The sequence below is a fragment of the Alligator mississippiensis genome, chromosome 7, assembly GCF_030867095.1.
Source record: "Alligator mississippiensis isolate rAllMis1 chromosome 7, rAllMis1, whole genome shotgun sequence".
Lineage (NCBI taxonomy): Eukaryota > Metazoa > Chordata > Crocodylia > Alligatoridae > Alligator > Alligator mississippiensis.
This window is the reverse complement of record NC_081830.1, coordinates 33,083,823-33,368,426: the sequence shown is the minus strand read 5'-3', so window position 1 is coordinate 33,368,426 and position 284,604 is coordinate 33,083,823. Positions and strand designations below refer to the sequence as shown.

The following is a 284,604-nucleotide window of genomic DNA, read 5'->3' as shown; positions in this document are numbered from 1 at the left end:
AATACAACCATTGATTGGCACATACAACTCACACAAAGGGCCCTGCTACATGTTCAAATGAAAGCTGGATAGAAACCAGCTATAGAGTTGTTACATTTTTTATAGCTGGACAGACATTTTTATGATGTGATAATTACTTCGCATGTGTGACTGGTCTAAATTTATTGCACAATTAACCAGTTATTTGTGTGATAATTTCTTTGCACAAGTGACCAGTCTTACTTTGCATTTTTTAATATATTGTGTGCTTAACCAGTTAATTGCATAACCAGTTAACTGCACATATAGTATAGCAAAATATGTATAGTATAATATATAGTGTAACAGGGGCCAAAGGCTCTGCTAAAAGCCTCAACCACAGTAGGCCTCACTGAGAGTGGAACTAGTCATGACCACATTGCTTACATAGATTGGGAACCACTGGGAAAATCAGGCTATGTAGACTCCTCACAAGGCCACCAGATAAAGGGGATTGATAAGACCAGATGGGACATCAAAATAAGGCTCAGGATGACATGGCAAACCTGTTTTCCTATTTGATAAGAAGGTTGCAGCATCGGGTAAGAGCTAGGATGCATATGATGTCACTGAAAGATGCTTTAGTATTTGGTGAGAACTAGGACGCGTCCTCTGAAAACATGAAGTTGTTCCGACTGGTGGATAAAAAAGGGTCTGGGAACTCTTGACGTGTTGCACTAGGCATGAGGGGGGGGAGGTGGGGAGGTATGTGTGAACTATGCCTGTACTTTACCGCCAACATCGTGTACTGGTTGGTCATACATGTTAGTGTTGAGGTGCTTTGTAGGCAATAAACCTGGCTGAGCTTTGGTCCCTTGAATCAGGCCTGTAATAACAAGGTCTTTATGGGATACATGCTGCCTACAGTAGCAACAGCAGCACAGGCAGCATCCTCACATGGCGTGAAGAGGCATCACCCAAATTAAGGCGGCCCGACAGTAGTGACCATCTCCCAACAACACTGGTGACTCTGACAGCTAACTCGGTAAGTGACAAACTTCCTCCTCATAGGGTTGTAATCTGCAACGGCAGATAACTAGGGACCCATTTCCTCCTCTCCCTTCCAATCCCCACAAAGTTTGATGAGGTATGACCTCTCTGCGTAGCAGAAAAAGATAGGTCTGTATGAATGTAAAAAGAACAGTGGGGAGACAAGGACAGAAGTAAGAAAAGTTGTGTCAGGAGTAGCTGCATTAAAGCCTAAGAATTAAGACTAACTATACCACTATGCATGGTCTCAGCCTCCCTGCTACGATCAATACAAGTGGAGAGAGTAGCTTGCTGACATAACTCAGCTGAATGATTATCAGTAAAATAGCAGATTTCTCAAGTGCCATGAGACTTCCCCTATCACAAAACTTCAACAGTTTTCTGGCCTGGACACTCAAATGTGCAAGCGCATTATAGTCAGTGGGCTGTATTTTGGAGGAAGAGCCTTTATTCTTTTGGGTGCTCCTAGAACTCTTGAACAGCCATGCTCAAGGGTTTGAGGACAGTCTCCCCCAAATGATGAAACAGGCAGCTCAGAAATATTTAAGGGGACTCTTGGAGATGGCTGCCCCATATTCTGCTCAGATTTTCTGCTAAGAGCCTTATGGATTTAAACAACAAGGTGACACCCTTCTTAGGCTTGATAAAGGAATAGGACGTAGAACTAACGGTTCTTAAAAACCTTTTCTTGCCACAGTGTCTAGGAGTGGATGGTGATTTGATGTGGAAATAGTTCGGATATGCCTATAGCTGAGTGGCTAAAAGAGGTAGAGGCAGTTGTTTGGCAGTAGGATAGGATTCCTGTTAACAAGCTCTGTATGCAGCCTGGGCAGTGAAAGACGGAGGATCCTGGATATATTCCCCAATGTTGCAGCAACAGTTGGAGAAATTGAGGTAGGAGTAGAGGTAGCGGTGCAGGAAAGGCTGACAAGTGGATCCTGGCTGGATGGTTGGTGAATGAGAACAGGCATCTCGGAGAGGAGGATGCAGAGCTGCAGGTGTGGCTGCAGGCATGTTTGATAAGCCAGGCCTCGGAGGTTAAGAGCCTGTGACTTAGTTGCTGGTTTTGCCTCTGGGCTTAAAAGCCTGTTGCAAACCATCTGACAGCATAGACTAGCCCTCTCCAAGCCTCAGAATGAATTTTCACCAGCCCATGCAGTTGGATGTTTGGAACACGCCCAAGTTTGCATTTGAGTTGGAGACAGGCTCATTGATTTTTTTGTATTGGATACGGGAAAGGAATCTGCAGTGGCTGTGGATGAATTGAGTGCTTACCCAGGAGTAGACACAGTGACAGTACAGGGAATCTTGGGTGTTAGACAGACCTACAAGGTGAAGAGACTTCCACTTTGATTTGGCTCTTACACCACTGGCGAACAGAGTTTCATTAAAGGAAAGAACAATTTGATCAGAGCAGACACCTTGAGAAAACTTGGAATGGTTATGGACTTCCCATATATGCACCTTTGACAGATTCTGAATGCAAGAGAAGAGTAGTTCCCATGGCACTAGTGATGCAGGCTGTGAAGGTAGTAAAATAGAAACAACCATCTCCCCCTGATGAAGGTTGGGATATTTGGTAGAGTGAGATAACAGATGTCTGGGTTAGTGATTCATTAGCCGCTGAGAAAATGCAGACACTGGTTACCTGGGAAGGGAGTATGCCCCCCCTCATTAAGCAGTATCTTATACCATAGGAGGTGAAAGACCCCTTGAGACTGGTCATAGAGGCATTAGAAAAGCAAGGATTGATTTGGCATTGCTCACCTCACGTCACATCAGGCTGGCCTGTAGAAAAGCCAGCTAGAATCTGGAGGCTGACGATAGCCTATAGTGGTTAAACAAGACTGCTAAGCAAGGGGCACTGGTGGTAGCAGCTTCTCCGTAACTGTTGGGCATGGTTTCTCCTGAAATGAAATGGTTTTTGGTTTTCACAGCAGGAACAGTTTTTTACTTTTGTCCTGTGTCTTAGTACCATACAGCTTTAGATGTCCAAGGGACTCAGTATTGTTGGACTGTTTTGCCTCTAAGTTATTGTGATTCCCCAAAAATATTTCACATGGCAGTGAGGAAAATGCAAGAAGGCGTGTTGCAGGCGGGCAGAAGAAAGTAGTAGGTGGATGATATTCTGGTGGTGAGTAAAACAACAGAGGAGCATGAGGAATTACTGCACAGGCCTTTTGCAATGCTGTCAGAAGGGCAATATAAAGCTCAACCTCTCAAAGTCACAGATCAAGTGGAGACAAGTGCAGGATATGGGAATCAGGCTTAGCCCAGGGAGGTCAGTCTCTAGGGGAAGAGTAAAGGATGTTGTGAAATGACCAGCACCAGCAGATGCTAAATCCTCGTGGTCATTTCTAGGGCTTGCACATTGTTGTCGAGAATCTACTGAAAGATGCATAGATAAGGCAGGACCCTACTATGAGGTTCTTAAGAGACCTCAGTGAATGTGAACAGAGATAGCAACTGATGCATGAGAAACTGCAAAGAGCTTTGCTGGAGGCTCCCACCCCAGCAGCTCTAAGCAATGATTTTCCCTTTATTGCTTATCCCACTGTATCAAATATCTGTATCACCAGCATGATACCACAAGATACTGGGGCAGGGGAACAACCAATTGCATACTATAGCAGAGCCTTAACAGCTCCAGAAGGTAAACTGGGAAGCTATGAACAAACTTGTCCTAGAATACCAGACCGTACAGGAGAGGTCAGGATCATGCCTGTGAACCCCAGGTGGAAGCAAGGATGCACTCTGTTTTTTAAGCAGTGCCACAACAGCAAATGTTGGGAGAGCCATTGGTTTGTGGACAGGAGTTCATACTGCACCGGAGGAAAGACAGTTACAAGGTTCCCTGGGGCACATGCACAAGAGACAGGCGGGTGCAGCATTTGCTCCAGTTTGGGTGGGAGCCGGTGGAACTTAGGTGACTGATGTGGCAGCAGTCATGGAAGTGTTCAAAATGCTGAGAGGGAAATAGTCTGTTGTTGCTGATTCAGATGATGTGTCCAAGGGTCTTGTGATCTGTCTCCATTACTGGGTGACTAAGAATAGCCAAAGAAGCTGCAGTTGTCAGCCCCTTGGATGAAGGCACACCAGCGGCTGCAGCCACCTACGATCATGCAAGGAGCAGACCTAAGATAGACAAAGAAAAGCAGGAAGGATTTCAGGTGTGACAGATATTGCAAGGGAGATGATCTGTTGGAAGAGTAGGTTTTAAAGCGCCCCTCATAGATCAGTGGTGTTCCACTAAATCAGGGAAAAGCCAGAGAATGACCAAGTTCTGGTAATCCCATCACAGATACAGCACCTGGTATTGAACTGGGTAAATGGGTCACTTGGAGGACACCCTGAGTTAGAAGTGGCTATAAAAAGGCTTAGGAAGGTAGGACAGTGGCCTGAGACAAGGGAGACACACATTTTACAAGGGATTGATGTGTGTGTGACAGGACCCTGAAGAAGGAGAGCTGAGTTAATGCACCAGGCTCTTAAAGTGTTGCTTCAGTGACCATAATTAGATTTTGTGGACCCGTTACCCACTCCCCCTACACAGAACAGATGGTTGTTTAACTGTGGACAGCTTCAGTCAATGGACAGAGGCTTTTCCAGATGGGGCTTACCCCATAGCATTGACTCTGATAACAGAATGGCATTTATCTGACAGGTATACTGTGATACGGGCACCTGGGCTGTTCTCACTACACACTCCATGTCACCACCAGGCAGGAGGAAAGATGGACAGAATGAAGAAAGCGTCAAAGTTTGAATTGTATAAAGGTGCAATGAACTGGGAACACACTGGGACATGGTCCTTCCTTGGGTAGTGGTGAAAACTCATTGCTGACCCAACTGTATAACAAGGTTCAGTCCATATGGAGAACTACTTGGAAGACCTATGCCCAGCTGGGAGACCCTTCTCTTCCCCTGATTGGAAAACAATTCAAATGAACAGTTTAAAATGCCAGTTAGGCCAAGGACTGGCCACAGTATGACAGGTTGTGGAGCAGCAGGAAGTGGATCAAGCAGTTAATGAAAACACTGACACTCAACAATGGCAAGTAGGTGATAATGGGGCAATGGCTAAAACATTCCCCATACCTATGAGAAAGTTCTCTAAGGAAAGGTGACAGTCCACATCCAATTATAGACCAGCTGAGATTGTCGGTGTCTCAGATGGATGCAAATGCTCAGCCCCAGTGGAAACATGCCATATAACTGGGAATGTATAAAAGCTTAAACCATGTGTGAGCCACTTCTGCTTAGCTGCCTAGTAAGTGGATAACATTCCACCATCACTTTGGTAATCAAAACTGCTCTTTAGAAACCTCGAGTACACTGAGATATCTGAAACATGCTCTTGTGTTGAGTGCCCTCTCTCCAGAACAGGTGCATCCTGCAGATCAATACCTGGCTGCGCAGGTGGTGTCACCATCAGGGCTTTGGCTTCTTTGACCATGGGATGATGTTCCAAGAAGAAGGATTTCTGGGAAGAGATGGGATCTACCTGATGAAGAGGGGAAGAGTGTCCACCTAAAACTAAAGATGGTGGACACTCCATCCTTGGAGGTTCTCAAAGCCTGGCTAGACAAAGCCTTAGCTAGGATGATCTGGTTGGGGATGGTCTTGCCTTGAGCAGGGGGTTGGACTAGATGCGACCTCCCGAGGTCTCTTCCAACCCTCATTTTGTATGATTCATTCCGAATTTAAATACATATACTTCATCTACTTTCCCATCTATCATGCATATTGTTAATCATAATGTAGCTCTAGCTTTAGCTTATTTAGATATAAGAACAGAGAGAAACAATTGTTATTCTTGTATTCAAAGCAACGATCCTGGCCTGCATTTGCGGATTCTTTATCTTAGTGCAGCCAGATACGCCAGCAGATGGTTTGGCTGACACCTACTGGTTAAACAGCACATATACTATTATTTGGAAAGCTTGGGCTGAACTCCAGACCTACTAGATGCTAGAGCACTGTCATCAGCACTATACGATTGGGACCAAATTAATTTTAAAATGCAAAACAAGGTTTGTAAAGAAGGTGGGACCCAGTGGAGAAACCTGTTTTGTACCTTTGTCTTATCATGGACTTGGACTGAATTGAGCATAACTCACACTTAGTTATATGGCTCAACAAAAAGGATTCAGAGGCAGGCAACAAAGATGATCAAGGGCTTGGAAGGCAAGTCATCTGAGGAGAGGCTGAAGTAGCTGGGTACGTTCAGCTTGCAAAAAAGTCACTTAAGAGGGGACATGGTAGCAGTCTTCAAATACCTGAAGGGCTGCTGTAAAGAAGAGGGAAAGCACTTTTTCTCTTTTGCTGTAGAGGAGGGACATTGAAAATGCAGCAAAGTCAGTTTAGATTGGATATCCAGAAAAACTTTTTCACTGTGAAAATAGTGAGGTAGTAGAGTAGACACCTAGGGGAATTGTGGACTCACCATCGCTGGAGGTGTTCAAGAAGAGGTTGGACAGAGATGCCCATGTTCTACCATGGGGATTTCCCAGTCTTCTAGGCCTTGCTTTTTTCTCCTGCACTCCCTCTCCCCCTTCCTTTTTCACTACATGTGTCAGGGTGTTTTTAAGCCTGTCCAGAAGCACTGGGTGTTGTCTACAGCCAAGACTGAGGACTTTGACTGGGCTGTGCCAGTGCTCCTGCTAGGACTAAAGCTGGAGGTTCCTGGCTAAGGGTCTTGCCCCTTCTGTCAGGGTCAGACCAATTGCCATGTTTGGGGTCAGGAAGGAATTTTATCCCACGGTCAGATTGATATGGACGGAAGGGAGGTCTTTGCCTTTCTCTGTAGCAGGGTCATGGATCCCTACCTGGGATCTCTTGAGCATATATTGACAACTTTTTACAGAAGTAGGACACTGGCTGCCGTGGTTCCTCTGCTCTGCCTGTGGCAGGTTTAGGTGCTAGGTCTGTGCTATGTTAGGCATGACGATAGTCTTAGGTAGAGTTTAGATTATGGTTTGTCTGGCATGGTTTGGATAGGGATGATCCTGCCTCAGGCAGGAGATTAGACTAGACGTGACCTCTGGAAGTCCCTTCCAGCCTCAGTTCTCTCCGATTCTGTGAATTTTTGTCTCCCATGAATGTAGTGTATGGGGTACACCCATTACACACTACAGGGACAAACCCAGCCAGGCAATTGAGAAGGATTTGTGTGAACATCGCTGGCCTATCTAGATCAGGGCTACAATTGTATTTTTGTCAACAAGCAGGGGAAGCCCTCCTTCTGAGATCATCGCTTCCCCTAATAGGACACTACAGAACTTGCCAATTCCTTTGTTTGCACCTATTACAGGATTGGATTTAAAAATACAGGATTTTATGACATGCGTGAAAGAGACATTAGTCCCCGTGGCTGATCTGATTCAGCGATACAGTCAAGAGGCACAGAACAAGGTGCAACGCATTGGAGGAGGGGCAATCCAAGAGAATGTTTCCCTACATCCCATATTCAGATCAGTTAGTATAATACTTCTGATGGTACAAATAGTGACAATGATTGTTCCAATGCTGTTAGGATGCTGCATGTGCCTCTGACATGCAAGGGCCAGGTTCCAGCGACCACAGAAAGGGGCAGTCAGCAATGCCGTAAGATTAGATGATAGATAAAACATGCTGTTTGTACTATAGATAATGCTGCTAACATTTACCAAACAGCTATTAGTATATTCTGTGCATATCATTATCCTATGCTTTCTGAAAGTACAGTTCTTTAAATAGTTAGACTGGTAAGGGACCACTATACATGAGTATAAGAGGACAGATTTAGATGGGTGAAGTTCACTTGTCCCCTGAAGGTGCCTGAATGTGCCAGAATTAGCTGAGCTGATATGCCTGCAAGGAATGGCTGTGATCCATTACACACAGGATTGCAGTGGGCAGGCATCAAAAGGAAAACAATGGCAGCAGTACATGGGGAAGAAGCGATCATTTAAAACTGGGACTAAGATCAGTATCACACATTGCACTGGTGGGGTGATTGCAGGTGGGACTATGCCGATACTGGAGACTTCTTTATGCCAATGCTGGAGAAGATCCTTCTGGAGGGATGCCAGACTAGGGGAATCTCTCTTAGCCACCGTGGTTAACTAGAACCTCACCTGGATGCTTAATTAGTAGTTTGTCAGAAATAACCAATATAACAATGCAGCAGTCATATGATGTAGCAATATAGTAACCTTCTGCTTTATTATGTCTCCTGGTCTCAGACACACCTGTATATTTCTTTCTGTATTTGCATAAACATCACTTTTTTATTTTGCTTAGCAATGCTATTTCTTATCTCAGCATACTATGTATAACCACTAATGATGCCTACTACACAATACCACAGTATATGCAGCATGTTCCCACTCTTCAAGTAGTATGAAAATACTAATAACCTAACATTCTCAGGCTCATTCCAAGGAACTAAAAATAAATTGGAAGAAAACTGTATGGTTGTATGAGGGAACATGCAGACCAAAGGCAGACAGAAAAGGAGCATGATAGTAGGGATGGGTATAACTGAATGGCCCACTGGATCATCTTCTATCTATCCATTATGTTTTTCCAGAATGATGGGAAGACATTCTCCCCTTAACAAAGACAGAAAGGAGGGCAATGTAGGCCTCTCTGGATTATGGATTAATACAACCATTGATCAGTACATATAAAACTCACAAAAAGGCTCTGCTAAAATCACTGACCTCATTACTGAAAATGGATTTAGGTACTACCACATTGCTTACAGAGACATAGATTACAAGGCACTTGGAAAGTTAGGCTATGTAGGTTCACAAAGCCACCAGATAAAGAGGGATTGGTAAGACTAGACAGGACACCAAAATAAAGTTCAGGACAACCTATTAAACATGTGTTCATACTCAGTAGAAAGGTTGCAACGTCAGGTGAGAACTAGGATGCGTCTGATGTCACTGAAAGATGTTTTAGTGTTTGGCAAGAGCTAGGATTTTCATGTTGCTCACACGAAGGTGTTCTGATCAGTGTGTAAAAAAAGGTCTGGGAACCCCACTTTGTACTAGGTTTGGTGGATGCACCTGTGAGCTACCCCTGTGCCTTACTGCATGTATCCTGGCCAACACTATGTACCAGCTGGTCATGTGTATTAGTCTTCAGTTGCTTTGTAGGCAGTATATCTGGCCAAGCTTTTTCATGTGAACTGGGTCTGTGGTTATTTTTTCTGTAACAATGAGGTCTTCACACACTGGCTGTAGCAGCAGCAGAGATGGCACACACAGACCACCCAAACTAAGGGAGCTGACCCCTGCATTCCCAACAACAGTTATTTGCAAGTGATCCTAGAGCAAGTACAGGGTGTCAACATAGACAAATGCAGGGTGCTGCACCTTGGGATCAATGTAGACAAATGCAGGGTGCTGCACCTTGGGAGAAGGAATCCACAGCATACATACAGGCTGGGGAGTTCCCCTCTTGAAAGCACAGAGGTGGAAAGGGATCTTGGAGTCATTACTGACTCCAAGATGAACATGAGCCGCCAATGCCAGACCGCAGCCATCAAGGCCAGCCATACCTTGTCATGCATCCAAAGGTGCATCTCAAGCCGGTCCAGAGAAGTGATACTTCCCTTCTATGCAACTTTGGTCAGGCCGCAGTTGGAGTACTGCATCCAGTACTGGGCGCTGCACTTCAAAAGGGATGTGGCCAGCCTGGAGAGGGTTCAGAGGAGGACCACCTGTTTGGTGAGAGGGCAGCAGGACAGGCCCTACGAGGAGAGCCTGAAGGACCTGAACCTGTTCAGCCTCAGCAAGAGGAGGCTGAGAGGGGACTTGGTGGCTGCCTACAAGCTCATCAAGGAGGATCAACAGCAAATAGGCAGAGCTCTTTTCTCCTCAGCACCACCTGCGATGACAAGGAACAATGGTAATAAGCTGATGGAGAATAGCTTTAGGTTAGAGATCAGAAGGCAATATTTTACAGTAAATCTGGAACCAACTTCCCAGGGAAGTGGTCCTCGCCCCTACCTTGGGCAAATTCAAGAGCAGGTTGGATGATCACCTGTCTGGGGTCTTGTGAACCCAGCATTCATTCCTGCCTGTGGCAGGGGGTCAGGCTAGATGATCTGTTCAGGTCCCTCCTGACTCTAGCTGCTATGAAACTATGAAGCAATTACTTTGCAGCTATACTAAAATCTTCTTGAAACTGAGGAAAGTTGGCTAATAAAAACATAGAATCATAAAAAAGAGAGGGTTGAAAGGGTCCTCAGGAATCACATCTAGTCCAATCCCCTGCTCAAAGCAGGACCAGCCCCAACTTGATCATCCTAGCTGAAACTTTGTCTAGCTGGGTCTTCAAAACCTCCAAGGATGGAGAGTCCACAGCCTCTCTGAGTAACCTGTTCCAGTGCTTCACCACCCTCCTCATGAGACAGTTTTTTTCCTAATATCTAACCTGAACTTCCCTTGCTGCAACTTGAGGCCACTGTTCCTTGTTCTGTCATCTGCCACCACTGAGAACAGTCCAGCTCCATCCTCTTTGGTACCACCCTTCAGGGAGTTGAAGGCTGCTATTAAATATCCCCTCAGTTTTCTTTTCTCCAGATTAAATAAGCCCAGTTCCTTCAGCCTCTCCTCAAAAGTCATGTACCCCAGCACCCAAACCATTTGCATTGCCCTCTGTTGGACTCTCTCCAATTTGTCCACATCCTTTCTGCGGTAGGGGGCCCAAAACTGGACACAGGACTCCAGATGTGGCTACACCAGTGCCAAATAAAGGGGGAAAAGTTTACTTCCCTTGATTTAGATTTAGGTGCATCTCATTTAAAATAACCCTTTTTGTCATGCTACCATTGCTTGGAGGGGTCAGTCCTTGCCTTTCCTTCAGTTGCTTTGCCAGGTTGGGGACTTGAAAGCTCTGTGGATACTTTTAGTTTCACAGAGAAGCTGGGGCCATGGGAAAGTGTACAACTCCAAAGCAAGAGCATGTAAATAACTGGGGTTTTGGTTCAGAGGCCAAATTGAGGGGAAAAAAATTCCAAACCAAAATGATAGTCAGTGGAGATTTTTTTTCCTCATTGAAAGAAAAACGTGAAGAAAAAAAATCTTTCCATGCTGGGCATTGTACCAAAAATAAAGCAATGGACGTAAAGGGGTGGGCTCAGGCACCACTCCTAAATCAGCAAGGAGGAGTTGCTGATGCCACATATCTTTCTAATAACCCAATATATAAGGCACTCACCTGTATATTCAGGTTTACCCTGGATTGAAGCTGTGTATATTCAGTCAGCCAGAGTCAGGCTCTGTTAGCCTGGTGCTTAGCACACTTGTCTTGCAGATAGGAAGACTGGTTTCAAATACCTTACTTGAACATGACAAAGAGCGAATCTGGTCGTGGGGCTTCTGCATCCCAGCTGAGTAGCCTATGGCCAAGCCTTAGGGTTCTGGGTCTTCCTCAAGCACTCTTTTTGGAGCTACTGTATAAGATACTTCATGTAGATCAATGTAGATCCCAGAACCATTATGTCTTATTTCTCAGTGAGTGCCCTAACCACTAGGGTTGAGAGTTGCTTTCTCTTGCTTGGGCTCAAGGAAACTTTAATCATTCCAGTAAAGAAAGAATAATACCAATAGGAGGGCATGAGAAAACTCCACCCTAGAATCCGTTAGTGGTTAGGGCACTCTTCTTGGACGTGTGGGTTCAGATCCCCCAAGGAAGAGGGAAGGATTTGAAACCAGCTCCCCCACACCTGGGATAGTACTGTGACCACCAGGCTGCTGGGCAAGAGAACTCCCACCCTACTTTTGTGTCACACCTGAAAAGGTTTTCCTCTGTCAAAAGCACTTGGCCAGTTCAGTCTGAGTTTGCAATGAGATTTAGACCTGCCAAAACACTACTTTTTGGCAAGAAAACCCAAAGTGATTTGTTTAAGGCAATGCCCCAATCCGTGCCAAAGTTCTTTAAGAAAAGAGACTCCTTTGAGCTCATGAACTCAGAAAGCCCTGAGAAGCGATGGGCTTGCAGAATCTCCCTAGTGTAGACAAGGATTGTTTGCTTGATAAAAGAGACAACTCAATTAGATCCCACTGATATATGATTCAGCACCCCCGCAGGTAGTTACAGTTGGGGACAGGTGCTCGGCAGCTTCAAGACCATCTATTGAGTGATGGATTCATTTTCCTAGCACCTGCCTGAAAAGGTTATTTTTCATGGCCAGGATCAGGCAGGATGATTTCCTTTCTTGCTGCTTTACCAGGTGTCTCTGCCTTCACTTCATTTGCAGGTTTAGTCAATAAATCAATCCTGCTGAGCTCACTTAGCACAACTGGCCCAAGCAGCAGTGACTGACATAAATTAGACAGGGAGAAATCTTGTCCTACAGGATAGTCCTGTTAAAAAAAATAGATTGAAAAGCCCAAGGACAGAAATCACTGGAGAAATTCGAAGTGAGGAGGGGGAAAGGAGGGCAGGAGTAGGGCAGGGAAGATGGTGCAAAAGGAAGGAATTGCCTGGGTGCAGTCTGCCCTTAGTCCCATGTGGGCAGTGCCACTCTCTGTGCCCCATAGTCTTCCAGGCAGGCTCCCTCCTTCATGAAGAGACAGTAATATAATGAGGGGTGGGTGATGGGAGGCACCAGCCCCAGGCACCCACTTAGAGGGGATTAAAGGAAGGCAGCAGCTGCTCCCACAACCAGCCCAGCCCAGCCCATCCTCTGTCATCACCCCTACAGCTACTGTTGTTCAGGGCACAGACCCTGGCAGTTGCACCTCTGCAAGAAGGAGCCATTAACAGGCAGATGTTCCCTGCCCAGCTCCCTTTGCAATTCTCTGAAGCTTTTCCCTTGCTAGTCACCCTAGGTCTATTCTGTATGGTCCTCTGAGGGTGCCTTGAGCAGGGCACTACATTGTGACAAGGCAAGGGTAGGTTTGCTCAGTGATCTTACCTTGCCCATGAACCCTGAGGCCTCCTTGTTGCAGGGCCTTTCCATGTGTATGCTTGTGTCTGCCCACGGGTCCAGCTGAGCACTTCTGGAGCAGAGCAGGACTAGGGTTTTTCCCTTGGCTGTCTCCAAAAGCTGCAGTCTTTAATTCAGCCACAGTACTTTTCTCCCCAAATCAGAGCACCACTGACCATCACTTGCATCCCAGCCAGGTTCTCCAGGGGCCAGAGAGTGACTTTGTGCTGCGCAGCAGTTGTGGAGATGATCCAGGTGGGATGTGACCTACACAGACATTTAATAAAAAGGGATTCAGAGGTGCAGGGTTTTGCCTTGTCTGTGCCAAGGCATACCTGCTAGGACCCTTGATTGCATCTTGAACTCAAAACACTCCTGCCTCTGAGAGTCTTAGCTGTTCTCATGGTGCAGTGCTCACATTTAACAGCCTGATTCAAATCTTAAGGGCCTATATAAAAAGTAACTTGGTTGGTTTTATGACATAATTGAGCTCTTATCGAGGCCAGCAGAGGTCTGAATTGGCTCAGTAACAGCTGATTTCATCCTCTAGTCCACTTCAGCTGTTCTTTGTTATCACTCATTACTAATAGGACTTTATGCAGTCCTGTCTGGCGGCAAATTGGAAGTGATATCAAATGTGTCTCATTAAAGACTTACTTCACTGCTGTCTGTGAAGTGCTGCTGATGAAATCCTTGAGTCCTGCTCCACAGACAGTTTATACAGACATTTTTCATTGGGATTTGCTGGCTGTTTTTCAGCCAAAGTACAGGCAGGGTTTTCTGTCTCCTTATTTCTGTTTTTAACACAGACATGCCAGCTTGGCTTTGCTAGGGGCATCCACTTTGTGCTCTTTGTGTGCATCACGCTAACTGTGATACTACCACAGTAGGTCTTTGACCTTTCTGGTATTCATAAAATCCCTGCTTAACAGCTGCCTACCCTGTAGGTGTCTTCTCTGCTGATGAGTGAGCCCCAGGGCATCAACTCTTGGCAGCCCCAAGCAGCTTGGCCCTTCAAGTGTGCCTAACCCCTGGTGGTATTGCAAATCTGGCATTCCCCCACTATCATGTATATGAGTCCTGAGCCTGCTACCACACCAACTACCACAAGGATGAGAGGTCATACCCTCCATCATACTCAGAAGCCCGTGGGGTAGAGCCCTTGTCTGGGACTTGGGAGACCTGGGCTTACAGCTCTCTTCTGTCTAACTTGGTGCCAGGAGAGTTACTCAGACACAGGACTATTAGGGATTCTGGGATAGCTCTTTTTCATCCCTTTTCTTGGAGCAGGGATGGGAACCAGGGTCTCCCATGGGACTGCCTTATCCACCAGGCTCAAGAGGCAGTCTCACGGTCTCTCCCTGGTGAGGTGAAGATCTGGACCATTGTAATGGGACAAGGACCCCTAACCCCATTACCGTGTAGAAAGTGTGAGGGTGAGTTTGAAAGGGGAAAAATGCAGACCCCTTTAAGGCCAGAACTGTTGCAGCCAGAGGGGGCAGAGCCAGAGGCTACATAAGCCCAGAGCTGGAGAAGAAGAGGCAGTCAGTCCCCTGCAGTGCAGGGGAAAGTAGCTCCTAGGAGAGCAGCCGAGTCTGAGCCTCTAATGGTAAGCAGGTCCAGGAGTATTGTTGCAGGGATAATGTGGTGGGATTTGAGGACAGGGCTGAGGAGGGCCTGGGGAAAGGTGCCCCGCTGGAACTGATTGTGTTTGTTGCTGCTTCTGGGTAAAGAGGTCACAAGGCATGGGACAGGGAGCTGTAGTGGGCTGTTCATTTGCACCACACAGTCTTATATTTCCCTGGGCCAACTTGTTCGCAGAACAATAAGCCAGAAGTCCACAAACATAAGGTACAAATAAAGGGTTAAACCAAGACCTGTGGGTCCAGTGTGGAAATCTCTGAGGCATTTGAAGACCTGAGGGTAGCTCAGGACCTGGTCAACATACTGGAACTAGCAAAATCCTCATTGGTGACAGCAAGCCAAGCTTATCGCATGGGAATTTTCCCCCCATGATTGCACATTGTGGGGGTCTGGCTCCATGACTCACATGCAGTCCTGGGGTTAATATACCACATAATAGCACAACAAGGAGCCGGCGAGGAGAGCTCTCTTGCAAGGGGACATGGTATCCTTTGTAGAATACTTGCCATCTCTGAGACCTCCACCTGCTCGGAGGCCACGGATCAAATGTCTTCTGCCCCCATGGTATGACCTGTGTTCACCACCCTGGGCAAGGAGGTGAGACCACTGGGGGCCAGGGGCTGCCTTCACTGTGCCAGGACCCAGGATGCCTATGGCAATACACTGTGTGAGCAAGGAGAGGGGAGGCGAAAGTGAAGCACCCCTGGCTTCACCTCTTACCCAACAAGTCAGTGGGTGCCAGTTAAGGATTCAGTGTTTGAATGGGCCTGTTGGTGAGACCCCCCCCCCATCCCATAACCTGGATCCCCCCCCAATGCTTGGTAGTCATTGTGGGATATGGTGGGACATTAGGTGATGTTTGTTTTGACCATTTTGTGAATCTGGTGCTGAGAGCTTGAGGGCCACAGGACTAGGCCAACTAGTGAGCAACCGTGGAGGTGGAAAGGGTGAATGCTCCCTTCCTGTCCCTGAGAGAGCAGGACTATCCTTTGCGTCAGTCAGGGGCTTTCCTCCTTAAGCTCCTTAGCTTTCCTTTCTCCCTGGTGGTCTCGGGACTGGTCCACAGGCTTAGCCTGAGAGCTCAAGAAAAGACCCGCTGGCTGCAGACTGTGCCTTGGCCCCCTGCTGCTGGCTTTCTCATCCCCAGGTCCCTGAGGCCTTCCACATCTCTCAGGCTTTTCTCATTAAGCAAACAGCTGGCAGGACATTCAGGTCTGAGACTTTCCCAGGCATTGGAGGTTTTTGTGGTGCATTCGTTAAATTCACGTTTTCCAGGAAACCCAGGACAGTCCTGCAAATATCACAGCTCTCCTGACAGCTATCATTAGCAGGAGGCAAGGCAGTAGCATTGTCCCTAGTCGCCAGACTTTGGCTGCAGGTTCCACTGCGGTCGCTGGGTAATGTATTTGTATTGCATGTACTTGTATTGCTAAAGCCAGTGCCTGTAACAACAGTTCTGAGGAGCACAGCAACAAGATTTGTAGCCAGCTGTAGCCTGCTGTTTGGATGCCGTGCTGTCACAAAGCCCAGGGCAGAGCCTGTGAAACCACGGTCAGAGCTGTGACATGAACTTCTGAGAGAGCTGAACTGAATCCAGCTCCATCAAATTCGCCCCTTTTTCCGCTGTTATCAGAACAACCTTCCCAATGCCGGCCTGCCAAGGAAAAATCTGCATTGCAAGCAGTTTCTGCAATCCAGAAGAGAAGAGCCAGTCTCCCTGAGGCCCATCCAGGAGGTCGCTACGGGGGTAGCAGCTGCTCAGACACTGCAGTGACAGTGGACAGAGCAGAATGGGCAGTGCTGAATTTCATAGGTTCCTAACCAGCAGTGGCTGGTTTGATACAAACCCTTGCCGCTTCCTTAGCTCTTCTCGAGGGAAAGTATACTAGATTGCCTACCATGTCCTGAATATTGACAAAGTGGGTGGTATTTTGTGGTTCCTTGGAAACAAGTCCGACCACCCTCACCTGTCATTCATAGGAAAGCAAAAGCTTCCTGTCTGAGCTCCCCGAAAGCTATGTACGCTAGCCCTGTAGGTTTTAGAGCCACCGCAGGTTGGAAAATTTGGTGGCAGGGGGGCAATGGCAACCAGTGTTAACTAGCATTCCTCTGCTGCCAAACCTCTGAGCCTTGCTGGGTACAGGGCCCAATATGCTCTTGGGATCCAGCCCACAGACCAACCTTGTGCCACTCATTCAGCCCTTCAGGGCCAAAAGGTTGGGCACCAGCACACCACTGCTCTAGTCTGACCTCCTACTTATCCCAGGTCAGAGAATTTCACCCAGATATTCCCAAGCTGAATCCAATGACTCAAAAATAATGAAGGTGAAGTGGGATATTCCCTCCTCTCTGTTGATTCCAGTGCCCAGTCACCTTTTATTCGAAATTGGTGCCTTATTTCTCATTTGAATGTTTCTGGTGTTCATTTTCAGCCCCTGGATCTTATCTAGCTTTTCTCTGCTCAATGAAAGAGCCCTTTAGTTCCGTGTTCTCTCCTCATGAAGGTATTTAGACATTGTGATGAAATGGCTTCTTTCTCTGCAGCAGCTTTTTCTCCACAGCTGCTTCCTCCACAGCAGGAAGAAGGACATAGTCACGCTGTCCATCACATGGCTGGACAAAGGCCCTAGGGAGAAAGATGGAGTTGTGTACACTCTTGGAAGGCAGCATTTTTTACTGTGGGGCATGAACATGAACCACAGCTTATTTGATAAGAAAATCCAATGACTTTGGGAGCACGCACCGCTACCACTGACTTAATCTGTTTTCTCCCTGTGGAAGAAAAGTGTAGGCAAGTGGTCAAGTGCCACGATTGCCAGTGATCTTGACCCCCTGCATTCATGTGATCTATAACCCATTGCACAAATCTGCCTCTGCAAAAGCATGGCAATGAAAAGGGGATACCCAGAAATTCACGGAACAACCAAGAGACAGAAGATGGCCAGGTGATGCACCAAGAAGAGCTTTAGCACATGACTTAGTTTCATAGCTTCTAGGGTTGGAAGGGACCTGAACAAATCATCAAGTCTGACCCCCTGCCCTGGGCAGGAACAAGTGCAGGAATCATAGTACCCCGGCCAGATATCTATCTAACCTCTTCTTGAAGACCCCCAAGATAGGGGAGAGCACCACCTCCCTTGGGAGCCCATTCCAGAGCCTGGCAGCCCTAACCGTAAAGTAATGTCATCCGATATCAAGCCTGAACCTGCGCTCAATCAATTTGTGGCCGTTATTCCTTGTTATCCCAGGTGGTTCCTGGGGGAACAGAGCCTCACCTATTTTCTGTTGGTTCCCCCCGGGGAGTTTATAGACGACCACTGGATCCCCTCTCAGTCTTCTCTTGTGGAAGCTGAATAGATTCAGGCCCTTTAGTCTATCTTCGTAGGGCCTGCCCTGCTGCCCCTTGATCATGCCAGTGGCCCTCCTCTGGACCCTCTCAAGGTTAGCCACATCCCTCTTGAAGTGCGGTGCCCAGAACTGGACATAGTACTCCAACTGTGGCCTGACCAGCACCACATAGAGGGGAAGGATAACCTCCCTGGACTTGCTTGTGATGCATCTGTAGATGCATGACAAGATGCGGTTAGCCTTACTGACCGCTTCCTCGCATTGGTGGCTCGTGTCCATCTTGGAGTCAACAATGACTCCAAGATCCCTTCCAGCCACAGTGTTGTTGAGAAGGGTGTTCCCCAGCCTGTAGGTGTGTTGCTGGTTTGTTCTCCCTAGATGCAGCACCTTGCACTTGTCTGCATTGAATTCCATCCTATTCTCATCTGCCCACCTCTAACCTGTCTAGATCTAGCTGGATGCTGTCCCTCCCCTCCAGTGTGCCCACTTCTCCCCACATCTCTGTGTCATCAGCAAATTTGGACAGTGTGCTTTCCACGCCCACCTCCAAGTCGCTGATAAAGATGTTGAATAGCACAGACCCAAGGACCAAGCCCTGTGGAACTCCACTGCCGACATCCCTCCAGGTCAAAAATGACCTGTCCACCACCACTCTCTGGGTGCAACCATCGAGCCAATTTGCCACCCCTCTGACTGTGTAGGCATCAGTGCCACAGTCGCCTAGTTTTTTATGAGGATGGGGTGAGAAACAGTGTCAAAGGCCTTCGTGAAGTCCAGGTAGACAACATCCACCTTAATGCCCGCATCCAAAGACTTTGTGACCTGGTCGTAAAAGGAAACAAGGTTAGTCAGGCAGGATCTGCCCACAATGAACCTGTGTTGGTCGCCCCTGAGCATTACCTCCCATGCTGGGCCCCTGCAGATGAGTTCCTTGATAATTTTCTCAAAGGTCTTCCCAAGGACCGAGGTGAGACTAGCTGGCCTATAGTTACCCAGGCCCTCCTTTCTCCCTTTCTTGTAAATGGGGACCACGTTGGCCCTTTTCCAGTCCTCTGGGACCTGGCCAGAGCACCATGATCACTCATACAGCCGTGCCAGGGGCCCTGCTATGACCCCTGCCAATTCCATCAGTACCCTCGGGTGAAGAGCATCCGGACCTGCTGATTTATACACGTCCAGCCCCTCCAAGAGTTCCCTAACTAGATCATCCCTGACCCTAGGCGTGGCGTCATGTGCCCTGAGCCTGTCCATAATCCTGGTGCAGGACTTGTCCCGGTCCCTGCTCAGAAATATGGAGGCAAAAACTTGTTGAAGAGATCAGCTTTTTCCTTTGCTGCAATCACCAGATTGCCAAGCCTGTCCTGTAGGGGCCCCACATTACCTGGTGCCCTCTTCTTACTCCCTATGTATTTGAAAAAGGACTTTTTGTTATCCTTAATTCTGGTTGCCAGCCCTAGTTCCATCTCTGCCTTGGCCTTTCTCACCAGCTACCTGCAATCACGAGCAACAGAGGTGTAATGCTCCTTGGTAATTGCCCTTGCTTCCACTGATTGTATGCCACCTTTTTTGCCCTCAGGCCCTCCTGGATGCCTTTACTGGGCTTTTTAGCACTCTTGCCCCCCTTTGGTTTGCGTTAGGACTGACTCCCTCTGAGCTCGGAGGATCGTCCCCGTAAGGAACAACCACCTGTCCTGGACTCCCATCTCACTGAAGCTCCAAGTCCCCAGTGTCTCTCTTAGTAATCTCCTTAGCTCATTGAAGTTGGCCCTCCTGAAGTCAAGGACTTTGGCCTTACTGCTTGCTTTCACCACCCTGTGCCAGATAGTAAATTCCAGCAGACGGTGGTCACTAATGCCAAGGCAGTTGAGCACCTGCTCGATCCCTCACCAGATCATTGCCTGTGGCAAAGACCAAGTCCAGCAAGGCATTTCCTCTGGTGGGATTATGTACCTCCTGGGTTAGGTGGAAGGACTTCCCAAAGGACATGCTGAAATTCAGTGGAGAGCTCTGAAAAGAGACATGGGCTCACACAGATGACAGGAAGTAATTCTGCAGTACCATATGGAGCGAAGCTAGGTTAAGCAGAACCCCTCACTGATTTCCACCTTATGATACGGCTCTGGGAACACACCAATAAGCCCATGTATTTGGACGGAAGGAGGGCAGGACAGCATCTTGGAAACGAACTCCTTCAGAGAGGCATAAGCTTTCGTAGGCAGCATCCTACTTTGTCAGATGCCACAAGTGGACTTGCAGAGGGCAGGGGTACCTGCAAGTCCATTCATAGCATCTGACAAAGTAGGCTGGCACCTGCGAAAGTTAATGCCTCTCTGAAGGAGTTGGTCTGTAAGGTGCCACCCTACCCCGCCTTCTGCCTCACTTCAGGCTAATACGGGTGCATTGCTGGGAGAGGTGTTTGTAGGGGCCAAGCCATGCCCTGCAAGTAAGTGGTTAACCTTCATTGAGTGGGAGGCAATTTGCTTGCATTGTTCAAATTCTCTTGACGTTAATGCCCATATTTTGGGGAGCTGAGCACTGTAATTCATAGCAGAGCTCCCTCCTTCCAGAAGCAAAACCCTACAGGCTCAAACCCTGTTTCCCTCCTGCAAAGCAAACTCTGCAATTATGAACATAAAGCTGCTGGAGCAGCCTCCCAGTTACTTCTTAAAGCCCTGACTTCAAAGGGTTTGAAAGGGGGAAGGAGGCAGCTCTGTGCTACACACTGCCACAGCCCACTGAGAAAGGGGTGTAATTAGAGCTGGGTGCAGGGTGTGATCAAGAGATAGCTCCTCATCCTTGGGCACAGCCCGCTGCCTATTTATCTCCTGCTCTCTGTGAGCAGAGGCCTCTATTTACCAATGTGAAGCCCCATTAGGAACAAAGGCCATGTTCTGTTTGATGTGAATTAAATGCACTCTATAAAAGGAAAGAAAAATGCCAGCTTCCCCTCAGATAACCCTGCTCTTTTCTTCTTCCTCTGCTCTTTGATATTTAGACTGTTTGAGCTCTTCCCCTTTTGTACTGAGACAACTCCTGTACTTCTTGCAGGGACAGCAAATGTGGTCTGGTATCACCATAATGACTGATTAATCAGAAGTTTCCCTCACTCCTCTAGGCTATGCAGCAAGAAGCTGGATTCATGAGCAGGTGAGAGCAAATGATTTACTTGCTGAAATGTCTGGACAAATAAATGTTCTTCTCCTTTTTTCTTCATTTATTATTTGCTGACTTGGGAATTTTAACTCCAAATACCTCCAGAGACGGAGTTGTTACTGTCTGTGCCAAATGGGTGCAGTCTATATGACTTCGCACGACATTTATTGAATGTGCACCTAGCCAAAAGACTGGCCTATCCCATGGTTTATGTCATGCTCATTTCCTGGGCATAACAAAGTGATATACAGCTACCTGTAAGGATCAGGAAAAGTTAGGAAGGTTCTGTTTCTTTGTTAAAATTGTGCTAATAAAAACAATCCATTTCCTCATCCAAATCCCTTCATGTGAGAAGAGTCTATAACACAGGTTTCCCGCTTCCACAGTGGGGAGGCCTGATAGCAAGCTATGCCAGTAGTACTTCACTGCTAACGATCAGAGCTTTCTGTTCTTTTTAACCCAGGAAACAATCCCATCCCTAACCTGCCTCTACAGTGCTTTCCACTAAGCAACCCTCAATGCACTCAAAATCCCACTGGATTCCTTACACCTGTTTCCTCCAGATTGCTGGCTTGAGGATTGGTTGAATTTGGCTTGCACTGGACTCCATGCCTTATGCCAGCAGCAGGTTTTTTTCTTAAGAGACTGTTTGCCAATTAAGGTGCAAAAATGAAATGAACTGGGACAGCTGTGACCAGTAGATCTGGGTGTCATGAACTAATTTGAGTGAGTGTAAGGGTAATTGCCAGATCCTATTGTCAGAGGTATAACTGGGCAGTACTGAACTCAGGATGGTGGTGGTGCCAGGTGCTGGGGATTTCACCTCCTTTTTTTTTTTTTGCTGTTGACAAAAAACCCCCCACTGATTTTTTTTATGGCAAAAAATGCGGTGAGGGCAGCAAACCTCTGACAACTGCCCCTACACAGTGGACTACTGCCCCCTCCTCCCTCCCCAGAGAATTAAGGAGATGGGGAGCACCTTACCCTCCTACCTCTGTGATGGCACCCCTACTCCTGTCTACCCGTTGTTATGCTACTGCCTGTTGTATCCCATGAGATTTTCTAAAGTTGAAAATATCAAAAGCACCTGAGTGCAAGGCATGCTACAGACAGGTAACCAAAAAGACAATGCCTGCTACTGTTCCTATTTCTCCCATAGCTATAGGTATATTGGTGCTGCCTGCCTCGATGATTCCAAGATTGCCCTGCCTGTTCACTCACACTCCTCAAGCACTGTGTACTTAAAAAAATGTTGTGTGGACCCCATTAAAATAGTGTGGGGCACACCCAAGACCAAGAGCCCGAGTGCGCTAAAATGTGACAACGTGACTTCTTTTCTGTAAGAAGTGGTCAGGGCTTGTTTCTTGGTAGTAGCCTCAGGATTGCCATGGAAGTGCGAGAGACCCTCTTTGTCTGTCTGTGCTGTATGTCTAGGGCTGTCATCACCATCATATCTGAGTGCCTCAGGAGTATTTAATTTTGAGGCAGGGACTGACTTTTTGTTCTAGGCTTGCAAAACAAGATGCAAGCACAGTGGGGTCCATTCCTAGGGCTCCTCCTATTAAATTATGATTTAATAAATAATAACAGACAGGACCGCCCAGGGGAGGGGGCAAATTGGGGAGGCTGCCCTGGGCCTCATGCTTTGGGGATCCCCCTGGAGCCAGGTGGAGCAACTCTGTGCTGCCACCGGCTTCATGTCTGGCTACTTGGCACCCCGCCACCCCTCCCGTCCTGCTGCCGAATCCCCTGCTTCTGGCTGCTTGGCACCACCCCTCACTGCTGAATCTGCTGCCGGCTTCCTCACATCCAGGGGCAGGGCCCTGCACAGGCTGATTTGCCCCCGGCCCCACACCTTGTTTAGATCACCTCTGATAACAGATACCCAATTATTACTATCAACAGCAATTTAAAGTCATGATTGTAGTTTCCTTCTTTTTTCTTTTTCCCAGCACGTAGATGGAGAAATAGCTGGATTAGTTTACATTGTTGGCAGGAAGAGGTGTGATTGAGTCCATGGGGGTGTGCATGTGCAGGGTGTATATACATAAAGCTAAAGAGGTCAGATTAAGATAGAGATAAGACTGGAATTTAGCACTGAAAAGCATGCACTTAGGCTAGGTACAGACATTCAAAAAGTCCAAGGCGGAATCGATCGAAGTTGTTTGTAAGCCGTGTAGTTTAGATCAGTAGTGAACAGAATGCATGTTCGCCCTCTGTTGGGAGGAGCAAATCTTAGACAGGGTTCTACAATTTTTAAACCAGTTTGTGAGTCGAACTTCTGTTCTGTTACGAATATAGACTGGTTTCTGATCGCTTATACTGGTAAAAATGTAAAGTGTGTACCTGGCCATGGTGATCATTCTTGTTTCTCACAGAAATGAGTTTCACCTCTCCTGAATCTCGCTGTTAGCTGACCCAGTGTGAGGAATGTTTTAGTGGCGAATCCTACCCGCTGCATCAAGGCAGTTGCAGAGAAATTACCATCGACAGTCTAATTCAAATGTTCCACTTCCTGTCTCCGTGTTTATTAACTTCTAAATGCAAAAGCTTCCAAGTCCAGTGGGTTTCACTTAACAATTGGCCTATTTCTGAAAAACAGAGTTATTAAAACAGCACATTGCTTCCTCACCAAAGCAAACGAGAAACACAAGCAGAGCAAAGACATTTCAGGAACCCTGATACTACAAAGCCTTAGTGGTTGCTAACAAGAATAGTATTCATAAAAGGGTTTATTCTATGTGATCTTTAAAATTTGGAGTCATGGGAAAGGAATTAAACATTCCAGTTATTTCATTTTGGGGGAGTATTGTGAATTCATCCTCTCTTTTAATTAAAGTTGTGTTGGATAGTGGCTTGGTTGGAGGATTTTTGCCAAAACACTTTTTCTTTAGCATATGCTGAATCACCCAAAGATTCCTTTGGTCCAGAAAGGAATTTTTAGTTAAAACACCCATAGAGAAACAAGGTAGCCCAGCATTCATCCGAGGTGAGGTTGTGCCAGTTTCAAACCCCTGCTTGGACTGGTTGAGAGGAGAGCTTGAGCTTGTCTTTCCCATGGCCAAGGTGGATGCTGTAGTCACAAAGGTCTCTCACTCTTCCTCGTACATCAAGTCTGAAAGGTCTAGTTCTCATTCTGAGGAAGAATGGAAAATACATTTTGGAGCCTTAAGGATCTCTTTTCCCCCATTTTTGGTTCCTGGCCCAGCCTATTGCTAACTGGCAAGGACCCCAGGAGCACTGCTCCTGTGTAAGATGGGTCATTAGGAGCACATCCTACTGATTGCCTGACCCAGAATCATGAGGGAACACTTCCCAGAGGGCTATAGCATCCATGGTCTCTACCCCACCTGCATCCTAGATCTGTTGTGAGAACAAATGGCTGCACGTGACCAATTCTGTTACTGGATTTCTCAGTGGGAACTCATGCTTATTTGTACCTTTCTGGCAGTGTACCAGGGCCTTGAATGTAATCTACAGCACCAAGATGACCCTTGTGAATCCCATGTACCTATTTCTCTCCCTTCACTGTATAAGGGATTGTGGCGCCCAACTCAGGTGTGTAAATCCCACTCCCAGAGCCAGTTACCTAAAAGTTGCATGTGGTAATATTGACCATCGCCACACTCTGTCCCTTTGGGAACCCTCTGTTGCAGTTCTCTCTCTCTCTCTAAAATGGGCATAATAGCACTTCCCACTTCATACGGTAAAGTATGTAGAGTGCTCAGGTACTGTGGTAATTAGGATATCTGGGTATAGGAGACAAGACTATCAGGAAGGGGTCTTTCCTCTTATTTCTTCGGCCCGGAGCTGTGCTAATGAGCCCCATGACTCTTTTGGACTCCGACAGGAACAACACCCCTGGGGAAGTCAAAATAGCATGGGCGAGATGCAGCTTGCCATTATGTATTCTTTTCTTTTTTTTAAATGACTCCTGCACTTCCATGTCTAATTAAGAATAATGGCCTGTTCAGGACTTCACACTAACATCTGTACTGTCAGAGCACCAGGGAACTGCCAGTATCACAGAGCAAATTGCTCATTTACATGTAAATAGAGATATTTCCAAGAGGGCCTTAAATGCCCTCTGGCCAAAGAGAACTGCTGCAAACCCAGCTCCTTTTTACCTAGTAGTTTGGGGAAAATGTTTGCATGGACAGAGAATTAAGGAAAATACCCTGATGTGAGTAGGGTGGACAGGCTATACATAAACACTTAATGTCCTACAGCTTGAAGGCAAAGATCCTATTTGCACTGTACACAAGTTAGTAAATAGCAACTGTTTGAAATTTGAATTTTCTTGGGTTATTCATTTCCTTCCATCTAACTGAGACTGTCAGACAAATTCTGACTTGCTGTCAGTAGATGCAAATTCACTTATTCCAGGGGAACTTCAGCTGTTTATACCAGGTCTGACTTTAGTTCAATAGGCATATAGTAGGAAAAAAAAAGTTGTAATTTCTGTAGCTTCAGAAGAGTGGATGCTCTGTGACTGAATATTCCTCTATGCTCTCATATGGCCTTTGACAAACTCTTCTGATTGAAAGCACGTTGGCCTCTTATCAAGTCAGAGTATTTTACATGGTGGAACAACTCTCCACTCCTTTCTGGTGCCAGAGGTGGGCCGGGGGGGGGGGATATTTCTTTTACTAGAACTGATGACTCAATTGCCTTCTCCTGCAGCCATTTTTAACAGGGAGATGACCAATAGTTTGCACACACTGCAGATTCTGTGTCTCATTATTAAAAAAAAAATTTCCATGGTTTTTAGCCTGGTTTCATGATTTATGGGAGCTTGACTTATAATTTTTGACCCCTGAGGGTGTCAGTACTCTTGAGCCCACAGGCAAATTTCACCTCTCACTTAGCTCATAGCAGGGCTCAGGTGGCATCTAGTATTTTCTGGATGCCTGGGTGGCCAGATTTGTTATCTGTATGGTCATCTAAGTCCCCAAAAAATCTATGGTCAATGGAAAAGCAGCAGTTCAGGATGGCCTCCCCTGTACTAACCTTAAGAGTACTGACATCTTGTAGTGCAAGTGGCCCTTGTATTCAGTCATTTCCTACCCAGAACAAAGCACTGAGTGGTTAGCTGTTGAGATTTCGACAGGCTACAACCTGCAGATGTTTCAGATGGGGAACCCCTTATGGACAGAGGCTGGTCTTCTACGTCGAAAGCACTAACCTCTAGCTGTTTCCAGTCAGGAGCCAACAAGTGCATGTCTATAGCATGGCAGTGGTGGTGTGCCCAAGCCAGATGTTTCCAATGATGCCCTGACCCCTGCTCCATCTTGCAGATTCCAAATTTTCCATTGCAGCTTGAGCCCCCGTGCAGAAACCTGGGAAAATGCATTTCCCCTAAGTGATCCTGAACGAACACACTTCCCTTCTCTGAAGTGACAGTAAAGGACAAAATGATTTATTAATGGGGGAAAGGGAGACATGCTCAGCTGGTCAGTAGGAGCTGAACCCGAAACCTCACCCCCTTGTGGGGTCACTGCTGCCCCTGCTCCTCACTATCACCTGAGGTGGCTGTTCCACTGCCTCCACTGGTCACTTCTGGGCAAGCCTGTTCCTGGTTATCACCAGAGCCTGGCTGCTGTTCCTCCTCCTGTTGCTTGTACAGCCCGGCTCCTTCATACCCCAAGATGCCCCCACCCCCAGACTCAAGGATCCCAGCTCTTTTAGGAACTGGTAGGGAACAGGTTGTAGTAAGAACCCACTACAGGGACTGTGCTCACAAGCCGTGCAGAAGCTTCAGCTCCTTTTAGAAACTGGTAGACAACCCATCCTGGCCTGAGCCTTTCACGCAGGCTTGTGCCCCCAAGGACTTTGTGCCCACAGGTGCTTTTTCCCTGCAAGTTTGAAAGCAGACTGTGGTGCCATCCAAGAGCAACTTCTGTTTGAAGTCTCCCTCAGTCTCTCCTTCCTGCTGGGTTTGAGGGTCACTTCACTGCAAACCTCCACATAGGCTTTTTGTGGGTGTTGATCCCGCCCAGAAACCTTTGCCCAATTTTCTTTTACAGCTAGTTTGTCAAAGGTAAGGCCCACTTAAAGCCAGGTGCAGCCATGGAGCCATGTTGGCTTTCGTGGGGTGCTTCTGGAGGAGAGGAGAATTCAGGGCTGGGGCCCACTGCTGAAATCCAAGCTACAGGACCCCACTGGGGATGTGTTTAGGCAGTGGTGGGGTGAGCAGCAGTTGTGTTAACTTCATGGCTCCCAGATCCTGCCACTGCTGATGCTCTCCCCATCACCAGATGTGGATCCAGATCTGACCTGCAAGGAGCCCCACCATCCAGATCTTGCCCTGGTGGCTAAGTGAATTTGATACCCTGCCTTACAGCATTTGTACCCGTACAGCTTTACAGGTTTGGAAGTGAGGGCTGGTGACCACAAAGACTGGGTTTACTTGGTGCTTTACATTGACACATTTTGCCTCAACACAGCTAGAACAGGCACCAGTAGCTGCCAACTATGATGGGAAAAATGATGCAGGTAAGGGACACACAAGTTTTGCCCTGCAGGACATAGATACCATAAGCAGGGTTGCGTGGGCATACCTCCAAACCTCGTGTTAAAGATCTAACCCAAGGTCATCTGCTTACTGACACCCTGGCTTTTCAGCCAGACCTTTTCTTATTGCATTTCCTTGCTTGGAGCCCTTGGGTTTGCTTCTGAAACCCAAGAATTGCATATGAAACCCAAAAACTCAAGCCCTTGGGTTTGCATATGAATTTACTTGCAGTTCATGGCAGGTGGAAGCTTTTTGCGAGTGTCACATTTCTCCCTCTCTTGTCACTGATTGTATTCAGTTCTCTGTAAGCCCACAACATCTTTATGCCATATGTCAGGGGTGGGCAATTATTTTGGGCAGAGGGCCACTTACTGAGTTTTGGCAAGTCATCGAGGGCCACATGACAGGCAGCCCAGGGCAGATGCATATTAATTTTTAAATTTTTTAGGGGCCCCGCGGACCGGATAGAATGGCCTGGCGGGCCGCATCTGGCCCCCAGGCCGCATTTTGCCCACCCCTGCCATTTGTGAATGCCTGTGGGGGCAGTCAGCTTCCAGGAGATGGGCCAAGGACATGTAGGGACAGCTAAGACTCCTTCATACAGTCAGCGTGAAACAGGGAAGTGAAGCTTTACACTCTTGGGTTTGACCTCAGGATCTCCAATTCAAAACTCAAAAGAGGTCTAAATCATTGAATATATCTTCCAAGTTATCTCCACAGAAAGCTGCCAACTTGTGATATTTGGGGAATCTGGTGAAGCAGTGCTCCACGTGGTGTCTGGGACCTTCTGGGTATCAGTGTCAGTTCGCCAACTCTGTCTTCAGCTGTGGGGTTTGTTTGCCTTCTCTGCTGTTTTTGCCTCCCTGCTAAACTGAAACTCAGAGGAGCTGAGAGGAGAAATTCTTTCAGGGCTAGCAAGTCACTGAACTTAGAAGATTGCCCATTCCAATGCGGCAACCTTGAACCAAGAGATGGTTACTGCCATTGGAAACCAATTGACAGCTGAACTCCTGGGGAGAGTAAGCAATTGTTACCTGGTGGAGGACTCTGATCACCAGGGATTCTGGTTTTCTCTGATTTTAAACAACCCCAATTTTCAGTTTTAAAAAAGTAACCCCAAATCCACACTTTTCCATGGTTAAATTGAAACACCACTAATACATAGATGCGTTTCATTTTAATCATGGAAAAATGTGGATTTTGGGTTACTTTTTTCAAATCTGAAAATTGGGGATTTTTTAAGAACCAGACAAAGCCAGACTCCCTGTTGATTGCTTGGTGAGGCTTATTGGGAGTTCCCTGACAAAAGGAATAGCAGATTACAAAAAAAGATGGTCTCTTATCAACTTTGTATGTGAGAAGGAAAGGCAGGAAGGAAACTTGTCTGCAAAGAGAGAGTGAGAGGTAGCTTCTTTTCTGGACTCTGGAAAAATCTATAAGCAGAAGGATGGAGGTAAAGACAACTTCCTTAGAGGTTTTTAACTTAATCTCAGTGAATGCTCCTGAGAGGAAACTGAGGGAAGGAAATGCATGTGGATGCACTGGCAGACAAGGTTCTTTAGGTAAGTATGATATCTTTTATTGGACCAACTAAATGGTTGGAAAAATGTTTTTTGCAAGCCTTCGGGTACAAATACCTTTCTTCAGGCATAGGGACAGTCTGCTGGTGTTATGTGGATACACTGGATATTTACTGTTGTACATAAGTCTATGTATTTCTTGTTAGTTAAAGCAAAGGGTGTGTGGTTTTTGGACACCTGGCAAAGCCTGTGCATCTGACTTCAGTATCGCATGTGCCCAAAGAGAACTGTAAACCCAGAGTGCTCTCAATATTGGAGCTCTGGGAGAGGGTGTACTTAAGCTACAGGGAGTCTCAGGGTTGGGGTCATACTTGTCTGGGGGCCTGCGCTGCACAAGAGACCTGATTCAGCACGTGCTGAAGAATAGGAGCCTTTTCATTGACTTTAGTGGGCTCTGGATTAATAGTTAAATGTCTGTAGAGTGGTACCTGATGTACATAGTTATAATCCCTGTGAGTGGTGCCTAGAGGCTGTGCAGATCAGGGCCTCACATTGAAGCTATTGATAGCATGTAATTACCAGTACTGTTTCTGTTGCTGTCCATGCCTTTATTGGAAAAATATGGAGGGAGGAACATTAATACCAGGGTAATGGGTCTGGGAAGAGATCCTAGGCAGATGCTGAGCATGCATACAACAGGAGAAGGCTATTTCAGCCTGTGACAAATGCCAAAAAGTTCATTTTTCCACTCACTCCCAACAACCCCTTAGCTGAGTACTGGTCCTTATACCGCTGTCTAGTCCAAGCCTGGCAGGAGCTGCCTATGATTCTGGGGGAAGAGCTGCAACATCTAACTGCAAGCCCATGTTTTGTTGCTTGTGAGTCTGGTGGGGGATACTTGCAGGGTGAATGGTTGCCCATTTCTTATAAGATTTCCTAGAAATGGTCAGTTCTGCAGGCTTTCCAGTATTCTCATAAGCTGTCAAGGAAAAACCTCCTCATGGGAATAAACCTTGCAAAAATAATCAGATTATATATCTAGATCTAAATCTAGATCTAGTGTTTAGAATGGAGGGCACAATTAATGGTTTAAAAAGTTTTTAAACAACTTTTTAAACCATTCATTGTGTCCACTGTTCTAAACACTTCCCCTCTGAGCACTAGTTGTAAGTCTGCCGAGGGTCCAGGCACAGAGAAGCTGAGGAAAGGAAGGGTCAGCTTAAAAGGATTGACTAGGAATGGCTCCATCTTTATTTGTGTTACCCAGTCTTCCTTGCTCCCCACTCTGAGCTGCTTGTGTGTCTAGGGTCCTGGGGGAGGGATCATCTTTTTCTATCAGTTTTTATGGCACCAGACCAGGCACAATAAGATTCCAGTCTGCTTGGCTTTTAGGCACTGGTACAATTGGCAGAAAAAACAATAACAGCAATAAACTTCTGTTTCCAAGATGAGCTGCCCTTATCTCCCCCTGGGATCTTGTACGGGAACTGTCACTAGAAACCCAATATTATCCTTGGCAAGTGGGGCTTTTGCTGAAAGCAGTTTGGGGCTTGGGGAATTGCACTGAAAGGAAGCAAATACTAGGTGGCAAGGCAGGTTGAGCTGTACAGTGCTGACACTAACCATTCCTTCAGCCTGATCATGTGGCCCTGTGGCCATTTGCCTGGGTGCTTTGTTCAGCAGCTGACCTTTGTAGATATTTTATGGGCTGCCTGAAAATAAGGAGCATAAATTTGATTGGATGAATAAAGCCACTTAGTGAACAAAATGACCGAAGGAATACAGCTGACCTTACTAGGGAGTGAGACAGCCCTTCAGTGGAAGCGGAGGCTGTTCAGCACCAATCCTGACTGTGGAGTGCAGCACTCAGCTCTGGAGGTTAAAGCCCACCTTGAGCATGACCAAGTTGGTCAGATTTAGAAAACCCTGTGTGTTTTGCCCCTGGTTGCAGTGAGGCTAGGATTTCACACTTTGTTTTTAAAGGGTTGTGAACATTCAAGCACAGAGAGGCTGGGTTCTGGGATGCAGCCATGACCTATGCGAGGGGTTTGGCAGCTGTTTGAAACCAGAATGAAGCAAAAGAATTAGGAGGACAAACTAAGCATGGCATGTTTCTGTGATGCCTAGGTCAGAAAAATCAAGAGGTCAGCACTTAGAGCTTGATCTCCGAGATCAAGGGGTGTGCCCTCACCCTGGAAAGCTACTGAGAAAGCAAACAGCACCTGAGGAGCCAGGGGTCAGCCTGGGAGCGTGCTGTGCTGTGCAATGGGGACAGCAGGGCCTGTTGCCCCCATCAAGGAAGGCACCTGGGACAGCCCCATAGGATAAATCTTGGGACCGTTTCCTAAGGGACATGCCTCATGTTCCCTGGTGGAGAAGGGGAGTTTCCTATTGTTAATGCAGCCTGGGTCTCTCATATGATACCTCTCCCCAAGACCCACATAAGTCTTCTAAACCAGCTTCCCTGCCATCTGATGCTCTCTAAGGACTAGCCTAGCTGGTGGCTGGCCCCAGGATCACGCCTCAAAAGGAGGGTCCCTGGTGCTCAGGGGGGTTCGTTGTCTCCAGCCCGCTTGACAGCAGCAGATGGGTGATGTAGACGTACCCTGTGATGGAGTGTAACATTAGGTGATTCATTTGTGGCTGCCTTCCAGCTATTATCCCAGAACACTGTCCTGCAGAAGGGTATTTTACTCACTCCCCTTTCTACAAGCCGGAGGAATAAGGGCATGTGTTGGGACTAGTTTTTCCTATTACGGAACACAGCAGGTGAAATCCTGGTCCCTCCCTGGTCATCTCAGGTCCAGATTTGGTCATCTGCATGGCATTTTTGCTCGTCTAAGTACCCAAAATGCCAGCTGCAGACAGGTTGGAGTTCTCCTGGGTGCATAGATAACTATGCACAACTGAGCATGTACAGCAAGCAGTAGCCCAGACCCGTATGTGTGCCCCTTATGGACCCAGAGCAGCTTTAGATATCCAAAAACGAGTCAGCTCAAAGGCCTGCTGGACTTAAACTCATGAGGAGGGTGTGAGCAGATCTTCACCTTCCCCCTCCTTGTGGCTCAATAGGTGGGCATTCCCTTGGGAAAATGGAGGTCCCAAGTTCCCCGTGCCCATAGGGAGTTTGGACTTGGGTGTGTCTAATGTCTCAGTACAGCACACTAGCCACTACAATCTAGAGCAGCCACTGCCCAGGCTCCTTCAGGCACTCCTTTTGATGCTGAGCCACTAATACAATCATTGGAAAAAATGGAGTGGGCAGTGTAGGGTGAAGTTTCTACCATGGTGACAGCAAAGGCCCAAGTTAGACCATGGGACCCTTCCCCTTCCAAGCTAGGAGCCACCTCCCAGGCCCTCAGGTGTACTCCCTTCTTCCTGCCCCACATACCTCCCATGCGCCTCAGTCTCATGGTAGCCCAGGGGGTGGAGCAGCTTCAAAAGGAGTGGTGGAGAAGGGGCAGAGTGGTACCTGGCCTGTGGTGTGGAGGTTGGAGGGCACTTAGAGCAAGCCAGGTTCAAGTCCTTGTTGTTGAAGGGACAGGCACTGAATCCAGGGTCTCCACCTCTAAAATGAGGGAGGAGCTGTTTAGTAGAACAGGGTACATTACAATGCCTATGTACCATAGTGCAGACACAGGAGAACCTGCTTTCTCATTTACACTGTGGGCCCCTTGTCTGCCTTGGCTGGAGGTAAAATGCAGCCTGTCACGGGCTCCCAGAGGTTGTGTCTTGCCCCAGGGACCTGACTCTCCTGTGAGGTCTGAACCCAGAGACTCCTGCTCTTCTACATCTTCCCCTATTAAAACTTCTCTTCCTGAGTCTTCTAAGGATCTTTATTTTAATCCAGCCCCTGAAGCCAGGCTAACAGCTACAGGATGCAATTTGGAGCCTTTTCCACTGTGATTTATATGCTTTAATGACAAAGAGCCTTTCTTTGTGGATGCTGCTTCATGCATCTGAAGTCCTCCAGCTGATATGGAAGCTGCTACACATTTGCTTTGAAAAGGACACCTGCACAGCCCCCATCGGAGCGGAGCTGGCTGGATTCCCCTCACCCTCCCACCTCCCTTCCACTTTCAAGCACCGTAGAAAACATAATTTTACAGATTGGTGAAAGTCTCGGGCACATCGGTCTCCATGGCTGGCAGCCTGATCAATGAGCATGACTTTCCCCAGTTTGCTTCATTCTGGAGTGTCAGTGGAGTGAGGGTCCTGTGGGCACAGTGATGCTCTGGGAGTCCGGGAGGGATATACCCAGAAGACTGATCTGGGCACTACCTCTCTGCATGGCTTGTATTCATACGTTCTGCGTGCGCCCCCCTGTCATTTGCTGGGTCTGCCTGCAGCTACTCAGTAAGAGCCATTAATGAAGGGAACCCAGATGGAGTTAATATAGATCAAAGCTCTATTAGCTCCTAACCACATAGCTGCCTGCGTGGAAATCCAGATGGTTTGCAGAAGGCAGCCTCAGCGAGCCACCTCCCTGGCTACCTCCAGCCCCTCCAGTCCCTTCAATGAGCTCCCTTTGGGGTGCAGCAAGGAGCAGAGAGGAGTTTCCTCTGACAGAGGCTCTTCTTTCCCTGCTGGCCCCTCTCTTGCCAGCTTTTGATAGCTCGGTTGGTACAAAGCCCCTGATCACTGGGAGAACAGAGGCTGTGGAAGAACTGGGATTCAGAGGGGAAGGGAAAGAAGCCCAGTCATGAAAGGCAAGACCCTCTTATTGTCCCAGGGTTACCTCAACTCCTAAAGGGTTTTGCATCCCTTCCTAAGACTGTGGAAGCAGGAAGGATCAGAATGTTGCCAACCACCAAGCTCAACAGCGCAGGCCTATTGCATGGGGTACAGGAAGGCACCATGGAGCAGATGTCCGCACACAGGCTGTCTTGTAGGTGAAGAACAGGTGTGGGTGTTGGGGCACAGGGCTTTCAGCTCCTAGCTTTGCTTGGGATCTGCTTTGTGACCCATGGGCCAGACACTGAAGGGGCATCAGTGTCTTGGTGGCAGAAGGCTCAGCCTTGCTGCTGCGGCAGCAAAAACCCATTTTCTTGTTCCTACTTTGTGTAGGTCAACCCTGGAAGTGAGGGTATGAGGACACCCTGTGCTTGCCCTTAGTGCTGCCTTCAACACCTGTATCATGGTGTGCTCAGGAGTGGTAGTGTGTCCCCCGCTGCACCCTCCTGCAGCCCCAGGTGTCTTCGCTGCCTTACTTCAGGGGGTGTCTCATGCTGACGGCATGGGGCTTATCACCCCCGTGGTGATGCTGATCATGTCATTCTCTTCTGTTCCAGCTGCCTAGATGACCAAATTTGGTCATGACAGGCTACGCACCTGCCCAAAATAAGGTGCCAACCTGTGTGCAAGTGGCCCTTTTGCAATTTTGACCACCAAATCTGGTTATCTAGGTGGCCAGAAAAGAAGAGAATGCTGCCTTAAGCTCTCTTTGGCTCTGGTGTAGACATAGCTTAATTCTCTCAGGGCTTCAATTCCCTGTAGATATATAGGCACTGCTAGTCCTTCCCTAACTCCCAGGGTGGTTGTGAGGCCAACTGCCTGTGTACTTGGAGAGAGTCAGTCCCCCCTCCAAAGTCCATTAGTCCCTGGACTTCTTCCTAGAGGGTTCAGTTAAAATGGCTATTGACCACAGTCTGGCCTGATGCCTTGGCCAACACCTGCAGGTGGCAAGTGCTATCCAAATTTGTGCGCTGTGGGTTACCTGACCGGGCCAATGCATTGAGCTGTCAGCTTCCTTAGGGCTGTGAAGCCAGATGTTTTCTATCTGAGTGAAATACTTGATGGAGGGGAAAAAAATAAGCCCCTTTCAAATGTCAGAAATTAAATAAAGCTTGAAAATGAGCAGGCCTGAACATTGTACAGAAATATGATTTTATGTCTGCAAATAGTAATAAGGGGTGAATTATGGTCTTGGAAAGGGACAATAATGTCCTGTATAAAGAATCCAGAGTACCCCTTGCCCTGACTATATCAGTCCAAAAACTACCAGCAGGGTCTCACTAGAAGAATGTCATCTCTAGGACCTCATTATTTCAACAGCAAGCAAAAATGTTGGAGCAATGGATCCATATTTAACTCCATATTCTAGTTTCCCCACACGTGATGATGAATGGCAGAGGAGGCTGGGGTGACGAGCATGGGAAGGTAATCCAAGTCCAGTTTGCTAAGAGCATTCATTTGGAATTTCTAAAGGGACTTGTCTGCCCTGTTCCCATTTGTTTCTAATTAAACTCCCATAGCTCGCTCAAAAAATCCCGCCCTTTATTAATTAGCATCATTATTAGCCAGTTTCATAGGCTATGCCAACAAAACAGAAACTTCTAAGGATGCAGACCAGGACAGCTTACTAATGAGATGCAGGCAAAGATCATGCTGTTAATGTTAACAAGCCTTTTTATTGTCCTTTCTGGCAATAAAGACAGCTTGGTACTTTCTGAGCCAATTGCTCTGTTGTCCATCAGCTCTCTCTGCCTCTGGGATGTGTGCTCTGTAGCTGGTATAGGGGGCTAGAGACATCTCTCTCCCCATGCTTCTATTCTTTGGAAACATAAGAAAGGTAATGCCCTACCAGGTAAGGGTTGAGATACTAATCTGGTATTTGCAAGCCACCATGCCATTCACCCTGCTTGCAGGGGATAGCATGGTTCCCCTTGGTGCCATGTCTCTCCCCACTGCTGTGGATCAAAGATCTTTTTTGCAGGGACTGTCTCCTATCATGTTTTTCATACAGCACCTTGCACAATGGGGCCCAGATATCAGACTGCAGCTGATATCACAGTGTTTGTGGTAATAATAGCAGTAATAACAATGGCTATATCAGGGCATTAAAATGTTTGTTATGGAGGTCCCCCCCAGTTCACACAGGTGGTGTAGCTGGTGAAGGCTGGTCATGGCATCAGGCTCTGCACAGGGGCAGCTTTAATAGCGGTGGGGGCTGTCTCATGGGGCTGGCATCTAGGCATTTCTTGTGATTCCCCAACCCCACTTGCCCTTGTTTCCAAGAAGGCTAACAGCATGCTGGGCTGCATTATAGGAGCATTGCCAGCAGGTCGACGGAAGTGATTCTTCTCCTCTGTTCAGCACTGGTGAGGCCACATCTGGAGTCCTGCATCCAGTTTTGGACCCCCCACTGCAGAAAGGATGTGGACTAATTGGAGAGAGTTCAGTGGAGGGCAACAAGGGTTACTGCAGAGCCCTTGGCACGGCTTTACGAGCGCTCATGGTGCTCGGGCCAGGTGCCAGATGATTGGAAGATAGCCAATGTGGTCCCCATCTTTAAGAAAGGGAGGAGGGAGGACCCGGGCAACTATAGGCCCGTCAGTCTTACCGCAATCCTGGGGAAACTCCTTGAGAAGATCATCAAGGAGCACATCTGTGATGGGCTGGCATCAGGGATGATGCTCAAGGGCAACCAGCACAGTTTCATTAGGGGCAAGTCATGTCAGACCAACCTGATTGCCTTTTATGATCAGGTCACAAAAGCATTGGATGCAGGTGTTGCGGTGGATGTAGTCTTTCTGGACTTCAGCAAGGCCTTTGACACTGTCTCCCACCCCATCCTCATTAAAAAACTAGGTGACTGTGGCATTGATGCTTACACAGTCAGATGGATTGCAAATTGGCTGAAGGGTCATACTCAGAGGGTGGTGGTGGACGGGTCATATTCGACCTGGGGGGAAGCGGGCAGCGGAGTCCCCCAGGGCTTGGTCCTTGGGCCTGCAATGTTCAATTTCTTTATCAGCGATTTGGATGATGAGTGAAAAGCAACCTGTTCAAATTTGCTGATGATACCAAAATTTGGGGTGAGGTGGGCACGCTAGTAGGGAAAGAAAGACTGCATCAAGACCTGGATAGGTTGCAGGGGTGGGCTAACAAAAACAGGATGCTACTGTTCCTGACAATACTGACAAGTGCAGGGTGCTGCACTTGGGCAGTAGTAACCAGCAGCACACTTATAAGATGGGAAACTCCCTTCTTGAGAGCACGGAGGCAGAAAGGGATCTTGGAGTCATCACTGACTCCAAGATGAACGTGGGCCGACAACGCGAGGTCACGGTCGGCAGGGCTAACCTATCGTGCATCCACAGGTGCATCTCAGGTAGGGCCAAGGAGGTGATCCTCCCCCTCTACACGACACTGGTCAGGCCACAGCTGGAGTACTGTGTCCAGTTCTGGGCACCCCACTTCAAGAGGGATGTGGACAACATTGATAGGGTCCAGAGGAGGGTCACCCGCATGATCCGGGGACAGCAGGGCAGACCCTACAATGAGAGGCTACGGGACCTGAACCTGTTCAGCCTTCACAAGAGAAGTCTGAGGGGGGACCTTGTGATTGTCTATAAACTCACTAGAGGAGACCAGAAGGGTTTGGGGGAGACCTTGTTTCCCCTAGCATGCCCCCCCCCGGGATAACAAGGAATAACGGCCACAAGCTGTTGGAGAGTAGGTTCAGATTAGACATCCGTAGGAACTACTTCACAGTTAGGGCGGCTAGGATTTGGAACCAACTTCCAAGGGAAGTGGTGCTGGCTCCTACCCTGGGGGTCTTTAAGAAGCGGCTCGATGCCTACCTGGCTGAGGTTACTTGAGCCCAGTTTTCCTCCTGCCCAGGCAGGGGGTCAGACTTGAAGATCTACAAGATCCCTTCCGACCCTACTTCTCTGATTCTCTGATTCTATGAACAAAACTGGTGAGGGGGCTGGGGGATATGACGTGTTAGCAGAGGCTGAGGGCACCATACAACGTTATAATGGCTAGGTGTGCAAACATGAATCACAAGATAAACCCAGAGATTTCACATAGGAACCTGTAGTGCCCAAAAACCATTTGGAGCTGTTGTGGTCTTGCTGAGCTCCTTGTAACAGAATGCACTCTATTTTTCTATAGTAAAAAAACGAGTGAAAACCGAGAGCTGGCATTGTCCTGGGGATGTCTCGAGTCTCATGTGGGGTGCCTCAAGTTTGAAATTGTTGGAAAAATCTGGGTTAGACAAACACTTGTCTAGGATCACCCCTATCTAAACTGTCTTCTCTTGAGCAGGGGGTTGGACTAGAAGTGACCACCTGAGCTCCCCGCCCCACCCCAGCACTTCTTTTCTATGATCCTAACCTTTGTCCAGGAGGGTTTTGTGCTGCAGGGTCTCAGTAGCCAACCCAGGAGAGCATAGGCAAACAATGCAGTGCTGGGTTTGGGTGGAAACGTGGGTGCTCCAGAGCTGGACTTCTTCAATCATGGGTTTGGCCAAGGTGTCTGTGGCCTGCCTACTGAGAGACACAGATGTGGACTTGCTCTGAAAGCTTTTGTGGAAGGGCTTCTGGCTGCCAGGACCCCATAAGAAGCTGCCTGGGATGGATGCTGGGGGCAGTGAGCTCCAGTAGTCTCCACTGTCTGCACTGAGACTCTCAGAGCATCCAATGGAAGTGGGAAGTAGCCAGTGCTGGCATGAGGAGTACCTGCATTGGCAGTGCAGCTGGACAGAAGGTGGCCGCTGTCCAAGCCGGTGCATGAGACTGGTAGCAATGCCCTCATGACACACGACAGCAGAGCGTCTGAGTTCAGAGGACTCATCTGGCGAGCACCTTATCAGTGGTCCCTGGGGTGCATATGAACCTCCCACCTCCCTCGGGCAACTGAACAGTCAGTAATCCCACCCAGCCTGCTCCCTCAGCAGCCTTTAGAGCCTTCTGGCTTCTGGCTCCGTGGCAGCACAGAGCCGATAGAGGCCTCCCCTGCTCGCAGGGAGCAGCCCAGGCATGGATGGGGGTGGGCCTAGTGCCGCACTGTCCCTTGCCTCAGGCCTTTTGAGCTCAGCATCGGAAGGCCCTTTGGGCAGCATGGGGCTGCCTGCTGTTCAAGGAGCCCTGGGCTGAACTGGCTCAGCTGTTGAACATACAGCAGGGAATGAAACCCAGGTTTGACTGCAGGGAGGGCTCATTTTACTGCCATTGTATTTCCTCATCCATTGTTGCTGAGCTTGTGGGGGTCTTCCCTCCCTCCCCACTCTCCAGTGGCCCTGTCCTGCTGTGAACAAAACATAGATTTAGCTTTGTGGCATGAATGAGTCACCAGCAAATGGGCACCTGTGGCCTGGCCCACGGGTTGAGTGTGGTTCACTTCCTGGTGGGCAGGGTGGAGTGGGCCGGAAGCCTCACAATCTCCTCTCTCTCTGTCCCTCTTTCATCCCATGCTGAGCACAGGGGGATGAGCCATGATCGCAGCCTAAGATACAGTTGCATCTTTGCTCGAGGCATCTGGTCCAAAGACCAGTGAAGCCAGAGGTCAGATTCCTGGCCCATGTACCCCAGAGCTGAATAGCTAAGTTGAACTGACATTGTAAAGAAGAACATAGTAAATTCTGGCAAATCAGGGCTGAAGAGGCCAGTGCTCCCTCTCCCATGGCAGCAGTCTCTTGTGCATACCTGTCTGTCCACAAACCTGCCAGCATGTGAAACAAGCAACTGCAGTATGTGAGAGGTTGGAAGCAGCTGGATTTTGTGATGCCTTGAGCCATAATTGATGGATTGCACTGATATATAACTTCCCTCCTGTTTTAAAGAACTCTTCCTGAGTGAATAAATAAACTGAGTTTTTAGAAAAAGTCTGTCTTGTCTAATGATAAAGTCCGTTTCTTATGTCAGTCAGTAGGGTTGGAAACTTTTAGCTTCTCAGTTCTGAGCGTTATAGCCAGGAAAGGAGGAACTGGGGCACCTTGCCAATGAATTGCACTATCTGGTAAGAACAGGAGAATTTGGGGGGGTCCAGGGCTCCTGGGTTCCCTGGTCTGGACAGGTGAGAGCAGTAGGGGTCACACAGGTTAGCCAAGCATGTGCATTTGAGATGCTTCATGTGGTGTGGCTGATACCTGTGCTTCTCCTCCTTGAGGAGATATTATAGGCAGGTTCTACTCTCACCTTTGCCCCAAGGGCTGTTGTGCAATTGTTCTGTTTCCTTATTAGTAAAGCAATGTAATGAGCCCCGGTAGCCTGAAAGTAGGCAAAAGACAGGGCAGGGTGGCACCTTATAGAAGGTCGATAAGATGCCACCTTGCTTTGGTTTCTGCTAAGTGGGAGCTGCTCTCCTACTGACCACTTGAAGGCTTCATGCCACTACTTTTACCAATAGGGAGAGCTAAGAAGCTCCCAGAAATATAAAGAGAGATGAGGAGAGGCTGGAATACATGAGCTCCTGACTCCCAGCCCTGTCTTTGCTTGCGTTCAACACCGCGTGACTTGATGTTGTGATATGGCGGAGCAGAGAGTCTGAGTCAGTCCAGGCCAGGAATGCTCCACAAGCCACAGTCACAACTGGAAAGACATGCTGTTGCCACGTGAAATATACTTGGAACATGTCCTTTCAACGAGATTTCAGGATGCCAGAGGTATTCATCATTTGCCGCTTATTGCTGTCTGCTTCAGAGATGCCTCCCATCACCATATCCCCTGCTGGGATTCATTTGGAAAGCTCATGCCCAGACCACCCATGGCGTGTTGCATCAGAGCCGCCCAATGAGAATTCACAGAAAGCTCAATGGCCTTGCTAGCTGTCAGCAAGTTTCTCAAAACAACACAAGCCAGAGGGCAGCCCTTGGTTTGGGATAGGTTGACCTCTGTGTCATTGACTGCCATCAGCCTGAGGGATAAGGTGTATGGTTACACATAAGGAAACATACTTCCCAGCCTTTATTTTACTAGTCTTGGAGTGCTCTCACCCTGCTACCCTAAGTTGGCTCAGTCTCACTCTAAGCAGGATTTGTTATGGGGGGCTGAGAAGAAGACAGCCAGTGTCTATCCTGTTTCTCAGTCATGGCCAGAGAAGGATGCTTCTAGGCATAACTTACCTACCTGCTCCTGCTGAAGTGTGCCCAACCTGGAAACACAGCAGCAGTGAAGCGGCTCTGAGACATCCACCCCCAGCTGCATGCTGGAGACAGGACTCAAATAAAGGACTGGCCATTTATGTGAAGAGTGGGGCTATCCAGAGTTATATTAGACATGGTTGTAGAAAATGTGGAAAGGACAAAAGTTCTCTTTTGGGCATGAATGAGCCCCTGAGGGATTGAGATTAAGGAGGAAGGTACCTGGTCAGAACAGTGAAGTCATGGACACTGAAGGGGTGTTCTCTTGTCTAGGATGCAATACTTTGAAACTTCAAGGTGTTTTTTGGCTAGAGGGTCTTGTTCTCCCACTCAAGGCCAGAGCAATCACCACATTTGAGGTCAGAAAGAAATTTTCCCCTAGCTTAACCTGGCAAGGATTGTGGAGTTCTAGCCTTTCTCTAGCATGGGATAGACCTCTTCCTACCATCATATGGGCATATATTAGCTATCTACTTGGCTGTCAACATGGAGCCCTTGTCCATGAATGCCGGAGGGTGTGGGGGTGTGGGGGTGTTGGCAGTGGGGGTGTGGTGGCAGCGAGCTGGGAGCTCCCACAGGCAGCCGCGGTGGTGTTGGTGGCAGGGGGGAGAGGGGAGTGAGCGCCAACCAGCTGTCGGCAACCACATGCAGATGTAGCCAGCAATGTCGGCAATGGCCAGCGGCGATCGAGGACTGCCCCAGACACCACCGGTGGTGTCAGCGGTGAGAGGGGGTGGCAAGTGGCAACTGCCTGCAGGCACCGCCGGTAGCATTGGCAGTGGTTTTTGCAGGGGTTGCACTGCCAAGCTCAGGGTGTGCACGTGCACTTGCATGCACCCACTATGCATTGCCAATGTTCTTGCCTCTCTGGCTTTTACATATAGTGTCCTATTGGTGGTTCTGGCTTTGTGCCTTGCGGGCTGTGTGTGAGAGTTGAAAGTGTCAGTTTTGCGGATTTCTTGAGTAAATCAATGACGGCCTGGGATCACAGGGGACTGGACTCAATGGCCTTAGGAGGCCATTCCAGTCCTGTGTCTCTCTGTACAAGTTCTTCTCCATGGGTTGCTCATCACAGGCCTGCTTGTACCGCTGAAGCAGCTGGTGCTGAGTAGTGCCAGGATGGGCAATGTCTCATCCATAACAGCAATTACAATGGGAAGTGAGAGGATGCTTATAGGGGCATGGAGAAACTGGCAGAGTTTGTATAGCTCCTTCGTGACAACTGTGTTTTCATTTATTTGTTAAATAACCCAAGTGACTGGCCTTTGCACCATGTACATTTATTAATACATGTATTTGGCTACGGCCTGAATGGAAATCCTTTATTGGATGCCTAAAATCTTGCATTGACTTCAGTGCTGTGGGCTGGCACCTTCTGAAAACCAGGTGGCTTTATATAAGTGCTGGCATAAGGGCTAAGGCCCCATTCTTTCCTTTAAACACTGAAACACCAGCTTAACTTGACACATGCATGTGCAGGCCTCTTGCATTCAGTTGGTCTGATTCTCATTTATATGAAGGAACCTCAAACCACTTCAGCTGAAGAAAGGGGCCTGGAAAGGAGTGCTTTTTACCCAATGACTGTTTAAATTAAAATATGTGGGCTCAAGTCTCCCCCTGGCTAGCAAAATGCCCTAACCATTAGGCTATAGGGGTCAAACTCCCCCTTGTGCTCTCGCTTTCTGGCCCAATGACTCTTGCATTCCCATCTACACAGGGGCAAGCCCCTGCTCCAGCCTAGCTTTGGGGTTGTGGCATTCTCCTGGGAGGTGGGAGACATGGGTTTGAACCCCTCAGTCTAGGGCGGGTAAGAAAGGAAGGATCCCACGAGGGCTCCTACCCCTAGACTACAGTATAATGGGAGGACAGGGCTTTAAGAGTAAGCAGTGGTAACTACCACATCTTGTGGGGAGCCTGATCCTGTCTGTGTATCATCTGTGCTTTGAAAGCACTGACCACATGGGACACGTAGGCAGGGGGAAGCCTTGCTCCTGGATCCCAACTAGTGCTTAGCTGCGTGGCAGGTGCCAAGCTACCCAGCCCGGCCAAGCCTGGGGCAGTTCTGGGCATGTGCACTAGCACTGACACTGATACTGGCACTGGCATGACTTGAAGTGCCTTGGGGAACTTACCAGTCCAAGAGGGAGGTTCCTTGTTGTGTTTTAGGTGCCTTTACGGTTTGGCCTCAGTGGAAAGGGTTTTCAGGACTGTCATTTTGGATTTAAGCTCCTAAAATGCCTTCAAAATCCCAACCTACTTGGCTAAGACCTTTGGAGCTGGCCTTACATCCCTCCATGGTCCTGATTCCCCAGGGAGTGCCCCACGAACAGAAATCTTGGCCCACCCCGAGTGCACTGCAGGCCTAGCCCCCGACTGGGCACTGCCAGCCTTGGTGAGAAACATGGCGTTAACTTGTCCTCTTGTATTTTTCATGCACAGAACCCAATTATGAAATGAAGCTTCTTGGCAGCTCTTCCTGGACATCAGCTTTCTATTCTACAACTTGCTTTACGAGGAAACCAGGCTGGGGGTGGGAACAGAGAGAGGAGCGGGGGTGGGGGGAGGTGAAGGAAGGGTTGCACTCATTACTTTCTTCAAAGAATACAAGTAACTTATTTGGTGACTGCTGAAACCAAATGGAGCCTGTCGTATTCGGGGAGCTTTTCCATTGCTCAGCCTTCAGCTCAGCTCTAACCTCTGGGGTTTCTACAAGGATGCTTTCCAGCGTTTCCTCCTTCCAACAGATCAGGTTTTGCTGTCAAGCTCGGAGGCAGGCAGGCATTTATTTCCTTGAGCTATAATACCATTCAGAGGAGCTCCCCACAGCAGCTGTGCAGTGCTGCCTAGGCAGGAAAACTGAAGGGAAAAAAATTCCTGTTTGGACAAAGGTAGTGCAGTGACACGGAGGGGATGGCACTCACTTCTGTATGCTAAAATCCAAGCTACAGGCAGCAAGGACTCTCAGACTGCAGGGCACTGAGCAATTCCTGCAGCTTCTTCCCTAGTGATTTCCTCCCCTGTGGCTCTGGACAGGGAAATTCCTTTCTTTACACCTAAAAAAAAATTATAACAAACCCCCCAAACCAACCTCAAGAGGGCTGGGCAAAAGATAAAAGCTCTGCAAGGCAGTGCAACTCCTCCTCTTGACAACTGACTTCTCATTTAAATGTCTGCAAACACAGGCTCCAGCTAGAGCTGCTTTTGGAGCTGCTGGGGAAAGCCTGTCCTGCATCGGGACAGGGCACTCGCCTCTGCTAGGCAAAACAGCCTGCAGACTAGCTGCTAGCTGACTAGCTGAGGGCAGCTGGTCCTATGCTCCCTCTTTTTTTGAGCTTCCAACTTCACTGCCTATTTTTGTGCTGCCTTTTGGAAAGAAATGCCTCTCACTTAATGCCGACCAACAGGGCAGGCAGAAACTGGAACTAGGTGGTGTCTACGGTCAGCAGAGAGCTGAGATTACCCTGACTGGAGTGTGCCTGGATGTTTCCCAAAATACCTGTGGGGTGTTGGCTGCCCAGGATGAAGGACGTCCCCAGGACTGGGTGCCCTTTAACCAGATGATGAGAGAGTGGAGCAGGCTTCTGAATAGAGCACTCCCTGTCTTGGGTCTGAGGAAGGGAAGGCAGGAGGGTCCCTGTGCATGGACCTAGTGAAGAAGCTCCCCTGATGTCTGCTTTGCTGCTGGTCTGGGCTGTGCTCCTGCACTCAGGAATCAAGAGCTGCCTGGCCAGAGGAGGGAGGTCATGGGAGCATTGCACAGGTAGGAGCTGCTTGTTGCCGTCATATGGGCTTTGGGTCAGAGTGATTAACCAGCTGAGGGGGGGAATGTACTTGAAGGGGGGCTCTATCCTGGTGGTCAACCCTGTCCTCAGTCAACCCCTTCCTATCTAAGTAGACCCTGGGGGCTGGGTGAGATGATTCTTGGCATTTCTTCTACCAGCACTGTGATGCATGGGGCTGTAGCAGATGAACCAGACACACCTCAAATATCTGTTCCCTATGTGATCTCCAAGACACGCCGCCAACAGGGAAGTAAACACAGCTGATCACAGCTATCGATCATGCCTCTCACATCCAACCTCCAGCACTGCTGCTAACATGGGGTTAAATGGAGCTGCTAGATATGCCAAAACCTTGATGTTTGTCATGAGAGCTGCTCGGACTTCCTGTTTCTCCAGATGTGTCAAATATTGTGTGCTGTCCCCTCTGAACACGGTGGCTGGTAGTTTGGCTTGAAATGTGTCTAGTTTTGGGGCCCCCACTACAGAAAGGATATGGATAAATTGGAGAGAGTCCAGCAGAGGGCAACAAAGATGGTTTGGGGGCTGGGGAGCATGAATTTTGAGGAGAGGCTGAGGGCACTTGGCTTATTTAGTCTGGAGAAGAGAAAACTGAGGGGGGATTTAATAGCAATCTTCATGTCCTTGGAGGGTGGAGCTGGACTGTTCTCAGTGGTGCCAGATGACAGAAGAAGGAGCAATGGGCTCCAGTTGCAGCAAGGGAAGTTTAGGTTAGATATTAGGAAGAACTTTCTCACTAGGATGGTAGTAAAACACTGGAACAGGTTACCCAGAGACAAAGCCTTAGCTGGGATGAGGTAGTAGAGGCTCGTTCTGCTTTGAGCAGGGTGTTGGACTAGATGTGACCTCCTGAGGTCCCTTCCAACCCTGATTGTCTATGATTCTAAATCACAGGGGTCAGAAATCTCTGCTAGATGGAGATTGGATTTTTCCTAGGAACCTGCCCTGTAAAATATAGATCGATGTTTGTAAAGTCACGTTAAGAGTTGCTGGTGTGTTTTGACTTTGCCAGAGTTTAACCACTGGATTTGCTTGCTGGATTTGATCTCTGCAATGTATTAAAGATGACACGTCTCATTTGCTAACAAGCTGGCTCTACTACCTCACCAGATATTGTGATGAATAGCATGTGCCCTTGTGGCCATCCAAGCATCTTGGCTAAAAATAAGCAAGGCAGGCAGTTGGATGATTGCTTTTACTGGGTGGCGTTTCAGGAAAGGTGGCCAGTGGTTACATGGGTTTAATCTACTGGCAAATGCAGTTATCTCCCTGGAGGGTACTACTGAGTCAAATGTGTGGTGATTGTAGGCATGCGAATGAGGAAATCTTTCACTTCCTGAACTTGCTGTATATTGCAAAAGGAGCGTGCTGCTGCTGACAGCTGGTTAGGAAGCTTCATTCTTGTCTGAAGATCTAGAGTCCTGTCCTAGCACAGTACGTGCGCCACCTCCATTCACTTCACCCTTAACAGCTGTCTTGTTATCAGCCTGGGTGTAGTATGTGAGTACCACGCAGTCAGTAATGGACTTCAGCTTCCCAGAAACCCTGGGGACAGGTCTTCCTGCTTAGCAGACAGGGGACAAAGGAGATTACAGACCTAAGTGAACTCCCACAACTGGGCTCACCTTAGGGGTTGGCTGCGTGCTTGAGCGAGCAGGATGGACAGGAGCAGGGATGAATGGGGAAGACCAGGCTGTAGAGAGTCCAAGTGATAAGGACCTCATGGGGCTGTCCCCTCTTTCTCCTGGGGTCTTCTCCTGCAAATGCTTGTGACACAGCTTGATCAGTTCTTCAGACAGGAAGAATGAGGCTCTGCTCTGGTGTGCGGGGGAGAGAGGGAAGGAGGTGGAGGTGGAGGTGGAGGTGGGGTGGGTGGCTGGGAGGACCTGGCCCTTGGCAGGTGGTGTGGCATGTATGATGGGGGCAGAGGGAGGATCTTTTGGGGACCCTTTGTCTTTTCTCTCCCTGTTGCAGCTTGGCACAGTGCAGGGACACTGCCTGGGAATGAAAGGAAGGGCATAGACGAGGCAGGGAGCACCCTTCAGAGGGAGTAGAAGCAAGTCTGGGGCAGGCCAGGGGCACTTCATAGGGAAGGGGGTCAGGGCAGAGCGCTGGCAGTAGTGCCTGAAGGATGAGTTGGGGTCCAGGTTTCCCTTCCTGCCCATCAGGAGGAGGCGGGAAGGCAGAATGCGTATGCAATCCAAGTTAAATATTTGGTGTGGGGGCAGGAAGAGAAGGACAGGGCAGCTCCCAGGAACAGCCTGACAGAACTGGCATTTCATGAGAGACAGCCAATGCTGTAAACCCCACTTTTTGCTCCTGACCTGCCTCACAGTGGTCCTGAGCTCCAGGTTTGGGGCAGTCAGGACCATCCCTGAGCTCCACCATCTACATCTGCTTGCTGTCTCCTCCCTCCAAGGTGGCTGCTGATCTCTGGACAGAACAGACTTCCATCGGTAGCTCCCTAGTTGCCAGAACTGGTATGCTCTGTGGGAGGGGGAGGGAAGCAGAGAGGGGATACTGCTGCAGATGATATTTTCAGCCACAATGTTGGTTTAAAATAGAAATAGAATTATTTGTTTATGAAATATTAACTTTAATAGATTTGGTGCCTGGGTGGGTTAGGCATCTCCCTCCTTCCTTCATTTCTTGCTTCTCCTGTCCTTGTCCTTGGGACAGGGTACTTAGCAGAATTTGCAGATTCATTTGAATCTGACATGGCTGCGCTACCTTCCTGACATGGCCTGGACATCTCCCTGTAGCTTCAGAGGCATGAGATTGAGCCTTGCTCTGCATGCAGGCTAGAGGCTGAAGCCAGCTGTAAGTGAGCACCTGGTTATTTAGGCTGCAAATTTGAGAGTGGCTGCATGTGATGCCAACCACATTGCTCCTGTGTGTACTGTTGGCTACAGAAACTGGTGTGCATCAGAAGAATCCACAAGCCACGCCAGCTACTAGGTTTGGGAAGACCTTTCACCTATTAAATGCAGTATTATATTGTTAGCAGAGCTGGCAGCACGGTTTGCTTTTAAAATTGTCTGACATGTCTAATTATGGGGCCCAGTTTTTCATTACTTATAACTTTGCAAAAATTTAACCATTTGGGCTGCAGTTGTCCAAGCCAAGGATTTGCCTCTGGCTTTTCCTTTTCTCTTCTGGAAAATTTCAGCTGTTTCTGATAATAAAGCTCCAGAAAATTGCATTATTTTTACACATATTAAAAACCTCTGGTGACCTTTTCTTTGAGAAGCTCTTGTGCCCCAAAGCTTTGGAGCAAGTACATGAAATAAGACATTTGTGTCACGGTGGAGCCTTTTGTCATCCTTGGGAAAATCTGCCCAGCTCTTGTCCATGTTATAAGTCTTTGAAAAATCACAGTTCATTCAGGGTCAGGAGAGACCTCTTAGAGCTTGGCAGTGTGGGTACACTGTGCATGCACTGTGTATACTCCATTCCCTCACACCTCCTCGTGCTGAGCAGACTGAGTATGTGCCATTCGTACAGGGTGTCTGGATGTGCTCCATCCCAAGGCTACATGGGCTCCTATGAGCCTTGCTCATAGTGGCTGTTTGCAGCTGCTCTACTTTGGTGTAGGACTGGGTGCCAAAACAGAGAGCAGGTGATGTGCTCACGCAGTGAGGAGGGAAAACCCCTTGATTTCAATGAAGAATGACAAAATAGAGACCAGGGAGAAAGACAATGAGTCAACTGGGATGAGATGGTGTCTGACAGGGAAGTGGGGAGCCTGGGACTGTAACTGGCTGGGCAAAGAGGCTGAAAGAGGGGTCTGAAGTGGGAGAGGAGACTGAGAAAAGGGGAAAACTAGGAGGTGTTGGCTACAAATGTCCAACTCGGGATCCTTAAAATTCTGGTTTATTAGGCGGATTGAAACACTGTAATGAAGTCAAATCATAAACCTTGGGGCTGGTGTTCCCCCCCCCCCCCCCCCCCCCCCCCCCACACACATGCACACACAGTAGCGAGCTACAAGAGTCAGGTATACCTATCCCACAGACGCTGGAGTCTGCCGTCAATGGCCAGTCGAGGCTTATTCCAGTGTGGTGTTATCCTCCAGAAGGGGGTCACCGGCTGGTCCTTCTGGCTGGACAGGTTGGGTGCTGGTCAAGTTGGAGATCAAGAGGGTGCCGCTGAGGGTCACTTTTCACTGCTTTTTTTCTGTCCTTGGCAGACTTTGGTGACTCCCCAGTTTTCAGGTTTGCCCAATCCAGGGGTTGTTGACCCTTGTGGGACTTCCCCCTCGGTGGCTACTGGATGGCATCTGTCAGCCCCAGGGGTCGTCTGCACGTACGTGCAGGTTTGGGAGTCTGTTGATGAATTTTGAATAGGGCTCTGGGAGCGGTCGAGCTGGAGATATTCAGCCCCAAAAGTTGGTCCCCGGTATTGATTAACTCAGACCAGGGCTTCTAGCCCTTGAATAGTGAAGTTTAGAGAATTCCCGGTTGCTACATTGTCTCCTATTGATTTCTTCTGTTGGTTGATCTGCGGTTTCCCTAGGTGTTAATTGCCGCCTGCTACTGTGTTATGCGTTCAATCACTGATTCACTCACTGTTTCAGGGGCCCGCCTGATACAGGGAAGCGGCAGTTTGATTCCTGCCCTTGTTAACATTGTTACAATGTATAATTTACTTCTGAAACTAAACACATTTAGTTAAAAGGTGAGGAGTATAAAATATAAGCTACAAGAGTAATGCCATGGCACACAAATAGATAAAAATACCAAAATACAAGGGGAGATACAAAATACACACATACAAACTTTAAAATAAATTCCTTATCTTATACTGAAAGAAAGAGGAAGGAAGAAAAGGTAGAAGAGAAACATATCCAAAAAGGGGAGAGCAAATGCAGGCAAGAGAAAAAGGGGGCTTTCTGCTACAGAGGCAGATGCCTGGTGTGTGGTACTGAGCTTAGACAAGGGGCTGGGGAAGGGCAGAGCCTGGGACTGGCAGGGCAAGGTGACTGAGACTAGGACTTAAGGAGGATGGGACTGCAGGGAGGAGAAGCCAACAAGAGAAGAAGCACAAGAGCTTCTCAAAGAAAGTTTTTGGGGCACAAGAGCTTCTCAAACAAAAGGTCCCAAAGGGGGACAATTGGGGCTGGCTGGGCAATGAAACTAAAACAAGGTGCTGGGTCCAGGATGGAGACTAGGAGCAGCTGGCCAAAGAGACTGGGACTGGATGAAAAGGTTGAGGTCTGGATGCTTGGACTAGGCAAGTAGAATGCTGGGGCTTGTGACAAGGACCGTCAGTCGGGGAAGCAACAGGACTGGGATGGGAAGAGTTGGAGGGCATCAAGCTTGGGGAAAGGAGTCAGAAGAGGCTGTGCCCACCACAGCACACTCCTCCCTAGATTGTGGCATATCACCAGTCCTCTGCTGCCAGCATTTAGCATGTGCCTCATCCAGCCCCTTTCACCTTCTCACAAGTGAACACTCTTTGTGTGTTCCTCATTGCCTGGGCTCCAAGGTGTGATCCAGAGAAGCACTGAGCGGCTGTATCTGATGCCAGTGAGAGCTGTACCATGTTTTGTGCTCTATCTTACACGAGCAGGTGGAAATGTTGATCTTAATCACCGTTCCTTGGATCTCTGCCTATCAATTAGGGGTAACACCCCCTCCATACCCCATGGAGACAACGTGATCTGTCTTGGCTAGAGGTAAGAGAGGGATCTCACCAAAATACTAAAGCAGCCAGATTCCAAGATATTTAAATTGGTCAACCTGTTCCAAAACATTACCGGCTGATGTCTTATTCATTCATGAGATTTTGTGTAATCACCAGCTGCACTTTAATTGTTTACAGGGTCTGTAACATGGGAGGTGAACCAAAGATCATGTTTTTTTGGTTTTAATTTAAAACTGATGCAAGAAGAATAAATCTTTCATCTTGTTAAAATCTGATGGCAAGCTACAGTGAGCTGGGGTGCAAGATTGTTTCACAGTAGTGTGACATATGAAACACTTCCTTCCCAAATGCAGAGGCACAGAGTAAACTGAGACATAGACTGTGGGTGATTGATGTACTCAAGGGAGCTGTGATTACATATTCATGTGTTACAAACAGCTGACTACTCTACGAATTGCACATGCATCTGGGAACCCAATGCTTGCCTCCCTGGTGATTCAGATCTCTCTCTGCCACATGAGCTACAGAAGGTCACCCTTGGCTGATAGAAGTAGGCCTATTATATTGCTGTAGACCAGCCACAAGAGACCAGCATTGCAACCTCATGCTCACATGTAAAATAAGTGTAAGAATCCGTGAGGGATTCTCAGAAGTTCTCAGCCTGGCCTAGCTCTACAGCTGGGAAAACTGAAAAATACAATTTTAGGCTATCGTGGACTAATTGTCAGTTCCCAATGAACTTGCAAGATGATTTCAGGCATGGAAAGTAGGGGGAGAGATTTTCAGAAAGTTGAAACATTTTCTTTCAACCTTTTATAAAAGAATAATTTTGATTTTTCATTTGGAAGATGCATCATATCTCAATTAGTCTCAATGTAATAAGGATGGCAATGAGGATGGATCAAACAGCAAAAAATACTAAAATAACATTTTAAAATGCTTTTATAATTTATTTTGGCTCAGCCAACGTGCCAGAAAAGCCCATTGTTCATGCTGGTGCAACTAACTTTTCCCATACAAGATGGGGGAGAGGAGCCGGGTGGAGATCCTAGTTCACCTATTAGCCACTTAGGTATTTAAGCACAATCCTATTCCAGCCTGCTTCAAACCCTGAAAAACCATTAAGCTTTGCACTTATGTGTAGCACCATCATTTTAGCTGTAGGCTCAGCCACAAAAAGCAGCAAGGAGGAGGACTCCCCTTCATCTTTTGTGTTAATGGGTTTCCAGGGATTCAGCCAGGGTGGAACAGGATTGCACTCAGGTGCTCAAGTCCACCTAGGTGTCTAATAGTGAACAGGATCAGGCCCTGGGTGTTTTACCGCTAACATCAGAGGGAGCTGGACCCTTGACGTGGCTGAGTCAGATCAATGCTGAGTCCACCCTACAGCTAGGCCACCCTTCCAACTTGTGATGCAGGGAGGAGTGAAAAGATCTGGGCACAAAGCAGCATGTGCCATTGCAGGCCAGGTCACCACCTACATGGCCTTATGGTTACTCTGCAGTCTCTGGCTAGTGCAGCTCCTGATCTGGTGACTGCCTCCTCAGCTCATTTCACTGCATTTCTCTAGCCCAGTGATTCTCAACCAGGGTGCTGGTTGAGAAGAAAAACCCAGAGATTTCACATAGGAATCCAGAGTTTCCAAAATGCTCTGCCCTGTTGTTCTCTTTCTGAGTACTCTGCAACAGAAGAATCTCTCTATTATTTTTCTGTAGTCAAAAAGCAAGTGAAAACTAAGAGCTGGCATTTTCCAGGGGTGCTTTGAGTCTCGTGAGGGGTGCCTCAAGTCTGAGAACTACTTCTCTAGCCAGTGTGCTGAAGAGCAGGGTGCTTAGTTACACCTGGTGACTAAGATGGTGGGAAAAGAAAAGGGTTGGGGGGCCAGCTATAGTGCCATTAACTTCCTGGTCTCCAGAGCCATTCTAAAACAGAGGCTCTGACAGCTGCAGGGATTAATGCCACCACTGCCTCTCAAAAATCAGGCAGCACATGGGAAGCCCTGCAGTCTGAATTCAGCCTACAGGGCCAAATGCATGCGACACCCCTGCTCTAAGCCATCATCTGTAGTGCTGATAGCTATCTACTGGTTGTGAGCTGTCTATAGACCCTAGGCCAAGGGGGCTGGAGAAGGGAGAGGTGCAGCAGGGAAAGGACATCTTGGGCATGGGCGGAACAAAGCAAGGGGTCCTGCTTTACCCTGCGGTCTCTCAGGGTCCCTGTGTGGATTAGGGCTTGTATAGGAGCTGCCCCCTGTCAGCAGTCTTTTGCTAGCTCTCTCTGTGTGCTGGGTGGAGCACAGCACGTGGTGACGTAGCAAGCAGAGCTTGCTGTTGTATGCAGAGAGTTGTTCATCGGGGCACGTACCCAGTCTTTTTAATTTCCAACCGAACTGTAGGCCGGTGACACAGGGTGGGGGCGGGGGAGTTCTCTGCCCTTCACAGAATGGAAAGTAGATCTCAAGGTGCTGTTTATTTTAATGCTAGACAGATTTAAGCCCCAAGGCTTCATTTTCCCACATCTTGGGTTATCATTGACATCTGTACAGAGCAGGCGCAAAATGCCGGAGAAGTGCGGTCAAGAATGCCAATTTGAGACAGTTGCACACTGCCCAAGTGAAAGAAGGAACCAGGCTGAGAAGAATCAAACTTGGATTTGTACACGCAAGGAAGGGCCTAGATCCTGTTCTGCCTCTAAAGCACCTCAAACTTAGCTCACCCTTGCCTCAGATGTATGGGCATCCTTCAGGAGGTAGGATAGGTGGGATCCTGCAGCTTGCCCAGAGACTCCAGGATGAGGATATGACAGGATGTCCCTACTCTGAGAATGTGATGGGCATAAAAATGACCAGCCCTGCTGAGTGTGTGACCTCCAGGGATTCATGGCTGAAAAGGTGAGCGGAGATCCCAGCAGCCAACTCCCTAATTGTGCAGCAGCATCGGCCCTGGAAAAATGCAGGGGGGGGTACATGCCTCTCTCACTTTGGAAATAGGAAGGAGGTAGCCTGAGTGCCTCCAGAAGGCAATTCTCTTCTGTGCAGATGGAGGTGCCCTCGTTGAACCCAGGGGATCTAGGTACCCACATGGAACTCAAGTGCTTCCCAGGGATATCCTTTAGTGACTTAGGCACCTAAAAATGCCTAAATGCGCTTAGGTACCTTAGAGGTTTACTAGGACTTGGGCTATACAGTTTAAGACCAGAAGGGACTATTATGAGCATCCAGGCTGCCTTGCATAGCACAGGCCAGGGAAGTCCAGATAGAGGGGCCCAGCCTCCCATATGTGCTGGCTGAGCTGGAGCATCTCTTTCAGCATCTCTTCAGCATCTCCATTCTCTTCTGGAGGAAAAGTATGCAAGGCAGTCTTCCTAACTGGAGCCCCTCAGGTGAAGTGCTGTTGGGGAAGGGATAGCATTTGATACAAGCAAGGCAGAGCTGAGTATATGGTGAACCAACCAGTCCATAAGTATTGATTTGACTTTTAAAAAACAGTTGATTCTCTTCCAACACCATTCCCAACCCCTTCACATTCAGTTTTCCAGGGACATATAAGCAGCCAAGATTTTAGCAGAAGTAGTAGCTAAAAACACATGTTGAAATTTGCCAAGAGGGAATTTTGAAGAGAGGAATACGTTTACATTTTATGTCATGGCTGTTGGCTTGGTGCATAAGTGAGGAAACAGAAACTATATAAAGTGGAGCCCTCACAGAGCCATCTGTGTGCAAATACAGATTCCATAGGCATGGACATCTGTCTGTCTTGCGTGACATGGGGCATCAGCTTGTTGAACATCTGTTGGTATGACTGTACAGCCCAGTTCTTGACCAACAGCCCTTCTGCACTTATCACATGTGAAGTCTGTATCTAACAGTCCTGTATGTGCTACGGGTTCTTTGCAGGTTTCTTCTTTCTTCTGCATGTTGGGCTCATCTTTCCTTAAAATCTTAATTCCATGCTTAATAGACTGTTTCCAAGCACTTTGATTCTCAGCAGTCTTCTCCTAGTTGTTTGGCTCAATGTTCATTGCCTTCATATGGCTCTCGCAAGCATCTTTGAACCAGAGATAAGGACACCCATGTGGTCTTCTTTCTGTAAAGACCTCTCCATATAAGAGATCCCTGGGTATACAGCCATTGTCCACTCTCTGTATCTGACCGAGCCATCAAAGTCAATACAAACTAAATTAACTGTCCCTGGGACCCAAACATGCCCCACTGATTCCAGCTTGGTGTATTTTACTATTTTGTGTCCCTGGCTTTCACAAAAATCACATCTTATCCTTAGCAGTTTGGATTTATGTGCCCCCAAAGGGTTGACTCTTAATGGGGGTCCCTGGCTTACCAGTTCAGATGACTTGTGGCTCTCCAGTTTCTCAATCTCCAGTTTATGGTTCCTCTATTTTTCCCGGTCCTCATGCTCCAGCTTCATCCGCAACCTCTGCAACTGAAGCTCCTTTTCTCTGGGCATCAATCTCTGCCTTTCCAACCCAGCACCAGGGAAAGAGGGTCGGGTTGAAATCTGGCTGTTGCTCTGGCTACTGCCATCACCGATTGTACCTGCCCTCCCATGTTGACAAGCTGGGCTGCTGTCCTGGTGTCAGTTCTGTAGTTGGTTCCTGATCCTGAGCTTCACGGCTCTATACCATCTGTGTGATTAGTTGAGCCTTCTTTGTCACTCTGGGATCCCAATGCTGACACCACTTTTCACAGAGTGCCCTCAAGGAGGATGCTTGCTTGGGACTGCTGCATGCTTGTCTGGTCTCAGAGAGTCCCTTGAAGCCAGCTCAGGCTTGGCTTATAGAGACGGGGTGGAGCCCAGGCTCCTTCCCATGCTGAGACCTTGGCCTTTCCGTCTCTCACCTTTCCTGGTTCTCCATGACCTTGACTCAAGGAGTGAGCATCCAGTTGTGCTCCTGGGAGAGGGGCTTCACCTCCTGCCATTCACCTCCCAACCTTCCAAGAGGCACAGCAGGCAGTCTCTTCAATAAAGGCATTTATTGGGGCAAAGGCTACCCAGCCAGAGGTTTCCTACCCACTCCAAAGGGATTCCCAATCCAGCCTGCACAGTCTTGAGCACCCCCTAAGATACACAGCAGTTTCCTTTCCAGTCTTGCTAGCTCCCCAAAGCTCCCCAACTTGTCTTAGTCCCAAGACTCTTCTGGACAGGAGCTGCCAGAAGTCTTTTTTTCTGTCTGCTCTTCCATTGTTGCTGGACACCTCTTGGGTGTCACCTTTGTGGATATGTCAACACAGCCATTCAAGACTCTATTGGTGCTAAAGGTCCATCTTGTCTCCTCCTGCACTGTAGCCAACCCTGGAACTTAACCCATTATTCTCTGTGCAGAGCTAATGGAGTAAACTGAGTCACACAACATTCATAGGATCATAAGAAAGTCAGGTTAGAAGGGACCTCACAAGGTCATTTAGTTGAGCTCTGTGCTCAAGGCAGGATCATCCTTGACTAAACCATCCCTGTCAAGTGTCTGTTTAACTTGTTCTTCAAACTTTCAACAGCTTGAGGCTGTGCTCCTAGTCCTGTTTCCTATGGTCATGGAGAAAAGCCCATCTCCATCCTCTCTTTAATTGCCCTTCAGATATATGAAGATTGTGATCAAATCCCCCCCTCAATCTTCTCTTTCCTAGACTAAATAAACCTAGCTCTTTTAACTTTTCCTCAATGTGAACTCAGTTAACACAGAAATATTGCAATAAAACCCACAATCCATCACAAATGCTTGCAATTATAATGTTGTATGTTCTACATTCATTCTTGGTGTAATGAATACCACCAAGAATTCTGCAGTCTGCTTGCTAGCATTTTACAAGCTGAACAAGAGGTGAAGTTCAAGACTGTATTCCCTCCTTACTCATTCCTCTGGACATCTGGGAATTTCTCTGTCAACCAGATTATGAAAACCAAGGGCATATTTTTAGGAGAATCATGTTCCTTTCCCTCCTTACAATGTTGTAACAAATTCAAAGGGAGGATCCAACTCAGAGGAGACAAAGCCCAAAGCGATGAGGCAGGCTGAGTCCCAGAAGGATGAGATCTCATCTGGGAAAATAACTAGGATCTCCTGCTGCACAGTCGATTCAGCTTCTCTGGAGATGAGGGCTTGATTTCCTGTGCAGCTCGTGACGTTCACTCTGGTCCCGTGCTGCTGGCTGATTTGCAGTGCACAGGGGTGTAGCAATGTGCAGTGGGATATGCAATTTGAAAAAACAACTGACAGCATTTTCAGGCCATTCTGATTTGGCCTCTGAACCTTAATTGCTCCCTAAGATTATCTCAAATGGGATCTCCTTCCTTTCTGTGCTACTAATAATGCCTGCTGCACCAACTGAGACTGGATCATCTCCCTTGGGCTGGAGCCCTGCGCTGGGAGGCACTGATACATCAGCATGCTCATGATCACACAGGGCAGAGGGGAGAAGCCTTATACATATTTAGGACAGACATCCCTAGCCAGGCCATAAAACTCCTTACTGTATGGATTTTAATAAACCTGGTCAGTGACTGAGATCCACTGACAGTGGATAGAAAACATTTTCTTGTTTTAGCCTGGTGTAGATAAATAATATAGTTATAAATAATAATTAAATATAATAATACAAATAGTAAATACTAACAACCACTTTTACAAATGGGACCTACTAAAGCCAGGCAAGTTATCTGCATAGTCCAATTCCCCCTTATATACCTCTGGGCAGAGATGCGTACCTGAACTGTACAACCAGCATAAACACTAGGTCTGCCTTACCTTTGTTATACAGGTAAAAAATGCTGTCAGGAAAGCAAAGTACAATTAAAAAGAAAAAAAAAAGGATAGAAGTGATGCCAATTCTGGTTAAACACGAGCAGCGCCAATGCAGGCTCTTCCACAGTTGCCCCACAGCGCAGTATTTGCAAAGACATCAAACAGAGGGTGTTTCCACCGCTGTTAAATGGATATAATTCTGCATTACTGGCGTATGTTTGAAACACTGCAGACATGTGTTTTATGTCTTAGAGCTGCCAGGCTGGTGTCTGTGCTTCCCAGATGTACTCAATCAAAGGCTTTCTCCTAAATGATATTTTCAGCCTGGTGATACCCTGAGGCCTGTGTGGGTTGCTTTCTTCTCAGAGGAGCTGTTAATTAGTTAACAAGGCTATTCTGTATCTCTATCTGTGTATGTCTGTGAGGGAGAGAGAGAGTGAGTGAGGGTGTGCGAGCATAATCATCCAAAAAACCTGGAACCTTAAATGCAGACTGCTTCAAATTCCAGGGACATCTGGATTCTAATCCCCACACCTTTGCTAAGCCCAGACACTTGCAGAAGCCTGGTTTGGGATTCTGGGTCTCTGACAAGCACTTTTTGCAAGCTTTTGACTCCTTTGAATCAGTCCCTTGCAGGATTGGCTTGTGACCGTTGGTTCTGCACTCAAACCCTGGTGCTGACTGGGCATCAGAACTGAACACTAAAATAAATCCAGACCAGCATTCCCCACCACCCAGGGTCAATCTAGAGCCTGGTTCTGATTCTGGTTCTGGGGAGTCTCTGGTCTAAAACTGTATCTGACTTCAAATCCCATCTTCTCAGCCTGCCCTAAGCCTGTCCTGTCTACACACATACACAGAGGGGTGATCCTGCAGAAAGGGTTTGATGGCAAGAACTTGGGATGGCCGTATGCCTGGCCAGCATGGTTTGTACTTTAGCGACTATTTAAAAAGCTTGGCTGATCCTGTTCTTAGGTGTCCCAGGTCCTAAGCCCTGACGCTTCATACCATGTGTCTAACTGCGTAAAATTTTAATACAGTTTAGTAGCTGTATTTATTGGGTGCCTGTTGCCCTCTAGTGGATGAGAGGGACCCACTGACGGGAGATGTCCTTTCAAGTGACTGTGGCTGGTGTCTTGGGAACAGCAAAGCCAGGGTTTCATTTTGGGTTCCCCAAGGGCAGGTGTCTGATTGATCTCATCATGGCACAAGTTGCACGCAGCACAGAGCTACTGAGAACTCCCTCAACCATTTTGAGTGCTGGTCTTCTGGGACATACCAGACCTAACAACCATCCATGCAAAACTGGCCTGATGGGCTATGAGATATGGATCAGAACTGAGCAAAGAGTGTCCTGCCATGAAGGTCATTGTCATTGCTTCCTTGAGGGGGAGGAAACTCCTACCATTGTCTGACGGTGGGGGGCAAAGGCTGAAGAAGAAAATATTCCTCTGGTCATTTTTTTCCAGATCAGACTATTGAAGTTCCCAGTAGGTTTGGGATGCCAGAAAGGGTCCCAGGTAAGATGCCTCAGTGAGCAGAGTGCAGCTGAGGTGATGGGTGTGTGCTATATTAGGTTCATCAGTTGGGCATACTGTTTCTCACACAGACCTCACCAATGTGCCACCTAAGGCAGAGCTGATGCTTGCATACCTTCTCTTGAGTAGCTTCAGCTCATCATCAAGGACCCATAGAGGACTTGCTAAATGAGAACTCCCTCTTGCCATCCTGACCAGGCCTGTTGCTGGTCCCCAGGGCACAGCAGGAAGCTGTTGCTTTTCAAGAACCTCCCTTTCCATTGTGGACTTCTTATCCCCCTTTTTTTTTCCAGATCAGACAGTTGAAGTTTCGAGTGGGTTTGGGCCTGAGGGTGCATGGCTAGAGCTGAAGAAGATCCTCACCCTAGTGCTTAGTGAGAAGAAAGGTGATAAGATCATTTGTAAGGAGATCTGAAACACGTTAGCACTGATTTTCTCTCCTGCCTCGTATTGCTGCTTTCAGGGTTCCTGGTGGGTGGGGGGAGGATGGCTTTATAGGCTATTGTATCCCTGGAGAAGATGTGTATAAGTAGACAAGTGGCTGGTGGTTAGGCCATGCATCAGGCACGTGGCCATCTTGAATCAGAAAAGCTAACACACTCACACAGCTAACGCACTCGTTAACATGCATCATCATGCAACTGATTATACCTGATTATTTTTCACTCTCGAGCATCCTGACCCACTGCAAGGCACCTCCTGTAATCATGTACAGGGAAGCATGAGCCTACCTTTGAGAAGGTATAGCAAACCCCATGCCTCTCTCTGCCAGTGACCATGCTCCGTGATTTCTCTGGCACAGACCTGCGCCCTCTGGATCTTCTCGCGGAGGTGGTTCCTGCTGGTGGCCTGAGGAATGGGATTAGGATGCTCCAAGTACAGGGGGTGCGTGGATTCCAGCTCTTGGCTTCCCACTCCCAGTCCCTCTGCTTCCCAGCTTCTCGGATTTTTCTCCACTGTGACCGCTTTCCGGAGGAATTCTCTATCATCGTCACCCTGAGAGTCCTCAGTGTCCCAGGAAAGGTAAACGCAGATCCATCTATGAAGAGACGCTCGTCCATTTTAATGAATGGTTGGAGTCAAGATCTGACTTGAAAACACTCCTTGTTCTCAGGTGGGGCACAACCCAAACCTGGGATAGGAGCAGTCCAAAGATGTGGGGAGTTCCCAAGTAGGATTTGGCTGTAAGCACCTGAACCAGTCCCTGTTATCTGCTGCTCCTGCCTCTAGCCGCATCCATAATGCAGGGTCATGCTTGTCAGGCCTTTCACCAGCACGCTGTTGGATGCCTGCAGGAGCACATCTGTGCTGATCATGCTGTACATGAAATGAGTCTCTCTTGGGAGATGAGGAATATGTCATTAGAGGGATGGGAGTAGGTAGTGATGGACTGACGTATGTACGAATGTACGAATGTCAGATGAATGGGTGACCAGGACAGTCCATCTGAATAGTAGACCCCCTACCACAGTCACTCTTCTCAAGAAATAAAGGTATGAATCATTGTTGGACTGAAGGTCTTGCCTGCTTAGAAGAGACTTTTACTCAAAGGCATGAAAACAGAGGCAGAGTTGTGCTCTGAAAGTCCTGCTCTGTTCAGCACAAATGCCACCTTCTTACTCAGTGGGTCTGTCCATGTGTGAATCCAGAGCTGTGCATGGCTTTTTGCTCCTCTTTTTACCTTCGTTAATATTAGATATATTGTTGCAGCTCTGAGAGGTCACCATCAAGGCCCAACTGGGCTTGGTCCTGTCCAAACACACAGGAAGAGATGTTCCCTGCCTGCGAAGGAACGTACAGTCTAACCCGGCAGTGGAGATAAAGTTGGGAGAGGAAGGAAGAGTTGGTATCCCTATATTTCAGATAGGACTCAGTGCAGAGATCACAGGGGGAATCTGTAGGAGAACCCACATTTTGAGTCCTCCCCTGCTCTTCCAGTCCATGGGCTCCCAGCCCTCCAGTGAAATCAGAGTCAAGGGGTTTATTTATAGTGTGCCATGGACACTCCAACTCTCCACAAACCACATGGTAATGCCAGACTTTCTTGCTTGTCTTTCAGAAAAACGAATACATCTTCACCGTGATGGGAGAGGAGAGCAGCCCGGTGCTGGTAGGACTTAGGTACTCACTGAACAAACTCCACTTCCTTTTCTGGAGCAGGGAGCTATCCAACGGCTGGCAGACGCGGGTCACCTTCCGAGACATCTCCTTGGTGGACAATCAGTGGCACACTCTTGTCTTGGCAGTATCTGGACATTCCTTCTCCCTTACTGTGGACTGCAGTATACCTGTTGACATGTATGTATAAGGAGTACAGCTCAGACAGATCTCCTTCATGTAGGGGCTGGTTGGGAGGGCCCAGGGTCTTCATATTGGGCCTTCTAAAGGCTCTGGTGATACCCATGGACTCCTGCCATTTCACCCTGGCACAAGTAACAGAGCAGCAAGTCTGCATAATTTCCAGTGCTTCACAGAGGACAGTGTGCTTCTCAACCTCCTTAGACTCAAGGCACCGCTCAGAAAATGCCAGCTCTTAGCTTTCTTTCATTTTTTTGACTATGAAAAAACACTTCTGTTGCAAAGGATGCAGAAAGACCACAGCATGGCAATGTTTGTGACACCATGGATTCCCATTTGAAATCTCTAGGTTTATCTTGGGAATGCTGTTTGCATACCTAACAGAGCTAACATTGCATGGCACCTCTCAGCACCCTTACAAGGATCTTGTGGCACCCCATGGTGCCACAGCACCTGGTTGAAAATCATTAGTCTAATAGATCCTTGGGAGCGGGCCCCAGGAGGCTGAGCCCTGCTGCAGCTCTGATCATCTTAGCATTATCATGGGAGGCCCAGATTTCCTTAAGACCATGTCCTCTTCCCTCCCCATAAGTACCAAGATTCTTGCTAATAGGAACATCTTTCCTGCCTCAAAGAGACTTCCACAGAAGTCTCCTTCAGGCCTGGGAACTGCAGATGACCTACAACTGGGATCCCAAGGTACATTTTTTTGTAGAGCTGGCAGACATCCCGTTATGCTGGGCTAGACCACATCCTTTACTTTGGAGAGGGAAGCATCTATTATGGGCTGGCCAAGAGGACACAGCGGGGCAGGCAATATGAGATGGGGGTGGGAAGATCTTGGAGGAATGGGAAAAAAAAATTGGTTCAATGCCCTGAAGATTCTGCTTCTCTGTTGTTGCTCTATTTCATCTGCAGGCTGACTGCAGGTCTGTGCTAGCACTGGCTGAAAACTGGCTAACCATTGTTTCAACTGAAACTTAAAAATATTTTTGCAAAGTGTTTTGACCAAAAATGAAACATTTCCTTTTGGAAATGATGTGGCACTTCCATTTTCTCTCAGTTCCCACCTATGCTAGACTGGTGCATGAGGAGCAAAGGAGTGAGGGGAGGAAACTGCCCTGAGAATAACAAAAGTTGAAACAAAATATTTTTTCCTAAATGGAGAAAAGAGGGTGTTTTGGGGAATTTTTCAGGGAGAAACAAAAATGTGAACTTTTAGATTAAACAAAATATGGGTTTTTTTAATTTATTATTATTACAAGTGATTTCACCAATGTCCTCCTCAGGAAAACACCCATTGATCAAGCTCTAGTGTTTGCCCAGTGGCCAGCACGGGGCAGGCTAGAGGGCCCTGGTGCCATAGAAATGCTCAGTATAACTCACCAGTCCTGGCTGCAGACTCTCCGTAGGCGTCTTGGCTCTCTTGGTTCACCACCAACTGCTTTAAACGTGCTTCTTTAAGGTTCAGGAGAAACAGCTTGAAGGCTTTAGAAAGAGGCATTTAAGAGTGATCCATGTTGGGACATGGAAAATCTTGCAGATCAGTTGTCTTCTCTGGAGGGGAAGGGAAAGTCTGGGTAAGGTGTAAGCAGTACAAATGGAGAGAAGGGCCTTTGGTGAGCAGGGCCAGCCTCAGCTCCCAGGACCTCAGACACCCTGCATCAGGGGCCTGTGCTGAGCCAGTGCAGCCTGTGGGAGCCAGCAGCATGGTTGGGGTAAAAAAGAGGGACTGTTTTAATTCACGTCACAGAACTAACCTCTGGAACTCGATGCCACAAGGTGTTGTCTATGAGTCTAAGGGCTTAGTGTGCCAAATATGAACAGGTCTGTGAAAATGCAAATGTGCTGCAGGGAAGATCATTTTACCAGCTACATTTTATCACTGGTCAACATTTCCCTCTTTCTCCTACCTGTCTTGTACTTATTAACTCCCATTCCCTCTGATCTTCCTTGCCACACATTTGCATTTTCACAGACCTGCATGTTGCATATTGGCTTATGCTTTTGTTCCACCCAGGAGAGCACACAAGCTCCAGCAGACTCTCCCTGTGCCTGACAAAGGGTATTTGTGCTTGAAAGGTTGTAAAGAACAATTTTTTCCAGCTATTTAGCTGGTCTAATAAAAGATATCACTTTACCCCAAAGAACCTTGTCTGCCTATGTCCTTAGACCAACATGGCTATAACCAACACCCCCAAATATGAATAGACATTAACCCCTGGTAGGGTGAGGAGGTTGGACTGGATGGATCATGGGTCTGAATCAATCTGGGGTACCTGTGAACCCTTCCCACTACCTGAAGCCCATAATTGTAATTATCCTCTTAGGCTGACTAGGACCAGTGGGTGTTTTTCTTTTTTGGTTATCCATGGATGCCATAAAATTAGCTTCCCTTTTATTCACAGGCCTCTTATCTTAACATTTCCAGGGTGGTGGACACACCGTTCCCTGCATCCTTGACCATGAAGGGAGCCAGCTTTTACGTTGGGAGCAGGAGGAGAAGGAAAGGGTTCTTTACGGTAAGTAACACTTGCGGCGTGGGATAGTTCTTGTGCATCTCTTTTAACACACATACAAGGGAAGGATGGGCTTGGGCTCACAGGGTTATGGGCCAGTGTTGCCCTTTGTCTCTGGGCTTGAGGTCTCATGAGGTGGAGGCATTCTCTGCCCCTGGCAGGACTGTCCGCAGGGAGTTCAGGGAGCTATACCATACTGTGGGGAAGATGTTCCTGATGATATGAGGAGGGGATGCTAGTTTTAAAAAATGACCCCTGAAAAAGGGTCATTTTTACAGCTGGTTGGAAAATTTCCAGCCAAGCACAATTTCATTAGCAAATGCTAGTTCATCAAAGCCAAAATGCTCCACAAAAACATCTGTTTTTCAATGATCTTTCATCAGCCCACAAGCAGGGGGCTAGCAAAAGACCCCCAGTTTGCTGCTGGCTCACCTGGTGGGCTGCTAAGGCACTTGGCTGCATGGGAAGAGCTCTGAGGCAGCTGTGTCATGTAAACTGCCCCTGTCCAGTGGTCACTGGGCTGCCAGACTCTGTGCTGCAGAGCCCATGAGACCCTGCTCCAGCTGGAGTTCTTGGGCCAGGCTTGGTGCTGCACCAGCAGTGAGGGATCCCTATGCACCTTAGGTGGAGCAAGGGCTTCCAGGTTCCTAGCTGCAGGGTGGGACTGACTTGCAGAGCTGCTGCTCAGAGGGGGCTTTGCTCTGCAGACAGCCCTGGGCCCTGAGAGCCCACTGACCTAGGAGTGTAGCATCCCTGGGGCTTGGTCTCAGAGCAGTTGCTGTGGCAGGACTGCCCACTGCAGCCAACAGCCAACCTCAGAAGCCTTGGCAGTTGCTGCATGAAGTGGGTCTGCTTCTTGCCACTTTCCCGCTGCTCACCACTGAGGAACAGCAGCAAAAGCACTTCTGTGTGATGGAGGCAGTGGTGGAGTTAATGAAGCTCCAGTAAGCTTTATTCAGGGGCTCCCAGCCAAAGCAGTTCTGTTTTGGAAGCTTTAGAGAATCTCATTTCATTTTGGATCAGAAGAAAAATCCAGACTTCAGCAGGGAATTCCAAGACTCATCCCACTGCAGTTAGATGTAATTAAGTGCTGGAGTCTTCTCCATCACTCACAGTTTCTAAGGGCCAAGGCAGTGTCTGGGTTCTCCCTCAGCATGTTACAGCTGCCAGCTATATCGACCTCCAGCCAATGTATGGGTCATAGCTACAATGGGGATCGTTATCAGTCTTCGTTCACCATCCCAGCTACCTGTGCAGTAGTCACAGCATGGCCTGCACCATAGTTAGAAGAGGAGTGCTGCGATTGCTACAGAGCAGTGGCCAGCAATGGATTTTTCATGTGCTTTGCACAAAGTTCTTTGGGTTTTCTTGAGTGTGGGAGGTCCTGCCCAAAATCCAGTTGCATTCTGTGAATCCCTGATATTGAGAACAGACACTGCGGGAGCTGAGCCAAGCAGATGGCATTAACCCGTGAGGAGTGTTGTGGCTTTTCCACTCTCTGTTAAGACATTTGCAAAATGTTAATAGATATGTACACAGATCTTGATTTATGGGTGCAGACCTAAGCGGATTATTAAACATGGCCAGCTTGCTTTTCTGCAAGCAGATGTCACCCCTGATATGGAATTTGTCTGAGGGGATGCCCCTTGCAGTCTTGCAAAGCAAACCAGTCAATCCTGGGTTCATTTTCTGAATGTGTTAGGTCTCAGTCCTGGAGCTGATAACATGCAAACAGATGGCTGTGCCAGGGCAGAGCTCCACTGATGCTAGGCTGAGGCACAAGGTGCTATGCTGGCACATGGAATTGCCCTCAAGGTTCTTCTTACATCATCACACCCTGCTCCTCTCCTAGAGACAACAGCAGGTACACAAGTTCCCAGGACTTTGGGAATGTCATGGCCAATAAAATGGAGTCTCCCAAAAAGTAAGAAACATTGTTTGGCTAACGTCACTAGGGGCTTGTCTCCACCCACCACCTCTACCCACTCCGACTCGGTGTCCCTCTAGGAAACCAAGGCAATGTAGTTAGAAAAGTCCTGAGCATACCCCCCAGCACTGCTCTCAGCTCTCTGTATTGGGCATCCTTCTTGGTGTGTGTTCAGGCACTTCCAGGCTCTATGGGGAGGCTGTGTAGACATGCTCAGCATGACATCAGTGGTTTCTTGTGTGGTTCGCTGTCAGCTGCTAACAGTAATGGACTGTGAATGGGCTCTGAAAAGAGCCCATTGGTGGCCAGGAATTGAGGGTGGTGTCTCTGAGTACAAAGAATTCTCTCCTATAGTAACCAGGGTGAGCACTGTCCACTCTCCTCTGATTGATGATGACCCCCTCTAACCACTTCTACCAAACACCAAGAGAATCCATCTCTTAGACTCTCTTGGTGCTTGAGCACACACCACTTTTTTATGGAACTGGGGAAGGCCTGCACAGAGGCAACACCACCATGATGCCACTCAGTGATGCCTAGACATTGCCATTCTGGACCTGACCCCAGAGCCAGGGATGGGGTCAAGTGGCCATGCAGATATTAGGTGAGGTTCAGAAGCCACACCAAGGGTTTGGCACTGTATCACCAGACTACAGGGCTTTTGCAGATCTGCTTTTCCTTTTTCCATTCATGCTGTTTGTTCACTCTTTGCATTTTTTCCAGCTCAAGCTATTAAAACCAACCAACCATTTCCACCCTTTGGCTGTGTTGGCTCCCCTGCTCAGGTCTTGTCAGAGCTGCAAATGCTGTGACAATATTCAGAGCCAAATCTATTCAGTGTTGCCCATTCTTGCAATTCTATTATTAGTCTTGCAATAATGCTTTTTCCCATCAGGTTCTAGCTGTTGGAGTCATGTGACTATATGAAGATCTAAGCTTTCATTAAAAAAGAAAGTGACTCCTAGTTACAGAGGAAAACATAAAACTATGACCATATTCACCCAAATTAGCTTGATTTTTGACGTCTCAAGATCTTTATATCAAGTTCATCATTTTGAGGGTCTAATTCAATTTATTTACATGCTTTTATCAGTGGGTTTATCACTGCACATGTCTGTTTTCAGTGCTGGAATTTAAAAAAAATGCACCAAGTTGTTATATCAGCTTCTGCAAATCCCCTTTTAAAATAAACACAGTCTAAACTTGAAGTTATTAGACAACGATCTTTATTTGGGCTCCTGGATTGTCTTCTGAATGCATTCTCTGCATTCTTTTGGGCTGCTGAATATGATGCATTTCTGGGCCTGTATCCCTCTAAGAGAATTGTCTGTGTAACACAGTGGTTTTCAATGTTTTTATACTCAAAACACCCCTCAGAAAATGCCAACTCTTAGCTTTCACTCATTTTTTTGATTACAGAAAAATAATAAACCAACTCTTTTGTTGCAAAGAACTCAGAAGGACCACAGCAGGTCACAGTGTTTTTGACCCTGTGGATTCGTATTTGAAATCTCTAGATTTATCTTATGCATCATGTGTAGGTGTTTGCGTACCTAGCAGTGCTAATATTATGCAGCACCCTACAGCACTCTTAGATGGATCTTGTGACACCCTAGTTGAGAATCACTGATGTAACCGCTCATAGCTGAGATGGTTTCTGTGAAAACAGTTTGGTTTCTGCTTAATTCTGATTTACTGCATAAGAGCAAAATTCTGTCTTTTTTCCCTTGTGTTCCACCAATCCCATCACTTTCACTGACACTTGCTCGAAGATCATCATTAGAAGTGAGATGGTCAAAAACAGCTTTGTTGTGATGAAAATCCCAGCAATTCCAAAAACTGCAGAGTTCTAGCCCATGGGGCATCTTGTGGGCTGGATGGCCTACCTCTAGCAGTGAGGCACCAACTTGTGCAACTCTGGAATCGAGGGACTGACTGCTGCTGCCACTTGCTCCCCTTTTCCCTTGCTGCTGATCTGAGTTACTAGCAGACCCTGAATTTGGCAGCATCAAGGAGGTGCCAGGGGGAAGTAGCAACAGCATTTACCCCCTGGGTTCTGGAACTGCACCAACGCAGTGGCTCTGGCAGCTGTGCCAACAAACCCTCCAGTCTTAACCCCTTGGGCCACCAGTTGGACAGCCTGGATCTAGTTCGGTGGGTAGGTTTCTTTTTCAGTGCAATTCAAACTACTTCGGAGCACTGAAACCTGCCACTTTTCTTTCCATTTCTTTCCTCTCTTAGGACATTTGTAGAGTGGCTCAAATACTTCACAGCATTATCAACATGAATCTCTTTCTCCACTGGGAGAATATTTGTGGCCTGTGTCAGTTCCCTTGATTTTCTTAGTTATCCACAGTTCATCTGCAGACATGGCACTGAATGGCTCGTTTATTCCCTGATTTGGTCAAGGGCAGGTCTTTGTGAGGACTCTGTTGTCAAAATTTTGAGTTATGTTGCTTGGTTGTGACAGGTCACACGGTACTGTTTCACTGGCTGGATGAGATTGCAAGTGCTTTTAGCGTGTATACCTATGGATGAGGCTTTAAAAGTGATTTTCTACAAGTGCTCAAAAAACACATGACTTAGAAATTTATTTTCTCTGGACACTGAATCTAGCAAATCGTGACTGGCTGAATATTGGTAGAAAGTGAGCATGCATGGAAGAAACATGGCCAGAAGGAGTGAACATAGGTTGAAAAGGCATTATTTCACAGCTCTTTTCCTCAGGCAACTCTGCAGCCAGATTAGATGCTGTTTTACCCTGAGTTACCACGGGGTGGCGCTAGTACCCTGGGTGTGTGTGTGTGTGTGTGTGTGTGTGTGTGTGTGTTCATTCATTGGGTGAGCCCCACATGCACACCCCACCATACATCCACACCCTCACTTGCACTGCCATACCTGCAGACCCCCACACCCACACCCTCTCACACACCCCAGCCACCCTCCCCCACACACATTCCCCCACAAACCCCATACCTACCCACACCCCACATATCCACACATCCACCCATACCCTCATACCTATCCACCCCCACAGACACACCCACACCCTCCCCCACACCTGACGTACCCACATACCTACAGCCCCCCACAAACCTATACCCACCCACCTCTCTACAATATACAAGAGTAAGACTTCATTTTACACTATTATATACAATCACCTCTATGCATACTATACAAACACATGTAGACCAGGACAAAAATATTTTTTGAAATCAAATTCATGAAGGGCTCCCAAGGGAGGTGGTGCTCTCCCCTACCTTGGGGGTCTTCAAGAGAAGGCTGGATAGGTATCTGGCTGGGGTCATCTGACCCCAGCACTCTTTCCTGCCCAGGCAGGGGGTCAGATTCGATGATCTGTTGAGGTCCCTTCTGACCCTGACATCTATGAATCTATGAATGTTTTAGATGTTCACTTTTTAGAATATAATTTGGCATTCTTTTGGTTCCAAGACAGCAAAACCCCTTGCTGAAAGGAGTACTTTGGGGGCAAGGGGAGGGACTTCTGGTAGCAAAGGTCAGGGGTTAGGGGGCAGGACTTTCAGTCCCAAGATGGCTACCAGGAGGTGGGGCACCTGCCAAGGGGCGGGACTACCCATGCAACCATCTACAGCTTGCCAAAACTTGGTAAGCGGCCCTCTGCCGAAATAATTGCCCACCTCTGTGCTAGGGTGATGTTCAGGTGGTTTAAATGTGGAGATAACTGCTAGGAGGCCATTTCTTCCTGCACTCTAACCCATGCAAATCCAGAGCCTGAGGGGCTGTTGCACTGGGTGTTGTTTTGGGTCATGTTCAGCATGGATATTCCTCTGAGGGGTTTTCAGAGACCCAGTAAAAAAAGACTCCCTGTTTCTGGGAGTCACTTTCAGCTCTCGATGGTGAGGGACAGTTTTCTTCTCATACATGAGGGCATTGTTGGCTGTGTTGCCAGCTAGACTCAGTGCCAGCCACACCAGATAGGGTGTCCCAGATGTGCATATAGGTGGGTAGTTGTGTGTGAGTGAGTGCTAAGGCATGTAGGAGATGGTCGGAGGAGTGCAGGAAAGTGCAGCTCCCAAAATTGGGGTGAGCATGGGCAATCTCTTGACAGAGGGTGTTGGGGGGCTTCTCCTCCTCCCCTGGACTGTTGGCCTCTCCTGGAGAGGGGAGCAGTAGTGCTGTGGAGGGGTAGGGCTACTGCAGGTACAACCCATGCCACTAGCAGCTCTGCTCCTGCCCCGCTGGCCCCCAGTGCAGAGCAGAGCAGGGGTGCTGCCCAGCCAGGGAGAACAGGTTGTAGATCCTGTATACCAGCCCTGCTCCTCCAGGGACAAGGTTGGGGTCTATGGGGTGGAGACAGCATGGAGGGAGGGATGAGTTGGTATGGAGGAGATGGTCCAGTAGGGACTTGCAAGGCTGGGGTGGAGGGACCCTCAGCTTCGATGACAGAGTGGTAGCCTGGAAAGATCAGGAGATTTGGGAACTTTTGACATTCAGGCTTCCGTGGAGCAGCAGCAAATGCAGCTGCCAGGCAGAAAAGCCTTGCAAAGCAGAGCCCTGCTTACACACAAAGCCCCCAGGAGCCCAAGGCTTCAACAGCTCATCCTGAAGAGGTTGTGCAGAGCTAGATTGCACTGGGACAGCAGACTCCTGTCACAGGATCCCCATGCCTGGAGACTGGATGCATGGATCAGCTGGCAGGGGGTGAGGCTGGATCAGGGAGCTTAGGGCCAGTCTTCTTACATTCATTAGTGCTGACAAAAGGGGAAAGAAGTGCTGCTGGTGGCAGCCAGCAGTAAACTGTAGCCAATTTGGAGCAGGGAAGAATGGAGCTGACTGGCCCTGGTCCCTCATCTGCGTGGTCTGTTGGGCAGTACAGCAAGGCCATAAGAACCCTTGACAGTTCTGCTTTTCCAGTCTATTTTTCCTTCTCTCCCCCTTCCTGTAGAATGGCCAATCCATTTTTTTTTTTTTGTTTCCCCCAGCAGCTTTTCCTTTACTGAGCTGTAGGTCCAGGCACTAGGCAAATGCGTGCTCTAAGAAAGAGCGAGGCAGTGTTAACACCAGCCACCCAGCCAGAAAGGTCATGAACACATTTGAAACCTGACACAGAATAAGCCCATTTGTATGATATACATCCACAGGCCAAAAGCAAAGCACATCTCTCCACTCTCAAATGATGGATATTTTAGAAAAGGAACAGGAAGGAACTGAAATAAAGTCCCCAGGAGAGAGCCCAGTGGAGGTGACTCCTGCCTCACAGACTAGAAGCAACTTTGAACAAAATAGCTGCTGAACTCTTTGTCCTTCTGCCTGTCTGGCTTAGGTGATTTCAGTAGAGCTGATCACAGCAGCCTCTAGCCAGATTTTGGGGGCTGACCAAACCATATAAGGTAGACAATGAACTCTCCTTGAAACCAATGAGATTTAGGCACCAAACCTGCTTAAGTGTTCTTGTAGATCCCACTAGACACCTATACACATCTTCAGGCATCTAAATATCTTTGAATTCTGGTCTCAGTTGCCAGCTGCAAAGCAACAAGCAGTGAGCTATGGATGTGGTGCTGAGCATTTGAAGTGCTGAGGAACTGTACACAGACAGAGAAAAAGAATCAGTTTTTAGCTGTGTGTTCTTTTCCTTCCACTTACACCAGGCCATTCTGTAGCTGGATGGGGAGTGACGTGCAGCGTGTGGATTCATTGATACTCATGTGAGAGGTGGGCTAGCTATAACTAATGCAGTCTGGCCTAACAGATTTTTTCCACTTTTTCAGGCTTTCGTGACCTAATGAAAAGACTTAGGTGGCAATAGAGGAGTGGGGGAAGGTTACAAAAGAGTAGTATTCTGTAGCAGATATTATGGAGGAGTGAAAAATACTGACTGTCCAGTATTTCTCAGGCTTTTGGGGGTGGTGGGGCAAGAACTAATGCATTTCAAAACATCAAAGATTTGGTAAAGGCACAAGTCTACATGCCCTTGTTAAAAGGCAACATCTTCTACCTGGTCATTCTTGGTACTGATTTTGGCTAGGCAGGGGTTATGTTTATGAAAATTGTAACTAGTTAAAGTTAAAAGTTAGCAGCCTTTAAAATTAACGTGAGTTAAGTTAAAAGTTAAATATTTCCACTTTCAACTAGTTAAAAGGTAAGTTAAAAAGAGAGTGATTAGTTAAAAGTTAAGTTGATTCATAAGAAATGTGTGAAACGTGGTGAATTGCCTCTTAGCATCATTTTTCATTTTCAAATGCAAGGAGTGGGTTTCTTTTCCATAAGCGGACAGAAGCACACTAATTTACTCAGAACTCACCCTGCTTTACCCAAAAACAATGTTATACTTGTCATACAGTTTTCAGAATAACAATTTACCAATACCTATGTAATGTTAGATCCTTCTCACCCTCTCCATGTCAAGTACTTTGTAAAAGTTAATGCATCATATAGGTATACCAGAATAACAGAAAGGAGACATTCATAGCCAGGTGACAAATGAAGGCTGTTTCCACAGAAAACCTCTGTTGTTACAATTTTTATTGCTCAAAAGGTAACAAAAAGGTATGAAATGCATCTGAATTAGAAATAATGAAAGTGTCTGAACATCAAAATTAGACTGAAATGAGAAAATCAGTTTAAATGAGAAAAAAACTGTTCAGTTGCATAGCAGAAACAGTTTAAACATGCATATTGAATTTCAGCAAAAGCTGCATTTGAAAATTGACATCTGACAGTTTTCCTCTTCTGTCTTGCAAAACTTAGCCCCCACTACTGAATGATTGCTCTACATGGGCAGATGAAGGAATGCCTGTGTTATAACGGATGAAAAGCTTTTTCATAGTAGGTGACATCTCAAATAAGTTTCTCACAGATGAGAAGTAATGTTCAACTTCTTGGGCCCTGGGCTGCTGGTTCTGATCTTCATTAAAATTAAAAAAGTCATCATCTGCTTCACCCTCACTGCTTGCTCCCACTCTTACTGGGATCAATGTCTCTGCTTGCTTGTGCTTGTTCCCTCTCCTGCAGCTGCCTGGCTGCCCCATCGACTTCTGCAAATGCACAGAAAATGCCAGCATGAACTAAGGAACTCTGGGACGTGCAGTTCTTAAGAGACCAGTTCTCATAGGAAGGCGCACTACTCTCCCTCTCTCAAGCAACAAGTCCTAGTGTTTCAATAAAGAAATATCATTCCATGCAAGTCCTAGAGAGTGACTGTGTCAGGAAAAACTCTGGGAAAGCTGGATTTCATTTTTTTTTTACTTTTAACATACTTTTATAGAAGTTAAAGTTAATCTTTTTTTAACTAGTTAAAGTTAAAAGTTGACAGCTGAAAAATTTAACTAGCTAAAGTTAAAAGCTAGACATTTCTTTAACTTTTTAATTAACTAGTTAATTCCTGTGACTGATTTTGGCAGCAAGGGAACAGACCCCATTCCACACTGCTCAGATTCCCGGGAAACCACTCATGTGTCTAGTTTCGAAAACCATTTGTCTCCTAATTAATGCTGGCTGTTCAGTTGCCATGGACTGATCTTGAAAAGCTAACGGGGTGTTATTAAGTTCTGACTCTTGCTTACAAATCATACTCACTTTGACTGTAAAGCACCGAATCCTAGGTGGTATAGTAATCTCTAGCCCTAAGTGCAGCTCTGTTCTACCATATTCAAGGCCCTGAAAATCCATGAATACATCCACTTTTGTAACATCTTATCCTTAAGATGGGGGTCACAAAAAGCAATGAAGAGCAGGAGGACACAACCACCTTTTGTATTAACTATTTTTCAGGGGCTCAGAAAGAATAGGATCACAGTTGAGTACCCAATTCACTTAAATGCCTAATAGGTGGACTAGTATCTGGGTTTGAGAGTTTGAGGGGAGTTAAGGGAGAATTTAAGGAAAATTCAGACCATCACCTTAAGCGGCTGTTGCCCTGCAGTCTTGATGGACGTGATCTCCCTAGTTTTTCTTCCTCTCTTTTCAGGGCTTGTTAAGACAGCTGGTCCTGTTGCCAGGATCTGATGCTACCTCAAGGATATGCACTAACATGAACCTTAAGCTAGCGGTGCTCTCCATCCCCCCAGTACTACAGGACCTCCCAGTGAAGCCAGGAAGCAATGAGGTGCTGAAATACCCATACGGTCAGTAAAACAAAACAGAGTTCTTGAGGCGCTTCACTGTCTTGCATTAGCAAATCTTTAGAACAGGCCACCCTGGGGCCATCTAACTGTATGTGACCTGACGTTAGTCTGAGGGAAAAGCAGAACGAGGTGGTTGAATTGCAGTTTTAAGATAGGAGTTACAAGTTATTTTGTGTCACAGGGAAGGAATTTGTATTTTCCATTTCCATTTTTATATATTCTCTTGCTTTCTCCTCATCTTTTTGGAAACTCGTAGAATCAGTGCCTTGCATTTGAACAGAGCAATCTTGAGTGAATCACGCCAGTGAAATCATTCTGTACCAAGCATGGTAACGGATAGCTGTAGCTCTTTTCTCACAAGACAAAACAACACTTGAGTAACAGTGGGTGCATCTACATGTGCCATTAATGCTATTTGGCTTTACTGCACAGTAATTTACTAAACAGTAAACTAATTTACTGCACTATAAGCACCTTCTTGTGTAGGAGGTGATGCTTTACTGTGCAGTAGATTAGTATACTGTGCAGTAAAGCATCTCACGTAGACATGGCCGGTAAGATACAAAATAATGCATTTTCTTAAGCCATTTCCTTTCAGTACATTATAGAAAGATTAATACAAGAGCTGTAGCACAGTTAGGAGGAGGAGAGTGCTGTGGCTATATGGAATGGTGCTGAAATGTTAAAGCCCTAGTGGTTGGTCTTGGTGACCGCTGGAGAGTTTAAGGCATGTTAAGCAAAGATTTCAAGCCATGAAACATTGCATCACATTTTTCTGAATGTATTTTTGACTTGTCACTATTTTAGTGTGACTCCCTGCAGAAACAGCAGATTTAATCAAATTTACTGGTGCCAGTGAAATTGTTTCCTAGTTTTAGGATTGGTAAAATAGGGTGTGGGTTGCTAGCCCTAAGTAGTTAGTGATGAGAAGTAGTTCCCAAGCCTGTTTTTGTGAGGGCCATGGGGATGACCCAGAGAGAAAAATTGGTGTCTATAGCAGACCAGAGGCCACTCATCCAATACATCTACAAGTCAAACTTCAGTAGCTTGTTTAATTGAATGGAGAGTACTCAGGCAATTTGGGGCTCTCATTTAGGGTGTTTTGAGCAGACTCAGGCAGGCGGTGCTGCCATGCTGTATTTTGTCCATGTCCTTTGTTATCACAATTGACGATCTGATGTTGTGGCAAGGGGTGATTCCAAGTGCACTGGGAGGATACAAGGCCTGCTCCTCCTCTTGGTTTCCCTAGTGAAACTCCATAGTCTTCAGTGAGCAATGCCTTATTTACACTGGTTTAAGTGTGAGGAGACCTCAGCCCAGAGCTTCCAGCATTACTGCAGAGAGGTGAGGCAGACCCCAGCACAGTGAGATCTGAGGGCCCTCTACATGCCCCCTTGTGAAGGCTAAGGCAAGCGGTGATATAAGCCAGGTGATTCCTTCCTCAGCCTGAGTCACAGCAAGTTGTCCCCATGCCGGTGTGTAGGCAGTGGCTTAGAGAAACTGTACTAGCACCAGGTGTGCGAGCAGGTCTGCTTCCCCCAGGAGAGCCCTGACTGATCTCAGCCACTGTCATGGGGAAACAGGGGTTTCACAGGGAGTAGAGGTGACACCTCCTTCCCCTCACACTCGGGCAATAGCTGCTCTGAGATCACAAGTGTAGGAAGATGCTGGCTTTCCCTCTCTGTGCTCTTCTGGCCAGAAGACACTGAGGCAGGTTGAGGCAGGGTGGGAAATGATGGGCTGCCGAAGTGGGCAATGCAGCAGCTGGAGAAGAGTTAGGAAGGAAGCAGGGCACAGCCAACAGCAACAGCAGAGCAGGGCTTGGAGTTAGCTTCTTGATACTGGAAAGAGAGACAGGACAGGCAGTCCTCTCCCACACTGCATGAGCTAAGGCCATCACTTAGCATGCCACATAATCACATGGGTCCTTTTAGCACCTCGGTGATCTCACTGAGATCCATGGGGCTACACTGATGTGCTTTAAGTTAAACATGTGCCTAGGTGTTGTGCTCAACTGGGGGCCCATGCTATGTAATCCACTCCAAAGCTTAGTGGACTCAGCCCGGGCTCTGCTGCCTCCAGCTGTGCACGTAGGGAGGGCAGCGAGCAAGAGCCATCATTTTGGTCTTTGTTTCCATCAGGGGCTTTAACAGGGCCTGTTGTGCTTTTGTTTGTGCTCAGAAGCCGAGATGAAGGTGACTTTTGGGTCCCGCCCACCCTGCACCAAGACTGAGAAAGCGCAGTTCTGGTTTAACGTCTCTCAGAAGGGGCTGCATCTCTGTAACGGGAGTGCGTGGCTTTCCGTGCTAGAAGGTAAGGAGCATGGGGTACGTGGTTGGTTTCTCCATTAGGGCTCTCTTTGGGCCTCCTAGCAGTGGAGAGAGGCAGAGTGTAAGCTCTTTGGGGCAGGGGCCAAGGGAGGGGATTAACAAGGGACCTTAGATATCTATGTTCAAGAAAGGAATTGACAGGAACCCAGCCTGTTTTGGCAACAAGACTCTCCTGCTGGCTATATTTTGGCCAGAACTGGCTCAGCTCTGGCATGCTCAGAGGCAGTACCTTCTTGGTTTACACAAGAGTTTAGGCATTTGGGTTGTGCCTGAAGTGGAAGTTGTAAGATCGTTTCTACTGGAGGTTTTCAACTGCATGCTGGGCAGGCACTTCTGAGACGGTTTAGGGACAGGGAATCCTGCATCTGTGCAGGGGTTGGGCAAGTTAATTTCCAGGTAGATTCACCAACACAGCATACAGCATTGGAACAAGACTTAGGAGACCTGGCTGCCATTTCCAGCTCTCTTCTGGCCTGTTCTTGGGGAAGTCCCTTCTGCATGCTGTACTTCACGCATTTCTAAATGCACATCTTTTTTCTGGATTGTTTAGACCAGTCTCAACTCTTTTAGCCTATTTTCACCTCTCTGTGACTTTTGGGAGTTTAGTGGCATGCATCTGAGAACCACTGAGCTAGAATCTAGCTGATGCTGAGTGATGGTGGCAAGGCGCCTCACCTCATGGTGCCCTGCTTTTTTTGGCATCTGCCCTCACCCAGCCCTTGGTGTGTACCTGAGGGAGCAAGTGCTACTCCTTTGAGGGCTCAAATGCTGGTGACCAGAGCCATTTGTCTACCCATGACCCCTCACACAGTCCCAGAGCATTGGGAGCAGCTGGGAAGGGACAAGCCAGCCTGAAAAGGGAAGCCACATAGTCCGGTGTCTGTCTGTCAGTCTGCCTGCCTTCCAGAGCATGCTGCTTTGAGTGCAGGGGCCAGTACAGGGACTGCAGTGGGTTAGGGAGCAGCCCTGGGTGGTCCCTCTCTGTAGGACACTGGAGTGCCCAGTTCCAGACAGGAAGAGTAGCAGTCACTTACCTCCTGGCACAGAGGCCAGGCATGTCATCCCACTGGGAAGGATCTCACTAAGAATGACTGGTGGAGAATCACTTCCCCACGTTAGAAGTAGTGCCATCTTCTAGCTGCTAGTCACTGGCATGTAAGTGGGCTTGTTGTATATGAAGAACTTCCTGAGGGAAGGAAAGTGAATGGATGGGTTGTACCAGTGCTCACTTGCCTGCTTGTGTAATGCTCTGAGAGATCAGGGACAGAAATCTGCCATTTATTAAGCATTACACTTTTCTTATTCTGAAAGAGGACTTGAATACTACCAGCTTCTGCACAACTGGGAGCTTCCAAGACCAGCTGCAACTCAACTCATCAATCCAACCTGCTATGTTGGAAGTAGCAGTCCTTTCAACTGGAGTTAGGGTGCTAAAGTGCTGAGACCAATGTCTGTCACGTTTACTGCATTGCCTCATTGTTTCTTCTGCGTTTGGACACAGATGCGTGACTAGGGCTCTCTGGAGCTGCTAAAGTGGAAATGAGAAATGATACTACTGCTCGTTTACTGTCATTGGGCTCTATGATGTTTTCTTGGGTAAAACCCTAATGAAACAACGACCCCATACTGACATGTCTTGGTGGTGGTAACTACACTGTAATCAGAATGTTCCTAAATGTACCTGAGGCTCTTTACAGATTGTGGGGTTGGTCCTGTTCTGGCAGAGTGGTAAAGTGTGGGAAGTGGTATTTACTGAGCCCACTGGAATTTACTGCAAAGCCAGCTAGGTATTGCCTGTACAGTGTTATTACTGGAAGTACAAAGGGCTATGAAAGCTGGTCAGCAGCAAAGATAGAACTTCAGCGCACAGCTCGGAGCCCCTCTGTTCATCCCTCTGAGCCACGTGGTCTCCGTGATGTGGTTGGGGAGAAGGCAGCGTTTAGGATTCCTTGCATGTTTCAGATTATCTTGACTAATGTGGTATTTCAGTAGGCAAGTAGGTATCTGTGCAGGCATGCGCACCACATCTATATCTCAAAGAGTGATATCAGGGTGCATGCTGTTTGCTTCTGGGCAGGGGTTGTGAAGCAATGTCGAGCACTCCTACCTTCTCCATTTTAAGATCCAGTTTTAAATCAGGGACTGTCTACTCCTTGTGGACTAGTTTGATTTGTGCTGCTGTAGCACTTTGTATAAGATGCAGTAGTATAACAAAAGGTGAGCAACCAGGGCACCAGCCCCAGTCATCCACTTAAAAGGGGCACAAAAGTGACAGCTTCCAGCCCAGCCACCACAGCTGCCACAGCTGGCTTGGTCTCTGTTACAACACCTGCCACCAGGACACAGAACCTGGTTGTGTTACAACAATGTCTATGACCTCTACCAAGATTTGTCAACCTGGAGAATGGCCACAGAACTGCCTGCCTGCTGCCACTCCCACAATGTGCTCATGGTAAAATGGGGGAACTGCAGCCTTGATAACCCAACGGTCTGTTGGCTAGGAAACTGGCTCCGAGGCAGGACCTAGAGAGTAATAATAGATGGAACTAAGTCAACATGGCACTTGGTGACCAGTGGCATCCCTCAGGGCTCAGTACTCAGTCCAATACTTTTTAATGTATTCATTAATGATTTGGATTCAGGTGTTAAAAGCAGACTGGCAAAGTTGAAAGATGACACCAAATTATAGGGGACTGCAGTCACACTGGAGGTTAGGCTGGGGATACTGACTGACCTGGACAGGCTTGCAAGTTGAGCAGATCAAAACCCGAGGACGTTCAACACCAAGAAGTATAAGGTGCTCCACCTAGGGAGAAACAACCAGCAACACACTTACAGGCTCAATATAACATCTATGAATTTATGAATCCATTAGACATCTCCATTTTGGTCTAGGCTCCTAGACTTGAAATGAACGCTAGGCTCCTAGACTTGGGTGTTGAGTCCGCATCGTGGCAATCTATACCAGCAGTGCCCAATTTTCTGGCCCCATGGGTGGTATGAGTGGTGCAGGCTTGCTCCACAAGCTGGATCCTGTGTGGGGTCAACAAGTGAGGTCAGTCCCTTGGTGTGCTGGCTTGGTCCTGCATACTCAGATCCCACCACCCGCAGGTACCTGAATCCTGCCGTGTGCTGGCTTGACTCCACAAGCCTGGATTCAGCTACATGCTGGTGCCATCTAGCATGCGGGGCTCCTCACAAGTCCTGAAATTTGGCAGCAGGGGAACAGCCATTGCTCCCACCATTCCCTTACCACTAGATTTCTGGACTGGGGGTCCTTAGGCTAGATGACATGGCTCCATAAGCTGGATCTGGCCTCCAGACTAGGGGTTGAGCACTGTATCCCTCACATCATAACTACCAGGCTGTGGGCTAGGCTTAATGGATCCCCTTACCTGTTGATCTAACACACTTGGGGAATCAAGAAAATTGGATTCCTGGGACTAGAAGAAAGAACAGGTGAAAGGTTGTATGACTGTGGTCCAGTGAGGTAGACACTCCCCTAGAAGAAGGCAGTCCACCAGGAGGGCTGTTTTCCCCAACAGCTTAGCCCACTGCCTGATGGTTAGAGCACTTTGCTGACCAAACAGTATGGTCCATGTGGAATAGTTGTAGGTCAGCAGTAAATTATTTAGCCCTTTATTTTTAAGCCTTTTATTGTGGGGACCCTAATATGTATACGGTGGCTACAAAGTGCCATATAAAATGTATTGTCACCAATCTCGCTCTCCAAAGAACCTTGGAACACCACTAAATTCAGAGGATACCTATTTTTAAGCTGTGCTTGATATTTCTCTTTCTGTTTGTGATTTCCTAGCTAAAGAGAGGCTGGACTACGTGGAAGAATATCAGAACCTGGTCACCAATTCTGAAACCCTGGGCATTGAGATCTTTGCCATTCCGGAGATGGGACTCTTTGCGGCAACAGCCAACCGACAGACTCCACCTGGGTCTGCTATCTACAAGTGGATGGATGGGAAGTTTGTGTCTTATCAAAATATTCCAACCTACCAAGCTCAATCCTGGAAATATTTCACAATAGGAAAAAAGGTAATTCCACTTCTAGGCTTGCTGTGGTGCTGTGTTAGATAACCAACACTGTCTGCTGGCTGCTTCTCAGGAAGGACAACCCACATTTGAGTCACAGTTGAGGGAAAGTTTTAGGAATAATTCCTCATAATGCCACTAACTTCAGTGGAGATACGTGGATACACATCAGCTGAGGATCTATCCCAGTGTTGGTTGCAAATCTGCACTTGTATCACAGGGGATGGTGACGGGAACGTTGCATTTTTTTTTACCATAGTTAAAAAAATTAAGATCAGAAATCCTAGCTGTGCTCATATGAAGTACCTGAGCCTCCATGGGAAGAAGATAATTGTGTTTATTTCTCCTTAGTACTCACAGCTCATCATTTAATCCTTCTGAAATTACAGTTCTCCAGGGCACATGGGTCTATAAGAAGCCTTGGAGCCCATTATTTTCCTCTCAAGAGTTGCTGAAACAACCTGTTGCAGCTCGAAAAGTGCCCGTTTGTTGCTGCTAATTTCTGGCTAGTTCTCTGTTCTTGTCTTAGACATTAATAAGAGTGAAGCCCTATTTCATATGATGCCCCTAAATGGCTCATACACAGCCACAAAGCTGCAGGTCTGGGGCATTTATGCACAATTTGGGAACAGCAGACCCAGACTCTAGGACCCTTGCATGCTTTTCATATAAGGTTCATAATGTGGGATTTTTGCATGTGGGATTCATGTATCTGGAAGAACTGTTATACTGACAGCTTTTAACAAGTTTATTGGGTGTGGACTTGGCCACCTTCATGGATGGCTGTGAATTGAGCTCTGGGCACATTCTGAATACATTTTTGGAAAAGATAGATGTACATACCTCAGCAAAACCTGGAGTGTCTCTACCTGAACCTCCTAGACTCTCAGCAGGGGTATTCCTTCATAATTCAGATGCAGAACCTCCCTGGCGTCATTTTAACACTGATCTAACTCCATGGATTCTCCAGTGTAGTGGGGGCCAGTCTTTTTTGGCAGGCATGTCACAAATTAGCCCCTTACCCTCCCTGAGTGCCACTCCAATCTATTTCCCTTCCTCAATCTGCTACTCAGCTTTCTATTCTCTGCCCATTGCTCCCTGCCTGATTTGATGCTCTGCTTTTTGCTCCTTGCCCTATCTGCCACTATTTTGCCAGTCCCCTCTGGCACAAGCCACACCAAAGGCAGCTCAGGCCTCTTGTAGCACCCATACTGCAGGTTGGCCACCCTGCTCAGTAAATTGTATGTTACTCTTGCTAGATAGATCATCTTCCCTGCACCAGTTTCTTTTACAGTGGATTTGTGTGCGATTATTGTGTGTGTTGTTGTGAGACTGTCACAATTTAATTTCCCCTTTAACTCCAATCTAGTCCCTCTGAGCACATCCCCCCTTTACAACAATAAAGGTCCAAGATGCTCGTCTCTCTTACCCTTAGATCCTTCCCATAGCGTCTGCTTCAGTGTCTCAAACAGGCACAGACAGCCATCTTCCTTTCTCAGTAGAGAGGAACTTTTCTATTCCTGTCCTAAGCCTTGGCAAAACAACTATATAACTTAATTGGTATCTCCAAGTAGCATCGTCAGGGGTCAATAGTCCAGGTATTGTTTCTTAGTCCCTTTGAAGAGTTTACTGAAAAGCTGCTTCTCTGCGGCTGTTATGTTGCCTTCCTGCTAATCCTGCTATTCATCTAAACCTCCATATGTGTGTTGCAAACATTTCCTAGGACCCATGTACATGCAAATGCCCTTAAATAACTACAGATCATTATTCCTTCCCACCCCATCCTTCCCAGTGACTTCTTGCTCTGCAGAGCATTTGCATACTGTACTCTTCACCAGGCAGAGGCATACTAGCACATACTGAATGTATATTTGTGTTCAGCGTTAGGTTGTGTTTGTATCTGGAGGCCCTGATTTCTGCAGGATGTTCAAGAACACTGAAATTCAGAAAATGCTGGTGGATTGGGGAGTGAGGAGTTGGCTGGTAAGAGAAAAGCAGCCACTTCCTACGCAGATTTAGATAGGTAATTCATGTCTCCAAGGCCACTGTAATAGCTGGGTAGCAGGGTTCAGAGAGCACAGACTCAGGCAGGAAACATGTCCTAGGTTTTCCACAATGGCGAAGTGAGCCTGCACTTTGCTGGCAGCCAGTGGCTCTGTCCAGCTGAGACTGCTGTGAGTATTAATCCATTCCAGTCTACACAAGCCAAGTTTGCTTGTCCCTTTCTGTTCAGGGAGGTACATTGCCAGAACTGGTCAGCTTGGTTTTCTGAGGGGCTCGCTGGCCATAGTTTTCAAGAACGTCCAGCCTTCAGCAACTCCTGTTGTCCTATTGTGCTCCTTAGAAAATCTGGCTTTGGTTGTGAGTGCAGACACTTTGAACATTTGGCCCTGAGCTATCCAGGCCTTGATGGTGTGTCTCAGCCTGTAGTGCTCAGCTTCTGTAATGAAATTTGGGGGCTTAGTTAGGGGACTCTCTCCACTAGGCTGAAGACAGCTGCTACTGTCCTATTAAAGTTTGGACCACAGAAAACTCCCAGGCAGGATAGCTATAGCACCCCCTGCCTGGACAGCTTGTCCAGTCTTCTTGGACTATATCCAGCTCCCCAAACACCCTCGCGGTGACACTGCCCCACCACAGCTAAAGAAGCCCCTTGTGTACTGGTTCTCATTCACCGTTCCATAATGGAGAAAACAATTGTGGTGGCCTATCCATAGCTCTCCTTCCTCCCTCTTCCTCACTGCTAGAGACTGCTGCAGTATGTTTTGGCCCTCCCTTCTGTCCAATTCCATGTGTGGGTGAGGAGAATTGGCCAACTGAGCTTAAGGATCACAGCAATAGTCTTTACTCCATGGAGGAGACCCAGGACTACTGTATTTCTGGGGACATTTTCTAAAGGAACCCGTGTCGAGCCAAGAGTATCAGCTTATGTTTGCAGACAAGGATCAAAACAGAGCAAAACAGAAGTCAGGAAGCGAGTATGTGAAGAGTCCTTTGGGGTGCTGCCTAAGGCACATTTTTTGCCTAGATGCCAAGCCTTCATGCTGCTTGGATTCCCTGCTTTATTGCCTGCAGCTTTGTCAAGCATTGCACATTTGTATCCTTCTGTTGCTAGAAGGTTTAATTTGCAAAGAGGATACAGTACTCAAGGTCTTTTTAAAATGAACATACAGTCAAAGCGGCCTAATGTCCCTGCTTGCTACTTTTTAGGATTTTGTCTTCATTGCCTTCTGGCTTCTTAATGTATAAAAAAGCATGTCACAGAATCACTTCCCAGTTGCTTAGGGCTCAGCACAGAAGGCACCAAGCAACTTTGGGTGCTAATAAACTGCTTAATATACAAATCAATGCGGAGCTGCCATGTTATTATTCAGTATTACCAACCCCAAGTGTTCTAAAATAATGAATCAACCCCCTGCTTCCCCCCTTCCCAGTCATTAGATTAAAACAGAAAGTTAAAAACAGATTTTCATGAGAAAATTCTGATTCCTCAAAGCTGAAATTGTATGTGGGAAAGGTTTGGTGTGGGTCAATTTTGGAAAAAGAATTGAAGAGAAGTTTTGAAATTGTCAAAATATCCTAGTTGGAGATGGCTTCAATTTTGGTTGTCCTGATGCAATTTGTTTTTTGTGGTTGTTGGTTTACAAAAACAGTTTGAGCTATTTTGACTTTTCTTCCTAATTTAAGATGGGAAAATTATGCAAAATCTTGACAATTATTGCAGGATGAGAAAAACTGTTGCCTGCCCAAGCCTTTATTTTATAACCAGTTTCAGTAGGACAGAGAAGGTGAAATGGAGGTGGGGCTAGGGGGTGGGTGGGAGAGATGGGACTTAGATCTAAGACACTGTTGCATGTTTTAGAGTTATTGGTAAATCAGAATCACAGGACCCATAATGCATACATATTAACACCCTAATTAGTACCAGGCAGAAGGGGATGTTGATGGAGGTCTATTATAGATCACCAAAGCAAGCTGAAGACCAGGATACATTCCTTTATAAGCACTTACAGATAGCATGGGAAGAGAAGAACTATGTTGTAGAACCGTAGCATCATCCTCACTGTTAAAGGCTGTATTTCATTTCCATTTGGAATTGTTCTAGCTGCCACATCCTGCCACTGGCTTTTGTTCTGCCGTTCTCTGAGAGATCCAAAAGCCTGCTACGATCAAACGTCTCTACCCCTGTGGATCCTTAGAGGTCATGACCAAGTTGCCTCTTACCTTCTTCTTCAGTACTGCAAGCAGATTGGATTCTAGGCTCTTATAAAAAAGTGTGTTTTCCAAATCTTGAATCATTTTTGTAGCTGTTAGCAGTGTCTTCCCTTCTTCATCTTTTTGGAAATGTGGACCTAGGAAGTAAATTCTGATTTTTGCAGTTTGCCAGTAACAGGTGATATTTTACCAGGTATCTACCCTATGAAATCCAGGGAGTCTGAAGTTCAGGTGTAGGGAGAATCATTTACTTGCTTCTATGTTCTCTCTGTGTTTTAGTGATTCTAGGTCTTGAGTAGTCCATTCCCAGACCCTCTACCCCATCCTTTGTGGCCTCCTACAACCAAAGGGAAGGCAGTGACCCAGAAATAGAGAGGATAGAACAGATCTTCCATTCCTGAATGACATGGTTAGTGTGCATTATCTCACATATCTCACACCTCACCTCATAACTGCCAGCCAGACGGCAGTGACCAAGAGAGAGGGTTTGGTGATCTGATCCAGGGTTCTTGGGAGACAACAGGAAGGGGTCTTTCTGTAGAACTGATTAAGTTGGTGATCAGGTCCCTAAATCTCAATATCTTTGTGCTGCGTTAGCAGGAAGAAACATTCTTCTTGACTCAAAATGAGAAGAACTAGGTAGGATTGGAAATCAAGATGTGAAACTAGGTATTTCCCCTCAAGCTAAAGCTGTAAAAAATGCTGTTCTTCAGAGCTATCCTATGGACTTGAAGGTAAGTACTTTGCAAGTGGGTTGTCTTTTATAAGTAACCCTCCTCCCAGCCCCAGATAATGCATTAAACAGGAAAAACGCAATGTTCAGCCTGAATCACTCACTCCCATATCCAGCCACTTGTTGTTAAGATCCTTTGTAGGCTGGAATGTTTCATGTTATATTTTTTTCTGTTGGGTAGAAATTAATAGAAAGGAATTGCCCAGCTTTGCCTACATTTGAAGATGCTGACTACAGCATTGTTTCTTGGGTGTCTGTAGTTTCCCAGCCTAGGTTCAGTCACCCCAGCAAATTAGACACAGGGCATGAGGATCATAATTAGTCAGGGGTCAGTTAACACATAATTGGTCCAGGGATTCTGCTTAATTGGATCTGTTACAGAAACATAACCTATGAGAGGTTATGTATGAGAGGAAATCCCATGGAGATGAAATGAATAAATCATGGGAGGACAGTAATACAGTGATTACACAGGTCCATCCATCCTCTCCTTAATATTTGTGAAACCTTTTAAATAGGAAATAGCTTGAAAGGTAGAAATAACAGCTTTTGTTAAAGGAATATGGTCAAGCTTGTTGCAATTTAGAATTAGCCTGTAGCAGCTGGGATGCGTTAACTTACTGATTACAACCATATGAGTCTTTCCTTTTTGTTTTTCAAAGTCAATCCATGCTGTAGGAAGAAATAGAAAACCCCTATTACATAGCTTTTATGCAACTTACTACAAACATACCATTGCATGCCAGCCATGGGAGGAGGCTGCCCACTTGCAGTTGATTATTTAGTGACTTTTGCTAAGGGCTACATACATTTTTAGGTCTGTAGCAACATTCAGTGAGAAATAACACCACTGTTCTTTTACCCTACATCTGTCATTTTTATGTCTACAAATGAAAATGTCCTCTGGATGTATGTAGGTGGTACAGGTATTTCAGAGAGAATGATTTCTTGCTCAACCTAATCCTAGAGAGTGAACAAACAAGGACAAGCAATATTGTCATGGGTGATTTATTTGTGTCAGGGGACAATGAGTACTGAAAAAGCACCTCACTTGTCTATCTCTTCTGTCTTAGCACATCTTTTATTCTTGCACTATCACGTTGTGCAAAATGGTTTGCATTGAGCCTACTCAAACTTTAGGTATTGTTTTCAGTGCTGGATAAATCTCATTCATGTGTGTAAGAGAGATCACCCAGGGACATAGTAAAATTCATGAGTTACTCATACTGAACAAGATGAAGGACATCTCTTCTCTGCAATGGACTGGAGAGAGATAGGCCAGGACATGGAGGAGGATTCTCTGTATGAGGACAGGATGGAATTCAATTTGGACCTCCAAGCAAACACACAGCCTGGTGCCCTCAAAATCTTGGTATGACAGCATGAATCTTTTATATTAATGTGGCTATTGTTAAAATTGGTAGGCTAAACAAATTATACTAAAGATGTTTTTCTTTCTGTGTTGGAATATGGCAGCAAAAGAATGAGCAACAGCTACCTGATCATCATTACGTATAGGCAGATGTCCTTTCTGAATCAGACATGAGGTACTTGCGCGGGGCATTGTGGTATGAGCTATACTTGTTGCTATGGTGATGGCCATCTCATTTCTACATCGTTTTTGTCAGAGAATGAACTGTGGTGCTATTTTGAATGCAAAAGAGAACTGGAGCGGTTCTATTCTGCCTGCCTATGTCAGGAATTTCTGAGATGCCCATCGCAACAGCATCAGAGTACTTCCGATTTCTTTGATGTTGCTCAGAGCTGTGAGGGTTATATTGGTTGTATAATCCCATGCACCGGTACAGGCTGGGGACTGATTGGCTAAGCAGCAACTCTGCAAAAAATGACCTGGGGGTTAAAGTGGACAAGAAGCTGAATATGAGCCAACAGTGTGCCCTTGTTGCGAAGAAGGCTAATGGCATACTGGGCTGCATTGGTAGGAGTGTTGCCAGCAGATCAAGGGAAGTGATTCTTCCTCTCTATTCTGCACTGGTGAGGCCACATCTAAAGTCCTGTGTCCACTAGTTTTGGGGCCCCCACTACAGAAAGATGTGGACAGATTGGAGAGTCCAGCAGAGGGCAACAAAAATGGTTTGGGGGCTGAAGCACATGAGTTCTGAGGAGAGATTGAAGGAACTGGGCTTATTTAGTCTGCAGAAGAGGAGTTTGAGAGGGGATTGAATAGCAGCCTTCAACTCCCTGCAGGGTGGTACCAAAGAGGATGGAGCTGGACTGTTCTCAGTGATGGCTCACGTTGTAGCAAGGGGAAATGAGTTTAGATATTAAGGAGAACTTTCTCATGAGAAGGGTAGTAAAACACTGGAACAAGTTACCCAGACAGGTTGTGGCATCTCCATCTTTGGAGATTTTTAAGACCTGGCTAGATGAAAGCCTTGGCTGGGATGAACTAGTTGGGGTTAGTCCTGCTTTGAGCAGGGGGTTGGACTAGATGTGACCTCCTGAGGTCTTTTCCAACCCTTCCTGTCTATGTTTCTGTGCCTTCTCATGCCACGTTTGGTATCAGGAAGGAATTCTACCTCCCAGTGAGATTGGCATGGAATGTGGTTTCTGCCTTCCTCTGTAGCAGGGGGCATGGTCTTTTCTTATTTTCTATGATTATATGACTGAGAATGTATCTGGTGGCTGTTCAGTGCCCTCTTGTAAATTTGCTGGTGGCCTCAGTCTAGTCCCTAGTCGGCAGCTGATCCCACCACAACGCAGCAGCCTCATGCTTGGCATTCACTCTTCTTGTTCTCCATCACACTAGAAAGCTTGAATGCTGAATGGACCTGGAGCTGCAAGTACCTGGGCTGTGCCCAAGTCCTTTGGAACAACTGCTGTGCTGGTGTATCCCTCCTTCCTGCATGCCTGCTCTTTTTCTCTTCTACTGCCCTATTTTGTCTTCTGCCACAGGGCTGGAGGAAGGTCTGAAGACTTAGACCCATACAAGACAAGTTTCAATACATTGGTCTGGATGTTGTTTGTCATCTTGCATTATCCAGCAAGGCACTTACAGAGTTACTTGGTGCCACTTTGACTAATACTTAAATCATCAAAAAGTTATTTCACACAGCCATTTCTTGTTCCCCAAGTTCGAGTCCCTGCAGCAAAAGTTGTACGGACCTGACTTGACCCATGATGGCACTATAAGCAGCCAGCTGCTCTGTAGGAATCATGTCCAACTTGGCTGATCTGGGTTGTATCTTTGGATAATGATAATGGATAATGATAATAGATAGTGGAGAATGACTTTTTGGTATAATGTATCAGATATGTATTTTTGCTTTGAGAAACTTGCCCCTCATACATTGTCAGTTGGATCCATTGTTGGTTGGGCTAGTTAAAGCTTTCCTTTCTTCTGGAGTGCTAAGGGGTATGTTGGCAAATATGGATCCAGAATCATGAATTGGAGCCTTGCTACAGACTTGAATTGAAGGTTGCCCCCTGCGATAAATGGGTACCTTGTCATTTGTACTGGGGAGCCAAAAGCGGCTGGATGTGATGTTAACCATATTGTTCCCTGGCTACAGAACCAGATTAGCCTGGTGAGCCTTTGACCTGAGGAGCAAAGGCTAGCTTCCTGCTAAGAAGCAGTTGCTGGAAACTGAGATGGTTGTGATGAGACTACCCTTGTATCAGGCAGCCCTCAGATATCCTTGATCCTTCCCAGTTTGACTCCAAGTTTGAGCCTGGAAACTGTGCTAGTCCCACCATTTGATAATACCTATCTAACAACGCACAAATATATCCATGAAACATCCAGTAGTAGTAGGCTTTGATACCTGGGGTAGAAACAAGGGAAACAGGACCACCTGGGTTGTTTTACATGGTCATCTGAGAGAGGGGCACACAGGGCTCGTCTGCCCCAAAGGTGTCATTGTGTATGGATCTAGTAGGTTGGTTGTGTCTAGGACACCACTGTGGGAGGCATCATGCTGTATGGTAAGCTGATATGTACTGCAAGGTACCATATTCATCATTATGCACCGGACACCCTCCTATGCATCTCTTCTTTAGTTAGCCTGAGGTTTTGCTTTCACAGGGCCTGGCTGAAGTCCAGGATTGGAGGTCACTCTAGACAAGGTGAAGTTGCTGCTGTTTAGCTGGGAATAGCATCTGGCTTTGGTGACTGGATGAAGGTTCACCTCCCTTTGTCCAAGGGGTTTGCAAGCTATGAGGTGTTTTGGGATCCTTGATTGCTTCTGGTGTGAGGTTGATGAGGCCGGTCCAGTAGAACCCTTATAGAAATCAGTTTGCCAGCTACTCATCTCCACTCCCATGTTTCATGTGTGCAGAGCAGCAGGGCATGGGAGATGGGGAGGGGTTGGCTTGTATAGCTCGGGATAGTTTATGTCTACCCTTAGAATTGCTCCAAATAGATATATAGCCTCAGACCCTAGTCTTATTAGACGTCAATGGAATGAAGGTTCCTAAGTCACTAAGGTACTTTTAAATATTGTACCCAATATCTTTTGGCCTTTCTCCATGTCAGAGTACATCTGTGAGAGAGAGGGCAACAATTTGAGATGGTGCATGAGAATCTTCCAAGCCTGATATTCTTCAACAAATGTGCTCATGTTTTAAATTAATGTAGATCACTCAAAAATTGTATGATGGGCACTTCCACATGTTGGAATACCACCGTCCTCCAGTCCAAAAAACCCCAGTACAAATCTGTTCTGTTTTGTAGTAAGAATTCAGTTATTCAAGCCTTGGGGGAAGGACTGAAATGACCCACTGTTCTGGCCACAGAAACCAAATTGCATACATTCTGTTCCCTCCCTGACAACGTGTGAGACATGCCGTGTGTGTAATGCCAGGATCAGCAAGTGCTCTAACTATTCTGAGTGCCTTGATGGTGACAGGGAGGCTAGTTCTCAGTCCTTGTAAAGAGAGCCACTCTCTGGTTTGTGGCCTCAGTTTTTCTTGCACATGTTTGGCCATCTGAGAGTCATTAGAGGCCTTCATAGAGAAACCTCAGTGGAGTCTTGTTGCAAATCTTTAAAGCGAGTCACAAAGACAAAGCCGGGGGAAGGGGGGACTCACAAGAGAATGAGTCTGATTGCTTGTCCACACGTCAGTGCTTCTTAGGGCTTTTTCATATGTGCTGCTGTTCAGTTTTTCAAATTGAAGTTCCCTGTGTCCACGGACTTGTTTCTTCTGAATTTATCAGCCACTCCCTGCACATTGGGTAAATCACTTTGAAGTTTGATTCAGTTCATTTTGGGCAAAGTTAGCATGGAAAAAAGTGTGTTTGGGCACATCTGTATGTTGGTTCAATGCCACCTCTTAGTCAGACCTCCTGCAGCTATCCCACAATGCATTGCTTCACACTGGGCTCACGGGTTTGTTTATCTGTGTATCTTCTATTGCCCTAGGGTCATGCTGACAGCACGGCACCGCCCCACTACAATGCTAAGATGTATCCATAAGTGCCAGGTTAGCAATTATAGGTTCCCCAGCGTTCATACTCTTCTCTGTGTTAGAGCAGCCATGTCTTGTGTCTCTGCAGGGGGCTGTACACAGGTTCTGTTTTCCTGGTAGTGTGGGGAGGGGAGGCTGTCCAGGCCTACCTTCACACAGCCACCTGTATATATCTGTAGAAATACCTGCCTCTGCTTTGAGAAGTAAGACTGGAAGCCCCGAAGACACCATAGACCCAGAGCTTGAGGGTTAGTGCCTGAGCAACTGGGGCTTGTATTGTACGTGTAGGTTTTGCTGGAGCATGGATTGGTGCAGCCACTGACCAGTGCATATAGAAACCATACAGAGGCCTGTTAGCAGCATGAACCAAAGGAGGCCTCAGTAACAGCTTGAGCCATACACTGTGGTGGCCAGAAAGTAGAACATACATGGCCTATGTTGAAGAGCTGAGCAAGTTAGGAGTATTAGCTGCTAGGCAGTTAAGAAAGCCAGTGGATGGAAAACAATAAATAAGATGGGTACAAGACCCCAAAAAAGAGCTTAGGGTAAACAAATCCTCATCTCGGGGCAGAAGGTTACAATGTCTGGGGAGACTGGATGTGAATGATGACACCTAAAGATGTTTAGGTACCTGGCGAGAACTAGGATGTATGTACTGTAAACACAAAGTCGTTTTGATCAATGTGTGAAAGAGGCTTAGGAAACCTGAATGCTTTGCACTGAGCCAGGGGCTGGGTTTTATGCTGGTGCCATATTTTACATGTCGGAATGGGATATGACATTAGTGTTCAGTGTTGTTTTTGAACAATAAACCCTAAAGAGTCCTTGTTGTTACTAAGAACCAGAGCCTGTGGTCTCTATTACAACTAACAAAGTTATTAGTAGTAATAATATTATACACCAGCGGTATCCTTGACAGCACCTACACAGACCATCCAAACTGAGGGAGCCTGACATTATCAGTATTGCTTTACTCCAGACCACACCTGAGTCAGTTTGACAGTATGCTATATCATGGAGACCTCAGAAAGAATATTGCATCAGGGCTCTTCTTGTGAAAGAAGTGCTATACAGCAGTCAGGCAGAATTTCTTTTACTTTCCAGGGAAAATTTTAAGGAAAATAGAATATTTAATTTTTTTGTCCAAATTTTTCAGTGGGAAATTTTGAATTTTTTTCATTGAAAAACAATAATTTTGGCCAAATACTGCTGAAAATTGAAAAGCATGAAATCAAGAGATTTGGCTAATTTGTTTCTTCATTTTTTTTTTTTTGGCTCAAGTGTTTTATCCAGTTTTCTGTCAAAGGATTTGATCTATTTTAGAAAAATAGACATTTTCTGTGAAAAATGTTGTTTAAACAAAAATCTATTTTCCTGTCGGGAAAAAAGTTTCACTGGAACTTTTTTTACGAGCCTTGCTAAAAAAAGTTGGCTTGAAGTCATCCTAGGGAATGATACAAGGCTGACAATTAGCATGGCAGGGTATTTCCTAACAGACGGCAATTAGAAGATGGTGAGCCAATTTTTCTGCGCTCCCTTTGTTGGCTTGTTAACCCTCTTTGCTATGGATGAGGCAGTGGCTACAAGAGTGGTCTCTGATTCAAACACAAGACTGAGAATAACTTTTGTTCCCAACTCTGCCAGGGACTCCCTGTCTCATGCTCCTTTTTGCTTTGCTTCCCTTTTTGGTTGTGAGCTCATTCTGGTCTTGGAAACATCAACCATTCTAGCATTATTCCTGGTTTTATGCTTGGGGATAATCTCTTCTGCCTGTAATATCTCCAGAATGAATCTATCAAGTGCTCTTACTTCCCTTTGGCAGGAAACTGGGGGGATATATTCGCAAGGGTATTTGAAGTGCACAGATATGGAAAAACCTTTTCAAAATCACTTACAACGCACGCTTCGTTCTTCTTACTGGTGGTGATGCACAGTGCTGCTGGAGACAGACAGATACACAAATGCACACATTTTGTGCACATGCCTACACATAAATGTTAGTCGGTACTACATTTTCGGTACCTCGGTGTATGGGCCCATCTCTAATAACTCTGGAAATAAGGTGTACAGCACATGCAGTACATTAATATGTTAGTTGGCCAAAGAGGGATGAGTTTAGGTCAGTTAATTCATGCTTGTATGATAGAGACCATGGATTTCTAATCAGGACTGCATATGTTCAGAAAGCAGAGAAAGAGAAGTATAAAGGAAGAGCAGGTATAAGCCGTTCTATCCACAGAAAAGTTCCTGTCTGTCACTGTTTTCAAATATAAGTATGCCAGACCTGTATGAGGGCAGCCAGGGCTTGTCTAGTACCAGAGAAGCTTCTAGGGGTGTCATTTTGGTGTTAAAGTCAGGTCCAGGTCCAGCCAGGCAAGTAATTAGGTTTGCATTTCCAAATGCATTCTCTGCTACTGCCTTTGTGGCCCTTGGTTTGTCCCACAAATTAAAATCATCAACTTTGACTGGCAAAATGTCTGCAGAAACTGACTGGCAAAGTCACCTACCTGAGTATTCACAGGATGGATGGTTCAAATTTGTGTGAGCGTTTGGGCCCATCCAGTTTGGTAACACTGTGCAAGATATCTGAGCAATCACCACTAAGTCAGGTAACTTGAATTTAGAATATTTGCTACCAAACCACAGCGATTATTCTCCAGCTAATCAACATTATTAATTATCTTGCAACATGTCTATTGTAGTAGCACATAGACATTAACCAGATCATGGCCTATTGTGCTAGGCACTGTACAGAGGTATAGTAGATGAAACATGCTATCTGTACATGGTAAATATAATGCCCCCAAATGCCTGCTGCATTAGGGGGCTCAATGGGAATGATTCCCCTTGCTGCATTCAGTAGCTCAGTTCTGGGTGTGAACTGGCATGGCAAGCTGAACTCCCAAGCGGAGCTGGGAAAGAAAGCAAGGGTGTGCCCACAGCCAGGTGGACTCACAGCACTTGACAGCACAAAGCAGCCTGTGCTAGATTTTCTCAGCGGCTTGATTGCTTTCCCTCTCCACTCAGCCTCCCTAGCTCTCTCTGTCCATTGTCTTCCACCCCTGGAGCAGCTCTTCCCCCTCCCAGAGTCTGTCTCTGTCTCCCCATTCTCTCCGTTCCACCCCTTTCCTTCTCCCCAAACCTCTGAAGCAAGAAAGGGAAGAGGAGACTGACTCTGGTGGGGCATCCTTCATTGAGTAGCACTGTATGCTCTGGGTGGTGCCTGCCAGGAGGGACTGCAATTTAAAGTCACTCTGTCTTTCACTCAGCCATGAGTAGACCAGGTAACTGCCCCCACTGTGCCCTGGTGGAAGTGTCCATCAGTTGAGTTTGCCCCAAAACTATGGCTATACCACAGCATCTGTGCTTAAGAATTCCCTATAAGAAGAGAAACTGAGGATGTCCTGGCTTGTTATTTTTCAGATCTTCCTAGCAGTGGCTAATTTTGAGCAGAATGAAAGGGGTCAGGAGTTCTCTGTAATATACAAGTGGAGCTACAGAAAAGAGAAATTCATCTCGTACCAGAGGATCTCCACGCACAACGCTAGGGACTGGGAGGCCTTTGTCATTGAGGGAGAGGCCTTCCTCGCAGTTGCCAACCACAGAGAAGGTACCCAGACCTTATTCTTACTGGCACAGCTCAGTCTGTACATGTTCAAGGCAGATGAACTAATGGGAGAAAGACACTGGGAGGCTACGAGTCTTTTGGGCTGAGGCTGTGCCACCATGTTTCACTGTCCAAAGCAGCTTTGTGTTTTAATGGCTATATTGTGGGTGCAATTCAGTGCAGGAGTGGAAGGGTGGTCCCTATTGATTCAGTGGGAGTTCTGCCAGTGGTTTCCACAGGCCTGGGATTTTATCCCTAAAATACGCAGTCGTGTATTTTATACAGTAAACCTTTGGGTTTCCGGATTGCTGTCTTCAGCAGAAGCCACTGGGGGCTAGAGCAAGAGGTCAGCAGTAACTTGGGGTTCTTTTTTCTTGCTGGATGCTATGATTTATTTTCATTTGATTATCAAGACAGGGAAGGGAGAGGAGTTGTAACAGGAGCTGACATGTTACATGAGTATTGCCATGTATTAGTAGGATCAAGGTCATGTAATGGAAGCCAAGAAAACAGCTTTTTTCTTCCTTTCATTCCTCCATGTGAGGCTTTCTTCCACCTTCCACTTCAGGCAAGCAAAATACTTTGTCAACATAATTAAGGTCCTGGTTAGACAATGTACCTATAGTAATGTAATAGGCATTTACAACACAGTCATTTGCTCAATAAGATGCAAAACTACCTCTAAAAAATCAGGGGCAAAATCAGTCTGGTGTAGGTAACACTGATTTAGGTGCAAAGTAAGGATCCTTGTGGGTGATACTTTTTATTGGGCCAACTCCATGGTTGGGATAGACTTAGACAAGCCTTTGAATGCAGCACCACCTTTTCAGGTCTGAGGAAAAATGCAGGAATGCCAAGTGCTAAGAGCAGTCTGCAGGGCTGTTAAATTTGAGAGGAGAGAGATTCTCAGAGGCTGCTAGCATCTGACTATTGTCAGATAGTCTGACTAGTGGAAAATCAAGCCCTTTTGAAAAAGGAAGAGGGTCATTATCTCCCATGGTGTGAAGAAACATTAGCAGGAATCAGGTAGCTTATAGTGAGCCACAAAGCCAATATCCATGTCCAGTCCTTGGCTCTCAGCATCCAGCCAGCCCATGTTTTTTTTGGATTAGGGTCATTGTCTGTTTGCAGTTTACTCATAGGTAGCCATTTGTTCTGGACAAGCAGGCTGTTATCTGCTTCACTTGCCACCTAGCAGTGAAGTATAGTACTGGCAGCCTACATTGTGCCTTACCCCAGGACAGCACCTCTGTCTGCTCCAGATCCCTGTGTCACTTGCAGCAGAGTGCAAAGACAGTGTGAGTTGTAGAGGTGTGATGGAGTTGTTCACCCAGGATGCTGCTGTGAGACAGTGAAGTGTTAATTATCATCTCCATTTTACAAAGAGGAGGCAAATCATTGAGTGACTTTCCCTCAATAAATTAGTTGCCTAGTTAGGAACGCGTCCATATTTCATAGATTCATAGATGTTAGGGTCAGAAGGGACCTCAATAGATCATCAAGTCCGACCCCCTGCATAAGCAGGAAAGAGTGCTGGGTCTAAATGACCCCAGCTAGATACTCGTCTAACCTCCTCTTGAAGACCCCCAGGGTAGGGGAGAGCACCACCTCCCTTGGGAGCCCGTTCCAGACCTTGGCCACTCGAACCGTGAAGAAGTTCTTCCTAATGTCCAGTCTAAATCTGCTCTCTGCTAGCTTGTGGCCATTGTTTCTTGTAACCCCTGGGGGCGCCTTGGTGAATAAATCCTCACCAATTCCCTTCTGTGCCCCCGTGATGAACTTATAGGCAGCCACAAGGTCGCCTCTCAACCTTCTCTTGCGGAGGCTGAAAAGGTCCAGTTTCTCTAGTCTCTCCTCGTAGGGCTTGGTCTGCAGGCCCTTGACCATACGAGTTGCCCTTCTCTGGACCCTCTCCAGGTTATCCGCATCCTTCTTGAAGTGTGGCGCCCAGAATTGCACGCAGTACTCCAACTGCGGTCTGACCAACGCCCTATAGAGGGGAAGTATCACCTCCCTGGACCTATTTGTCATGCATCTGCTGATGCACGATAAAGTGCCATTGGCTTTTCTGATGGCTTCGTCACACTGCCGGCTCATGTTCAACTTGGAGTCCACTAGGACTCCAAGATCCCTTTCCACCTCTGTGCCACCCAGCAGGTCATTCCCTAGGCTGTAGGTGTGCTGGACATTTTTCCTCCCTAGGTGCAGCACTTTGCATTTCTCCTTGTTGAACTGCATCCTGTTGTTTTCTGCCCACTTGTCCAACCTATCCAGGTCTGCCTGCAGCTGTTCCCTGCCCTCCGGCGTGTCCACTTCTTCCCATAGCTTTGTGTCATCTGCAAACTTGGACAGAGTACATTTCACTCCCACGTCCAAGTCGCTGATGAAGACATTAAAGAGTATCGGTCCAAGGACCGAACCCTGCGGGACCCCACTGCCCACACCCTTCCAGGTTGAGACCGACCCATCTACCACGACTCTTTGGGTGCGACCCTCTAGCCAATTCGCCACCCACCGGACTGTGCAGTCATCCACATCACAGCCTCTTAATTTGTTCACCAGTATGGGGTGGGATACCGTATCGAAGGCCTTCCTGAAGTCCAGGTATACGACATCCACCCCTCCTCCTGTGTCCAGGCGTTTCGTAACCTGGTCATAGAAAGAGACTAGGTTGGTCAGGCATGATCTGCCCACCACAAACCCATGCTGGTTTCCCCTCAGCATAATTTGTCCTGCCGGGCTCTCACAAATGTGAGCCTTGATAATTTTTTCAAATACTTTACCAAGGATGGAGGTGAGACTGACCGGCCTATAGTTGCCCGGGTCCTCCTTCCTCCCCTTTTTGAAAATGGGGACCACGTTAGCCCTTTTCCACTCCTCCGGGACTTGGCCTGTGCGCCACGAGCATTCGAATATTCCCGCCAGTGGCTCTGCAATGACGTCGGCCAGTGCCTTCAGCACCCTGGGATGGAGCCCATCCGGGCCTGCCGACTTAAAGGCATCCAGTTCTTCCAAGTGACTGCACCACCTCAGGATCTACGCATGGAAGTCTGGCGCCTTGCTGCTGCCTCTCTACAACCCCAGTGAGAGACTTGTCGTGTCCCTCGCTTAGGAACACTGAGGCAAAGAACTTGTTGAGGAGTCCAGCCTTGTCCCCCCTGTCTGTCACCAATTGCTTCTGCCCATTTAGCAGGGGTCCTATTCCTCCCTGGGCCTTCCTTTTACTCCCAATATATCTAAAAAACAATTTCTTGTTGTCCTTTACTTGGGTTGCCATCCTCAGCTCCATGGTAGCTTTGGCCCGCCTAACTGCCTCCCTACAAGCACGAGCAGAGGAGGTATATTCATCTTTAGTGATCTCACCCTGTTTCCACTTTTTATGTGCTCCCCTTTTGGCCCTTAGGCTGCCCTGGATTTCTCTGGTCAGCCATGGAAGCCGCCTGGCCCCTTTCCCTCTTTTGCCTCGCTCGGGGATCGTCTTGCTTTGTGCCCAAAGGATCGTTTCCTTTAGGCACAGCCACCCTTCTTGGGCTCCCATCCCATCAAAACTCCTACTCTGCAGTGCTTCCTTGACTAATCGCCTGAGTGCAATGAGATCAGCTTTCCTAAAGTCTAGCACTTTCACCCTACTAGTTACCTTACCCACTCGCCGTCTTATGTTGAATTCTATCATAAGGTGATCACTGTCTCCCAGATAGCTACCGATTTGGAGGTCCCCTATCATGTCATCTCCCGTTGCCAATACCAGATCCAGTATGGCATTCCCCCTAGTGGGACCATGCACCTCCTGTGTCAGGTGGAGGTCCTGTACACAGGTTAGAAACCTGCGTGAGCGATGGGACCTTGCTGTCTGCGTCTCCCAGCAGATGTCCGGGTAGTTTAGGTCCCCCATGACTACCGCCTCTTTAGCTTTTATGGTCTCCGAGAGTTGCCTCAGGAGCCCCGCATCTATTTCTTCCCCTTGGTGTGGGGGTCTGTAACAGACCCCTACCACCAAATCCCTTTCTCCTTGCCCACCATGTAGCCTAACCCACAATCCTTCTACTTCCTCAGCCTCGGATTCTGTCTTGATGAGGGTTGATGTATATTGCTCACTGACATAAAGTGCAACCCCCCCCCCTTTCTTCCCCGACCTGTCCTTTCTGTACAATCTATAGCCCTCAATATGTACCGCCCAGTCATGGGATGAATCCCACCAGGTCTCTGTTAGCCCCACTAAGTCATAGGTGTTTAGTGCAAGCAGGAGCGCTAGTTCATCCTGCTTGTTCCCCATGCTCCTAGCATTAGTATATAGGCACTTGAGCCCTGCGACTGGCGCCTTTGCTGCCCCCCTGCTCCCAGTCCCATGGGGCCCATTGTTTCTTACCTTCTTGTTTCTTACCTGTTCTGTAGTGCTGGCCTCCCCATGGCTTTCAGGTTCCCAATGTTCTCCTTCTTCAGGCTGGGCTGTCCTTGTGGGTGCCACATGGTTTGGTGGTCCACAGCTTCCCCCGCCCTCGTACTCCCCTCCCCCCGACGAGCCTAGTTTAAAGCCCGCCGGAGGAGATCCGCCAACCTAGAAGAAAACACACGCTTACCTTTGGGGGACAGGTGAAGCCCATCCCAGCTGAGCATGTCCCTCGTCGTGATGTGCGGGTCATGGTCCAGGAAGCCGAAGCCTGCCTCGAGACACCACTGCCGAAGCCGCCAGTTGGTCTCTCTGATGCAGTTCTCCTGCCGTCTTCCTCGTCCGGTCACTGGTAGGATGGAAGAGAAAACCACCTGGGCACCGAACTCCTTCAGCACGCCGCCCAGAGCACAGTAGGTTTCCTGGTTGTGGTGCTGCAGTTGCTAACCACAAAGGTGGCGAGACTTTCTGTGGGCAAGCCAGATATCACAAATGGGAAGAAAGATGCTTGGGGTTAAATCCCACAGGCTGCAATTTCTACTGGGATGAACAGCGCTCCAGGATCCTGTCTCTGCCCCATCCAGGCCCCACCTTGCTGGGCCATCCTCAGGTTACAGTGTTTGGATCCCAGCACTCAATACATAACCTCCTGAGTCTGCGTAGGCTCCAGGCACTGTCTCTTTCCATGGCCCCACATAACGGCCTCTAGGGCCCAGCTCTCCCACTCTGTGGGAAAGTGCTCTAACCACTAGGCAGCTGGGCACATTCTCTTCCCTGCTGCAGGCAGTCTCTTGTCGTGGTTGTTTTTCTGACGGGAGGACTGGGACAGACACCTCAGTGGAACAGTTCTGGCCGTGCTGCAAAGGCTAAAAGATTCATAAGGAACCTGGGCATCCTACTGGTTTGCTGACAGTTGCACAGGGTGAACTGAGGTTGCACTTTATGCATTAGATGTCTTCATACCGCATCTGTGCCTCTGAGAAGTGCATTAGGGTTTGGCTTACTGCGTTTTAGTGTCACTGTCCCACATTGCCTCCTCTTCCTCAGGCCTGAGAGCCATAGGGCAGGTCCCCGTTGCAGTCCAGCCACCAAGCTGTTAGCTAAAGGCTGGCAGTTCAGATGAGCAGTGCCTTTGTGGATCTGGCTGTCAGGGTCACACGGGGAGCACAGGGTGCAGGGAAGGGTCACACTTTGGTGGCCTGGCCATGGAGCCCACGTGTTGTCCCCTCAGCCAGCTTGGAGTGCCCCAGGCAGAAGGCACAGCCCCTGGAAGGAGCTGAGGGCTGGATCCTGCCCATGGCTGAGCTCTCCAGCTGTGGTCCAGCCAAGCACTTAGCTTTGTGCATGCTCAGTGAGGCCTCACCTGGGACGTGACATCAGCAGTTCTCCTCATATGCTGCAAATCAAGAGTGGGCTGTGTTTTAATGCCCCTGCCCCACTTTTCTGCTTCATGCATCAGGGGTTTGGGGTTTTTTTAAGCCTTCCTCAGAGGCACTGGGTGTTGGCTACCGCCAAGGCTGGGAACTGTGCCAGTGCTTCTGCTGGGACTTAAACATGGAGGTTCCTGGCTAGAGGGTCTTGCTCAGGGTCAGACTAATGCCATGTTTGGGGTCAAGAAGGAATTTACCCCATGGTCAGATTGGTACAGGGGGGAGGGAGGAGGTTGCCTTCCTCTGTAGCAGGGGACATGGCCTCTATCTGGGATCTCTTGAGCATATATTAGCAACCTTTTATAGAAGCAGGACACTGGCTGCCGTGGTCCCCCCGCTTTTCCTGTGGCAGGGTTGGGTGTTTTGTCTTGTCAGGCTTGTCTGTAGTTTCACTAAGAGTTTAGATGATGGATTTTTCTGGGATGACTTGGATAGGGCTGATCCTGCCTCAGGCAGGGGGTTTCTCTGGAGGTCCTTTCCAACTCCACTCCTCTATTATTCTGAGTCCCATCTGCCCACCACACTGTAGGCTTGAGCTCTTATGGTCTTCAGCTGAAGGAGCTCAAAAGCTTTCCAGAGCAGGTATACAAATCATGGGATGCAGAAGACAGGACCCATATGACATCCTCTGGAGTAGCACCACCTAGAGGGGAGTATTAGCAGAAAAACACCCAGCTTCCAAGTTCTCTCCTGTGAGCGAGACTCTGAGCTTTGAAGTAATGCTAGCAAATAGCCATGGTTCTACTGGGTTTTATGGAAATGGCTGAGCCAGCCCAAAAAGCACGTTTCCCTAAGTCTGGCAACACAAGCAGGAAGAACAGAACAAGGCTTGTTACAGCAAGGATTAGTGGCAGGTCAGGAATTGGCTCATAAATCTGGAAACGTTCAGGCCGGAAGGGATGGTCCTGATCCTCGCTTCTGGCATCCTGTATCACACAGAGGTTTCCATCTGCAAATTCCTGATCTGGCCCATAAATTATGCTGAGCTGTAGAGAGAGAGAGAGAGAAATTGCCACTCCCTTTAGAAATAGCAGGATTAAAATCGCATGCATGAGAGGTGTGGGGTAGCTCTGCCCACAATTCTGATAGCTCTACTGCACCCAGGGGGCTTCCCCCACAAGGGAAGTCCTCAGGGGATGGAGTAAGCTGGCTTTCTGCTGGTTGTCCCCTCTGGAAAGGTCTTGACTAGGTTAAAGGTTTTTTTTAGTGGGGGAGCAGGCAGCCTGGCTTGGGCTGCTCAGCACAGCTTGGGAACAAGTGCAATACAACTGGAATGTTCATTGAAAAATTTCCAACTGACTAACAAGAGATGTATCCCAGGGGCTTCAACTGGAAGGGTATGAAGTCTTAGCCATAAAGTTATTCCACCTGTGGACTTCACAAGAGATGGATGAGCTCCTAGAACCAAGGCAGCGGGCACAGAAATGGACAGCACTGAACACGGATACCTACGGGGAAGTCATGGATTGCCTGTCTTGTTACAAAGGATAAATCAGGTTTCTGTAAGGCAGTGAGACTCCCCCAGTACATGTACCAGATTGCTCATCTCCAGCTGCCTGTGTGTAGCCAGGTACACTGCAGCTGAACTAAGTCCCGAACTCTGTCGCAGCACATATACTCAGGTGCCTAGGACAGGGAGGGGCTGCATGAATCTGTCTTTCGCATCTCAGGAAGGGCTTCCATGGAACCTTCATGCTGTCCTTGTGGGGTGAAAGTTGCTGTTGGTGTTGGTCGGAACAGAGCGTGTAGCATCTCCTTGTTTACTGTCTGTGAAGAAAAGGGGACAGATTGATTGCTCCCTGTCAGCCATTTCTGTTTCAGCTCACTCCTGGCTGGTGTCTGATTTCTTACATTTAATTTCCCCTGATAGCATTCTCATTGCTAATGCACTCTCCTCTTTCTGCTGCTTCCCAGGAGATAATCACAACATCAACAGTGTCATATACAGGTGGAACCCCAGGACTGGACTTTTTGAGACCAACCAGACCATTTCTACCTCTGGAGCTTATGACTGGGAGTTTTTCACCATCGGACCTTATTCTTTCCTGGCTGTAGCCAATACATTTAATGGCACATCCACGAGGATCTACTCCCACATTTATGTCTGGCTCAGTGGCTCTTTTCAGCTCTTTCAGTCAATTCTGGTAAGGAGTTTTTGTTTCATTTCCTTTGGCTTCTCTAATGCAATGGCCCAATGCCTGTATCTATCCTTGAAGGGATTTGAGACAGTGCTGGCTAATAAATATGGAGATAAGTGCTTTCTGGCCCCTTAGTAAAGTTGCTACAATCTTCTAACACTCCTTCTACCTTTCTAGGTCTACCTTTTCTTCCACCGTTACACATTTATGCTCTGCACTGGGCTGGTCAGTGCATCTTATCTCATAGCTCCAACAGTGTGTTTGTCCCAAAGGGAATGCCTATGCCCCAAGTTCAATAGTCCACAAAAGAAACATACAGGCAGAAGAGAAGGGCTGCTCCTGAGACACCATGCCATACACTGACTCAAAGCATTGTTGAAACCACGTGGAGCAAACATACAAGCCAAGGGTCCCTTGAACAATTTTTTATTTTTCTCATCCGATCCCCTGCTTAAGCCAGGTCTATTCCTACCTAAACCATCCCAGACAAGTGTTTGTCTAACCTATTTTTTAAACCGGCCCTCTCACACAGCTGCCAGGCACAATACCCTGAAACACTAAGAGCCCCGCAACTTGGAAAATGTAAAGCAGACGGATGAGGGCACTGTCAGTATCCTGCCACTGCTGATTCTCACAGTGACATCAACCATGATGATCCTGCCTTGAGCAGGGTACTGGACTAGATGACCTTGTGACATCCCTTCCAGCCCTACTTTCCTATATCTGGCCCACAGTTTGTGGATCTGGCACTCTGCTGCATCCTAGGAGATGGGCATTCAAACTCCCTGGAGCTGAAGGAGCCCTAGAACCCAGCTTTCCCATGCCTTGGGCAAGTAGTCCAACCAGTAGGCTGTTTGGGCAGATGGTTTGTCATCACCTGTATGCTGCTTGTCTGGGAGAGGCAGTTGTCTGCATAGACATCTGTCTGCTCCAGTGAGAAGCCATGTTAAGATGCTCATCCTTTAGGCAGTCAGGGAAAAGAGGAATTCTGATCAGACATATATTAGCAGAGCTAAACATTCCCCATTGGAAGGATGGAGAAGCACACGTCTACACAGGTGCAGTGGGTTGCCTCCCTGATCCAGGACTTGGCTGGCAGCTATGTGTTAGACATCTGGTGGGTGAAGAACAGTCTTGGCCTCAGCACTCTTAAAAGAAAGGGAATCACAGGTGCCACCTGCTACAGCCCTCTGAGAACACAGCTGGCTGACGGGAACCGCCTGGCCTGGAGATTAGCCCAAACTGCACAAAGCTGCTCGGAAGTCTCATTGTTGATACATTCTCTTTGTCGGTTACTTTTGTGTGGCTTTTAAGTCAATAATTGCCACCCTGAGATTTTGGTTCCCAGAGGCCAGAAGGGGAAGGTCCTGGGGGGTGGTTCCAGTTTGAATAGAGCACCTCAGCCTGGCGTGGGCTGCTCTGAGCTGGCTATTGGTGGGAGGGCTTGTTTCAGCTAGTAACACCCAGTTCTTGTGTGGAAGTTGTTTTGGGCATGGATGGCATGGCTTGTTTGGATTTTTCTGGCCCTTGGCAGATCAGAACTTAACAGCCTCCACCTTGATGCATGGGAAACATGCAATCTCATAAGGAGAAGGTGCACTTCAGCCTCGTTTTTCAGATGCTGGTATGTTCCTGGACAGCTTGATCTCCTTTTAATGGGAAATCACCAGATCCTGGTTCTCTCAACTTTTACACTTTGGACTGATGAAAATCCCTACCATGCCTCAAGCAAGAGCAGTAAATTAAAGGCACAGAAAGTGCAGAATTAGTACTAAGCTTGCTATGGCCTTAACACCACATTGCCTGGAAAATCCACCTTTTTAAGAGTGTTATTCCAGCAGATTTTTTTTACCCTTTCACATTTCATGCTAACCAATGATTGCTGCCCAGAGACCAGGCTGGTTTACAGAGGAGCATGTTCATCCCAAAAGCACTTCCTCCCTATGGGACAGCCACAGGTCTCTTGCTGCAGGCTGAAACATCTTTATCTTGTTACAACATAATGATGATTTCACACGATGACATCATATTGAATGATGCATGTGATTCTGCATGGCTGGCAATACCTCGGTCACTGCCTGCATTCAGCTACTGGTGCAGAGCATGAGCATTTAGCATCTCCCTGTCTTGTTGCTTGCAGCTGGAGGTGCCAAGTACCTGCCAGCCTGCCCCTTCTGGGCACTGGCAGCACTGGCACTTTATACCAGGACATGAACTCCCTGCCATCAATGAGCTCCTTTGGGGGCAATGTGGTAGATTTGAGGAGCACAGTGGAAGCCACAAGCCAGTGCAGACAAGGATTTGAGATGAATGCTCCAGGCAAGGTTTCTATAGAGATCTTCAGGCAGAAGGCACAGCAGAGCTTGGTTTCATAGTCTGAATCCTTATTCAGATCTTGTTTTTCAGTGGAAACTTTTCTGAACAGGCAGGCTTGTGTATCTCCCCTGAAGTCCTGAGGTGTGAGTGGCCTGCCCATCTCTTCTGTAGTTGGTGGTTATTTGGTCATTTCACCTTTGCTACTGGAAAATTCCTAGTTGTTGAACTGGTTGTCATCCCTGGCTAATGGCAGTCAAAGGTATTTCTCTACTAGCCACTTCTGTCTTTTTCTTGGCTACCATGTTACCTGCCTGAACCTTAAGGCAGAGACTTGAGGCAGGTACTGCACACTACATTGGTCCTTTTCGGCAGCACCACTGAGTTTTCTGAGGCCCTGCATCAGCGAAGCATCCCTCTTCAGCAAAGTACTTACTGCGTGCTTAAAACTATGCATGTCCTGAACTCCCATTGACTCTCATAGGTAAAGTGTAGCCTTAACTGCTTTGCTGAGATATTGGCTGCTGAGGTTCCAGGCAACCTTTCCAAGTTTTGCAGCCGGCAAAGCAAGCAAAACTCTGGCTTGCATCCATAGATGCTTCTCTAGCAAATCCCAGGATGTCATCCTCCCACTGTACTCAGCCTTGGTGAGGCCACAGCTGGAGTACTATATCCAATTCTGAGCTTCACAATTTAAAAAGGATGTGGAGAAGCTTGAGAGAGTCCAGGGAAGAACCACGAGCATGATCAGAGGGCAGGAAAACAGGCCTTATGATGAGAGGCTGAGAGCTACAGAACCCTTCAGCCTGGAAAAGCACAGGTTCAGAGGGGACCTGGTGGCTGCCTATAAGTATATAAGGGATGTACATCAGGATCTGGGGGAACACCTGTTCACCAGAGTGCCCCATGGGATGACAAGGTCAAATGGTCACAAACTTCTCCAAGACTGTTTCAGGCTGAACATAAGGAAGAACTTCTTTACAGTCTGAGCCCCCAAGGCCTGGAACAGACTGCCGCCAGAGGTGGTGCAAGCACCTGCTCTGGACTCCTTTAGGAGTCAATGGGGCGTTTAACTTGCTGGGATCCTGTGACCCCAGCTGACTTCCTGTCCCTGGGGCAGGGGGCAGACCTCGATTTTCCGAGGTCTCTTCCAGCCCTAGTGTCTATGAAATCTATGAAAATTATTACCCGCATTCAATCATTTCTTTTAATTTTGTGCTAGACTTTTGGTGCTGCCGATTGGGAAGTCTTTCACATTGGGGACAGAGTCTTCCTCGTGGTGGCTAACAGTCACAGTTACGACAGTGGAACGCTCATGCCAAGCAACTTGTATGCCATCAATTCCTCCATCTATGAGCTGAACATCACAGCGCAGATGTTCATCAAGTTTCAGGACCTTCTCACTTACAGGTACCAATTATCTCTCCAGCTGTGGCAGTTCCCAAGGGGTCGGCCTTTCCAGCGATCATAGACTCATAAATTCATAGTGCTTTCCCACTCTTATGATTTTGGCCCCCTGCATAGCACAGGCCAGAGAATTCTCCACAGGGATTCAGATAATCCCTGCATAGAATCCCACTCCAAGACGCAGTATATAAGCCACAGGGACCAGATCCTGCCCTGGTATAAATTGTCCCAGTTCTTTTGCTTTCAGTAGTGGGCGCCTGTTCATACCAGCTGCAGGGCAGGCCCTAGATTTGAAAATGAGGGTTTATTTCCATTGAAGTAATGGAGGAGGAAGTGCTGTGGGTGTTAACAAGGAGTCTAAGCACGCTCCTGTTCAAAGTGCTCAGAGCATTGTGTTGTAAGAAATCATACCATTCAGGATGATGCATCTATGTCTGGGGGACCAAGTCACACTTAGTTATTGGGAACATAGGAAGAGAGGTAGCAACAGTGCAAACAGCCAAGAGGAGGGTTTGCAGTCAGATCCAGCATGTCACAGGAGGCCAGGCCTGGGAGAAAGAGGATGGAGAAAGCCCCATGCATGGGGGTGCTGTTTTTCCTGTTCTCTGTTAGTTTGCACTTGCTGCACTTTATGCCTGCTGTAAGGAGGTGCAAAGGGTGTAAGAGGAGGAGCTGCCAGGCCCCCTCTCTCTTGTAGAGCTCTGGTTTTGAGTCCATGTCACCAGTCAAGTGAGCCAACAACGCAAGGCAAAGTCAGTGTGAGGAAAACAGAGGGGACATAAACCAGCATGGCTGTTTCTGTGCTTTGACCCACTATGCCCAAAGGGATACATACCATGTATACAGAGATGGAGAGAAGACACCATTTGCCCTGCCCTGCCCTGGATGGACTGCCCGTGTCCCTGCTGGGTTGGGCCAGGCCTGGGTCATGCTGCTGGCAGGAGATTGGACATAGGGCAGATCCCTGGAACAGAAACAGCCAGACTTCATGACCTGGGAAAATGCAGTGCTTTGATGGCCAGACGCTGTTCGCCTCAGCAGAAAGGAGGCCTGTTCCCAGCTGCTGATGCTTTCAGCTTCTCCAGAGCCTGGTCATCTGGGAGCATACATCAGGTACACAGAAAAGGTCTATGAGTGATGTAAGGACAAGCTATCCCTGGGCAGGGCCTGGGACAGGTGGGAAGACTCATCCCTCATGCAGCTGCATCCACAGCAGTGTCTCAACAACAGACTGAGCCAAAACAGCCCCTCCTGCCTGTGTGGCGAGCACACTATGCTATGCCTAATGCCCACGAGATGCCCACACCCTGGGATGTCTCTGCACTGAGCTCCTTTTGCAGGAAAATCAGACTGTTTTGCTATGTCCAGCAGCCTGGCATGAACTGTCCCTTTCCTGCCCTCTCTTAAGCCCAAAGTGACCTTAGCTGCTAAGAGGGCAAGGCGCCTTTTAGCAAAGAACTAATGACTTGTGTTCCCATCCCACCGGCCCCTGGAGAGCCATCAACAGCCACACTCCGCTGTGCTGTGTCCTTCCTGCAAAGGCATCCAGTGAGGTCAGCTGTATTTCAGCCTGTGCGTAAACACCCTCTGACTCAGCCCCTACCCCAGAGGAGAGCGCTGTGAGTTTGTGTTATCTGGAGCCTATAGCAAGACATGCAGGGAAGATGCTAGAGAAATGTCTGCACTAGCCCATTTTGTGCACCTAGAAGGGTTACAATGGACAGCATAGGTAGTTTGAGTCAGGCTAATGCATGGGGGCTTCACTTGTGTACAGAGGTCAAACCACTCGACAAAGGCAGGGAGTGACATTACCCCAATGCAATAGGCAGGGAAAAACAAAGGCCCCAAGGCTAATTGTTTGCCCTTCATTGAGTCCCACCCCGAGAAGTCAGCGGGAGATGCAGTGTGTCAGCACTTTTGGAAGTCAGGCTGTAAGTGGCTTGCTCAGGAACTGGCAATACAGACTGCATCTCCTCTGCCCCTCATTCCACGTGCTGCTAAGCTGCATGGGAGTTTGCAAAGCAGGAACGCTGGCTGAGCTGATTTCTAAACATTGTCACCAGAAACAGGTGGTGTCCACACTGCTTTGTGCCAAACTGGGGACCACTGCTGAGAAGCCAGTTCTGCATGCCCCCGAGCCCAGAGTTAGGTAGAGTAGCAGACATAGAGGGAATCCATGCCATTTGCCAGAAAGCAGATCTCGGTTGCACACTCAAGCCATCATCTCCACAGAATTGCTAAGGTTGGTTGTGTGTTCAGAGGGAGCAAGTGGTCAGCACTTGTTGGGTCTGGCAGGGAGTTGCTGTAGACATGGCCTAAGAAGCTGGATTTTCACAGGTCACTTCAAAGAACGGGCCACACCCTGATCCCTGCAAGGCCCAGCCCAGTCATCTTCACCTCTGCTTGGATGTAGCAGCAGCCCACATAAAAGGGAAAGCTTACCCATGCTTCACAGCCACTCTCTGCCTCTGTGTGTGTAGGTCTAGAAGCCGCCACACAGTGTGGCCACTCTGTAAGTAGCAAGTGCCTGCCAGTGGCTCATGCCCTTTGTTACACTGCTGAGTGCAGCATGGGTTGGAGCCAGTGGCTTGTGGAGCTGAGCATCACGCTACAGCTGTAGTAAGGACCTGCATTTGACAACATGCTTGCAAGACTTGATGTGTGCTAGTCTTGGCTTGACCTGGGACGACTTGACACTGGCACATATAACTCGTATCCACATAGGGATGGCCACAGCTGGGTGTAACCTGAGGTCAGTTTTGCCAGGAACTGAAGTGCTTGTGGAAAAAAGGGCTGGATGAACCACTCAGGGAACTGAAGTCCTTCAGTTATTCATGAAACAGGTGCATTGTGGGTACTAGAGCAAGAAACTCTCCCATCCATGTGCCCACACCTTGGCCTGAAGGAACTATTCCTAAGGGGAAAAGGCTACTTCATGCCATTAAGACTGTACCCTTCCTCCTGACTCTGACAGTGCTGGCAGTAGTCTCTCTTTTGGAGAGGACTATCTTCTAGGAGGTAAACTGGGGCTGCCAGCTCTGAACAGGGCTAAGGGAATGGCTAGCAGACAGTTATCTGGGCCAGGGGCAGGTTAGTGCCCTGACGCTGCCTGGAGATGTTTTTGGAGGCTGTTCTCAATGACCCTGTATGTGCTTGTTTTACACCACAGTGCTCTGGACTGGGAGTTTTTTTCAGTGGGAGAAGACTCTTTTCTAGTGGTGGCAAACTCTTTTGATGGTTTCACCTTCTCCGTCAACAGTATTATATACAGGTAATGATTCAGGTGGAGATGTGCTATCTGTAGGCTGGGCACAGAGGAAGAGCTAGGAATGGAGACAGCTGAAGTGGGGAGATGGGAGATTGATCACTTCTGTCGTTATCCCTTCACTGCCCCATCAAGATCCATTCTTGGGGCTTGCTCTCTGAGGAAGGGCAACAAGGAAGCCTAGAGAGGAGGCTATTCTACCCTTTCCTCTGCTCTCACCACCAGCTAGCAGCTCCTCCCCTTGGATGGGTCCTTGAGAAATGGGAGCTGCTTTCCAACGTACTTTGAGCTTGGCCATTTTAGCTATATTGAACAAACCCAAACCAAGGAAAAGGAGAGAGAGAGAGCGAGCATGTGTGCATAAGAAAGCAAGCAGGCAAGCCCCCTCAATCACTCTATTGTGGCCTCAGTTCAGTGCTGACCAGAGGGATCAAGCAGAGAGCCCCCCCCACCCCTGGCTTTTCAGAGTGGATGTGGAGCTCCTACAGTGTCTAGAGGTCAGAGTCTTGACAGCCAGGGGACATGTGCAGTGTGGCTAGGAGCATGGGTGGATTCAGCAGGCCAAAGGGAGATGCCCTGCCCTTGGATAAGAGCAATACAAACTTTTATATGCATCTCCACAAAGGCCCAGCATTCTGAGCCCAGGGTGAAGGTTTGAGCTCTGACCCATTTCCATGTCTCCCAGTGAGCATCTGTGGGGATGTCTCTGAACTAAGACCATCAAATTCCTTGCACAGAGCCTAACTCCACAGCCTTTAGATAATAATGCAGTGTCATTTCCAGGCAATTTTTGAACTGCCTTTCTAGAGATAAAAGGTTTAATGCTACAGGGTCAGTCAGTTGTGCCTTCTGGTCCTTACTGTGGCAGAGCTATAAAAGGCAGAAGGCAGGGGAGATTTGCACCTTGTATAGAGCTACAAAACCCATCAATGAGGTGTTTATCATGGGAGTGGATACAGCCTCTGTTTCTGATAGGTGGTGTTCCCCCAATGCTCACGTTGAGAGACCCTTGTCTAGTGCAGGTCCTCAACCATAGCCTTTCTGCAGAAGAAAGCAAATGAGGAGTAAGGGTGGGGAGAGAGGGTGCATTTGGAGTGCAGCTCCCTGCAGTGGTATTAACTCCAATCCCCTGTTCTGCAGGTGGCAGGGATATGAAGGCTTTGTGGCAGTGCACCATCTCCCAACCTTTGGCTGTAGAGACTGGGAAGCTTTTAACACAACTGGAGGCTCTTACCTCATCTACTCAAGTGCCAAAGAGCCACTCTCCAAGGTGCTGAAGCTGAAAACTGTCTGACATGGAAACAGTCTTCGGTCTGCAAGGCAAAGGGCAAAGCCAGGCAAGGAAGTGACTTGTCCAACCAGGCCCAGGGCAGGGCTACTGCTCTGGAGGAAATACACAAGCTCAGTAGCACCGGGGAAGTCTGAAGCCACCACAGTGAACACAAGAAGGACTCAGAGCCAGATGTCTGAGCTGTGCTCCCTGTAGGACCTGGAAAGATAGGGGAAAATGTGAGTCTAAGGCACTTTCCTCTTCCCCCATCAGGAGATGAAGGGGGTACAATGAAGACTGCTCTAAAGTGTGCTGGTGAGTATGGTCACCTAGGAGCTGCTGCACTAGCCAAGGTGCAGCAGAACATATCACACTACACCTACAACCCATCGCCCCCTACCATGCCCCTCAAGGCTGGAGGCACCAGGTGTCATAGTGCCTTCCCTGTATCATAGCAGTGCCTAACTGCCAGCTCTCCATCCCACGTGGGTTCACCTGCTGGATGGTATCTGTGGAGATGTCAAAGTCACTGGTGCACAAAGGTAACGACAAAGGAACACAAAGGAGCATTCCTGCTGGGCATTGCCAGCTTCCAGGGCTCAACAACCACTGTTTCCCCTGGAAGTGAAAAGAACAGAGGCATTCTGGAATCTCCCCGGCTTGCTGCTAGGGGTGTGTTGCAAGGAGAGTGCCCTTCTGAGGAGCTGGGATCTGATCTTCATGTGTAGGTCTCCAGGTGTGAAGTGTCCAATGCTCCTAAACCTTCAGACAAAGCTGTGCCTCCACTGATGACAGTTCTGCGAGTCCTGCCATGCAAGAGGAATCTGTTCCAGAGAGTTGCTTGTGACTTGGGTTTTCAAGCTGCAGAGCTAGCAGGGGCAGATGAACACAACTTCAGCCCAAGTCAGAGGGCTGCTGTCTGGGGGTTCATAATGCATGAACCACCGTGCCTCCAGTTGTTTCAAACTTCACAGACCCTTGCTATAGGGGAGATGGTCTGAGGGCCTTCAGGAACAATCCAGCCCTGCATTTAAAATAGTTCAGAGAACCTACCCTCTTGTCTCTTTGCCCCAGAGCACTGACAGACAGACACATACAAAGAGGCTCTGATGAGTATCTGGCTCCAGTTGAAGAGGTATGATGCACATCATACCTCTCCAACTGAAGCTAGATACTCATAACTGGAAGTTTGATCCTATATGTCTGTCTTCTCCAAAAGTGCTAGCAACATCTTCCAGACTGCATCAATTCTTTGTTCCATATTGGCATGCCTATGACCCTAAGGCACCTTACCATGTCTGCATAACTGCATTATTTCAGCTGTTTTCAAGCCTCATCCATGAATGACATGTTTATATTGTATAAATCAATAGATATATTTTACAACCACATGTGGTAGACACAGGTGTCATTATTAATCACATGTGTAATTATGGAGGCACCAGTAGTGATTCCATAGTTAAAGTCTCAATGAAATTTGCACTTAAAAGAATTTTGTCTTCTTCAATACTTTTAGTGTGGAATAGAGGGGCAAATCCTCAACTACTATAAATGTCCATAGCTCAATTGGCACTTTGTTGCCAAATCCAGTGTATCCTCCATTCATTCTAGAGAAGTGGAATAGACGCATGACACACAACACGTGCTCTGAAGGAAAGGCAACTGTCTGGTGTAAAGTGACTTCAGAGGAAATCAGAAGTAAAGATGGTATCTTACCACATACAGTATGCCCCTAAATAAGACACCCTCCTTGTTTTGGGAAGCCAGAATGAAGAAACAAAGATTTTCCTAGTCATGGTTGAGTTCTGGCCACATGGAGCAGAGGCAGAGTCTACTTTTCATTCTGTCTTTGTGAGTGCCATAGCTCAAGTTTGAACCCTGCCACAACTGCTGCTGAATTGACAGCAGCTTTTGGCTCAGTAGCAGTTTGTTCAATGCAAACCAGCTCCTTCACAATCTAGTGGCCAGGTGCAGTCTTAGCACCTGCTTCAGGCTGCCAGCCTGTGGGAGCTGACGGTGGGTCTGCTCCTTACCACAGGCTAAATTCACTGTGGAACAAAACTGTGGGTAAATTACTGCAAAGTAAAGGAGTCACCTGTCCATATCCTGAGGCACTGGGACTTGAAATGTTCCCCCAGAAATGGAGCTTCTGCTGCTTAGCAGACCAAAGTAGCAAGTTCTGTGGGAGTCCCGCTTGGACCAGTGCCTCATCAAAGCCATTTTTGGCTTCTTCATAGCCCAGGCTGGTGTGTGTCTCTGTCTTGCCAGGGAGCCAAGCCTCTATACTAAGGCATTGCTATGTCCTGATTTGCTGCACTGCTGTAGGGAGCCCTCCAGGGCATAGTCACTGGGTTAACCCTTGTCTCAGGCTGTCAAGAGCCCCCAAGCAAACCTCTCTCCCCCAGTCTCCCTTAACATCCCCCATCTGTCTATGGCTGTCTCCACATCCCAGGTTTCCTCACTTGGTTCCCAGGCACGTTACACAAAAGGTCCATGAGGAGGCGGTGATATGGAGGGAGCATGGGGGAAAGCAGGCCTTTGACTGGGTGACACAAACAAAGCTGACCTGTGCCTGAGTGATATAACTCTCCCTCACCATCATGGTTATCAGTTGCCATTGAGCCACAGCCACATTCCTTCCTAGGAAGGTGGCACAGAGGCCTAGGTACCATGTGATTTCCACTTACTTGGAAGCAAAGCCCCCAGACAGTTATCTACTCCCCTCAGGGCAGTGCCTGGCCGTGTCCATCCTAGCCAGCATCCCAGCACTCAGGGGTCAGCAACCCTTTGCAAATGCGGGGTTCCAGTCTGTTCCTTTGGCTGCTTTCTGCCTGGAACAGAACACGGTATTGTGAGGGATACAGAAAGAGGAGATGGAGAGATGACTTTTCCCAGCTAAGCCTGTGATCTGTCCCTTCCTCAAGTAGGTCTGCATTACCCAGAAAAGTCATGAGGAGCAAAGTGTCCAGAAGAGGGTCACTGCTTCCTGTGCCCCATGAAATGGGTGGCTCTCAAAGCCAGGTGCCATGGGCTGCCTTGCACTGAAAGTGCCGTGTGGATGCTTCCTGCTTTCCTAGGTAATAAGGTCTTGTTGAGAGCAGCACCTCCCCAGAAGGTGTGAGAGAAAGCATTCCCTATGCTCCCTGTGAAAAGCAACTGCTGTGACCCAGTGCTGCCCCTTTCCACCAACACCCACGGTCTGCTGTGGCATGAGCTCCTTCAAAACCCTGCCCCCAGTCACCATTGTAACAGTTCACCTGCTCGTTTTGAAGGTCAGCAGCAGTCATTGCAAAGGACTGTTCTCACTCCAGCTCTGTCCAAATCTACATGGCAGCCCTGCTGAGGTTGTCAGATCACCAGAATCAAATACAATCAAAGGGGAGGCTTTGGTTTCTACTTACTGAAATGACCCACTGTTTTTCTTACTCATGCTGTGGATGGTGGACAAGGAAAGAGTCCATGGTGCTGTCCCTTGTTTTCCCTTGGATTGTTCCACTTGCTTTCACACCTCTGGACTGGGAGCTGCAGCTGATGCTCTGCCCATGGGCCACTGCACCGAGCAGGAAAGATGCCTAAAAATACTGACTCACCCAACTCACAGTCCTACAGATCATTTGCAGTTATTCTGCATGTGATCATGAATGCTGAGTCGTCTGTTGCCCTGACTCTATGTGATCTAGATGGCTATAGACCAAAGTGGCCAAATTCCTCATCTTTCCAGCCATGCATCAAAAATCTCCACATGGCCAAGAGCCACAGGTCTCTCACCTTGTGAGATGCTCATGGCCTCAGGGTAAGTGATCTGCACACAGTCCACACCTCTTCTCTTTCTGCAGAGGCTACATATAAGCTGCCCCAGAGCTCGCAAGCTGCAGTTTGGCCACCCCTGCTAGAACGACCTATATGGTGGAGTTGGCTTGGAAAGTGCATAGATGCAGCTGTTTTGCTGCCTTAGCTCCCTGCTATTCTCTGGCTGGTATTATGCATCCAAATGAAAGAGGTCAGACTTCACTAAGCTGGTGCCTTATGCAGCCACCCAACTACAAGGATATCTCATCTAGATAGCCAAGGCAAACAGGTAGTGGAGTAAAGAAATGAAACAGAACAGAGCTTGGGGCACAGCCCCTCCTGTGAGCACAGTGCCTGGGGGAGACCAGCCTCCCTCCCATGCCAGTGGCTTACCAACTCCTAGGGCAGGCTCTGTTTTCTGGGGCTTGGTGTAATGAGGCCAGGACAAAAGCCTGGACCCAGCCAGTCCCAATCAAGAAACTAGGGCAAGTCATTCTCAGAACAAGCACCACCTGCAGCAAGCCCAGGGCTGTGCCCTGGTCCCAACTGGGCTGAGCAAGGCAATCTGGGTAGCCATTCCTCTGTGCCCCCCACTCCAGCCCTTAAAAACAAGTGTCTGTATCTGAGCAAAGGCAAAAGTCTTTGCTTTTGCTCCTCCATGCACTTTCTTGCTGGTCTTCAGGCTCTGACTCCTGGCTGATTCTGGTAAGACCCTTGGCATTCCCTGATTCCAGTTCCCTGCTTGTGATTCTGGTTTGACCCTTGGCTCTGGCTTCAGCCTCTGACCTCAAATTGTCCTGACTTCAGCTTTAGTTTCCAAATCCAGTTCCATTTCCAGACCCCTCCAGACTCCCAGCTCCCTGGAACTGGCCTGGACTACACCTGTTCTTCAGCTAATGAGCCCCTGGGTTAAACTGCCCATGCCCAGTGCATAACACCTGTATTTGGTGTCAGACCCTACTCTTTCCTAGATAACTGTTCTCACAGCAGCCAGGAAATCAATGGCTACTGGTCCACTTGATTTTGCTACTTCAATGGAGCCTCTGAGCTGCTCCCAGCCCCTTGCAATGGCACACACTGCCCTAATGCCAGCCCTGGCTACCACTGGACCTTGTTGCCGTATCTCTGCTGCAAGTTGTTTCCCAGACCCAGGGCTTAGCAAGCCAGGTTTGACACTGATGCAAAGAACAAGAGTTTGTACCCCATGCCTGCACTTGTCTGCTCCTTCCACCTGCCTTCCTCCACACCCCATGTCCACGTCACCCCATCTGCTCTTGTGCTTCTGTGTGGCCTCTTTCTGGTAGCTGTACCTAGCCCACCCCGGAGCCAAGCGCGGGGTCAGGCCCACAGTGCCACAGCTCACCCCTGTGCCTGAGCTCAACTTACTCCTCCCCGTTCCCAGTAGGTGGCAACGCAGGACCAGCTTCCACCACAGGCCACGGGCTCCCATGTCTGATCAGTGTCTTGGGAGACCCTTGGCAGCACACATGGCACTGAGGATGTCAAACTTTGGCCCCACCCAGGAAGTTCATGCACCAGCTCCATAGCATGGCAGATACCTGCAGGCTGCCTGCCCCTTCTCTGCCTAATGCTGTATCAAGCACAATAAACACTGACTTGCTAGCCCCTCAGAAGGCCTGAGACCCCAGAGCTTTCAGACAGCAATGGGGTCTCAGCCCCCCTCATGCCAGCAGGAGGAGTCTGGGAGATGCTTGGCAGAGGTAGGAGGCCATGGGCAACTTCTGATTACAGGGCTGGCACCTACTGGCAGCACCACGAGGACACGGGGAGGCCCCAGGGAGGGCACAGTGGGCCCTATATTGGGTCTAGTCAGAATCTCACACAGAGGGGCACAGTGCCAGCTAGGGCTGAGAGTGGTATGGATGGACACAGCCAAGGTCACATGCTGCCTGGTTCATGGGCTGGCAGGGAGTGATGGGGAAGCAGCCACCCCCCTTCCCCTTAGCATGACATAGCTGCACTCCCCCTTAGCATGACATAGCATGATTGTGCAGGTCAGCTCTGTGAGGCTAGGGAAGGAGCAAGCCTGAGAGAGCACAGGCCTGGGATTGTGCCCAGCTGCAAATGGGAAGAACGGGTATGGGGGGACAACATGCAGGCACAGGGCTCTGTTGTGGTTGTTCTGGGGCAAGACGGGAAGTGACTCTGCTGCTGGTGTGTGCTCAAGAGATCATCTTAGTCAGGTCCATAAGGACCTGACTGCTGAGTGAGGCAAAGCCCATGAATGTGCACGTGTGCACATCACTCTGTCAGTGTCTCTTGGGAAGAAGGGGAATTTCTTTGAGGTGCAGCTGTGGGAGGGCAGCATGGCATCATGGCAAAAGGTGTGAATCAGCAGCAGGCACTCACACCCACAGAGCTCACTGTGTGCCTGGGTGAGCCCTCTGCCGTGAGAGCTGTGGCTGGCTGGTGCAGTGCTAGCTGATCCTGTCGGACCATGTCCCCCATTGGCTGTTTGTGCCAGTTGAGGATCTGGCTCTCTCAAATCTGAATGGCCTCCAGTCCACCCTGATGGGCTCGTCTCTTCTCTCCCTGCTGGGCTGGAAGAGGTGGATCCTGGAAGGACCGAACAGAGCTGTTCATGTACATCAGGGAGGAGCCAGCCGTGCACAGAGAGCTTGGAACCAGCTCAAGAGAGGCCTGGCTTTTTCTGCTTGCTGCCCTGCTCCCCTGCCTCAGCGCTGGCAGCCCCCTGAGGGCAGGGTTTGATTCCTCTCCTAGAAGACAGCACAACCTGTTTTCTGTCTGAAAAAGTCAGCATCCTGTCAAGCAAGGCCTTGAGGCTTGCTGGTGACTGCTCCCAGCATTAAGAGGATGATGCCTGATGGAAGGAAGTGCTAAAAGACTACCTGGTGCCTTAATAACAACCACTGAGGACTCTTGCTGGGTACCAGGATGTCAGCCTATCTTTAGAGAGAATTAGCTACAGTCCCAAGCCACATGCAAGTGCTCTGTCAGATGCTGTTCACCTGGATAGGGCCCACTCGATCCGGGCAGGATACAGAGCTGCAGTGCATGAATGCTGCTATTCTCCAAGGCACCAGGCCAGCTGGGCCATCACCTAAAAGAGTGGAGTGCCTGTAAGTGACTTTGATTGTGTCTGAAGTGCTGCAAACCAGGTAGTGGATTATGAGGTTCTCCAAAAAGGCCAGGGAGGGAAGCAGGTAGGCCAGCCCCAGGGACAGGGTGAGGGGCAATGGTACAATTGTGCCCCCTTCCTCCTTTGATTTTTGCACTACCCAGACTTTAAAACCAACTGCCTGGGAGGGGCAGTGACATTTCTATTCAGGCAACACTGAAGGTGTTGATTGACTTCATGGTTCATTATCATCTACTAGATTCCTGATAATCTCTCTTCACTCCATAGATGTTAATGACACTCCTTTTAATGGTCTCCATGTTCCTCTATTCAAACTATCCTCTCTTCTGCACTATTACTGTCTGTTGGCCATCCCTTAGAAACCTTAACTCATGCATAGTAATATTAAGTCAGATGTAGAAATGATTGACAGTGAAGTACAGGAGACACAGTCAAGCCACTCAAGAAAACTAGATTTTGTTTATGAATCTGAATTTACATCTGTACATTTAACTCTAATGAGTGCAGGACTATTGACATGATATCTTTGGACCACTTTTTCCCTGGCTTGTGCTGATTTTTTTTTTTAATGTAATATATAGTCTAGCAGATTTGTGATTGTTCCAAGAAAGTTTATATCTGTTTTTTTTCATCTTAAACAGAATACTATAGTGCTAGGCCCCTGGCATATTAGTAAAGGTTTGAGTTTCTCTTTAACTCGAAAAAATGTGTTGTGATATATGTGATGATGCACCTTACCATGTGCACCCCACTCCTCAAAACCCTAGATCCTCCCCTAGGCCAGCCCCACTTGTGTTTGCTAAGCAGCATATCTCCCCACCTAGTGCTAGCCTGAGAGCATCTTATTGCTGCCCCAGGACAGGCACGATGGGCTCATGGGTAAGATGGAAAACAGTCCTTGCAAGGGAAACAGAACATAAAGGGGCTGGAAAAATGCCCATCAGACCCCAAGCAGGGCTCAGAGCAATACACACTGCTATGGAGGCAGATCTTCCCCTGGGGAGAGGGTATAGTGAAGGGGAAGCAGCATAATAGCTACCTGGGGTCCATGGCAGTTCAGGCTTGTGAGCCCTGGCATGAGTTGCATTGTCAGAGAGCTAGCCTACCTGAGCTGCAGCTGTTAGTGCAGCACATGCAGACATCACCAAGGTGGTGACCTTACTGAACTCTTGTCTTCTTCTCTCCTTAATTTAATTCAAGGGCAGTTGTTTGGTACCTGACGCTGCTGCCACCCAGTTGATGGGCTTTGAAATGGCATCTATTGCAGACAACAATTTGGGAAGTTGGTCATATGTCTGCTCCATATCACAGAGTAAATTTTCTACAGATTAAAACTGGGGTAAATTATTTTGCATCCACACCCTAACGGATAGGGCATGCTGGACACCTGTGACAGAATCCCCCATGCATCATTTAAGCAGATCACCGAATCTTGCCAATCCTCAATTCCTTCCTCTCGGCTGTGCCTCTCTTGTGTATTATGATTGGAAGTTCTTTGGTGAAGAGCTCATCTTCTCTGCTGATGCAACTCCAAGAACAACGGGGCCTCAACCTCTGGGACAGCCCTGGCTATCGCAGTGCATTTAACAAACAGCGCTACTAAATGCATTGCATTGACAGGCCAGTTCAAGACTGCATTTACCAGCAGCCAGCCCTGACCCTGGCTGTGGGGTGAGAGGGTGGCTTTTCATCTGAATCATGCCACACGCTTCATGCATATTAACGTTGAATACGGCAGGATCTTTTGGCAATGATGAAATTGCCAAGGAAATGTATCATTGTCTGAATGGGCCCCACTCAAGAGCTGGAAGAAGCAGATGAAATGCCTTGGGCATCACTTTTTAATTCCAGCAGTGTGCTTGGCCCCCTGTCTCTGCTGTTTGTTTGGACTAAAACAGCCACAGCTGCATGCCTGCAAGTTCTCCTATGCTTCGTCTCTGAGGATGGATGAACCCAGCTTTGCTAGAGTCAGAAGAGGCACTTGCTCTTTTTTATTAGTCATGACTCTTGACTGCCAAAGTACATGCACATACTCTGGTGGGTGGGAGATTTATGAGCAAAGAGCAGCATGGGAGGTACTTGAATTCAGAGCAAATAAACAAGGCTCTTGGTCAGTCATTGGGACACACCATTTCATCACCTCCCGGCTCTCCCTTGAGGCTTGCCCCATCTCAGCTGCATCTTCACTAATGCACCGCTGAGTCACAGGTCTTGGCGCTGGTTAGGGACTTTTCACAGCCAGCATTTGGTAGTGCCGGCACTTTGGTACAAACTTTGAGGCCCTGGAAATCCAGACTCACAGTTCAGCCCCTCCATAGAGCAGCTCTGCACAAACTTTCTGCAATATGGCCATGTGTGGCACCTGACCTTTGCTGTGCACATTGAACCATATCCATTCCCTCTTGCTGATCTCTACTGGGGCTGGGCCAAGCAACTGTTCTGGTCTCCCACCAGGGAGCTTGCAGTGTAAATGTAGGCATGTTCTGTCCAAGTCTGAAGAAACCATTTGGAACGGAGTGCACTTTATACAGACTTGTTGTCTCCACTCAGCAGTGTGGGAGGGGTGGGGGATCACAAGGATATTAGGGCACCTTTGTTCCTCCCAAATTCTGGGTCTTGTGATAACATGGAGTAGCTAGAGAAGCTGTTCCAACATGTAGCTTTGAATGGCCCAGCTAGTAGGCTGCACCAACAGCCCAGAATTGCACCCATCATCAGCCTTCCAAAACAAGGTGTTGATTAAAGTTAGCAGCTATAAACGACAGGCTTCCACGCAGCTTCAGTTCCAGTGTTGCCTCTCTTGTTTACCAAAAACAGCTTCTCTGGAGCTTTTTGTACAGCTTCTCTGGAGGTTTTTGTACAGTGTGGAGAGATCTGACTTATACATAATTTAGCAGAAAATGCATATCATTATGTTTGAGTTTTAACAAAAGATCTTGGACTTGCTATTGGTCTCAATAGCAACCGAGGAGATTTTTCTAACCTTTCCTGGTAGATGTGCTACATACATCTACATGATGTGTTTACGGCTGGGTTGGGCAGGTCACTCAGGTCTCAGTGTGGCCCTTTGTCTTGCTCATCTTTGTGTAGAAGTTTGAGTCAGCTAATGCACTTTGACCTCTATCTTGGGCAGTATAAATTGCTGCTCTTATCTCCAAAGACCCTGCAACCGGTTCTAGCAGATGACCCACCCAAGACTCATCTCACACATACAGTTCTCTGTTGAACCAGACTGTGCAGAGACAAGAAGAGTTGCTGGCGTGGGGTCTCCTCCATGGTGGAGATGGCATGGAAACAGCTGACTCACTCGCCACTGCAGCTGCAGAATGAAGATCAGAACTAGAATCTCTCTCCTGGGAAAATCCCCAATGTCCCCTGAGCTCTGAACAGAAAATGCCACCAACTTCCAATCACAGCACCTGTGCCAAGCCCATGGGATGTGCTGTACCCTCTCACTGAAGTTGGCTGTACCCCCCCCCCCCCGATGTTTCCTGCACCTCTGTTATGATTTGCCAGCAGGGCCATTGCTGAGTTGTCCTGGCAAGATGCAAATCCTCCTTACCTTCCTAACTGCTACCTAGAACTTCACCTTCATGGGATGTAAACCTTGCCCCAGGGGACCTGCAGTGAGACTACTGACACTCTCATTGTTCTTCATATGATTGGAGCCTATGTAGTAATGTGCCCATCAGGATGAGTGAGAAACGTATCATCAGGGATGTACAAGCAGCTTGGCCTAGTGAATAAGGTATTGTGCATCAGGACACCTGGGTTCTCTATAGCCCTACTGCCAACTCACTGTGTAACCTTAGGCTAGCCATCTCCCCACCCTCTGTAGGGAACATGTGTCTCTGTGTTTGTGCATCACCTCGTACAATGTGGCCCTGATCCCTATAATCAAACCAATATCCTGCAGCAGTGCTATCATATACCAGTTGTGTGTGGAGCCACAAATGTTCACAGGCTAGGCCGTGACTCTACCATCCACCGAGGGCATTTGCAAATCTCAGCTTGAGAAAAACCAGTTCCCGTCCTGTTTGCAACCAGGGGTTTTATTCTGTGTACGTTTCTGCAGCTCTCACAGATTTCTTGCTAGGAAAGAATTGTTTATTCTGTGCACTTTACCCAAGAATAAGTTCTCTTGACAAAGCCGTAGGTGAGGCATAAGTGGGCTCGCCATCCTCAGCGTTCATTTCCTCCTCGTACTGCAAACCAGCAGAATTGAATTTTTTCTCCATGGCTCTGAGTCAAGAGCAACAGCTCTCAATTAGCTATGAGGAGCGGGGAAGGCTAGATAAGGAAAAGACCTCACTGTTTTGTAGCTGTCTGTATAGAAAGACAGGGATATACACTTGGAAGGGCAGAATAAACACACCTGCCCCAGGAGTGATTGTTTAGACTCCATCCTAAGATGGACCTCAAATCTTAAGGAGAGTGGGTGGGTGGATGGATAGATAGATAGATTACTAGCTAGTAACGTAATGGAACAATAGTTTATAAGCCACTTAAATCAGCTACTATTGTATTGTGCAGGATTGTATTAGTAATAGGATGATAAAGTTAAACATTTTATTTAGTGCTGTCTGAGCCATTTCACTGAATAGTTGTTCTAAGGTAGAGGCTGAGCCACTCTGATAACAGCAGAGCCGGAGGCAGAGGGACTGGGCCATAGCTCTAAGGAGGGTGGTGGGTGAGCACAGGGATAAGCCCAGGTCCAAGGGCACTGATGTTGTAGAGAGAGAGAGAAAGATGCATGGAAGTGCTGCTCTAAAGATCCCCATGGCCCCTGGATTGCCCTAAGGATCTGAGTCCCTCCTGCCTTTCAGAAGAAAAGGGACCTGCAGCATCAATGTGAAGCCAGGTGAGTATGAGCTGAAGCTGCTGTTTGTGCTGCCAAGTGCCAGCTCTCCTCCCCCTCTGCTTGCTTATTCACAGGCGATGTCTCATCAGGAGGGCAGTGCCTTCATGTTCTGCCCTTGTCAACAAGCGAGATCCAAGGCAGAGATTTCTAACCAAGGGGTTGCAGCCTGTGCCGGCATCCTGGATGCTGCATTTGGGGGTTGAGAGACAGGATGTGATTTGTTGCATTGCCAAGCAAGGACATCTCCCTGACCCTACTCCCCATGCACCCTTCCTCCTTAAGGTCAAGTCCTCCCATCTCCCCTCTTAGAGCACACACAAGTAAATTAGCCAGGATCTTTGTTGTTAGCATGGATACATGTGTCACAGGCTGGACATGGGTGGCTAGGCCTGGGGCTGGATTGGGGTTAGCAGGCTGGAGCGCTGTAGCAGCAGACCCAGGGTTGCAGAGCTGTGGTGTCAAAGCTGGAGCTGGAGCTGGGAGAGGAACCAAAGGATCCAGAGGGGAGCAGAGCACAGCCCGTCAGTGTAAAGATTACTCTTAAATAGGAGAAGTGGTTGGCTGCATAGTCGAGGTCTGTGAGGGACTACAGTAGAGCCACAAGCCAAGGGATCAGGAGCAGGCAGCCAGGAATAAGAAACCAGTGGTCAGATGGCAAGGATCTGGCTGGAGTCAGGAGCAAGGAGCCGGCGGTCAGGAACCCAGAATCAGGAGACAGCTGACAAGCACCAGGAACTACAAGTGGAGTAGTGCTGGAAATAGGCCCAAGGGAACTACCTAAGGTAGTTTCCAGGCTGTTGGGCAGCCTGAGGGATATTGAGACATCAGCTGCTTATATCTAGTCAATCCTGCCCACCCCCCCGCAGGTAATGGGCAACAGTACAACTTGGGGGAGGGGGTGCAACTTGGGCAGCAAAGATAGCCACTGTTACAGTGGTTGCTGCAGTGCCCCAGGCACAAAGCTCCTGCGCTATGCCTCTGGGGCCAACTGGGGGTAGTTTGACAGCTGGCTGTCAGACCCATTGCAATAATCAGGGCCAGCTGTGGCTAGCCGATCCTGGACAATGTATTCTAGTGTAAATAAATAAATACTATTTTTGCTTTTAAAGAAGATACAAGGAAACTATCATGAACTGGTTTAGAATACAGAGCCACCAGCCCAACAAAGCCCACAGCCTACACACACAGCACGTTTACACGGGTGTAATTTCCACTGGTTTCATAGAACCATGTAAATGATCAGATCAGGATTGGGAGCAGACAGACAAGCAACTATTCCAAGGTAGCTGCACACAGTAGATAGCATTATGGCATCTCCCCCACTGGGGGCCATCAAGCACAGAGCTACCCCTGGACTACTGCTCACACAAGGTAATTCTCCCAGGGCATTTCTGCACAGGATTCCAGTAAGTTACACCAGTGTAGGACTCAGTGTTGTATGTCTCCTCTTGGCTTACATCAGTGCAAAGTCTGAGTATGTAAGTGTTAAGGTGTCATGGGTCCCAGCCCCAAAATCTTGGGCTCTATACCTAGCTCCCCTGCTGGGTAAGTAGCCAAATCACTGCCATTCTCCATGCCTGCTTCTCCTATTAGCTTATCTCTTGTCTCCTAAAACCATGAGCTATTTGAACTGATTCTCATTTGTATTTGTGCAGCATCTACTGCAATGGGCCCAGATATCAACAGGTCCCTGCGGTGCCACTACCATGCTTTGGGTAATCATCGTCACAATGTTATCACTGCTCAGTTGCATCTCTGTAGGGCCATTTGACTGGAGCATGTATTCTGGTGCAAGCTTGTTTTCCATCTTTTGACCCCGGGGAGCTCCTGGCTTGGTCTTCAGAGGTGAAGCTAGGTCACCACAGTGAGTGATTCCAGCCAGCCATGGTGTGACAGGGCCAGGAGGGTCACCTGGCCAGAAAGGGAAGGAAAGAGAACATCTAATTATGCCCCTGCCCCCACTGGAGCTGTGCTAGGGCTCCCAGGCCCTCAAAGGGCTCTGATGGTTATTAAGGGGGGGTCAGTCTGATGCTTGCAGGACCTCTGTCTCCTTTGGTCTGCAATTACAGCTGCCAGAAGTACCACCCTTTTTAACTGGTCTCTCCCAACAGAACTGTCCTTTGGAGTGGGAACTGAGAAATGGGAAGGAGAAGGAGTGCTGGAGTATAACCACTGGCCTCTTCACCAAGGTGCTGTGTTCTCCCTCTGGGGCAGTGAGCTCTATGGATGAGCAGGGTGAATGACATGCAAAGTCATTCAGGAGCAGACCCAGAGGGCTGCAAAGGCTCAGTTGCACCCTGCTTTCAGACCACAGGAGGGAGCCGCAGCTGAAGACTTCTTAAAATCCCCAAGTCAGGTAAAAATTGGAATGGGGCAGAAGTGGCTCTGGATCCCCCTCACTGCCCCTGAGGCAGGTGGGGACAGCAGTAGCGGGGGTGGCAGGGGAAGTGCTGCTGATCACAGAGGGGCCAGGAGGAGTTTCTGCGAGTGTGTGGAGAGGAGTTTCACCGGATTCAGGGACTTAAACCAGTCCCCAGCTGCTGATCACTCAGTGTGGCCACTTGTCCTGGGAGTGGGAGAGGCTGGGTGCAGCCACCCTTGCAGGGCCAGTCATTGCTCCTGCATTGCAAAATCCTGCCTCTGTCCACAATGTCATTTGCTACATCTCAGCTCTGTTTGCTACTGTCAGACATGCTAGTGGGTGACCATTGCTGATGCAGGAGGAAAAGCCAGCAGTCCAGCCCTGCAGCTCCTCAGGAGGTGGGGAGAGAGGTCCAGAGGGATATTTGACCAGTCTTCAGCACTCCTTTGCCATCAACAGATCTGAATAGTGCTGCTTGTGGGACTTACCTCTGCTGGAGGCGGCTTGCAAAGCGACCTGTGTAACACCAAGTCTGCTTCTTTGCTCTGTTACCCTTATGCATCACCTAGTGCCAGCCTTATAGATTCATAGACGTTAGGGTTGGAAGGGACCTCAATAGATCATCGAGTCCGAACCCCTGCATAGGCAGGAAAGAGTGCTGGGTCTAGAGGACCCCGGCTAGATGCATAAAAATGTCCTGGTCTCCTCCCAGGACATCACGCTCCCACAAACAGTGCATGGAGCTCTGCCCTGGGCTCTTTCCCCTTACTCAGCTTGGACATACTTGGGGCAGGGACTGTTTTTGTTCTGGGCTTCCATAGCAATGCCCACCAAGCAGCTGTAGTTCATGTCTAGCTCGCAAGGCACAACAATGCTGATTGATAAAAAACTATTAGTGATCATTTGCCACTTTTAATTACTATCATCCCTAGGAGCTTGGCAAGAGAGCATCCGGCCCAGTGAAAATTTCTGAAGAACCCTTTAAGTGACCTTCTGTGTTCAGTACCATGCTCCTCGGTCCAGCATGTCAGCAGAGGCGAGATGGGATGTCTCTGCCCCCTCCTGCTGGCTGCTCTGCTCCATTATGGATCCAAAGAGGAGGAGGATGTATTTCCTGTCAGGCACAGCACTTCCCAAGCCAGGCAGGCTGGCACTGGATCAGGGCTTTGGATTTGTGGCCTCCGGCCTACGCGCTCAAAGAATAACTCCAGGCAGAAATCTGCTCCAGAAGCTGCGAGGGAATACAATCTACCAGTGATCTGAGCAGCTGATATCACAGAGAGAGGCAGAAACACTGGGCCCAGGGTCTGTTTCAGACATATGGTTTAGTAGCTCTGGCACCAGCTATAGCTACAGAGTAAGAGCAGCTGGAGCATGGTGGCAAGAGGATGCGAGATGATATTCAACCCACCCGCTCTGTGACTCATCTCCAGAGCATCTCACCTTCCCTCCTGCAACAGCCCCTGTGCCCGAGGGAAGCCTCTCTCCACTCGACACCCCAGCCCTTCCTTTTCATTGAGTATGGAGAGCAGGGAGCAAGGAGGCAGTGGTGAGCTTTTTGCTCCGAACTTCATCAAAAGATGAAGAGGAATTGTCTAGGCCCAGTCACTGCATGAGGTGGTAAGGACATAACCCCCCCAACCTACCTCTGTCTCTTCACTCTCCTCAACTTGGCTGTAGGGCTCCTTCCTTGTCCCCCTCTCCCACTCCCCCACCACCACTGTGGCAGCAGCTCTGCTCCCTCCCCTGCTGGGCACTAATGAATGTATCTGATGCATCCGGCCTTTCTATGATGAAGGATAATCCTTCCTCATGGTGGGTTTTTGCTATTTAACCTCAGATGATTGTGTAGAGTGGGCCATGGTTGAAGGGGGAGATGGTCTCATGGCCATCTGTCCCCCCACTCTGGGTGGTGGGGCCAATTCTTCCCCCGTACCTACCCCGCAGCATCTCAGTCAAGCACCACAACTGCTCCAGTGGCCAGGCCTGGGGCTGAGGACTAATGGCCAGGGGACCTCTGGCTTCACTACTTCTCCATCCATGCCAGAGTTCAGCGCTTTGCCATACGGTTATTTATATTCATCTCAGCTGGTTAGAATAAGTATTGGTCCAGCCTGGGCGCAGTCTGAAGAGGTGTTCAGACAATCACAGGGCCCAGATCCTCCAGCCTTGAGGTGATGGAAGTGTGAACCTGGTCCACCCAGCTTGTGAAAAACCATTAACAGAAGAGGCAGGTGGGCCCTTCCCTTCACTGCTTCTTGCGACTCAGTCTTAAGGTTAGGAGGAGGGTCCATTACAAATGTGGATGCATTAACTGTCTTTCAGGGCATCAGTCAGGGTGGAAAAGAATCTCATTTGGGTGTCCAAGCTCCCTGAAGTGTTTGTAACGGGGACCGGGTGCTGGGTGGAGGGCTAGGCAGCAGAGTTCAAAAGCTGCAGAGCCACAGACAGTAAGTGGCTGGCAGCTAATGAGGTAAGGGCCAGTTGGGTGACCAGGAGGAGGTGAAGCCAGGGGCTCCATAAAACCTGCACCAGAGGCAGAGGGAAACCCTGACCTGGGCAGGGCTAGAGGCAGGAGCTCCCTGCTAGGAGCTGAGGGAGGCAGTGCTAGGACCCAGGGACTGGCTCAAGCCCTGCAAGCAGGAGGAGTCCCTTGCATTGAGCTGAGAAACAGGCGATGGAAGGAGCCGTGAGGAGGCCCAGCAGGGCCAGAGCTGGCAGAAGCCAGCAGGGCTGAGTTGGAGCCTGGGGAACGTTTTCAGAAAGTCTCCCCGAGATGCAAGTTAATCAGGGTGGAGTTTAACTCACTGCACTTAGAGCCGCGAAGCCTGGGAGCGGGCGAAGGGGTGGAAGGCAGTCAACAAGGGTGCCTGGGGGAGGCGCTGCAGTCTGCAGAGGCATGTTGGAGACTGAGGCTAAGCCCAGGGGTGTGAGGATAGTGAACTGGATGGACCCTGAGGTGTCAAGGACTCAGAGGGACGGAGCTGAGGGGCCAAGGAATCACTCTGGAGGAGTCACTGGGGCAGCCTCCCAAATTTAATATAACATCAAAGTCGTGGCCAGCGAACACAGGTAGGGGAGACCCAGTGCACGTGCTCGTCCTCCAGCCTGGCCCCTGAGTAGCTATTGGCACAGAAATGCACATGCTGCCCGGTATAATGGCTCTTCTTCCATACCTGCATGTACGCACTCAAATTTCTCTCTTAAGGCAGCGGTTCCCAATCTATGGGATACGTACCACCAGTGGTACGCAGACAACCTGTCAGTGGTATGCATTAACAGATTGATTATTATAATTACCTTACATGACAAAAAATTGCTGGTGGTACTTAAGGTTGAACTGACAAATTTGCTGGTGGTACTTAAGGTTGTATCTTTTTTAATTGGTGGAGCACAGTCTGTGAGAGTTTGGGAACTGCTGTCTTAAGGGATCTGATTTCCCCATTGCCATGATGTCCTCTGTGCCCTGGAGTTTATCTTCCTTGGGGGTGCCCTGACCTGGTCTTTGTCCAGCACTGATCTGTCTTTCAAGAGAACTAGTGGATTCAAGTCCTTCCTTGGTGGCTGGGTGGGAAAATCCTATAACTGACGGAGACAACTATATTCAGCGGCAAACGTAAAATCCCTTTCCCCCCCCGCCCCCCCAGAAACCCAAACTGGAGCTCAGTTTAACTTCATCTCACAAATGAATATGGTACCTGGGGAGGAAGTACAGTCCTCTCCTTCATGACCCTGCAAATATAATGCACGGGGGCTGTCAAATCTTCTGACTTGATCACCAGTGTCACAAGCCCTGGTGTTTCTTTTCCAAGCCCCAGTTCCAGGAATCATGCGTCGGTGTGTGATTCACAGCTTTCCTTTTTAAAAATGTGGTTTCTAACCCTCCTGGATATAGGAAAAAGCATGGAAATAAGAAGCAAGTGCACCCTGAAGACACAGAAGCCAGAAAGCAAGGACAAAGCCCCCAGGACAGTATTTTGAAGCAATTCCAGGATTTGTAAGGCAATCAAACTATTTATTGATGGCCTGACTCTAGAGTTCTTAAATACTTTCAGATGGCAATGATTTGTTTCATGGCTGTCTTATCCGTGGCTAAGTGCTACTGAAACCAATAAGGATGAGCAGAGTATTTATCAGAATGCTTTCTACCTGAGACAACCATCCACAGCAGGAGAGCTGAGACTGATCCCCTGAGAAATTCAAAACACGACTGGACAAAGTACTAAAGAGCACCGTGCACTATGCAAGACTCTTTCTGTGGTTGGCTCGCAACTGCAAAGATCTGCTCCCCAATCCCTGAGTTAGTGCAATCCATGCCCCGCCCCCCCCCCCAGCACCCCCAACCCAGGTTAAAAGAATATTATTAAGGTTGCAAAGCCAAGCCATCAAAAGTCAAGATCTGACTGTGCAACCTTAATTAACCCTGCTTATGTGTAGGCCTTGTGATACAATCTTTAATAACACAATGGCATATTATTTTTGTTCCATAGGACACCTGCCTCACTCAGTGCAGGGGAGGGACAGTGTTCACTTAATGAGCAGCAAGTCAGTAGTTTGCTTTCTTCTCATCGTTCAATCTCCGGCCCCAGGCCTTGTTTATTGAGCACTGCTTGAGCCTTGCTCTGACTACAGAATTCCTCATTTCCTTGTGGGCTTTTCTGTGGAGCTCATTGCTATAAAATCTGAGCACTTCGCAGGCTGTAATTATTTGATCTTCACAACATCCCCAGGAGACCTCCTCTGACCTACTTTGTAAAGTGCTTAAAGATCTACTGAAGAAAAGTGCTACAGAAGAGCTATTGCCATTTTTCTCTAGGTTCACAGCATGTGTTAAGGCCTGCACAGAACATGGTGGGCTGGAAGTGGTCAATCCAGACCTGCTTCCTCATGAGGCAAGACCTCTGGCTTTACCCATTTGGGTAATCCTGGCCATCCCACAGAAATACAACTAGAGGGAGGGGGTTGGTTTGCTCTTTCCTGCATCCTGAGGGAGGAAGGGGATGGTGATGGTTGTACAGACTTTTTCTGGGGGACACAGAGATTGCAGACAAAAATTGGCACTCATTTTGAACCCTCTGTTGAAAATACCTGATTTTTCAGAATATTTCACAGCATGGCAGCTCTGCAGAAAAGGATTTGGGGGTTAAAGTGAACAGTAAGACTGATACTAGTCAGCAGTGTGCCCTTGTTGCCAAGAAAGTTAAGGGCATCCTGAGCTGCTTTGTTTAGGAGCATTGCCAGTAGGTCAAGGGAAGTGATTCTTCCCCTTTATTCAGTGCTGATGAGGCCACATCTGGAGTCCTGTGTCCAGTTTTGGGCCCCCCACTACAGAGAGGATGTGGACAAGTTGGAGAGAGTCCAGTTGAGAGCAATGAAAATAGTCCAGGGGCTGAGGCACATGACTTATGAGGAGAGGCTGAGGGAACTGGGTTTATTTAATCTGCAGAAGAGAAGACTGAGGGGGGATTTGACAGCAACCTTCAACTTCCTGCAGGGTGCTTCCAAAGAGGATGGAGCTGGACTGTTCTCAGTTGGTGGCAGATGACTTAACAAGGAACAATGGGCTCTCATTGCAGCAAGGGAGGTTTAGGTTGGATATTAAGATAAACTTTCTCACTAGGAGGGTGGCGAGGCACTGAAACAGGTTACCCAGAGAGGCTGTGGACTCCACATCCTTGGAGTTTTTTAAGGCTCAGCTCGACAAAGCCTTGGCTGGGATGATCTAGATGGGGCTGGTCATGCTCTGAGCAGACGTTTGGACTAGATGTGATTCCTGAGGTCCCTTCCAACCCTCATTTTCTATGATTCTACATGCTGCATTTTTCCACATACCAAATGCATCCAAATAAGACATGCCCTTTGGTTTAGGAAGGCTGAATGTAGGGGAAAAACAGAGCTTTCAAGAGTCCTGGCTGACTGTGTGAGATAGAGTAAGTCTTCCTGGAAACACAAAGTGTCCAGGTAGCGTGGCACCCCAGGAGACAGTCCGGGTGAGGCAGCAAGAGCTTTCTGATGTGGCAGGACAGCAATAAGGTTAGGCTCCAGACCCTTGCAAGGGCAGTAGCAAGCCTGTCACGTCTTTACTGTGAATAGTTCTTTATATAAGTTCACGTGAGTAATAAAGCTTCTATTCCAGTGATGAAAAATCAGATTCCCTGCTTAAGACATAAACCCGTTTTGAAGGCCTGATTTTGGGGGAAGGATACATGAATACACACAGTAATATATGTTCAGAGCACACCTCCCATGGACTGCAGCTGTAGCTGCCAGGGATTAGCACTTTTGCAAATTGGATAACAAGGAGCAGCAATTAGTGACCATCTCCGAGCAGCCTGGATCTCAGCATCCCTGTGTCAGAGGCTGGGATAGAATCCAGGTCTCCAGAGTGGGATTCAGCAGCAGGAACTCTCTGGTTCGTTCACAGCATCCTGTGCAACTTCTGCAACAAGTGAAGCCCTACAGAGACCAGACTCCTTCACACATACCCCTGTGTGTAGTGCTTGGAGATTAACCTGGGTTAGATTCAGCTTGTACCTGTGTTGGAATAGGCTTGTGCATACCTGCCAGAGGTAGAATGGAAGGGGACACTGGCACCTTTTAGCCCCATAGCCAGGACACTTGCCCTGAGAGTAGGAGACATGCGTTCTAGGCCCTCTTCACCCAGAGGAGGTTTGAATCTGTGTCTCTTGCTCCAACCCTAAGCTATGGTCTAGGCAATACCAAGGGCACCCCCAACCCATCCTCTGAAGCTGCCCCACTGCACCTTGCATTTGAAAAAATGGGTGAACAGCAGTAGAACAGGTTCTCTCCTACTGGGGGTTGAGGCTGGGCCAGGCCCTGAACTCAGAGACCCCCCTTTTCCAGGGAGGCTGCCATCACATTCACCCTCACTCCCTCTGGCTTATACATCTTCTCCTAACCACAGGTATCCTTCACTTTTGACTGCCCAGTGGGCCAGCTAGAAGAAGAGAGCTGAAGACCACAATAAGTATGACCTAGCATGTGGCCTGGTGGTTAGAGCACTTTGCTGCAAAGCAGTGTGGTGACAGAGCCTTTGAGCTCTCCTGCTATGGCTTCAAGCTGTTAGTGTAGGGGTAGGCGAAATGGCAGATCTGGCTGGGGGCCAGACTCCATTTCCCAGCAGCCCCTGCCTGCATCGCTGGGGCTGGTTTCCATGGAGACCCCAGAAGCAGCAGCACCCTGACAGCATGGAGCCAGGGTTTCCATGGAGACCGGCCCCAGCGGCACTGGCAGTGTGGCTGGGTGGGGAGCTGCTCCGCTGCCGGGGTTGGTATCTTGCATTGGTGACAGCATGGTCTGAAGCCAGAGCAAAGCTGCGATCTACTGCCTGCATGTCCCTGCCCGGTGTGCGTGGGCAGTGGATTGCAGCTTTGCCCCTGCTCTGGACCATGCAGTCACTGCTGCAGGATCCCTGCCCTGGAGCAGCTCCCTGCCCCACCACGCATCCTGCCAGTGCTGCTGGGGCCAGTCTCCATGGAAACCTTGGCCCCCACTGTCATAGTCCTGCCACTGCTGGGCTCTCCATGGAAACTAGTCACAGCGGCTCTCGTATTAGTGGGTGGGCCTTGTCCCCAGCACTCAGTGGTTACACGGCCATTTGGCTGGCACAGTCCACATGGCTGTATGTGAAGCCAGGCACATCACTCCCTTGTGGGCTGGTGTCTCGTGACCACAATGACTTGGAATGAACAAAAAGGCACAGGCAACCCAAATCTCGGTATTTCCTAGCTTCTGAGCGGTTGACTTAGCAATCTTGATCATGCATTTGTGTGTACCGTCCTAGGTGTTTAAATCAAGCAGTTCCATGGTGCTGAGCTATTCTGACAGCTGTGTGGGTCAGCTGCAGGGGTGAAATCTTAAGGCCCAGCGTATTCTGCCACCAGAACTAACACAGGAACTGATGGCAGCAGGAGGTTGTCATCCTCCATGGGAAAAGGCAATGCACACATGTGGAGATGCAATGCACACATTGCCAAAGGGGTGCGCAGACAGATGCTGACGGCAGAGGAGTGGTGAATCCTGCATCATGCTCCAGTCCCTGGAAGAGCGCACGCTGTAATGAATGCACGCTCTTCTGTCTTTCCTCGCGCTAAAACTTGACCCCTTGTGCACCACCTGGTTCAAGCTTTTCCTGTCCCTCTGCCCTATTGGCAGTCTCTTTACCTAGCAAGTCCCAGCCTCCGCTTCTCTCTCTTGCACTTTCCCTGGCTCCTTCTCTGGGTTTCCTTCCTTTTTGGCTCCTTGCCCCAGGCTCTTTGCTCAGTTCTTCCTGTGCACCTTATCTCCTCGTTCGGTTTGTCTCCCCTTCCTCTGCCTCCATCCCCCAACCCCCATTATTTTTAGTTTTCTCCAGCCAATCACAGTCTCCCTTTTCCTGCATATCTTCATCTGATCTCAGTATCCCTGTACCTCCCCTCATGAGCCAACTGACTCCAAGACCTCTCTCTGGCTCCTAGTCCAAGAAGTTTAACCAGTCCCAGCCAGTCACAGTCTCTGTTTTTCTCCCCCTTCCATTGCCAGCTCCTTGTCCAAGTCTACTCCTTCCTCTCCTATACCCTGGGGTCAGCTTTTGCCTCCTCTGAGTATGATCCAAGTAGCTTCCCTGGTTCAGCAGATACCATTGAGAGGAAAGGAGGACAGGCTCCCTGCTCTCAGTTCTAGTGCCTGGCCCTACCATGACTTGGAGCAACTCTTACAGTTCTTCTCATCCCTTTCTTCTTAACCCATCTTAGCCCCCATAGCAGTGAGGTGGAGCTTGGTCCATCATTTCCAAAGGCTGCCCTATATGCAGTCAAATCAAATATAGATGCCAGAAGGGGATGGAGCATACTCATTGAGGATGGAGTTTCAGCAATTTGAGCTAGCCAACTAAGAAGTTACCACTAAGCACAGTGGATTGTAATTTTTCAGAGCTTTAAACTTGGCCAGACTGGTGGAGTTTTCCCCAGAGACAGTGAAGGAGTGTCTCTGACATCAAGGCCACATCCCTGCCAAATTCCAAGCCTAGAAAGTTTGGGGGCACCTAGAACTTTCCAAAGAAAAGGTCAGCAGGACTATTTTTTTTCACCTAGGTAAAATAACATATTCCCCCCCCCCCAGCTTCATCCTTAGGGAAGCTGAACTGAATTGGCTGACTTCTCCTACCCCCCCCCTCCAAAAAAGGCAGACATCTGGCATGGAAAATTTCAGCCAACACATGGGAAGTTCTGTGACATTTTCAGTTGATTCTAGCAGGAGGTGTTATGCATTGTTAATAATAATATCAGGGACTAACACCTCTGTTCAACAGGGAGTCAAGCCCCTGTTATGAAGATTGGAGAGGAAAGACCCTGTTGGGGCCAGCAAGGGCCAGGTGCCCCTGAATAGGTCCCATGACTGGAAGGGGGCATGGCTAGGAGAGAGAAAAGCCTGCCCCAGGAGTGAGTGAGGAGCAGTCAAGCCCTGGATGTGCACAAGGCTGGACTGATTCTGCCTGATGGATGAGAGGCCTTACTGGACACTGTGAGTAACCCCAGAGGGGGAGTAAGTTTCTACTGAGAGGTCTCCTTTGCTCCTTACTTTTGGGCAGCAAGCCAGTGGGCAAAGCCCTGAGTGAAGACAGTGTCTATTTAGGCAGGCAGAAATTTAAAGTGGAGGTTTTCCCCATTTTTTGTTGTGTAACGGAAACCTGGTGGGATGGGAGTGGCCATAAGTAGAGATGTGAAGGTGGCATAACAGGGTCACCAACATCCTGACTGATACCCTTCCCAAAGTGAAGGCTACAGCCATAGGCAGGACAGTCTGAGGACAGGAACTGAACTGGGGTCGGGTCTAAAGGACCAGCTCTGGTGCCTTAAGGGGTTGGGTAGTATGGCTGCAAAGCCTGAGGTCCTGGGCTCTAGTCCCTGAAGGGGAGGAAGGGTGGGAGCAGCACAGAGCTAGGGACAGACTGAGGAAAAAGAGAGGTGGTGTTTAGATGAGAGTGACCAGGGCCTGGAACAAGCCAGGTCCAATATGACACTCATGACCCAGTAGATGCTAAGAGTCCTGCCATGCAGTAAGACCTTCCCCTGGTTTCATTCCCCTTCCCTCTGCTTTGAGCATAGGCAAGATGCCTCCTCAATTACCTCTCTCTTTTTTCCAGCAAGCCATGGCAGGAGGGGGGGTTGGGAGGTTTCTGCGTGGGTCTGGGATGGCAGGTCTGACTGCAATGGGGCCAAGGGACCCTCCACCTGAGTCTTGTCACACCCGGCCCATAATCCACATAAACATGCTCCTTCGCATCTCGCCGCTCTCCATGTCTGATATAATGGTCACGACTGGACAATAAACAGTTTTTCCAGGGCCAGAGCACTTTTCAAGGCTTGGGAAGATTTTCCTGCTATAATTAGGATGAAAAGGGGAAATCTCTTTTAAAAAAACAATCTGTGTCAATGTTTTGGGTGAAGCAAAACATTTCATTTCAGTTATTACAAAGCATTTTGTTTGGATTTTGCCTGGTTTTTGTGCGTGTCTCATTAGAAATGAGCAAATCTGAAAATAACAACAACAAAAAAAGATTTTTCTGTTTAAAAAATCCTGTGACAAGATGTTTTGACAATTTTGGAACTCTTCCAAAAAAAAAGAAAAAAAGGGGGAGAGAGAATTAGCATGAAAACCTCATTCAAATCAACTGTTTTTTCCTGTTGGAAAAAAAAAAATTAAAGATCTAGCGTTTCCCAATGGAAAACAAGTTTTATTGAAAAATTCCTGACTTGTTGAGTATTCAGAGGAGGGCAACTTTTAGGGCCAGTTCTAAAGCCCCATGAAGTCAATAGAAAGACGCCCATGGGTTTTGGATCAGACTTACGGGGAGGGTCAGATTATTCAGCCATAATTTCCATAACAAAATACGTGGTTGAAGGTTAGGAGTATGCTGGTTGGTTATGATGATTCTTGGCTATATTTTCTGTTAAGTGTCCTGCAATGTGAGGTGTCACTCAGACACACAAGAGGTAAAGAATGATACAAGATGCAGCTAGCCTACAGCTGTGGGGTGAAGGGAGGCAGTTTGTGAGACAGTGGCTATTGCCTGTGCTTGTGAGCTCCTACAAGTAAGCTGTTTGGGGCAGGGATCACTTCTGCTATGTGTGTACAGCATATAACACAATGGCCTCCTGTCCCTGGCTCGGAGCCTCTAGGAACTACTATCAGACTAATAGTATTAGTGATGATGACGGTTATAATCAACAGATGCCCTGAACCCTTTTGGCCTAAGGGCCAAAAGGGGAGCACATAAAAAGTGGAAACAAGGTGAGATCACTAAAGATGAATATACCTCCTCTGCTTGTGCTTGTAGGGAGGCAGTCAGACGGGCCAAAGCTACCATGGAGCTGAGGATGGCAACCCAAGTAAAAGACAACAAGAAATTGTTTTTTAGATATATTGGGAGTAAAAGGAAGGCCCAGGGAGGAATAGGACCTCTGCTAAATGGGCAGAAACAATTGGTGACAGACAGGGGGGACAAGGCTGAACTCCTCAACGAGTTCTTTGCCTCAGTGTTCCTAAGCGAGGGGCACGACAAGTCTCTCACTGGGGTTGTAGAGAGGCAGCAGCAAGGCACCAGACTTCCACACGTAGATCCTGAGGTGGTGCAGAGTCATTTGGAAGAACTGGATGCCTTTAAGTCGGCAGGCCCGGATGAGCTCCATCCGAGGGTGCTGAAGGCACTGGCCGACGTCATTGCAGAGCCACTGGCGGGAATATTAGAACGCTTGTGGCGCACGGGCCAAGTCCCGGAGGACTGGAAAAGGGCTAACGTGGTCCCCATTTTCAAAAAGGGGAGGAAGGAGGACCCAGGCAACTATAGGCCAGTCAGTCTCACCTCCATCCTTGGTAAAGTCTTTGAAAAAATTATCAAGGCTCACATTTGTGAGAGCCCGGCAGGACAAATTATGCTGAGGGGAAACCAGCACGGGTTTGTGGCAGGCAGATTGTGCCTGACCAATCTAGTCTCTTTCTATGACCAGGTTACAAAACGCCTGGACACAGGAGGAGGGGTGGATGTCGTATACTTAGACTTCAGGAAGGCCTTCGATATGGTATCCCACCCCATACTGGTGAACAAGTTAAGAGGCTGTGATGTGGCTGACTACACAGTCCGGTGGGTGGCGAACTGGCTAGAGGGCCGCACCCAGAGAGTCGTGGTGGATGGGTCGGTCTCGACCTGGAAGGGTGTGGGCAGCGGGGTCCCGCAGGGCTCGGTCCTTGGACCAATACTCTTTAATGTCTTCATCAGTGACTTGGACGAGGGAGTCAAATGTACTCTGTCCAAGTCTGCAGATGACACAAAGCTATGGGGAGAAGTGGACACGCCGGAGGGCAGGGAACAGCTGCAGGCAGACCTGGACAGGTTGGACAAGTGGGCAGAAAACAACAGGATGCAGTTCAACAAGGAGAAATGCAAAGTGCTGCACCTAGGGAGGAAAAATGTCCAGCACACCTACAGCCTAGGGAATGACCTGCTGGGTGGCACAGAGATGGAAAGGGATCTTGGAGTCCTAGTGGACTCCAAGATGAACATGAGCCAGCAGTGTGACGAAGCCATCAAAAAAGCCATTGGCACTTTATCGTGCATCAGCAGATGCATGACGAATAGGTCCAGGGAGGTGATACTTCCCCTCTATTGGGCGCTGGTCAGACCGCAGTTGGAGTACTGCGTGCAATTCTGGGCGCCACACTTCAAGAAGGATGCGGATAACCTGGAGAGGGTCCAGAGAAGGGCAACTCGTATGGTCAAGGGCCTGCAGACCAAGCCCTACGAGGAGAGACTAGAGAAACTGGACCTTTTCAGCCTCCGCAAGAGAAGGTTGAGAGGCGACCTTGTGGCTGCCTATAAGTTCATCACGGGGGCACAGAAGGGAATTGGTGAATATTTATTCACCAAGGCGTCCCCGGGGGTTACAAGAAACAATGGCCACAAGCTAGCAGAGAGCAGATTTAGACTGGACATTAGGAAGAACTTCTTCACAGTTCGAGTGGCCAGGGTCTGGAACGGGCTCCCAAGGGAGGTGGTGCTCTCCCCTACCCTGGGGGTCTTCAAGAGGAGGTTAGACGAGTATCTAGCTGGGGTCATCTAGACCCAGCACTCTTTCCTGCTTATGCAGGGGGTCGGACTTGATGATCTATTGAGGTCCCTTCCGACCCTAACATCTATGAATCTATGAATCTATGAAACCCCAGAAGCTCTACCTCACTGCATGGGTAAGTGCCATGTTTCCAAGGGCTTTATTTTACCACCCATGTGTCTTCTGTTTTTCTTTCCATGGGAGTTTCCTTTCTTTTCAGTTCTGTTCTCATGCTATTTTCCTCCCTTGCCTTATGCCTTCATTCAGTCACCTCTAGGCTTCTGTCTTCCTCTTTCCCAACATTGTGTCTAGGACAGCAAGGGTGATTGCCTGCCCTGTGCCTTTTCAAGGCACTCTAGCTGAGACTTGAGAATCCTTTCCCTCTGGGCTCCACGAGATGTAACAAATGCGGTTATTTTTCTGAAACCAAGGCACCGGCATGCCTGCAGCCCGACTCCAGAAGGTCCCTGTGCACACTAACCTGGTGCTAAATATTGCTGCAAGCATTCGTTGCCTAGGTTACAAATGCACAACATTCGACAGAACAGAATCCTCTCGGCAGCGTTTCTTGTTCCCTCTCCTGGTGAGCGGCCCCCGAGCGATCCTCTGCTTTTAACTGAATTAGTGGAGTTTGTCTTTCCTGCTCCACCCCGCCACCCAGCCAGCTACGGCCGAATTTGCAAAGAGCCGTAGACGAACGCTGCTCATCGCTTTCAGGCTTCTTTGCTTTTCAGTGGTATCCTTGGCTGTTGAGACCTCGGCTCCTTTCAAAAAGGCTTGGCCATACCTGTTGTTATTGCTACCCCATTGTTTCATCTCTGCTAGTGGCATTTATCTTGACCCTCCTTGACATGGGGCCCTCCCTACACAGAGAGCCTGCCCCAAAGATATCCTGCCCTTGGTGGGACAGATAATATAAGGAGTGTTATCTTCCCTCACGTGCAGATGGGGAACTGAGGCACACAGCCCAATCCAGAGAAGGAACTAGGTACAAGTGTAGTCCTTGGTATGGAAACGAGGCTCCATACACAGGGCATGCTGCCTCAAAGTGGAGTCCACAACAGTCAGCAAGCTGGGAACAGGGTCCATCTCAAACCCTAGCCATTTCCACCACCTTGGCTTCTCAGTCATAGCTGCAAGAAGGTATCTCCAGCTACTTGAGATCACAGCCCTGAATGGTGAGTAGAGACATGCTGAGCCCAAGGAAGGGATCCCTGGGGTGAAATGCAGAGAGGTGCATGGGGGACCACTGCAGTCTGCTGGCCTGAAGTGAGCATGTGAGCCTGAAGGGGTATACACGTGCCCTTGGACGTCCATAGCAATAGGGGAGGGTTAAGCCAGTACCCTCTGGGGAGACTGCCCCACTGGCAGTGTGAGGTGGGCATGTTCCCCGATGTTCAGGCCAGCATGTGGGGAGGCACAGGCTGGGCTCCTTTTCCTTCTATCCCACCTGTTACCCTTTAGCCCCAGAGAAGTGGGGAGAACAGAGGGAAATGCAAAATGCCACTCCTTGCAAGGCCCATAATGCCTGGCTGAGCAGGGACAAAACAGGTGACAGCCCCTTCTCATTGGGTCCTCCATGAGCTTTACCCTCACCAGGGCTGCTGTGAGAAGCCCTGTTCCTCTGCTCAACTTAGGATAGGTGCTGGGGCCACTGCCTGATGGACACATGTTAGGCTTTCCCAGGATGTATCCAGACTTGGGCAGAAAAGGTCTGAAGAGCCAGAGGAATTGTGTATTTGGATAGGACTTTATTGAAAATGTGGAGGTTAGAAAATCAACAGTGTTTGGGGGCCAGGTAGAGGTACAGCAGCCAGGCAGAGGAGGCACTTGAGTTAAATTGCACAATAACATCCTGCTTTCTTGCTCGTAAGTCATCCATTCCTGAAATGGAGCATGAGCACATGCCCTTCCCTGTACAGGAGCCTCGCCAGGGGAGCTGGGTCCTGGTTCCATGACACGCACCCACGGTGGTTTCATGCCGTTATTTAATCGATGATGTATCTGCACCCAGGAGAACAAGAAGCAGGAGTGAGGCTGGGCCCTGGCTTCAGTGCTCCGTGCTTTACTGTTGGAACTGCAGTGGTGGTGACTTTGGGCCTGGAGGACAGTAGAAGGAGGAGAAATGCACATCTCAAAAAGAGGGTGATTTGCAAACCCAGAGCCTGCCTGTTCAAGTGGCACAAATGGTTGTGGGTAGTACAGTTTATGCCAAAAAAGAAGCCACGTCTACAGACACAGGGTGCTCAGTGCTTCTGCAAAGTCTCCCCGAGCCACGAGTTGCTGCAGAGAGCTTAGGCCTAGCTACATGATAACCTGCCCGGTGTGAGCAGCTTGGGGATATGGAAGAAGGAGACCTGCCATTGTAGCAGCTCCTGTACTTGTGAGCTCACATCTCAGACAGTGGTGATGTGCCTCCGAAGGGCCCTGGAGGGCAGGGAGGTTTCTGGCCCCCGGCAGGGGGAGATGAGGTGGAACTGGGCATCAGGGGAGGGGGTAGGAGCTGTGGAGCTGGACGAGAAGATATGGGGCTGGAGGCAGATGACTAGGGAGGTATAGGGAGGAGAGCCAGGGGGACAGCAGGACCCAGGAGCTTTATGGGGGGCTGTACAGCTGAGGCTCCAATCTCTGCTGGGACCTTCCTGAGCTGCAACATGCTCCTGACACACATGTCATTATATGCCATGCATGGCAGACAGCAAAGCCACAGCAACAGCTCATGCAGGGAGAGCCAGGAGGATGGCCACTGGGTCTGACCACCATGATAAAGGAGAGGGAAAGTGCCTTTTCTCTCTCACTGAAAAGAGGAGGATGCAGACCCATGGCTTGAAGCTGCAGCAAAGTAGGTTTAGCGTGGATATCTGGAAAAACTTCTGCATGGGAAGAGCAGGGAGGCAGTGAAATAGGTGTCCAGGGAAGCTGTGGACTCTGTCACTAGAAGTGTTCAAGGAGAGCCTGAACAGCCACTAGAGGGGATGATCTAGGCGTAGTGATGCCTATGTTCTACCATGGGGGTTTTCCAGGCTTCTGGGCTTTGCTGCTTGCCCCCATGCCTCCCCGCACCCTTTCTGCTACATATGTCAGAGTGTTTAATAACCTTCCTCAGAGGCGCTGCGTGTTGTCTACAGCCAAGGCTGGGGACTGACTGGGCTGTGCCAATGCTCCTGATGGCACCACAGCCAGACATTCCTGGCTAGAGGGTCTTGCCCCTCTGCTTGGGGTCTAACCGATGCCATATCTGGGATCAGGAAGGAGTTTTAGCCCATGGTCAGATTGGTAGGGACTGGGGAAGTGGTTTGTCTTCCTCTGTAGCGGAAGGGATGGCCCTCTACCCAGGATCTCTCAAGCATATATTGTCTGCATTTCATAGCAGCAGGACACTGGCTGCCGTGGTACCCCTGCTTTCCCCATGGCAGGTTTGGATGTTAGGTCTGTGCTGGGTCAGGGTTGATGGCCATCTTATGTGGAGTTTTAGATTATGGATTGTCCAGGATGGTTTGGACTGAGCTAATCCTGACTCAGGCAAGGGATGGGATGAGATGTGAACGCTGGAGGTTCCTTCCAGCCCCACTTCTCTAAGACTCAATGAGGACGGGTGCTTACCTCACAGATCATCAGGGTGCTGCCTTCCACCATGAGGCCAGGATCTCAGGGCGGCACTCACCTGCCCTCAGGACTGTCCTATCCAGGGTGCGTTGCATCCAGGATCCTGTCTCTACCGGCACCCGCCTGCTGCAGAAGAAGGCGTAGGAATCATCAACAGCAGGTAGAAGTAGGGTCACCTGTCCTCATGGCTGGATATGCATTCACGTGGGCGCACACACACCATGGTAGCAAGAGAAATTGAACACGGATGGTGCCGGCCCTGTGTGACACATCCAGGGAAGCTGTACGGGGAGAAATTAGCCGATTCTTGAAGATGGACAGGGAGCTCCCCCAGCCTCAGTGGATCCAAGGCTTCCTGCCATGGTCCCAGGAATCGCCTTGGTGCGTGCTGCCGGAGGAGTGGTGACCACCATGGTCTCCCATATGCTCGGGCCATTCCAAAGCCAGCAGCCCTGTCCCAGCCTAGGGAACGGGCGAAAGAAAAGCCTCTGGATGCTCGAGGCCTGACTCAGGCTTCTGAGCTCTGGGGCTGGCACTGGTGGAGGGAGACGGGGTGGGAAAGATCCTGCTTCTCTCTCTCCCTGGGCGCATGGCATGCCTGAGCCAGACGGGCCTGCTAGCATGTGGGTGAGTGTGGGCGTGAATGCTTTCATTACTAGCTGTTTTAGAGCTAGCCGTGCCCTCCTCTCTTCCCCCCACCCACCCCAGCTGCTGGCAGCTGCTCAGGGAGAGCTGCAAGAGTGTCTTGCGCCTGTCTCGCTCAGGGGTGGGATGCAGCCCACGGCAGTTTCCAGCCATGCTCCCTGTCTCAGCCATGCCATGGGGCACATGCACACCAGCTTCTCTAGCGCTATGTGGCTGCTCCTGTTTGATCGCTGGCCTCTGATCTCCATTTCTTCCCAGGCAAATTTCAACTGATCCCTGTGCATGCTGGCAGCAGAAGCAACCCACCCCTTGCATTCACTCCATGTCTTCACTGCTGTTAATCACCAAAGCCCTGGCCACATCCTAGCTCTGCCCCAGTGGGCCCAGTCCACCCACCCCACAACCTCCCCACTCACCAGCTCTCTGCTTCTGGTGGACTTGGAGTGGTGGGCCTGTTTCTTTGCTCCTGCTCCCAGCTCAGTCCATGACAGTGACCGCAGGATAGGAGATAGAGGAAGGCCCCTGTGCCAGTCACGTAGTGAAAGTGCCGGATGTGAGCTGATCCGACTGTTGTATTTGGCATTGCTGTGCTTCCTGCCAATGCTGAATGCCTTTGATCTCTGAACACACGTGCTGTTCTCTGGAAAACCACTCCCAGAGACAGCAGGGACATTCATGTCATAGCACTACCGGTATTTGGTTTTGCTCTCCTGCTTTCTGCAAAGACCAGAATGTACTTTGTGGGGTCTCATTTGGCAACTGGTAGAATGGGATAGTGAGTGATATCAGGTAAATAAGAGACCTGAGGTTTTTTATAGAAGCTGTTGGTCATAACTTAGCTTATTACAAAATACAATTTCACCCTTCTATTAAACAGCTCATACAAACCTGGTAGAAAAGCTTTAGCAATCAGGTAGGAAACAGATGGCTTCTCCCGCCCCCCACCCCCAACATGGTTTCTATCCTAGAGCTGAGTGTTGCATGAGGGGCCTGGTGTTTGTTGCTACAGGATGGTGCTGATGGTCTCTTTGGGGACCTGGGTGCTAGGCAGTGATTTCAGGTATTCCAGGTGCTTCCTGGCATCTTCCTGATTGTGTCGGACGTAATACACAACGTAGGTGATCACCATGGTGAACCAGCCAAACATGGTGATGAACATGGCGATGTCCGTGGTCTTCTGGCGTATGTTACAGAAATTGACCCCAGAGTCCAGGATCTGGACCAGCGGCTTCCCGACGTATTCCTCTCGCACAGACGTTTGGCAGGTAATCTCGTTCACTGACTCTGGGTCCAGTTTCACTTCCCACAGCACCTCCTGCAGAGTGCACTCGCAGTGCCAGGGGTTGTTGGACAAGCGAATCTTGGCGTTCAGTTTGACCAGGGCCTCCTTGGGAATGCTCTGGATATGGTTGTTGGAAAGGTCCAGCATCTGTAGCCCATCTGCCACCCCTTTGAAAGCTGCCATGTCTATCTTCTCAATGGCGTTTCTGGACAGGTCCAGCTCTTCCAAGTGATTCAGGTGCTTGAAAGCATTATTGGGTATTTTAGTGATTTTGTTAGCATCAAGCTTCAAGTACACGGCATCTTTGGGAATATCTTGTGGAATTTCTTCCAGATGCCTGGAGCTGCACAGGACAGCCATTGCTCCAGAGTGGTCCGTGCACCGACACCGTTGTGGGCAAGAGACACTCAGAGGGACACCCAAGAGGAGAGAGAAGAACACGTTTGTAGCCAGGAGTTGTGCAAAGGGGGAGGACAGGCGTGTCAGGAACATACTGATCACTGTGTCCCTAGCTGACGCCTCTGCATGGTTGCTGGGTGAACTTTAATCCTGGTGGGAGATCATTTGAATCTGAATTCCACCGCTCTCATCCCTGGGCACCGAGGATTTGGTCTGTAAATGGATTGCTTGAAACCAAGTCTTTCACTCTCTTTACTTGTCTTTCAAAGGGTATTCTTTCCTATCTGAAGGGGCGAAAAGAAGACAGGGTGGGGGGGAACAGACGTCACTTTTCTTGAACGCTGTTCAACGCTTAAACGTCTCTGTGTGACCTACATTTGCACAGCAAGTGGCAGCTTAGCTATAAAGCTGTAACACGGAAAGAAGAGGCCACATCCTGACAGCCTCGGCTCTCCCCATTTCAAGCTGGGGTTTGCTTTGGATTCAAGTTAATTCTTTGCATTTCTCAGCTTTTCAAACAAATGGGGCTCATTCTTCCAGGCTGGAGTTGGGGGTGGGAGGTGCAGATACCCAGAAGCAACATTCATCCTTCTGCACAGCCTACCCAGAACCAGAGCCCTCCCTTCAGGTAGAAAAGGATGGCAAGGAGGCAGGGGATGGGAAATTCCCTGACAGCTTCCACGTGGTTAAAAAAAAAAAAGGTCACTGGTCAAATGCTGGAAAATTGCAAGACAGGCTGAAACATGGCAAAAGATAACAAGAGGTGGGGCTCTCTGGAGCTGCCTTCTCATGTGGGAGCCTCCAGGTTCCCTCTGCACCAGGAAACCGGCCATTTAAAAGTGAACACTGCCGTTCTGGCAGCAGGACTCCAGGAGGTGCCACTTTAAGAAAAAATACATGCTAGGTGCATCCTGAGAGGGCTGCCTTTGTGCATGCCCTCCCCCTCACCTCCAGCAAACCCAGAGGTGTGCTGGTGAACCTGGTGTGTGAGTATCCCCCATGTGATCTCAGAGTTGCCATAGAGGGCACCCTCAGTGCAGCTTAGCCCCCACACTTCCAGGTTTGGGGGGGCAGGGGTGGGGTGAGAGCAGGAACAGGTGGACGCGGCATGCACGAGAGCACCCCTGTCGAGCCACACCGGAGTTACGGTGTGTATTGCTCTGACAAGCACTGCTTCCTTACTCACCACTGTCCAGCGCACAATTTCCAAGCTCAGTCTTAGCACACAGCAAAAGGTGGAAGCTCGTCTATGGAAGCAGCTGCCGTGAATTCTGTACTCACCCTGCCGGACCTTCCCGGTGAGACCAGGAGCACCAGGCTGTTGTTTCTACCTGCCAGCGAGGCCTGGGTTCTGGGCCCTGCTCCTGATACAGTTTGTGTATTTTATATTAACCAGCAGTGAATAAAGGGCCTGACAGTCCTGAGAGCAGGAACCAGGCCTCCTGCGCTTCCCTGAAATGAATGCTCTGAGCACCAGCAAACAGACACACGTGGACATTGTGCCTTTCTCTGGCACAATGGACCTTGCATTCTTTGCTGCACCGTGGAGCAGCGTCTACTGGAGGGGTGAAGGGTACCCCTGTCCCAAGGACTAGCCTCTACGTTGGTGGCTGTGGCACTTTCCGTAGAGGTGGGAGAAGTGGATTTGTATCCCTTCAAACCAAGGAGGGAACTCAACCCTCTGGGTGACCTCTGTAGCCAGGGGGACCTTACATGAAAGGTGAGTACCCTCCCTGCTGGCTAGCTTTTCAAAGTGGCCACGACTGCCTTTTGGGTCTTCACAGGGGATCCTGTGTTCTGAAAAGCCCTGTGTTACTGGGCTCCTCAGGGCGGTTAGGTAGCACACGGCAGATGCTGAACTGCTCCGACTGGGAGTCCGGGCACCTGGAGAACTCCAAAGGTGCCTCCGAAGCGGAGGTGCTTCTGGGCTTCGACAGCAGCCAAGGGGATCTGGGGATCCCAGGACTGCTCTCAATTCCACGTAAGTCCGGCTTGGGCATGTCAGCTCTTTCCTGGGCCTGGCCCTTAGCCAGTCAAACACTGAAGCACACGAGTTCTTAAATTGGCAAGGACTTCAGCACAGAGAGCTGGAAGTTTGATTATACAGAGGGCTCAGGGGTGTGTTCGTCAGCCGAGGCGGCATGGACTGATTGCTCTGTCTCACCCTGTTTTGCAGGGAAGAACAATTGTGTCTGCATTTTCCAGAGCTGCCTTAAAACATTTGGCTCAAGAGTTAATCTAGTTACAGCTCATGTCAGAGCAGTGCCGGTTTCCAAATATACCCGCCTGCAATATGCTCAGTCGCTTAGGCTGGAAAGGGGCACTTTGCAGAGAATAATTATGGAAGGGATCTGCTTGCAAATCTCTTTGCTCTCCCTCCCCCTCCCCTCCCCAGCACCAGCCGGCTACTTTGCTGACCTGTTATTTGCATGTAACTCTTTCAAATCAGAAACTAAAAGGCACAATACCTGAGTTGAGGTGAGGAGCGTCTGTCTCCATTTGCTTGCTGTCTCAGAGTTTGCTATTCTTCTTCCTCAGCTGGAGAGCCTGGAGGCAGTGCTGCCCCTGCAGCCTGCTCTACCCGCCTGTGCTTGGGATCCAGCAATGCTGCTGGAGGGGACTTAAACCCAGGCCACCACTTGTTGCTGCCTGCTCTGCCTGCCTTGCCCCATCCCTGGGCTTCCCTTCCTTCGCTCTGGTGCACACACACAAGCCATTCCCCATGCAGATGGGATGTAATTGGATAGCATCTGCCTGTCACTGACATCCTAGTGGCACATCCTTGGATTTTTTTAAAGGGACAGTCAAGCAAGAACACATGTTGCTCCTGGCCCTTGCAAACAACCAAATTCCCCCAGGCAACAGTGTCATGTCTGTGATGAAAGTGAACGTGAGAGCAATTAAGCCCAATCCATGTTCAGACAGATCTTCTGGGCTAGCAATCCCCCTCTCTCATGCTTGCAGTTGCCATCAGAATTGCTGTCCTCACTCTGCTGTCATTTCCTGCTGACAAGAAGGATTGAAGCAGCCTCCAGGGTAGCAGCTATTAACAAGCTGGACAAGGTTCTTTGGCTAGACGTGATATCTTTTATTAGACAAAGATATCGCACCTACCCAAAGAACCTTGTCTGCCTATGTGCTTAGACCAACACAGCTACAATCAACAGCCCTATTAACAAGCTGGGGAGTTTGCTGTGGCTTGTCTCGTTCCATCATCAGATGCAACAAGCTTGAGTTCATGGAAGCTTATGCTCTATGGATATCTTATTGACTTGTCTATGAGGTGCAAATCTACCCTGCCTTCTGCCTGACTTCAGACTAAACACCCCTGTCTCAACCTGCTCCAGTCACTGCCTCTTGTTGAGTTGCCTGTGTTAAGTCCCATCCTATTGGCCTCTATCACATGAGCAGGGGGAAAACAGGACATACGGATGGAAGATAGGGCTGGAAGAGACCCAGTTCATACCCTGGGCCCAAGGCAGGGCCAGTGATAGCTAAGACATACCTTGGGGCATGGGCAACTGGTACCTCCCGAGTCTGGAGGGGCACCAGATCGCTGACGGGAGGTGGGAGGGAGAAGGGGTCTGTGGTCCTCCAGTGGCCAATCATCAAGCCAGCAGTGAACCTGAAGGTGCACTTCTGCTGACACTTCTGGTTTCATGGCTGGTGCTTCCAGGGGGTGCACGTGTACCCGTGTGCACCCCCTATGTGTTGCCAATGGTGTCAGTGACTGGTGATCTGTTTAAATCTATAACTGTACCATGAACAACGTGTGCCCCCAGAGGCTGGGGGGACACTGCAACCACCCACAGGTGGCAGCAGCAGTAGCAGCGCCATGGGTGTGGTGGCGGTGAGCGAGGAGCTCCCACAGGTGGCTGCGGCAATGGTGAGGGGAGGGGGGTGGCAAGCGACAACTGCCCGCAGGCACCACCAGCAGCGTCAGCAGTGCTTCTCTCAGGGGGCGCACCACCAATCTCAGAGGGTGCATGTGCACCCGCGTGCACCCCCTACACATCACCAATGCCTGAGGGGTGTTGGTTGTAGCCGTGTTGGTCTAAGGACATAGACAGGCAAGGTTCTTTGCATAGATGTGATATGCTTGACATTGTAACCTGCTCATAAGCACCTTCAAGGATGAAGACCCCTCCTTGGGTGCCCTACTCCAGTGCTTGATTACCCTTCTCCCTAGAAAGTGTTTCCTTGTTAGTAGCACTGGGGAGCTGCTGGGCACCCAGGGACAGCAGTGACATCTGGTTGCCTTGCATTTAAGATTATGTGACTGCTGATAGCAGCTGCTAGTTTTCACCCCTTCCTCAGATGGGTGCCAGGGCAGTTGCCCTGTTCATCCTGCCCTAGTGAGACCACTGCCCCATGTCTAGCCTAAATCTCCTTTGCTGCAATTTAAGCCTATTACTTCTTGTCCAACCCTTGTGGACTCAGGGAACGATTTATGACCTTCCTCTCTGCAGCAGCCATTTACATACTTGAAGAGTGTTATCATGTCTCCCCTCAGACTTCTCTTTGCTAGAACAAACCCACCCAGGCCTTTCAGTCCCTCCTCACAGGTCACAGGTTCTGCACCTCTGACCACTTCTGTGGCACTTTTCTGGACTCTCCCCAGTTGCAGAGTGAAGTGCAGTGTCCAGACCAGTACCCCAGCTGAGACCCTGCCAAAGCTTAATAGAGTGGAAGAATTATTGCATACTTCATACATATGATACCTCCGTGTATTCCTCCCAGAACAAGGTTAGCTGCTCTTGCTGGTACCATAACTTTGCTGACTCACGTTCCATTTGTGATCAGCTATAACCTTCGGTCCTGTGCTGCAGAGCTGCTGTCTGGCCACTCATCCCCTATCTCATATTTGTGCAGCTGATTAATCCTACCTAAATGTAGTACATTGCATTTGTCCCTATGGCATCGTCTTTATTTCATGCCGTTTCTCCAATTTGTCAAGATCATTTTGTCCTCCAGATCTCGCCCTACAAAGTGCTTGGAAACCCTCTCTGCTTGATATCATCTGGAAATTTAATAAAGGTTTTTCTCTATGCTATCATCTCAGTCACTAATGAAAATATTGGATAGAACTGGGTCCAGGACTGACCCCTGTGGGACCTGGCATGAGATGCCTTTGCAGTAGGATAGGAGACAATTGAAAACCACTCTTTGAGACTGATTTTCTTCAACCAGTTGTGTACCTGGAGGATGGTGATTACATCTAGATCACCTCCCTTATCTTGCTTAGGAAAATGCCAGATGGATAGTGTTAGAAGACTTATTAAAGTCAAGCTACATAGTGCCCACTGTTCTCTCTCTCTCTGTCTCTCTCTCTCTCTCTTTCTCTCTCCAAAGCCTGTTGTGCTATCATAAAAGGAAACAGGGTTGGTTTAATATGTTCTTGACCAGTCCACCTTAGCTTTTGCTTAGCACCTTGTTGTCTTCTAGGTGCATATGAAAAGATTGCTTGCTTGCTTGCTTGCTTGCTTATTCTGTTAGGTTTCTTGAAGCTGAAGTTAGGCTGACTGGTCTGTAAGCATCCTTTGCCCCTTTTTAAAGATATTAAGCAGTACCACTAAATTGACCTATTCTGATCTTCAAGAGCCTTTCCCATCCTGCACAAGTTCTCAAAGACAATCCATTTGAGATTGCTTTAATCAGTTGTCTAAGTAGTCTAGGATGAAGTTCCTCAGGCCCAGATGATTTGAAAACAGCTAACTTGGAGAAGCCTGTTCTGGCCTGAGTGTGGCATTAACTGAACTAGTGTAGCTGATGTTAACATAGAGTGTAATAGTAGTGAATAGTAACCATATTAGTTTTGTCCTGTAAGATACTTGAAAACTCCATTTTGTATTCTTTTACTTGACATAAGTGAATGAACTCTGCATGCCCTTCATGTATGAGTGTATGTGAAAAGATGAATGGTGAGAGAATGGCATAGAGACAGGAAAAGAAGATGTAACTGTGTTTGTAAGCAACAAAGTGCCAAATGTGTAAGTTATCAGTCAGTAAACTCATTAATAGATGGCTGAAGAATACTTCTGAGGCCTAGGGCACAAAGGAAATAATGAGGCGGAGGAATGCACACATCCTACCAGCTGGGCAGCAAGGACACTCCAAGGCTGAAATACCAACTTTTACAAACAAACTAACCTCGGGCTGAGATAAGCAGAAGATGGATGAGGAACAATTGCAAAAACAGAAATTGGGTATGGAAAGTGCTGAAACAAAGAATGGCAATCCCTATGCAAGATGACGCTGAAAAATGCCAGATTGGGTGAGTCTCTTTCTCTCAATTGCTGTTTCTTCGGAGCACAAATGTATCTGTTCATCCCGCTCCAAGTTGCTATCTCCAGGATCTCTCTCATAATAACCACCCTGCCTGCTATGTGCATCTTCTCTCAATAGGACTGGGCTGGCCACCCAGTGCTATTATTGAACAACTACTGCTGGTAACTATAATTCCTGAGAGAATGGAATGGTTGTTTTGTGTTTGTGGGTGTCTGTATGTAATGATGTACTGTATAATGTATGTGTGTGTCTATATGAGTGGTGTGTCCGAACCTCTATGTCTAATTCATGTAATCAATAAATGCGACATTTTGCCTTATCCCCCTTTATAAGGTCTTGCTCTTGATTTGATAAATTGGAATTCAAAGTAACATGAGGACGTATCCTCTTGTCACTGGTGCCCATTGTGTTATTAGCCATTTAATCACAGTTAACCTTTTTAGTGAAAACTGAAGCAAAAAAGGCATTAAGTACTCCAAACTAGGGCTGTGTGAGACAGCACCGCTTTGTTTCGACTTCCATTTTGCCATTTTGATGGGACAGTGTTTCGTTGTGAGTTTCATTTCATTTCGAAAGCACTGTTCTGTTTCATTTAGTTGAAAGTGTTTTGCTGTTTCACCCATAGGCTATAATGGGGAAGCTTGAAACTGCCTATAACTTTGTCATTTCTTGCCTGATTCGAATGAAACTTGCAGGGATGGTATCCCCTTCTGAGGCTAAGAAGCCTGCCAAGTTTCAAGGAAACAGGTGCAGGGGGTTCTGGGAAACTGTACCTCAAACTGCTGACAATCAAAACTCATGACGTGTCACTGTGTATGTGTTAAGGCACAGTTGTTTTTCTGTCCCTCCCCCAGAGCACTGGGATTGGAAGGGACCTCAGGGAAGGATGGCCAGCTATGCATGTCAATATGAGAGTAGTCCTTCTTCCTTCTTACCCCTTCCTCGCCTTAGTTTTTGTTTCCCTGCAAGCAAGCCCAGCATCAAAACTCAAAACGTTTTGAAACTTTCTAAACGTTTTGAGTGCCCTTCGGCTGTTCCGAAGCTTTTCATTTTGTTTCAGTTTCACTGTTTTGAGCTCGAAATGAGTCGAAACAGCATTGAAACGAAACACCTGGTGAAATTTTGCACAGCCCTACTCCAAACCTCTTGGCAGTGTCTGGTTTTAGCTCTCCTTTCCCATTGGTTACTAGACTCACTCTTTCCTCTAATTGTACTTAGAAAATGTACGCTAAATGTACTTAGAAAAACATTCCTTGTTCCCTTTGTATTGCTTGCTAATTGTATCTCCTTTTGTGCTGTGCCCTTTCTGCTTTTGCTCCTACAAGGTTTCTATACTGTTTCTTCTCGAGTTTCAGGTCATTAAGGAGCCCCTGTTTCATCCATGTTGGTTTCTTACACTTTCCATCTTTCCTCTGCATCAGGCTCTGCTTAGTATGACAAGGAAATGAACAGAAGAGCATCTCAGGGTGGCAGCAATCAATCCCTGTGCAGTGAGAGGTAGCGTGGGCTTGTGGGCAGAGGACTGGGGGTGGGAATGCAGGGACCATTCCCAGTTCTGGGCACCGACCCCCTAGTGTTACTCACTGACTATTTGGGCTTCTGTTCCCCATCTGTAAAATGGGCACAATAATCCCTCCAGGTTGAGGGGAAGGGCTGTCTCCTTGGTCCTGTCCAGGGCTAGGAGTGTGATCAAAGTTCTATCAAATGGCTTTTCCCTTACTTGTCTACAGTTAGGGAATGACCCCAAGCACCTCTTTAATGTGCCGTGGAGATTGAGGATCTGCCTCTCTATACCCCTTTCATAGGTGGCAACCCTGAGGCACAGGTGGATGAAGTGATTTTCCCAAGGTCACCCACTAGGTCATTGGCAGTGACAGGAGTAGAAACCAGGTCTCCTGAACATCACTCCAGCACTTGGTTCACTGAGACATACAGCCTGAGGAGAGCACCTCTCCCCCCACCCATGGATAGGCAACTGGGAGATGTACTGCCTTTCACTGCCCCGGGCTGCGACTGAACACGGCATTCCTCTTTCTTGCCCAGTGTCCTGACCCTGAATGACAAAGTCTGAGCTGAGCTGTATGGGACAGAGACTTTTTCCTCCCACCTTGAGTGTTTACACTGCCAAGCACCATGATGCCCTTATCTTGGTGAAAAAGTCACATCTTGGCTATACTGCAGACACCAGGGACCATCTGTGAAATCATCAGTAACATGAAGCATCATTGCTGGGCTAAAAGCAAGCAGAGGCCGGGGATTCATAGCTCAGTGCCATTATTTTAAGCTCTCTGCAGACTCATGCCATCGGCTTATACTTGATTCATATTTAAATTTTTTGCTTCACAAGCCCAAGGGCTAGAAACATACGGGTGTCTTAAAATGAGTGCTCAGTTTCAGCACAACCTGGCTTCGTCTTGTAGGCCGCTTGAATGCACCGCAGGAGGGCTGCCAGGCACCCTGCTGTGGCCGACGAACACAGCTTTCTTTTTTGCCCTAATCCAGACATGAGTTCCCAGGCACTTCGGGTGCTCAGGCAGTGAGTCCTGAAGAGGTTAGTGGGCAGCACTTGAGGGCAGTACTGTATCACCAGGATGCCTCCTCCTCAGGTGTATATGACAAACAGCAGGCCAGATCCTGATGTGGCAGGAACCATCAACGATGCAGCATAGATTTCCATCAGTGGAGGAGGAGGCCCAAGCTACATTACCTGGAAAAAGCTACCACTGTAGCTCACAGTGGCCAGGTAACTACTAAGGACTCATTTTTGCACAGACCCAAGTATTCACCAACATCCCTGGGTCTGTCTCATGGGACACCTGCAGAATTTTCTGTATCCTCGGCCAGACTGACACTATCAGCTCAAAACCCTCCAGAAGACCAGACAACACTGAAAGGCACCGTTCCAGATGGAAAGGAAGAAGGAAATTCAAATGACATTTTGCATGGAAAAACCTGCCCGAGATGTAACCAGGCAAATATAATGGAAAAAAAAAAGAGCTGGAGTTTGGGAACTCCTCTCTTTTCTAAACAGCTTCTCAGATTTGCTCCGAACTTGTCACAACATGTTTGCGCATTCTGTAGTAAATTGTCATGTATGAATTTGCAAGCAAGCTGGTTTGGTATTGGTGGAGCTGAGGGTGTGCGAGTGTTTAAATTAGGCATTATTCTGAGAAGAAAGCTCCTACCCTAATAACTATGCAGAGACAGCATGACTATTCACAATGCAAGTAATAACATTAATGGGATCCAAGTCGCTGACACCTAAGAGGTGAGGTGAAACAGAACCATTTATTTTGGAAGCTGCACACCAAAATGGGACGCTGACTGATTCCATTAACAACCAATTCTATTAGATCGTATTTTTATTCTTTGCAGCTGTCTAAATAAATACCAACATTTAAAGTGTAGAATTATGAGTAATTGCTGAAGTGGGGACCTAGGTCTGTTGGAAAGAAGTTCAGAAACTGAAGAAATTCAGGAACAATCAGTTAATAAACAAGCATAATGAACTGATGGTTTTAGTTAATAGTGTATTTATTGAGTTAGATGATGCATTAAATAAATCATCATTCCGGCACCCTTTGCAAATGCTAAAATCCACACTCCACGTCTCATGTTTGTTGTCTGTTTCTATTGATTAGTGGACCAATGGGGAAAGAAGAGTTTCTGACTGGTCAGAGACTAAGGGATAGAAATAAGAATCCCATCAAGAACAGCCATAGTCATAAAAAAAAAGTATACACAGGAAGTCTTCGTGAACTGCAGGGAGCTGACTGGCTGAAAGGGTTTTACAGACATTCTTTCCACACATTTATAGATAAACTGTTTAGGGGTTTGTTTCAACCACGTTTTAATGAGGATAGCTTGTTCGGCTCTGGTAAAAAGCCCGTTCAGAATGACGGCCCTGGAAGGGCTGGGATGGTGAAAGGGTGTGAACAAAGAAGTCACTCCTGTATAGGAACTGCTTGATCCAAGATCAATTCCGAACAGTTTAATCAGGAGCAGGACCTTCTGTTGAGGTGCGTTCACAGAAAGGACTCCCAATAAAGTCCATTGGGAGGGTCACTCATGGCCTAACCCCCCTGCTCCAGACGTCACTACTATACACACACACACACACGTCTCCAACTTTGACCCTTTGACAGCTGAGATTTCAAAACCAGAAGCTGCAGCCTCAGCCCCTGGAGTTGGATTTCCTAAGCCATAGAACATTTATTCCACTGCCAGCCACTTTCTACTGCTCAGGGGCATGCATGCACATAGGGATGTGCATGTATGCCTGTGTGCATGGAGGGGGGCACACTTTCAATCATAGCTTCAGGAATGACTATTCAGCTCTGTCTACCCAAAAAAGTGGCATTCAGCATCTGAAGAAGGTGGCTTGCATTACACCAAAAAACAGGCTCAGCTACAACACGGCTCTTAACCAAAGCTAGTTAGGATGCTGGGCCTTCAAAGGGTTCTCAGGTGTCTGAACAGAGGTATATAGCAATAAATAGATAAACAGCAGCCATAGACACTCAAAGTCATTTGGGATTAATGCCTTTATAGCATATGACAGGGCATAACCCAGTCTATATTCCCAAGTCAAAATCAGAGATGGCAACAAGTCTAGGTGGGCAGAAGCAGATTTATTGGTTCACAGGAACACTAAAGAGGCTTTCAGTCCAAGAGATCCCAAAGTGTTTTACAAAGGCATGTACACAGGAGTCAGAGGTGAGCCCTGTGGGCATGATCAGGTGGAATGGAGGGCTCTAAATGTCTAGTGTAGTGCCTTGGGCAGACCAGAGAAATGGCAGGAGATTTGTGAAACCCTGGCCAACTCCCAGTTATGTGTTATCCAGGAGAAGCTGAACAACTGGGCATCTGGAGAAGGTAGGGGCCTGTTGCTTGCACTTCCAGCCTGCTCTTCTAGGCCCCAGGGAAGCATGACCTTAGCTGTCACAGGTAGCAGCAGCAGCAAAAGTTTGAGGGAAAGATTGACGGTGCTGAGAATGAAAGGGGTGGATGGATTCAAATAGTCTCACTTCACCTATCTGTGAGGAGATGTTTGGACCAGCATTTCAGCTCAGGAGAATGAGTGTGGATAGATTGGGATGCTCATTTCTGAGGAAAATGGAGGCAGGGAGAGGGGTTGAGTTACAAGCAAAAAGGGGCTTGTTCACATTCACATTGTTCACATTGTTGGTTGTGTGACAGGAGAAAACAGAGGCCCTTGTGGAGATGAAGGCCCTGCTAGGTGCTGTGCAAACAAATGATGAGAGGCTGTCTCTGCCCCAGGGAGTTTACAAGACTTATTCAAGTTGTGCAGAGGAGAAACTGAGACCCAGAGAGACCAAGGCCCAAATCTCTAAAGGCATTTAGAAGCCTTGCTCCTACCTTTACTTAAAATGTCTGTGATAGAGGAGGTAATAGAAACCAGGGCCCCTGGCTAACACTGAATACATCTACATGTATGCTTTAGTACGCAGTAGACTAATTTGCTACACAATAAACCATCACCATCTACATGTGCACAGCAATTAGGCCCATGTAGACTAATTTACTGTGCCGTCAGATAGTCCCATCAGACACAGGTATGATGGCGGAATAAATTACTGTGCTTAAACACATGTAGCTGGTGACATCCAGATTACTTTAATCCAGTTCAAATTGCACTGGAGTTTATTCAGCTGCATGAACTGCATATGTAGACGTGCCCACTGTGAGTCAAGACATTGGCTTGTCATCTTGAGAACCTGGCCCACCCCTCAAAAGGCAAATGAGTGAAGTCTCCCATTTGGGAGCACAAAACAAAGCCACTCAGCCAAAGCATATGTTTCTACTTAGGAAAGCACCAAGCCTGGGAGAGCAGGGGAAGTTACTGGCCAGGTTTGTTGTGCCTCAGCAGAGCGGTGTGAGGCAGTTTGGCCTGGAGGATAGTCCCTCTTGCCAGAGTGTTCCAGGTACCTAAGCAAGAGTCACATAGAATCACACGGGACCCACTGTTTCACTGGGCCCCGTGGGTCAGGCCAAGTGACAAACTGGAAGGCCCAGCCTAGAGACTGAGACAAAAGTAGCTCATCTCCTGGATCCAGAAAAAAACATCCCTGATGGCAATGGTGATTAAGTCAGTAATAGGCACCCAGGAGGTCAGATGCCTTCTGCAGGAGTTCCTTGTGGTTCGCGTACAGGGGGATCCTCTTATCTACCACTTGCCAGCGGATGCAGACCTCTGGGTCCAGCCCCTGGAGAAACTGCAAAGGGAAAACAGTAGAGCATGGCATGAGACAGCTCAGATATGGACAAGATGCTTTCTCTGGATCCCTATTACCCATCACTCCCAACACCACCCACCATGGGATTTTAGGGCACCACAGCTACTGGGGACTGTTGGATAAAACCCTGGCTCTACATTTCCATAATCAACTGTAGTGGCCATCCTCCCCCAAGGGGCAGCTGTCCTACCACAAGGCAGTCTAGAGGCACCCATGTGGCATTTAATAGCCTTTGAAACCCCAGCCAGGAGACCTCTCATACCTACGCATTCCCCAGGCTGGTTCCCCTCATAGTTGGGCTCCCCCCCAACCCACAGAGAGAGAGAAAACCAGAGTGGACCTCACCACCATTCTGAGACCACAAGGTGCCGGGCAGGGATCGTGGCTACATCAACACAGACTGGGGACAGCTAGGTCATGCACTGAACTCTGAGGTTTCACCGTCTTTGCTGGGCCCAGGCTACAGCCTTCAACGAGCCTCTTTCTCTGAACTGTGCTGGGAGTGAGGCCCTTTCACCTGGAAGCCGGAAAGCAGGAGTTTTTACCGAGTTCATCCGCTTCATCTCTATGTCATTCTTATCTTCAAAGTGCACGTTGACAGCGATGGTCTCAATCCAGGCATTGTCCGTGTTCCTAGGGTCATCAACGTAGCCCTTGTATATCTGTAAAGGGAGAGAGGACAGCTGGGAAGGGCCCCTCAAGGCAGGAGAGAGGTTTCACTGAGTTAGGAGGGTGTCAGCTGTCACGTGGCTTCTGCTCCCTGGTCACCTCTCTGTAGGGCTTGACACTCTTAGGGAGCAAATATGGCTCCTGCAGCTGTGAATGGGCTAGCAGGACGGAGCTGCCTGACAGCTGCATAGCTGGAAAGAGGACTGAGAGATCCAGGGCCTGCTGGAGTCACAGGAGCCTGTCCACTGGCTGCTCTGGGCTTGAGGTCAGGCCTGAGGTTATCTGGGTTCACTTCCAGAGCATAATACAGGACAGCAACAGCCAGAGCCACATGTCATTTTGATAGGGATAAACTTTCTCAGACCTACTTGGCCCATGGGTGGCTGCCAAGGCAAAGGTAACTGCAGGCCCCAACTGCCCTATCTCTGACCCTATCTGAAGACTGTGGTCTTCCTTTGGTGCTGCCCAAGAATGCTAATTCCATGGTAGAGTATCTGTGCCTTGGGCGGGCTGCAGGAGAATCAATGGGTTTTCCCACTGGAGCTCCATACCCTGCATTTTGCCAGGGGGCCTTGCCCCAACTCACCCTGCCCTCAAACTCCTGGCCTTTCCAGAAGCCCCACAGCCCAGATGACACAGCTCTGTGGATTGGATGCAGCCTGCGGGTTATATGTTTGACACCTCCATCTTAGGCTGTGTCTACCCTGCAGTGAGAGATGTGACTGCAGCACTGGCCAGCACTAACATAGGGCACAACAGCAGTCATGGTGCAGCAGTCTAGATCTGTGCCACCTGAGTCTAGTGGGGGCTCCAGAGATGTCATCAAGTCATTGGCATGTGCCACCATGTGCCAGGTATATCTACAGATGCTGTAGTCACAACCCCTTGACACCAACCCTGCAGGAACATCCAGGCTCTATGCCCCGCAGGAGCAACCCACGTACCTTGGTGCCCTGGTTCAGCAGGTTTTGGAACTGGGTCCAAAACTCCCGTCTTAGCACGTGCTTCAGCTTCAGTGGCAGTGACTCGCCTGGCTCCAGTGACCCCTGTACAAGACCAGGTTCTCAAAACTGGGCCCTGTCAGCTGGGACTCCTCCCTGCCCCTAGCATGGGAACAGACCCCATGACCACTGCAAAGACAGTAGATGTTACTGAACCAGGTGTGACACTGGTCTGGAGAGTGAGCATGCACTGTCCCACAGAGTGAAAACATGCATGAAATCATGTCCCTGCCCATAAGCTCATGAACCTTTGGAACTTACTGCCCCCACAATTTACTAAGGCCATTGGCTTGCCAAGGCTTTCCAAAAGACTAGGCACCATGAACAAGGGTAGAAGTTGTGGTAAAACTAAAACAGATAAAAGACAAAAGGACTGTCAGACCCTACCCCTCAGGATCCCAGCCAGGTGGGGAGGAAGGTGAACAGCACATTGTTCTAGTCCCCGTCCAGCTGGTTGTCTCATTGACTCTTACCCCAGGCAGAGCCCAGTGGTCTGACAAGGGAAACAGGACAACAAGGACTTCCAACATTTTCTTCAAATTCTTCCTGTAAATCAGCCCATCTGTGTTCCTTCTCCAGCTGTGAGAGAGAGATGCATTGCACCACACTAGGACCCTGCTCCATCACCTCCGCCGCCCATCAGGGAAAGCCAGTGGATAAAGAGAGTTCAGAGACCCATCCGCTAACAGCACCCCACCTCCACTCTCTGGGATTGTCCCTGCGGAGGTCTCACACTCCCAGCTTCCTCTCTTGCCTATGAGGGAAGGTAAGATGTCTTTCCAGGGTCAGCCTTGAGGATGACAAAGATAAAATCAGCTGCCCATACTAAGGAGTTAAGCCTGGTCCCTATAGCTGAGCATAGGCTAGCTAGCACCAGGGACACCTGAGCGCAAAATCTTCCTCAGCCTCTGACTCACTGTGGTCTTCAGCAAATCCCTTCATGTCCCTACATCCCTGTTTCCCCATCTATAGAATGGGATGTGATACTTATCCTATTAGAGCATGGTGAGAGGTAATGACTGTAAAGTGCTTTGAAGATGCATTTGCAGGGCAAAAATCACAAGGACAAGTGGGGATTTATTATCCTGGCTAGCTCCTCCCTTGCCTCATGGTAAAGCTGACATAAAAGAAGTAGCAGACTCTGGATCTTTAAATGTGCCAGATAAAATTGCTACACGGGGGCACCAGGGTCTGTGAAATAGGAACAGGAACCTCTGACACACTGCTGTGTATAAAGGGCTTCTGCCCAGTGAGTTACGGTGCTGATTTTCCTGCCTCACTGGGGGAGGGTGCTGCTCCATTCAACTCACTTGAAGAATGATGCCCAGATGTGCAAGCCTCCATTTCACTCACCGAGTCACAACAGGGTGCATTGCATGATTGGGTCCAAAGTAGCGCAGGCTCCCTCGGCCTTGTAGGCCCGTCCTTCCCATGGGATTCCTAGCACAGAAGAAGCCAGAGAGGTGTTGAGATCCCACTGCTGGCTCTCCTGCCTTGTCATATGACCCAGAGCTTTTTCTCTCAACCCCAACAGCACATTTCACAAGCACTACATGCATACATCGCCTAGCGCCAAAGATGCTGAGAATAGTTTGGTACAAAGATGCATGTTGTTTCCACTCCTTTTTTTTAGCTTCTTGGAACCTCTTAATATTCCAGGAAGCAAAGAACAATTGCTCAAAACAACTCCTGGAAAATCATCTAATAAAACTTTACAACTTTTTCCAGTTGGAAAGTATATGACATGGTGCTTTCTAGGCAAAGGTTCAGAGTGGTGGTGTCCTGAGCAATGGGCTGCGTGTTAGCAGGTGGGAATAGTTCCACATTTTTTCTCGTTTTCTACTCTGTCAATAAAGGACTCACAAAAGCTCTGATTTAGTAAGTCTATAAAGTGTGGACAAATCAACCTCTCTGCCTGCCTGTCTCACTGCTATAGGGCTACAGCCCAAACCCTCCCTCTCTGGTTACAAACTCTGGCAGCTGGATTCACCTGGTCTCCTAACTAACAGGGTTGTTAATTCCATAGGGAACGGGTAACTCTCTCTTTCTTTGTTTAAGAGGTCCCGACACTGCAGGTCATGTGACTAGTCCTCTTACCTGGGAAGGTAATGTCTTTTGGAAGCACCAGTCAGCAGCCAATGGGTCTGCTGCTGGTTGGAACTTAGTGATGAGGTCACAACAAGTATATATAGGGTCCCTTCTTCCTGGACAAGGGACAGACATGTTCTGGGAGTGCAGCCGTGAGCCATGCGGCCTCCAGAGTCTCTGGATGGAATTGTGAGTAGCCTACCGGAAACCTAGCTAGTAATTTAGGATTGAGTGTTCTAGATGTGTAGCAATAGGGCTAAACAAGCCCATACTGATTTGCTCAAGGTAGTTCCCCTTTCAACAATCTGTGGTTTATATGCTTTCCACACCCCATCCCTCTTTAAATCAATAAATCTATCTGTCTAAGCACCCCTTGCAGTGTGTGCTTAAGAGGGAAGGATCAGCCTTGGGGGACCACTCCTCCTGTATACAACGCAGCTTGTGAATGCTTCAGGCTAAAGGAAGCACCCCAAAAATCTCACAGAGGGTTAAGCACCCTCAAGGTCCACAAGGTCTGTGTATCCTGGGGGGGCACAGAGCTCCAACAAAGACCAAACCCTGGATGGTGGCACTGGCTACCCCAGGCTTGCGGGTGTGCTCCTGGAAGGGGGATGGCTGGACATAGGCACCCTGGGGGAGGCACCTGAAGCATGGTTCTTGGTCAGCCACAGTAAGGTGGGTGGCTTAACGCAGGAGCACCCCCTACTGTCCCACCACATAAGGTACAAAATTTACCCTGCCTTGTGTCCGACTTCAGATTAACATGGTTAACTGCATCTCTCATTAATATTTATGCCATAACCCATTTCCCCATGGAAAACTCTGCAGCAGCATTTTCTTTCTTGGTGCTGAGGTTTCTAGGGCACAGTGACACAAAGTCGGTCACATTAGGATCAGTTGGGGCATTTTCCACAATATCAAACATAGCCCCAGGCCCAGAAGTTCTGCTTTCACACAGAGAAAGTCACCAAGTGAAAGTGGGCACTAGGCAGAAATATTTCCAAGTGTCAAATCAGCTGTGATGTTCATGGGGTTGTTTACACTGGATTTTTTGACCCCACATTAAAGGATAACCAGTGATTTCCCAGGAGTTCACATGTTTGTAAAGGCTGGTGTGAACAGCCCCATTATTCCTGCTTCACAACATGGGTAATGTCCAGTCTGGCCTTTACAAACGTATCAACCACCCCCAATTCACTGGCAGTACATTAACTCAAGGGGAAAAAAAGAGTCCAGTGTAGTAACACCATTTTCATTCAGTGCTCCATAAGCCAGGACTGAGGCTTGTCTACACAAAAGCATTCAGGAAAATTCATATGAATTAGCTAAAGACGTGATCCAAACTAGTTAAACTGGATTAACCCCCTGTGCGATACTCTTAGTTACCATTAAAGCTGCCTTCATTCTGCTCATCTTGGAAATGAAATAAATTGACTTATATTAAGGCCACTTTAATTCCAAAGAGAGTCCATGAAGAAGTTTAATGCAGTCTACCTAGTCTCCTTTAAGAGTTCATTCAAATTAATTTTCCTAGAGTATGCTTACACAGACAAACTTGCCACAGAATTTAGCTCTGAACTGGGTAGCCAGAGCCTGCCCCGAGATGGACTCAGCCATTCAGAAAACTTAAGGAGAGCAAAAACTCCCAAGCACATTGAATAACAAGTCTGCCCTGCACCGAGCAGATTGCAATAGTGGATAACACTGCTTTCTCCAGGGAGGGTTATTTTTTCCTCTCGTTCACTCCTGACTGGTGCAGTCCCTTTAAGGCAGTAGGAGCGGGAAGACTACCCTGAGCTATATTGGCTGTGAGGAACAGAAGGAGAACAGTACAGGAAAAAGAGGAGGTGTTCAGTGTCTGCTTCCTCAACCCCCCCCGTTTGTTCCTTGGGAAAGTGGTGTAGCTGTGCCCTCTCCCCTGGTGCTCTTTGGGCCTGCTCAGCTGGCTTAGCCCAAGAAGACCCGACTGCTGTGAATCCTTTCACCCCTCACTGTGCCAGTCCATGAACTCAGTCCCAGCTGTGGCACATACCACCCCCACTTTGCTCTGAGTTTGTGAAGGCAATGAAAAGTCACCACCAAGTGCCTGCCCCACATCTGTAACCGAGAGGCAACTTTTGCATGGCAAACAGCCAATGCTGAGTTTTCCAGGAACCCTAATTCGGCCACCAGAGCCAACCAGCCTCAGATCTCCTTGCTCTGTGACCGGCTGTGGGGCCTTGGCTGACTGAAGAGCAGGTGCTTTGGGGTACAGTGCTCCCTGCGGGGAGCAAAGGCCTCATTTACAGCAGAGGAACTTCCTCATCTTCCTGTTATTCTTCAAAGGAACCTGAAAGCTCTGCTCAGGGGCAAGGACTCTTGCCTCAGCAAGGGCCAGGTTGGGAGCCTGCCAGGACTGTGAGGCCTGCCCCTAATGCAGCACGGGGCATGTTGCAGCTGCTCATGCAACAGCCAGGCTCAGGGACACAAAGGGAGAGCAGCTGGGCAGTGCACTGCATTGTGGGATTCCAGGGGTCACACTGGGCTGTGATGGGTGACTTCCCCCTCCCCACCTCTCCCCAGGGGAGCGGTGAAACTGAAGCATAGAGCGGCAATGAGCCAGGCATGCTTTGCTCTGGAGACCTTTGCTTGTGAAGCACCCTCACTCCCCACCCTGCTCAGCTCACTCACAGTGGCAGCCCCTCCTGGATGTTGTAAGTGCCATGGAAGCTCTGCCGGTTGACCAGTCCATCCATCGTGTTGAAGCTGATCTTCAGCAGAGACTCCACAGAGCTGGAAAACAGAGCAGGAGGTGGCAGAGGGGGACCAAGAGGGAGAGGTGAAGGGTGGGGGGGAACTGAAGAGGAAGAGGCAAGCAGATCTGACACTCACTGTCCCAGAGGGTCACAGGCAGCCTTGTCCTTCCTGTCTGCAGTGAAGAAGGGCGGCTGATAGATCTGGAACTCCACCTGCAGTGCACAAAGCTCCCTTCAGCCTCCCAGGGACTGATGGCTCCTGAGCCTGGGCATCCCTCCCATGGCTCCAGCACAGCCCAGCTCACTGCCCCATGGTCTTTTTTGAGTTGATCCTGGGGAACTAGCCCCTGATGGGACACAGGATGGGCACCTCCACTGCTTGGTGCTGCATTGGAACCCAGTCCTGTCATAGCCAGAGGCTCTATGAAGGGGACTGGGCTCCAGGTCAGAGCTGCAGGGCTGGCAAAAGACTCCCTATGGGGACCCCAGCCTGTGCCCACCACTGGCCTTGGGAGCACTGCAGCTGACACCAAATGAAACCCAATGTCCTGAGACAGCCAAGTGCCTAGGTGACAGCTGAAAGCCAAGTGCCTCCTGTGTGTCCTGGCTCATGACACAGACACTTAAGGAAGTTCTCAGCCTGCTTTGCTCCTCTCCAGTAGCACAGAAAGCTGAGGCTTCAGCACACATGGCTTTGGTGTCATTGGACCTCTTCCCTCTGGCTACCAGCACAGCAGGAAGTGCCAGAGACAGCATGGGCACTCCTGGCTGCTCTGACCTGCACCCTGGGTTGGAGACCAGGTTGGAAGTCAGGGAGCTGCCACCAGGTACCAGCTGGACCCTCTACTTCTGCCTCACTCTGTATTAACTCTGTGAAGCAGAGACTTTGGCCCTCCACTGTTGACACCACTCTGACTTAGGAAGGTAACGTGGGCCAAATCCTCTGGTCCTACCCCTGGGGACTGAGTAATGGCTGAGTTGGGGCATGCAGATTGCGAGTGTGCAGCCAGAGCCCTGTTCCCAGACAGACAGGATGTGGTCCAGACAGAGTTGTTTCCTTAGCTGAGAATTTCAGGCCAGGATCATCAGGTATATGCTGGTCTTCCAGAAAGATGCAAGGAGGCCTATCTTGCAGGTCTTGTCAAGGCCGGGACTGAGCGCATCCCACCTCCCCAAGTCTGCTGGTATATTCCAACACCAGAGCGTGCCCTTAGGCTGCTCCAGACTCATGCCCAGCACCCACTCTTGAGCCCTTGGCTGCTGGTGGGACTGAGAGAAGGGTGGCGCCACTTGCACACTGAAATAAGGCCATGTTATTCATCTACAGCATGCTGGATAACACTTGCAAAGGCACTCAAGTAACTAAAGGAGTCTGCAGACCATTTTCAGAAGAGATCTAGGTACAGAGGAGTCAAATTCTCAGGTATCTGCCATAAATCTTGAGCACCAAAGTACCTGAATCCCTTTAGAAAATGAAAATCCAGCTGCTAACTCACTTAGGTGCTCTTGAGATTCTCTCTCTGCTGGCCTATACCCCCATGCAGAGGATCAGTAGCAGCTGCTCTCTTCTACACACAGGCAAGGACAAGGCCCACATTTCAGATGGAGGTACCTAAGGACAGGTATCTGAATGTATAATGAGGTTTCAAGCTAAAATCTGAGGTCCTGGGCCCCTGTGGCTCCCCCTGACTTCTGATAATGGGGCCCCTTATCTACAGGCCTAAATGTGGCTGGAAGCTCCAAGTTTGATATTGGTGGCCTAATAGAAAGTCTGGGGTAAGCAACCTTTAAGGAAGAGCAGGCCGAATTAATGCAGTTAGGTCCAGCAGCCCCCACATCCTCCCTCTGTGTTGCCTATTCATAGGCTGGAAGGGACCTTGCAGATCATCGAGTCCAGCCTGGTGACCTAATGCTGAATTGCCCTGATGTCCCAGCTTCATAGGCTGGATTTGGCCTGTGGGCTGTAGGTCGCTGACCCCTGGTCTATGTGACTGGTATGAAAGCATGTAGTGCAGCAGCGTCTCACTGAACACAGCAGTTCCCGGCTCCTTGCTCAGTGCTCAGCCCACAACACCAGCCTACCTCCATCAACACCTATGAAAAGTGGAGCCCCTTTCCTACAAGGTGGCATCTCCCAAGCTCAGGGCCTGCTCCCCATGGGCCAAGACTCCTACCTCCCAGGGCACCTTCTCGTCCGGCACCGGGAAGCGGATGGTGTAGGAGCTGGGATATAGGAAGTTGCGGGCATTCACGTGATACATGGACTTCATCTCCTGAGGTTTCTCTTCCGAGTCATAGTCCTTCACCTCAGGCATTTTGCTGGGGACTGAGACAAGCACAGACAGACAAGGTCCCACAAAGCAGAAAGGGAATTGTGAGATCCAAGAGGCATTAGGAGGTAAAGCTATGGGGGTATTTGGGGGTATCCTCACAACAGCATGGCTTTCCTCGCTGCCCAGAGCTCACTGGAAGCAATGGACAAAATCCCATTATACCCAGTGGTTTCCAGTCAGAATCTTGCCTGCCAAGTGGTGACAGGTAGTTTGTATGAGAGGTCAGCACTGGACTCCCTGTTTATTCCCGCTGTCCCAGATGCCTGGTGCTGCAGCCCCTGCTCTGCCCCACCATGTGGCCTGCACATCTGTGGAAGGTGGAAGCAGGTGCTGAGAGCAAAGTCAACACAGAGAGCTGGGGGTAGGTGGGAGGTTGGGAGCTGCCTCCAAGCTTCCCCAGCAGCTGGGAAAAGAGAGGAGAGGATGCTCCAGAGGAGAACCAGAGCCCATTTGGGGATGGGAAGAAGAGAGAGAGGCCTGGAGCAAGGGCAAGAGGTGCCTTCACAGGTAGATGGGAAAAGTGACTGGCATGCCCAGCCCAACCTGGAGGAGCTCCAGCCCTGGGGCCAAGTCTGCACAGACTCTGTGCCAAGCCCACCTCACTCAAGGCTTGCAAGTGAGGCATTACAGCCAGCTCAGAGTGGCCCTAGGCACAGGCCAAGAAGCACACTGGAGACATGGAGCCTATGCAGGCAAGCCATGTCTCTGGGACCATCATGCTGCTGTCCATGCTCTTGGTGAAGAAACTTGTACCAAGCTGAGGAAGCTGACTCAGCCCATTTGAGAACAACCTTCCCCCTCCCACCGTGGCTCCAGGACTCCAAGCAGATCCACAATCCTGCAGAGGAAAGGAAATGCAAGAATGTGCAGCCTGCTTTGGCTATTTAGCACATGTGAGCTCCTGAGACTTGCCAGGAATGGTCAGGAGAGACCTCAGCAGAAAAGCAGGAGTGATACCAGTGTCAATCCTTTAGAAGCCAGAGGAGAACCAGGTCCCAGAAGGCAAAGGATGCTCTGTGCTTACACTCCCTTTCATGTACCTGTGCAGCCACAGACCTGTTGAACTTACTCATGGGGGGAGCATCCTCCTCCAGCCCATATCCATTCCCGTACAGGGCTTGGACAATCCAGTTCAGGGCCTTGGCGCTCTGGAGCATCTGTTTCAAAGTATTGAAGACAGTCAGTGAAAGCCACCTTTCTACCAGGATCTCCTTCCCAGTGCCCAGTTTGGAGGGGAGGCAGAGAGGGAGGGTCCATGGCTTCCCTTATGGGAGAGGTTTCCTGGACAGCAGAGGTGGGAATTCAGTTTGAGATGAATTTACAGCTCTCTGAAAATCCTGGAAAGGTTTCCCAGATTTCTTGGTAGTCCCAGACACAGCCTGTCCCTTAAACTCCTGACACTGCCACCCAGTCTTGGGCACAGTCCATTCCACTCAGGTGTGTGACAGGTTCAAGTCTCCAGATGCATCTTTCTATTACAGCTGGGAAATGTTTTTCTGGTGATGAGTGAGTTCACTGAAAAACGAAGTCTCAGTCACTCCGTAGGGAATTCCCTGAATTCCTACCTTAGAGAATTTAGGTTAATTACACTAAATGGTTTCAGCTGGAAAACAAATTTTCAGGGCTCGATTCACAAAGCTGCCAAAGGAGGACAAGAACCTCCCCTTTTATACAAGGGTGCAGACAGAAATGGATGAGGCCTGAGCTCAAACTCCCCCAACCCCCATCCCTTAGGCTGAGGAAATTCACGTGCACATCTTGAATGTCCTAGGAAAGGCTATACACTATCCTGCAAGGACATGTGCTTCACTTCTTGTGCTGGAGCTGTCCCACTTTGTGTGAATCACCTGAATGCCACAGACAGGAGGAGGGTCTCAAGAGGAACACCCGGGTACTACTCCCTGCTTCTGTGAATCTTTGATCCATCAATGCAAAGTGGAACAGCTTTGACAGGAGGCATCCCTGTCTCCCCCTCTCCCTCACAAAGGCTTGGGGGTTGGAGCACTTCCTTAGCAGATGTGGGTGTAGAAGTCCATTGAGGTAGTGGTAAGACTTGAACCCACATCTTGACTGAGGGCTCTAGACACTGGGCAAGTGGACAGTGCAGGAGAGAGAGCCTCCCTTATCCATCTGTCTTGTGAATGGGGCCTCTCACTGCATTTGTTCCCCCCCAAGCATCCATGAGGAAATGACCCACTTTGGGTCAAAGAGAACATTTCCCATTGAATGAAAATTAACTTATGTGTATAGAGGGGTCATTTTGACATGAAAACAAAACATCTCAATTTTGTTTCATCCAAACTGAATCCTCCTCGCCTTTTTTTTGTTTTTGTTTGGGCTGCTTACCCAAAGCCTCACTAGTCACACAGACTTCCTCCGAGTGGGGAAATCTGCCTCACCTGCTCTTCCAGACACAGCAGCCTCTGCTCTACCATGCTTGTCCTCTTCACCCGGTCCAGTTCCAGCAGCTCTGCCAGTGTGTCAACTCTGAAATGGAAGGAGCACAGAGACAGAGAGAGATAGAAAGCTGCTTCAGAGAACCAAAACCTGCATAGAGGCAGGCAACGCAATGGGCAGTGGGGCTACTGGAAAACAATGGATACAGATAAGCTGTCTGGTCTATGTGCATTCACTTAGACCTGTGAGCACAGACAGCCCTTCTCTGCACTGACACTCACAGTCAAAAGGAGAGCACAGTGCGACAGTTCTGCCCCTGCATTGTCAGCACCCATGGTGTTGGTGGCAACTGTCTCATAACTAGTCACACAGGGTTGAGGTGCAGGCCTGAGCAGGAGGCAGTGAAGAGCTGCACTGCCTTTGGGGAAGCTCAGAGGAGGACTGTGCTTCAGCCAATGCTGGAAACCTGAAGCAGAGGTGGAACAGGTGTGTCACACTGTCAGCTGGCATGCTGCATGTCCAACCCTGCAGACTGGTGTGATGGGGGACACCTCCCTTGTCCCACTGCATACACCAGGTGGGAGTAGTCTATGCAGGGATTGCAGCTGATGGTGGCTCTCTCCCTAGAAGCATGGCCAGTCAGGGCCACAGTAAGCAAGAGCTTTTATGGGCAATGCCCACTGACCATACACACTGGCAGAACTCACACCCAGCCCCTCCTTCGGGCATTTGGTGCTCCACACAAAATGGTCTACCCAGGCACCAAAGTCCCCAGCTCCCCCTGAGCTGCTCATGCTCACCTGCCATCCACTGGCCTCTACCAAGCTGCTTTCATGGGCATAAAATCCTTCTCACCCAAATACACCCAGTCAGTCCTTCTCTCCCCATTTCCCCCATCCAGGACCACAGCAGTGTAGAGAGCTGGCACAGCATGGAGATAGGGGCCTGCAGAGAGCAGACCAAATTCTACTCTCCTTCAAGGTCCTCAATGGCTTCTAAGTGCAGCCTGGGCATCGCCCAGATGCTTTGTCTCGGTGGTCTTTGGTAGTAGGCGAATGGGGTCAGAGCCTCCTGGTTAAAACAGCAGCTCCATCATTCCCTGTACTTTTCTCACAGAAGCAGGGGTGCACCCAGGAGTACCCACATCCATGCCATATATTTCCATTTTGCCCTTCCCACTGCTGCTAGGACAACAGAGTAGGTCTGTTTAGTAGGGCTGTGTGAGGCTTCGGACAGAGCTTCGGATCCGGAGAAGCTTTGGACGTCTGAAGCAGCATGTCTGGGTCGAGGCACTGGCCTTGTTAGGCTTCCCGAAGCAGTTCGGAGCCGCCTTGGAGATCCAGCCATAGGGTATAATAGGCAAACAATAAAATATATCTATAACTTTGTTGTTTTTTGTCCAATTTGGATGAAATTTTCAGGGGTGATAGATTCTGCAGAGAGCATGAATCCTGCCAAGTTTCAAGGTCAGTGCAGGGGTTTGGAGGGGGAACTGCACCCCAAATTCTTGAAAGCAAAACTCCTGTAACATCTATGTGTAACACCACAGGGGGGTCAAAACTGCAGGGCCGGTAGCTTTTGCTGAGGCCACAAAGCCTGCCAAGTTTCAAGAAGATCAGTGCAGGAGTTTGGGGGGGAACTGCCCCTCAAGCTGCGGACAAGCAAAACTGGTGCCATGGGTGACACTGCGTGTATTAAGGCGCAGCAGGGTGACAGCTGCAGGGATGGTGGCCCCTGCTGAGGCCACGACGCCTGCCAGCTGTCGAGGAGATTGGAGAAGGGGGGTTCTGGGGCTCTGCACCCCTAGCTGCTGACAGACAAAACTGGTGCCATGGGTGCTTGTGGGACTGACTGTGTCTGTCTTGGGGCAGGGAGAGGAGACTACTGCAGGCCTGGCTGCTAAGCTACTGTGTTACCAGTTACCAGTCAATCATGATTCACTCAGGGACCAGCTCAATACACAGGAACTAGCTAATGTAGCCAGTTAATTGCCATCAATTAGCACCTACAAAAGCAGAGACTAAGGAGAGGAAATAATGAATACAGACAATCAACTGCCCTAAGACAGACACCGTCAGTCCCACAAGCACCCATGTCAGGAGTTTTGCCTGTCAGCAGCTAGGGGTGCAGGGCCCCAGAACCCCCCTGCACTGATCTCCTTGACAGTTGTCAGGCATCATGGCTGCAGCAGGGGCCACCATCCCTGCAGCTGTCACCCCGCTGCGCCTTAACATACACAGGGTCACCCATGTCACGAGTTTTGCTTGTCCACAGCTTGAGGTGCAGTTCCCCACAAACCCCTGCACCAATCTTGAAACTTGGCAGGCTTTGTGACCTCAGTAAGAGCTACCAGCCCTGCAGTTTTGACCCCCCTGTGGTGTAACACATAGATGTGACAGGAGTTTGGTTTTCAAGAATTTGGCATACAGTTCCCCCCAAACCCCTGCACCGATCTTCTTGCAACTTGGCAGGTTTCATATTCTCAGCAGAGGCTACCTATCCTGCAAATTCCATCCAAATCAGACAAAAAAAAAGAACAAAGTTATAGATATTTCATTGATTCCCCATTATACCCTATGGGCAGATCTCCAAGGCAGCTCTGAAGCTTCAGAGCTGCTTCAGCTGGATCAAGGCAGAAACCCAGTCTGAAGCTGGATCGGATCACTGCTGACTCACACAGGCCTACTGTTTAGATTTTTTCCAAGCAGCTCAGATCATTCATAATCCACCAACTCCCCCTCCACCGACACAATCCAAGTCCTGCTGCCTGCAGAGCTCATCCAGCTCTGCAAGGAGTCACCATAGTGAGAAGCTCCCTGTCCTGAAGGGTAATCCCCCAGCACATGGCTGGGCCCACCATGGATGAAAAAGGAATGTACCCAAGAGTATTGGCTGGAGTGTGGGGCCAAAACTACAGCATAGCATTTTTCTCCACTACCCCAAAATCACATATTCAAGCCCCTGGTTCCCTGGGTGAGTGAGATGTGGAACACCACACCGAAGCACATTCAAGCCCAGGGGAAGAGAGCAGCTGCCTCAGTTTGTAGTGTCATGAGTGACTTTCAGACTGATGAGCTGGGAGGGAGCCCCAGGCAGCCTGGGCTGGGAAGTGAGGTGATTGGGAACATGGTAGGTGGATTATCAAAACTCTGGGAAGAGGAAGAGGCTGAGACAAAAGACCTTCAGATCCACTGTCCAGCAGAAAGTGGTGTGGTGAGTCCGCAGCTTTTAGCAAACCACATCCAGGTGTCATGCCAGAATGGCCCAGGGCAAGTGCAGCTCCAGACCGGAAGGGATGTGGAGTTGCCCTGTAGTAACAGCTGAACACTGCATGCTAACCTGACTACCAGAAGGCCTCACATAGGAGGATACTGGTTCAGCTAAAGGGATAACTGTAGAAAAGAAACTGCAGGTCAGCCACTTCTCCACAACACTTGAGAGATGGTGCCAGATCAGGAAATAGCCTAGGACCATGAGAAATCAAGAGCTGCATTGGGAGCTATGAAAAGTCTCCCAAGGGCAAGAGGTATTTTTTCCAGAGGAACCAGAAAGAAACACAGGAATCTGTGGGGGTAGGGGAGAGGGTCTGAAAAACCTCAACCTGCCTCAGTTACCATGAGAGTTTGGTACACTAATCAGCAAGACAGATACATGTGTAGACTATTTCTTGTTTTAAAACGCATCTGTTTCCTGAAATGCTGTGTTTCTTTATTAAAATAGACTCCATTGTGGTTCAAAAGGGTGGTCTGGTCACTGGAGGCATCACAGGTCACAGATGCCCATGCAGGAGAGCTACACACATCGAGACCAGCTGGAAATATGGTTAATAAGCAATGTGCTTAGGCCCAGGCCTCCCTTGAAGAGGGATTCCCCACAGGAGAGGTTTAGGTATGAGGCCTGGCATCAAGGCATGCACAAGCAGAGGGAGAAAGGGGCAGTTCGCCTTGGAACTATGACATGTGGCACAAGGGACATCAACCACCCAAACCCAGAGGACAGTGTCAAGCAGAGTTGCCCACATGTAATCCAAGGACAGAGACATCCGTTGTTCTTCTCCACACCAGCAGCTCTAAGCAGAAACACAACCTGGCCTCAGGGAAGGGATGGGGCCAGTACCTGAGTGCAATGTCTTGGACCCTCTGCTCTGTGTTTTGCTTCTCTCGACATTGCTGACTCTGCAGGTAGTTCTCCTTCAGGTACATCTCCCAGGATAGGAGAGCTGCTTCCTCATTCTTCTCCAGCTTTTCTTCTGCAGAGGAAATAAGAACTGATCAAGGGAGAAGAACCTGCACAGGGCTGGCCAAGTTGAAAACAAACTGTGTAGGCCATATTCAGACCAATATAAGCCCCAGTGCCATTTAGTAGTAGCTCACTACGTGGTCTCTAGATCCCAGTCTAGCACAGTGGCCACTACTGTCACCCAGTGTCTCTTAGAGCACCAGGGCCACCTTAACAATGGCACACCAGACCATGTACCAAGTTTCAAGCTCAGTCCTTTGTGCCACAAGGATTATCAGAATGCCAGCCAGACCTGGGAAGCACAAAGGCCCACATCATTACAGCTGGCTCCATTGGGAAAGGAGCTCCTTACTGAGCTGCTTGGGCCGGGTGGCTGGCTTTCGCAGAATGACCCTCCTGATGAAGAGCTGCAGGTGGTTGAGGAGGATGAAGGGTGGCGGGGCCGGAGGCCGGCCATGATACTCCTCAATGAGGTCATGGCGCTGGAACTTCCAGATCTGGTCGGTGTGTGCCTGCACCTGCTGAAACGTGTAGCTGGGAGGGGCAAAGCAGAGGGGTTATCTGTGGTGTGGCCAGAGGGCTGGAAGAGGTCCAAAAAGAGACGAGTACATGCCATCCTGGAGGCTAGAGAAACACAAGCCTGCACCACAGTACCCGTCTGGCTCAGCACTACCCCATGCACAAGGATGCTCAGACTTTGGGCGTAGGCCTCGTGCCCATAAGCACCAGGTAACCTCCCATCAAAGCCAGTGTCAGAGCACCAGCTCACACACAAGTCCATGCCCCCAAGTTGTCTCTGCCATGCAGATCAGAGTGCCCAGAGCTCCCGCCTAAGGACGGGCTCATCCCACAGCATCCTGCCTTAGCTCACCATTTCCTAGCACCACCTGCTCCATGAAGCACAGCTAGGGATGTGCAGCAAGCTCAGGACAGACTCACTTAAACATGGCGATGAGGAGGTTGAGGAGAAGGATGTTGGTAGACAGCAGGTACATGCACAGTAGGAGGACTGTCAGCCACTGCGGGAAGATGGGCTCCATGTTCTCCTCGCTGCTCTCTGGGCACTTTGGTTTGTAGGGGTCAGTTCCATTTGGGCTGCACTGATTGATGTTGAAGTTCACCCCTACAAGAGAACAGGGAAGAGCTCGATAATGGGACACCCCAGCTTCTTGCATACACCTCAGTCTTCTAGCATCAGGTACTGGCATTTGGGCCTCTCTGCCCCCAAACCAAGAGCTGACATGGAAAGTACACTGCCTGAATGGTGGTGGGTTCATAGCAGCCTGTGCTTTAGCTTGTTTCTCACTCTCCAAGCATCAGCTCAGGCCCTTCACGAGGCATGGACACTCAGCTGCCTCTATAGGAACAATAGGGCCCATTGTGTTGCCCTGACTGACTAGCCTTGTCTCCTCAGCTAAACACTGGTAAGAAACTAAAATAGGCTGGTCCAACTAAAATAGGCTGGTCCAACCTCACCTCTGCGCTCCCAACTGCATTAGCTAGTTACTCCTAATGACGATCTGGCCAAATAGGATGAGCAGTCCCTCAGATCAGATCAGTTCAGGCCTTTTTTTAGGCCGGGAGGCATTTGTGAACCTTTCCTGATTTTGGAGGAGGCTGTTTCTATTTGCCTAGTATTTTGGATGAACAGATTACAGCCACAGAGGGATCACAAACTACTCAGTGCAGCTGTACTACAAGCACTTTTCCCAGTATGCAGCCAGCCACGTGGCATTATTTCTGCTGTCTGACAGTGTGAGCCTAACTTTAGGAAGGGAAGAGCAAGGAACAGATAGCAAAAACTGCCTTTCCCTGGCAGACCTGCAAAACTTCCAAGAGCTGCTAGTATTTCCATGGAAACCAGTGATGGTCTCAGGAGTGACAGAGCCTCATTGCTAGCCACAGCAAAGAGGCCAAGGTATTTCTTTGGCATGTGTCTGTGGAGAGAGCGGGGAATGCCGGGGGACTTTGACCACAATGACAGCTGAGGGTGTACAGGGCCTGGCAGATACCACCTAGCACCTCCCAGGATCAGGCTCTCTGAGTCGCTGCAATTATCAGCCAGTCCTGTACCCAGAGGTTCTGGAGCCACCTCCTGTTGATCCACCTGCCCCACACCCCCTGAACCAGGCTCTCCCTTCTCTTACACCAGTTTCCACTGGCTCCAGTGGAACCTGATCCATTGACACCACCTTGGGTCCTGGTCCACTGCTTCCAGCACAGCTACTATTGCTTTGCAGCAGGTGGGGATCCAGCCTTGCTGACTCCCCAGAGTCACAGCTGAATGAAGCATGCGTCATGGAACAGAGCATCAGTCCTGTTGCATTTCATCTCTACCCAGCCCTCAAACCAGTCAGACAGAGGCCAGAGAGTTCCAGCAGGTTGGACAAATGCTTGGCTGGGCTAGTTTAGATGAGGGTGATGCTGCCTTGAGCTGGGGGGTGGGCTAGATGGTCTCAGCCATGTTGCAAAATCTTGTCATGGCTGAGGTCCTTGCTGAGCTGCTAGAGGCCCCCCCACACTGACAGCACTAGTTCATGAAGAACTGGATGAGCATGGTAGCCAACATGAGCTGTAACAAAGATATCCTGTTCACCCACCCCTCTGCATCCACCCTCTGCCATTGAGGCAGGATCATGGCCTACATGGACCCAAGCTCTAAGCCAGTCAATAGCAGTCTTATGCTCTTGTCCTGCTTTGGAAATCTTTCCCTGCCCAGCACCAACCAGGCCCAGGCAGAAACAAGTGAGAAGCCCTGGAGTCAGTACCATCAATGTAGGAAGGGATCTGCCCAAAAATCGTCAGGTAGGAATGGTAGACGACACCCCGGAAGATCCAGTCCACCCGCTCCTCATTGTGGATAAGAATGGCCTGCTTGGCCACGCCAAAAGACACAACCCAAACAGCCAAAAGAAAGAGGAAGAAGAAGACATCCTTCATCTGCAAAATAAAAAGAGACAATAGGAGTGAACAGTTGGCTTTCAATGGAACAAATACTTGGGTGACACTCGCTTCCCTCCCAGATCCTACAACCCTCTCCATGAGCCCCAATTCATAAGTCTTATGTAGATCCTGTTCTGCTCCCACTACAAATAAGTCACCCCCAAGGAAGAAGAGCTCTTACCATTCTCTTCACAATGATAATTTTGGGCCCCAGGGTTTTACTGACTGTGAAGATGTGCATCAGACGCAGGCAGAAAATGATAAAAGCCAGGGACAATATGATCCGTCCTGGATATAAAGTAGATGGGATTAACCTGGCGGAGAAAAGAGAAAAGAAAACGCATCAGTGCATCTCCTTACGTGGAGTTGTTTTCCTGCAAATGCACAGCTTACCTTCCCAGAGAAGAATAGCTCTTCCCCTCGAGTCCTGTTTGAGAGTGGAACAGAACATAAAACCCATCAGGCCTAGCATCAAAGCAGATGGGAACAGAGGGAAGCTTATAAAAAACATCCATGTTCCAATTGAAAATTTCATCAGCATTTTGCACTTAGATTTTTTTTGAGCAGGAGAAGCAAGGATTGCTTTGGATGATATCTTTGTTGGGGGTGAACTGCATCACTGGGGTAGACTTAGAAGAGCTTTTGAATGCAAAACATGCTTCTTCAGGTCTGAGAAGAAAAATTAATAATCTATCAATCACAGTGCTGGCTTTTTTCCTCAGATCTGAGGAAGAATGTTTTGTCTTCAAAAGCTCCTTTAAGTCTATTCCAGTGATACAGTTGGTCTAATAAAAGATACCACCTAAAGAAATCTTTGCCTCTCGCATAATTCACAGACCATCATGGCTACATCATCCTTCCTCACACTACCATTCTTTTTAAACGTTGAAAAAAAAAATCTCAACAACACAGTTGCAAATTCCTCTCCCTGTTTTCCAGCTGGCTCTGGTGAGTGGCATGAGGAGATTGCCCATCCAAATCCTCCATGCTTACCTACATGTCAGTCCTGCCATAAAGATCAGGATGGCACAGACATCCAGCTTATTCCAGAAATCACTGATGTACAAGGAAGCCATTTTCAGTAACCCACACCCATCCGGGTCATAGAATAGCTGTTGGGAAAAACAAGTGGAACAAGTATTTCAGTAAAAGGACTTTAGGCTGCTGAGGGGCACTGGAGGTTGTGACCTGGTGTGGTCTTTGAGTTCTTTGCAACAGAAAATTGCTCTATTATTTTTCTAAAATCGTAAAAATGAGTGAAAGGTCAGAGCTGGCATTTTCTCAGGGGTGCCTTATGCCTAAAAAGGTTGAGAGGCACTGATTCAAAGCTTAGTCATCTAGCTTTTTACAGAAGTTTACTTTTCCCTGGTGCTTAGTCTTCATGGAATAATAAAGAAGTTCTTGTTGCTGGAAGTGCTTATTTCCTTTGGACCACTTCTTGCAACTCAGGGAGAAAGCTGCAGAGCCCAGATATCAGCAGTGCTGGGCAAGTGATAGATCTGCCAGCTCATTACCCACTAGAACTCATCTTTGTATAATAGGAGAGATTGGGAATTTGATGATCTGTTCACTGGTATTGCCAGGAACTGGTAGGATACCTGTACATATACCAGTGGCTGTTGCGATATTATTATTATTGTTATCATCATCCTTTGGACCAACCATGAAGTCATTATTTAGTGATCAGCGTAAGGATGAGGTGATGAATCACCACCATCACATCTTGGGAGCACATTGGAAATGTACTAGCCAGATTCTGGTGGGCACTGGCTGCCTGGCTCTGAGGAATGGGCCAGATCCCCAGCTTGTGTGTGCACTGGTACAGCACCAGTGAGGTCCCACAGAGTCTCTACTGGAGTTTATAGAGCTACACCTCTTTATAGCAACTGAAGATCTAGTCACTGTAGAGATGCAATTCCATCTCCATGAGATACGGGTCAAGAGGTCCCTGCAGGGGAAATTGCAGCAGTTCTCCTTCCTCCTGTAGGTTTACAGGCTTAGACAACAAGTCCTAGGTTTGCTTCTGATTTCAACCATAAAAAGCTAGTTCCATATGTTAAAAAAAACCTGACTGTCCACATTTTCTTGGTGGTGATGGTACGGAGTCCTTGACTGTCCAGACCAAAACACCTGGTATCAACTTTTTCAAATTTGGAGGAAAAAGACAAAAGAAGACCTAGCATTTGGGACCTGAAAACAGACAAATTCAAAATTAGAAATCAGGCACAATTTTTTTTCACTGTGAAGCTAACTAGCCCCTGGAACAAACTTCCAAGGGAAGGAATAGGTTCTCTAACACCTGATGTCTTCAAACCAGGCTTGATTGCCTTTCTGAAAGGTCTGCTTTAGCTACACATAAGTTACTAGGCTCACTAACTGGTTGAAACCCTATGGGCAGACTAGCTGGCCTAATGGTCTCTGTAACTCTAGGAACTGGCACACATACTTGAGAGCATGTCCCTGAGCGCATGTCTGGCTGAGAGATGCGGCTTCATCAAGTTGCAGGTAAAAATTATGGAATTTTTGGGAGATCCCACAAGATCTTGGCTTGTGATGTTCTCGCTCATCTGCAGATGTACCCGAGACATCGTGTGCACATCAACCCCCAAAAAAACATGTCACAAGAGGGAGCATGCACACACCCATGTGGAAACAGGAACTGCTACTGCCTGCTTCAGCATGGCTAGACACTCTTCCACATGCCATTGGGGGCAACCCAGTCAAGCCCCATGTCACCTACCCACCACCTGCCCCTGCCTTGCCTGTCCCGTACCTGGCGGGTTTCCTCACACACGAGGGAGAAGAGCCAAAAATAGATGATACGCTCTCGCCAGGATGGCGTCTCCTGGAAATCAATCATCAGGACGTAGGCATAGAGCAAGAGGAAGCTGAAATACGAGAGGATGTTCAGGTGGAAGATGACGACGGGGGCCGTGAAGAAGGCTCGGAAGCGCGTCAGGCAGTTCATCGGCTGCAGCCTCTTCTCCCTGAGTGGGGGGAAGTAACCAGGAAAGGATGCATGACTCAGGGCTCAGGAAACGTTGCTGGCTTCTGCTAGGGCAGGCCTGCTTTCTAACCTGGGGAGGCTTTAGTACAGACAAACACAGCATGGCACATCATGTAGGGAACAGCTTTCTACCCTGGGCCTGCTGTGACTATCATGGGTCTTACTAGATTACACCGTATGGTCCAGAAGGTCTTTCCCCACAACTGTTGGCTGGATCAGGCAATGCCACGCCCAAGGTGTTGTTTGGGCACCTGCTCCAAGGCCAGGGTGTTGGGAGTCACAGGGCCCGGCACTCACTGTATGTCTCAGTTGGGCAGCCTCTGGTGGTCACTAGTGCCTACAGATCTGATTCCAGGCCCTGGCAACACATGCCTGGCCTGCTTCCTCTAGAGAAGCCCTTGTTGATCCAAGACATGACTACAGGACAGCAATGGTCCTGGGGCTGGGGCTGGCCCTGAAGTAGGCAGTGAGTGTTCTGGTGTGCGATATGCTGTTTCAATGGGGGAGTCACTTCTGCAGAGCTAGAGCCTGGGCTGACTATAGCATGAGCTGACAGGCCTGGTTGCTGAGGCCCTGCACAGCATGGCGGGGACACTGCGGATAATGTAGGGGTTATCACACTAGCACCCACTGTGTCTGACCTGTTAGCATAGAAAGAGGGGGCACTGGGAACCCCACCTCCCTCTGCAGCCAGTCACTGTGAATCTTCCAACTCCTGCTCACACTGCAAATGTCCTTGCCATAGGCTTTCTGCCACAGACCACTTCTGCTGCTGCTTACCCAGAGAGGGATCCCTGAAAGTACCTGAAGCCGACGAGGCCGGTGTAGAGAAGCGGGAAGAACAGCATGCATAAGATGACCCTCCAGAGTCCGTTGTCCACACACAGCTTCCCCCACCAGACTTTGGTCAGAAAGGTCTGCAATTTGGGAGCAGAAGGGCATGAATTTACAGTCACATGGAGGCCAGAGCCCATCACAAAAAAGTGGGACTAGAAGGGACCTTCAGAGGTCACATCTAGTCCAACCTCTGCCTGAGGCAGGATCAGCCCTATCCAAACCATCCCAGACAAATCTGTCATCTAAACTCTACATAAGACTGCCATCAACCCTGATATAACACCAGGCATCACACCCCAAAATGCCAGAGGTAAAGCAGGGGGACTGTGGCAGCCAAAGTTCTGCTTCCATGAAAGGTTGTTAATACATGCCCATGAGATCCCAGGTAGAGGCCATGCCCATGGCTACAAAGGAAGGCAAAACCCTGCCAGTCCATACCACTCTGACCACAAGGCAAAATTCCTTCCTGATCTCAAACATGGCATCAGTCTGACCCTGGGTAGGGGCACAAGTCCCTCTAGTCAGGACCCTCCAGGTTTAAGTCCCAGCAGGAGCACTGGCGTAGCCCAGTCAAAGCCCCCAGCCTGGAGTGCAGCCAACACCCACCACCTCTGAGGAAGGCTTAGAAACACCTTGACAGCTGACATCCCTCCATCCCACAGGGCAGCCTCCCCGCTCTGGAAGAGAAATTCTGCCTTGATCCACCCCACTCGCCAGCAGAATTGTCTCCTGTAGCAACCACTCAGACAAGACCATGGAGGGCTCAGTGAGGGGGAAGTAGTCCCGTCCTTAAGGTCAGAGGCTAGACCCACCCCATATGGCTGTGCAAGTAGCTCGCTGTTCAGGCTCTACAGGGCCTGCTGGGCTGAGGTGTGGAGCCTATACAGGAGAAAGCAAAGAGGCTGAGGGCCGAGTGGCCAAAGCACAGACCCAGCACAGGGTGGGGGCAGACCGTGCATGCCAGGGGCTTATTGGCTGGCATCATCCCTTGCATGCTGTGGGTGGGAGTGGGTCCCACTCCGAGCAGCACAGAACCCGTGGGAACAGGGCACCGAGCTGAGCCAGTGCCACGGCTCCCTGAGTGGGTAGAGATACTTGTGTGGCCAAGCTGCTGCTGGGAGCTGCCTGAGCGTGCATGGCCACACTGAGGACTCTGCTTTCTTCCTGGTGAAAAGTCCTTTGTGAGGGGGGAAAGCAGGCAGGGGGAAGAGAAGTGAGCTCTCCCCTCCCCCACAGCTGGAAATGTACCTGGATGCCCCCGTGGGACACAAAATTCATGTTTTTGGCCTCCAGAGACAGCTGCAGGCAGGTCGTTTTTCCCCAGGCTTCAGAGACGCGGATAAGGAGCTTCTCGGCTCTCTCTTCGTCCTTGCGGTAGCACTCCGTGAACACCCCTGCACAGAAACACATGTGGGCGGCAGGCCTGGGACTGGGCAAAGCCCTTCCCCATGGGCCAACCAGAGCACCCCAGAGGTGTGTTGCAGGCAAGCAGCTCAGCTCAGAAAAAAAACACTGTTCCTAGAGCAGTAGGGGCTGCAGTTTGGACCTTGCCCAGAACACCACCCTGTGAGCTTGCAGGGCCCTGAATTGCAAACACACCACATGGTGCACTGCAGTTGAGTGCTGTGTGCCAGACAGTCTACAGATAAATGTCCCTCAGTGGGAGGGGTCAGGAGGGAAGGCAGTGACTCCAGAAAGGAGCACGGGGTTGGGAGGAGCCTTCCAGTGCCTCCTGTGTCCTCCTCTAAGGGTACTGCTGCCCTCGTGCTCACCGATGGCTCTGAGCTCGAACCACTCTGCCAGGGCCAGCATCTCCTCTGTGCTGTCTGTGTCCTCCTCCTCCCTGGAGAGCTCCTTGAGGATCTTGCTGGAGGCCAACGCTGCTGCAATGCAGTCCTGGCTCTGGAACAAAGGGGACATGTGAGTGGGAGTGTGGTACCCTGGGGCTGCAGGTCCAAGGCCCCTGTGGGTCTTCGGAAGCGAAGGGAGTTGGATCCTTCCGGGCCAAGCACCATTCAGAAAGACCAGTCTCATAAACCAAGGCCTTTAGCTAAGGCAGAGATCCAGGGCTTTCCTGCATCTCCTCTCTTCTTGCCCAGCTTGGAGTGCTCCCACCCTGTCAATGGAACAAACTGCAATCTTGACTGGTCCATGACATGCCATTGCCAACCCCACAGCCTGGACTCCTGCTAGAAAGGGACATCTCCTTCAGGCATTTCAGTCCTCATGGTTCATGGCTTTGGACAATTCTACTTACTGTGGTTACAGGAAACAGTACCACCCCCAGTACAACCCACACCTGGACAAGGGGCTCTTGGTCCCCATCCAGTGGTGGCTCCATGTGAGCAGCTTATGAGGCTCCTTTAGCTCTCTAGTAAGAGTCAGAGGCCATGAGTCCTTTCTTGGCTCCAGGCCAAAGGTAGACACAGATGTCTAGTAATGAGAGGGGGACCAGTGTTCAGACCTGTTGCTGGTTACCATAACCTCTGGGATTGCTGGGGAAGTGGTTGGAGTACCTGGGTCCAAATGATTTCTGCCAGCTCCCTGCGGTTTTGGACAACAGCCCAGATGAGAAGGTCCCGCACAGGGTCCATGGTGTAGATGGCTGGACCAGCTGAGCGCTTGTACAGGGATCTGAGGCTCACTCCCTGAACCTGGGGAACAAGTAAGACAAATCAACTCATTACCAAGACTTGGCAAAGCACCTACTCTGGCTTTAAGTACAGAAAAACACCACCCATGTCCTAGCTCCAGCCACCAGGGCGTGTGTGTGCGTGTGTGTGTGTGTGTGTGTGTTGGGGGGGGATCCACCCCTGACCCAGAGGGGTTAGGAGAGACCCAGCCAGTGAGCAGGGAACCAGATCTCCAGGCCTTGTCCTGGGGCACCTAGCTAACTGCTCCTCTCCACAGGGAGGGATGCTTCACTCAGCTCCAAGGCTCACAGCGAAAGACCCTGCACTCACACACATGGCAGCTGGGGAGCCAGGCACCAGAGACAACTAGGCAAGGGGACCTGCTGGCACATTTTCTTTGTAGCTGCTGGAGCTTCCCCACACACTACTCTTCACTGGATCTTTGCACCTCTAGAAACACAGAGGGCGGCCCCCAAGAGCACCTGAGTAAGATGAGGCCAGCATCAGGCGTTGAGTAAGAAAGCCTGGAGCCTACAGGAAGGAGAGTCTTTACAGTGCAGGGCAAGGAGTCGGGGGTGGCCTGCATCTCTGCCCAGCCTGATACCTTGTGTGGTCTGAATGCCAGCTGAATGTGGGTGTGAAACAGGACTGACCCAGAAGAACAGGGCTGCACACCCACTATACACAAGCAGTGCAGCAATGGGCACCTGGTCCAAGGTGTGGGTTCAGCCTCCCCAGGCCATCTTCTGGGGAGGAATTTAAGACTGGATTCCCACTGGACCAGACAAGAATTTAAGACTGGATGCTTTAACTGGAGAGGGCTTCACTTGGACTGAAAGCAAGAGAACTGAAGGTATTCTTTTGTGCAGGAAAACTCACACTGGCGATACCAACTCCCTGTACCTGCCCCGGGGCTAGCACCAAGCCATAGGTGTAGACAGCTGCTCATGCAACACAGTGAGCCAGGTAGGGTAAGCCCTGCCAGGCACCTGTGCCACGTGCCAACATTAGTGAGGAATCACTGGTGGAGGGACACCGCTACACTTAGACTGGCACAAATATTCTCAAAGGCCTCCATGCTGGGGCTGGGTAGCGAGTCTAACCTGCAGCTCCTCTGCCAGGAAAATGCCTGAGATGGCCAGCACCCAGTGTGCTCATCAGGTGCCTGGTTAGAAAACTGGCCCAGATCCAGCCTCTCAGTGGCGGGATGGACAGTCACCATCTCATGCCCTATCCAAGGAGCTATACCTGCTCCCACCCCCTGGCCTCTCACTGTACCACAGCCATGGAACTCAGGACCATCCCGTACATTGAGCTTGATGTGCGGGACTGGGATGGAGAGTCGGTGTCGCTCTGGCTGCTTGGGCTTCGGATACAGCATCTGTGTAGAGTCGCCCAATAGCTCCCGCAGCACCTGGGAGACGTGGTGCAGCTGAACTCGTGGTGCCCTGGGGCAGGCCAGGTGCTCCTTCTCCTCCGCCAGCACCTTCTGCAGCTTGATGTGGAAGACGCTGGATGGCACCAGATTCTCATAGAGGTAAAGCAGGGTGTCCCAGGTGACAAACTCCTTCAGGCGCACGCCCTGCTCCAGGAACAGCTTCACGAACTCAGGCTTGTTGGAAATCAGGGCTGCAGCCATCACCGGGTGCAGATCTGCAGGCTGTCAAGCCAGAAAGAGCAGTGAAGGGCACACTATTGTAGAGCAGAACCCTACCCTCCTTCTCAGGAGTGGGGACAAGGAGATGAAAATGGAGCCCAGAGGTGGGAAGCGGGCAGCAGGAAGATGCACTGAAGCAGCCCCTTGGAGGGGTCACTGGAGCAGGGGAACAGCCTGACCACAGGCAGCTTCCCAGCCAACCACCTGCTAGTGAGGAAGGTGAGTCAGGGGCAGCAGGGAAGGGGTACAAGTGTGCTATGAATGGAAAGGGAAAGGACTGTGATGCCAGCCTCCACACTTGTCTGAGTCCGTGAGCCCAGGTGAGAGGTGCCTTTGCTCCCAGCTCCTGCCCTTGACCATGGATCTCCTACTGCCCAACATAGAGCAAGACCTACCAGACTAGGGCAGCAAATGGGACTTTTCTCCCATTTATTTAATGAAACAACACACAAAGAGGTCTTAGTTTCCCTCCAGACTGGGACCTGCATTTTGAAACCTCAAAAAATGCTCCTGCAATAGAGTTCTGGTTTCCCTGCCAGCCCCTCTCACCTTCCATTCATGGTCATCTGTGAAGATCTCACTCCTGGCAATATCCACTCTGTTCCACGCCACGGCTAGCTTCAGCTGGTGGTCCCAGCTCTCGTGGCCAAAGTGGTTGTGGTTTCGGGATGCTGTACCCAAAGAGGCATACAGGGGAGTGATGGTATGCAGAAGAGACGGGGCCTCATTGTTACCTCCCTGACCCAGAACAGTTGCATCTGGAGCCAGGACTGCCCTGAGGTAGCTCCAGGCAGCAGGATGCCCATGAAACACATAAAGGAGCTCAGAGGATTATGGGACACTTATAACCTGGGAGAAAAAGGTCACCCATGGAACCCCAGGAAATGGCCAGGCTTTTCCAATGCCCGTATCTCCTGCGATTCTCCCCCCTGGCCTGTGGGGTACAGGACAGTACCCAATACTCAGCATCTTCACCTGTCTTGCACCTCCCTAGGGCGTGGGATTTCTACAGGACAATCCATTGCTCGTGCAGAACAGAAGCACACAAGGTGCTCAGCTCTGAGAAGCAGGCCTGTGACTTCACAGTGAGACAGGAGCTGCCGTGAAACTACCCCTGCCTCAGCGAGTTTCCAGTCTGTGAAACAGCAGAGAAATGACTCTATGGGAGCTGGTATACATGTGAGATTCCGGGAGGCCATCTGTAGCAGAGCCCCAACAAAGAGCTTCATCAACTGGAGCAAGGCTTGTCCTGGCCAGGGAAGCAGCTGCTGGAGCTCTGTGCTAAGATGAGCCAAGTGGGAAAGGACCAGGAGGTGAAGGGCTTCTGCAGAGCAGCCCTGCTGCAGGGACAGCTACCTGGTCAGCATCAGTAGACTCACTGAACTCATAAAATCCCTGATCCAGCTGCTCCTTGGGCCATAGCTCACACCTCCATGTTCACCTCACAGAAACATCCCCTGTGGACCAGTGAGCTACACACTCAGCAACATGACCAGTAAAGAAGGCCTGTTCAGTTGTTCAAGTACTGGGGGGCCCTTCTGCACAGCCCAGATGCCAGCTGGGCTCCCTGCACCCCGGGGATCCATCACACACAGAGAGCCCCACACTATGGCAGACAGTCAGGTTCTCTGCTGTTAGGTGCCCTGGTAGAAGCCACCCCACCAGAGCAGAAACATGCCACCACTCACCTTTGAGCAGTGCCTGGAGAATGGCCACATCCACATCCTGCTGGCCATCCTTGCCCTCCCTGAAAACAGTCAGGAGTTGCCTGCTTCGCACTATGTCTTGGATCTGTGGGAGAGGCCAGAGAATCAGCTGGTCAGTGGCAGAAGCCTTCTCTCCCATGCTGCTACCCAGCCCATGTCAGGTAAATTGACCTATCCTTGTAGATCCCAGCTGCACCTCCTAGCCCATTCAGGATGAATATCCTGCTTCTGCCTCGAGTGTCCACAGTCCCTCCGTACACACTGGATGTTAAATCTGTGTTCCCTCTGGATACCTGTAGCATCCTCCAGTCCATTCAAGGTTAATTTTGTGGCTTCCAGTCCAGCTACAAGAGAGTAGGCCGATTCCGTGTCTACCATCATTCTTCCAATGTACAAACAGGCTGGCAGGTACAGCACAATGGGTGAAATCCCAGCCCTACTGCAGTTGACACTGAAAATCCCCTTGTCCTCAGCAGGGCTAGGGTTTGGCCTCATGCAGATTTTCTCCCCATGTTAAAAATCCAGTGACCCAAGATGGAAAACAATGCTGGGAATTAACTCCAGGCAAAAAACCCATTGGACTGGGATAAAATGAAAGTACTGGGTTGACCAGATGAGGAGTAGACCAGAAATTCTCCCTGCTTTGCTGTGCGTGGCGCACTTGCCTGCTTCACACACTCAGAGATCAGTTTGCATAGGTTTGTGTGTGTGTGTGTGTGTGTGCGCGTCTAGTCTGAGTGGCACATACATGGTACATAGCTAGAAGAAGTATGGCTGGAAAAGCTGTGACACTTATGAAGTGTGCGTGTTTCCTTATTGAGGAATGGAGAAACAAAGTCACAGATGCTGTAATGGGCGAGTTACCGCCTCTCCCTTTGTCTCCCAGTGACATCAGCAAGTATAGCCATGCAGGTGCAGCCTCTCACCTTTTTGGTCCACTCCACAAGCTTGCCCTCAGTGAAGAACTCATAGGTGTCCCGGAAAAGGATGCTCACTTTCTTCTGGATCAAGGAGATGGTGATCTCTGGGACAGGCAGGTGGGCCACCTGAGCAATGATGTCAGCTACACGGCCAGACCCCTCCACTATCACACACGGGGTGCCATGGGTGATTGCATTGTAGATAGTCTGCAACACACAGATGGATAGGATACAGAGGCTTGTCCAAACCCCAGGGGAAGTTTCTCATTGGCTTCCATTCGCTTCAGGGTCTTTCAGATCAGGCCCCAAACATCCACAGCCTAGGTATGGTATTAGTCATTGTGTTCTCATCTGGCTACTTTATGAATGCCCATACAAGAAATTAACTTGTTACAGCTGACTAATTCTCTGCACCCTGCTTCACTGTTCACCCACTTGCAGGAGACTAGTCTCCTGAGCCATGGTTCAGTTCCACTGACTCCATCTCTTGCCTAAGCCCCAGCGATCGGTTTGGTGAAGGCTGACTTCACCCAATGAGACAATGGTGTTCACTGTCCCCCAACCCATGCAACTGCACTGTCTTTCCTCGAGCCACCTGAAGAGAGGGCAGGTGTACTTACATCAAGAGTCCCGGGTCCACCCTCCAGCACGACGCAAACAATTGGGATCCTGATGGCCACTCCTGCAGGGAAGCAGAGTCAATTCAGGTCTATGTGGATGCTAAACCCTCCTGTTAAGGCTGGCCTGTGATGGTCTCTTCCAGCATGGAAGAGGCAACTGCGGCTGTCTCCATCATAGGCCAGGCTCTAGAAAAGCTTTGGAAGAGATCTGCTATTAACAAGGGAAGAGATGGTTGTAGTCATTCCATCTGAAGGAGGAATGAATGTTGTCTCAGTCTGTGTCACTGAGGAACTCTTTCAGAAAGCTAATAAGGAGGGGGCTTGCAACATCTTCTGATCCCCTGTGCTCCATCAATACTTGCTCATGCCCTAGGATCATTGGCTTAGGGATCTCATGCATTTTCCTTTCTTGGTTCCGAGGCAGTCCCTGACCATGGCTGACATTACCTCCTTTCACCTTGGTTTGCTCAGAAATGAATTTCTCCAGCCTGGTCCTCAAGGAGATCTCCATGCCATATCTGCCATGGGTCCCATCATCCACTAAGATGAAGTGGGAGTGATTGCTATCCAGGCAGGACAGGCTCCCTTGGCTCTCCTCATCCAGCATGTACTCAGCTGGGAAGCCACCCTGAAAAAGAAGTGCAGAGGAAACACTCATGGACTAGCAGGTGCACTGTACCGAGCCCCTTGTCCTCTCTGGGCATCTCCTTCAGCAGGATTCACAGTAGATCCCTGGCTCAAACATAGCAGGAATGGGCTGGGGGAAGAAAATGGGGGGACGAGAGGGTGGCAGGCAGAAGTGATGAAAAGGGCAGGAATCTGAGCGGGAACCTTTTCTGGGAAGTATAAAGAGGAGAGAAACCAGGGTAGTCTTTGGGTTAGCATGATGGATGTTGGGTAAGGATGGATCAGGGCTATGGAGCTGGGACCAGAAAGAATAAGAATGCATGTGGGACTGTCCAGAATGGCAGTACACTGAGAGTAATCTTTGACACAGCAGCCATCCAATCCCTCCCACCCTTTTCTCATACCGACTTCTACCCATATCCATACACTTCTCTCAGCCTTCATGCAGCTCCAAGGCATCCAGAGTAGCATCTTCCCAGCAGAAACACATTGGGGTAATGGGTAGTTTAATTCAGAGGCTGACAGAACATGCAACAGAGAGCAGGAGCCTCAAGGTGCAGTGCCTAGTGCTAAGCCCCAAAGTCCCCATTTAAGTGTCAAAATAAATGGCCTGCTTTTCAGAAGGGGTAAGCACCCAGCAATACTCAAAGGAATCACCGGGACTTGTAGAGAGACAGCCCCAGGGTAAGACAGGCCTCTTATATAGGTACCTAAACATGGTCTTTGGAGATTAACTCAAAAAGACTCATGCCCATGAGACCTTATCCTTAATCAACTTCAGACTGTCTTGTATTAGAATCCATCGACCCTAGGAATTACCGAAGGGCCCATTGTTGTATCTTTAGGTTCTCATTCAGGAGACCTGGACCTATGGCAGGCATTCCCATAAGTAAACCTGAGCTACCCCTCTGTGATAAAAGCAAAATACATCCCAGATTTTTGTTAACCTCTGAGGGGCTTATCTGTAGGGAAAGGAACTTAAAATGTTAGAGCTAAGATGTACCTGATCTGCAAGGGGAGTGCATTCAGCTGCTGGGCCATTATGTTTGCCAATCAGCAGGTGGCTGGAAATATTTTCACACAGCATTTTTAAAGACAGAGCTGGACACAGGCATGGACAAAATGGGCAGGTGCCCAGGGCCCAAACAGGGGGCCTGAAAAATCGGAATTTTTTTTCTGTTGTCTGATTATTATGATCATCATTATATCTGGAGAAGGGGGACCTGATACTAAAAGTTTGCCCAGGGCTATCAAGAATCTAGGTAGGGTGCTGTTTAAAGGTTGAGATTTTCAACAGCACCTAAGAGCATCAGATGTCTAAGTCTCACTGAACTTTACTAAGCCACCAAGCCCCTTTGGAAGCCATGGTCCTGCTGTAGAAAGGCAGGCCCAGCAGGAAAGACAGTCCTTTCCATGGAGTGTGTGTCCAACTACATTCTACACCCAGAGTCAGGTTCGGTCAAATGCATATTCAGACATTTTAGGCAGAAAGAATCATCTTTCCTTCCCCTCTCAGGCCAGCGTCCTGTCCTGGCCAACACTCATTTCTGGCAGCCCTTCAACCTCACCAGTGGGCAGATGAGACTCTCACGGTTGTATACAGTCCCCCAAGTGGCTATGCCAATGGTGATGATCTCGCCTTCTTTGTAGCTGCTGTTCATGCTGAAGTCTCGTACAGCCTCCCCCACCAGCTTCATGACACCAGCGTGCGACCCACCCGTTATGATCCAGGCACCTGCAGGGACAGAGCAAAGGTTGGAAAGGCTAATGCTCTGCCCACAGAGACCTCAGTCTGTCAGCCTGGGATTTAGAGCTTTCCCTAATCCAAGCTCTGGAGCCTTCCTCCATGGTCCACAAGGGACCACTCTTGGTAGCAGGATCAGATCCCAGGGGAGTGCTGTAATGGTTAGGCTACAGAGGCAGGCTCCCTCCCACTTGCTGTCCTTCCAGCCCCATGACTTTTGTATTCGTGGCTTTCCAGCGGCCCTGCTTCCCTGGAAAGGGTGGAAAGTGCCTGATGGTAAAGGCATTCATTGGGAGATACAAGATCTGGGTTCAGACCCCCTCAGGCTGATGAAGGCCAAGAACCCAGGTCTCCCAGTTCCTGAGGAATTGCTCTTATCACTAGGCTACTGGTCAAAAGGCGAGTGTCAACAGCACCAACATGTTCCTGACCTCAGAAGTGAGGTTGGATGTTCCAAATTTGCAAGTGAACGGAGACACCTAATGGACAGCATTGGTCCAGCACCTGCACTCCTGAGAGGCAGAAGTTCAAATACTGCCCTAAGCTCACCCATCTCTGGGGCCTCTTGGGCTTTCTGATCACCTCAGAGGTGCCTACTGCTCCTCACTCTCTGCATACAACCCTTCAGCACCCAAACCTGAACTGCTCTTAGGTTCCTTCAAATCTTTCCTTTGACTGGGTAAGGATCTTAGGTGCCTTGACTGGCTACACTGAATTGCTGTCCAAAGCAAAGAGCATGATATGTGAGTGTTTTAACACCCAGGGGGAGGCACCTAAGCAACTACTTTGAATCTGGCCTAAATGTTTTGTAGATCCATAGAGGGCTAAGAGGCGATTGGAGTAGAAGCATCTACATGAGGAGAAGATTTTTGTTGGTAGTGAGCCTCAAAATCTAGCAGGCAAATGCAGAACAAGACCTGCTGGAAGCTAATGTTGCAGGTTTGGCCCAAAAGTAATCTCATGAGGATCAACAAGGACAAGTGCAAGGTCCTGCACTTAGGACTGATCAATCCCATGCATCAGTACAGGCTGGGGGCCGACTGGCTGGGCAGCAGCTCTGCTGAAAAGGACCTGGGGATTACAGTGGACAATAAGCTGGATACGAGTTAACAGTGCATCCTTGTTGCCAAGAAGGTTAATGGCGTTCTGGGCTGCATTAGTAGGAGTGTTGCCAGCAGAGTGAGGGAAGTGATTATTCCCCTCTATTCTGCACCGATGAGGCCACATCTAGAGTCCTGTGTCCAGTTTTGGTCTCCTCCACTATAGAAAGGATGTGGGCAAGTTGGAGAGACTCCAGTGGAGGGCAACCAAAATGGTTCAGGGGCTGGGGCAGGTGGGTTTATTTAGTCTGCAGAAGAGAAGACTGAGGGAGGATCTGATAGCAGCCTTCAACTCCCTGCAGAGTAGTTCAAAAGAGGATGGAGCTGGACTGTTTTCAGTGGTGGCAGATGACAGAACAAGGAGCAATGGGCTCAAATTGCAGCAACGGAGGTTTAAGTTGGATATTAGGAAAAACCTTCTCACTAGAAGGGTGGTGAAGCACTGGAGCAGATTACCTAGAGAGGTGGTGGAAAGTCCCTCCTTGGAGGTTGTGAAGGAACGGCTCAACAAAGCTTTGGCTGGGATGATCTAGTTGGGGCTGGTCCTGCTTTAAGCAGGCAGTTGGACTAAATGTAACCTCCTGAAGTTCCTTCCAACCCTCATTTTCAAGTAGAAATGAGGTATAAATCAGCAAGGGGAATGAACCACTGGAAAAGACTGCTAAGAGAAGTGGTAGATTGTTAAATGTCTTGTCATCTTTGTAACAGATGCCCTCTAGTGCAGAGAGATAAGGACTTGAAGGAGGAATCCCTGGGACCCAGGAAGGGGGTGGGGGGCAAGTAAAGGCTCTCCCTGGTGCTTTCCCAAAGGGATAAAACAAGACTCTCTTCTGTCACAGTCTCAGGAGCCCTCGGACCCTCCCAGGTGCAGAGAGGATCAGGGCCTTTCCCCAGGGGCTCTGCACCAGAGGGCTGTTTTACCTGTTGTCTGGGCCACTTTGACAAGGCCCCTCCGGAAGATGTTCTTCAGTCTCTGCTTCATGTTGAAGTTTTTAGCTCCGCCCGTCACAGAGATTAACAGGTTGGGAGGGTCCAGGCCCCAGTGCTGGGTCATCAGGTGGTAGATGATGCGCGGCGGGGTGTCGGAGGAGACACGCACATACTGTGGGTGGGGGAAGAAACGTGGGGAGAGAGAGGGGAAAAAAAGAAAAGACCAAAAACCTGTGTGCGCTACCAGATCCATCCTGGAGTAAAGCCATCCTGGAGCTTGGCCAAGCCAGTACAGGAATAAAATTTACCTTTCCCACAAGGAACCAGGGCAGAACAGCCCTGTTCTTTCCCCACCCAAACCCTTACCTAGAAGACCCAGGTGGCACTGAGGGCAACTTCTCCCTCCACCCTGTCCACCTCCTTAGAGACAGCTCAAACTGCCCCCAACAAAGTCACATAGTACCCAGCTCCCAGCTCCTGTAGAAGAGGCTGGGATGACATGTAGTGTGTGCAGCTGCTGATTCAGTGCCGAATGCACAGGTGGTTTCTTCCCAACTCAGAACAATTAGGATTTCTCCCTCTAATGGCTCCCCTGGAAGGGCCACACAGTAGATTTCCCTTCCAATGTTCACCTGCTCACTCTTATTCTCTCTCTCCAAGTCCCACCACATGATCGCACTCAGTTTTGGGGGTTGCTCTTGGTTTCTCCCACCAACATAGGAGTCAACCTCTAGAAACATGGGGCAGGGGAACCGGAGAATGTCACACACCGAACTGTGATTTCCAGGCTGTGAGGCCCAATTGGAGGCTTCATAGGAGGCCTCAGGTCTGAGACCTTGCTCTGGGCTTCTTCCCCTGCCCCTGTGAGCTCAGGACTGGGTGAAATAAGTGCTCCCATCCAGGCCCTCTCTTTCTCTGGTCCCTTTGAAGCAGCTCAGTGCTTTCATTGGAGGCATATTTCATCAGGCAAGATGGCAGGGTTTAAACAAGGGATCCCAATCCCTTAGACATCAGAGGGGACACCCACCTTCCCCACCTTCTGTCCCAGGCCTGTGAAGCTGATCTCACCAAATGCATCTGTTGGCATTTCCTGGACATGATTCCGGGGGTCCCATTCTTTTCCCAGTAAAATGGATGCCTTTATGGCATCTTCCAGGTGCTGTTCCCTAGGGTAGCCACATTCACACACCATCTTCCTGTAAAAGAAGCACCATCTGCCTGAGAACAAACAGGCATGGAAGGGGAGTGCCTTCCAGTCAAAGCGCGGATGCAACCTTGGGTAACGTGGGATGGGAAGCAGGGGCATTTCCTTTACACATGCAAACACCAATGCCTGGGAACACTCTGCTTGCGACCCAGAAGTCACCCGGGTGAGAAGACTGTCCAGACTGGAGTGAAATGATAGAAAGGAATTTCCATCCTGTGGGAAACTGACTTGTTTTAAATCCCAAATCCAACTAAAGAACCAACATGGCAACAACGTCTCCGGAATGCAAGGTTCCAAATATTGATTTGGAAAATTCAAAATGTTTCCTTTCCGGTCAGACCAATGTGAAATCGGCCCAAAGGAATTACAGTTCTAAGTACTTTGTGCCACCTTGCTCCCTAATGGCAAGGCTGGCCAGACAGCCTCTCCCAGATGTGCCCCAGGTCACAGCATCCCTGGTCAGATAATCTGGACATGAAGCCCAGCCCAAAGAAGAGAATGCGGGCAGGAGGCACCTAAACATAGCACTCCCGTGAGGCAATGTGCAACCATAGGAAAGAGCACGCAATCCACAGCAATGTGGCATGTCGATTTTAGTTTCAGAAAAATCAAAATTTTCCCAGAGGAAACTTCTGTCTCATAGGGACAGAGGGATGATCAGCTAATATCTCCGTTTTCCACCAGCTCTGGTGCTGAGTGTCCTGGAAAAAAGCTAAGAGCATGTCATCTGCCCCTTGAGCAGACTGCAATGCAGTCACATGCTAGATCAATGTTGCCTTGACTTGCCTGCCATGGGAGTGGCAACCGGAAAGCAGATACGAGGGGGAAAATGGCAAAGCACTGACCCAGAATCCGACGCTTGGGAGCTTTCAATGAAGTATATGCACTCCTTCTTCCGGATGTTTTCAGGGATCCACATGCCAAGGTTCCCCTGTGGGATAGAGAGGAGGAAGAGGAAGGAGCCAAAGACTAGAGAATACATGTTCCTACATTTGACTGACACTACTCAGGGTACTTCACTGACTCAGGGCAAGAGAGCACAGGAGCTCCTAGTTCACAGATACAGAAACACAGGTCATGACAGCAGTGGACCCAAGAGGAACCCAACACCCCTTTGGTAGGTTTTCAGCCTGGACACTGCGTGCCAGACAGAGTAGATGGTGCCCAAAGCTAAGGCTAGGCAGACCCAAAGGATCAGGAGGCATCACAGGGCATAGAGTCCAGCAGAAGCCCCATCACAAGGCTGGAAACAGAGGGAGATTGAGGGTCTCCCAACCTGTTTTCTGGATAACCTACTCCTGAGCTAGTGGCACTCTGCTCCATCTCCATTAACCTCACTCCTAAATATAGTGAGTCACTCTGCTAGCTTCACCCTGTCTGCAGTGCAGGGTGGACTTACCTTTTCATTGGTGCCCATGGGACTGGGAGATTTCCTCCTGCCCTTCGAGAGGCTGCTATTGCTGTGCCTGAGGTTGGCAACCATGTCCAAGTCGCTCATTTTCTTAAACTGCACGGTGAAGCTGCCTCCTCGGTCTGGGCAGGGTTTATGCAGTCTGGGGGGAGTGTTCTGCCTCTCCCAGCCACGACATGAACATCTCAATACCCTCAGAGCTGTTTCTCATGTTTCTAGGCTGAGAAGTCTAAAAATCTTCATCCTGAACACAAGCCAATAGGACAGGATGAATGCAAATCAGAAACACCAGGAAACTCCAACTGGTGCTCTCTGACACAAAACTACTATGTAGTGTCAATGTCCCCGAGTCTTCACTCACATCTCAGCATGCTTTAGGATTTCAGTTAGCTAAGAGCTGGGACTACCTCACATTTCACACAGAACTAAATTCATCTGCTGCTTCCTTACAACAGACTCCTGGGATGAGGGAGCTCCTGATGAATCAGCATGTCTAAAAAGCATGTGTGTAGCCAGTAGCCTATGTGCTTTTTAAAGCTCCAGGTATGTGTAGAGCCCATGATGGAACAACTCCTTGATTCCAAACTTCCCAATGCCAGGTTCCCTGAGCCCCAGCAGTTGCATGACAGGATTTGAGGAATTTTATCCCAGATACCAAAAACTATGCAACCTGCCATGTCAGATCTTGAACATCAGACATGGCAGAGCATGTGGACATGGAATAAATTAATGTTTGCCTAGGTGTACACCCACATGTGTGCTCATTTCTCTACCACAGGTGGCTGGCTTGAAGTTTTGCTTGTCTGTTCACCCTTCACATGTGACCTCAAGAAACCATCACAGACCATCCGCCACTTCTGCCACTCATTAGCCATAAATGCTACCGTCCTCCTCATTAGCCTTGGGACATCAACCACAGAGTCCACGTCCCCTACTCACATTAGGAGATCTCAGCATTTTGCACACAAAGACCAGAAGTAGCACCTTTTCCCCAAACCATTATCCCATCCAGTAGGAAAATTCCAAGTCTGCCTCTCTATTTGCTAAAAAAAAAAGTCCTTAACACAGAGTTAAGGCTGCCCTGATGCCCTTCCAGAAGGCTGACTCCATGATACTCAGACTTTTGCAAACCAGGAGGTCCAGCTAGAACTCGGGTTCAATAGCCAACACAGGTCTTTTGGGCCACCCAGGTCATGTAACCACAGGCAGCCTGAAAATCTGCCAGTGTCTCTTTGGGACAAGAGACTTCAGCACTGACTGATCTTTAAGAACCTTATCTTTTAACACAGATTTCAATCTGTCTTCCTTAATGGAATGGCAGGTGACTTGCACTAGCTCAGACATGACAAGTAGCTGAGAGTGCTGTGGGGGGGAACAACAAACAGGGCTCTGATGTGAGCTCTGTTGTTTGGGCTCAAAAAAGACAGACTCGGTTAATTCCATAAAGTGCTGTTATAGGTTGGGGGCCTGTATCTCAAGAACTGTTGGATGAAATGACCCCGACAAACCCTAACTCTCATCCTCATGAAGCAGGATAAATTTCATGACAATCCAAATAATCATGGAGATTTTAGAGCATCCTTTAAAGGGCTGGGCCTTTTCTACCTGCCCCACAGGAGACCTGGCATTTGTATGAAAATGGTCAGAGTTTTCCTGACTATTTCCAGATCTTCTGCCAATGATCCTGAAATCAGCAGGTGGGGAGGGAGAAGGGAGGTGTAGCAGGCCAGAGAGATGAGGATCTGCAAATCATCTGCAGCACAGGAGGCTTGGCTCAGATAGGTTTGATGTGGTCCTCACCTCAGTTTGGTAGTTCAAATGAACAAGAACATCCCATGGAAATGCACAGCACCTAGCTCTGAGAGGTGTCACCTACTCCATTTATCCATTGGGTGCATGCTCCCAGCTCTCCTGTTCTCCATGCAGAGGGGTGAGGCTTCCCCAGATGGGGTTGGGGAAGGGAAACAGAAAAAGGAACTCAGACAGGACCTCCCAAATCCTGCAACACAGAGGAGCCCAGGGGAGGGTGTTCAGACCACCAAGAATCAAACATATACACCACTGGGAGCAGATGTGCTTTTGACAGGGCCCCTACCCCTAATCCTTTCCTTTCCTCTATAGCCCAGACCATTGTTCCCCAATCCTTCACTATCACCCATCCCCATTTATCCTTCTCCTCAAACTCCACACCTCTACTACTCTGTCCCCCTACCCTCCCTCCTCTCCCAGCAAACACTGGCCTGTGTCATTTATTTTTGTTTTTTAAAACAGCACAGCTTCTGAATTATCGTCTGCCCTTGAGTTACATTCTCCTCCCACTTCAAGACATCCCACACTAGATGATAGCAATGTACCTACAGCTTTCTGTAGAGGTTCATGTTCAAGCTAACAAATAGCGGGAGAATATTGCAAACTGAAAGAGCACTGCAGACTCCCCAGGCCAGCTAGGTCATGGAAGAACTGCGTGGCTAGAAGCCTTTTTTGGCCAGTCTTTTTTCATGTGTGCCTAGGTTAATCCAGAGAGCCCAACTCTTTAAATCTCGTTTTCAGCAGGGCTGTAGGAGCCCTGCATTAATGAGGATAAATGTTGAACTGAGATCCATTGGGGAATGACTGCAACTGTGGTTTGAGACCAACAGTATTCTAGAAAAGCTGGTGGGATGTGCATATGTTAGGAAACATGCATTTTTCCAGAGGGCTGTATCCCCCCACCCAAAAAAAAAACAAACCGACAAAAAAACATTGCTCAACAGATGCTAAATTTGGATTACTGGCTCTATGCCCCCTTCCATCCATGAGCCACACCAAAAGTGTCAAGAGAAAGTATGCTGATTTTAGAGTACTTAATAGGGTCATTGTTATATTTAAGAGGCTGTAAGAACTTCTCCATCTTCCCTGAAGCAGGGTGTGACAGGGGGGGCTGGGGTGCACCTGCCCCTCTAGGAGGGCAAGCAGACTGCCAGGGGCTTCGAGGTAGCAAAGAGGGCTGATTAAGGATCCATCCGACTAGATGGGTCTGGGCTTAAGCCATATAAGCCCAGCACCTGAGCCTTGAAGGTAGAAGTGCCTGGCAAGAGAGCAGCAAGGCTCCTGAACAGACAGTGAAACTGGGTAAGATGCTTTGTATTTTGGTTGCACTGGTGGTTTATCCTTGAGCCTCAGAGGGTGACTTGTGGCAGACTTAAAGAACTGGTAATCTAGGAAGACCCTGAGGAACCAGGAGCTCAGGTAGGAGCTTCTTGGGGAGATCCTGAGGGTCCAGGAGCTCAGGACAGGATCAAGGTCCAGGAGAGACTATAGCTGGGGACTGCCAGAGACAGTGAGCCTGGTGATCTCAACTGGCCAAGACTGGGGTCAGGGCCCAGGAAGGGCCACAGGTTCAGGGAGTCACTGCTGGAACCTGAAGTCAAGGAGGCTGGAGCCTAGAAGCCAGGTCCATGGACCTGTGCTAAGAGGGTCCAGCAAGAGCTGGAGGGGAGGATGCCAACAAGGCCTCAGCCTCACCCTGCAATACAGCGATGGTGATAGTACAGTCACATCTGCAATGCTTGGGGTGTGGTGTAGGGGTGGAACAGAGCCATTCAATTAGCCTTTAAGGCTACAGGTGCCCTGCAGAGGCATAGGCAGGCTGAGAGGTCCTATTGAGCCTAAGCATGCTGTTGAGACTAGTGGGATGCAGGGGACCCCCATTAGAGGTTTAGCAGGACTGGGACTCACCCTAACGCCCAGAGGCAGCCTCCCTTATTCAATCTTTAACAAGATCAAGACGTGGCAGGGAAGCAATTGAGGGAGGGCAATATTAGAGTGAGAGCCAAGCAGGAGCTTCATGGCTACCAGGGGCATGACAGCCACCCCTGGGGTTCAGACCTTGTCACACAGGGCTAGTGTCCAACTATAATACAATTTGGAAGACATGTCATTGTCCCTTTTTATCCTTCTAACATGAGCCAGAGACATCAAAACCCCCTGAGCTCTTGTGGTTACTACAACATTTTTCATGTTGCCTTGAACTGTTGAACACATCCATGCTCCTTCCCCAGGATGGCAGCAAGTCAGCACTGGGTGAAGTGGCTCTGCTCTTCTGCTTGTATTTGACCATCTAAGACCATGATGCTCAGCCTTCCTACCCCGTGAACCAGATGGGTGGCACAGGGCCAGTCTCCGGGCCAGATCCAGCATGGGGTCAGCATGCAGGGTCAGCCCATGTGCATAGCAAGCCTACCCAGCCCTTCACGCCAGATCCAGCTGTATGTGCTAGCCTGAGTCCACATGCCTGTCGCAACAGGATGTAAGTGGCTAGGTCTGGGACCACTGGGGAACCAAAGCACCAGCTAGAGCTAGGCTGGGTAAATAGGATCTGAAGTCAAAGCCAGGAGTTCAACCCAAGATAAAAATCCAAGGCAGGAAGCCAGGACGTCAAACAGAGAGTAAAGTCAAGGAGCAAGCCAGAGGGAGTAACATGACAATCTTAAATCAAGTTCCCCAAATGCTTTTTGTTCCAGGCCAGGGATTTATATATGGGGGAAGTAGAGGGTCAGCTGACCCCAGCCAGCCAGTCCTGTGACAGGGACTAGGTGGAGGGTTAGACCCTACTGAAGGTTTCCACAGTAGCTTTGACAGCACTAGAGGGCTAGCCATGGGCTGACAGGCCAAGACCAGCAGCTGTGCTGTCAGATCAAGAATCTACGAGCCACCTGGAAGAAGACTTCCTCAAGAACTGCACCATCAAACCCTTGCTATACTGAAGATACATCGATGACATCTTCATCATTTGGACTGAGAACCTGCAATCTCTGATTGAGTTCCATCAGAAATTCAGCAGTCACCATCCCTCCATCCGACTGTCTTTAGAATACTCCAGCACCAACATCCCCTTTTTAGACACAATGATCAGTATCCAGAAGGGTAAAATACAGACCACAGTATACAAGAAACCCACAGACCAACATACATATCTGCACAGAACCAGCAATCACCCAAAACACACCAAAAAAGCTGTGATATACAGCCAAGCCCTCAGATACCACCGCATCTGTACTGAAGAGAACACCCGGGATTGCCACCTCACCAATCTTAAAAAGACTTTCACCCAGCAAGGACACTCCTCCAGAGAGGTAGATCGCACGTTTGAAAGAGCCACCTGGATACCACGTGAAGAACTGCTGCAGTACAGAAGAAAACCCCCCACAAATCGCACACCGCTGGTTATGATGTATCACCCCTCCCTTGAACCTGTACGGAAAATCCTCAAAAAATTGCAACCCATACTAGACAGAGACCCTATTCTTAAAAAGATCTTCCCAGAGCCACCCATCCTAGCCTTCAGACAAGCACCGAACCTCGCCAACCTCATCACCAGAAGCAAACTTCCTCAAGCCCAGAACACACCAAAAGGATCCAGACCGTGCCAAGACAAGAAATGCAAAACCTGCCAACACATCTCCACCACCCCCACTATTACTACACCCCACAACAGAGCCTTCAGCATCCCAGGATCTTACAGCTGCACCTCCAGAAATGTAATATACTTCATCCAATGCACCAAATGCCCTGATGGAAGATATGTAGGAGAGACCAGACAACAACTGCGCACCAGAATGAACGCACACTGGAAATCCATCAAAGACAGAAACACCCAATTACCGGTGGGGGCACATTTCTCACAGGAGGGCCACTCTCTCTCCAATCTCTCAGTCCTGATCCTCAAGGGAAACTTACACAACACTTCCCAGAGATGAGCCTACAAGCTCCATTTCATCAACCTCCTGGATACCAGAGATCATGGACTAAAAATAGACATTGGATTTTTGATACATTATAATCTGCCTGGCAACTGACTCCCCAGCCCAGCCCCTGGCTTCTTTACTTTTCACTCAATCCAGGAAGAGCGCACACCAACTACTGACACTTCCTTAGCCTGATGAAGGGTTTTTGAACCCGAAAGCTTGCTTAATAACTTTTCTCCAACTATTTGGGTTGGTCTAATAAAAGATATCAAATTCACTCAAGGAACCTTGTCTGTCTTGTTATACCCATGCACTTGATTATGCTGTGCAGGAAGTGGCACCAGTCTTGCCCATGTGACTTAGAAGCCTAAACCCTCTTTCCAAAAGTACCTTGGGAGCATAGGAGCCCGAGACCATGAGGCTCCTGCATACCTAAATTACTTTTGAAAATGGGATTTGGGCTCTTGAATCACAGGCCCTTCTGAAACTGTTACCTATGGTGTCCCCCACTGGGCAGCCTGTCACCAAGGCACTCAGAATCAGTGTACATGGCTTACAATTTTTGGTCTTTTATCTCTCCATTTGTAAAATGGGGAATGATATTCTGATATGTAGCAGGGGAGCTGGGAAGATAGGTCTGTTCATCTGTGGGATTGTGGTACTCCAATTCAAGGGTGAAGAGTACCACAAAGAGGCCCAAAAAACAATAATTCATCATTCAGTGGTGGTTTGAGTTAGTATGCAGTAAATAAGGTCTGTGGCCACACAGTGAATGGCGAGGAGCGAGAGGAATATTGAATGGCGGCTTCATTTCCAGCCTTGTGCACTGAGTGAGGCAGAGGCCTTGTGGAAACAGCAGTATGAGGACCAGAAAAGGCCCACTGGCTTCCATCAGAAGCATCCGATGAGCACAATCAAAAGTGAATTAATCCTGTATTTTGCTCAGCATCTCCTTTAAATAGCTCAAGGTACTCCCACCTTGCATTTCTTGGCATTAGCTTTTTTGTACACTGGAAATGGAGGTGACCAAGAAGTGAGAAGGAATGTGAATCACCTGTAGGACGCAGAAAGTCATAGAACGGTCTGGGGTTGTTTCTTATTCTTTGAAAAAAGCCGCCACCCTGTCTTTAGCCTTATTAATGGCCTATTACAAATCATGTGTTACCTCTGTTGGTTAGAGGGCTAAGAAACAAGCAAAATTAAATAACATGGGGGTGGGGGGGAAACAGGCAGTAGTCAACCATCATGTTTCATGACAGTCTTGTTTTGGTTTAACCATATCAAGTCATTCCCCCAACAGGCTTCAGGCAAAATAGTTCTGAGCCTTGACCCTATCCTGAATCCATCCCCAACCTGCTGTAAACCAAATTACCTCAGCTGAACCCAAGTGGAGGTGTGTGGAAGTATTGAGCTATAAAAGGCTGATTCAGGCACACAGAGAACTTACAGCAGTTAATAAAGCAGAGGGTGAGGTGCACGTCAGTAAAAGGGGAGGGGTAGAGACATTAGCAGCTGGGGTGTCCACCTGGGAACACATCTGATACAGCTCCTTGGTACTACAATGGGGGAAGAGCAGGGGTCCTTGCTGGAAGGGGGCCACTCAGCCCAGAAACCCACTTATACTGCAGATAGGACAGTTCTCAGTATAACAAGAAGGCCCTGAGGCAGCCTACAGAAGTAGGACAAGAGCAACAGATCATTTACCATTTGTTCAACTAGCTTTTCCAGGCAAGTCACCAAAGTACTGTCCCATTCTTTTGCCTAAAGTGCTCCATAGACTCACTCCACCATCCTGCTTTGCCCCCAAGAATATATAGCACCCCAGGCACTATATAGAGTAGACAGTAGCCATCACACGTAGTCACCTTTGTCTCCTGCTTCCCCCTGCTTGGGCTCTTTGCACTGCTAAAACTAACCCTATCCTTCAGGCTGCCTCATCTGTCTGGGATTCACTGTACATTGCCATGACAGTGCCTCCATTTCTCGCTCACAGTTGATCCACTCCCTTCTCTCCAGTTCCCGTCTGGCATCCTTTCTAAACCATGCTAGGATTTCAGTATGCTATAAATGCTACATAAAAATAAGCGCCTGGCAAAAGGAGGACACGAGACAAGCCGTTGTAAGAGAGGTGAGTTAGCACAATGCAATTTCATTTTAACAAACCATATATTACCAAAATGCACCGTTAGTGCAGGGAACACAGCAACACAGGGGAGACTTATAAAGGGATTTAGGAACACAAGCACCTAGCTAGTTGGGGAGCACAATTCCCACAGTCTTTAAGGGTGAAATTCCGACAGTCCAGCTTTCCTTCGGAGTTTACAATGAGTATGAATATTACTGTTTACCTATCTACCTACCCAATTTGTAGTATTCAAAATTACATCACATCCGCCCTTAATTATTTGTTCTTATAAGCCTGCAGACTGAAAAAGAGGCTGGGATAAAAAAAATAATAAAAGAATAAAACAAAATCAGACCCATGAAATACTATAAATAAACAAACATATCATCTACAAGCCCTACAGAAGGGTAGTCCTGCCAGGCCCCACCACGGGCACATCATGCAAAGACAGAAGAAAACACGCAGACACAAGGGATCCTACATATGTGGACATGCACGCATGGAGCACGTAAACACAAAAACCCTCTCACACTGTGCACACGCGCACGCATGCACACACACACACGCACACGCACACACACCCCCCCAGCTGAGGGAAGGCTCCTAAGAAATCTGCATATGTTCTGAATGAATATCAGATCCCTTACAGACCTGCCCTGCAGAGTAAATAGTTGCAGTTAGCATGACTCAAACAATTCTGCATAGCATCTGGGGAAGATTCTTCCAGATCTCTATTTCTGCAGGTCGCTAGGTTGTACTGACATTGCCCGAGATAAGAGTTCCCTGGCTTTGGAGCTCCAAGGCCTTGAAGTCCCTAAAAAAATATACCATATGAAACCCCCTGCATAAAAAATACATGCCAAGCAAAGCAGCTGTCTGTACCTTCCCTGTAACATCCTCCTTTTCCACCTCCTGCTTAGATGCTCCAGACCAGAAATGGGAAAAGGACATTTGTTTCATCTTCCAGGCAGGTCATTTTCTGACTTGAGACCTAAGTGAGAGGGATCAGCTGAGGCATCTATGAGCTGACTGCAGTTAGGAGGAGGAGACAGCTGCTGGCAGTTTTCCAGCAAATGAGACTGCAGAAGCAGTCTATTGACCTGCTGGGGAGTGGAGGTATAAAGGATCAATCCAGAGTTTGCTAGATATTGGTGAGAAACATTCCCTTGCTGAGTTGTAAAGGCAATATTTCCACCATGTAGCCTTGTATTTTGATGTCAGGAATGGCCTGAGAAAACCACTCTCTGCAACTCTGAATCAGTGGCTGCTTCATCACCCACAAAGTCCACATTTTTTTAGAATACTTATGTCCAGTTACAGGCTGAGGGAGTAATGAGTCGCACTGTCACTTCCCACTGTAGACCACAAACAGTCTAAGGCTTAAATGCCTATTCCTTGGCATTTCCATGATGCTTCCTACCCCAAAATCAAGTGACTCTCTATTTGTGCTTTATAGGAAGCTAATACTTCATCAGCTGTATTCAACCAACTTCTCAAAGCTTGCACTCAGCTTCTTTTCCATTGAACAGCCATGCTAAAACGCAGAGCCAAGCGCAGGCAAGCAGCCAAGGAAGAGTACACTGCAGCACCAGCCACTGTTCTAGACCCAGCTCCAGCACAGAGCAATGTTAATCAGACACTAAGCAGCCCCGCTCACTGCAGTTCAGGGCGCTGTGCTGGCACTTTGCAGACTCCCCACTGCAGAGTTTTCCTATTTACAAAAGTGGCAGACCAGGCATTTGGCTGGAGAATATGGCAAGGTTTCAGCAAGCATGGTGAAGGGGGAGGATTAAAAGTCAAGAGACCTTACAGGAAAGAGCTGGGAAGAGAACCACCTCTAGTGAACAAACCTCCAGTCTGCACAGTGAGGTTTTGCTGGCTGTCAGGTAGGGATATTAAAGGCTCACTATGCTGGTAAAATCGCTAGGGCAGAAAGCCCTGATACCAAAAGAGGCCATCTATGCTTCTGGGAAGCAGTGTAGGGAAATCAGCAGAGAACCCTGTTCTGCTGTTATGCACAGTGTCTGTCTCCAACTAAGCACCTCTGCTGCCATAGCCCTGCCCGGATAGCGTAGGAGCAGCAGGCCTGTAATGTGGGAAGCCTTTAGTTCAATGGTTGTAGAGTCTGGACACCCTGCTCCAGCTTCTTTGAATTTGGTGTATCCCCAGTTGAGAATCGCTGTTGTGTTGCCTCATCCGACCTCAGTGCTTCTGAATGGGGTGCTTCCACTATGGCCAAGTAAAAATGGTCCACATGCCTCATGCACAGCCAGATTGGGAAGGGCTGTGGTATGCGTCTCAGGGTTCCTTTAGGCAGGAAGGCCTGCTCTTACTGCAGTTCTTCCTGGCTGGATGCTGCACAATCTCCCAGAAAGGGGTGTGTGGGGCAGGTGAAAGACTCATTTGTGGCGTAGGTCAATGCCATTTGTAATCAAAAGAACGATTTTGTATAGAACTGCTACACCCCTGCTCTGCCATGTCATCATATCCAGTTCCCAACTATTTGCTGTTCCTAGTGCCCTTCAAAGCCACAACTCATGGACTGTCCACCACCTGCTGTAGGTCTCCTTTGGCATTGTAGACTTTAGCTTTCTCCCTTTTGCAGTTCTCAAATTTCCTTTCTCATAGTCTGTTGGGTATTGCATATGGCTGTAAGCTGAAGGTTGAGGCCTGTTCTAGCTGCTGCTATGTTTGTGTTGCAATTGTACCTAGTAGCCCCAATTACGTTAGATGCTGTGAGCATACATAATGAAAGGGCAGTCCCTGCCTCCAAAGAGCTTACAGTCTAAAGCCCCATGTGAATCTTGCATTTACATGTCATGTAATGGAATGCCTTTGCAGTGCGAGTAGAAGTGGTGACACTGAGTTCAGCGTGACCAAACTGGAAAAATTAATATGTGGATTTTATTTACTGATTTATAAATGACATCCATCATCTCAGTCACTTGGCCCTTTCTCCTCATTACATAATGTGCACATAGTTCACAGCATGTATGGACTGTCTAGAAAACCATAGCGTAGAATTCAATCTCATTTCACTCTCCAAATACTGGTTTTCCAGCCATATAAGTGGCATTCTTGGTATTATGGATGACTTATTTCTATTGTCCATGCAACACAGACATGCAAGTGTTTGCACAGCAATTGAGCATACAGTAGGCTATGTATTGGCTGGGCAGATGAGCAGTTACATACACATGTATACTGGGTGTGTATAGGTCACAAAACTCCACCCTGCAAAAACCTAGCAGATATTAAGTGTTAAGTGCTGGAATAGACAGCAGCAGCATTTTGATATGGTTGGAAGGGACCTCAGGGGATCACATCTAGTCCAACCCCCTGCTCAAAGCAGTACTAGCCCCAACTAGACCATCCTGGCCAAGGCTTTGTCTAGCCGGGTCTTAGAAACCTCCAAGGATGGAGAGCCCACAACTTCTCTAGGTAACCTGTTCCAGTGCTTCACCACCCTCCATGTGAGAGAGTTTTTTTTCCTAATATTTAACCTAAAACTTCCTTGCTGCAATTTAAGGACATTGCTCCTTGTTCTGTCATCTGTCACCACTGAGAACAGTCCAGCTCCATCCTCTTTGGGACCACCCTTCAGGTAGTTGAAGACTGTTATTAAATCCCCCCTCAGTCTTCTCTTCTCTAAACTAAATACACTCAGTTTCCTCAGCCTCTCCTCAGAAGTCATGTGCTTGCCCCAGCCCCAAACCATTTCCCCACTTATTTAGGATCCAGTAATGGAGTGGTTAAATGTCTCATCTAGAGGTGGTTTGACCCTGCATTTCTCAGCACAATGAAATCACCAGACCAAAGGTCAGGCATTAGCAAGTACCTTTTCCAGCCATCCTTTGGAAGCTGACCCTTTGGGCAGCCAAGAAGATTCATAGGGCCAAGAAGAAGCAAGCAAGCTAGAGGCACCTAGTTCAGTGAGGAGAATGTGAAGGTGGTGCTGGTACTGGTGCTTCCTCCAGAAGAAAGTATATTCTAGCTTGGACCCTTGTTCCCAGATAGAAACTTTTGCATTGCTTGCCACAAATTTTATCTAGTGCCCATTAAGTGCAAGGTGCAGTGGCTCTGGGTCTAAATGAGGACTAGAAAGGGGACTGGTGATGCTTAGTGTTTAGCGCATCACACTGGGAAGTCAGTGGTTTAGTGCCACCCCTGGGTGAAGTGGGGCCTAGGATTCAGGTCTGCTGCTTTTCAGGCAAGTGTCCTCACCAATCAGCAAGTTAGGCTAAACCATGGGAGGGTGCCTCCTACCCAGCTCTATCTTACGGGAGTTATGTTCAGGTATGCACATGGAAAGCCATGTCCCTGCCTGGAAAGTGCTACAGTTACCATGTGTGCTTATCCGCACGGCATGGGCAGTAGACTCCCAAACCGTGCGTGTCAAAATGGCCACTAATGGTGGAAACCTGCCGTTTGGGCATGAACAGTGGAACAGAATTCTGCCTGCAGATGCTCTATCCAGGCAATGATCCAGGGACCTTGGCCACACTCCTGTGCCATACATTGCACTCCAGCTGTTTTACTTATTAAAGGCCTTTTTGTGGCTCGCATCGTCATGTTATCTAAGTGCCGTGCACATATTAAAGCACTTGCCTTCTCAATGCAAGCGTCCAGAACACAAGTGCTGTTACACCCATGTATTGGATGAGAAGCTGATGAACAGGAGACCTAATCTTGCACTGCCTTCCCTTGTGGATCAGATCCCGATTCCCTGTGGGTGTTGACTATAGTGGAGTTACTCACATTTATGCCAGGCGGTGACCTGGGCTGGTGCAGCTGTTTATGCCTTTGCAAAGTGAAAGCAAATTGTTGTTGCAATATACTCAAGTGTGAAGGACAGTGAAAGCGGTGGAGGATCAGGCCAGGTGGAAGCAATGGACACACAGAAGCCACAGGTGGAAACTTTTTGTGCAGTAAACTAAATGCACATTAGCACTATTTTTGATCTGATGCTTTAATGAGAACAGGCTACTTCCCATTGAAGCCCATGTGTAGACACGCCCTATGTGCACTTAAATTGCCTAATAGGTGGACTAGAAACTGGCTTGATGTTACTTCCAGTCATCTCCTGTAGGCTGCTGCTTCGCAGCTTCAGCCAACGGGAACGAGCCGATTCCAAAAGGCTCTTGCTTTTTTTTTTGCAAGGAAAAAGTGTAACGAAAGCCTGGCGCGGACCCAACCAGCCCCTTCGGTCGCGCTGCAGCTCCAGGTGGACCTGCGCATCGTCAGTACGGCTCCCAAAGACTGCAAGGAGCAAAACCGCAAGCTCCCCGTGAAACCCTCTCCTCCGGGTCATAACCCTTCCCTCGACGTCCTGGATGACTTCAGGTTTAATGCCTGCCATTTTGCCAAACCCGGGAGGCCCATCACTTGGTCTTGGTGCCTCGTGGCATACGTGATGTGATGACCCAGATCTTGATAATTTTCGGATCAAAAAAAGTAACCCCAAAACCACACTTTTTTGTGATTAAAATGAAACACTACTACTGCGTGTGTGTGTGTAGTGGTATTTCACGCACGTCTACTTGCAGCCGCCACCGCAGAGCCAAGGCGCAATGAGAGCGGCGTGAGGAGGTTTGTCCCTCTGCAGCCGCCGTGACCGGGGCCTTCTGGCGGGAGAAGCGCGAGGCCCCGCCCCGGAAGCCGGCGCGGCGTTGCCATGGCGGCCGCGCTGAGCCCCGCCCCGGGAGCCGCCATGAAGCTGACGCGCAAAGCGGTGCTGTCCCGAGCCAAGGCCGCCGAGCTGGACGCCGTCCGCAAGCTCAACTGCTGGTGAGCGGCGGGTGGGCGTCGCTTTGACGTCACAGAAAGACAGCCAAGGTGACCCGCGCGCGTCACAGCGTCGCCGGGACGCCAGGTGTGACGTCCATTCGCTGCCCTAGGGGGGCGGGGCAAACCGGGGCCACCTTTTAGAAGAGGCGCTGCCATGACGTCAGCAGAGCAACAGCCAGTAGGGGCTGTGACGTCAGGTGTGCCGGGGCGGGGCCAGCCGGGGCTCCTCCCCTCCCCTCCCCTCAGCAGCCTTGCCCACGCCTGCCTGCGGCTGTGACCTAAGGCAAGGTCAGGAGGCGGGATGCCATGATTAGGTGTGAGGAGCGCTGCCTGGCGCCCGGTCGCAGCAGCCAGCAAAGAGCAGGTGTGCCTGGCAGCGCCCGTGCGAGCCGCGGCTACAGGTCAGAGCAAAGCTGCCAGCTGCAACGACCAGCGCCTGCAGGGCTGGGAGGTGTCACCCGTGTTGTGCGCTGCATGCCTGAGGAGTGCCCGGCACCCTCCAGCCCCCCGGGGCTCAGTGCTGTCTGGGCACTGAGCCCATGGTAACCTTGCACGTGAGCCTCTGCCCAGGTACCGGCTCCGGTCCCTGCCTCGTTTTATGTTGTCCCCTAATTCAGTTAACGCTACCCAGTAGCTCCCTCAAACAACAGGGGGTAAGGGTTGCTCTGTGGGTGTTAAGCCCAGGTTAACCTTACGCATCAAATAGGCCTGCATCCACCAGGCCCCTGGGGGCTGCGGGGCCGTTCCTTGTGCATGGTCTGCTCCCATTTCCAGGCAGTTTCACTGGGCCGTGTTCGCTGGCTGCTTGGACTCATCTAAGGTCCAGCGGGCAGTGTCCAGTGTGCTCTGCCACCAGTCTTCCTGTGGTGCACTCGCTCCAAACCTTTGACCTTCACCACCATCCCTATTTTCTTCCTTAGTTGTCCCCAGTAGTCGTGTGATGTGCACCTACGGCCCCCATATTAAGGGGAGCGTTCAGCTTTACTGGGTGGGGGCTGGCCTGCATTCCCAATGCGCATCAAATAGGCCTGTGTCATGGAGCTGCTGCTGTCCCAGGCACCACATCATACCATTGTGTTCATAAACTGAATGAACTACATGTTAGAGCTTGTGGGGGAGGAGGGGTGTTTTTTGGGTTGGGGGTTGCTGCTGCTACTGCCACTTGGAAGGGGGTCCCAGAGCATTTTTGCTCTAATAGTTAGAAACTTAATTTCTACCCTAAATTTGAGCAAGTTTGTGCCCATTTATTTTTGTGGCAGCATTGTCCTTGAGCTTGAATAGCTTTTCCCACCTGGTGTTTATCATGGAAAGTATGTATAGACAATATTCGTGGCCCCTGTCAACCTTTGTTTTGTTAGATTAAACAAAGCCATGGTTTTCTAGTCTCCTCTCATAGAGTAGGCACTCCATTCTCCTCATTGTCCCGGTGCCCTTCTCTGCATCTGGTTTCTTGGAACTAGCTGCGACAATCAAGAGAACGTCATCATGAGTAAGTCAGGCTCTGGAGCATGGTGCTGCTTAAGACATATATGGGAACAATATTAATAAGGGGAGATGTAAAGCCACAATTCATAGAATCATTGGTGATGAAGGTTGGAAGGGACCTCGGGAGGTCACATCTAGTCCAGCCCCCTGCCCAAAGCAGGACCAGCTCCAACTAGATCATCCCAGCCAAGGCTTTGTCTAGTTCAGTATTATGACACTGTTTCCAAGAAGCAACAGGCTTCCCTTCATTTGTTGCTACAAACTTTAATGTATCATTGACAACATGCCTTCTTGGTTGGAACATAAAAATTTTCTTAGGCATATTACAGCATGGTTCATTAAAAACAAACCAAGAGATACATGCATTTCTGCTAAACAAGCTAACACCATGCACTTATGTTTCCCCAGAGCAGTGAAACGTTGATTTGTCAGCCTCAGACACGCATGCATTTTTGCTGTGATTCCAGAGAACAATATATTTGGCATCTATTTAGTGGGTATATAGACTTGCATGTTTTGATTCAGAGCAGCTCTCAGGTTTTTTGCCAAAACAAATGCATCCTGTGAAGATGACACCTGCGCGCTTTTGGTTTTTTGGGTTTTTTTCTGGGTGGGGTGGCTAGTGTTGTGTGCAGGATGACGTCATTGTCCTACTCTGGCAGTTCATTTCTCAGTGTACCCAGTGTTACAGATTAAAGATGTACGTATATCTACAGAAACTAATGTTCTTATTTATCTGCACTAAAACACATTCAGTAAATACACTCGTGTTCATCCAAGTATTTTTTCAGTATTACACCTAAGTATGTAATTGTTTAAAGAGAAGTTTTTAAATGGTTTTATGTAGCAGTGTTAATTTAGCCATTTTCTTAGGCTGTCTCAAATGTAATTTGTGTCATAGCTCTGGTCCAGCATCTCCTGTGTGTTCATTCTCCAGACTTTTGTCTTGGGTCCCAGATCGTTGCATCAGTGTGTTTTGAACCTCTTGAGTTTGAACAGGCTTTTGACACTTGTTCTGCTTGGGGTTTCTGGGTATACTGTGAGGTGCAGCTCCTCTGGCTATAACCCATGTGTGAAAGCTGGGACCTGTGAGGCAAGTACATGGGCTTAGCTCTGACTCCTGAGTTTTCTGTCTAATTTTAGTACAATTTCTCCCAGAACATCAGTCAAAGGAGTGCTCTTGAGGGGCTCTTGAGCCCTCTTGGGGCATTCAATGTTGGTATAAGCAGATGGTTGTTTCAGAGCCCTGCTACTCTTCATTCAGTACCACACATAAAATACAGTATAGGCAAAAATATAATAAACCAGGCATTTGTTTTCCTGCCATGATTTCCTTCCTAGTCTAGGCCTGGATTTCCTGGGTTTGTCCAGGATCCTTTTTCTGCAACTCATGACTTTGTCCTCTGAACCGTGGAGTCTTTCCATCTCAGATTGCTCTTCATATTAAAGCATGCTCATCTTCCCCAACCCCAGCCTGAAGTTTCCAGCCTGTCTCACTTTTTAATCTCCTCTTGTCCTGTTTGGGAAGTTTCCAGGTCTTAAGCCCCCTCCCTGCAGACAGGTAAAAGTAGTTTATCCCAGATTCAGGCAACCTCCTTGGCATGTCAGTTTTTCAAAGTACAGTCATTAAAGTTAAATGTTTCTGTTGCGTCTTGTATACAGAGGCAGTCTTCATCATAACCTCATTATGTCAGCCAGAGTTTATAAACTATACATAGATTCCTTTCATCAATGTACATGTAAGTCAGTCCGGGGAAACTGTTGCATACCGCTGCACACAAGCAAAAGCCAGGATCAGGTATGTGAAATGAAACAGTTTACTGCCAGCAATGGGAACTGCTAATTTGTAATTTAAAAAATCATCTGTGCCCTGGCAACTTGATAGGATTAAAAGTGAGGCTGAGAAAAGGAAGTGAGCTGGGAGAGCAGTTCTCTCTATTTTTCTTGAAATTCAACAAATAGCAAAAATGAATGGCTTTGCTGCATGCATAACCCATTCCTAAGAATCCCCTCCAGATCTAAGATATCCTATCGTGTACCGCAGGAAGAGTGCATATGGTTAATTTATGCATGCACTTCCCTGGAAGCACATTGTGACGTGAGCGAGCGCTGCAGTTCAGAGGTGATTCTTACAAGTGGAATGAACATAAGTTCACGTCTGCTGTTTATTTCTGCTGTTCTGACGTGTCTAAACTGCATTTGTAGAGATTGATGCATTTATTTGCATTTCTAGTATAACAGCCACAAAGGAATCCAGAAACATTACTTTTGATGATGTGACCGAGTCAGCATTAATGGAAAACTTGACCTTCCTAAGGTTTTCCTGACGTCCGTATGTCTGATGAAACTCTAAATATTTAGAGAGGCAGTTGTAATGTTTGTGTGTGGCTTTCTTGGGTTTCTGTATTGGAGTTTGATATTGATTTGTTTGGCCTTGTGAAATTATCCCACATGTAAGAAGAGACTTGATCTCAGCGAAATGTGTGTAGGCTTTGCTGGAGCATGGATTTGTGCAGCCACTTCTCAGTGCCTATAGAAATTATACAGAGGCCTGTTAGCAGCATGAACCAAAGTGGGCCTTAGCTATGAACCTTGGTGACTGGAGAGCAGACCATGTATGCCCTAAGCAGAAGTGTTGGGAAAGTTAGGAGAATTAACTTTTAGACATCTCAGAAGGTCAGTGGGTGGAAAACAATGGATAAGATGGGCACAAGACACCAAAACACCCTGGTAAACCGGCTTTTCTATCTGGTGGGAAGGTTGCAATAGCAGGTGCAATGTCTGGCAAAAACTGGATGTGAATGATATTGCATAAGTACATTTAGTGATTGGTGAGAATTAGGAGATGCATGTTGTAAACATAGTTATTTTGATTGCCTGGAAACCATGAATTCTTTGTGCTGAGCTAGGAGCTGTATTTTATGCTGGTGCTGCATTCAACAGGTGGCTGGCTAGTGCCATGCCTGAATGGGGCATGATGTTTGTGTCTGCTGCTGTTTGTGAATGATAAACCCTGAAGAGTCTTTGTTACTAAGATCCGGAGCCTGTGGCCTCTATTACAACTAACAAGGTTGTTAGGAATAGTAGTATAATATCGCCATTGGTATCCTGATAGAGCACTCACTGATCATCCAAGTTGAGGGAGCCTGATGTGACCAATACTACTTCACCCATGACCACACCTGATGGAGTTTGTGCACTACTCGTGTATTATTGTGTTGGTGGGAACTTGTACCTCCTATATAGGCCTCCCAAATGTGAATTTAAGCACATTCAGGAGAGAACCAAGCCATGTTCAAACCTAGAACATATTCTTTCACGGCGCAGTCCTAACGACAGCAGCTGCTCAAGCTGTCCTATCAAATGCTTTACAGGGAGCTGTTAAAACATACCTGTAAGGTCAGAGCAGACGGGGCTTTGGACTTTCTGTATTGGTAAAGGCTCGGAACTCTCTCAGGAATCTGGAAGGTATTTGTTTGCCTCCCCAGCTGTGATTTGCTCAAAATGGGAGAGAGAGTAGCTGCTGAGTGCATGGAAGAACGGGTTTTAGGGAGCATAGGGCTTAGGAAAGTATAGGACTGAGAAAGAAGAGAGTAGAAGCAACACAACCCTCTGTCCCACTTGGGGAGTTGCCATATTTTTATTTCCAGCCTCCTGGTAGAAAGCATTGTTTTGCTTTCAATCTTGTATCATGGAAGGTCATTTGCAAGAAGCAAAGATTCTGGTGCACAGTTCCTAAGGGCTGAGAATTGTGGGGGAGGACAGGACAGACTCAGATGCCTGGGGTTTCCTATTACCCCAGAGGAAAGCCCCTCCAGAACTGTAGCTTTCTAAATAATGTGGATTTTAAAAAGGTGTTCATGCTCACCATCAGCCTTGGCTTGTCATCTCTTTCACTTTATGCAAGGCCTCATTGAAAATGCCTCAAAATTGAATTCTCTGCTTTGCCACTTTTCACAGTGATTTATCTTCTTCTCTTTCAGGGGCAGCCGCCTCACAGATGTAAGTATCCTTCCTGCATTTGCTCACTTTGTTCCTTTATTTTTTCCCCCCGCTTTAAGGCACAGTCCTTGAGTTTTAGGCCCCCTCATTCATTCCTCATTCATTGCTGAGCCCAAAAGGGACACACAGCAGGGATCAGCACACTACATAGGAAGTTGCTGCCAGCTGCTAGTGTGGGCTTTGAAGTCTCATTTGGGAACTGGGAAGAGCCAGGTGTCCTTATGGGCCCCAGATGAGATGACAGGATTGGAAACCCAGTGGTTTTTGGATGTTTATGGGAAAGGGGTGTGAAACTTCATATATTAAACCTATGCTGGCTCCCATTCACAGTCTTTGTGCACAGCAGACTTTTTCCCCACATTTGCAGGAGAAGGGCACCTGCCCTATGCCCTGCTACTCTTGTGTGTGTTAGGTATCACACTTTTCTGAACTTTATAAGCTGCAGAAGTCCAAGGACTTTTATCCTGGCTTTACTCTTCATTAAAAATGAAGAAGTACTAAATTAAGGCAGTCTGCAAATTAATTCTGAGCTCTCAGGAACACAGTTTAAACTCCTTAGTGTCATTTCAAAGGTCACTAGTCTTCTGTTTCTGTGTGTGGTTGATGGCTTGGGGACTCCAGCCCCTATTCTTGGTTGGAAAAGGAGTTTTGAGAAGAGTGAGTCTTGTAAACATCAGTAGGGAACTAGTGAATGTGAGCACTGTGGGGAGAGGGAGCACAGCTGCCTCTGCCCTGGGCAGGATAAATATCTGGTCTCCCAGTATGACCCGGCAAAAGTGAAATTGTTATTGACCACAGTGCTCGGTGATCAAAAATGTGGGTGAAGCCAGGAAGTTCCTTCTTTCATGTATTTGGTTAGGGTGACAAGTTAGATTAATGCAGACTTGCTCTCCTGTTGTTTTTGATGGGTTTGTTAAAGGATGTAGCTATTGGAACTATAAATTCCTGTTTATGGCCAGACATCTCTAGAAATACAGCTTGTTGGTTTTTTTTTCTGTCTAGATTTCAATATGCAAAGAGCTGCCCAACATTGAGGTGATCACATTCAGGTGAGTATCAAACTTCCAGCCTCAGCTCAGCAGCGTAGGAAGGGGAAGTCCTGGATCCTGTAGATGGCTACTACCTAGGACTGTTTCTTTGGTACTTAGTTCTCTCCTACCTTTGTGATGACACCTGGCTCTCCCTACCATAGTATCCAGTGTTGTGAATGTTGGTGAGTGTGCTGTGAAGGTAGAGATGCAGGGTGTATATATTTTCAACCCAGACTGTCCATGTCTTTCCCTGTAATACTTAAACCTGGATTTTTAGTAAGTATGGGGACAACATATTTTAGGGGAAATAATTACTGTTTATAGAGGTGGAGTGTAATGGGTGTTGCCATTCTTGCTCCCAAAACCCCATTCCATTCTTGACACTGGATTCCCTCCTGTGCCCACTGGCCCCACAGAGGGTTACAGAATTTTATCAGGTTATCAGTGAGCTTTGATTTGTTCTGTGGATGCTTGAGGAGCCTGCTGTGACAGCTCAGGGAGCAATAACAAATAAAATGACTGTGAATCCTTCATGGAAAATATGTTTCCTTCTTCCCACTGACCTGTTCCCTGGCAGCGAGAGCCTTTGAAACCCACGCAGGCCTCTGAATCAGGTGGCAGAGGCTGTAGCTCAGCACAAATGAAAGAGTGAGTAAGTAGGTGGTAATGCTTATGTTAAAGATACTGGAGGAAGAGGAAGGGAGAAGTTCTGAGGGCAGGGAGATGGAACAGAGAGTTCAAAAGTTAAGCAGCCTGGCCTGCATAGCTATATGCATCTGGCTCCGGGTGGCTGACTGCAGGGTGGCACTCCAAAATGCCAAAAAAAAAAAAGGGCACAACAAGCCTTTTTCTCTGGTCCAGACTGTATTTCATTACCTGTTGTAGTAACCAACTTGTGTTTGGCAACAAGGTACCTAGGTGCACTGCACCCTTGGAATGGCTTCAGGTGTCTGCTGTTGAAATGATTCAGAGAGCGAGATGGAAGAACTGCAGAATGGCAGGGGTCCTGTTTCTGCCTCTGTGTTACTGGTGGAGGGGGAGAGGGGAAGGCAGGTAGGTGGCTGATGGTTCATAAATTTTAGGCTTCTGGTCTCATTTCTGGTATTCATCATCTCTGTTCAGCGTGAACGCTATCTCTGACCTGGAGCCGTTAAGTCAGTGCCAGAATTTGAGTGAGCTGTACCTGAGGAAGAACAGCATTGCCAGCCTAACTGAACTCTTCTACCTGAAAAATCTGCACCGGCTAAGAGTCCTTTGGTTGTCTGAGAATCCTTGTTGTGGCTCGGACCCTCACTGCTACAGAATGACAGTGCTACGCAACCTCCCCAACCTGCAGAAGCTTGATAACCAAGGTGGGTCCCTTAGAATAGACTCAGTGGCAGGAAAGCTTCAGAATGAAACTAGGGTCTGAAGTATGCCAACCCATGAGGAGAGTCTTAGAATCCCAGAAAAGCAGGCTAGAAAGGGACCTCAGGTGGTCACTGAGCTCTCAGCCTCCTGCTCAAGGCAGAATCAGCCCTTACAGCCAACTGTTTGTCTAAGCTGTTCTTAAACTTTCAAGGATGGAGATTCCACAGCCTCTTTAGGTAGCCTGTTCCAGTGCTTAACCACCCTCAGGGTCAAAAAGTTCCTTCTAATCCTCAACCTGTGTTTCTCTTGATGTAATTTTAAGACCATTGCTCCTTGTCCCGTTCCCTGCAGTCACAGAGAAGAGTCTTTCAGCATCCTCCACGCTTCAGATATATGAAGACTTGTATCATATCCCCCTCTTCCCCCCACCCATCTCAGTCTTCTCTTCTCCAGACTACATATTCCCAGTTCTTTCAGCCTTTCCTTGTAAATCATTGTTTCCCAGACTTCTAATTATTTTTGTTGCTGTCCACTTGACTTTTTTTTTCTTTTTCTTGTCTATCCTTACCTTCCTGACATAGGGGGCCCAAATCTAGACACAGCACTCTAGATGAGGCCTTGCCTGTGCCGAATAGAACAAAAGAATCAGTTCCCTCAATTTGCAAATGACCCTCCTATTAATATAGCTCAGTATGCTATTTTTTATTATTACTTTTCGGCAGCAAGAGCACCTCATTGGCTCAAACTCAGTTTAAGGAATATGTTTGGGTTTACTGAAAACTTGAAGTGAACTTCCTCAAACAGAACAGCTGATTCCTGGTTACTTAATTAAACATCTCTCCTAGCTGTTGTGCTGTCCTGTCACACAGCAGCTGTGTATTCAGGGTTCCTTTGTCCATTATTAGGTGAGTATTACTATCTACATTTATCAAAATACAGTAGCTGTCAGAGCAGATGTTGTACCACTAATTAGATTGTACTGTACTGGCATTTACTCTGGCGAAATGCAGGTGCTATGACAGGATCTGCTCACTCAGGTGCAGAAAGTAAGACCTGTTCCTTGGTTTGTGGCAGAACAGTTCTCTGTTCTCACCAAGCACTTGTGCTTGCAGTGGCTTCTGTCTGTTCATCTTTCTGCTAGGAAAAAAAGTGGTGATCTCCCTCTTGCTGGCATCCATTTTTATTTAGGCTGCCAGTGGTCTTTCTCCTCTCCCCACATAAGGATACTGCAGAAGAAAAGTAAGCTGTCAGCACGCCTTGGACTGCTGTAGATATTCTCCTCCCTACTCCAGTATAAGGGGTCTGTACACACTTGCTCATGCATACCTTATGGCAGGGGGGAGGGGCAACCTCTTTGGCAGGCATGCCACAAACTAGCCTCACATCCTCCCCAAGTGCCACTCGGATCCCCTTCCCTTGCTCAATCTGCTGCTCTGTTTTCTGCTCCCTGCCCTACCTGCCACTGTGCTGTCTGTCCCCTCCCCTGTCTGTTGTATTCCACAGAGGCTGCCTATGCCACTTGTGGCAGGCAACCTGCAAGTTAGGCACTCCTGTCTTATGGTAGTCTGCTTGTTGCAGTAATACATTCCCAGTGGGTTCCATAGGGATTGTGTTCTCTGGAGCAAGCATTGGTCGCCTACAGCCCACAGGCTGGATCTGGCATACAGCAGGTGGGATGGGCAATGGGTGCGCTTTCCCTGCCCTGTGCCATGTGCTGCTGGATCTCCTTTGCAGTGCCCAGGCCACCCACTGCCACCCTAGCCTTCCTGCTCTGTGCTGGGGCTGCTCTTTCACCTGACTACTGCAGTCGCCACTTCCCCTTTTGCTTCTGAATTTGGTGCTCCTCATTGCTTTTGGCAATGGGAATCAGTGGCATTTGGTGGTGAGGGTAAGGAGAGGCTTCAGTAGTGGGTCACAATGGGGAGAGCTGGTGCACTACAGAGGGAATCACAGCCTAGGGGTTGGGGTCTAGGTTACAAGTGAGAGCCTGCTGTTTTTAAAGCTTCCCAACCCCTAGCCTAGAGCATCAGACTAGCCCTGTAACTGGCTCTTGTTTGTTTCTTTGAAGCTGTGACGGAAGAAGAGCTGTCTCAGGCCCTTGTAGATGGCGAGGAGATCACTGCGCCTCCGGCCAAACAAACCATAGAAAACTGCTACCCAGGGTCAAGTGAATCCAGTGCTACTGAATCCACAACAGAGACGGAGAATGAACTTTTGCACTTCAGTCTGGAGGAGACCAAGTGAGGGCAGACTGTTGGCTCTGGGAGGTTGCTAAACCTGTATGTGATGTCAGGGGATCCTCCCAGCACCTGGCCCCAAAGGTCCGTGGGCCAGGTCTGCAGGGGATGCAAACCCATGCAGCACTATTGTCCCCAGTGAAGCTCTGCTAGCTTTACAGCAGCTCCCTGCATACAGACTCAGTCCTTCCACAGGCAGCTACCTGTTTCAGGATACATAGGATCATAGGATTGCAAACGAAGGTCCATGTCACTTGTCCTTTTTAAGTGTGCTGCCTGTTACCCAAACATGCAATGGAGAATTTTGGCCTTTCTGTGGTCCCAGGGAGCCTCTTGCTTTCTTTTTAGCTGTAGGAGTTGGATTCTGTCATCCCGATGGTGCTGGGGGGAGGCATCTTGTGGCACGATGCTCACTTGGTCCTTGCTTATGTTGTGCTCTTTTTTTTTCCCCTTCCTAGTAAAATCCGAGAACAGCTTGGCATGAAACCTGTCCCCAGAGATAAATTTTCCTCCTTTTCACCAAGAGAAGCAGACAGCAGCCGGAAGAAGAGGGTGAGTATGCTTAAAGACCACATCACCTATTTGTAGTGTGCGCCAACCGAATACTCTGGGTTGGATTTAAAGACAAGGAATCCTTTTTTTACTTTTGGATCTGGAAAGTGCATTTTGGTATCGTTGGGAGAATGCAGGTGAATGCAGATGCCTTCAACATAGCTCACAGATGAGGGGGGCAGGGTGTGGTCCATGAGTCTGATAGGCAGCTTGCAGGCTGTTGGATTGACGGAAAAGATGCTGTTGAGATTGTGCATGACCTGTCACCAGTGCTAGGGGTGCACACACTTGAGAAGCTTGTTACTTAACCCCTTCCATAAGAGAGAGGGGTCAGGACAGATGTGACTGCACAATCACACATCTGTTTCTGCCCTGTATTATAATAAATGTCCACCTTTATGTAGGAAACTTGGCCTTAATTCACCCTGCCAGCTATAGCCAGTGGATGGCAATGACACTATTTGAAATTAAATCTTGCTCATTGTGGATCCAGCCAGGATGGGCCTCCCAATGTGGTGTGGGCTCACTGCCATCACCTTGATGAACAAGGAGGATTGGAATGAACTCAAGATTAGTCTTTTCCTGTTTCATCCCTCCAGCAAGCCCTATCCATCCTTTTGTTTGTTTATGTTTTCCGATTACTTTTATTTTAGTGGGCAGGGTTCTCATGTGATACCTCGAGGGCTGTTGGAGGCTGAGTACTCTAGGAATACAGGTATTCCCTAGAGGACCAATGGTGGGGGAGGGAACAAGTACATTTTAGCAGCCCCTTCCATTTTTCACAGCACCTTTCACCTTTCAGATTCCTGCTAATGCCACCTTCTCCCCCCTCAACACGCATCCACATTTGCCTAAGGGAAAAGAGCAGAGATAGGAGCCAACTTTGTTTAGCCAAAATTTTCTCTTCCCTGTAGAGATCCATTGAAAGTGTTACCAGCAAATAGAAGCCAGTCAGTGGCTTTCAGGGAACAGCAAATGCAGAGGACTTTAGTTCTGGATTCTAGTTATGTTCCATGGATTAACCTCTTTCTCTCCTTAGCCTTCAAAGTACTTACTCTCTCACCCCAGGGGTTTGGCTGGGGCTGTCCCCCTAATATGCTCTGCATCCTGATGCTGTGGGGAATAATCTCTGCAGTAGGACACTATCTCATATACCTGAAAAAGGGGAGGCAGGAATTTAGAAGACAGTGAAACATAGTCCAGCGTTCTCTGGAAATCCAGCCTGATGTGAGGCACGAGACCAGATATCATTGAATTAAGTGACATGTGTCCTGTCTTAACAGAACAACATCCTGAACGCCATCCTGCTGCTCATGAAAGAACTGGACACAGAGGGACTGGAAATTGTCCACCAGACGGTGGGAAGGAGACTCCAAGCCTTACAGAAGAAGGAGCTGCAGGAAGAACGATAGTGCCTGTTGCAGAACTCTCTGGAGTAGCCATTTGGTGGGTTCACAGCACCAGAACCAGACTAGTAGCACCTGCTGCTGCCTACATGCACTTCAGGCTACAGGGGAAATCTGTATCCTGCTGCACTTTACTTGTGGGTGGGTTTGCTAGGATTCTACTGACTGTAAGAAGAAACAAGTTCTCATAACCGCATGACATTCCCCTTGGCTGTGCATGTTGTGCCTGTACTCAGAGCATCTGATGTAGTCGTATTGAATACTTTTAGCCTGCGTAACAGGCTCTGCTGTGTTTGTAATATGTGTGGCTGGCTCAGGGCTTTGCTAGGAGTCCTCAGGCAAAAGTGAGCAATATAAGAGGAATAAGAGAGATTAGTATCTGCTGCTACTTGTGCTAATGAAATAGAATGGGAGGGGGCCTTTCCAGCAGCAAGAAACGCCATATCTACTATCTACTAAAGCCGATATTGGAACAAACCTGTCACAGCAAGGCTGGGCTGCAGCCATCTAGCTGCGGTAATTGGCCTATCGGATAGTATCCCAGCAAGGGCATATACTATGCCTTCAGGAGTGGGAGAAGACTTCAACAGCAGCTTCCCTCAGTGAAGTTTATTTTTATGAAATCTAGTTTACAAAATGGACATGTCCTATGATAATCATTAAATCTGTAGTGCATTTCTCAGAGCTTGGAGTCAAAGTATTAGTTTATTTCCACCCTTCCCTTTTTTTCTAGTCAAGCTTTGTACTCTGTGTTTCAGAACCAATGGCCTCTTGTCTGTTGAGAGTGACTCTAAAGATAGTTGTTGCATTTGGGTCTAAGTTGAAGCTTCTGGGTGGCAACCTGCTCTCTCCTGTACTTCAAAGTTCAGCTCTGCTCTGCACCACCACTCACCCCTTGTCTCCTCCGCCTCTGAGAAAAGCCTACAAGGAGAGCAGAAGCAAACACCCATGGTATCAGTGAGAAGGAAATAAAGGGTTTCTGGGGTATTTGCTCAGCGGGGAAGCTGATGGCTTTTCTTTAACGAAGAGGCAGAGCTCATTAGAACTGTTAAATGCTCAATAAAAAAAACATTCGGCTGAGTATTTCGCACACAATATCAATCTTCATAAGAGAAGAGGGAAGAGGATCCAGCTATACTTTGCTTTCTTCTAGACAGGGCAAAGGATGCTACTCTTTAAGTAATGAGGGGCTGATTTAACAAAGTTGCAAGCAGGGACACACAGAAACACAGTAGACAAAATACCACATAGTTGCCCCTGCTGTTTTTTTAACAAATGGTGCCCAATTCTAAATCCTGATAGGATTAGAGACCAGCACAAGGCCTGAACAGCAGTCTGGGGTCATTGTCTTCCCTGGAACTCTGCTCCTCTGTACCTCTCTCCCCAGCAGTAGTTAAGTTTGGGTCAGGGCCTGCATATTCTATTGTTCCATTGTGCAGGCTTCAGCCCAGCAACTTGACTCCTGTGTCCTTTCTCCGCTAGAGTCAGGCTAGAGCAAGGGCCTCTCACCTCCAGCAATGTGAAGGTTCTCTGTACAAAGCTCATTTTTGGGCCCTGTATAGCAGACCAGAGTTTGGCCCATAGTTGCCTGCCACTCTGTCTTCTAACTATCGGGTTCTGTTCCAAAGGTCCTGACCCCACCCCTGTGACCTCATTTTTTCCCTGCTTGTTTTCATGCAAAGCTGAGCAGGCTGTCTGAAATCCCCTACAGAACCAGCCTGTTAAAACAGAGACATCAGTTCTATTATTTCTGCCTCTAGTCTCCCAGAGCTGGAAAAGAGCCTGAAGTGACAGGGTAAGAACGCCTGAGCCATAAAGAGACCCTGTAGTTGTCTTTGTCATTCTCTACGTGTCCAGAAGCAGTTATTTACTCTTCTAATTGCTGCTGCTTTATAAAGAAATAATTGTCTCCTCTGTTCATCCTGGTGTTAATAAGGCTTTATTTTTTATTAAAAATAATTAGGTTGCCAGCAAAAGACCTCAGCTATGCCAGGGTTGTCCAGCCCATCCTGGCTTTGCTGCTGGATTACCATTCAGCTGCTTTGGCAGGTAATACACTGAAATGCAGGGTCTCCCAGAGATGCTGCATACTCTGAAAGGGCCTCACTAAGCAGCAGCCCATTCTGTAATTCAAATCAGCTAGCATGGTTTCACAAGATGCTTTCCGTGTAGCGTGTGCCTTGGACAAGTTTAGCTTTCCTCTCAATTTCTATCGCCTGGTCTATTTAGAGCGAGTTCTTTGAAGCAGTGATAGGCAAGGTTCTTTGGGTAGATGTGATATCTTTTATTAGACCAACTGAGTAATTAGAAAAAAAGCTCTTTGCAAACTTTCAGGTACAATCACCCTTCTTCAGGCATAGGGAACCTCTGCTGTTCTGAGACTCCCAAGGAATGAAAGAAGCTAAACATGTAGACAGGATGTTAGTGAGACTATAAATAGGTGGAAATTAGGAAAACAAAAGGCAGAGAAGGGAAAGGAGGTTGGAACAAAGGGCGGGGGGGGGGTTGGGAAGAAGCCAAAGTTACATAAGGGAGACTCTACTGTAGTAGTTTTCCAAGGCAGAAAAGAGGCTGTCTGTGAAAAAGTAAATAGCTGAAAATTAGGAAGACAAAGGGTAGAAAAGGAAGGGAGGGGAGGAAGTGGGGGGAAAGAAAAGTGTAAAAGGTCAGGTCTGGCAGGTACCTGGTGAATCAAATGTCAGGCTGGTTATAATGTGTCAAATCCAATGTCTATATTGAGTCCATGATTTTTTGTATCCAGTAGATTTATGAAGTGAAGTTCATGGGCTCATCTATGAAAGGTATTTTGTAAGTTCCCTTTGAGGATTAGAACAGCAGAGACTCCCTGTGTCTGAATAAGGTTGGTTGTGCCCGAATGCTTGCAAAGAACTTTTTTCCAACTACTCAGTTGGTCCAATAAAATATGTTACATCTACCCAAAGAACCTTGCCTACCTATGTCCTTAGACCAACACAACAACTACAACAACAACTCAGCAAATTGGGGCAGTGACAATCTCTTTCTTCATGTGTGCTCAGCTGCTAGCACAATACGCTTCTAACGTCAAGGTGCAGCTGTCTTTCAGTAATCAGCGATTTAGAAACACTGCAGTGTAGGAGGGCATGGTGCAGTTAGGAGGTAGGTCAGGGCGGTTGTAACCTGATGTAGTTTAGAGGTTGGACTGGCAGAAGGAAGAAGCTACATTTCAGGGGCGCACCATAAGCCATATCTACACTGGAAACATATCTACCTACTTATTACCAGACATGGGAGTTCTTTAAGATGTAAGGTGTACTGTCCCCATAGGCATTCCCACCTGTGGGTTTGCTCAGCCCCTAAACCTTTATCCAGAGGCTTGTGCCTTAGCCCCCACAACAGGTGCCCCAGCCCTGTGCCAAAGGGCTGAATGGTGGCACACACTTCCTGCTCTTCAGTTTAATCTCAAACACTGATTTACAGATTCACAGAACTTTAGGTCTGGAAGGGACCCCTTGAGATTATTGGGTCCAGTCCTCCTGCTCTAGGCAGGAAAGATTTCTGGAGTCAACCCCAAAGGTGTGTGTCCAATGTCCCTTTGAAGATCTCCAGGGTAGGTGCCTGCACCATCCCTGCTGGGAGTCTATTCAGAGTCTGGTCACACAAACTGAAAAAAATTGTCCTTGTATCTGGTCTGAAAACTACTTTCAGGAGTGTATGACTTGCTTCTGGTTTTGCCCTGGGGCACTTTGGTGAATAGTTGTTTGCCTATCCCCTGGTGCTCACTCCTGATATATTTGTAAATCCTCCCAAAGTTCTCTTTTCTAGACTGAACAGTCCCATATCTGTCAGTCATTCCTCATGTGGCTTGCTATTCAGGCCTCTAATCATGCGAGTGGCTCTTCGGACCCTCAAGCTTCTTCACATCCTTTAAGTGTGGTGCCCAGAACCAGACGTATTACTCCAGCTGTGGCCTCATCAATGTCCACTAAAGCAGGAGAATAACTTCCTTAGTTTTGCTTGAGATGTATTGGTTGATGCATGCCAGCGTATTTTTTTGCTCTGCTAACTGTAGCATCACACTGGTGGCTCATATTCATTTTATGGTCAATTATGACTCCCTAGCTCCCCTGTAGCTCATGACTCCGAGGAAGAGGAAGGAAGGCAGGCGACACATGCCCATCTAGAAGAACTCCAGGTATTGGTAAGTAATGTCCTTTCCTCCTTTGCATGATTGTCCAGATGTGTTCTTATTTGGGGGTGGCTCTGAAGTACTGCCTACACGTGCCTGGAGGTGGGTCTTAAGAGTCGCCTCAGCAAACAGAGATGGAAGGATCATCTGACCAAAATCAGCATCATTTGAAGCCTCCACAAAGGTACAGTCCTTGGTTGAAGGTCTGTCTTGAGCTGGAGGTGGCAGCTCGGAAGATACTGTTTATGGAGACCTCATGAGGAAAACCTTATGGATGCAGCCTGTAATCTAGGGAAATGGGCTCACATCATAGATGGAGGCTTTCCCTTGAGAGTCGCATAAACAGTTTTACACAACTTTTGGATCCAATTAGACCTCTCAGGGCTATAACTACTGTGCATTTAGTTCTGTCTGTTCCGTCAATGAAGAGCTAGAGAGGCTAACGGAAAGGCTTAATCTTGGTAAAATACAGGCGAGAAGCCTCTTAGCATCAAGAGGCAGAGAAGCTTCGGTGCAGGGGGAATGTAGCTGTGGGAAGAGCAGTGGCAGAGTGATCCAATTCCTGGGATTTTCCTCCACTAAAACTTTTGAAGGATTCCTCAAGGTGACTTTATCAGGATACGGGTAGTTTATGGTGGGTCTGCTCTGACAGTGTGGATCTTGCCCACCCTCCCTGCTGACGTGATTGCTACCAGAAATGCTTCTCACATTTTCATCAACAAATAGAGCAAGAAGCATATGCCCAAGGGCCCAAGTGGTGATCACAAGCCTGCAAGGGCCAGATTTTACAAGTCACTGAGGCACCAGGTCTTTTGCCTACACAGAAGCACATCGATCAGTGAGACCTTTGAGGAACCCAAGAGACTGGGTGGGAAAATACAGGTCTGCCACTTGCAGGTGGTTGTAGGCTGAGAGAGCTACTAACTGTACTTCAACCAAACTTACAGCTGAGCCTTACTTCTTTAGCTTGCACACAGTCCAGAATGCAGGGAACAGAGGAGGTAGTTGGAGTGCTTGCTTTTGACAGGCACCAGGGTAAAATCTAGACACGTTACTAGATAGATGTGTCTAATAGAGTTCTCCAAGTGGTGGCTGAAGATGTACCTGACCTGACCTGAGCATCCTTGTGCTAACTATGAGACCCACCCAGCATCTATGCCATGAGATGAGGCAGTGCAAGTCTAGTCGAAGCATTCTGTCTCCATGCCAGGACAGGAGGTCTGGGACCAAGAGTAAGGTCCTGTTAACAAATTAGATCCTAATACTAGAGCAGTTCCCAATTTACCAAGGCAATTGTAATTACCCACCATTAACCTCAGGCTAAAGAGCAAGATTTTTAACTGGATGGATTTACCTTATACCTTGAGGAAGCCTTCCCACAGAACTGCCAGGCACTTCTATGCAGCTTCTCTTTGTCGTTAAAAATGTTTTGCTCTCTCCTCCCTTTAGTGGCTCACACTTCTCCAAGGCAGCGGGGCTGCCAAGGCCTGTGAGCCCCATCTCTCCCTGAGCTTCTCTGAAGGCTGGCCAGCTGCTAGAGATCATGCCTTTGAACACCAGGGGAATGAAGAGCTGCTCTTTGCTCCTGCAGTCCTTGTAGACCCTCAGGCACCAGGAATTTTAGCTGTCCTGAGAGAAGAAATTAAAAAGACTAAGCATGAGGTTGTTGCCACAGGGAGCAGGAAAACAGTCTTCTGCTTACAGCTCCTTATTTTTTCAGCTGTTCCATCATCTCGGCTGCAAGCTTCCTCCCGGCTTTTCATCTTTCATCCTTAGTGTTTACAGGTTTAATTGTTTCCTCCCCTCTTTCAGGATTATTTTCAATGAGCCCTGATTCTCCCTCTGTTTGCTTCAGCCATATCATTCATCCACAGCCGTCACTCGTGCCCCAAGCATCAGCCCCCTAGAAGCAATCCACAGCATGTGTGCCACAAGTGGTACAGACAGCATTGGTGCGTGGCGTGCAGGCAGCTGGGCAGGGAGCAGAAAGCAGAGCCATGGATTAGGCAGGGACACAGGGCAGGGAGTGGAAGGCAGCACAACAGTTTGGGAAGGGAAAGGGATAGGGTGATATAGTTGGGGATGGTCCATTTGCTGTCTGAATACCCTGTTGTATAGTCTCACTACCTGAATACAACCCTGCACCCCACGCTTGTTACGGAACCGGGGTCTCTCTGAACAGGAGGTGACCATCTTCCCTGTGTTACAGTGATGCAGTAGCACTTATTTTCACTCTTTCTGGCTCAGCTTTTCTTTGGCCTAAGTGCTCCTCATCTGCGTTCCCCAGCCATGCAGACCAACATCTAGTTACACCATTCCCATAGCTCCTGATGTCCTGTGGCAGTGTTTGAGGAAGGCGGACTCAAAAGGAAACCTGTGTAGAAGGGAGCCTCTCTGCTTGCTCCAGGCACAAGTCTCAAAGAGATACCAAATTCATGAGCACCAAATTCAGCAAACATGGCCTCTCTCCAGCTCCCTGAATGCTGCACCCATTTATCAACAGCTCAGTTGAATGCTTGCCCAGGGACACCAGGCAGCAGCCCTGAGAATGTCCTAGCAAGGAGCAGCAGCCATGGGAATACCAGGGAGGCACCTTCTTGGGCCCTTTTGCACACAGGGATAGGTGTGTGGCAATTTAGGTCATGGGGAGAATGAGACAGCAGGCCCTGCTAGGCACAGACATACACTGTGGTATGTGCAGTACTTGCCCACCCCAGGTAAGGGGTTGAGACAGAGCTGCTCACGCAGGCAAAGTGACAGACGTGGTGGTTTTGTTGGAGACTGGTGGCCAGAGATCCTGCAGAGAATACCCCGTCATTCACAATAGCTTCATGAGCGTCAGTTTGAAGCTGGCCATGTGGTTGGCTAAAGGATGAAAGATGCACAAGGCTTAAATCAGCCTTTTCTTAACTAATTGATAGGAACCAAAAGGCAAGTGCTGGAGACTGCCCCAGTGGCCATTACTCAAAAGAGGCAAAAGGGGCAGTCAGCTCCTTTGAGACCCATTTCCACTGCTGTGGAGCCAGGGCCTGGCTGGTTCCACCAGGGTCTGGCATGAGATCCCAGCTTGAAATCTGGGAGGAAAATTTTCACACGCAGAACTTGGAAGCTGTTAAAAAGCTGGGTCTCTGGGGGCACGCATCTGCCAAAAGGCAAGCTGTGACTCTGACCCCGGGAGCACAGCAGCCAGGAGAGGTGGTACTAACACCATCAGGCTCGCTACTCACGTGATTCAAATGCTAAGTTTAGATAGGATTGTGCATTTAGGCCAATCCTGTCTCTTGCCTCGCCAAGGGATGCGATGGTTTTCTACCACTGGCCAGAAATAGTTTTGATTTGTTCTGGGGGGGAGGGAGGGAAATGTGATTCTGGCTTAGAGAAGCAAGGAAGGGTAATGAGCAGGGATCCTGGTTTTCCTTGATAAAAAAAAATCCCCAATTTTTGGATTAAAAAAAGTAACCCCACATCCACATTTTTCTGTGATTAAAATGAAACACTACTAATACACACACACACACACACACACACACACACATAGTGGTGTCTCATTTTAATTGCATAAAAATATGGATTTGGGTTTACTTTTTTTAATCCTACAACTGGGGAATATTTCTTTTTCCAGAGAAAACCGCGATCCCTGGTGATGAGGGAAATGTGAGTGGATTCCTTGTCTGTTCCCGCAGGGAGATGGAGCAGCTTCATGGCCTACACCTAGAGCCAAGAGCTGAGTGTAGCTGAAGCCTGTGTCTCTGCAACTGCCTGGGACCAAACACAAAAAGAACGTGGTCCTGCTCTCAGCTGGGCATTTGACAGCTGCTGGCTATGCACCTTGATTGGTCTCTGCCAGCCTTTCTACCAATGCTCCACTATGTTCCTGTGGCAGTAGATAGGGTGAGGCCCTTGAGCACAGCTTCCAAGCACCCAGTAGGCTGGCTACACAAGGGGTATCAGTCAGAGATGGGATGCAGCCTCCTGAATGCAAGTGGGAGCCACCACTGCTTTTCACTCTGCTCTTGCCATGGAGCTGCTCTTGTCATCCTTTCGTACAGGCTCAAACAGCTCCTGAGTTACCAGATGTCAAACTCCATTGTGTGACGATGGTGTTCTGCCTCCACATCAGCTAGACCACTGCATTAGGATGTCACTAACCTTCAAGAGGGGATGGCAGTGGTTATGCCTGGTCTGGCCAAGGTAATGGGCATGGCTGCTGAGATGAGCTAAATGGGTGCCAGAAGCCAAATTGAAGGTTGAGTCCGGGGACAAGAATCAGAGACCAAATTAGCAGATCCACAGGGAATTCCAGGGGCAGAGTCACAGGCTAAGGCCAGGGTCAGGTGTCAGATGCCAGTGCAGGGGTGAGGGTCCGCCTGGTGTTACAGTCAGTTAGAAACCAAGTTATTGGATCCAAGGGGGCTTCCAAAAGCCAGAGTCCAGTAGGGTCAGGAGCCAGGAAACCAGAGAGCACAGGATTGGAGAGGCATACCTCTCCCACAGAGGCACTGCATGTTGGCTACAGCCAAAGATGGGGCTGTGACTGGGCTGTGCCCGTGTTCCTGTGGGGACCAAAGCTGGATGTTCTTGGCTAGAGGGTCTTGCCCCTCAGCTCAGGGTCAGCCCGATGCCATTTTTTAGGTCAGGAAGGAATTTTACCCTGTGTGACCCTCTACCTGGGATCTCGCAAGCATATATTGACATTTCATAGCAGCAGGACACTGTCTGCCGTGGTCCTCCTGCTTTTCCTGTGACAGGGTTGGGTCTGTGCTGTGTCAGGTTTGACAGCTGTCTTATGTAGAGTTTAGATTTGGTTTGTCTAAGCTGACCCTGTCTGAGGCAGGGGGGTGGACCAGATGTGACCTCTGGAGCTCCCTTCCAGCCCCGTCACTCTGCGACTCAAAGAGCTGAGAGCTGGCCTGCCATCTGCCCTCGTGGGTGGAAGTCCACAGGAGGCTGCTCTCCCCTGCAGCTAAATCAGTGACCCAGACAGTGGCCAGCTAGCTGGTCAGCTACCTTGGTAGACTGCCAGTCAGAGCCCCTGGGCAGGTCTGGCCAATGAGGCCATTAGCTGAGGCTGGGCTGCCTGTTAGGGCCTCTGATACCCTGCTCTGGCATGGAGCAGGGAAGCTGGGGAAGAAGGATCTATGTGCTGTCACAGCATAGATGGACTGAGACATCAAGTATGATAGACAGGTTCCCCAGCTCTTCGTAGGGATACCTGCATCATATCAAGAGAGCCAGTCTGTGTTACTGCTCTGGGGCACAACCATTGTTTCCACAGCAGAGTGCAGGGGAAGTATTTAGTGGAAACCGTTATTTTTCCTACCATGGAGTCCGGAGGGGGGGGGCGTGTAGAAGCCCAGCCAACCAGCTTCCTGCACGTGTTTGGCAGTAGGGAACTGTGCTGACCGACATGTTCGCCTGGCTAGGCCTTACCCAGCCTGCTAACAGCGTGCGCCAGTGGCGTCCCAAAGCACTTGCAGATGTGCAGCTGGCGGCATGCTCATTGAAACAGGCCTTGTGTCATCCATCGGCCTGTCGCTGTGGCTCTCAGGGGAGGTGAGAGGAAGTGTGCACACATGTGCTTGTCAAGCAGAGTTAGGAACTCACAGGTCTGAGCTCAGCAGCTGTGACGCCCATGCAGGGACAAGCCTGGGTGGTTGAGTGGAGGTGGATGTTAGTGTGAAATAGGCTGATGCTCCATCATGATCCTCAAGGCTCTCAGCTGTGGCCCCCCTGGAGGCACCTGGTCCTCTGAGCATGGGGATGTGTTTTACAGGATATAAAATTGTAATGGGAAATGTGTTAATTATGTCTACCTCTGAGTGAAGCCTTAAGGCAGCACTGCTGCTTCCTGTGTGGCAGCATCTGCTGAAGCGCCCTGTGTCTCTGCATGGCTCCCCTGGCACCGGGGGTACGCTGCAGAGTAGGTGTCCGTCGACTTCCTCAGCCTCCCGATATAGCCACCCTTGCAGCCCACCTCTGCAACTACCAGGGGGCTAGCACCGGCCTTCTAGCCATGGCGCTACCTGGATGGCTCTTTGGGGACTGGAGGGTGGCTGGGGTACCACTGTCTAGCTCAGCCCTGTATATGGCTGCCCATCAGCCTGGCTTCTGCACCCCTCCCACAAAGACTATCCATGATGAGGGCCCAGTGCATGAGGGTCCCATCACTTTTCAGGTCACAGCAGTACTCCTGGGACAGGTGGCTGCTGAGTTTCCATATCAAGTTGTACTTTCCTTTTCTATGGCTGGGGGCAGTGGGGAGAGGAGGCGGCAGCTGGTCCTGGCCAGTCTTTTTGTCACGATGCATTTTTTGCATACTTTTTCCATCTTCTGTTGACGGACGGACAGACTGACAATACACGGTGAGAAGCGAGACAAGAGGCAAGGGGGGACTTGCCAGGGCTGTAAGCTGCTCAGTGGCAGAGCTGGGACGAGGCCCCCCATTTCCCAGATGTGTCTGTGACTGATGTGACCCAGAAACACTCCTGCATCAGCATCAGGTCTTGGGGGTTTCTTCTCCGTTTTATTTCACTACCAGGGGGTGCAAGGCAAGCAGGAGCTTTGCTTCTGCAGCTGGGCTTGTTCCAAGCTAGGGGAACCCAAGCATTGCTTTTTTCTCTGATAGTAGCTCCAGCTGCTCCCTACACACAGAATCGCACAAGCTAGAAAACAGTGTGAAGTCCATGCCTGGGTGAGATGGCAGCATCACTTCCCATGGGACGTCACTGGGTTTCCAAAACACTGAGTGCAGGCATGTACAGCCTCCGTGCTCACTTAATCCCATCTTACATCTCCAAGGAGGCCTGGCACTGCCCTCCATAATTTCTCTCCCTCTAGACCAGGTGAGACAGTCATATATTTTTAGGGTCACATCCTTGAACTTCCCCCCTTCCACCCCACAGCTGAAGCTGCAGCAACTAGCTGCTATTTCTCATTGCCTCCTGCATGAATTTCACTGACCTCACCCTGTGTTCCAAGTGTTAGCTTGGTTGCTCCTAGGAGGCTGTAGCTGTCCCTGTACTCAGGCCTGGAGGTCTTCCTCCCCATCACCATGAGGCCTTGTGTTCTTTTCTGCCCCAGCTACATTTGCCTGGCAGATCTCATTTCTCCCCTCCTGCCACGACAGCTGGGGCAGCATCCCCCTTCCCCCTGAACTCAGGGAGTGCTGCAAAAGGGACTTAAAGTGGGTGGATAGGGACAAGCAGCTGCCAGAGGTGAGGTGAGGGGCAGTGTGGTCTCCCAGCCTCTGGCTGCAGCACTGAGCCTTATCCAAGTTGCACACCTTTGCCTGGGATTTATACTTCACTACTTTCTAGGCATTCTCCTGAAGTAGCTTGCCCACCTCAATGACACCCAGTTCTTCTTGTCCCCTCCTCCCCCCTTCATCAACATGGAAAAGTCAGTTACCAGCATGGCACTCAGCCCCTGCCCTGACAGCTGCCCCTGGCCTGTGTGGGCAGATGCCTTGCCCCTCAAGCAAAGGGCGCAATCACCATTTCCCAGAGACACGGATTTGGGTTCAGCGGGTTTTATCTCTAGGAGACAGGAGCAGTGCCACAGACAGTACAAGACACAGATTTCACAGAGCACTTGGACACGGCACAACCAGCTACGGTTTTGCTGAGACATAGGGGTTGCCAGCTTGCAGACGTGGCAGCAGCGACTACACGAAGACAAGAGCTGTCATGCCACTTTGGTGGCTCAGGAGAAACAACATCTTCAAGTGGCTGGATGGAGCCAGGCCCCTCTGTTTGTGCAAAGGGCCAAAACAAGAGGCCACCTCAAGCATGCAGGCAGCAAGCGAAGCCAAGTGCATCTCCCAAGGGCTTCCTGGATGCTGTTCTAGGGGGTAGTGCTCATTATCCCAGCATCCTGGGTGATGCAGTTTGGCAGTGTCCCAGCAGAAGAGGGGCTGGGAGGCAACATGCAGGTGACACGTGCATGCCACACTGGGAAGAACAGAAGGAAACTTTATTGAGTGATCAAGTGGTGGCAGTAGTGAGCCCCTGGGAAATGCCCCTACCAGCACCCTGTCCTCAACTCTGTATCTTTCTATGCTTCAAGTTCACTGGGGGCAAAGGAACTAAAATCAGGACATTTGTCCACATAACTGTGTCGCTAGATACTGAATCCAGGCACTGAAACCATTAAATAGGAAGAATAAAATGATAGGGTGCAAGACAGAGGCTCTGCCCTGCCCAGATGGGACCAAGAGAACCACTCCCCAACCTCCCTGCAACTCCGATGGGACCTGTGATTCTGGAATTGGAGCTGGAGACACCCAAAAGGGGCCTGCTTTGCAACAGAACATGGCTCCTCCGAGCTGTCTGAGAATCAGGCCCTTCCAAGGCACCTTCAGCCAGGCCCCATATCACAAGTCACTGAAAACACAGGACTTGGCTGGCAGGCAGCTATCCCTTGAGCCCAGGTTCCCAGCAGCTATTGGGGGAAGGGACAGGTCATGGGGCCATCCCACAGGCAGCATGAACAAGAGGGGAATGTCAGCTCCTCTTGGAAGAGGGCTGAAATTTCCCTGGACCCAGGAAGTCTGTCGCTGCCACCACTAGCTCACGGTGGCACCAGGCTTGGTTTGAGCATCCAGAAGCCCCCACTTGTGGTACCCAGGGACTGGCATTCAGCTAGCATTGCACTCGAAGGCATTGGAGGGGCTAGGGGAAGGGGGCACTACACAGCTCTCGTGGCTGGGTGGGCAGCTCTAGAACCCCTTCTCAATGCTGAGGGTGCGCCGGGTGACGTGCTCCATCTTCCCAGAGATATACTCGGTCAGGCTGATCTGGTAGTTGGCCAGCATCTTCAGCATCAGGCGCAGGTTCAGCCACCACTGCTCCTGTGGCAGCCGGTGCCTGCGAGAGAGAGTGTCACGCATTAGGCCTGGCCAGCCTGCCTCACGGCAGCCATTAACTGAGCCCAGACAAACTCATGGTGCCTGCTTGGCTTCACAGTGAATTGAAACCGCCAGGCCTGAGAACATCCACATGATCAACTAAAATACATGAGAACTGTGGGGGAAAGGCAAGTTTTCAGAAGCCACCAGGGGAGCTGGGCTCCAACGGGATTGGAAGCAGATCATGCCCTTATTCTCACCTGTGGGGGCAGCTCTGTAGTGCAGCAAGGCTGGCCTAGACACTAGGGTGGCAGTAACTGCATGCTTAGATCTATGACCACCTGTGGGCTTGTGCCCTCATGCATGACTGCACCAAGAGACCAGCACTGCCAGCTTATCTCCAGCCCCTTCCAAGAGCACTGCCTGGGACTCAGGCCTGAAAGACACCTCATGGATGGCTGGGCAGAAGGGGATGGGCATCACACAGACACTCCCTGCACCCCAGGCTAGTACTCACTCGAAGTCAGTGACCTTCTTGAGCTCCGTTACAGGGCTGAAGGCCACCGCCTTCTTCCTGAGCCCAATCACGCAAGCGGTGTCCCCGGCGTTGGCAAATATGCGTCCTGTGAGGGCACAGGCTGGATGTTACTGACTGCAGTTGTCAGGTGGCATCTGACCCCAGTGTGGAGGGCCAACTCACCCTGCACTGGCAAGGGGCTTCCTGCCCCTGGGGGCACAGGAGAAAGCCCGTTTCACCACCACCCCCAGGCCGAGCCACTCCAATCTACTGTGAGAAAAGCAGGCTGCCAGCTGGAGCCTACAGAAATCATGTGAACCCTCTGGGACAGGGGCAGGAACTGAAGTCATCCAGGCTGCAAGGCCATCCCCTGCTGTCTATGACATTGTTCCCATCCAGCCTAAGGCTAACCCCTGGCACAAGGGAGATGACCATCTGCCTACAGTGAATGTCCACATAGCCAGGGCTCAGGCTCAGTGAGGTCTTCTCTGACCCCCAGCACTGGGGCCTGCCCCATTCCACATAGCAGCTGCCACTCCCATTCCCCAGAGGCTCAGTGCTGCTGTCCAAGCCAGGAACCCTTTTGCCTACCCTTGCGATAGACTTCTTGCAGCTTTTCTGACATCCACAGCACTGCCTTCACCCCCAGCTTGGTGCTGTAGTTCCGGTCAAAAGGGGTGGGGGCACCTCCCTGCAAACGAAGACCATAACTGAGGGACACAGAATTAGTGCCAGGCCCAACTCAGAGACTGTGGGTGTTGGGTTCGTGAGGCAGAGGTACCCCATCCACTCCAGGCTGTGGAGCTCAGGCAGCAGGCTGAGTGCCCTCAACCTGGCTGTCTTTCCACCCAGCTGGGACAGAGGGAGCTCCTTGCTCCCAGGGTAGGAGCTGCCTGAGAGAAACCTCCAGCAAGACTGTGCAGGGAAAGACAGTGCCTCTGCACTGCTACAGGGGCAGGAAGGCTGGGAAAGGAGAGAAGCAGCTCCTTGGCCTCTCCCCCGCCCCAAGCTCTCATCCATCTCCCATCCTGTGCCCATATGAACAGAGCTCTCCCAACACCACTGCCACCCCCACGTACCTGCTGCAGGTGCCCAAGGACATTGATCCTGCAGTCAAAGATCCCTTTGCCTTCGGAAGAGTACAGGTTGTAGAGGAACTCAGTAGTGTAGTGCTCATGGCACTTCTCGTTGCTGGGGGGGGGAGAGGGAGGAGGAAAGGGAGAGTCCGTTAGAGGGGTTTTGGGTGGACGGTTCAGCCTGCTGTGCTGGGGGGAGTGGTTGCGGGGCAAAACATCCTCCACCAGGCTGGCTATGGCAATGAGGAAACAGCAGGGAGCTGAGGCAGCTGTGGTCTCTCCAGCCACATACTGGGGACACAGGTACCTCTCTGATCTCTGCCATGGCACGCTGTGTAGCTACCTCACTTTCGCTGTCACCCCTAAGCCTCACATGACACTCTGTACTGGCAGCTCCTCTTTCCCCTGGATTTCTGCCTGTCACACTTTCTCCTTAAAAGCATTGGCTTGTGCTTTCCCAACCTGAACCTCAGTTTACTACAGTGTTTGCTGCTCACAGCTCTAACCTCTTTGGCCTCCCGGAGTTCAACTTTGCTTACACCTGCCAGGCTGGGAAATAAAATATAGATTTAAAGCTGGAATCAAGAGTTCCCAGTTAGCCCCTAGAGCAGCTGAAAGCAACCCCCTCAGAAGAGCAGGTCCTGCACAGGGGGCACGTGGGGTGTCACTAGCTCCACAAGGAGACCAGTCAGCAACCTGGGCCTCAGAACTGTTTCATTGGCACTCTTTACAGTTCAATCCAAACTGCAGTAAGAACTGGTTTCTGCGCCACTGCTTAGAGCTTGAACCTGCGTGCCTTTCTGTGGTGATTTTGAGTGCAACAGCAGGCTGCAAGTGGAGGATGAGAACTTCAATCTGCAGCTGGCCCTGGGTGAGTCTCCCTTCCCAATGGACTGGGCTAGGTGCTAGCTCCCCTGGGTTGCTTTGCTAGTGACTGAAGTTATTAACTGTTTGAGGTTCACTTAATGCTTAATGGTTGAGGTTTGTTTTAAGTTGTGTGTTTATCCCTTTCCCCTCTTGTAATAAGTCCTGTTTTACTTGAATGCTGCTTGCAAGTGGGGAGGTTTGTTCATGTTAGAACAGGGGTGAGCAAAATGTGGCCCGCCAGGCCATTCTATCCAGCCTGTGGGGCCCCTAAAAAATTTAGAAAATAAATATGTATCTGCCCTGGGCTGCCTGTCATGCAGCCCTTGATGGCTTGCCAAAACTCAGTAAGCAGCCCTTTGCCCAAAATAGTTGCCCGCCCCTGTGTTAGAACACGCAGTTAAAATTCATTTTCTCAGTTGTGTGGGGGTTCAAGTCAGATTTAGAAAGGTGATGTTAAACCTTTAACTTTGTTACTGCTGTCCAAGGACCTGCAGAAGTGCTAAGTTTACATGACATAAAACATGTCAGTAAAAAAGTTTGGTTGTCAGTAAAAAGTCTGTAGCTTGTCAGTAGAAAATTAATAAACGTTCCTGGGCCAGCAATTCTGCCATGGATGCAGGTAGGTTTGCTGCCCCAGTTCATGCAGTCTGGTTGTCTGCTGTGCTATGGGTTAAGACCTTATTTCTGTTTCATGGCCCTCTGACCTCCAGACACTGGGGCAGACAAAAGGCCCCCCAGGCTGACTCACCGGAGCACCAGGCCTCTCTGAATATCAGTCTTCATTTTGTCAGTCAAGTGCTCAACATTGGCCTAGAAGACAGACATGGGTGGGCTTGTAACTGCACTCTGCACTGTCCCCCCCACCCACCCATGCCCATGAGTGCTCACTCTTGTCTCCCCTCCCCTCCACACTGGCTTCACTCCACCAGGAGAGCAACCTGCTCAACACAAACCATGCTCTACCCTTATCCTATGAGCAGAACCCACCCCTTCTCCCATCAGGGCCTGGCAACCAATAGCTGCTATATGCTGTCAGGGAGGGGAGGCTGCACAGACCAGGCATAACCACAGGCCTCTGAGGGTGCATCTTTGTGAGCACGTGGCCAGCATAGGACCAGGACCAGGGCAGCACAGAAATGACCGGATAGAGGATATCTGCCATTTCCCCACCTCCCCATTGCCTTTCTCCTTAGGCTCTTCCCTGGTGGGAGTATAATTCTAATTTGGCTGAAGTATCGTTTCCTCAGCTTCTCAGATGACTTCTGCTGCTTTTGAGTCCCTTTGCCCACTCCAGAAAAGGGACCCAGAGCTTAAATGCACTGTAGTCAGAGCGACATGATCCTCATGGTAGCAGGCACAACAGCAGCCTGTTCAAGCACCAGTCCAAGCTGCTGCTGTTTTCTGCTCCCTGCCCTGCACTCCCTGCCCAATCTGTTGCTCTGCTTTCTGCCCCCTGTCCTATCTACTTCTATGGTGCCTGATCCCTTCTACATCTGCTGTGTGGCACAGGTGTTGCCTGCGTCACTTATGGCATGTGTGCTGAAGTTGGCCATCCCTGTGCTACAGGAGAGGCCTCAGGCAATAAGTGAATGCCAAGCAAAACCATCTCTCTAATCACCTTACACACACATGGAGTTAATCACTGTACTACACAGAGACACAAACAGTTCCCCTACCTCAGCCCAGGCCTGTGGCACACCTGAGGACCACTCCTTCCCCTCACCTTTAGGTCATGAATGGTGAAGGGCTCCTCGTATACGTAGGCGGCATCCGCTCCCACGGCAATGCCAGTCACGGTAGACAGGTACCCACAGTAACCCCCCATGGTCTCCACGATGAACACACGGCGCTTTGTACCGGAGGCGGATTGCTTGATGCGGTCGCAGCTCTGCACAAGCAATAGGGAAGATGGTTGTGTTCACACTGAGGTCTGAACTGCGCGAGGTGCCAGCATCCTGGCTTGAGAGAGAAGCACTAAGAGGCACCTAGTGAGAAGCAACCCTCGCATGGACCTGGATTTAACTGGATGGGTGGATCTAGAATTTTGAAAAGGGGGGGGAGGGGTGCACACAGTGAAGTGCATCATCACATAAAACATATTTTTTCCAGTTAAAAATAAACTAGAAGTTGCACTAATACACTAATACTGCGTGCAATTTTGGGCGCAGCACTTCAAGAGGGATGTGGATAACCTGGAGAGGGTCCAGAGAAGGGCCACTCGTATGGTTAAGGGCTTGCAGGCCAAGCCCTATGAGGAGAGACTAGGGCACCTGGACCTCTTCAGCCTCCGCAAGAGAAGGTTGAGAGGCGACCTTGTGGCTGCCTATGAGTTCATCATGGGGGCACAGAAGGGAATTGGTGAGGCTTTACTCACCAAGGCGCGCCTGGGGGTTACAAGAAATAATGGCCATAAGCTAGCAGAGAGCAGATTTAGACTGGACGTTAGGAAGAACTTCTTCACAGTTAGAGTGGCCAAAGTCTGGCATGGGCTCCCAAGGGAGGTGGTGCTCTCCCCTACCCTGGAGGTCTTCAAGGAGGTTAGAAAGGCATCTAGCTGGGGTCATCTAAACCCAGCACTCTTTCCTGCTTATGCAGGGGGTCGGACTCGATGATCTATTGAGGTCCCTTCCGACCCTAACGTCTATGAATCTATGAAACCATGGTCCTAGGGCTGGATTAAAGCAAAAACAAATAGAACTTAATTGAAATAAGTTAAAAACAAGCTGCAGACCTACAAAATATGAGCTTCATTACCAGAAACAGGGAACAGATAGCAGCACTGTAGAACAAAACTTGATTGGTGGGTACAAGACCATTAAAGGAAAGAGAGGGTTGTTAACACCTGTGGAATGAAGAGTTTAGAAGGGATCAGGTAGGTGATAGCGAACCATGAAGTCCAATGACTCCTTCAGCACTGCCTGACCAGAACTGCAAGGCAGCTGGTTTTAAGCTTTGTGTGGAGAGGAATCAAAGGAGGGTGCAAGTGCACCCCTTCTGGATCCACCCCTGTTTACTTGCATCCCAAGCAGCCTGAGTCTTGGCATACAGGACACTTAACTGGGCTCCCAGAACCCGTACTGGGAACGAAAACACAGAATTCATGATGAGAAAATTAAGCCCCAAGCCAAGCCTCTCCTACTGTGCATGGGTGATCTACCAGGCACTGCTTTTGAGCTGACTGATAATGTGCAAGCCCTCACAGCCATCTCCCTCACCACCCTCAGCAATGCAGAGACGTCCCAGTGCTGGAAGGGGCCAAAGTGTTTGGTGGCGAGTATGGCATGGCTGACTGGGGGGTGGCTGACTGTTGGGTTCTGATCCAGCAGGCAGCAGACTCCAGGCTGGGTGAGCAGAAGAAATAAAAATACCTTTCAGTGCCTGTGATGACTTGCATGATGGCACTGGAGCTGTGCTTTCATGCATGGAGACCTCCCCACCTCCCTGGGCAATGAGAGAGGAGAAAGGATCTCGCTTGGGCACGTGAGGCTCTGCAGTCAGCGGGTTCCAATAAACCTCATGCCAAGCCTCTATCCAGACATCCTGTTGGGGCACTGATACTAGTGCACGGAAGCAGGGCCTGGCAGACTGTGATCTCTGCTCTTGCAGTGTTGGTGAGGGAGGATGGCTGTTGCTTCTGGATGCTGGAGGTTGTAGACTTTAGCCTGTCACTGGCATAAGGACTGCAAGAGGGCTGGGGCTCTTCTCTGTAACCTGGGGTATGTCAGTGGCTCTGCAGGCAGTGTTTGGAGCGCGAGTGAGCCCAGAGGCTGCTCAAGAAAATGGCACTGTGTTGACCAAGTAAATGGCTGCAAAGTCAGAGTGCACAACACAGGCCAGCCCAGGGAACATGCACTAGAAGCGCAGACAGGTGGGGTGCACAGGGGAAAGGTGCCTCTTCATGACCCTGCCTTTCATTTTTTTTTTTGCACTGATACCTCCTTGCTGCATTGTGTGGCAAGCTGAACATGGGAGATGACAGAAGCCTCAGGACATTGGGGAGGTGAAGGAAGAAGCACTTGAAGATTGTGGGATAAGCACGTGATAGTGATGTAGTAAAAGAGCTCACAACATGGATATTTAAATAGTCGTTATGTTCCAGAGTGAACACCTGACAACAAACAGCAGTCCTCACCTTGTGGGGCTGTTGGCCTGATTTTTGCAGGGGTGTCAGACACCCACAGCTCCATGTGGCACCTTTGCAGTTGTATGTAGGGGCTTAGACTAATGCTTTAGGTCTCTAGGGTAGGGATGTTTAGGCTTTGATTCCACTGCGGATGGAAATGTTCAACTTGGAGTCAAGTCCTATGGCAAAGGACTGGGCCTTAGCACAGGTGCTGCAAGACCGGACTGTATGTGGAGCCCTGATGATGATCAAATTCCATAACATGCGGGCTGAACCCCAGGGTGCTGGGGCCAGCAGCTGAGGCTGGGTGTCTGTATCATGACCCATTGCTATCTCTGGGCAGCAGGCAGGTTGTTGGATACAGATTTCCAAGGCTCCTTCTCTAGTTTGGAACTGGCCAGGTTGCAAGAGGGGCTTGTAGGATGCCTGCAACACAGAGTTTCCTGCAACAGGTGGACCCACGGCTGGGAAGATGGACAAGGGGTGGCTGAAACCTCCTATAATCAGGATATGCCTGCATTGCCTCTCAAAGTTCTCACAGAAAAAAATCAAGCCCCCCTGCCTGGCCTGGCCTGGCTACAAACACTCTAAACCCAGAACTGAGGGATGTGATGTTCCAGGCAGGGACACAAGGATCAGACTGTCTGCACTCATTCTCAGTCCCCAGGCGAGGAAGGTCTGGTGCCAAGACCCCGAATTGCTTCAGCTGACAGTGGGCTGCCAAGAGAAACATCAGAAATGTGCTCAGAGACTGACAGCAACCCACAGCCTGGCTGGAGAGCACGTGGGTGCTTCTAGTAAAGCACTTCACTCCCTCCATCTGAATAGAAGCTGGCACGCCCACGACATCACTGGAGCAGGATGTTCAGGGCAGCAGGCCCAGCAGATAAACATCATACCAGCATCAGCTCCCTAGTTGGCCCAAGAATACACCACACTAGTCTGCAGGCAGTGGGGAAGAAAGTTCATGCCCGCTTTCAGGGACTTTGGGTTTCAACCGAGGGAATGGTTGCTCATCTCTAGCTCATGCCTCTACATGTTGCTAGTGCTTCAAGTCTTCCCAGGTGCAGAAAGATTTATTTAGAGGGGATGTTTTTTAGCAGCAGTTGAATGATTCTGCGATGTAATGACAGCAGAATCTGTCTAAGCCATGACCTACCTGGCTAGTGCCAGAAGAAGCAGTGGGTTGGTGCGAGAGCTGGGTTCCATTCATTACTGAACAGAACGGAGTGCTAGATGTGTCCCAGGCACAATCCAGGAGCTCATGCCAGTCTAGTACCAAGTGCAGTGGGCCCTGAGTCACCAGCAGACACCAGATGAATACATCCACAGCACTAAAATTCATGTTTGTACTAACAATGAGCCTACATGCTGCACACAGACAAGAAAGACAGGGGAGCAGCTGTTCTATCCTTCAGAGGAGGAAAAATAGGCATCTCTCTGCGCCTGGCAGGTCTGCAGTCCAGGAGAGCAGGGCGCTGTGAGGGCAAGCTGCTGTAAGGGCAGGCTGCAGCTCGCCTCCCTGCAAACTGCTGTATCTGCCCCCCAAGACAGGCCACTGGCCCGCCTAGCAGCCTCCTGTGCTAGGAGATAGGCTTCACCATAAAGCTCCTCTGTAGAGGAGCGGAAAGCAAATGGCAACACCCTTGACTCAGTGTGCTGGCAAGGGTTGCACAGTGCCAAGCGCAGCCCCCACCCTAACCACAAAACCAACTGCAGGGGTGTGCCATGCAGGGGTGTGCCTACAGGTCCAGGTTGGCTTCAGGCTGAGATCAGCCTGACACGGTCCCTGCAATGACTAAGCTGCTATGTGGGTCTGAGCTTCCTTCATCCCTTCCCAAGCCATGGCCCTGACTTGCAAAGCAACAGAGAATGAGGCAACGAGAAATTCAGGCCAAACCTTCCTGTCGCAGCCTCTCCTCACAGACTGCTCATCCCAGCCTGCTGGGCAGCTCCAGAGGGCTATGCCCATTTCCCTCAGTGAGGGGCTCATCCCTCCCCTGCCTTGTCTGCTTACAGGGTCTTTGCTACAATGACATTTTACTGCTAAGATAAAAGGTTTATTAAGGAACCAACCTCAGGCCCCAATCAGGGACTGGCTCTGCCACTATCACTGAGCTATGTTTCAGCCAGGCTCCAGCCTCCAATGTGTACCCAGTGCAATGACCACACAGGATACAGGGGAGAGGGAATATATTTCACTGCAGCAATGGGCTCCCTGCCTGCCCTGGCAGAGGCAACTTGCTCTCCCTCCGCCCCTTGCCCCCAAGGCTTAACTCACCTCCATAGCAGCATTAACGGCCGTATCAGAGCCCAGGCTGAAGTCAGTCCCAGGCACGTTGTTACTGATGGTGGCTGGGATGACACACATGATGATGCAAAGCTCCTCATACTGCCCCCGTGCCTCCACCAGCTGCAGCACCCCCTCATAGGCCTGCAAGAGGCAACGGGGATAGAGAAGGAAAAATTGTCAGGATGATGGAGATGCTTTCCCTTCTTCCACCAGCTACGGGGGTACAGATAGACCAGTTCTCCCTGCATGGGGCAGCTGCCTTGGGGCTTCTCATGCTTACAAAAGGAGCCAGGGTTTGGCGGAGACCAAAATCTCTTATTCACCCCTCAAAGCAGCCACCCATGACAAAGAGCAATCACAGGAGCCCCTCAATAGCATGGAAGATGGGGAGAGGTGGGAATTAGCTGCTGGTCTTCCTCTTAACCTGCCACCTGCCTGGCCCTCAGAGCCTTCACTGGTGGCACACAGCCAATGTGCCCACTAGTGACTGGACTAAGACCACTGAGCCCACTGCAGGCAAACTCACAGCTCTTTGTAAGGAAACTCATCCATTCACTCACGCTAAGAAATTCTCCTGACATCTCTGCTGGTGACTGTTTAATTAAAGCACACATGCCAGCACAAGGCAGGGTTTTACTTAAAAAGGGATGGCAGCCACCTGGAATTATCAAAGGGGTCATTAATCAGCAGGGAACATTCACACTGTGCTGGGAGCGGCCAGCACAGATCTCATGCAGGGAGGAAGCTGCTGCCCTCAGACAACAGAGGCTCTATTGTGCGCTCAGATGTCTACACAGTGGCCAGCAGAGCAGGCGCTGCTTCTGGGCTGGCATTTTTCCACCAGCTCGCAGAGGCACAGCAGACCATTACAAGAAACAGGACAGATGCCCTTACTGCACCTCAAATCCTCCAATGACCAGCAGGCTCTGGATGTTAAACTTCCGCACAGTTTCCACAATCTTCTCCATGCACGTCTTCGGAAGAGTTCTGCAAAAGAAAATGGCAAACAGGCTGAATGCAGACCATCCACATGAAGCCGTGGGATCCATTCATACATAGCTTTACATCCTCCAGCTATAACATCCATGCACCAAGCAACATAGAAGGATTCCACTGGGGCACAGGAAAGTCCCCTAGAAACCTTTACCCGATGGGACAGAAAAAAAAACTCCCTCCCTGTCATTTGTGAGCTAGAGCTTTCCACCAAGGGCAGGAGACAGAATGGTGAGGACAGTGGAAACAGTCTCAAAAATACACTCCCATGCAACTAACAAGCTAGATGCAGGAGTGGCTGGGCCCTTTCTGATGCAGAGGGTCATACCAGAGCATGGGTGGGCAAAACGGCAGATCCAGCCCATGGCTGGACTCCATTTTCAAGCAGCCCCATTGGCAGCAACTCCTTTTGGCTGCTGCTGTCTGACCCAGCCCCACTGCTTGGGCACTCCGGCCTGTCCAGTCTGCACCTGCCACCGGGGGCAGGACCTGGGTAGGCAGGGTATGCAGTAAGATGGCTGGGATGGGGCCGCATCTGGGAACAAGACAGGCAGGTGAGATTGGGGAGATGGTGGGATCTGGAGCAGTGACAGCACAGGGCCGGGGCACAGCTACGATGTGCTTGCTGCATGCCCCTACCTGTGGAATGGGCTCTGCCCCAGCCCTGGCCCCATGCTGTCTCAGCCCCATGATCCTGGGGTCTCCATGAAGACTGGCCAGAAGCCATATGGCTGGACTGGGAGCTATATCCGGGGCTGGGACTGGGATCTTGGGGCAGTGACAGTGTGGGGCTAGGGCTGTAGCAGAGCTGTGATCTGCTCCTTGCGTGCTCCTGCCCACAGAACTTGTGCTTGTCGCACAGGGAAGCAGGCAGCAGATTGCAGCTCTGCCTTGGCCCTGCCAGCCTGTCTTGCTCCTGGCCGTTGCCCCCTCCCAGCCACCCGGCCAAGCACCCTGCCTGCACAGGTCCCACCCATGATACTGGGCGTGGGGTGGATGGGCCAAGATGCCCAGGCAGTGAGGCTGGACCCGGCTGTGGCAGTCAGGAACTGCTGCCACCAGGCCTGTTGGGAAATGGAGTCATCGCAGACCAGATTTGGCTCAAGCACCATATTTTGCCCACTCCTGTACCAGAGGGGGCAATCTGGCATTAAGCTCCCAGGGAGATGGGGCTGAACTGGACAGTTGCAGGCAACTACTTCCTGACCACCCCTGGAAGGACAGTCTTCTTTACAAGTGCATGAGCAGACAGACAGATCATGAAGCCTTTTTTTCAGCCTCTCTTGGGTATACACTGCAACCCCCACAAGGTGAAGGGAGGCAATGGGGACTGTTAAACCCACTCAGCCCCAGTTTCCCACTGACACTAGCAGCTACCCGTACAGCTCTGTCTGTCTGCACCAAGTGGTCCCAAAGTACAGTCTGAAGGCCAAATACGGCCTGCAAGCCTATTTGAGGCAGCCTACCAGCCAGGATTGACCTTTCCAAATGGCCCTTCAGGGGTGAAACTTTGGGAACCCCTGGTCTAGACCTTGGCAAACATCACAGATGGCACAGAGTGGGCTCCTGCTGGTAGGGAAGCCAACCTGCCAATCCACACCTGCAGCTGCAGAGAGGAGAGGGTTGGCCAGTTGGCCCTAGGGATCCAATCCAAGCTCAGTTACTGGAGGCAGCCAGGCTCATACAGCTACATTCCCAAACTGCCTGGGTCCTTCTCCCAGGCACAGTTATTGCTACAGAAGGGCATCCAGCCACAGAGGAAGGGAACTATTCCACCTGTTTCTTACTCATGTCAGAGGAAGGGGCAACAACTGGCACATGAGCACCAGTAACCAGATGCAGCACAGAGGGAGAAGGCACAGGGCCAGGGGGAGCTGAGGCTGAAGGTATCGGCTCGGCCCAGAGAACATACAGAGATGATCCAAAGTAACCATGCAGTAAGAAGGTACTGGAGACTCCATGGAGGAAGCTCTGCAGAGCTGCTGTGGTCAGAGCAGACTCATGTGGTATAGCTCGGTCAGGAAGATGCAACCTGTTGAAGTTCTGCTCCGAGTTGGTTTGGACATGTATAAATCCCTGTTTACAACCCCACTGGCTTCAGAGGTACATCTCGGAGCACAGGCAGCTCCTTGCTGCCAAGAACTCAAGAGGCCATCTACGGTGCAGTGAATGTTTCTCTCCCTCAGTTGGGGGTGGTTTCCTTTACTCAAGGGTCTTTGCTCCTGACAGCAGTCATCAGTTCCAAATAAACCCTGAGCCAAGCCCCCCTGGCAGCTGTGCTGTAACCACAGCAATGAACTGGCCAAGGGACCCACTGCTCTCTGCAGCAGGCCACTCTCCTGTGTTTCCAGGAAACTGGAGAGCACTTGCCTGCAATGGCACCTCTGCATTCTGGGTCCCAAGCTGCTGGGATGCAGCCATTTCGGTTTGCTGCCTTCTGCAGCCAGTGACTTGAGATGAGAGGCTATGGCAGGGCATGGCAGCTCAGGCCCCACAGCACGCCTTGCTGCATGGGTGCATGAGGCCAGTACTGTCTGTCAGCAGATCACAGCTGTTTCAGGGGTGTTGGTTGTAGCTGTGTCAGTCTCAAGACATAGGCAGACAAGGTTCTTTGGGTAGATGTGATATCTTTTATTACAACTCAATAGTTGGAAAAATTGTCATTTGCAATTATTGGGTACCCAAAGCTTTTGGGTGTTTGTACCCAAAAGCTTGAAAGAACAATTTTTCCAACCATTGAGTTGGTCTAATAAAAGATATCACATCTACCCAAAGAACCTTGTCTGCCAGCAGATAACAGAGACACTTGAGTCCTGGCCTTAGTGATCTCCAGTTTTGTCCTGCCCCATCTCAGGTGTCCAGTGAAGCCAACGAGGCATGGAGTGGCCCTCCCACCACTGCCCTCTCCCCTCCATGTATGTCATGGGGCCAAAGCCCACAGGGGTTCACCTGCCCGGCTCACCCATAGCACTCACCGCTTGGTTCCCAGCATGGAGCCGCCACGTCCCAGCCAGCCCGCCACGTCGTGCCAGCCCACCTCGTGGATCTGCAAGAGCCAACACTTTGTTTCAGTGCTGGCAACAGTCCCCCATCCCAGCCGTGCTGCCAGAAGTCCCAAGACATCTACTCAGCAAACCTGGGTGCTGACAAGATGGCAGGCTCCAGGATAATTCTGGTGCCTCTACTCCCGGCTCTAGCACTGGGTGAGCGACCCTGCTTTCCCCATCCTTCTGAACAGTACAAGGCCACATGTTGATTTGGTAAGGGGGGTAAGCACTTGCTGTGGCGGTCAATGACAAGCCGCTGAGGCAACATTCACAAAAGAAACTGGACTGAAGCCAAGATCCCCAGGAGCAGGCAACTGAGCATGGCCCCACCCTCCCCCAGCTGGGGACCCTTACCTGCCCATTGGCCAAGCCTTCGAAGCCGTCATTCACCACATAAACCGTGTGCCCCTTGCAAATGCCTATGCGCACCGCTGACCTGACAGCAGCATTCATCCCAGCTGCCGGGGCACCCACATTTAGGATCGCCAGGGTGAACGGGCTCTGTGGGGAGAGGGGGCAGAAAGAGAGCAGAGCCATCAGTTTGTAGAGCTTAGGGCCAGGAGAGAACTGCTGTTGTGCCCAATGTCAGGAGCATGGATAGAGCAGACCTCAGCCCACCAACTCCCTGCCTCATGGGCCAGAAAAGCTCTGAAGGGTCACAGGCTCCTGTGGCCTGTGATTCTGGTTGGATCAGTCCCTTTATTTAGAGGGTTGGGGAAAGGGAGTCCCAAGTGTTTCCCTTGCAGCTCCTAAAGCAGCTGGGCTCTGAGCCAGGACCGCATAGAGTCTGTCAGCCTCACCCTTCCGCAGCTCTCACTTGTTTCCCCTGCTGGCTGCCTCCAGCATCCAAGGAGGGAGGCTGAGAGAAACTTTGGTTACTCCACTACTTGCTTTCTGTCTGTGCCTGAGAGGGGCCTTACTACAGGACATCATCTCTTCCTCACACAGCCCCTGCAAGAGTAGCAAGCCACAGCTCTGGCCACTGCTCCATCTCTCCAGCTTCCCATGCCATCAGATCTTTCTCGCTAAGAGCAACAGAGACTTTATTCAAACCAACTCAATCTAAAATGCCGACGTGGTGCCCAGGAGAGCCCAGATCTGTGCATGCTCAGGCAGCATCGCGGTGTGTAGACAAGTATAAGCATTCCAGAAAAGGGGAGGGACCACGTACATGTGTGCCTGTGCACACCTGCCCACATCTTTTACAAGGCCAAGATCCGCTGCATGATACTGGTAAGCCCAAGCTGTGCTTTCCAGTCCTCTTACCTTCTGCTGGGCTGGCTTCTGGTGCGCTAGGAGCTTGTAAATGTTCCAGTTATTTTCAAAGCTCCTACAAAGAAAACCAAACTCAGTCAGTCTTGCATCAAAACCCCACTGAGTCAGTGACCAGTCCCAAGGCAGGAGGGCATAAATTTAAGCAGGCAGAGGGGACATATGCCTCAGACAACAGCTCCCATTTGCTGAGCTATATAAGCTGCCAAGTGAGGAGACCCAATGATCTTCCTGGGGCTTGCTGAGGCAGACAGAAGACAAGGGACAGGCTAGCCTTTCCAGCAGGGAGGGATACAAATCCTTCTGGAGAAGAGAAGATTGCTCAGGCTAGATGGTAACATACCAAGAGCTCTTTAATGAGCATGATTCTCCACAGTAAGATATCTCCTCCTCATACTCTGGTGCTCTCTCAAGTCCAGCATGAGGCCAGGACTCTCCTTTTTCCCAGAATCTACTCCCTCGTCTCCTTAGCAAACAAGGACACAGCTGGGGCCAGGCCCCTAAGCTGAGATAAATCAGCATAGATCCATTGACTTCAGTAGAGCTATGTCAATGTAGTGAAGCCGAGGACTTAAGGTCAGAGGTTCCTGGCTAGAGGGTCTTGCCCCTCCATTCAGAGTCAGACCAATGCCATTTCTGGAGTCAGGAAGGGATTTTACCCCATGGTCAATTTGGTATGGACTGAGGGAGTTTTGCCTTCCTTTGTAGAGGTGGCACGGCCCTCTTCCTGTGATTTCTGAACTTATATTAACAACCTTTTATAGAAAAGGGACACTGGCTGCCCTGGTCTCTCTGCTTTCCCTGTGGCAGGTTCGGGTGTTATGTCTTGTCAGGGTTGACAGCATTTTACAAAGAGTTTAGATCAGGGGTGGGAAAAATATGGTGCATGGGCTTGATATGGCAGCAAAGGGATTTTATCTGGCCCTGGCCCACTCTGTGCAGGAGGCCAGGGTCCCTGCAGTGCCTGCTTTAGACTAGCTTGTCCTAGCCACGATGAGCAGCAGCGGCAGTGGCCAGACAGAAGCTACTGCTGGGTGCCGAGGAAAAACAGGACATGGCAGTGGGCATAACTGCTTCCCCTTCACCGCTGACCAGAGCCTGTGCTGGGGCTGCCCTGCAGCTCCTTCCTGCTGCAGCCAGTGCCAACTCCAGGCCACCACAGGCCCCGCACCTGGTGGGGCACTGGGGAGGAACCGCAGGGCAGCCCTGGCATGGGCACCAGGTGGCCACAGCAAGAAGGGTCCCAGCAGTGGTGAGGGGGAGGTGGCTGTGCCCACTGCCAGGTCCTGCTTTTTCTTGATGCCCAGCAGCAGCTTCTGCCCAGTAGCCATCACCTCCATGCCTGGGTAGCCGCTGCCAAACCTCCAGTCCCTCCATGGGGACTAAGGACAGGCCAGAGGTGGCAGCCCTGGCTGAGCTACCCCTGTTGAAGCTGACGTCCACCTGTCCTTATGTCAGCTCCCCAGCTGCCCACAACCCCATCCCACACAAGGAGTTTTGGTGCCCTGTTGTGCAGGGAGATTGATGTGGGGGGTGGTGCTGACACCTGCAAAACTCCCCCAGCTCCAGCCTCCGGTCCCCAGCCCCAGCCCCCAGCTCTAGCCCCTGGCCCCAGCCTCTCGGCTCCAGCCTCCGGCCCCCAGCCCCTCTGCCCCAGCCCCTGGCCTCCAGCCCCCAGCGGTAAGCATCCCATGCTGGACCAAGGTGGCACGCTCACGGACCACTACTCTTTAGAGGGAATATTGCTTCCTTGTATCCCCACACAACACAGCAAATTTCAGGGTAATCCGAGTCAGCTTGTGGGTTTTAAAGTACTCCCTTTTAGATAGGAAGCATCACTCATGCTTAGTTCTAACAGAGCTGCTGCTCTTACCTGCCCCGGAGCTGGATTGCTTCTTCAAACCGCTTCTCATCCATTGCTTTCTGAACATCTTTTGTCTTTAAAAGTATTGTGAGGTGAGAGGGAAAAAAAAGTCCCAGTAAATTCAACAGAAACAAGCAAAAGCACCATGACAGAGTTAAAAATTAAATGCATGCTTGGCCTATTCCCTGACAGTAATGCTCAAGCCTAGCTCCAGCAGCAACAGAAAGGGTGGGCTAGGATTTTAAAACTATAGGGGCCCCCAAATGCATTTTTCCTCGCTTGTGAGTTGCTATCCCGCCCCAAAGGAAATCACTGAATAAAGCAGAAAAGTGGAATTTGTTTACCTAGATCCTTTCCCCCTCTCCACAACACCCACCCACACATACTTAGAGCCAGCTTTTAGGTACTTACCACTTGAACACACTCCATGAGGGGCAGCCGGACAGATTGGTTCCCAGAAAGACTCACCACACAGGCAGGGGTGTCAGGCGTCGCCTCCACCAGCGCCATGACAGCTTCCATCCCCATTTTGCTGCTCTGTGAAGGGGACAAGAAACCAGTTGAGAGGGTGGCTTCATCAGTGCAAACACACCCCTGTCACGTGCTGCACCAAAGGACTTAAGCCCCTGTGTGACAGGCAGACACACTGGTGGAAGCCCTGCCCAGGTGTTCAAGTGTGCAACTGAACTATTGATGCAAAACATTGTGAGGGCATGTAGACACAAAAGCACACACACAAAGCACGGAGGAAGACTGGGCTGGTAGGGCACAAACATACCATCACTAAAAGATCCCTCAGACTAACACTTCCACTCTCCATGGAAGCTCCCCTAGGGCAGTGCACACGCCCAACAGAGGCACAGAGAGAGGCCCGGTCTGTAGTACCTCCAGGGGAAGGCCCTGCATTCCCACTTGTTAAAATGGGCATACAGGAACAGATGTAGGGGATACTGGATATGCCATAAGCACAGCCCCTGTGAGAGGGGAACAGAGCTGCATGGCTTTATGACTGAACCATGGATTATGTGACTCAGCTGGCTATTTGTCCAATTCAGATACTTAAGATCTTGAAGAATTGCTAGATTATTTAAGATTAGTACAGTTAGTGGAGGATTAAAAAGGAGAAAGCTCCTGAAAGCAGGGAGAATGCCAAGCTCTGTTCTGTACAAAATGGCTGAGCACACACACATTGCATTTAACAAGCCCTGTGTTTCACAAATGAACCTGTGCTTTCCCCCACTATGCTGGGAACCACTCATCCCTCTGGCCCATGTCCTGCTCACCTCACCAGAAACAGCAGGGCATTTCATCCTCCATGGCACAGATGACTTGTACTCCAGTATCTTTGCTGGGTTGGTACACAGAGCACATGCACACAAAAGCAGCCCGCTCATTTAGGGAGACTGTACCTACCAGGACACGGTCAAATGCTGACGGGGTCCCACCACGCTGAACATGGCCAAGGACGGTCACACGTGTGTCAAAGCCTAGGCGCTGGACAACTAGCTGCGCAGGAGAGAAAAGAGCAGTTTGATTAAAGGACAAGGCATTGGCAGAGGCCCAAAACAAACAGGAGAGAGCACGCGAGCTTGCCACCTACATCTTTCACATAGTTGGAAGAGATGGACTTGCCGTTCCTATCGATGGCACCTTCAGCAATGATGATGATGTTGAGGCGGGAGCCTCGGCTACGTGTCTGCCACAAAGAAAAAAAACACATGATAAAAACCATGGAGTGTTTTTTATTTTTATTTTTTTAAAGAAACTTATCAAAAAGCTGAATAATTTTGTTGGTTAAATAATATGAAGTTTCTTGTTGCAAAAATAAACCCATTTTAAATGAACTCTAAATTTAATAGAAAACTATCTATAAAAGCCAAAGTTGTTTTTTTTCTTTAAATAATCTCTTAAAACAGAAAATAAGTTTGTTGCATCTACGAACCTCTATCAAAATCCTTCTGTTACAGGCTGTGTGCTTTTCTATAGAAAGGAGGATTCAACTTTTGAGGTCAAGCTTTATAAGCAGAGCACCATGGATCATGTACAGGTTTAGAAGTAAATTATCTAGTAAACAAGCAATATATCATAACCATTTTCTAGCATACTGCAAATATAAAATGACTAAGATTGGAAAGCATCAAAACATACCATTGCTTCATTAAGCATTTGTAATTATACCATGGCCTTCCCAAGTAAAAAAAGGCACGCCAAATCCAGTGTACAGGTTCCACCAAGTTGTAAGCCTACACATTTTATTGGATGAAACAACCCAGGAAATTGCACTCTTCTTTAGGAAAGAATGGAAACAACCAGTTAGTGATTTAAATTGAGGCTTTCTATCTGAAAATTCACATGGAGGTTTTAAATTGCATCAGTTTAAATCAGTCCTCCCTGATGAAGAGACAAGTTAAGCTTAGCTAGCAGAGTTGGCCAAAGCCAAAAGGGCAGGCAGTGCCTTCTGGGAGGTACTAACATTACAGCGAGCTTGGCCAAGGAGCTCCCTGCCTTGCTAGCAACAGCCGGCTCCTTGATAAACAGCTGGAGAGGGTGCACAGGAGCTCTGTATTTCTGTGAATGCAGAAAGGCCTCTTCTGAAATTATAAGGGGTCTCTTGCCAGCCACCACAACCTAAGGGCAACCTCTCTCTACTCAGCAATGGGTTTCTGCAGCTTACTTGTACAGCAGGGTACTAGTCCTTTCTAGAGACCCATGGACTAACCCAGCCCTTAGAACAAAGATAGACTGCCTAAGCACCCAACAAAGAGGTGGGAGCAAGTAGATGCCGACATTTGCCTGGGCCTCCATGGCTGCCTTCATGGGAGCAAGGTCCAGACCCCAAATTTTTCTGGGCTCTCTCTTGGCACATTGACATGCGTTTTCAGTTCAGTTGTGTGTTAAAGAGAGTCGCACTGCCCCCTGGGACCTTCTATCAGGATAAGCACAGACTGTTATACACTGGCTCTTCCAGGAATAAGACCCTTAGGTTTTGGCAGGGGCCGGCCCCTCAGCTGGCGTGAAGCTGGATGAGTCTGGTGATTTCACTGGAGCAGAACCAATTTGTCAGCTGGGGAGCTGGCCCAGGGTGCTCATGTGATGCGAGAGGAGGCCAAATGGTCAGAGTAAGGCCAAGCCCTCGCCCGCTGGTGGAAAATCCTAAAGGAGGAAAAAATGGAACTGGATTTTCCCTGTCAGCTGGTTTGGTCATTGTGTCATCTCACCCATAAGAGTCTTGATCACTGAAGGAGATAGACAGCACATTTAGGCAAGCAATGGCAAAGACAAAAGAGGTGACACCACAGTCGTCAGCCGACACCACAGCTGATCTGTACATCCCATGCAGATTCTTTCCACACACCTGAACCAGCCCTCTAGCCCTAAACCATTTGTAGCAGAAGCCTGGTAGGTGTCAAACTATGAATAACAACCAGAGAGACTGGTAATAGTCTCCAGCGGTGAAACTAAGGTATTTTGGCTCAAGCGGCAGAACTAAGATCAAGGCAGATCAAAATTCTGGGAGGAGAGAATAGGAAAAAATAAAAGGAGGATGAAGTGGAAGTGGGGAAGAGTGGCAGCTCTTCCCCTTCAGAAGATAAAATCCTCTTGTGTAGGTGATCAGGAAGGGAGACATTTCAGTGGAAGGATGCCAGCTGAATCCTCCAGCAATCTGTCTGCTGCTTCACATCAGCCCAGTGAAGCAGGACACCTCTACCCATGAGCTCAGAGAAATAAGTATGTGGCTCCTGATTTACCACTACACTGACTGCTCTCCCTGAGACATGCTAAAGATGGAGCACTTGCCTCCCCAAGTCTTTCACACATGAGGTCCTCCCAGCCATCTTCAGGAGGGGACTCAGGGATGAAAAGCCAGTCAGCGCCTGAAGCCAAGGCAGACACCAAGGCAAGGTAGCTAGGGAAGCAGACACAAGTTAGCATCCAGGAACACCCATCCATGACTGACAAGACACAACAAGGCAAAAAACCATGTCACCAGGGACCAAGTAACTATTAACACAATGCTGTGTTGAATCAAGTGAACAGCCACGTGAGCCTGAATTATGGCTCGTGCCTACAAACCTACAACTTGGCTAGTAACCCCAGAGGCTCACAGTGCCTCGTCTCTACTGGCCCAATGAACATTTGCTACTTTCCTCCATGCCTGGGGAAGCTGTGGACAGTCTATTACTGGAGATGTTCAAGATGAAGCTGGACAGCCACTGGTCAAGGATGATTTAGGCATAGCAACACCTGTGATCTATTGTGGGTATTTCTTATGTTTCTGGGCTTTCCTGGTTGCACAAGGGGCTGGGAGGGAATCCTATACCCCAACCCCCTTTTCTGCAACATGCACCAGATGTGTTTAAGCCTCCCTCAATGGCACTGGGTGTTGGCTGCAGCCAAGGCTAGGGATTTTGACTGGGCTGTGCCAATGCTCTTGCTGGGACTTAAGACCAGCTGTCCCTGGCTGGAGGGTCTTGCCCCTCTGCTCAGGGTCAGACCAATTATCATATTTAGGGTCAGGAAGGGATTTTACCCATGGTCAGACTGGCATGAAGGGGTGGGGGTTGCCTTCCTCTGTAGTATGGGGCATGGCCTCTACCTGGGATCATTTGAAAGTACATTAACAACCTTTTACAGAAGCAGGATGTGGGCTGCCATGGTCCCCTGCTTTACCTGTGTCAGGTTCGGGTGTTATGTCTTGTGTTGTGTTTGGGTTGACAGTAGTTTTACTAAGAGGTTAGATTATGGAGCTGTACAAGGTAGTTTAGATAGGGCTGATCCTGTCTAAGGCATGGGACTGGGTTAGACTGTGACCTATGGAGGTCCCTTCCAACCCTGCTTCTCTATGTTTTCTAACTTGTGTTTTCTCTTCACTGTTATATGGCCCAGGTTCATACACCATACTTATACACCCCCTGATTCCCCACACCATTTTTACCCGCTTAAAGCCCAGTCACATCCCCTTCAGGGGTCTTCTACCCTCCCCTTACAGTCTTTCCCAATGCTCACCCCCTCAATATTGTTTCCCTCCTCAAAAGGACACAGGCCTTTCCTTACCCACAGTGCCTTCCCATCACCTCCAACACAAATGTTCTCTGGTGGCTGCAAAAAACAAGAGGGGAAGCTGGAGTCAGGCTTTCTGGAGCAGTCTCTACCCTTCGCTAGAAACCTGCTTAGCTATCCAATGCTCCTTTGCTCCACCCCCCACTACAGGTTTGTGCCCCAGACTCAGGGGCTGTGCAGCTACAGGGGCTCCAAATAATTCCTTACCAACTTCTAGCATGGACCCTGCCACACCAGTCATTCCATGACACTGCCACGAGTTCAGTTCAGTTTGTCATCTCTAAGAGGGGGCAACTGCAAAAGAGAAGCCATGTGGGGATTTCCAACTCACCTCTGGGCTGTGGTAGTGATAGCATCAATCACCTCCATGATGCGGTGTAGTGCCGAGTCTGTGCCGATTGTCATGTCTGTGCCACAGAAGTCATTGTCAATGGAGCCCACCAGGCCAACAATGTTTAGCTGACAATACTTCTGAGCCACGTGCTCAGTGATTTGACCTGGGGGAAAATACAGAGAAATGTTTTCTGGGGGCATCGATCAACTCCCGAGACTCTCCCACAAAGCAAAATTCTGTCGGAGGTATGGGGGGAAGAGGCAAAATGGGCCCTGCATTGAAAAACAAACCACTACTTTCACAAGGCTCTTAAGACTGATCTAGCAACCTCCTCCACCATCCTGAATGGTGCCTCTCAACAGCAGATGCCACTGTCCTGAGCCTTCCAAGCAGTAAGATGGGATCAACCAAAGGACTTCCCATTTACCCAAGAGAAAGCCAAGTCTGACAGGCTGCAGGGTGATTTTTCTGTGAACAGAATTTGTAGTTAATTCAACTGCAATTTCTGGTGTTAAACCAACCTCTTTGAAGAAGCCAATCAAAATGACTTTACTATCATACTTTGGAAGATGGGACTTTCTTCCAGAACCAAAGGCAGAAATGCATTTCCTAGCTCTGAATCCTGTCTACTAGATTTAAGAGACATCAGAGGTATTTTAGTAGCTAGGTCTCCATCGAGTCAAGTGCATAAGCATGCTGGACTTCAAGCAAGAAAGGGCAGAGCGAGAGCTAATGATTGGAAGCTGAAGCCAGATAAATTCAGAAGAAATTAGAAAGTTATTGTTCCACTGGTTAAATGCCCAAGGGAAGGAGTAGATCTGCCCTCTCTTGCTGTCTTCAGACTAAGACTGGACACCTTTCTGGAAGATCTGTGTTGTTATGAGGCTTCACAAGGGGGTAAAATCCTGTAGCCTGTGAGAGACAAGAGACGATCAGGCAAGGCAGCCTACTGATCACTTCCAGCTTCAGGTCTATGAATATCCAATTGACTTTATGTGCTTAAAACTGTGCACTGCTGCTAGCAGTTTTATTTCTCCTGTAGATTTGGAGGTGGGGATTATCATAGGGATTAACATGTATCCAACACAGCAGACCGCACATACCATCTTTAACCAGGTCCTCCAGCAGGCTGCCCCACTCCGTCCGGAAGATGTTGGCCCCAGTCAGACTGCCATCTCCCCCAATGACACACAAGTTGGTGATCCCATGCTGCACCAGGTTGTAAGCAGCCCGGAGGCGCCCCTCTCGCGTGGTGAAAGCCTTGCAGCGGGCACTGCCAATGATCGTGCCTCCCTACACGTAAACAAAGCATGTGAGAAAGCCAGCCAGTACCATGGGGGAAACCAAAGGGCTGACTGGATGGGGCTGGCTGTTGGGAGTGTAGACCCTTTGGGACAATCTCTAAAGAGAAACAGGATATGGTAGCACTGGACTGCTACACTTAAAGAATGGACAGGTTTTTTGTGGGCAGAGGGGTGGGTGCAGGAAGCTTATTTCTACCCAGATGTTCCAGAAGTCAAGATTCCCAGTGTGCAAAGGAGCTGGGGGAATTCTCATCAGGGCCCATCATCTGGTCCCCTCATGCTGGCCCTGGCCTATCCAGCTGTCCTAGGTCCTGTGTGCTGCAGCAAATGTGAGCCAAGAAAATACTACTTTTCAACCTGCCCTTCCCAGAACCACCTGCCTGGAGCCATCCTAGACTTGTTGACAAGAAGACTGAGAGATCTCATCCACAGAAAGCAGCCCCCCATTCCTTCACCACAGCACCATAGCTCTGGCAGGGAAGGGCTGGATTGAGCAGACATTTCTGAGTCAAATCGTCACGGTCTGCTCCGGTAGAAAATAGGTGGGAAAAGTCTCCATTAGAAACCTACCGCCAGCCACTTCCATAAATGTGAGCCCTGCATCTGCTGCATAATGCCCTTGATTCTTTCCCTTCTAAGAGACTGATAGAGAGTGGGGATGGCTGAGCTGGCTGGGGCAGGTCTTTCACTGCAAACTGTCGTTGCCAGGCGTCAGACCCATGGCACTCATGGCTTCTTTGCTGCTGCATTAGTGTAATGCATCTTTGACACGTGAAGCCCTATAAAGTGATAACATCCCTCCTGTCCGAAAGGCAGCTCATGTGACCTCCACTCCGCTCCCTTTGCATCATTAAACAGCCTGTCTAATCACCAGGGCACGCTTGATAAGTTGTTGGTGATAGCGCTGGCAGACATGGAAACATAAGCTCCCTTAGGTGCCCCTGGTTGACTAGGGGAGGCAGGGCAGCCTGTCAGGAGACCACCTGCCTCTGGCTCGTGTAGTGGATTAGTTAATACAGATACATGTATGTTTAAGGTAAGGCCTAATTACTGCTTTTATCCCCACCAAACTTGCCAGCTTGCTACAGTGACTGGTGGCAGGGGTAAAGAACTGGTCCTGTTCTCTGCATAAACCTCCCCCTGCCCTGCTCCCACCAAGGATTTTTATGGCCAGCAAAGTGCAGACTGGGTGAGGGGGGCACATGCATAACAGAGGGGTTCAGAGAAAGACCATTACAGAAGAAAGGAAAAGGAGACAGAGAGACACAAAATGCCATAAACTTCAAGATTTTGCTATCCCCATTGATTTTACTCCTTTGGAAAGGCTTGCATTCAAGGGAGGGGGAGGGAGGAGTCATGCCATTAGCATGGTTAACACCGAGAGCTCTTTCCACAGATGATGTCTAAGACACCAATGTCACATCACTGCCCCTGTCCCTCCTAAGCGAGGCTCCACAGCCTGTCTGCTGTGGGAGGGGGACCGCGAAGCCAGCACTGCCAAGCTGAAGCAATGCAGGTGGCAAGCTGAGTACAGACGGCCTGCAGACTGGCGCTCTGGGAAGGAAGCAGCTGTTCGAGAGCAGCATACAGATGAGGAGACCCGTGGGGACATGCAGCACCAAAGTGTTACCTGAGGGCAGGCAGGCGCACTGCTCAAATCAGGGAGGAAGCTGGAGGGAGAGGGGATAAAAATAAAACACCACTGCTTGGAATGAAAGTGCTCCAAGAAAAGAGTGCTCCTGTCTGGCCAGGCATAGCTGGCTCCTCTTGGTCCTTCCAACAGAGCAGTTCCAGCCTCAACACTGGCACACAGTACATCCTGGCTGGGCTCAAATAGGGCTAACACGCTGCCGGGGTCAGCAGGGCCCCACTGTGGGCAACCTCAGGGCACAAAGCTGGCATTTACAAACTTGTATGGCTGGGTTTACACAGGGCTATTTTTATAGTGTATGAAAGGCCCAGGAGGCCAGCTAGAAAAAAGAAACAATTTGTCATATAAAAGTGACCAGAAAGGTATGTAGCACTCTCAGGGTTTGGAAGCGTCTGTAAGGGAGGTAGGCAATTTGCTTGGTTTTTTTTTTTTTTTTTTTACATTAGGAGTCCCAGTCTGTCACTCCTGGCATTTCCAAAAGGCTCTGTGGACTAGCACAGTTGTGCTACAAAATTCACAGAGGGTTTTATTCACCTTGTGTAAACAAGATCCTCAGCAGATCTAAATCACCCACCCTGGTGGACTGCAATGGAAACGGACTATGCGATTTCAACAGATCAATGCCCATTTATACCAGCTGAAGACTTAGTCCTTTGTTTTGCTGAAATCTTTTCAAGTCAGACTCCTCAAGATGGCTCTGTTAATGGTTTAGCAGGACACTCCTTTGTGTAAAGATGACCTGCCTCAATCCCTGTGCAAAATCTCCAAGGAGACAGTCAGCAAAACCATAGGGAAGACTCAGGCTCGACAGTCCAGAAGCTTTGAGGTTAAAAAAGCATAAGCAAACTCTCAACTCAGCATCAAACCCCAGATATGTCTGAAAGAAGCAAGATGGGGCAACAACTAGAGGACCCAAACATGATGATTTTCCTTCTAGCAGAGCTCCTTTAACCTTGAGGCCTGTCTACACTGCAGACTGTGAGTGAAGTCTGGGTTCCCATGTAGTTGTCCCTCCAAGAGACTTCCCTACAGCCCAGCTCCATCCCTGGCTGGAGAACAAACTGAAGGGTGGCAGCAGGGACAACAATACTGCAACCAGGCCTACTGAAGCAGGCTTCTTACAGTCTATGGTCCATGGACCTTTAAAAAAAATCAAGCATATTTTTACTGCAGTGATGGGCTATCAGCACAGGTACTGCCAAACTATTATCTCCCCATCCAGCTCTCCAGCTTGCAGGATGTTGGTTGGTCAGGCTGTGAAGACAAGACCAAAGCCAATGCAGGATTTGGATATAAGGAGGCCTGGATATGACTGGGATTTTAGATGCAGGAAAGCAGGAGAGGGGGACATGTGAGGGGACAAAGTGGGAGTCCAGATTAAATCAAAGACATGTTCCAGGAGGAGGTCAGCCACTGTTATGTAAGGGGACAGAGAGAGAGAAAGCCATGAACTTCTTGTCTCAGGGAGGTGGTGATGGGTGGGGAGAAGAAGGGAGGAAAGGAGGCATGCATGGAAATGGATGAATCCCAAACATCACATATCAGCAGGATGAAGGAGCTTGTTGCCACCACTCCTGTCCCTTCTGCAGGTTCCCTTCTGCTCGCTGGAGGACAAGGTGCAAGTCAGAGAGTTCCCCCATCTTGGTCATGGTGTCTGAGGGCTTGCATTGACCTCTCCTCCAGAGGACCTGCCTCTTACAGAGATTGCCTCCCCCCACTGCTGCCCTGTGCCCAGAGCAGAAACACACTCTGAGCGGTGCAGTCACATCTGCCTCCTCTCCACACGCCCAGGCCTGAAGCTGCAGTCCTGTGATTACAAGTGGGAACAAAGTGAAGCATCTGTCTCTAGAACTGACTGTGTTTGCTGTTTAACACGTGCTGGAGGGATCCAGCCTTTTGACCCCATGGGGCCTGGGTTTCTTAGCTTGGCTACAACATAGCTTAGCTCTGCCAGACCGAGTAGCCAGAGGTATAAAACCCTGGTCAGCAAACTCTGTTTGGGTCCCATGTAGCTGGGACCACCCAGGGCCAGGTATTCTGTGCTGAGACCCTGCATGTTACGACTGCATCAACATGCAAAACCATTTCTCCCAGCCCAAAGAAAACGTATGCAGGAGATTGGGATGCTCTGAGCTCAGCCCAGAGATGTGCATGAGTGGCAAAGCAAAAAACAGAGAGACCAAGAGGCCTTTGCACTCACAGAGGGAAAGCGAAAAGCTGCTGTTAGAGCCTTACCAGCTGAATGATGTTTGAGACGCTCAGCCAATTTGCTTGTTTGATGTTCTCTCCTCCTTCCACCAGCCCCTCATAGCCCTGAGAAAAAGAGAAAGCAAAAAGGATTGACAGGACTGTCTCATCGAAGCATGGCCTGTCCAGCCAATGCTTATGAGTCCCTGCATTGCTGTGCTAGGACACCAGTCCTGTCATGACTGCACAGCTCTCTGGGCTTCTGCCAATCATGGCGGGGGGGGGGGGACGACGACGACGACGGCAGCATATACATTGCCAGGGGAAGGTACTGTAATCCTTTACAGGAACAAGCCAAAGGGAGCAACTGAAAGGCATCTCCTAGGCAGGAATGTGGGTAACACTAGCGTGTGGCACAGAAAAAGGGGACATGACGGCACCCCCCCCCCAACAACTGTGAGCGGAGACCAGACTTAAGGTTAGAGCCTGCCGGGTGCCTACAAGGCAACACAGAGCTCAAGTCACCTTTCAGGTTCAAGGACAATCCGGCACCACCTGTTAGCAACACAGTCAGGACTTCACTCAAGCAAAAAGTGCTCCCTTAGCACTATTGTGGCAGCATTGTCTGACTTCTGAGTGCCTGGGGGACATATGCCTCCTGGTGGGCTACAGTGCCCCCTCCACATGTGGGCTGCCACCACAGTCATTGTGGCACCCCCCAGCTGTGCTGCACTGCAGCAGGGGCAGGAAATGAAAGCTGGAGGATACAAGGGGATCCTGAAGAAAGGACAGAAGAAACAGGGCAGAAGGGAACTGATATCTATCCAGCCTCCTCCCCCATGTCCACAAACGAATGTGCCTGAGGACCCGACAGGCCACGTGGAAACATTTGGAACTTGCTGTGTGTTTTGAGAGTAAAGAGATTTTCTGCTCTAAGCATCTGACCTCTGGGCCAGGTCCTTAGTTTCTAAAAAGTCCTCAAAGCAAGTGGAGGGAGGCTGTGCCAGCCCACCCCAGATGAGAGCTGTACCCAGAGATTTTCATGGACTCACTGCACTAGATCCCTCATGAATTCCATGAGGAGGGAGGGAGCTTCAGTACTTAAAATCCCCCACACCAATCATGGCCTGATCATGTTCCCTTTCCTTCTAAAGGTGTTGCAAGTGGCACCTGCAGCCAGAAGCAGTGTTTACCCTCTCCCAGCTATAGCCTGGCCTTGAAAAAGCAGAAAGATACCAAGTGATGGGAAAAGAAGAGACTAAACCCTGGAGATTCTTTGAGGGGCCAAACAGGGCAGGGTCCCCACAGCTGCCCTTTGATAACTACATGGACAACAGGCCAGGATGGACTTTGTGGGGGATTTCATGGAGAAGACAGAATCAGTCTCCCAAGAAAACACAAGCTGCCATGATTCAGCCACTTCTACGTGTACTAAAGGAAAAGATTATCCCAGAGGTACTCTACCATCCAAAAAAGCAGGGAAGCCTGCCATCTAAAGCAGCAGCTGGCAACTCTGTCTAGAGGTGGGCTGGAATGACCCAGGTTGGAATGGCCAAGCCCTTTACTGCTGGAATACTGCCACAGTCCCATGCACCTCAACCCACCTCTGAAGGCTAGATTCAGCCGGCGGGCCATCAGTTGCCAACCTGTAGTCTAAAGGGTCACATGGCTTCTGGAACTAGGGGAGAAATGGGCACAAATAGTCCAAGGAGAGAGCCCAGGACCAGGAGGTGAGAAAACCCACATGCATTCAAAGGAGCGAACAACAGAATGAATATCCCCATCCTTTAATTCTGCACAGGGTACCAATTTCTAGAGCAAAAGGACAGACAAGGTTCTTTGGGTAGATATCTTTTATTAGAGCAACTAAACAGTGAGAAAAATGTTCTTTGCAAGCTTTTGGGCACAAACACCCTTCTTCAGGCAGAGAGAGAGAGTCTGCTGGCCGGTCTAATAAAAGTTATTACATCTACCCATAGAACCTTGTTTGCTTATGTCCGTAGATCAACATGGCTACAACCAAAAACCCTAGAGCAGAAGGATACATTATGAGGAACCTTCCACAGGTGCTCATGGCACAGCTGTGTTTGCTCCTGTTTTTTTAAATGAGATATTAAACTAGCTTTTGTCTGACAGCAACAAACTCCTGAAGGAAGAGCATTAGTGGGCTTCCAGGGCATCACTCAACTGGTTGATGGATGGCCCAAGGTCATACAAGACACTGGGGTCACCAGTACTGCACTCACGTGCACCCTTGATAAGGCTACTCCTCTGGGTCTCGATGCAAAGCCCATCGGTATTGACAGAAAGGCCCCTGGTGATTGTACGTGCCTGGGAGCAAGCTCACCAGCAAGCAGATACTGATACAGTGCCTGGAATGTGAGGTATTTCCCCAGCTGGGTTTCTAAGTCCCTGAGGGGAAACAGGGCTGTTTTCGGAGCCTTAATCTGCTTGTTTTCCTAACAAGCCTGGGAGCAGACCTTGCTGGCAAAGCAAAAGAGCAAGAGCTCCATCTCGCATGGAAAAAGGCAGAGCATGAAAACCGTCCACCCTGACTGAGTGATGAGACTGCCCCACTATTTCCGATGACAGGAACTGTGCTGGCTGGAAGGCAGAGTCTGTGCTAAACTCCAAGGGAGCTGGACAATGAAGAAGACAAACAAGGGGTCCCTATAAAGCCATGAAGGCACGGCTCTCGAGAGCAATGGGCTTCTTGCCGGACAGCTCTGTCCTTGAGATTCAGCCACAAGCTAACGCTGCCTCTGCTGCTCCAGCGTGGGCCAAAGCTGCCTGTCAGATAAAAATGTTGATTGAACCTGGAGTGGCAGAGATTAGGGGCATTTATACACATACATTTGTTTGCTTCGACACACTGGAAATCCAGCAGATTGGAGCAGACTCAATTAATCAAGTCTGTGGAGCACACGAACTGATGTGCCTGGCGCAGTGTCGCATGGATTTGTATAAATGGTGAAGTGTGCATTAGCGCTAAAAAAATGGCAACAGTGCACTTTGAAACTAAAATACCTTAAGGTGTGATTTAGTTCAAAGCACACCGCCGCCATTTTCTCAGCGCTGATGCACATTTCGCCATTTATACAAATGCATGTGATGCAGTGCAGTGCGCTTTTAAAAGCACCCGGACCTGCATTGCATACATGTGTGCATGTGCCCTAGGAGTCATGACTCTGACTCCTGGGTTATACTGCCAACCCTCACTGACTTCTCACCTGGCTTCAGGTGAGGCCTTTTTCTCTTCAGCCTCAGTGAAATCGTACCTAGAACCAGGTAGTGATTATACTCCCCTACTAGAAGTCGGATTTGAGTGCAGGTCTCTGCAGGAGAATGACTGATGCTTTATTACTGCATTAATCAAGCCCCAGAGTGTTTTCCCCAATGAGTTTCATTTTTCTGTACATAACCATTTAAAGGACACAGCTGGACTGTCTCTGCCCCTCTACAATGACCAAGCACGGGGGGGTGGAATCAGACCTCATAGATCAGGAAAACTTTTGCTCCGACGTAAATTCCCATGCGAGTCACAGCACGGACAGCAGCATTCATACCTGAAAAAGAAACACAAAATAAACAGCAGGCCCAGAGGATTTCAACATCTCCCTCTGCTCAGCTACTGCAGCACTGGACACTTGTTATATGGACTAGAAAAGGGGTGTTGCTCCTTGGAGCCCCATAACTATGAATAATCAATCACAAGACTAGAGGCTAACAATATAGGCATAGGAATGATTTGCAAACATGAACATGATAGAAGGAGGAATTCCAACAACACATGTGGATGCAAGCAACTTTCATATACAAGACTGCAGCACATTATAAATACTTGCTCTTATACAGGGCTTAAACTAAATGCAACAGAATAAACATGAGCCTACTATCGCAGTCCACCCTTGGGTTTTCTTGAAGCGTGTTTACACAGATTACCTGGACTCCACAACAATCCCCATTAAGAATGGCCTGGACCTTGGGAAGAACTGTAAAAGCAGCACTCAAAACACCCTTTAGGATGAGTCTGAGAGATGTTAGCTGTCTGTGTTCCTCAGCTCTTGGCTAATGCTTCTCATCTGTGCCTTCGGACTATTATGGAGGTTTGTGGGCAAAATGGAAAGAAGAGACTGAATGGAAGGGAGAAAGCAGGAGAGAAGAAACCTGAGGTGAGCAAGGAGAAACTGGTGGGGGGGGGGGGGGGGGGCGGGAGAGAAAGAGAGAGGAAAAGATTCCTCAACCAAGGGGGAAGGTTTTATTTCCTTGTTTCTTTCTGCATCCGTTATTAGCTTGGCAACCAGAGGAAATTTCACAATAAATTTTATTTCCTAAGGTTTTGCAGCTCCTCCCTACATTTGAATAGATTGAGGGAGGGAAGTCCCTGCCCCACTCCCACCACCCCAATAAAAAGACAAAAAGCAAACAAGCCTATTTATTAAAAGCAAAAATTAAAGTGTGGATATTGTAATTGCTTGTAAAAGCAACAGTCTCAAACCAAGTACTGAATGGGCAAATATGTCCCAAGTTTCCTTCCACATCTTAGTTAGCAAGCCTAATGATCTGTAACCTTCCCACCACCCTAAAGGCAGAGGGCTCTTGATCAGGGGCAGCCAGCTGTGCTGCCATGGGTGACTGGTTTTTTGATGTGGAAAAGTATTCACAAGGGACTAGGACGACCCATCCAGACTCAGCTGACTTTTGGCCTGAATTGGACTGAACCCAATTCCCTGCAGATGAAAGGCTGCTGTGCTAACTCAACAGAACTTCCTCTCCAGGACTGGTTCTATGCTAGAAAATGCCACCATGTTGAACAAAACACTGGATCACTAAATCAGGTGCAGCGACGCTTTGTAATGCACTCCCCATTCCCCTTATTACCTGATCTCCCCTAATATATCTACCCCCTTTGCCATTCTCTTCCCCTCTACTGGAGCTGTGATCCGGAGAGCTCCTCTCTTTCTACAAGCTCTGTGGGGACAGGCAGTCGTAACTGGCCAGTATGGTACCCTTGGCAGGAGCAGCACCTTAGGTGGTTTGCTGCTGGAGGGGAGGTGGAAATACCACCTCCTTTTTTTGCTGCTGGCACATGTACCCAGCAGGCATTTGAACACTGATTTTGAAAGGCAAAACCAGGTGACATCTTTACCCTTTCCCAGCAACTGGAGCTGCTGCAGGGAAGATGCAGGGTTTGTGTGTGTTGGGGGAGAAACAGGAATGGGAGGATGAGGCATCCCCCCAGCTCCATTCTGCCTCCCCAACTCCTCTTATATAGTGCTCAGGGCCCGTTCCCTGCTTGCTCACCCATAGTTACACTACTGGTGGCAAAAGACTGGATGTGGTAACCCAAGAGGTCCCTTCCAATCCTACAACCCTATGGTGTGTGCCTGTGCCAGCCACATCCCATCATGTACAGAAAGGCTATTCTTTGCTGTCTTTAACTGCAATATATTGTCACCTATTTCGCATTTTTAAGTGTTTGTTACACCTGTTGCTTTTATTTTCCTTTCCCTGTCTGACTTTTTAATCCATGCTTCTGCTGACTAGGGGAATGTTACTGGTTCATGCTCAATCATATTTGGAAGGGTCTTTGCACCTGTGAGCTAGAAACATGTATTTTTAAAGCAAATTTTTGTAGCAAATTTTAAAGCATTGTTTTTTGTAATGATGGAAAGCAGCTGCCAAAGTGAATTTCCTGTTTGTTGAGGGCACATCACAAAAGGATTTCTCAAGTCCTGCCATGAGGGTTTCATTCTGACATTTGAAATGCAAACGGCATTCCTGGAAGTGATGATCTAGCCTGTAAAATTGCAAAGGAAATAAAAATGTGCATGGGGCTAAAGAACCAACCTGGGGCTCTACTGTCAAATAACCTCAGGTATTCAACACATGCACTGCAATCCTGAGTGTGGACCTCCTGCTTCCCCGCCAAACTGAGGGACTTTGCGCCTGCCATCAGAAAGGATGGCTGAAAAGAGGGCAGAGAATGGAACAGGCCACTTAGTTCGTAGTTTGTCAGGACTGTATTTGTGCTGTTATAGATTCTGTTAGAGAAATCAGAAAGTTTGTGGCTTAGACTCATCAGCAAATAAATACTAAGCTTGCAACAGGAGCTTAAGCTCTAGGAGAATGGGGTAGGGCTCTGCTGGGTGTTTTACAAGCGCAGCAGACAATATTATCTATAATCTAGGTCTGGGGTGTCAAACTCACCCAGCACCCCTGGGTTGGATCCCAACTGGAGGGCTCCTCGAGGGCTGGATTTAGACCCAGGGAGCCCAGGGGTTAATGCACCTGTTGCTCACTGCCTTACCACTGAAATGTGTCCCCAACAGGGCTCCATACCCCAATTTTGGTGGCAGACCCTACCCGAATCCCTGGCCCCTCTAAGAACCTTGCAGGCTGGATCACACGGCTTCACAGGCCACATCTAGCCCACAAGTCATATGTTTGACACCCCTCACCTAGGTGAACAAGAACACACCAGTGTGTTGTTCTTAACTAACTAGAGCAACAGTCCCAATTCACCACCTGCCTAATTGTTGTCAGGTTGCATCCTATTAAGATGCATGTTAGCTACCCTGGGACAGATCCTGCAAGTGCTTAGGTCATGTGTAGACAAAACGGGGGCCTTAAATTGAAGTGGTGGGTTTTTAAAAACACCACTTCAATTTAGGGTAAAGTAAACCCCATGTCATGTACACCTGTCTTACCTGCCTGTCCAGCAGAGGGGAGGGGAGAGCGAGCTGCCAGCAGGTGGAGCAGACCCTGGGCTGTGGCGGGGACTGATGCTTCCCACTATGGCAGCAGCAGCCCCACACCCGGCTCAGGCAGTCTCAGGGGGCACCACAGCCACGGAGCGAAGGACCGCTTGACGCTTTTTTTTCCCCTTTGGTGGAGCCTGCCTTCCTAGGCTGCTGCCAGGCTACCTGCACAAGCTGCCTGCAGAGCCCTAGAGTTGCACGGAGCCCAGTGCTTCACTCTGTACCTGTGGGGCAGCAAACTAAAATTCCTCGGAGCAAACAAAGTCATTTAAGGCGCATTACACCACCAAATGTGCTGTAGCAGCTGGAATTAATGTGCAATATGCCGCCAATGCGTGCAAACAGCAACACCATTAAAGTGGTGCAAAAGCATTTAACCCACTTTAAAAAGTGTCATGCATGCATCCCCCTTGTTTTGTCTACACACACCCTTAGACAACACAGCAACCATCCTGTGATCCATTAATCTCTCTGAGACTGTTCCCATGGGTTAGACTACCTGCCTGCCTAGTGTTGGCTGGATGTAGCTACAGCTATATATGCTATACTAGCTCCTTTTTAGGAATTTTACAAAAGGCTGTAAGAGCCTTTAAATATACAAAATAAAAATCATTTCTGCGAGTCATAGACTTATCTCTAGGAAGCAGGCCTGATTCCTCCTGCCCTTTGATTCTGAACAGAGAGCAGAATTAATCAGTCACCTCTACCATGCTCCTTGCCCTGCTAGAGAAACTCAGCCAAAGCAAGCAAGCTAAAAGGATTGTGTAAGCAGGTATGGACTCTTCAGGAGCCCTGGAAAGATCTCCTTCAGGGCACCACCACTCCCAGAATTCCAGCGCTCGGCTAATCCTTGAACCGTGGCTTGTAAAACTAATCTGTAGGAAGCTAAACAAGCTGTCTACCTATTCACTGTATGGCTCAACATGAAACTGGGCAGAGGCAGATATTCCGAAGCTTCCTGATTCTGCAACCTAACCCTGCTGCCTGCAAAACTGTGCTGGCAGGAAGTGTTGGACTGCTAACTACGCTCCCTAATCAGGAAGGCATTTAAACGTGTGCTTAATTTTGAACATGTGTTCACAGCCCTAGCTTTAGGCAGGTGCTGACAGGCATTCCTGAATAGGGATGGACTTAAGCACAGCCTTCAAGTTATCTACGTGTTTCACTGAATCAGGACCAATTAAAGGAAAGCGTCCACTTCTTTCAACCCCTGCCTCCCTTCCCCCACCCCCAAAGCATTTTTTTCCCCTACTTCAGCAACCTGCCTGGGCATTGAGCGAAGAGGCCTATTTTCTCAAAGTCATTGCAGGAGTCCCTCAAGCAAAAAGCCGACCCTGAACACCAAAAACCAAGCTGGAGGAACACAAGCAATGACAAAAAGGGAAAGTTTCGTTTTGAAACATAAGAGCATTTGGATATTAACAGGGATGCACCCAAGTTTCCCCTCTTCATTATGGCATAGATTTAAGAGTTTTAGAAGATTGGAAGAGGAGATGAATGCAATTTTCTGAGTCAGAGTAACTCAAAGTGGTTTCTTAACATGCACTGAAATAGGCGTGCCTCCCCTGTGTTCATTCAGCTCCATAATTCTTCCACATTGAAGCAATGATGGAAGCCTTGGTATAATCTGGACACTGCAGGGCCACTCTGTCCTGTCTGTACAACAGCTTCTTCCATAGCCATCACTGGGATACCATATCAGTGGGGTCACGTTCTATTATTCTGCCTGCGAGCAGGATTCTCCTCTCTCCTGCCCTCCTCCCGGTTTCGTTAATCCAACACCCCACAACAAAATTTAGCAAGGTTACTTTATACATCTTGTGTGTGTGACTCCACTTTATTTTCCAACCTTTCACTGCCACTCTCATCATCTGAGAAAATGAACTAAAAAGGGCTTGTGATATTAAACATGTTAGTGCAGATCCTCAGTTAGCGTAAAGCAGGGTGGCTCAAAAAAAAATAATCAGTGGAGCTCTATAAAATTCGCCTGGAAGAGCTGATGCATGATGCTAAGTGCATCTCATATTACAAAGAGAAAAAGTAACTGCAAGAACAATGTTCAAAAACCAAGTTGCGCCAAAGACAAGAAATTGGGAATCAAGGACTGGTTAAGATAATTAAGCACAGAGCCTGTTGGCAAAGGATTACTACTGGGGGAACTACAGGTATTTGATGCAAGCAACCAAGAAAGAGAAACTGTTTAGGATTTGTCAAGGACATTCAACTAGGAGCATCATGCTGATACGTTGTGTCACCACTGCTGGCTTGCTTGGTGCTTTACAGACAAGTGAAAAGAAATTTTGCCACAAGATTTTACAAAGTAATTACTTAATAAGAAGTGACAGGCCATAGAGGTAGGAATCCACAGAAAACAAGGGGACAGGACACAAAAGCATCTGCATAATAACCCCTTTGTGTAGTCGCACAACATTTTCCAGAACTTCTACCTTTCAGGCTAGACTTTTCCAGATTTCTAGAATGCCTGGGAACAGTTGGTTCAGCCATTGTGAAGCATAGAGACGGCAAAAATATGAACAGCACTGTCACCATTACAAATGCATCCCAATCAGGTCTTTATTTGAAACGGCTTCAGCACTAAAACAGCTGAGGTTGAGAAGGTGAAATGTTCCCATGGGAAATTTCCTTTATTTCAGGACTAAGGTGTGCATGAACGGCTGCTCCCTTGGCATGTGATAGTGCCTTCTCTCATAAAACAGTTTGAGATCTAGTGGTGAAAAATGGCTACAGGAAGGTTAAAGAATCATAGGGATGTGCAGCCATGAATGCAGATCACCGTCTTTCTCAATCTGGGGATGGGAAATTCTGGCCTGCAAGGGGATGGCGAGGCAGTGGCAAGCTGCAGCTTCTACCAGCCTCTAGCTGCTGTGTTATGCAACCTTTAAACAAAAAGAGCCATTAAACACGCTCTTCTTGCCATAAGAACAGCACGACGCGATCACACATAATATTATCATCGTAACACATGGACATAGAAGGGCAGAGCTAGGATGAAGTGCAGCCATGTCTTGACCTAGGGGTATTTAGGAGCTTACTCTGCTGCAGACTGCATGCTCTACAAAGCCACTGTTTACAAATGGCAAGCACTTCTCCAGATCCTTGCCTCTACGTCTCTGACTGTGACAAAGCCCATCTGCTTTAAAGGAACCTGTGGCTTTGCACAGCTGCCTTTGAGTTGAGCCTAACTGCTCAGTGGGACACCTGCCAGAGGGATGCTGGCTTCAAAGTGCTACCACACCTGGCTTATTGCACTGCCCTGTGGCTCTGGAGCATCCTCTGATGCTGGACAGTGTTTCAGCCTCCTCTGATTCATGGAGGTTGCTTCAGTCCCCCAAGGAGCTACCAACTGTTGAGGGGCCATCTGCATCTCATCTGCGAGAGCAGCTAGGGGTTGGTGCCCGGGTCCCAGGCACCACTTGGAGAGCTGGCTCATGACCCATCGCATCACGCTGTCAGGAGGCAAAACAGGGCACTGCAAGCCTGTGGAGGCCATTTAGCAAACAAAAGGGTTTAAGAAATGAAGGAACCAAGGGCTGGGGGGAGGATCTGAAAACCAAATGTAAGACCTGCCAAGAGTGCGTGGATGCTGCGGAGCCCCCCGCGGCCTGACACCAGTCCAGGAAGGGGGGACCCGGCCTGTGGAAGAAGGGGCCGGGCAGACATGAGAGCGCAGCTTGGGGGGTCAGGAAGGAGGGCAGGGGCAAGCATGCAACCTTAGCATCGCCATGCCTTGTCAAGGGCAGATGGGCGGGACTGGCCTCACCACGGGGTCCTGCCCAGGGCTGCACAGCTGCCTGAACCAGGTGGCAAGGGCCACCCCGTGGGCGTAGGTGACAGCCACGGTGCGTGTCCCCTCAGCGGAGGCCTCACGGCGGCCAAGGGAGGGGGCCTGGCCTGGCCGTGCCCCACCCAGCGCCCCCAGCACCCACTGGGGGGAACCCCCAGGCACCGACTGGCGCCGCCTGCTGCCGGCCCCGCCCAGCCCAGCCCAGCCCCGCGGGGCCCCCGAACATCGAGCAGCGCTGCCGCCCGCCCGCTCCCACCTTGTGCGTCGCCGCCGCTGGTGAGCACGGCCATGGCCATGCCGGTCCCCGCCGTGCGCAGCTTCTCCAGCTCCCCCGCCAACGCCATGCTGCCGCCTCCACGGCCCGGCCCGGCCCGGCCTGCTCCTGCTCCTGCTCCTGCTCCTGCCGCCCGCCCGGCCCCGCCCCGCCCCGCCCCGCCCCCCGCCATCCGCAGCCAATCCCCAACCAGGCCTGGCCTGGGGCCCCGCCCCCTGCTCCCTCGGGCTCGCTCTGACTCCGCGGTCCGATGCGGATTGGGGCCGGGTTCACATTTGAACCCGGGAACAGATTGCGGTTCGGGTTCAGGATCGGATTCGGGTTCCGATTTGAATGAGGAGTTGGGCTCTGGGTTAAATGTGAATTCGGGTCTGGATTGGGATTTGAATTGGGGTTCGGATTCTGGTTTGGGTTCGGACTTGGGTTCATATGTGGATTTGACTTCAGATTCAGGGTCAGATTTGGAGTGGGGTTTGGATTCGGAGTTGAATGTAGACTTAGATTTGGATTCAGGTTTAAATGTGGATTCAGGTTTGGATTCAGATTTGAATTCAGGTTTGGATTCGGATTTGGGTTCAGACTCACGTTCAGATTTGGGTTTGGATTCGGATTTGAATTCAGACTTAGATTTGGATTCAGGTTTGAATGTGGATTCAGGTTTGGATTCAGGTTTGAATGTGGATTCAGGTTTGGATTCTGGTTTGGATTTGGGTTCATATTCGGGTTTGGATTTGGGCTGCCCTGCCCCGCTGTCCCGGTCAGGTGCCCTCCCACCCAGCTAGACGTCACAGGAGCCGGTCAGTGGAAGCTGTGGTTGTGCGGTCCAGGCAGGGGCTCCAGAAGAGGCATCCCCACTGTGCCTGTCTATGGGGATGCCCCAGGCTTGTGGGCTGCACTGGGTGCCCCCCCCCTCCCCCGTCCCCTCTGCTACCTGCATCAGGGGGCTTTCAGCCTCCCTCTGGTTGCTGCTGGGCCAGTGCTTCTGCTGGGCTCAACCCTGCAGGGGGCTAGAGCATCCTGCCCCTTCGCTCAGGGTCAGACCGGTCACCACATTTGGGGTCAGGAAGGAATTTCGCCCCCGGTCAGATTGTATTCAGATTGTACCCTCTACAGGACAGACTGTGTTGGGAAGAGGGGTTGGGGTGTAGCTCGCTGTGTCAAGGAGCAGTACACTTCCCTTCAAACAGAATTCATTAACCATGGAGGGCGTCTTGAGACCCTCTGGGTTAAAATACAGGGGGAACCTGGGGAAGGGGATATACTGGTAGGAGCCTATTACAGACCTAACCAAGAAGAAGAACTGGATCTCAAAGTCAATAGGGATCTGGCCAAGGCTGCACATTCCCAGTGTATGATTGCCATGGGAGACTTCAACCTCCCTGACATCTTGTGGGATGAGCACACAGCCAGGTTTGACCGGTTGCGTAGCTTCCTCACCTGCATTGATGACCTGTACCTAACACAAGAGGTCTACGGGCCAACTAGGGGAGAGGCACTGCTGGATCTGGTTCTGGCCAAAGGGGATGATGTGGTGAGTGATCGGAGGAGTGAGGGCAAGCTTGGTGACAGTGACCATGATCTGATTACTTTCTCTGTGCAATGCAGGGTGGGCAAATCCCTCAGTAAAACAGAAATCCTCAACTTTGGGAAGGCTGACTTCCACAAACTCAGAAGACTGATCAGCAAGGTTCCCTCTAAGCTGTGCGCGTGCAGTGGCAGGACGCACAAGGCCCAATGCCACTTTCAAAGGTTGCAGAGACACGGAGGCAGTGTTGATCATTTTTGAAATGATGAAATCTGCCAGATAGGGCAGACCAGGCATACCTTCAGTGTTTCACAGTATCAGAGCTTTACAGAGTATATTAAATGATGTGATTTGTGTCTGTCACATGAAATCCATTCTCTTTTGCATGCTCTCCTCAGGTGGAAAACTACACATAAACATTTCTGTTTTGGTAGGGGTTTATATTTAAATTTTTTTAAAGTAAAATATATAATATATATAGTATTTCAAGACTCTTTTCTCCCAAATTATGTGAGAATAATTTGTTCAGTGCACCAAAAGGGGGAGGTGAGACCAATTTGGGAACGGACCAAAGCGGCGCGCTTATGGATCGCTAAGCCTTAGAGGGAATATTGCTGGTCAGTCAGGCACCATGGACCCCCTAGGAAGGGGAGTCAGTGAGGAATGGTTGTTCCTCAAGAACTCAATCCTCAAAGCGCAAGGCAAATCCACCCCGTCCCACAAGAAATGCAGTCAGAGGACAGGGATACCAAATCTGAATCTGAATTCAAATCCAAACCTGAATATGAACCCAAACCAGAATCTGAACCAAAATTCAAATCTGAATCCACACCTGAATCCACATGATGGGAACAAATCAACATGGCGCAAGGTTACTAGTGGAGTCCCCCAGGGCTCAGTGCTTGGGCTGGTACTCTTCAATATCTTCATTAATGACTTGGATTCGGGTGTCATATGCGGACTGGCAAAGTTCGCGGACGACACTAAACCATGGGGGATGGCGATCACAATGGAGGACAGGCTGGGGATACAGGCTGACCTGGACACACTTGCAAAGTGGGCAGACCTAAATCTGATGGCATTCAATGTAGAGAAGTGCAGGGTACTCCAGCTTCGGAGAAAAAACCAGCATCATACTTATAGTCTTGTCGGTGCTACGCTTGTTAGCACCACAACCGAAAGGGACTTGGGGGTCTTGATTGACCCCAAGATGAACATGAGCCCCCACTGTAATGCTGGGGCCGGCAGAGCAAACCAAACTCTGGCATGCATCTCAAGCAAAGCCAGGGATGACATCCTCCCACTTGGCTTTAGTGAGGCCGCAGCTGGAGTACTACATCCAGTTTCAGCCCTCCCACTTCAGGAGGGATGTGGATAAGCTTGAGAGAGTCCAGAGGCAAGTCACCCATATGATCAAAGGCCAAGAGAGCAAGCCTTATGAGGAGAGGGAAGGCTCTTCAGCCTGGCAAAGAGAAGGCTCAGGATGGACTTGGTGGCTGCCTTATGAGTATATAAGGGGGGTGCATCAGGATCTGGGAGAACAGTTGTTCACCAGAGCTCCCCAAGGGATAACTAGGTCTAACCGCCACAGACTTCTAGAAGGCTGATTCAGACTCGATATAAAGAAAAACTTCTTTACAGTCCAAGTGTCCAAGGTCTGGAACAGATTGCCCCCAGAGGTGGTGCAAGCGCCTACTCTGGACTCATTCAAAAGGCATTTGGATGTTTATCGTGTTGGGATTATCTGACCCCTGCAGACTTCCTGCCTCTGGCAGAGGGGGCTGGACTTGGTGATCTCACGAGGTCCCTTCCAGCCCCTAATGTCTATGAAATCTATGAAATTAAGAAATTGGCATGGCCTGGGGGTGGGGGTTGCCTTCCTCTGTGGCAGGGGTGTGACCCTCTACCCAGGAGCCCATGGGCCCCTGCCTTACCTGTGGCAGGTTCGGGCATGATGTCTGGTGTTAGGTCAGGGCTGACAGTATTTCCATGAAGACTTTGAATGACGGATGTGTCTGGGACGGTTTGGATAGGGATGATCCTGCCTGTGACCTCTGGAGCTCCCTTCCAGCCCCACTTCTCTATGATTCATTGCTTTCCAACTGCTTGTCTGACATCAGTGGACCCCAAGAGACTGGGTTAACGTCATTCAGATGGAAATTGGGGAACCAGAGACATTAAGCACCAGATACAGGATGTAGGGGTTTTGGGAGGGGATTTCCATAATGGTCATGCTGAAAACCCCACTCAGCCATTGCCCACATGATGTAGGAGCCTTAAACTTGAGTTTCCCATAAACCAATGGGTATCTTCAGGGCATTCCCAAAAGTGCTTCTGTCTTGAGTGGCTTGACTGGACCAATGGGCTGGATCCAGGTCTCAGGGCTTCCAAGGGCCAGATGACCCATGAGCCAGGTGGCGTGACAGCAGTTTGTCCCCATGCATTGGTGACGCATAGGAGGTTCACGCAGGTGCATGTGCACATGCGCCACCTGAGCATGGTGGTGCACCGGTCTTGGCAGCGCATGCAGGTGGTCGCCACTCACCAACCCCTACCTCCTCGCTGCCAACACTGTTGGCAGCATCTGTGGGCAGTCAGCGATTGCCGGCAGCGGCATCTGCGGGTGGTTGCTGACCCCTGGTAGGCACTTGCCACCCCCCTGCTGACAGCGCCAGCAGCATCTACAGAAGCTCCCTGCTTACTGCTGCTGCGCTCTGGGCTGCTGCCACACTCCTGCCGCCACCAGCACCGCTGTGCCCCCCCCAGCTGCCAGTGGTACATGTTGTTCATGTCCCCATGGCTGGTAAAGCCACTGCAGTGGCATTGCTCTGGACCTCAGGGGGTGAACTCTGCTGCTACTCATCCCATTTTTTCCCTTGCTGCCAATTTGAGTTGCTAAGATTGACCAAAGACCCTGAGTTCAACAGCAAGCAGCTGTTTGGGGGGAGAAAGGGGTGGCATGTGGTAGCATTCACCCCCTGCATTTTGGAGATGCATCAATGTAGTGGTAGCCGTGCCAATAAGTTGCACTGGCTGTGTAACCCATCATGGGCTGCCAGCTGTACAACCCTGCAGTAAATCATTTGAACACATTCTATCCCTTGAAATGCCCCTGTGTTTAGATTAAAACTGTGAAATGCAAACTTTGAAAACAGCTGTTCAATTGTGTGCATTGGAAATACCTTAGGCTGGTTTTACCGCCTGAAGGATGGAGTACACTCAAGTCAATGGAGTGGACATTTAGGAAATCTGTTTGGTTCCCAGTACTGCACAATGCCTCTGCATCATGGTGATTTCCTCGGGACTTGACTGCAGTGAGTTTACAGCCCAGATTTAATAAGGTGCCTCAGTGTGGCGATACTGTGTGTTGTCTCATTTAAAATCATGGCATTGGTACCCAGAAGCAGACCTACAAAAGACCCCAAACATAATGTATGCATCCAAGGTCTCCATGCTGTCTCTTGCTGCCCTAAGTTAGGTATGTCTGTTCATGTGGGATTTGCAGACTGAAACCCCCAACCTGAACCTGATCACCTAAAGCCGTGGCTTTGTGAAACCATGTCTAGGTAGGAAGGTGGAGGAAGAGGGTGATTGCACCTTCTGCCCAAGTGGGAAAAGGGAGGCATGGATTGTAGGCCTTTCACAGCTTGAGGGTGATTTAAACCCATGATTCCCACTTCTCAGCCACGAACCCAAGCCACCAAGCCATAGGCTAGACAAGGCTAAGGGCACCCTCCAACCCCTCCTACTGCAGCTGTCCCACTGGATGGTCAAGAGCTCAAGAACCATGTGGCTAGAACGCAAGCAGGCAAGAGGACAGCTGACTGTAGCCCAGCGGGTTGGGCACTGCCTTGAGAGGGATGACACCAAGCCTGGGTGCTGGCTTCTAATGCTGTTTGTGCATTTGATCCAGTAACAAATGCACAATGCTAATTCAGTCCCAGGGGACAGGACCCAGCCTCCCCCACCCCTTAGGGAGTGCCTGAACAGTGCTTCACAGTCCTGAAGGGAGGAGCCCATGTCCTTTCTTTCAAAGTAAGGGTTACTCTTTTCTTTTAAGCTGCTACTGCTGCTACCTCCCCGACCCTGCTACCAGCACTCCATAGTCAGAGCACTCACCCAGGATACAGAAGACCCAGGTTCAAAACCACATATCCTACAAATGCACCTGCCTGTTCGGGGGCAGGTGGGTGACATTCTCTACCTTTGCTGCTGAAGCTGTTCCACTTTGTACAAAGAGTTCAAGATCTACTGGACCAGAGAGAAGGTGAGTGGGTGATTCTGTGGAGGGGAGCAACCGGTGCAGCCCACAAGCCTGGGGCATCCCCATAGCCAGGCACAGGCGTGGGGATGCCTAGTGCCCCCTGCCTCTCCTGGAGCCCCTGCAGCAATGGCGAGTCCACAGCTTCCACTGAGCCAGCTGAGGAGCTCCTGTGAGGCCCAACTGGGCAGGAGGGAAGGGCAGCCCAAATCTGAATCTAAATCCGAACCCAAATATGAACCCAAGTCCAAATCCAAACCAGAACCTGAACCAAAATTCAAATCTGAATCCAGACCTGAATCCACATTTGAACCTGAATCCAAATCCAAACCTGAATCTGAACCTGAATTCAAATCTGAATCCAAACCCGAATCCACATTCAAACGTGAATCCAAATCCCAGTCTGAATTCAACTCCGAATCCAAACCCAACTCCAAATCTGAACATGAACCTGAACCCAAATCTAAATATGAACCCAAGTCTGAATCCAAACCAGAATCTGAACCCGAATTCGAATCCAAATTCAGACCCAAATCTATATTTAAACCTGAACGCTTGACTGAATCTGAATTCCGTTGGGTTCAGAATTAGACCAAATCTAATTCTGAACCCAATCTACAGCAATGAGGATTTAGAATACAAGGTGAACCTTCAATCTACAGTTCACAGTGTGCACAGAAGAGAGTGGGCTGGGAAACACTGAGGAAAAGAAACAAAAAAGCCCTCTATTTTTTTCCAACAATGTGTAGACGCATTCAATCCAGGCTGCATGCAGTACAAACCATCTTCAGTCAGGCACAAATTACTGGTAATATGAACCATCTTCCAGTTCTGCCTTAATTTTGCTGAAAGACCCCAAAGGGAACATAGCTAATTCCTAAGCCTATTTTTCTGGCACTTCTTGCTTTTTAGAAAAATGAAAGCTGTTTGATTTCAGTACGTGTAGAAATACTTGAGCTAGCTCTACCATACCTAGCTCTAGTACAGATAGCAATACACTAAGGCAGTGGTTTTCAACCTGTGGTCTGCGGACCCCTCTATATCTAAGGGGTCCATGAAAGATGACTATGATTGATCAAAAGTATGTGAATACCCACACCTACCATTCAAAGGGATCTGCACCTCCATTCACAAATTTTTAGGGGTCTACAAATTAAAAAAAGTTTGAAAACCACTGCACTATAGGGTTTATACATGGCTCTGCAAGGCTGCCTTGCCCTCTGAGTACAACTAAAGACTGGGCTGCCAGAACAGCCACGCCACTGGCACCTCAGCAAGCTAGACAAAAGCAAGCACAAGCATATCTCCACATGCTACAGTCCCACATACTGACTGTAGACTGGCTGTGTACGTACATCTTGAGTTTGCCTTCCGCCTTGAAAAACAATATAACTAAAAATAGGATGTCTCTCCTGGAAGCAGTGGAAACAAAGGACATCTCAACGTGAGAGGCAAACTGATGTAACATGTTTCCTGGTTAGGACCCAAAATAGCCCATTCTGCAGAGAATCCTCTGCTTGGAAAAGGTCTCCCAGGGGCAATTCCCAGTAGAAATAGCATTGCTCCTCCATGAGAACAAGCAGATTGTGTCCCTAGGTATATGATGGTGCTGCAAGGCAGAGAAGGATAATAAAGAGTCTTTAAAGTATTAATGAGTTTCCACCTGAATCTTGGGCTCTGCACAACTGCCTCTGAGCCTAGACACTCAGCTGGTCAAGGGCTACTGACCTCAAAGTGCCACCACACCTGGCTTATTGCACTGCCCTGTGGCTCGGGAGCATCCTCTAACGCTGGGCAGTGTTTCAGCCTCCTCTGATTCATGGGGTTGACTGTGATCCCCCAAGTAGCTAATGACTGCTGAGGGGACATCTGCATCTCATCTGAAAGAGCAAGTAGGGGTTGGTGCCTGAATCCTTGGCACTGCTTGGAGTCCTGCCTCACAACCCATCGTGTCCTCAGAGCACTGTCAGGAGGCAAAACAGGGCACAGAAAAATTGAGAGAGATGATTTGGCAAACAAAATGGTTCAACAAATGAAGAAACCAAGGGGTGGGCAGAGAGGGCTTGAAAACCAAATGTAAGACCTGCCCGGGGTGCACAGATGGTGAGAAACTCCCTGCAACCTGATGCCTGGTGAGCAGAGCTGCCCAGGAAGGGGGAACTGTGCAGGCTGGGCGCGAACCCAGGCCCTTTGTCGCGCTGCACGCGGGCTGTGGCCGGCAGCCCGGGCACGCCGGGTCGGAGAGGGCGGGCGCCGAGCTAGAGTTAGGCACAGACACTTAACGGTTGATTTTAAGATTGTTTACTTACACCTAGATGGTCGCGGTGCAGGCTGAAAAACTTGCTTGAGTTGCGGTTACAAACAGAAAACACGAACAATCATGTGGAGTTTGCTAGGCTCCACGCAGACAGAACACGAACAATCACGTGGAGTTTGCTAGGCTCCACGCAGACAGAACTCCGGATGTCCAGGACAAGCGCACCTCAAAATAGAAAACTTGTCGATACGTCTTATAGAAAGTTACCGCTTGAAGACGGGAAGAGGTGGGCGGTGGATCAGGCCGCCAAACTCCTCTGAGTAACACGCAGGGCTTCGATGACCCTGCCGCGCACCCAGAGTCCCCACGAGATGAATGTGGAGTCCTCTTCGGCTTGGGTGAAAACTGCTCAAGCCTCTTATACAGCTAGCAGGCCAATCGCAAGCCGCTACGTGGGAATAATTTAGCACTAGCCAATAGCGGGACACGAATTTGCATACGAAGAGCAGGAACTCTTTGCACCGTGCATTTCTGTGTTGCAAAGAAAATGCACCCTGCAAAGCCAGCTGCAAAGTGGCAGGAACTCTCTCCTTTGCACGCGGGTTCTCTGTGCAGCAAAACTCCACCGTGCAAAGAAGCTGCAATCCTACGGGGATAATTCTGATGCCGAAGCACACACAAAAATCAGACCTTTGGGTCATGACATCCCCCCTTGCTGAAGGCACAATAGAATTATACTTCAAACCTATCATCTGGGTTATTAATAACTCTGTCAACGGTTCGTGAAACTAAACGAGCAAACACAAAATCAATTAACAATAAAAGTTCGTCCTCAAGGGATTGAATCAAATTATAGCTGGCACACACACATATACATAAAATCACATTCGTAACAAAAAACTGGACGATCAGGGCTTCAGTGGGCATCATGGTGGAATCACGCATCAGGCCTTCGTTCCTTTCGGTGATGTTGTCCCTCTTGGGGCCTCTCTCCACCACGCACTCCGAATCCCTGATCTGTAAAAGAACTCTCTTAAAATGGTTATTTCACTACTATTTACAAAATCACACAGGACCGCACGATAAGGCAGTCGATTAAACTTATCATCACTATTAAATACAAATATGTAAACACGATTCTATACTGGACAGCTCTCTCTCTTTTCACACTCAGCAACTCAACGAAATCGTCGAGGAGTCGTCGTCGCCTTCTTCTAGATAATGAAAACCTAACTCGTAGGCTAGCTGCCATTGTCCTGCGTCCCCCAAAATCTGAAGCTGTCGCTTATTAAGTCCAGAACACTGCAGGAGGAATCCAAACATGTATCTCTCCTCTTGAGTTCTCTGGCGTAATACTGGACGTTCGGATTCGCGGTGTTTTGTGTTCTGAGTCTCAGTCGGGCGTTGACATTCCCGATCACTGGACAGTCTTGGCTCCATTAGGACGCACAGTCTTGGCAACTGATGAAGGAGACTACTCACAGGATGATCGACCATTGGGTTAAGCACAATTCGCAAAACCACAATGTTTCTTTGCCCATAGACCTTAAGACAACTATCTATGCTGTCGATGGTCACCGGAACAGTTCCAGGGTCTCGCAGGTGACGATGAGGCCATGGTCGCATTCGCTGGAGTGGTGTCAGTCCCAGCGTACATGCTCTTGGGTTCCAGGCACAATACGAAACTCCTATGATAGCCAGTACAAGCTGGTCTGCACCGGTGCGCTCTGGTCGTCCGTCGTGCCATGCGTGGGCCTTCTGTTCGATCACTCCTGCCACAAGTGCTGGAATTGGAATAGGCCAGTGGACGCTAAACGCCACCATGTCGATGTCGGTGACATGTCCCCTACTCCATGAAGCTTGTCTCACCAAGAAGCTTGCTTCTTCCTGGTCTAGGAGGCTGGACCCAAGCTCCACGACCAGACGTCCCAACCACACAGCCAGAGTTTCCTCGGGTCAGATCCTGGATTCTCTACACAAATTCTGCAGTTCGGCTCTGGAGCGAGCGTAATAGGTAGTAGCATGAACTGCACTCTGCGGATTGACGACTTGGCTGCTTGATGCTGCAGGCTGATCAATTTCTTTGCAAGTCGTTGTTGTTGCTGTCTCTGTTGGAGCTGTAGTTATCGTTACAGTGGGGGTTGTTGCTGTTTCAGGCGGGAGGGGCGGATGTACTCCTCCGCTTGACTCCCCCTCCCGTCAGCAAAAGGGCGTGGTCGGCAGAATCGACGCTACGTCGCTGGGCGGAGTCACCGGCCGAACCCTCACTGGTTCCTCCGAAGCTCCATCCCTCTCTTCCGGCTTCTCCACGCGGTCTTCTCTCTGCTCGGCGCCATCTTGTCGGGGCAGTTTAAGATCCCCTTTCTCAGCTGCTTCTCCAACCGCCCGAACGGCCATACGCAGCTGGGTCTTCAAACTTAGAGTTTTATTCATTAGATCTGTTATAGTTTGAAAAGTTGCATTCAACTCTCCCCCCTTGTCGCACCGTAGGACCACTCTCTCATCTACGGCGCAGTCCTCTGTCTCCGGGTTTTCGCGGAGCTCGGATGGACGATCACGACCTCTCAGTCTAGGTATTACCATGCAAGGGGAAAGCCAGCCAATCGGCATCGGCTCTCCCACCTCCCGGGCACACCGCGAGCAACGGACACACTCCCGGATGGGGGTCGGGCTTACTGCGCTCGCCGGGTCGACTTCGGCGAGGGTCACAGTATCGAGGGGCCTGTACAGGACCCGCTCGTCACCCATGATACACCCAAACGCCGCAGGGTGAAGACACACCTCTTTTCCCTAGGGCTCCATCTTCGGAAGCTCCCTCTTCTCCCTTTAGCGAAAGGTGTCCACGGATACATCTCCTGCCCGTTCCGCCCACCTAGTGGTACGCGATGTGGGCCTCCAGTTCCGCAACACTTACTACGTTGCGTCTCCCACTTTTCCAAGGGCAGTTCTCAACTAATTCTAACTCTAGCGAGCCCTCTCCTGATCCCATCCTCGTTGCCATGTGCGGGCCAGGCACGAACCCGGGCCCTTTGTCGCGCTGCACGCGGGCTGTGGCCGGCAGCCCGGGCACACTGGGTCGGAGAGGGTGGGCGTCGAGCTAGAATTAGGCACAGACACTTAACGGTTGATTTTAAGATTGTTTACTTACACCGAGATGGTCGCGGTGCAGGCTGAAAAACTTGCTTGAGTTGCGGTTACAAACAGAAAACAAGAACAATCACGTGGAGTTTGCTAGGCTCCACGCAGACAGAACTCCGGATGTCCAGGACAAGCGCGCCTCAAAATAGAAAACTCGTCGATACGTCTTATAGAAAGTTACTGCTCGAAGACGGGAAGAGGTGGGCGGTGGATCAGGCCGCCAAACTCCTCTGAGTAACACACAGGGCTTCGATGACCCTGCCGCGCACCCAGAGTCCCCACGAGATGGATGTGGAGTCCTCTTCGGCTTGGGCGGAAACTGCTCAAGCCTCTTATATGGCTAGCAGGCCAATCGCTAGCCGCCACGTGGGAATAATTTAGCACTAGCCAATAGCGGGACACGAATTTGCATACGAAGAGCAGGAACTCTTTGCACCGTGCATTTCTGTGTTGCAAAGAAAATGCACCCTGCAAAGACAGCTGCAAAGTGGCGGGAACTCTCCCCTTTGCACGCGGGTTCTCTGTGCAGCAGAACTCCTCCGTGCAATGAAGCTGTAATCCCACGGGGATAATTCTAGTGCCGAAGCACACACAAAAATCAGACCTTTGGGTCATGACAGGAACAAGGCCTGTGTAAGAAGGGGCCAGGCAGACATCCAAGAGCTCAGCTTGTTACTAGCTCTTGTATGATGTGTGCTGAAAAGCAGGCTGTGCTTTCACCAGCCCCACCAGCTCCATATTACCATTATAAGATCATGGGAAAGTAGGGAGGGAAGGGACCTCACAAAGTCATCTAGTCCAGCCTCCATCTCAAGGCAGGATCTCCCTGACTAAACCATAGTGTCTGTCTTGCGTGCCCTTGAATATTTCCAAGGGTGGAGATTCCACAAGGTCTCTAGGTAGCTCGTTCCAATACTTGACCCTCAGGTAGGAAGTTCCTCCTCATCTCCAACCCAAATTTCCCCTGCTGCAACTTGAAGCTATTGTTCCTAGTCCTGTCCCTGTGGCCCATCTCCATCCTCCCTGTAATAGTCCTTCAGGTATTGGAAGGCTGTTACCAACATTCCCCATACCACCTCCTCCTGCCCAACCCACCTCAGTCTTCTCTTCTTGGCTCTTTCAGCCTTTCCTCATCAGTCTTGCTTCCCAGGCCCCTAATCAGTTTTGTTGCTCTGCATTGGACACTGTCCACATTCATCTTGAAGTGTGGGGCCAAAAAACTATGCAGTGAACATTGGGTTCAATAAATGCAAGCATGTAAAGAATGAGAAGAATTATCAAGGCTTAGTGTGAAGCAGTAGATAAACATCTGCTGGCCCTTGGTTTCTCTCACTGACTAACTACATGCTCTCTAACTGAGGGACTATATCCTAATTAGGGAGCATCTCCATACATAACGTTTATCACTACATCTTACCTTTTAACAATTACACAAGTCAGTTAACTTAAAAATGAATTAACACCCATCTACAGAGGAGAGGTTACTAGTACTTCACTCTGAAGCATCTTTACCACTCACTTTCCTATTCCCCCTTTCCTGCAGCTCTTTTAGCAAGTCTCTGTGAGCCCTTCAGGAGGTCTCACTTGCTTCTCAGACTGAGCAAGTATCAAATCAGATTTCCAGTTTGTTTTTGGTGGGAAGCTTTTCTTCCAAATCTTGCCAGATTTGTGGCTGTATCCTGGGATCTGACTGACTTGCACTTTTGGCAGTTGTGCTTCTGCACTCAACACAAAGTTCATCTGCTACAGACTGCTCAGGCTGATTTCTTATTTCTGCATGATGGCATTTGCATGTGTCCCCCTAGGTGCATTGCTTCCCATAGGGACAAAGTTGCCTCTTGTATTCTAAGACAACTGGTTTCTTCCTAAGAAGACTGTCCAGATTTGGGACGTGATGTTCAAGAGGCTTATCAAGAGACATGAATGCTGTGTTTTCTTATGCTACAAGCACACATGTAACTAGGTTCAGTGTCTCACAAACTGCCAGACACAAAATTAGTGTCACCTTCCCAGGTGCCACAATGAATGGCAGTTTATACACTTTACCTTTATATTGGATGCTAGCAATGCATCACCCTTTCACTGGTATATTTGTTCTTCAGTAGCCAGTTATTTTGATGTTTGCTGGACTCATTTTTTACCTCAATTTTAATTTTCCATTTTCTTGCCCTGGTAAAATTTTAACCTGAGCTCCAGTGTCCAATTTAAATGAAGCCGTTGCTCCTTGCACTTCCACTGGCAGAACCCAGACCCTCTCACTAATTTTGCTTGGCTACCGTATTTATGAAAAACTCCTCTTCCAGTGTTAGCTCAGCAGTGCACACCTGAGGGTTTTGTGTTTGGGATCTACAATACCTCTAGTTAGAGTTAAAGCAGAGCTTTCCGAATGCAGCACGTTTGGGGCCATGCTGCCTTCCACATTTGGTGTATGTCATTCCTTTTGCTTTCTGTCCCTTAGTTCCCATGGGAACTTGCATTCTGTGAGGAAGCCTCTACTAGCCATATGCTTTCACATCTATTGCATGGACCCTTGTGATGCATTCAGTTTCTGCTGCCCTGCACATTTATTTGTACAACCTTTTCTAGGGACAGATCCCTTTCATGCAGCATTTTCTCTTGTAATGCAGCGTCTGCAATGCTACACATAATCCTATCTCTGATCAGACATTCTGTCAAGTTCCCAAAAGCACAGTTCTTACTCAGTCTCCTTAGTTCCTGATCTTTACTTTGTTCTGTTGCTTTTTTCACATAAAAGATTGGTGTCTTTCAGGAGCCTCATTCTTTCTCATCACGCTGTACTCCTCAGATTTGGACAGTATTGCACTTAACTGCATATTCTGCCTTCTTCAAAGGTAAAAGTGTTTCAAACACCCAGGGCTTCCTTCCCCACAATATGCAAGAAGAGAAATGATTTACCTTGGTCATTTTTCTCTTCTGCCCCTGTGACCGCTAAGGACCACTCAGATCTTTGTCTAAACACACTCCAGCTCTCTGCTATACTGCCCAACATCAGAAGGGCAGGTAAATACTGTGCGGGCCGGGCCCTGATCCCGCCGCCAAGTGTGAGTCGGGGGGGGCAATCCGCGGCCCGCTTTTGCGCACGCAGGCTGTGGCCAGCAGCCTGGGCACGCGGGGTCGGAGAAAACCAGTTGCGAGCTAGGATTAGTCAGAAACGCGTAGTGGTTGATTGAAAAGATTGTTTACTTACACCCAAAGATGGTAGTGGTGTAGGCTGGACAGGTTTCCAGGCGCAGCTCCGCTTAAATCCTCGCTAGAGGACTACAACAAATTCGGTTGCTCCCACGGAGTTGTTTAAGCTCCGTGGGTTCGGTTCGGTTCCCTGGTCCCCCGGAGTTGTTTAGGCTCCGTGGGTTCGAAAATTGGGTTTACAGGAAAGGGATACATATTGGATTGCGCTCGGCGACGGGGAGAGGCTAGAAGCAAAAGCTCCGTGGGTTCGGTTATTAAGCCTCTATTGCCTGCTTAAGAGAGGCGCGTTGGGTCCGCAAGGGTCCGCAGCGCTTAGAGATCTTCACATTGGGTGAAGTCTCCTCCTCCTGGCGAGTTCTGTATCTCTCCAGTTTTTCTCTCTCTCTCTCCTGATGTTCGTGGAGTCCTCCAACTTGGACGGAAACCACTCAAGCCTTTTGTATGGCTAGCAAGCCAATAGCTAGCCGCCACGTGTGCCTACATTTGGACCTGGCCAATAATGTGGCGCGAATCCAAATACAAATGGCAGGAACTCCTTTGCAATGTGCATCACTAGTATGCAAAGAAATGCACCCTGCAAAGAAGCTGTAATTTGGCAGGAAATCCCCCGTTGCACCAGAGTTCTCTCCTGCAGCAGAGAACTCTACCGTGCAAAGAAAGCTACAATCGGTGGGAAAATAATTTAGCAGTGCCAAAGCACACACAAACAAAAAACCACAACTTTGGGTTGTGACATCCCCCCTTCCTGAGAGCATAGCTAAATTATGCCATACTCTTCTAGCAATCCAGAATTTTGTCATGAGTCGTCAAACGAGTAGATAAGCAAACAAACAAATAAACAAACATAAAATTCGCTGCCCTGGGATTAAGTTACATAACAATCAAGAAGCAATAATCAACACAAACACATAATCTGATTCATAACAAAATTGCACGATCAGGCTTCAGTGGGCGTCGTGGCGAAGTCATACGTCAGGCCCTCACTTCTCTCGGTGATGTCATCCCTCTCAGGGCTCCTCTTTACCACGCGTTCTGAATTCCGGATCTGTAAACAGAAAACTCTCAAAAACAGATTAATGATCTTATTCAACAAACTTAATCAATTTTTATGGCTCAATTGGATGAAATCGTCGAAGATTCGTCATCTGGCTCTTCTAAATAACGGAAACCTAACTCATAAGCTAATTGCCGTTGGCCTGCGTCTCCTAAAATCCAAAGCTGCCGCTTGTTAAGTCCGGAACGCTGTAGGAGAAATCCAAACATGTATCGCTCCTCTAGGGTTCTCGGTGGCAGTGGTGGCCTTGAGGTCTGGTTGGGTGTCGACAGTCCCGATCAAAAGACAATCTTGGCTCCATTAGGATACGCAGTCTTGGCAACTGACAAAGAAGATTACTTACGGGTTGA

General features: G+C 49.1%; 5 protein-coding genes and 1 long non-coding RNA gene across 15 annotated transcripts; 3 read left to right on the top strand and 3 right to left on the bottom strand.

Annotated features, from left to right (window-relative positions):
• The first annotated feature begins 20,899 nt into the window (after positions 1 to 20,899).
• Positions 20,900 to 111,537, top strand: TSPEAR (thrombospondin type laminin G domain and EAR repeats). 3 transcript variants are annotated; one of them, XM_014604568.3, is made up of 12 exons: positions 20,900 to 21,076; positions 59,525 to 59,745; positions 60,782 to 61,020; positions 63,452 to 63,542; positions 73,421 to 73,577; positions 75,759 to 75,890; positions 79,725 to 79,957; positions 93,753 to 93,939; positions 101,668 to 101,897; positions 105,427 to 105,614; positions 108,781 to 108,882; positions 110,017 to 111,537. In XM_014604568.3, exons 2-12 carry the CDS (start codon positions 59,590 to 59,592, stop codon positions 110,168 to 110,170), a joined length of 1,869 nt encoding a protein of 622 aa, XP_014460054.1. In that variant the 5' UTR covers positions 20,900 to 21,076; positions 59,525 to 59,589; the 3' UTR covers positions 110,171 to 111,537. The 3 variants fall into 3 exon arrangements, with proteins under 3 accessions (XP_014460054.1, XP_059586775.1, XP_019345343.1); XM_019489798.2 differs by lacking the exon at positions 20,900 to 21,076 and adding an exon at positions 43,674 to 44,745; XM_059730792.1 differs by lacking the exons at positions 20,900 to 21,076; positions 105,427 to 105,614 and adding an exon at positions 43,668 to 44,745 and having other exon boundaries at positions 110,017 to 110,102.
• Positions 111,538 to 139,116: 27,579 nt separating this feature from the next.
• LRRC3 (leucine rich repeat containing 3) lies at positions 139,117 to 146,027 on the bottom strand. 5 transcript variants are annotated; one of them, XM_019489881.2, is made up of 4 exons: positions 145,786 to 146,027; positions 142,053 to 143,601; positions 140,989 to 141,272; positions 139,117 to 139,485 (listed from the first exon to the last, which is right to left on the bottom strand). In XM_019489881.2, exon 2 carries the CDS (start codon positions 143,408 to 143,410, stop codon positions 142,640 to 142,642), a length of 771 nt encoding a protein of 256 aa, XP_019345426.1. In that variant the 5' UTR covers positions 143,411 to 143,601; positions 145,786 to 146,027; the 3' UTR covers positions 139,117 to 139,485; positions 140,989 to 141,272; positions 142,053 to 142,639. The 5 variants fall into 5 exon arrangements, with proteins under 5 accessions (XP_019345426.1, XP_019345428.1, XP_006272097.1 ...); XM_019489883.2 differs by having other exon boundaries at positions 141,050 to 141,272; XM_006272035.3 differs by having other exon boundaries at positions 140,989 to 141,117.
• Positions 146,028 to 154,215: 8,188 nt separating this feature from the next.
• Positions 154,216 to 201,549, bottom strand: TRPM2 (transient receptor potential cation channel subfamily M member 2). Of its 2 annotated transcripts, XM_019489886.2 has the most exons (33): positions 201,400 to 201,548; positions 192,655 to 192,910; positions 192,101 to 192,186; positions 191,076 to 191,244; positions 190,040 to 190,220; positions 187,843 to 188,009; positions 186,095 to 186,275; positions 185,648 to 185,709; positions 185,034 to 185,234; positions 184,090 to 184,192; positions 182,951 to 183,072; positions 182,054 to 182,404; positions 180,628 to 180,765; positions 179,884 to 180,013; positions 179,360 to 179,505; positions 178,079 to 178,191; positions 177,041 to 177,254; positions 175,261 to 175,379; positions 174,449 to 174,581; positions 174,093 to 174,264; positions 172,264 to 172,447; positions 171,677 to 171,858; positions 171,202 to 171,334; positions 167,088 to 167,175; positions 165,758 to 165,845; positions 164,530 to 164,681; positions 162,492 to 162,568; positions 162,291 to 162,392; positions 158,886 to 158,972; positions 158,006 to 158,111; positions 157,476 to 157,577; positions 156,408 to 156,524; positions 154,216 to 155,841 (listed from the first exon to the last, which is right to left on the bottom strand). In XM_019489886.2, the coding sequence occupies exons 2-33, from the start codon at positions 192,751 to 192,753 to the stop codon at positions 155,716 to 155,718; spliced, it is 4,431 nt and encodes a 1,476-aa protein (XP_019345431.1). In that variant the 5' UTR covers positions 192,754 to 192,910; positions 201,400 to 201,548; the 3' UTR covers positions 154,216 to 155,715. The 2 variants fall into 2 exon arrangements, with proteins under 2 accessions (XP_019345431.1, XP_019345432.1); XM_019489887.2 differs by lacking the exons at positions 154,216 to 155,841; positions 156,408 to 156,524 and having other exon boundaries at positions 157,485 to 157,661; positions 201,400 to 201,549.
• Positions 201,550 to 206,195: 4,646 nt separating this feature from the next.
• Positions 206,196 to 219,051, top strand: CFAP410 (cilia and flagella associated protein 410). Of its 2 annotated transcripts, none has more exons than XM_006272036.4 (7): positions 206,196 to 206,304; positions 211,773 to 211,791; positions 212,794 to 212,840; positions 213,945 to 214,174; positions 216,241 to 216,412; positions 216,868 to 216,961; positions 218,245 to 219,051. In XM_006272036.4, the coding sequence occupies exons 1-7, from the start codon at positions 206,228 to 206,230 to the stop codon at positions 218,371 to 218,373; spliced, it is 768 nt and encodes a 255-aa protein (XP_006272098.1). In that variant the 5' UTR covers positions 206,196 to 206,227; the 3' UTR covers positions 218,374 to 219,051. The 2 variants fall into 2 exon arrangements, with proteins under 2 accessions (XP_006272098.1, XP_059586774.1); XM_059730791.1 differs by lacking the exon at positions 206,196 to 206,304 and adding an exon at positions 206,595 to 206,705.
• Positions 219,052 to 222,423: 3,372 nt separating this feature from the next.
• LOC132251400 (uncharacterized) lies at positions 222,424 to 234,485 on the top strand. The gene is made up of 2 exons (XR_009463418.1): positions 222,424 to 222,547; positions 233,707 to 234,485. It is a non-coding gene; the product is annotated as an uncharacterized LOC132251400 (long non-coding RNA).
• On the bottom strand, positions 230,048 to 268,944 carry PFKL (phosphofructokinase, liver type). Of its 2 annotated transcripts, XM_006272039.4 has the most exons (22): positions 268,792 to 268,944; positions 261,462 to 261,535; positions 258,018 to 258,095; positions 253,931 to 254,120; positions 252,825 to 252,990; positions 252,488 to 252,532; positions 251,231 to 251,339; positions 249,033 to 249,128; positions 248,846 to 248,938; positions 247,844 to 247,969; positions 247,442 to 247,506; positions 245,563 to 245,626; positions 244,651 to 244,797; positions 244,225 to 244,295; positions 241,156 to 241,243; positions 240,245 to 240,397; positions 235,564 to 235,728; positions 234,589 to 234,650; positions 232,977 to 233,088; positions 232,489 to 232,588; positions 231,898 to 232,003; positions 230,048 to 231,399 (listed from the first exon to the last, which is right to left on the bottom strand). In XM_006272039.4, exons 1-22 carry the CDS (start codon positions 268,877 to 268,879, stop codon positions 231,252 to 231,254), a joined length of 2,346 nt encoding a protein of 781 aa, XP_006272101.1. In that variant the 5' UTR covers positions 268,880 to 268,944; the 3' UTR covers positions 230,048 to 231,251. The 2 variants fall into 2 exon arrangements, with proteins under 2 accessions (XP_006272101.1, XP_059586773.1); XM_059730790.1 differs by lacking the exon at positions 261,462 to 261,535 and having other exon boundaries at positions 268,792 to 268,942.
• Positions 268,945 to 284,604: the final 15,660 nt, after the last annotated feature.

Bases quoted from the DNA above. Each gene is read 5' to 3' on its own strand.
- PFKL (XM_006272039.4), bottom strand. From the start codon at position 268,879: ATGGCGTTGGCGGGGGAGCTGGAGAAGCTGCGCACGGCGGGGACCGGC. The intron at 261,536-268,791 runs GTGGGAGCGGGC...TTTCTTTTTCAG, and splicing joins CAGCGGCGGCGACGCACAAG to GTATGAATGCTGCTGTCCGT. The intron at 254,121-258,017 runs GTAAGGCTCTAA...GTTTACGTGTAG, and splicing joins TCTCAAACATCATTCAGCTG to GGAGGCACGATCATTGGCAG.
- TSPEAR (XM_019489798.2), top strand. From the start codon at position 44,652: ATGTCTGCTTTGCTGCTGGTCTGGGCTGTGCTCCTGCACTCAGGAATC. The intron at 79,958-93,752 runs GTAATTCCACTT...GTTATTTTTCAG, and splicing joins ATTTCACAATAGGAAAAAAG to ATCTTCCTAGCAGTGGCTAA. The intron at 105,615-108,780 runs GTACCAATTATC...TTTACACCACAG, and splicing joins CAGGACCTTCTCACTTACAG to TGCTCTGGACTGGGAGTTTT.
- TRPM2 (XM_019489886.2), bottom strand. From the start codon at position 192,753: ATGAGCGACTTGGACATGGTTGCCAACCTCAGGCACAGCAATAGCAGC. The intron at 171,859-172,263 runs GTGAGTCTGTCC...TGCCCCTCCCAG, and splicing joins CTCCTCATCGCCATGTTTAA to CTACACGTTTCAGCAGGTGC. The intron at 164,682-165,757 runs GTAAGTTCAACA...TGCTTGTCTCAG, and splicing joins GGAGGATGCTCCCCCCATGA to TCCCCAGCAAAATGCCTGAG.
- CFAP410 (XM_059730791.1), top strand. From the start codon at position 206,611: ATGATTAGGTGTGAGGAGCGCTGCCTGGCGCCCGGTCGCAGCAGCCAG. The intron at 214,175-216,240 runs GTGGGTCCCTTA...GTTTCTTTGAAG, and splicing joins GCAGAAGCTTGATAACCAAG to CTGTGACGGAAGAAGAGCTG. The intron at 216,413-216,867 runs GTGAGGGCAGAC...TCCCCTTCCTAG, and splicing joins TTCAGTCTGGAGGAGACCAA to TAAAATCCGAGAACAGCTTG.
- LRRC3 (XM_019489881.2), bottom strand. From the start codon at position 143,410: ATGTTCCTGACACGCCTGTCCTCCCCCTTTGCACAACTCCTGGCTACA.